Source organism: Dermacentor andersoni, chromosome 6 (genome assembly GCF_023375885.2).
Source record: "Dermacentor andersoni chromosome 6, qqDerAnde1_hic_scaffold, whole genome shotgun sequence".
Taxonomy (NCBI): Eukaryota; Metazoa; Arthropoda; class Arachnida; order Ixodida; family Ixodidae; genus Dermacentor; species Dermacentor andersoni.
The window spans coordinates 133,939,965-134,228,322 of record NC_092819.1 but is presented as its reverse complement, the minus strand read 5'-3'; the positions used below and the strand labels follow the sequence as shown (position 1 = coordinate 134,228,322).

Below are 288,358 nucleotides of genomic sequence, written 5' to 3'. Positions count from 1 at the left end.
AACATCGTGAACAAGAAATGAAATCTCCGTTTGCTAAATCATTGAAGTACTATAATGTTCTATGGCCTGCATGAGCGGACTTTGAGTCAATCGTGTACAATATTGTGCGGAGTCGCTGTAGTCATCATCCTTCTGTGTTACTTATAATCCCTAATTCCCCATGTTCCCAGACCCGTACAACCGTGTGTTTTCTCGAGAGTCTCCACAAATAGTTACATTTGCCATGAAAATAAAAGTATGTTTGCTCGACCTTAGTGAAACAAAGGCATATCTTCAGCGCCGTTTTCCTTTCTTTCAGTTGCATTAGGAATTTCGCTTGCCTATAATTAGAACCTTCAACTTATAACGTTGCTCACTTATCACTCACCCACTTGCAACATTGCCCACATAGAACGTTTTCGAGCACTTCGTAAAGATATGTTTATGAAAGGCCACAATTTAGCTACACACTGACGTCCCATGCCTATAATACAACTTCTTCCGTTCTCACCAAATTTTATCTCCGTTGCAGTGATTGCTTTTACACAACTTCTGGGAAAATATAATCAAGGGTTCGACGAAAGTTCGTCTGGTAAGGCATGGAAATGAAGCGGATCACGGTCACTGACTAGGTCGGATGTATGATACGACGTTTCGGAACCGCGTTCGGGTTCCTTGTTCACTGAGTTTGACAGGACGCAAGACGTTATCAACCTATCTTCGTACGCACCGACCAAGGAGGAGGCTGCGGTACTGTACCGTGGTTTAAATTTAAACACGGAAACACCACCAAAGCCAAGAGATGGGGTCTGTGCGGTCGAACGCGCAGTCAGTTAACTTCCCTCTGACGTGCAAGAAGAAGCCCCCACCCATGCCATTGGTGTGCTTTCCGGTATGCGGAGACACGGCGCAAGAATGCATTCATCGGTAGCGGAGAAGCCAGCCATTCGAACGTTACGGAATAACAGTGGCATCGCCATTCTCCCCTCCGACAAAGGCAACGGTACGGTCCTGCCAGATAAGAGCTACTACCACAAGATGTTGGCCCTTCTCGAAGACCATGATAGGTACGCTCCTCTAGCTTATAACCCTACGAGCAGACTACAGGCCAAACTCCAAAAATTGCTGACCAGGCTGTTCAAGTTGGTCCTTCCACACCACGTGGGCCTCTATCACCATTTGCTCTGCACGAACAGATCAGCCCCTGCAATGTACGGCTTTCCAAAAGTCCACAAGCTTGACGTCCCACTTCGTGCTATCGTTCACTTCACCAGATAACCGCTGTGCCGACTATCGGGCTACCTTCACCAGTTGTTGAGCCCTCTTGCCGGTAAGACCTCGAGGCACGTCGAAAACTCATCCTAATTTGTAGCAAAGATAAAAGAAATCACGCTGAGTGAAGATGACGCCATGGTCTCGTTAAACGGCACATCGCTTTTCACTAGGGTCCCAGTGGATTTCGCAGTAGCCACGTGTAAAGAAGTCCTAGGAGCAGACAGTGGTCTTCCTGGTCGCACGTTCTTCGACGTCCCCGAACTTAGCGATCTACTGTGGTTTTGTCTAAGCAACACGCATTTTTCTTATGGTAGCAGCCTTTTTCAGCAAACGCACGGCACGGCGATGGGAGCGTCAATATCGGTCACCACGGCCAATCTAGTGATGGAAGCCTTGGATGGAAAGCTGCTGGCCACATTCAACCCGGCACCTAAAGTCTTTTTATCGCTACTGGATAACTTCTTCTGTATTTCGAAGATGCAAGACATCCAACGCTTCCTGGACTGCCTGAACGCCCAAAATGCGCACATACAATTCACCGCTGAACGCGAGAGGGACAAGTTTTTGCCTTTCTTGGATGTACTGGTTCGTCGGGATGGAGGCGGTATCACCTTCTCAGTATACAGGAAGCCTACGCACACAGGTTGTTACCTCAGGTTGAATTCTTGTCATCCTGTCGACCACAAGACGTCCGTAGTGTCGTCCCTGATAACACGCGCCGTACGCGTCTGCTCAGGCGACGACGCACTGAAAAAAGAATTACGGACAATCCACGGTGAACTAACCCGCAACGGCTACCCTAGTCGTTTTATATGCAGGACAGAGAAGCGGATACTACAACAACGCTCGGAGAACAACACGACAACCTGTGCACGTGCAGCCATCCCTCACGTCCAAGGAACAAGCGAGGCACTGTCTCGCGTATCTGCAAAATACGATTCGCGCATTGCCTACATCCCGACCAGCAAGCTCAGGAACCAGCTAATGAATGTGAAAGACAGGTTACCTATTGAATCATTCCCAGGAGTCGCGTATAATATACAATGCGCTGACTGCCACAAAGTATATATTGGTGAAACAGGAAAGTTCTCCAGATGCCACACGGACCATAAACATGACGTAAGGAATAATAGTGACACGACGAACGCCATTGTTGTGCATGGGCAGGAACATAGTCACAAGATTGACTGGGACAATGCAACTGTTGTTGCCAAAGAAAAGATGATGTCATCGCGGCGGCTGCTATAATCAATAATCATTCAACCGACGTCAGCTACGATGAACCGGACACCAGGGACTATGCCTGCCATTTACGCACGTTCGTTACGCCACGTGCTGGCTACATAAGTGATGGCGAGTTTCTGTCCAACTCAGTGAACAAGGAACCCGTACGCGGTTCCGAAACGTCAGAATATTAAAATAATACGTCGATCTGACATTGAAAATTTACGCCCAGAAACGTACACGCATGTAATTTATCGCCGAAGGCCTCAATTACTCACAGAATTTGAACTTTACCTGCGCTTCACTATCATATATCCCTTTTTTCGGTGAACAATAAACAAGATGACTCATTTAGTTGATGTTTAGTTCACATTTCTTAAATCACGTGAAAAAGAGGAAAACTCGGTAATTATTTTCAAATTCCTTGTTTGAGGCACCAGCGTTAACGCTTCACCACCCATTACACTAAATGTGACCTCTATTTAAACCAAACTTAAATCCCGGGCGACATAAAGTTAACTTGGTATACATGTTAAACAGCAGTAAATGGGTGTAAAACGCAATGGAACGATTATCTCGAAAGCCTGTCCTTACCACGAACGAGTGCTTGCCTCAGCTTACCCACGGGCACGTGCGCCACCTCAACGTGCCCCTGTGCCCACCACAACGCTTCCGAGAGAATCGTTTCCCGGCGTAGTCTATAAGATACCCTGCGCAGATTGCGACTACGCATACATCGGTGAATCGGGCAACTTCAAACACAGACTGAGGCAGCATCAGAAAGATGTCGAAAACAAACGCACAGTTTCGAATGCCCTTGCCCAGCACACGGATGCAACGGGCCACAAGATTGACTGGGATCGCTCGAGACTTATCGGCCAAGAATGAAACTTGAAATCGGGGCTGTGTCTGGAATCACTGGACATAAAAAAAAAACACATCACACGCTCAATCGAAATGAGGCATAAGCGTTGAAACAAAAGAAGCACGTCTGATGAAACAATTTGCGGCAAGAGTCAAACTCGAATGGGCACTACACCGCAAATACAAATGGGTCACTTGTACGGGGGCAACAAGCGTGTGGTAAATAACTAACCTGCACAGAGAGTGGTGTTGGCATGGCCATGTTTGATGCGGTGACGTTCCCCAAGTCGCGCGAGCACAGTCGTAGATCAAATATGCATGACGAAGATCCTGTGTTGACAGTAGCAACGCGTTGTCAGATTAGTGGTCTTTCCACACGAGAGACAGCGGGAATGTGGTGGCTTCGGTGGCACAAATCATGGGCGCCCGGCGAAGCGTGCCGAGACGGTCTATATCAGGAAAGCTTGTCCATAGAGCGATGTTGGCTTGACCGTGTTTGGTGCGGTGACGCGCGCCCTAGAGGTTGGTACGGGATCGACGGTGAAGACTGATGACATAATCAGTATCATATGCCAATAGAAGAAACGTCAGAGAACCATTGGGAGCAGGTAAGCGGCGACTACAATACTGCATTCAATAATCTTCCCGTTTAATCTGCCAGCAACGTAGCCTGCGTGGTACCCTCGAAGCAGTAGTGTTACCAGGGGGTCGATGATGATTCTTCTCTAAGAATAGCCAGTAAATCAGACCCCACCTACTTCTGACGAAAGGTCTGAGTACTCGCTTATAGAGATTTGCAGTTTTCCTTGCACCAGATCCTCCGATTGGCATAAATCGGCGCAGGAATATTTTGCATAGCCCTTCATTATTTGCCGCTCTTGTAACATTGCCCGCAGATAACTTGTAAAATGACCCACATTTCCTCGAAGTATCATTTTCAAACTACGTTGAATCAGCAAATTTCCTCCGTGTTTGATAAAATATGCTTGTAAATGACTGCGATGCCTGAAAAAGTATTTTTTTCACAAAGCCATGCGGCAGTTACACTTTGTAGCTTTAACTTTCATAGTACATCCCCCACAACAATCTTCAGACCCTGAGGAATGATAAATAACACGCCTGATATAGTTCACCGAGAAAACCAGGAAAACCAACTAAGCGCTTCTCGTGACACATAAAAATAGGGGAAATGCGAGTGTGAAGTAATCTGTATCAAAGCATAAGAGAAATCTATACCACTAAACTTTCTTTACACAGTAATCGTAACATGGCTATCATCCAATGGAAATATAATATGGCTAACCCCTTTGGTTCCCCCAGAGCCTCCGGAAATCTCTGTTAACGTTGCATGAACACCTCTAAAACCTATGAACGAAGATCTGACAATTTTTACTAGGCCCTTAATTAAATGACAAACTTGAAAACTGGCTTGCGTAGCACTTCTGGCATGCCAAGTACAACATGTGCATATGCATGGAATATGTAGCATATAATTAGAGAAATTGCGGACATAACGTTTTTAGAGCGGATATATTGTATAACCTCCCCCTCCTTTCAGATTTATTGTACGAATCACACTATGCTTTAACGCTCCTCACTAAAGTGTAGGCACTGTTTGTATTGTAAACTATTTGTCTCAACACGTGCAGCGTTTTAAATTGGGATCTCATGAAAGTGGTTGAAATTGGCGTGTAGAATGGAACTGTTTTGTTTCCGAATGAAGTAGTACGTTATCTTAAACGTAGGAAGGGCTAAGTGATTCATGGTATAATTTCTGCAGAAATGAGGGAGACACATAGAACAGCTACTGGAGGTTTATTGTACTTGTTGAGTGCTTTCTCTGTGGAGCGACATTTCCTCATCGATTAAGGACTGAGCCTCTTCGTGTGAGTTTTCCCTTGAATTCCTGCCTTCTTTTTCTTCCTTGTGTTAATTTTAATTTACAACATGCAACAGGTTTATAGGATGTTAAACTTTTCTTCGCGCCATATTTTCTGCCGCCAATGTGTTTGCGGAGAATGTAGGAAGAAATATAACCGAAGGAAGGGACAGAATAGACAGAAGTGCATAGGGATCGTTTTTTTTTTTTCGTATGAGATCCCTGATTGGTCCTAGGATTGACCTTTTCGCCTGAATGCCTTCGGCTGTTTAGAAAGGGCGACGTCAGCAGCGCTTGAGGCCAAAGTCAGCAAGGCGAACGAACCCTGTCATAGAAGTAGAAACTCCAGTCAAAAAAGTGGTTCCGGTTAGCGGAGAAAGTGCTTCGAACACTTAGCTTCTCTTCGCTTAGGAAAGAGAACTCAAACAGCGCATGTAAATTTTTTTACATGTGTAACTAGCCTTGCACGCTTCTTATTTTATGCATTCCATGACTGGGACTTGTGCATTTCTTGGTCTGAACCTGATGTAATACATTTTGTATTTTTGAACTGAAAACTTTTGCACCATTTTGGGCTTTTGTTTGCGGTTTATTTGAAAGACCAGTCGTCAAGAAAAGTAGGTTCCGGAGTGTTAGAAGCCGAATCCACAATCTGAATGTAACACACGCCGTAATGGTATTTTGGGTGATATTTAGCCCCTGTAGTTATTGACGTATACTTTACTCAAGTATACAGTGTTCTTGCATTTTGCACCCATCCTAATGTGGCCTCTAGAGGCGAGAATAAACCCGTGACATTGAGCTCAGTCGCACAATGCCATAGCCACTATAAGCTAACCTGGCATGTGGACCGGCAGTTTAACATGGTCTGTATTCCCCGAAATATATGGCCCACACCACAGATCCCTGTAGTACTTCATTGAACATCATGAAGCGTACATTGATATAGAACGTCCATGTTTCACGCGTTTCATGTCACATAAAGAAGTATCCAGTAACCGACTGGGAATGAAGAAGGGCCTCTACCTTGAACTAAAAAGAGAAAAAAAAAATGTGTGCCCAAAGAATTTGCAAGTGTCAAATATTACGCCAGTTTCACCCCAATTAGTCTTTCTTTCCCAAGAACAGACGCCGAACCGAAATGAAAAAAAAAATATTTTAACGCCTCCGAGCCAAAAACGAAAGTGAAACACAAGATACTGCACGTAATAATTTTTTATAGCAAAGACTCTGAGATAAAATACAGGCTATCAATATGAAACTGAAAAATAAAAGTGTTGTGCAATAGGCATAACTACTGCTTGCCTTCACGCATGTTCTTAAGCACCGAAATAACATTGATTCCTTCGTGCGGCAATTTATACCAGAAATAGGCACGTCGGCAGAAGACGAACAAATGAGCACATGCAACGCTGGTGCTTTCATGAGTGCGTTTGTGTTGTTTTCTTTCGTTCATTGTTATCGTCCTCGTGCTTTCTTGCTACAAAAATTCGCTTCACGTGATAAATAAACAAGGCCACATCCCCACCCAAGAAGTTACGCAAGGTGCAGCTGCCGCTGCCTGTCGATGTCCCAAAACAATTTTCTTTCTTTTTTTTTGGAGGGGGGGAGGTGGCTTGAGCCTGCTATAAGCCACTACACCAATTTCAACACCTATACAGCCTACACAGCACAAGAACAACAAAAATGCTAACGTTCGTGTAATGCTTTTTTTGCAAGCTTGTTTGTCAAGAATGAAGGGTACGAGGAGGATGAGGAGGTATAGTCTGCTGACTATATAGCAAAATGCTTCCGCCTTTACTTCTATGTAACACCGCAAATACCTCGCCACAAATCCATACGGCGATAGGTACCCGAAATGAAAAGAAAGTTTACTATTTATGTTCCGAGAAATCTGACGAGGCCTTCAAGCTAAGAGCGGCACATGCGAAACGAAGTTTCCGATTCGCAATGCTTTTCTCACGCGTGTACGCATAGACTTACAACTGCCATGAAATGTTTATAAGCAGTTGGGTCCATTGCAAAGCCGAGTTTCGAGCAAGATATACCTGGGGACCGTGCAAGTTGAAACTAAACAATATAAGAGTACTGACTATGGAACGGCATAAAAAAGTCAACAAACGCGGACCCGGAAAGGTTTCACATTTGCGCAGCATTGCAGTAAATTACAAGTACAGTATTGTGGAGCCTGAAAATCCTTGTATATATTAGCGATGATTTATTTTTGCCATATTATACCTGCCAAATTTATTCCCACTTGGCGAATGCTTATGGACAGATTTAAAAAAATCGTCGCAAGCGCTAGGCTATAACCACGTCCCAGTACAACTGGTAGAAGCGGGCAAATATAGAATTTTCTCATTATTGCCTACTGTACTTCACGTAACTGTAATGTTCTTCAACACAAAACGTTGTCCATTACTCCAGCTGCATTTACGTGCGGCTAGAATGCTGCAACGCCCATGTGCTTATATGTTGTCGTGGTAAAGATCACGATATCTAGTCTTGTCTTCGTAACGCACACGTGCAGTAGTATTACGTGGAGCCCATGGGTGCAATTGCCTAACCTAACTGTTACATAGTTACAACACACGTGGCGTGTCTTACTGTATACGACAGCACGCCGTTCGAAGGGTGGAACATGAATCTTTATTGCTTCCGTCTCGGAGCGTATATGTACGAAAGAGAGAGGGGGAAAGGGGAAAGGGAGAACAAGGGAAGGATATCAAACGATAAACGCAAGTGCCGTCAGCGCTTGCAAGGGAGTCTGATTGCGGCTGACGGCACTTTACCACACTAACCTAAGCGAATTGCCTCATAAATCAAAAATTAGAACATGAAACCTCCAGTCACATATGACAGTTGTGTCATTAAACAGTCTGCGCTTGAGTGTTTTCTACATTTTACTACTGTCTGGCCGTCTAGCATGAAATAGATGATGGCATCAATCTCTATAGCTATAAAACCAGCGTTATCGTTTACCATGCAGGCTGCTGCAGAAATGTGGCTTAACTGAATAAATTAAGAATAAGACGTCTGTGCACAACGTGATGGTAATTATCACTTATTCCACCCGACAATGCAAAACATAGCAACCTCATCTATCGTACCCTTTCCCTGCTCTCGAGAAGAAAAAGCGCAAGGGTGCGCGATTTTTCCAACCCGCCAAGAACAAACAAGAAAATAAGCTTTTATGTATCTATATTTGCCTTAGTTTCTCTTGAAAAAGAAAGGTTCCTGACAAATGCTGTCAAGAAGTTCGTATTTACACAAATTTGCTTGTGGGCTGAAAATGTTTGATAATTGTGTTTCTTACATTGCCGTCTAGGTGGGAAAGGTCTGATAATTTTGTTTCTACATTGCCATCTCGCAGACATTCATAATTATGTAAAATGACGTAGCGTCAAGAAAACAGTGGCTATAGTATTGTGCGTATGTGCACATATTGTTTTACTTTCTTTAAGATAGTCATGCTGAAGGGGCAAACACGAGTTCCCCGAGAGCCTTCTGAGAAACTGTATTGCAGGATATTTATCTAGCAGCTTCTAAATCTATGGTGCTTTATTTATCTACGCAAACATACGTGACTAATGTCAAAGCCTTCTACATGTGTACAATTTGTGAATGATCGCCGCGTAAATGTTTGCCTTGGAAGTGTTTCTGGGACGAAGAGACTTGTAGATGTTACAAAAAAAAGTTATCGGTTACAATTACAAATTTTCTTTCAAAAATGCAATTGGTTACGTTTGATAATACAGCACCACGAAAGTAACTGACCAATTACTAAAACGTAATTCATTGCTTTGAATTACTTTTCTCCATACTTTTATGCATGCAGTGCACAAGCAGTAAATGGAACGAGCTGATGAGGCTCTTCAAAATCGTCCTCTGCAGCCATCGACGTGGCATTTACCTTCACTAAGAATTACTTTTCAAAGTATCATTCGTCAATACATCCCGGTGTTATTTGCAATGTTTCCGCCGCGACATTGAACACTTCGTTACTAAGCGCACAGGAGCAACGGCTGCGTAGTAATGTACGAACACAGGAACGGACTTCGACTATGCCTAGGACCTCTTTAGCCAGCTTCCCAGAAAAAGGCGTAGTAGGAAACAGAGTCACGCCCACTCAATATTCAGGCGTCTCAGGTTATCTTGACTCGCTCAGTTGCTACGACTAAATGAGTTTTGGCTCGGCAAATCCTTTCTTCAACGTGTGGTTACCAGGACACATTCACATCTTTGTGCAGTGCTCGACACGTTTCGGGCCTTGATATTGCACTGCTCGAGATGAGACAAAAGTTGGACCTGCCCTGATCTTTTGCAGATATTACCTGCAGCTTAGGTGAATCAAAACTTAATTCAAAGAGCGCTGTCTAACCTGGTGAAGCAAAGGCCTTCATTTTAGAACACGACTAATTACGACAATCACCTCCAAGTTTACACAGATGTGAATGTCTGGTGCGCAGCTGCATTTTGGATATCTTCTTTGAGAACTACAGGTCTGGCCGGTTGGACCCGGTGGCAATAGCTGGTACCTTACAAAAGCTACAGTCTATGCCTGCGCAAGGTCTCGTAATTTTTGAATTCAAATGTGGCATAGCAACAGCTCTTTTGCGGTTTCCCATTAGACACGTTTCCCCCTAAGCCACTAACATCCGAGAAACACCTCTAAAGGAAAGGTCTAGATCTAGAGTTAAACACACATTCGCATTGCTGGAAAAACAAAGCTTATGTTTTAGCGTACGTATGACTAAACAAATTCCCGGCGAAGAAATCCACGGCATGAGACGCGGATGTCGGCGAGTGTGCGCATTAATGGCTCGTCTTCGTTTTTCAACCATTGTCGCTTAACAAGGTTCTCTCTGTTCCCGATCTCCTGTTCCCAAAGCCGCACCTCTGGTCATGTTACGATGCAAGTGAGTTGAGGGCAATGCATTTCTCCTATTGCTATTCAACGAAACTGTGTGCATTACTCATAGGCAAGTATTCCTTGCTTCCCGGACTCGTAAAGTCGTGCCTAATGGCAGCAACCAACCAACTTTTTATATTTTACGGAAAGGGAAGGTATTGTTTTGACATACATCCACTGTGAGAAATGAAGACTGCATTCAACAGACGAGTATTAGTATTGTTGGTAGCATCAAGTATTTTGGCTGGAGTGTTCTTTAAAGCGATAACATTTCTTTGCTTCGCGCGGTTCTGATGACTGAGCGGCTGGCGTTGTAACCCGATACATTACACAGTGTAAAAATAGTAAGGAGGTGAACAGCATACGTGCTAAAAATGAAGCACAGGTGCGGTGTAGGAGACAAAGTGCGGCCTCATTTGTTCTCGGAGACGACCGCTACCGTGCATGGCATGACGTCACCAAGGTCACGTCAGATGAGCACCTCATATACGCGTGCAGTATAATTCGCCAAACATCACGCAAATGTCACTGAGATATCTAGTTTCATCGCGTTTTCAGTGTTACCCAGTAGTTGCTCGCTACAAAACCCGCCTACTACACTGAGATTTATTTGAAGTTGTCGCCCATTCCATACCAAAAGAGTCTCCTTTAACCCAATGGCGCGATTAGGATTCACCGTGGACCCCCAGATGGCAAAGAAATGAAACAGCAGATTCACATAAAGAAACTGTCGCTGAATATGACGATTATCTGCGGCGATTATCGAGTGCGATTCCAGAGACTCAACTATATTGTACAACCAAATTTTAATAATGACAAAGATGGCACTCTTGAAAATACCCTGAAAGACGTTGCACTGGTTTAAAGAGTGATAGTGAATATAAGGTTCGATTATTGAATTCCGGTGTTCGTTGCGTTGATGTGTTGTGCAGCGGCGTGCGACACAACACGTCAGAGAGCATAGCACATAAAACGTCATACAACATCCGATGTGCTTCGCGAAGCACGTATGCATGTAACCTCTAACTACATCCAAAAAGCAGTTATCCTAGAACAAAATAACGCAAGGAAATTCATTTTTTGGGGATCTTGTTCTCGATACCACTTACGAGTTTATTTTGGCGGCAAAGGTTAGGCCTCGTGAAGTACTACAAGAAGACACCCATTGGCGGGTGTTACCTATGTTATTTGAGTTGAAGTAAAAAGAAGAAATCACGTGGAACGTTTTCTTGTGTTTAATCATTTTTCGCATCTTGCATGACACGTAAAACGAATTAGCACGATGCAGTTGTGCCATGAGGGAAAAATGACAGTTTCCTTATGATGTTGTCTACGATTTATTCAATAGACGCATACGAACTACATAAAAAAGAATATACCGCGACGCTTACATAGATTCGTCTCCAGGTCAGTAGAAGTACCCCTTCTCAAAATCAAACATCCTTATGTAGCAAGCAAAAAAATGGATGTCTCTCAATATAAAAAAATTCTGAGAACAATTCCAAAGAGCGCTGAATCACATCTTTCGGGCAAGAAGACATGGTATGAGCGAAAACCATAGTATTGGTGACGCAAAGTCTTACCATGGTATTATCATCATTGTAGGGTATCCCTATTGTACACGAATTTCCTAAGCTTGAAGCCTCAAATGTGATGCCATCGATGCAGTGGCGTTCAAGGTGACGTTTAAATTGTCACACTCAAACCAAGCCTTAAAGCTTAATCAGATGCACGTTCTTCACGTGCTTTGGTAGCACCGCTAATCTGGATGGATCCCTATCGTCCACGTTAACTCGGAAGCATGCTGCTTGTTCTGAGAGCCGCATCAATCTGTAAATACTGTAGCTCCATTCCAAATAAGAAAAGATTCGTTTAACTAATCTTGAGGGTTTAGAAGTAGATTTGCATTGGATGGAAAAGGGATGCTCATAAACCGGCAAACGATCACTGCATGTTCGGCAAACTGAGAAGAACGTACGTAGCAACACTCGTTCGAACACAAAAACACGCGCAGTCATGGTGCATAAAATATATGCATGAAACCCGAGTTATGCGCGCAGGAAAGGGGGCACTACATGTTTCCTAAAATCCGTGCCGTGTATTTTTGTGGCCTCGTGTTGACGACAGCGGATTTCTTTTTTCATTGTGCCCTTGGGCGGGACCCTGCTGCGGATTTAATATGCAAATGAGCGTAGTGGGGAAGCTGCATTCGCCCGTGCCTTCAGCAGGCTGCTAAATTAGGCCTCTACTCCACCGTGTCGTGCCAAAATATTCGGACTAGCTCTCTGAACACTCTGGACGACGTTGCGTGTGTGACGGGCAACACCATAATGAAAACGCCCGCAAATTGAGCGCCAAACATAAAATGGGAAAGAAAAAACTAAAACAGAGGCCATGTATGCTCAATCCGGTTATACAGTTTCCATGTCACCACCCCTGTATCTCTCACGCGTTGACTGCCAGATTATTCTCGCAAGGCTGAGCAAAATGCGCCTTCACCGGATTCAGGTCACTGGATATCCCGCGTCGGCAAGCCTGCGCTCCCGAAGTGAGGCAGAGGTCCCGAAGTGACGTGCCAGTGTTTAAATTTATGAGAATAACAATGCCGGACCTTGAATAACTTCACGAGCCCCATTCATTTTCACCGTTCATAAAAAGAACTGACCAGTTTATTCTACGAAATATTGTTCTTAACGACTCCGGCAGCAAACGCACTTGAAATAAGATAACTGTTAAATACTCTTGATCTTGCAAGCATCTATTCATAGATTTTGAAAGCCTTCCCTTTGCTTATATAAGTGGAGTGAAATTCACAGCCTAGCTATTTCGTGGCTTCCATATTTTTGCGTTAAACTCATCCATCACTTTGCGTATGTGATTACTGGTAATATTAGTCTGGAGATCTGCAGTCAGTGAATAAGTCCCCACTTTCAATGAAAGATCGTTAGACCTCCTTACTGAAGGCTAAAAAGCCTAATGATCCCAGTGAACACATTCAGCCGCTATGAAAAGCAAAGTGGGGCTACGGCAGGAATGCATGAATCCCCTATAGAAGCCAGACAATGATCGTTGGCCTGCAACGGCGCTCCAATGCCACTAGAACTTACACTTCCGGGTGATGGCAAACTATTGGCTGACGTCCGCAAACAGGGCAAATGTTGTCGATTTTGTTCAGCGAAGTAGGTTATTCGTTAAACGAATGAAGAGTTTGTCTATGGCACAGTTTTTAAAGCACTTTGATTGCCAAATTTCCATGAGGATAAAGAAGGATTGATAAACACCGTTTGCGCACACAGGTGGTCACAGGTGCTAGTAAAAGAGTAAAAAACTGCATTTAAACCAGTTTGACTAGCTCCACATCACTGAAGTCCAAGAATGAGAATTTAAAAGCGACAATAACACACGCATCTTGCAACATGAACAATATTCAAAAACTAAGAAACAGCAAGATTGAACTTTTTTTCAGAAAGCGAAACCAATCATAAATCAAGTAATCGTTTTACATTCTGCGGGCTTTTTTGAAACGCCAATGAAAGAGTCACTCAAGGCATAGCACCGACGCAAACAATATCATGTTAGAAAAGATAATTTCCTGCTATAAATTTATTATCTAAGCAAGTCATTTACGTATTCGATAAAGCTAGTATGGAAAATATAAACGCACCGAACTCCTATTAAGGTTGCTGCTAATTACATACAGGTGATTTCATCCACATTTAAGGTTTTCTTTTTTTCTTCACTTGAGGCATGAGAGCCGGTACACAATTTATGCCGGCATATTTTGCGGTTATTTTTTCTAAACGGATAAAAACAATTGAAGGCGTACATTCCTTTTGGCAAGGCAATAGCTTTAAGACAATTGTTGCTGTTTCGCAAGCTTAAGAAAAAGCGACAACAAAGAGCTTCCGTCATGAGTTATCGGTGCTTTATTCTTACCTCCTAAGGTCTGAAAAGAGTAAAACGGCGCTTCCCGAACGTCGCTTTCTGTAGCCGGTGCGCTGCAGAGAGCGCTGTTTTTACTATCAAGATGCATCTGCTGACAGTTGAATGCTTATCGTGGCCAGTAAGTTTCAGACTAGAATCACTCGAGCTCCATCGTGAATGTATGTTCATTGTCGTCGATGCAAGAATAAATTTTGCATTGCTGCCATTTTCTTTAACAATATTTTGCTGAAAAATTACTTGGGCACCATTACCTGCGACCTCGTGGAAGGACGAATCGCAACATGTAAGCACTGAGTACTTTATCTCCCTCCAACAGAATCCTTACTTTCTTGCGGTAGCGCAGTACGAGAAACGAACCGGGGATATTTCTACAAACGAATAGGTATGCATGCGGACAATTTTATTCCATTACCAAGGCAGAGAACTTGCAGAGCTATGGTATACATGCACCCTGTTGTCGTGTGCAACTGATGCTGAAAATTTTGGGAGCACGAAATTATATTGTCTTAGGTTCAATTAGGCTCCAACACGTCCTCATATTCTTTCATATCTGCCTTTTGCAATCATATAGTATACGTGAGGGCACCGAGAGTTTCTGTTGGGAGTTTATTGTGTACTTTATTCTTAACGCTAGCGCGAACCAATCTATTTCATGCTTTCTGTGCCTTAATTGTTTGGCCAAATTAAAACGGTCATTCCTTTCTCCGTTTTTTTCCTACTTTGTGGGGACAGTGCTGGGGAATTTTCACAATTCTGTAGTCAGTAGTGTTGCTGCGCTAATTTCGAGGTGCTGTTGTTTTCAACCGGCTACGTCTTGTGTTAATATACCACTTCATATAATAAGACTACTGCTGGTTCTCTCAAGATTATGCAAAAAAAAGTTTGCAGATCTCAGGCACAGTGATAATAGACGTTCCATGAAGCGTTTTGCAGGCAGCTGGCTATGCTGCACTGTTCGCGTTTTTACAGTTTTATCCGATTGACTGGGGTGGTTCTGTAAATGCAGTATTGGGGCTTGTGACGCGAGCACAGTGGACTAGAAATGACGTGCGAAGGTGCGTGCGACGACTGTAGAAGGACGACGACAACTATAATGACGATCGCATGATTTCTACAAACGATGGAATTCACGTTAATGAGCGGCATGGAGGTGCGATAAGGGCAAGAAACACGGAAACCAAGGGCTCACTGACGGCAGTACGTGGTGTCACTTGGGGATTACAAACGGATGACCTGACGAGGATGCTGTAGCAAAACGTGAAGCCGGCGTTTTTTATTAGCCATTTGGACGAGTGACATGGTGAAGTGCCCACCTTGGCCGAGCCGTGATGATGCTGCCATAGTAAAATTTGGGGTAGCGTTGTCGTACTGGGGCACTATGCGCACCAGAAAAGAGCAGGCCTCAATGATTGATTGAGGGGCCTTGTAACCACGACAAGATGTTACGACTGCCGTGTAACACCCCGGGCAAAAAGGATGATGAAAGACCATGCCTAATCGAAACGGATGATGGATCCCTAATTTGCTATGGTAGTCTCGAGTGGTTACCGGTCTGCAGGCGCCCCGCAGTGATTACAGTCCCCTTTGTGTGTGTACTACTCTAGGGGAGAACCCTTTTTATGAACTGTGCGACTCTAGTGGAGACCCTTTCCGCGAACCGAACAGGACCCGCGGGTTGCTGCCAGAGGAGGCAAGCACGTGCAATGCCTCCTATAAAAAAGGATCAGCCACCCGTCCCCGACCAGAGTCAGTGCATGTCACCTGGCGTTGACGTGGCAAGATCCCGCCTACGATTTTAGCGGGCCTACTTAAGCGGCCCCACAATGTTTAATTCATTCATTCTCTTCTATATCCTTCACCAACCATTGAATAAACAGTGCAAGTTTCGCACTAGAAATCGTCTCGTCCCTGCCTGGTCGCCATGGCCTACCGGACGCCTGCAGCCTCCCGACAACGCCACGCTACCCAATAGTAGCGCCGGTCGAGGTTCGAGTAACCGGCGTCGCAACAAAAGGCAAAGTCCGATAAGAGTTCGGTAGGAACGAGGATGTGGTGCGTTGATGTCGGGTGTTCGGAAAGCATTGCCCGTGGGAAGCTTGCTCGGCAATCGCCGGATGCAACAGCCACCTGGATGTGCTATCCCAGATCTATCGATCTTCTTACGCATGTCAGCTGGCTCAAACACCAGAACATCGGTGCTTCCAATATGTCACGTACTATGTGAAAAGCAAGCGAAACCTTGTAGCCACTGATCACAGAAACATTTAACTCTGTTTATTCAGAGTCAATAGGTTTCGATCTTAGAAGCTTTCCGGGTAATAACGGTGTCATACTTTGAGTCTAGATGGTACTGGACTTAATGGTAGCACGTGTACTTATACATTTCTTACTGAACGCAATACTTTTTGGTCGCCAAACGATGGTTGACAGAAACTTGTCTGGCCTTCGAAACGTTGTCTGCAATTTATATTAAATAGAGGAGCATACCATGTGCCGTTACGTTTTGTTTCTGATGTTGTGTCTTGAATATAATTTTGTCCACTGCTGTCGTCTCGGCTCCCAAATAGGCTTGATTACAACTTTGAGAAAAGCAAGCAGTCCACATAGTTTTTTTTACGTCTCCTCTTGCCTTATGTGTGATTTCCACTGATTTTTCTTTTGCCTGTTTACAGGCAGCGGTCCAGACCCCCTCTACCCATTTTGGTGCTGTGATCTTGTACCTGTGCATGCTTCCAGAAGAACGAGACCTTCATAGGTAGTTGTACCAAAAGCTACGCAATAAGTGCCCAATGCTTGACTAAGTCCTACTACGACAATAAGCTGTGAGCGATCGTCCTGTATGATTACAGTTCTCGCGTCTCACATCTTTCTGAGGACGTTTATCTACTTTTACTGCACTAACGACCGCACACTTTTCTACCCCATCGAATTACTTTCATGTATCATATAGGAGACAGCCCAACTGTTTCAACGCCTGTACGTATTAGAGGAATCGGGACGTCGACAGTGTGTTTCGTGCGGGCACAACGGTGGTGACCAATGCCAATTATACGCGCCTACAACGAACAGGTGCGGCCTTTCCCACGGGTGACGTCACGGCTTCTCGAGGACTCATGCATGCGTCTTCATCAGCGCCGCAGCTTCGAGGAGGCCGATGGATGTTATTCGCTGTCAGAACGCGCACTCTCGCAACATGCGTTGTGCTCTGATCGATGACCATACGAAAGCGTTCATGAAAGTTTGCGATGAGTGATACAGTTGTTGGTTCCACAGCATATTTTCGGTGCAGTGTATTTTTCGCGTGTCGCTTCCCGTCAAAAAGCAGTGTTTCAGCTCTTATGCACATCTTCCTTTATGCTCCCACTTCCTAATGCAGTGCCTGTGAAAGTAACGGTCCCTGGAGATATGCTTGCCGCAGCCTGGGCACAAACAATAGAACCGACAATGACATTAAAGGTTTTGGAAGCACTGGCGGGAGAAAACAGGAACTGAATGAGCTGGTTGGATGTGCATTCGTGCTTTGTGCTAAAACAGCTCAATGATAGCACTGGAATGACCGCTCTCTTTCGAAATATTGGTAAAGGTTAACCAGCTACGATTCTTGATACTTAGAACATGAAAAAAAAAAAATAGAGTAAGGGCTGTTTCTTACAGCTTTGGTTGTTCAGGTAATGGATCCCCATGCGTTTGCCTGAGAGCTCACTTTTGCTATAAAATGAATATATTCGTCAAAGTGCTAAGCAGCGTAACAATTTACTCGAAGCTTCCAATTATATAAAGAAGTCACTACTTTTTGCGCCATCGGAGAGAAATATCAGAATAATTCTGTGTGATCTTCATAATTAAGCGGAAAGAACTACCTTAGGCGATCCAAACTTTCCCAGCTTTCTATCCCTTCAGCCACATAAAGCGCATCAAGTGGACATGTACTTACCATTGCGTCGGCGGCATTAGTCGTTGACCGCTACTGAGATGAGTGTCTCTACACGCGTCATTTGGTTCATCATTCTTTCCGCATGAATGCTCAGTAACTTCTGCCAATTACGGTGTTTGTGTTTTAAGCGTCGAATGTGCACCAAGGAATGATTTCTTCGGTAACTTCTGAGTTTCCATGTAACAGAATTATTTGTCTCGTATACTTGTACTGCAATCCGAAGCTATAATGTCTGCAGGCTCTGTGTAAGTCATACTTTCCAAATTTTCTGCCGCAATTAACTCTCAAAAAATTCAATTAGTTCAGTAAGGCGATTGCGCATGGTGGAAGGCCTAGAGCAATGAGAATGTATGCTGCACTTCCACACACGTGCTTGCGCTCGTGACGTACGTGTGAAGTGAAGTGAACTTTATTTTCCCTTTCGTACAAAGGGGAGGAAGCCGGGGTTAAAGGCTGGAATGCCTGACGATGACCTCGGCTCACATGTACACTCTGACATCAACATAAATAAACACATAACCGAATAAGTAACAGTATAAATACACAATCACCTGCACTTGCAAATGTCACATGATGCAGTGATTTAAGCACATGACAGCAAAAACGGTGTTACACAAAACCAAAACTAGAATCGATAAAATATAATCGATAAAGACAAAGAGAATCGATAAAGGGCTTTATCGCGTTTCCGCGTAACAGTGTCATATTTTCTTGTGTGTTCGAATTTCAAACTGAAGCTACTATGTCTTCTGCTTTTGGGTAAGCCATACTTTAGGAATTTTCTCACACAACTTGCTTCGAAAAGTTTAATTACTTCAATAAGGCGTGTGCGCTTGGCATAGGGTCTAGAAGAATGAGGATGCATGTTCCACTTCCGCACACGGGCGCAAGCACGTGATGCACGTCACTTGTGGTAGTTGTGCTTGTCCAAAATCACATCAGTTAATGTCGTGGCACTTGTCTAACGTCGGTTGTGCTTGCTCAACGTCGGCAACATCCTGGCGGTACATCCACTTTCACCGGGTGGCAATGAGGCTGCCTTTATTTTTTGCCGTTGCTTTTTTTGTGTACGTCAGTCATGCCCACCAAAGCCAGGCTTTCCATTATCTTAGCATGCACAACGTGAAGTGGCGCTTCCCTTCGTAACAAATTATCCCGCGTTCCAACGAGTATTGCGTAAACGCTCAACTTTACGGCCTCTCTCGACGATTGTCTTCCGCGCATGGCCCTGACATCTCTTGACGTTCGGCTTTCCCGTATGAGAGACACGTGATGGAGGGAGTCGGTGCACAACTGGGACTGAAAATGGCGCGAGTGTTTCGTTTCAAACGCCCTCTGGTGGCTTGGATACTCCAACACGAAATGAACTTGGTGCTTACTTGTCTTTTAAGTGGGGGCGTCAGCACGAGTTCACTGACCGCGCCCTCTGGAATTCTCCGTGGAATGCTTCATGTTCGGCTTCAGAGCGTGGCATCGGCTTGAGCGACTAAGATTACTCAGACGTGCTTCTACAGATAGGACCACACCCTATAATAACTTCGGCGTCGGTATCCTGTATGGGCAGATCGTTCGCTTAGTAACCTTATTGAATGTGTCCAACGTCGTCGATTTCTCAACATCTCATGCAAGCAACTTCTTGTTCTGTGTATTTCGGCTAGCGGGAATTCTTGTAAAGGCCATATAATCGATGTTATTTTTTTTTCTTATCGCTCATATGTCGACGTTACCTTTATCGCTAGAATACTTGACACCCCTTATTATACTTTCTTGTTTTATTTGCCATGCCTTATGAGGCATAGAGCTGGTATACACGTTGAACACTCACAGTATCTGTCACGCCATGTCGCATGCAGTGACGCACACAGTTTTAAAGACTAGGCTGGGTGGTTCCTGGTAGCTTCATCGAAATTGCCATGTCTGCGTACGTAGACAAGTAGATGCACGAGAACAAAACCTGTCTTAACTGCCAAAAGACTTTTTTTTAACAGTCACAAACAGAGGAAGAGTGGGTGAGCATTTTTTTGGAAGGACTAGCGTTACTGGTGCCGAATAACTGCGAGTTGTTACGTCAAGACGGGTTACTCCGATCGGTCCAGCTTAATCTCATCGACTGGTACTGACAGAGCTCTGAAGACATTCGGTGTGGGAAGTTGCGACGTAATATTACTGCCGACGTCGTTGGCTCAGCTGTTCTACCGAAAGCACATCTTCCAGTCCACACTTGTGTTCTTACGCCATGTCCCGTGCTTTGGGGTCCACCAAGTCCACAAAGGCAACAATTTACCAAAAGTAGCATTTTATGTTGTTAAACAATGGTGTTCGTGAAATGATTCAAACCTACCACTTGGTTGCATGACTTTGGAAGCGAAATCTTGGTTCGAGTTTCCTGTGAGGAACGTTTTCACTAAGACTCCGCTGACTTTATATTCTGTATTTAATGTGTTGCCATTTTACGCAGGTAAATATTTTATTTTTCGATTTACGATTACGTCTAGCTTTCAAGCAAAGCAGTTTAAATAGACATCGCGGTAATCCCTCTTTTTTTCGTGGAGGGGGGATGTCACGTCGCAAACATGTCGTCGCGGTTTCTCTACGAGATAAAATCAGGGACACTGAGGGACACAAACGCCACTAGAAAAAAAAAAACATAATCTGTACCCTCAATTTTGTGAGCGTTATCTGAAAAAGTCTCGCGACCTGTTTCTCTTTCTTTTGGGGGGGTGGGGGGGGGGAATATAGGCCAGGGGGCTTTTCCTCTTCGACATTGATGCGATACTTCTTCCTTGACGTGAATTGAGACGCCGTGTAATATGTGTCAAAAATAACTCGAGCGACAACACCGCGCGTCATATTGCTGTCATTGCTGGAACGAGCGGCACAAATGCTGTCGGTCATGGCAGCTCAGAATTCCATGTCGGAACCTGTCTACCTCGAATGTATTTACACATCAGTGGGGCATCAATGTTTTATTTATCGAAAGACCCACTCCGGCACAACCTTGATACGTCTGCCCTGTTTTTATTTTCCTAGTTCGCTGCTTATCTGACTCTAGTGTCTGTGCAATATTACTAACCTCACCCCATGTTCATTTTTCTAGACGTGAGGAAATGTGTATGCCTCCAAAAAAGAAAGAAAGGCTGGCCAAGGAGCGTCAAACTAATGAGGGAAATTGCAAGAGGTGAGGAACTATCTGAAAGCCTGCAGCATTTAGCTCCGATGATACCACAAATAATTTCCTGTTTGTACGCGTTCTTCTATATCATGCAAAACGACAGGGAATGTTCGAGAGAAACTGATGGAACAATAGTTTGCAGTTGGAAAAGAGGAAGTGTGATGTTCCTTTCTCGCATGCACTACTCCATGTGATTATGCTCTATCTGCATGTTTGCCCGTGTCCCTATATTTATTGCGTCTATCCTGACCTTCAGTTTTTCTTTTGTTCACCTCGATGTATGATTGCATAACTTGCGTTTTTTTTTCTCCAACTTCTTTTCTTTCTTATCTCTGATTCATTCCCCATTTCGAGCAGCGTATCTTGTGTTTTAAGCCTTTTAATATTTTATCTGTCTTTAGGTTAATACGCATTCACTATCTGTTAATTTCTAAAATTCACACCATGTTTGTTTTTGTTAGAGTTTTGAGTGTGATGCGATGAGAGACGTTGCCTGTGTAGCGCAATATTGCCGTCGCCTGTGCACCTGAGTCATCCTCCGTCTCTGTATCCATACAGGCCAAGCTGACCCTGGCTGACCTTATCCACTTTGTAGCAAGAGCTATAACTGCAAGAGATATCCAAGGTGCTGCTCGCCACCCTCCTACCGTTACAATGGCTGCTCCTTCGAAAGCAACGTGGCACCATTGTTTTCTCCAGTGGAACTGCCGAGGACTTCCAAATAGAATAGGAAGGCTTCGCCATCGCCTTGCCATGGAAAATGTCTCCGTTTGGTGTTTGCTCCTACAGGAGACGAACTCGTTTCCGCGCATCCCAGGATTTGCTGCGTGTGCTTGCCCAACCATCCCTGGGGGTGTATTCTGTAAGACTCCACCTAGTGGACTGTCTATTTCGGCCGCTGCTGATTCGATGCAGCTGTGTGAGAGAGGAGGAGACGAACGGCCCTAGCCACTCAGCAGCGGCGAAAATTGACAGTCCACTAGATCTACTCTTACGAAATACCCCCCCCCCCCCCCCCCCCGATCGACGCTGCATCACAAAGCTGGGGCTCCCAGAGAAGGCTGCAGTATATGTGGCCACTTCTTACCCTCAGAGGCAAGTCCCCCTGTTGTTGTGGCGTAATGAGTGGCAAGAAGTGGGGGCAGTGCTGGTTTGTCTCCCTCGCACGGACGCGATTGTGGTGTCATTTTACGAGCGCCCGTACAGCGGCAGTGCTCCTCGACTGTTGCTAGGTTAGCTAGCCCGCCTTCGTCGAGCTCACCCTGGGTTCCCAGTTCTCGTCAGCAGAGACTTCAAAGCGCCTCATCAGTCGTCGGCCTACGCATTCTCTAGTGCGAGAGGCAGAACTGTGTTAGATACGTTTACAGACGCGCATTTGCGCTGTTGGGGTAGTGGTCACCGCACTGTTGGAGCAGTGACCACCACACCCTTATAATAGACGTGACCGCGGTCTGCCAACGCCACCTTCGCCGTCGATGCTACTTTACCTACTGGGACTTATTGCGCAAGGAATGGGGCGGCTCGATCGCGACTACACTGTCTTACCCGTTGCAGGTGTTAACCACAGTCGTGCAGGAAGCCACGCAGTCCCACTGGGTGGAAGAAAATAGACCACCGCCGAATTTACCCCTATTTCGTCTGTGAACAGCACGCCATCGCGCAGAACTAGCCTTAAACTGCGAGCCGGTAGCCGCTGAGGTTCGTGCAAACCTAAGCAGAGACACCGTGCCAGCCCTTCGCTGCGAGAAGCGCCTCGACTGAGAACGGAGGATGGACTGATGCGGGTCGCTGGGCCCATCTTCTTCGTCCGCGTTAATCTGGCCAACGTTCTGGAGCATACAATTAGGCGGTGGCACGCCTGACCCAGCAGCCAGTGCATGCCTGTCTTCTGGATATACGCCAAGCCAGGTCGGACCAGAAGGTGCCAGGGTCTTTTTCCCAGCGTACGATGAGGCACTGCCAGAATTAGACTGTCGGTATTGCCCCCCTGCAAGTTGGCGTGACTCCCAGTCAGTCAAACATAGAAGGCATGCAAGTGCCGTTTACAATGGCGTAGGACAAGCTGTCCAATCTTCGGCCTACGCGTACATTGTGCAAGCTTCTTGAACGTTTGGTGGTTGGTGTGGTTTGGTGTGGTGGTTGGAAAACACGCCGAGTACAATCCGGCCCAAATTGGCTTTCGACCGTACTTGGGCACGGAAGATGGCCTAGAGCATTTGTCGTCCATGGTGCTTCTAGAAGGAAGAACAAGCAGTACTCGAACCCTTTTCACCATGGATGTTCTTAAAGCCTACGACAACGTTAGCCACTCGGCGACCATTGGCATAATACAATGGCTCCAGCAACCGCCCCACGTCTGCGATTTTGTGACGTCTTTTCTTGTTACACTGCACCTTCTGTATCCTTGTCGGTAAGAATAAAACCAGACAATTTGTTTCGAAGTGGGGCGTACAGCAGGGCTCGGTGTTGGGTCCGATACTGTTTACCTTTGCCCTATCGCCTCTCGCGTGGCAGCCCCTCGCCGGCATTCCAGATACCTTCTTCCTTCTGTGCGCAGATGACTTGACAGTGTGGATACTAGATACACACGTGTAACACCAGCAGGATTGTCCCCAGACTGCCGTGAACAAGCCCTAAAACTGGTGTGCTCGCATAGGACTAACACTTTCTGGTACAAAGACTGCATTCATAGCTATCGCCAACAGATGAGGTTGCCGTCGGCTCCAGCAGACACCCACTTGTTTGAGCCTAAATGGTCAAGCACTCACCACTGTATCCACGATTTTTGTGCTCAGTCTCGAAAAGGTTGCATCTGACTCTGTGACCACTTGGGTTTGCTCCGCACGTCGGAAGAGCGGTAATACCCTACATCTTACAAGCCGCATTACTCGAAAAACCGGGGGTGCTTCCTCCCGAATGGCCAGCGTTTTGGTGCGGTGGATCCTGCAACCTCGCCTTCTTTATCAAGCTCAGTTTCAACGCCTCAGATTCCGAGATTAGGACCTGCTTGGCCTCGCGAATTGGTGGGAGGGGGGGGGGGAGGCCATGCGATAGATCACGTGCCTTCCTCGGCTCACACCTATCCCGACCCTCCAGGTGGAAGCGCAGCGAAACGCGATCAATGAAATTGTGCATCAGCGTCGAATGGCGCGCCGCTTAAAGAGTGAAACTTTACCTTCTGCGGCGTCTTTAGCTTACTACTACAATGCAATACTGCCACAGCCTGTCACACCATTTCCAGAAACGCCGCCATTGCTTAAGGCACAGGCCAGCGACAATTGACCGCTGACTCGCCTGGGACAGTCCAACTGTCAGATGGCACAGGAGCCTGCCCTCACAGCCAGGGGCGACTCATTAGAGAAATACATAGTGCTGATGGTGTTTCAGGTATCGGGCAACTGTAGTTGAAATTCATGTGTCGGGGTCCAATTAAACGCTTCAAAAACATTCTCATACTTTTCTCAGTAATTCACAACCTATCTCGCTTCCACTCGCCATAAGCCATTAAAGAAAAAAAAAAGTATCATGTTCGTCTAAAAACGTATAGCGTGTCTCCAGATTTTCTATGTTCTGTTATTTTACTTCAGTCTCGATTCCAGGTTCCATTATCCAAGCCAGCCATGTCCGTGGTCGGTGAACAGAGAATACCACACTCTTACACTGAGAGATATTACACCGTGCATTTATTTGCCTTCTTAAAGGGGTTTGTCTTTCGTTGGCATTTAGTCGCTGGAATAATTTGTAAATTTTCTTAATCTTTCGGCAAAGTTGAGAACTCAAAATGGAGAAAGCTGCCCCAGTGTCTATGATTGCAGTTACATGTACCCCGTCCATCTGCAGTTGCAGGGGGTTCTGTTTGGCAGCGATCGTCAATGAAGGCTTTGCGGTCGGTCGAATGAATGCAGCGCCTCTTATAGTAACTGCATTGCTTAATTTTTGGTCTGTAAGCATCGTACCACGGTCGGAAAACATGGTCGGTGGGGCTAGTGGCAGCGGTATTGGCGGCCTTTGGGTACAGGCGAGTGAGTGTAGTGGGGCTCCGGAACAGGTTCTTTAAGGCCAACGTGGTCCGGGCTCGGCACATACGAACGATAACAGCCGGTTATTTCAAATGAACCGGGAAAAGGTGTCCTTCATGTAGAACTCCAGTGACTTCGCCAGTGGCGGGAGGTTTGGCTGACAAATGGTGACAATGAAAACATACAGACTTGCACCGGGAGTTTGCCAGGCACGGCGAATCCGGAACCGGTAGTGAAAGAATGGGTTTGGTTCGAGGAGGAATCTCAAAAAAGTGCTTGAACATCAGAACGCGGACCTGAAAAAGGAGAGCAGATACCCATGTTGGCAATCTTCTGACGGCTTCGATAAGGTGTATCGAAACTGACGGTGGGCCGAAGGGCATAGGTTCCAGAGTACGTAACGCGGCCGCTTCGATTTTACGCTGGTTGACGCGCGTAACGTTATGGCAGGCGCTGGCTGGGCGAAAGCGATCAAACGATGGCGCTGTGACATTCTAAAGGCGCCGGAACTGATGTGCTATACGTAGATTGTAGACTTGGTTTAGGTGGCATTTTTTACTGATGGTGCCAACTATCGAGACATTGGTAAACAGAATCAAGTTGAAGGCATTGTTGGCAATTCAGTTGAGGACGTGCGCAAGCTTGTCCGACTCGGCCATGTTTTTCTTCGGGTTTGAGGCAGAGAGCTAAGATGTCTTGTGTATAGGTGACATATGGCTGTGTTGAAGTCTGCGCATCAATTATAAATTCCTTACTGGCAGCAATCTGTTGACCAAAGAGATTCCCCAATAAGTGATCGATATTCTGCTTGAAGCTAACCTAGATTAGGAGGTCAAGTTCATCAGTTTGAAACCATACTCGCGGCGTTATGCTGTGTTGAAAGGTAGCATTCGCGAGCATTCGCGAGCATGACCGTAGCTAGTACTGATGTATTTGCAGAGTTTCAACAATCGTCCAAGTCTGTACTGTAGGGGCCTGAGAAATCGCCAGGATCTTTAAGAGCGGAAAGCGTAAAAGCAAAGCCGTTACTGTAGCAAGGAAGCCCGGTGCGAACAAGATCTATTCACCGGTGGCAATGGTGAACACCTCCAGTAAGAGCCCCCTGATAAGCTCCGTGGTGAGGACGGTGACGGCATGCCTCGGCCAAATATTTTGCGTAGAAAGAATCATGGGAACGAATATATGTACACGTATATTTACAAGCGCACGATGATTGTAGCACTTCCCGCAACGAAGAGTCCGTACCCAGTTATATCATCTCCGTCTTCATCGTCTTATCGAAAATGATGGACCTGCTCTTGGTCAATGAAAATAACTGTTCCGTAGCAGTATATACACACGTTGTGTCACGGAATATAGGCAACTGAGCATGTGCTACAATGTATGTGTTTATTCTTGACGAATCCACAAGAATGGATGTGTAACTCAAGAATCCGTAATGGGTACGTGCAACTGTGACACATGGAGCAGACAAGGCCTAAATGTGGCTATATTTGTACTGTAGTTTGATTTGCATATGCTTGTGATCGCCATCCTTCGCTCGACGTAATCATACATCATCTTTGTACTTCTAACAATGCTGCGTAGGCGGCTCACGCTGTGTATGCGCCTGATTTGGCATCTGCAGTTTGGCTTTGCCTGAGAACGGTGCAGTGTAACACAAGTAGTATTATGAACACAATATTACAGTTGTAACGCAAGGAGTAATGATTCCGTGAAACGGACACAAACCAAAATCAACCGCATTGCGAAACGTGAAGGTCGACGCTTCTACGACGCAATACTCCAGAACTTCCGCAGCGTTTCCATATAAGAATGGAACTGACTATAGGCTCACCACACTGTTCTCATTTTTCCGAAAGCCACAAGTCGGCATTGCTCCCTCGGTTGTAGGCAGTGGCTCATTACCATAAATTTGTTTGCTCTGCGTGTGTGTGCAAGTATGAAGTGTACAATGACCGGGATTTGTCCTTAATTGTAATGCCCGCTTATTCTAAGGAGCAAAAGATTTGCCGTACTTATTTGAAGACTGCGATACGAATATCACGTGAGTGCACCTCATCTTTCTTTTAAAAAGAGGATGACTGTCGCATCTCTCTACCTGAGATAACTCATTGCTTAGACGTTTCCGTACCATAGTGCTCATCTATCTTACCATTTTTTATCTATTTTTTGATATATTAAGTACTAATAAAACGTGACACTGACACTGCCCTGTGGGGCGTTACTAATGCGAAAATATCTACTTCAATGCAGTATCAAGGAATAGAAGATGTCGTGAAATATAAGAAACATTTTTGATCATACAAAGGACCCGATAGAAAGGTGAGTTGTTTATTCATTGCCCATCTCCCGAGTATTTTATGCTTACGATGCAGACCAGTATAAAACATACATGTGATGCTGAAAACTATATCACAAATTCTAAGGGTAGGCTGCGTCCTCTGGTTAGGCTAAATTAGAGTTCCCTGCAATCAATACGCAGAAAACTTTTATAGCGGGGGGTACAAGCACCAAATACTAGAGCTTGTTACGCCAAAGAAATTTATTCAGCAAGTTGAAACGCAGGTCAAGGCGAAATTGAGTACAACAAAAACGTTCGAACCAACAGAAATTTTCGCGTCGAATATGAGCCGGCTCCACGGGTTACGGCAGAGTGAAAGGCTGCGCTCGCCCGAAAGGAAGATGGAATAAAACAATAACTCAGTGTGAAGTGTATTATCCAGAGGCTAACGACTTCTTAGAGTTGCGCGGAGCGATGCTTTCAAGATACATGGTAACATTTAAAGAGGAATTACGTGCCATACATTTTTCATCGCCTCGTTTTAACAACGTAGGCCGAATTGAGGCTCGGAAACCAAATAGGTGGGCAGAAAGGATAAGTGAAAAGAAAGAAGAAAGATTGATATTCTTCAATTTATCTTCTATGAAGCGAATGTCCGCTTCTCACGTGGTCTAATCTTCTGAGCCACGAGATCTACCACACAGAAGAAGACGCGGCTAGGAAACGTTGTTTTTAAGGGCAGAATTATTAGAATAATTGGTAAAAAGTTCGAAAGCTAACAAGTTTGAGAGCTGTTGTTTTGACAACCCACAGAAAATTTATTGATTCATGGAGTTTAACGCCATACGCAAAACACTGGAGTTATGAGGCACGCCGTATATCGGATGGCTCCATATAAATTCCACCCAGCTAAAGTTGTTTAACGTGCACATAAAACATCGTGCAGGAAAGTCTTTCAACTTCACCTGATTAGAACGCGACCATTGTGCTCGGGAGTCGCACCCGGGACTTAGTGCTGGCAGACGCCTGATGTCGTAGTAACTAAGGCACCAAAGATACCCAGCTAGAACGAAAGTTAGAAAGCGATTGCCTTTTTTTAAACATTTTTTTTTATTATCAGACTATCTGTCGTGAGCAATAGGCACAAAGGTTTTAATGTTGATACTAATATTGGTAATAATAATAATAATAATAATACTTTGTAGTAGTAGTAGTAGTAGTAGTAGTAGTAGTAGTAGTAGTAGTAGTAGTAGTAGTAGTAGTAGTAGTAGTAATAGTAGTAGTAGTAGTATACAGACAAGCAACTTCCATTTGCGCCATTACTGTTGGCACCGCCGTCGGGCTGTCATGCTATCGGTGGAGCACGGCCGTCCTGCAAGGTCGAGGGTTAGAAGGAGTCCAGGTACGCCCAATGTGTCTGGCTGCAAAAGTGACGCAGCCAAGTGAACGCACCGTCACGCTTTGCTCAATCAGCTCTGCCAGAACGAAGGCAGCATTTTGGCTTCCACTGCTTCTGTGAGCATTGTGTAAACATATCATAATCGTCCTGCTGGGAAAACGTATGCATTCCCTACGTTAGAGCATTGAATGGGCAGAGAGCTTGTGGAGAGGAAGAGGTGCTATTTTCTGCAGCATTTCTGCAACACTGTTCTACGCCTTGTGGAAAGGGAAGTGTAGATTAAGAAGAAAAAAGGAAGACAAAGTCGACGTGGTTGCAGGGCCCTTGAGACGCCAATCATTCGAAGGAAATTGTCGAATTCTAATGGGTTAGCACTAAAGTCCAAGTGGAAAAGTGTATGTGTACGAAGAGTGCGAAGCTGGCCAAGCGTTCGTGTATATATATCAACGAGAAGAAAGGGGGTTAACCGAGAGGCCCGATTTTTATGAGTCATATGATAAGAAGCCAACAAACCCTGACACCAAGGACAACATAGGGGAAAATACTTGTGCTTAATAAATGAAACAAAGAAACGATAAATTAATAGAATTTTAAGTGGATGAAAAAACAACTTGCCGCAGGTGGAAACCGAACCGACAACCTTCGCATTTCGCGTGCGATCATCTACCAATTGAGCTACCGCGGCGCCATTTTCCCAACATTCTTGGGTATTTGTGTGTCCTCGTAGAACCCTGGCAGTGTTAGCCAGCACCACCACTCACAAACCTTGGCAGCGGACGTGGAATGTCCTTTTTGCCACAAGCGTCACGATAACGTTATCTTTTTTTGGGTGAAGGCAATTGGTCAATAAACCCACATATGCTACCTGAAAGTATCAACGTTGCCGGATTCGAGACCCTCCTTATGTAATCAACGAGAAGAAAGGGGGTTAACCGAGGGGCCCGATTTTTATTAGTCATATCATAAGAAGCCAACAAACACTGACACCAAGGACAACTTAGGGGAAATTACTGGTGCTTATTAAATGAAATAAAGAAACGATAAATTATTGGAAATTAAAGTGCATGAAAAAACAACTTGCCGCAGGTGGGAACAGAACCCACAACCTTCGCATTTCGCGTACTATCCTCTACCACTTCAGCAACCGCGGTGCCGTTCTCCCACCCACTTTCTTGGGTATTTATGTGCCCTCGTAGAACGCTGGGAGTGTTAGCCAGCACCACCACTCACAGACCTTGGCGGCGGACGTGGAACGTCCTTCTTGCCGCAGGCGTCACGAAAACGTTATCTTTTTTTGGGTGAAGGCAATTGGTCAATAAACCCACATATGCTACCTGAAAGCATCAATGTTGCCGGATTCGAGACCCTCGTTACGTAATCAACGAGAAGAAAGGGGGTTAACCGAGGGGCCCGATTTTAATAGTCATATCATAAGAAGCCAACAAATACTGACACCAAGGACAACTTAGGGGAAATTACTCGTGCTTATTAAATGAAATAAAGAAACGGTAAATTAATGGAAATTAAAGTGCATGAAAAAACAACTTGCCGCAGGTGGGAACAGAACCCACAACCTTCGCATTTCGCGTACGATCCTCTACCACTTCAGCAACCGCGGTGCCGTTTTCCCACCCACTTTCTTGGGTATTTATGTGCCCTCGTAGAACGCTGGGAGTGTTAGCCAGCACCACCACTCACAGACCTGGGCGGCGGACGTGGAACGTCCTTCTTGCCGCAGGCGTTACGACAACGTAATCTTTTTTTGGGTGAAGGCAATTGGTCAATAAACCCACATATGCTACCTGAAAGCATCAATGTTGCCGGATTCGAGACCCTCGTTACGTAATCAACGAGAACAAAGGGGGTTAACCAAGGGGCCCGATTTTCATTAGTCATAAGAAGCCAACAAACACTGACACTAAGGACAACATAAGAGAAATTACTTGCGCTTATTAAATGAAATAAAGAAACGATAAATTTTTGGAAATTAAAGTGCATGAAAAAACAACTTGCCGCAGGTGGGAACAGAACCCACAACCTTCGCATTTCGCGTACGATCCTCTACCACTTCAGCAACCGCGGTGCCGTTTTCCCACCCACTTTCTTGGGTATTTATGTGCCCTCGTAGAACGCTGGGAGTGTTAGCCAGCACCACCACTCACAGACCTGGGCGGCGGACGTGGAACGTCCTTCTTGCCGCAGGCGTTACGACAACGTAATCTTTTTTTGGGTGAAGGCAATTGGTCAATAAACCCACATATGCTACCTGAAAGCATCAATGTTGCCGGATTCGAGACCCTCGTTACGTAATCAACGAGAACAAAGGGGGTTAACCAAGGGGCCCGATTTTCATTAGTCATAAGAAGCCAACAAACACTGACACTAAGGACAACATAAGAGAAATTACTTGCGCTTATTAAATGAAATAAAGAAACGATAAATTTTTGGAAATTAAAGTGCATGAAAAAAGAACTTGCCGCAGGTGGGAACCGAAGCCACAATCTTCGCATTTCGCGTGCGATGCTCTACCAATTGAGCTACCGCGGCGCCTATGTTGTCCGTGCTGTCAGTGTTTGTTGGCTTCTTATGATATATATATATATATATATATATATATATATATATATATATATATATATATATATATATATATATATATATATATATACATATATATATAAGTAATAGTAGCAGTACCGAACTTTAGTGGCGTCCTCGGAAGAGAAGCAGGGGGCCTGCTAGGTAGGTCCCTACCCATGCCGTTGGCTAGTCCCATGTCTGAACAGCGAGGCCATGCCTTTCCGCTCGTTCACGAGCCCTCTGGACAGCCAGGAGCTGGACGTCTTGTCTGGGGTCTGTGATGGCCTTCGTCCAGTCTTCTCCTCGGTTAAAATCCTGTAACACAGGGCACTGCCAGAGCATGAAATTTAATGAGCAAGATACAGTGCCACAATCTGGGCAGAGTGGATCAATGCCGAGGTGGAGCATCTTCAGAAAGCCCCTAGAGGGGTAGGTCCCCGTCTAGAGCATGTGGGGTGCGCTAGCTTGTGATCTGTTGAGCTTATGATAGGGGAAGGGAAAACTCTGCCTATTTCCTCTGTAATGAGATGGTATTTCGTGAACAGTAACTAGAGGATCACTGTGGACGTGCTCTCGCGAACTCACCCGAGACTACCCCGTGCCCGAGACACCGTCCCATTGTGGCATTTCAAACCTCACGCACGGTCATGGGTAATCACACTGAGGTTCAGGGGACCCGGTAATACGTCCGGTCCCATGTGAGCTGGGAACCAGACTATGTCATGAATAATGTGACATTGGGGTTTGTCTTTCGGAATCCTGGCTGCTTATTTGGTTATCAATCCCTATGTTAACGCTCTAATGGCTGCTCGGGAGCCCGTTTACACCGCAGTGCGTTTTGTGTGAAGTAATGCGAGAGCTGTAGCAGCCTGTTGCACCCCGTCGACCAAGGAGGTCTTCAGCTAAGCTACCGAGATGAGTTTTCCCCTGTCAGTGAGTACTGCTACGGAAAACGTGTTGGCACTGGGGTGTCGCACCGCGTCAACGAAAGTCTCCGTTCCAGGTATGTTCTTTAAGAAAGCCCGAGCCCTCGCTAACCTTCTACCTTTATTGTGTTGATGGTGAACTTTTCTTGGATAAGGGTCTAAAATGAAGGGGTTTCTTATTTGAATATCAAGGTGCAAAGTCTCTCCCTGATTGAAGCTACAACGGAGGCCAGCGCATTCAGCAGTCTTCTACCAGCTTTGCAGTTTGATAATGTAATAATTTATGCCGAGCTTTGTGTTTCTATTAACTCCAAAGTTATGTTGTGTAATCCAAAAGTCATGCGTTTCTCTGTTCTAGCCGTGATTGGCACGCCGAGCTCGGTTTTTAAACTTTTGCGCTTGAGCGTCTCTAATTTATTTATTTCCGTTTTGGTCCAATTGAGGGCCGCGACTCTGTAAATAACGTGGCTCATGAAGAAAGCATGGTGAGCCATAAGGAGTATATACTCGTCTATACCGCCTTTCTTGTTGGACACTCTCATAATTTATTCGAGAATGTTCTCGTTTTTCCGTTTTTGTGGTGAGATGGGCTATAGTCTTAGCGCTGCAGCCCTGTGAGTCTATTGAAAGCCCTAGAATTTCAGTAGAGTCTACTTTAGGATTTGTGTGCGCATCCCTCGTACGAACGCTAATGGGCACCTGATCGAGTGGGATGAGCCCCCTAGCACCTCGTCTTGCCTGACTGTACAGCAAGAGTTCTGACTATCCAGGGGAGAGTACCAGTCCTGCACCTTCCAAGAAAGGCTCTAACATCCAGAGCCTCCTGTAGAGCTTGTTCGACCACCACCTCCGATCCTCCGGGACAACAGATTGCAATGTCCTCAGCATATAACGCATGACCAACATAAGGAATTGCTGCAAGGTGTTCCGACAACTTGCGCACTGCTATATTGAACAGAAGAGGTGACATAACAGCCCCTTGAGGAGTATCCCTTCTTCCGAGTGTGAAAGACTCCGAGACTGATTGCCTCAACTATATGGCCGCCGTCCTGCTCTCGAGGAAGGATGCAACGAAGGAGAAGAATTGAACTCCTAAGTTCAATATCTCCTTACGCCGATATCTCCTTACGGATATAGTCCTGTGTAATCGTATCGAAGGCCTTGGATCGATCCATTGCGAGAACTACTTTTACATCTGTGCTTTTAGAGTCCATGATCTGTGGTTTGAGCAGGAGCATGAGATCCTGCACGGAAAGCAAGAGCCTGAAACCCGCCATAATGTACGGGAATAGTTCATTCCGGTTTATATGTTTCGATATCCTGTTATGCACTGGAACCGTCAGTGGTCTGCTCCGGACAGCCGTCAGTCGCACTTCTCTCCTCGAAGAGGCAGGGTGTATTTCGAGTGAGCTCCTGAAGAATACTTCGCAATGCAGCGAACGTGGTTTAAATCATCGATCTGGTACCTCAAAGAGGTGCGACACCAATGCTAACCCATTTTTAGTACTTACGGCTACATCTGCAATTAATTTTGTTCTTAAATACCGTGTCTTGAACATTTGACTGCACCTGTTCGAAAAGAAAGATCTTGCGCTCACCGCCGCACTGCTCTTGCTCAAATTTGGTGGAAAGATCGCATTTTAGAGTGTAGGTCATTTAAAATAAAACTTGGCACAGTTTTTTGCCATTTTTTTTTTAGGGAAAAGGTGCAAAGTTGATGGCGTCTATGGGGATTCGAGCTGCTGCCGCGACGGCAAAAGCATAATCTTTTGTTGCCGCCTGCTGTCAGCTACAGAACGCAGCGTTTTATGAAGGGCAGTCGCCTGTTCCGGGAGCGAGCAACATGCGGCAGCTCTTGGTGAACACAAGGTGAAAGAATATGAATGGCAATTAATTTACTAGTTAAGCGAACAATACGTATGCTATTTTCTACTTCTTTATAATCTGGGAAAATAATATTGACAATAGTGCTAGCGCCTCATGAGGTGAGGCGGTGCTACCGACTAGCTCCATGATCGCTGAGAAAGAGAAACACATAAGAAACTTGCTCCGGAACAGCACGCAAAAAACGCGAAGTTGTGAACCTTCTCCACTCTGCAGTTCGTGGTCCCCGTTTGGCTGCTCTGACAAGAAGGTGTCCTCTGCGTGAACTAGAGATTATGTATCTATACTGCTGTCACTATCACCATTTTCAAGGCCATAAAAATTATGCATAGATTGTGCATGACGCTTTCCTTGCGCGAACCCACGCAAACGAAGCGTAGATGTGGCTGGCTTCACGTACCGTGGAACAGTGCTCTTGACGCTATTGCGCATCGATTCGTGTTATTACCGAAACAGAAACTTGCAACCGCAAAATGTCCATTCTAGAATGCTATTTCAGTAAAACTGCGTTGCGTAGAAAAGACATTAGCGACTTGACGTAGCAAACCTGGGCACAGACGCGAGGTCAACGCCCCATTCCTTAAAAGCCAACTCGCTAATCACGTACAGAACCGCGCACAACATGATTGCCTTGACTTAAAGCATATAACCAAGCACCGATGCTTCAACATTCGCCTCTTGGATATGGAAATTTTAAGGGGGCTTTAGAATTTGTTCATCATGGAACAAACGCACAGGCTTTGAGCGACATTCAATTCAGTGTCTTTATGGTATGTGCAGATGTGGTTTATTTATTTTACCAGGCAATTGCAAATAGCTGGGAATTCGTCCGTGCAAAACCAACGTGCTTTGTAACCAGTCGTGGACGCGTCATTTTTGCTGTCAATGACTTGCTCAACCGGATACGCAGTCGTTCTTTTTTGCTGGCTGTAATTGCATGGATCGGGAATTAAAATTAAAATTTGCAAAGTGCCTAACATAAAAATCAAACCTGTGCAAGACTTTATTTCGCTGCTATTTATGCAATTTTTTTTTTCAATACAGCATTGCTTAGCGCTTTTCTCGCCTAGTATGTGTTCAGACCGACGTCCGCAGCGCAGGCTGAGCTTGCATTTCTGAGAAAAGAGCATTACGATTAAACGCTGCTAACAAGAACACTAGATATAGCCGGTATTTGCACGAGATAGTACCGAAAGCAGATTCTGGTTAGCGGCGCCGTATTGCAGACCGCGAGCTATTCTGCCTGGAAGCATATGGCCATCGGTCAAAGTCCAAGTCGAAAGATACGGTCAACGTCACATTGTAGCCACACTGCTATTATTCACGTCAACCGAGAGATGGCAGTAACGATGATTTAACTAGTACAGAGCAGCTAGTTCTTGAGCGCTTATATAAAACCACTGCGGACGTCTCAACTTTGCAATAATGAACCATAACGCAAGGATGTGAATACACGCCTGTCAGCGTTATCCGAGTTGGGGCCGATCCCTTCTCACTAAGTCTACGAAGTGTACAGTGCACTCAAAATAGGCAAATCAGCACGCAAAAACTTATTCCCCAGTCGCACGAGCACGAACACAACAGACAGGCGATCACGCAGTTGTGGTCGCCAGTAGGAGATGGCGTCTATTTGTTTATCAAATACAGCACTAAACAGCGTTATCGTGGAACTTCTGTTTCACCGAATACCGACGCGTACACAACGCTTCCGCCAACGCATACAGAGGCTGGAACGCTGAAGTCACGAATGCTGACAAGCGCAAACATGCATGCAACACATGCATGTCAACGCGAACACAGGCACCCACCGAAACAGACGCGCACACAAACGCGCACGCCCATACACACCCACACAGACAACCCCCACCCCTTGCTTCCCACAAAGGACGAAAATTACAAAAACGATATCGTGGTCTCGCACAAGAGCGGAGACTGAAATGGAGAACATCAAATCAAAGCACACCAGCGCAAACCACAAATCCCCAATAAACACTCTGTGGTAAATATTAGCCTTCGTATAAATAACTTGAAACAACTAACCAAATATCTGCTCATCAGGGCTAGTAATATAGGTAAGAACCTAGATTATACGAAAGAGAAAGACAAATTACTGGGAATCTGGCCAGGCGGTTTAGGAGTTTCTGGTCGTTTAAAACAACTAAATGTCATCTATCGCGGGGTGGTTATGTCAGGGGCTTAGAACAAGAGTCTGACAGAGGTACGACTACTAAATTTCAAAACTTTTGCCCATTCCTGCATGTTACTTTCCGCATTTCAATGCTTCATCTTTTCACTGCAGTTTCTGACAGAAAAGTTTATACTGAAAAATAAATATTTCTTGAACTTCACGTATTAAATTTATTTCCGGCATTTTATCTGTCAAAAGAATATGATTGTGAACAATTCAAAAGGTGGGGACTCAAGAAGAGGTTTGCTGACGTGAGGCTCTTATCTTCCGCCCAATGCATGGTACACGGGTGTTTTTGCATGTGGCTTCCATCGAAAGGCGGCCACCGCGGCAGGCATATCATCCAGCACCATTTGGTTTAACAGCGCAACTCCAAAACCACCATGCCACCAGGCCACCAGGCCCGGTCAGTGACATATTCTACGAATTGTTAGCTGTCCTATGTATACAACATTTCGAAGGAAATTGTGCAAGAAACATGGTGCCACACTTAGCATGGAAATTCTAATTCTGATCTTGTTAACTTGCGAACAAGAAAGCTTGTGTGTGTACCTCCTTCAGTAGTTTTGTGGCGTATTCTTTTTTCACACTGCTTTAAGATGCAAATATTTTCCTCGTCACACTTTCAAAGACTGTATAGCAGTACATCCATGCAGCGCAAATTTTATTGTTTTCATACTTGTTCAGGGAAAAAAACCGCAGCAAAGTGTAAAGCATTGGGAAAATTGGTGACATCCAAATACACAAGTCCCTTTTTTCTTCAGCTTACCAAAAGGGAGCTTATAAATAAAATTAAGGAATAAACATGACCATTCAAATTATGAAGAATTCCAATAAAAGGCTTTCACATGTGAAATTCGTCATATTTTTGTGATACCAAGTAAGTGTCCTATGGTATTGGTGCCCAATTGATATGAACTCGAATATGCTCGAAACAAAATGAAAATAAACAAAAGCGCGATCCCTACAATACAATCGACAAGTATTCTAAAACCACAGTGTGTGTGTATATATATATATATATATATATATATATATATATATAGAGAGAGAGAGAGAGAGAGAGAGAGAGACGCATACTTATCTCTCTTTTTCTCGGGGACTGCATTTCACCCACTAACATCTTCAGATTATCGTTCACCGTAAGGCCCTGGCCCGCCTGCAGGATGGGAACTTACTGAAACGTTATCGATGGCCCTATGCGTTTTCTGTTGACTCCGCAGCTTCTGTAATCCGTCTGTATGCACGAAGCAAATTTTTTAGCACTTTCTGGAAGACATGCGGGCACTAGCGATTACACGGTAAACTTCGATGACTGGTGTATAAAAGCGGACTCTCTTGACAGGCAGATGAGAGTTTCGACGAACGCCGACTGTATTTGACGCCATTGTTGTTCTTTAAGTGTAACCTGTTTTTGACGGCACAGGTTCGCCCAATACAGCGCTAGTTTCCTCCATTTACAGCTCTGCTGCTTTCTTCACCATAACTACTACGTGACATCTGGCGGAAGGGCTGGGTACTCTCATGCACCGAACGCCCCCGAAAAGCCGTGATCCGAGCCCGCAAGGTTGTCTGCCCGAGCATAGTAGAAGGATCCGCACCCAGTCAGCACTAACGATGACAACAGCGTCGCCATCAATGGTAGCGCTTCAGCAGCCTAAGAAGTCACCTACGTTCCGCGGAGCTTCATTGGAAGACCCGAAGACCTGGCTCGACGTATTTCAGAAGGTGTCAGCCAACAACGAGTAGAACCCTGAAGACAAATACTGTTATGTCTATTTCTCCTTGAAAGATTACGCCAGGACTTGGTTCGAAAATCAAGAGCCCTCGTTGACAACATGGCACATGTTCTGCAGCCAGTTCCTGAAGACTTTCACAAGCGTCATCAGAAAAAAAATCTACATCATCCAGCCGTCGAAAAGCCCATGAGCGTCCCTCATGGTCTCACTGAACAAGGATGGAACTCTGCGCTTCTGCTTCGAGTATCGTCCCTCGAACCAAGTCACCAAGAAGGACGTGTACCTCCGCCTACGGATAGAGGATGCATTAGACAGACTCTGCAGTGCGAACTAGTTTTCGTCAATAGACCTGAAGACGGGTTCTTGGTAAAGTCGACGAAACGAATCGAGAGAAGACAGTGTTTATCACGCCAGATGACCTCTTCGAGTTCAACGTGATGCCATTCGGATTTTACTCTGCCCCTGCAACGTTCCAGCGCATGATGGACACAGTCTTGGCATGACAGAAGTGGCAGACTTGTCTTGTCTGCTTTGATAACGTTGTAGTCCTTGCCACGAATTTCAAAGATGACCTGAGGCGGTTTCAGGCAGAACTAAAGGCGATCAAGTCATGTGGACTCACCCTGAAGTGAGAAAATGGCTGTTTCACTTATGAGGAATTTCTGTTCCTAGGCGACGACATCAGTGAGTCTGGAGTTCACCGAGACCCACAGCGTACAGATCAGAGAAAAGCTCCCGCGGCCCTTCGACAGAAGGCCAGTGCCCAGATTCCTTGGCTTGTGTACCTATAAGAGGCGCTTTGTAAAAGACTTTTCAAGAATTTCGGAGCCCCTAACTCTTCTCACCAAAGCAGATGTCGAATTTAAAGGGGAAACACGGGAGGACAATGCATTTTAACTGTCGAGACGAAGGCCACAGTCACTGCCGGTGCTTTCACACTTCGACAAAGACGCCGAGATTGAAATCCACACCAACGCAAGTAGCGTAGAACTCGATGCTGTGCTAGTTGAAAGGAAGGACGGAGTTAAAAGCGTAAGAGTTTACGCTAGATGGTGTTTGTCAAAAGCGAAAGGGAATTATTTTATGACGGAGAAAGAGTGTCTTGCGATCACTGGGGCTTTGGCGGAATTTTGGCCTAACATTTACGGAAGGCACTTCAAAGTTGTAAGAGACCACCACGCCTTGTGTTGGTTGACAAACTGAAAGGATCATTCAGGTCGGCTAGCTCGATGGAGTCACAGACTCCAGAAATTCGACATCACCATGATGTATAAGTCCGGGAGAAAGCACGCTGATGCCGACTGCCTGTCGTGCGCCCCTACTGGCCCGCCACCGTGAGGCGAATTCTCCGAACAGCAACGAGTAGACACGTCCTTATGAAGCCTTATAGAGTACTTATAAGGTAAGGCCGACGTTGTTCCTAGAATATTTCGGTGTGGAGTGTCTTTGTTTTGTTTTCGGAACGATGTCATCGCAAAAAACAACTTTTCCCCAGTCTGCGCAGACTACCTTCTCGTTGTGCCAGCAGCACTCTTACCAGAAGTCTTGCACGCCCTCCATGACGATCAGCCAGCCAGGCACTTTGGGTTTTCCTGTACGCTCGCAAGAATACAAAAAAAAAAACTATTATTGGCCGCGCCTGACCGCCGACGCCACCCGCTACGTGAAGTCAAGCCGAGACTGCCAGCGACGCAAGACACCATCGACAAGGCTAAGCGTGTTTACTACAGCCAATGAAGGCTCCTTGCCGACCATTCTAACAGATCGGGACGAAATTGCTGGGACTCTTTGCAACATCAACATCTGAAAACAAGTGGATTGTATTAGCCACCGACTGCCTCGCTCATTACGAAGAAACGAAAGCCCTGCCCAAAGGTAGCACAGCGGAAGTAGGCAAATTTTTTGTCGAGAACCTGCTGCAACGACTCGATGCGCCGACTGCTGAGCTTACTCAAGGCATACTGCACTACAGCCAGAGAAGTCACCGGAGGACCACTGCCTACCACGCGCACACGAATGACCTAACAGAACTCTGAACAAGACGTTCGCCGACATGTTAGCAATGTACGTCGACGTCGAGCACAAGACGTGTGATGCCGTGCTCCCGTTTGTCACATTTGCTTACAACACGGCAAAGCAAGAAACAATGAAGATGATACCATTCAAGCTGGTTTACGGCAGGAAGCTTACGATAAAGAGAATCTCCAGCGTGCCGAAGAAGCCCGACAGCACGCCTGCCTGTGGATCAAAAACCAGCAGAGGACCCATAACCGACACAACAATCTCTGATGACGCTACTTCGAGTACCAGGCCGGCGACCATGTTTGAGCTTGAACTCCAATACGCTGATCAGGACATAGCGAGAAGCTTTTGCGAAGCTATTTCGGACCATTCAAGATCGTCCAACGTACTGGCGCACTGGACTTGGAAGGAGCGCCAGACGCCATTTTGCAATCAGAGTGGTGCAGCTGAGGGCCTGAAATTGTCCATGTTTGGCTCCTTAAGCCGTTCGACCAAAGATAACTGACTCTGGGACTTTGTTTGTTTGTTATTTCTCTTCACTGCATGTGCTTTTGTTATTTGCGCTTATGTTTGTGGCATCGGGACGATGCTTTTTAAAAGGGGAGCATTGAGTCTTGTACTTAATCATTCTTTTCTGGGGCAGCGCACTTGACCCACTAACAACTTAATGAAGAGTTGTAGCTCAGCGAGCTAGCGTACACACCAGTGCGTGTGCATGGTACAACATGCGCAACAGAGACTACGCTGGCCCGCTGGGCCCGCTTCCCGCTGGCTCGCTGAGCTCTAACTATAAAACTATCGCTCAGCGCAAGACGCGCCTGCATGATTGGAACTTAGTAGAATGTTATGGATGGTTCTATGCGTTGCCTGTTGTCTCCAAAGCTTGTCGTGTGCGCGACGCGAGTTGTGTAGTACTTACTGGAAGACACACGGGCACCTGCGAGTAATCTGTAAACTTCGATGATTCATGTATAAAAGCTGATGCGCTTCACCGGCGCACATTTTTGACGATTGCCGACTGGGTTTGCCGCTGTCGTTCTTTGAGTGTAGCCTGTTTTTGAGGGTACAGGAGTTTGAGGGTGCCGGTGAGGGTGCCGGTGTTAACCGACGTGGCATATGAAATCGAACATCTCGACGTCACCATGACACGGTCTGACTCTGACATCGTCCACGTCACAAGACTATAGTCTATCACTTAGACCCACCAAGCACCGGGACAACGCTGGGGGATGCCACGAGGCGCTGTCAGCCGTGTAGATGAAGAGAGAGAATACGACGACGCTCGGTGATGTTCGTGTGGTTAGATAGCCATTTTGAGTGACGTTCGAAGCGTCCTTCTGTATATAACTTGTAAATATATTATACGCCTTTTCCTCACCGTAACAATATATATAAAAGGCAGTTTAACAGGTAAAAGAGAGAGTTAAATGACATACGAAAGGCAATAAACGAGAAGAAAGGGGGTTAACCGAGGGGCCCGATTTTTTTATTACTCATATCATAAGAAGCCAACGAAGACTGACACCAAGGCCAACATAGGGGAATTACTTGTGCTTAATAAATGAAATAAAGAAACCTTAAATTAATGGAAATGAAAGTGGATGAAAAAAAAAACTTGCCGCAGGTGGAAACCGAACCCACAACATTCGCATTTCGCGTGCGATGCTCTACCATTTGAGCTACCGCGGTGCCGCTTCCCCATCCGCTTTCTTGGGTATTTATGTGTCCTAGTAGATCCCTCGGAGTGTTAGCCAGCGCAACCACTCATAGACCTTGGTGGCGGACGTGGAACGTCCTTTTTGCCGCGGGCGTCACAAGAACGTGATCTTTTCGGGTGAAGGCAACTGGTCAATAAACCCACATATGCTTCCGAAGGCATGAATGTTGCTTGATTCGAGACCCTCGTTATGTAATAAACGAGAAGGAAGGGGTTAACCGAGGGGCCCGATTTTTTTATTAGTCATATCATAATAAGCCAACAAACACTGACACCAAGGACAACATAGGGGAAATTACTTGTGCTTAATAAATGAAATAAATAAACGATAAATAAATGGAAATTAAAGCGGATGAAAGAACAACTTGCCGCAGGTGGGAACCAAACCCACAACCTTCGCATTTTGCGCAGGTTGTGGGTTCTACTAGGACACAAAAATACAAGAAAGTGGATGGGGAAACGGAATGAATGAATGAATGTGTATTGTTTAGTGGCTCAAGGGCCAGGTATGGCCAAAGAGCGCCATGACTGATAGTGTTTTGTTAAGCGCTGATTTGTGAGTTGTGATGGTGGGGTGTAACATGACTGTAAAGTGGCCTAAAATGAATCCGTATCATAGAAGCGTAAAATGATATATAGTATAAAATTATGATAGCGATACATGTAGTTGTCTATGGATATAGTACGCGTGATAAGTGATCTTGGCGCTAAATTGCAAGAATATGGAAATAGCACCTATGCCTCCGGAAGGCCTTTGGGCCCAAAGGCTCGGAGGCAGGTGCTTTCTTTTAATGCAGTTACCGCAGCAGAAACCTCAGTGAAGAGGCCGTGCTACGGATTTCATGGTGATATAACATGAAAACTACGTACATCTTTTAAAAATTTGATCAACGATGGATATTTAAAGAGAGGCTCTATACCTATGATCATTAGAAGATGAAGTGGAATTTGTTGCCGGTGTGGTAATGGGACATGCTTTTTCCTATTAGCGTCTAATTCAGTGCATTGCAGCAGGATGTGAAGCACGGTAAGTGGTTCACCACATTAATCACACGTGGGTGGATCGCCACCGGACAAGAGGTATGCGTGTGTGCTTTATGTGTGTCCTATCCTTAGTCTGCAAAGTGTTACTTCTGTACGGCGGTTCTTTGATACCGGCCGCCAGTTGCCAAGATACGGCTTGATAACATGTAATTTATTTGCTGTTTGTTTATCCCACAAGCGCTGCCAGAAATATCTTAGCTTTTTTCTTACTGAGGGCTTGATGACCATTACAGGGACAGTCGTGGAAGTGTCTGCAGCGTTCGCGTGGACGGATGTGGCTAGCTGGTCAGCTAACACATTTCCCTCTATCTCTCGGTGCCCCGGCACCCAGCATAAGACGATATGCTGCTTCCAATGCGGCAGGCAATTCCAATGCGGCAAGCAAATGTATTTGTAAAAGACACTCCAAGCCACAGTTGGCAGACAACAGTTGTCTCAAATCGCGAGAGTCCAGATGGAATGCGTAGTCGGAGGGATAAGTCCAGACAGTGCAGTCGGGTATGCCGCAAACCTGGCGTGTGCCACATGGATCGTGTGGCATCACGCGCAAGTATACGAAGCTTTGTTACTACATCGGTTCTTGATCGCGGAATGTGTTCCTTTCAATCATTTAAACGAGCCCTCCTAGCAGCTTCATCGGCATGTTTGTTGCCCATGATGCCGCCGTTGCCTGGGATCCACTGACAAGTGATGTTATGTCGTCTTTCCGCTAGTTGGTGACATAGCTGCCCTATTTTCAACAGAAGTTGGTCTTGTGGTTCACAACGTAGAGTGGATAGCTGTCAATGCAGGGCTGCTTTCGGATCGCTAAATATGCTCCATCTTCGTGGTGCATATTCACGAATCATGCGAAGTGCGCTGCGAAGTGCAGCAAGCTCCGCAGCAGTCAACGTTGTTTGGTTGGAAGTTTTAAACTGAACGGTCACGACTTTTTTGGGGAAGAAAACAGCTCCGTAGATCCATCACCTGTTGTTGAGCCATCGGTGTAAATGTGAAGTTGGACCTTGTATGTCTTGTGCAGCATCAGTAGAGGTAGCTGCTTGAGAGCTGGCGACGAGATTCCTGCTTTCGTTTGAATGCCTGGTACCGAGAGACGAACGTGTGGGTGAGCCAAACACCAAGGAGGTTACAGCAGCCGCTCCGCAGCTGTATAATCTCGATGGAGGTAGTCACGGTACACCGATATCTCCTGGCAAATAGATGCACTGGGCCGGTGTTTCGGTAGTAAAGACATTCATTACAAGCATAGAGTTTGCTCCACTTTATCAGCCGCTTAGCAACTTATGGATAGGGAGGAAAATAGTAGATAAGATTTTTCGTCATCGTAGAACTGCGATGCAAATTTACAGAAATGTATTATATGTGCAATACCAACATTCTTGTTCCGCCGTTTTATTTTAATGTTAAAGAAATCACGACTCATGATAACCGTGCATTTCCTCGGGCATTTCTTTGTGAGAAATCAATACTTATTTCATACCATGCATGTTTCTCTCTCCGCAATTAGATTTGCACAAAAAGCAAGTGTACGCCACTACAAAGCCAAGAATCATCAAGTGTAACTCTCTCAACCGGAGCTCTCTCAACAACATGTTCCGTAGCGTGTTGTTTTCCCAATGCCCCCCGACAGGCAACGAGAGTCATGTCGCAGTATTCTGGAGATTTTCCTTTCTGCACTGCAAAGGAATATATATACTTTAAGTATGCTTAGTAGATATGTTTCACATCTTTTGGCATTTATACGAATTTTCGTTTGTAACAGGAAAAGTAAGCAGGCAGTAGAAAGAAAGAAATAGGTACATCAAGCACGGAGCGAGTAATCGAGAATACTAGATGTAAATTTGGTTTGCAGTCTTTACTTGGTATAGAACTTGAAGCCCTGGCTCGAGTAGAAGTTAGCATAGCACCTGATAGCAATGTGGTAGCAAGCCCACCGACTCATGCGGTTACACGTAATATAGATTTAAATTCGACGCTTAGAGCTAGAGCTAAAAATACACTTAAATAAAACGACACTTAATAAGACACCTATATTCAGGAAGTCGGTGGGAGCTTAAAGATTTCAACAAATATATATAACGTACAAAATTCTGACACAGCTCGTGTAAGTTGGCGAACTAAATCTTCTTTTTGATATAATAGAGCTATTGAAAGAAACACGAAATATGTGTTTTTCTGTTGCTACTGAAAAACACACATAGAGCGAGAAACTTCTTACACACAGTGTTCTTACTTCTTTTTTTTACTTGTTTAAGAATTGCTATGTAACAAAGCATTCCATTAGACATGGTAGAACCGTCGAGCGACTTTTATCCATAAGCCTTGCATCCGCCAGATTTGCGCTAGTGGTACGCAGGGAATAAAGCTGTTTTCATTGAGCTAAAGTACAGATTCTGCGCATTCATTCAAAATCACAGCCAGTAAAACGTACATAGGGGTCTATACCGTATGCTATTCCAAACTTTTCTATTCTAATTTTGCATTCAGCCCTCCACAATAAGAAAAAAAAGTTCGAGCCACCACTCACTGCGCCTGTCTGTCACACGACGTCATGAACACAGCGAAATCATAGATATCATATCTGCACACTGATTGTGCATGATTGAACCTAACAACAGAAAAATAATAATTACTCATCTGCAGGCTTGCAGTGACGCCTGTCACCGGCAAAAATGCCGATAGTGAGTGAGGCTATACTAATACAGGTACAACCAAATTAGGAAGGCCCACTAAGCTTCAACAAGACACTCCCGCACCAGAGCCGGAATTAGCCTCCCTGGTGGAGTATTCGGCCACTCTCTCCGAAATGACTCACTCAATCAATGGCCCTCAGACACCAGCAGCTGCGGAGTATCTGATCAAGGCGGCGGTCAGACCTGTAACGGAGCAGAAGGTGCTAACAATCTCTGGGTCCAGAAAGGCCACCAATGGAAACTGAATTTCGCAACGTTTAACACCCGAACCATCTCGAGTGAGGCTAGCTTAGCAGGACTCTCTGAGGAACTATCAGACATTGTTTCGGATATCATCGGTCTTGGTGAGATTACAAGAACTCATGAGGCTTATGCATTGCTGAATAGCGAACATGTCCTCTGCTATACAGGCCTCCTAGATAAGAAGCAATACGGGGTAGGATACCCAATCCATAAGGATATATCGGGCAGCATTGACGAATTCCACAGCATTGATGAGAGGCTAACTATAGTCGTAATCAAGAATTAAAGGTAGTACAAGCCTATGCTGAAACATACGGTCAAGTAGATCAATTTAATGAAGATGTTGAATTAGCGATGAGAAAAGTGCAAGCTCAGTATACTTTTGTATTGGGCGACTTGAATGCAAAAGGGTTAACAAGCAGGCTGGTGAACAAGCAATCGGCCACTACGGCGTCGATTCTAGGAACGCTAGAGGAGAGATGATGGCAGAACTCGCAGAAAAGAATAAGATTCTAATAATGAACACCTTTTTCAGGAAGCGTAGCAGCAGACAGTGGACCTGGAAAAGCCCTAATGCCGAAAGAAGAAATAAAATTGGCTTCATACTTTCGGCTGATTCCAGCATAGTGCAGGATGTAGAAGGGATTGTTAGGGTAAAGTGCAATGATCATCGGTTAGTGAGGGCTAGGATTAACCTGAATTTGAAGAGACAAAGAGCAATAATTGGTCACGAAGAAAGAGGTCAACCAAGAGGCAGTAAGGGTAAAAGCAGACAAATTCAGGCTGGTACTTGCAAGCAAATATATAGCCTTAGAACAAAGCCATGATGATGACATAGAGCTTATGAATGAAACGGTAACCAGACTAGCTTCAGAGGCAGCAATTGAAGTGAGAGGCAAGGCACCAAGGCAACCAGTAGGCGAGTGCTCCCAAGTAACAAAAGAACTAATAAAGAAACGACAAAGAATGAAAGTGTCCAACTCAAGAGATAAGATAGAATTCGTGGAACTGTCAAAACTGATCAACAAGTCGAAAATAAGTGATATTGGAAACTATAACGTGAGAAAAACTAAATAAGCCGCGAAAAATGGGCCCAGCCTGCAAACAGTGAGAAAAAAACTTGACATAGCACAAACCAAGATGTATGCACTGAAATATTATCACGGTAATATCATCTGCAATCTCGAAGATATAGTAAAAGAAGTGGAAGAATTGTATACTGTCCTGTACAATACCCAGAGGATTCTGGATACCTCCATTAGGAACAATAATGAACAGGGTACAGAAATTCCTCCTATAGCTAGCGATGAGGCCAGAAGCGCGTTGCAAGACATCAAACGAGGAGGAGCGGTAAGAGGAGATCGAATAACAGTCGATTTAATCAAATATGGAGGAGACAAAATGCATTCTTCCAGAAAACTGGAAGAATGAAAAAATTCTACTAATCCACAAAACGGGGAACGTTAAAGAATGGAAAAATTGTAGGCCCATTAGCCTCCTCCCAGTATTATATAAAATATTTACCAAAATATTTTGTAATAGAATAAGGGCAACACTGGACTTTAGTCAACCAAGAGAACAGCCTGGCTTCAGGAAGAGATACACTGCAATGGACCACATCTATGTCATTAATCAGGTTATCGACAAATCCGCAGAGTGCAATAAGCCTCTCTATATGGCTTTCATAAATTACGAAAAGGAATTTGACTCAGTGGAGATACCAGCAGTCATACAGGCATTACGTAATGAAGGAGTACAGAACGCTTACGTAAATACCTTGGAAAATATCTACAGACATTCTACACCTACCTTAATTCTACACAAGAAAAGCAAGAAGATACGTATAAAGAAAGGGGTCAGACAGGGAGATACAATCTCTCCAATGGTATTCAATGCGTGCTTCGAAGAAGTATTCAAGCTAATAAACTGGGACGGCTTAGGAGTAAGGATGGACTGCGAATGTCTCAGCAACCTTCGATTTACCGATGACATTGTTCTATTCAGCAACACTGAAGACGAGTTACAACAAATGATTCAGCACCTTCACAGAGAGAGTGTAAGAGTGGGATTGAAGATTAATATACAGAACGCAAAGATAATGATGAATAGCCGGGAAAGGAACAAGAGTTCAGAATCGCCAGTGAGCCTCTGGAGTCTGTGAAGGAGTTCGTTTACCTAGATCAACTAATCACAGGGAACCCTGATCATGAGAAGGAAATTCATACGTGACTAAAAATGGGTTGGATCGCATACGGCAGACATTGTCAGCTCCTTCCTGGAAGCTTACCATTATCATTGAAAAGGAAGGTGTACAATCAGTGGATTTTACCACTGCTGACATATGAGGCAAATACTTAAAGACTGACAAAGAAGCGTGAGAACAAGTTAAGCACGGCGCAAAGAGCGATGGAACGAAGATTGCTGGTCATATTGTTAACAGACAGAAAGAGGGCGGTTTGGATAAGAGAGCAAACGGGTATAGACGATATTCTAATTGACATCAAGCGAAAAAAATCGAGCTGGGCCACTCATGTAATGCACCGGGTAGATAGCCGTTGGACCATTAGGGTTACAAAATGGGTACCAAGAGAAGGGAAACGCAGTCGAGGACGGCGGAAGAATAGGTGGCACGATGAAATTACGAAATTCGCGGACACTAGTTGGAATCGGTTGGCGCAGGACCGGGGTATACTTGAAGATCGCAGAGAGAGTGCTTCGTCCTGCATTGGACATAAAATAGGCTGATGATGATGATGATGATGATTATGATGGATTTTTCATCATTAGAAATAAAGGTGTCGTTTCTTTTTTCTTAACTTTTTCTTTCTTTCATTTTTCTTTTTTCTTAACTTTTTCTGGCTGCGCCCCCTTTGCCTGTTTGCCACGCGACGTCACAAAATCACGAAAACTCACCGCGTCAAGGCACGTGTACGTGTAAAAAGTGCAATAATATGCTGAAAAAAACTTATAATTATTTTCGGAATGGCCACAGACAGCACCGTTTCCAAAGGAACAAAATATGGCTGCCTGCCGACCGTTGTGACACTGGCTACTTGGAGCTGCCGGGGTGCATGCATTTATTTGCGTACAATAAAAGATTTTGCGTGATAGCATAAAGCTATCGAGATTTTTTGGCACGTATATGCAGCTGCTCTGCCAAATATACTTTGCTGAGGTACGGTTTAGGGACATTTTAACCTTCCGTTGCACGCCACCGTGATTTTGCACCAGCCAACGCAAATGAAGAAAGGGGAAGCTGACCGATCGCAGACGCGAGTACCATCCTCCGCATCGGTTATCTGCTTTCACTGTGCTGGCTAGGCCTCATGTAAACTTTTTTTCATTTGGGCGTGCTCCTCGCCTATTCTCAGCCAATTAGATAATAAAAACTGCTCAATGTAGGCAATGCAGTTCGCTTTGAAAGCAAAGGAAAGCGACATCCTACAAATCAGAAGTGCGTTTGATTGGGCTTTTCAAACAATGTTGCGGGTTACAACCCGACGCATGCGCAAGTGGTTACGTAAATTTGTCATCCAGGGATTGGAATAAGAACAGGTTGCAATAGTTTTACGTCATACGACTCTTGGTCACTGCAAGACTATTACATTGCATGAAGAACCTAGAGAGAGAGAGCGAAGAATACAGGAAGGCAGGGATGTTAACCAGTCAATAGTCTGGTTGGCTACCCTACACTGGGGGAAGGGAGAAGGGGAAGAGAAAGAAGGGAGAGAGAAGGTGTAGGTACGTGTACGGACAGCACTTCAGTTAAAGTCGCTCGAGCAAACCAGAAGTTCTGAGAAAACACAAAAGTGCTTTCACTGCCTTCTGAGCCGATGATCGGTCGGGACGGTGCTCTAATATTGTCTGTTCACTCAGAGGACGATCATCTAGTTTCCTCAATGAGTCGGACAAATACTTTCTTTGTGCTTGAAATTCAGGACAATGGCACAATCAGTGGTCAATGCTTTCCTCGCATCCGCAAACATCACATGCAGGACTATCAGCCATTCCAATTAGTGCTGAGTAGGCATGAAGAACCTAACGTCACAAAGGTACAGGCGGTAGGTCAGACACTCCATAATGAACGATTTAAAAACATTTTTGACCACTTAAAGTTCAACGTGCGCGGGCATTCTCTGTACACAGAGAGCTTTACATAGCACCCCATCGAGCTGTGCCATCTGTCGCAACAAATATAACTTGCCGCCGTTCATTCAGCAGAGCAATGTGTTCGACCGCCCGATTCCACTTCATCGTGGCATGCGGTTCGGCGTTACTTAAATTGCCGTTCTGCAACCTAGACGTGTCATGACCATGAGAACACCATCCAACCACGCAGAGATACGGACGTTACATTGCAAAAACTTGAACGATTTATTCAGAGCATATTGGGAAATTGAGGATAGAGGACGACGAAGTTACTGTGCTCGGTTGCTGGTTTTCTTCTGGTGCTGCAGTTTTTGACTGTTTACATTATTTTCGTGCATCAGTAACAGGCGACGACGTTTGTGCTGAACCCTGAAGTCTTCTACTCTGCTGGGAGATCCTCCCCGCGGAGCCTGCCATGGAAGATATGGTCTTGGACGCGTCTGGCGGTCAGCATAGACCGCCCGCGGCTCGGAAGCGGCTCAGTTCGGCAGTAGGATCCGACGCTACTGATTCCGAGCTTTCTGACTTAAGATCGGAAGATTCGGATGCTTTCATACCTGTCAAGCACCGCCACCCACGAAGGTCGTCTCCGGCGTCGTCCTCAAGTGAAGGGACTATCATATACAGCACCATCAAGACTACGACAGTAGCTTTCATTCCCATCGACGCGATGGTAAGCCTGAATGCTATCTCTCGACAGAAACTTAATGATTTCTTCTTCAAACTTGCCCCTGGACTAATCGAAGAGGTTCGCGTGAACCCCTGGAAAAATGTCATTGCCGTTGACACGACTGATGATGAAGATGATGAAGATGGTGCAAACTCTACTTGGTTTGTCTGAAATCTGTGGGGTTCGCACACGTCCCTACGTACCACAGGTTACGAATATAGTGGCTGGTGTCGTATCTGATGTGGACTTGGATCTCAAAGACGACGTTTTTAAGAACATGATCGTTTGCACGCCACCATGAAAAATAATTAGCGTTCGAAGGCTGGGCACGTCAAAGTGCATGAAGATACTTTTCGCCTCTGGAAAGCTGCCTAGTCATATAAAGGCTGGACTTGTGCGCCATCCTGTTCGACCGTTCGTACCACGGCCTTTGCAATGCCATAAATGCTTCAAGATTGGTCATGTTCAGGGCTTTTGCACCAGAGATCTAGCCTGTGCCAAATGCGGTGGGAATCACCATGTAGATTCCTGTGAAAGTCAGGCATATCGGTGCCCTAACTGTAATGGTGAACATTTGGCAACGGATAAAGGATGTCCCTCACTGAAGAATGAACTAAAGGCACTAAAAGAAAAAGCCATAAAGAAGGCAGCAGGAGATGAGAGCTCCCGTCGCCGTAGTGCTGCCCCAGCGACTGGAAAAGTAGCGCGTTCAAAGAGTGACAAAGAAACAACACATCAGAAAGCAGGGGGGCGGACCTTCTGCCTCTCAGACACATCGTGGCCAGCGCTTCCATCGAAACCACCGGAACAAGTATCTACAAAGACTTCGACCACAGTGGAAAGCACTGCAAACACAGTACCTAAACCAGTATCAGCCAACGACGATATGCAACTTGTCAATCTTCTAAAGATGCTTGTCAACGTCATCAGATCTCTAATCACCGGTCGCCAGACACCAGCAGCGTCAGCAGCAGAGCAACTTTTGGAGGCACTCGTTCCTGTCCTCGACGGCCTTCGCTAGACATTTTACCGGAAACAATTCTAACAGTTGTCAGCAGCCTCGCCCCTTTGTGCTGCAGTGGAATGTCAGGTCGATGCGACCGCGGCACGCTGATTTAGCCCTTCGACTAGTCGCTATGAAGACTCCACCAGACGTTATAGCGCTTCAGGAAACCAACGTAAGGAAAGACGAATATCGATTGCCAGGCTTCGTGGGTGTCTACAGTAACACTCGATGCGCGGAACTAGCTTGTGGCTCTTTCCAGTGTGTAGAGGCGGCGCATACGCGCAATGCTTCAAAAGCATCAGTGTACGTTCGTGCTGACTTGGACTTCGCGGTTATTGACACAGACGGCATCTGTGACGATGAGTTTGAGTGTGTAGCTGTTACTGTGAGCCTCAGAGGTGTGTATACGACGGTGGCAAGCATATACAACAAGCCTACACGTTCTTCCGATACCTCGCTACTTGAGTGCTTAGTGTCTCGGGGTGGTGCGTCGTTTGTGTTATGCGGAGACTTTAATGCCCACCATCCACGATGGTGTGGCCGTCCCCAAGACAATCGTGGAGCAGAGATTAACGAGTTCATTATCAAGAACGATCTCCAAATACTGAATGACGGTTCACCTACTTTTATTGGTAGAGGAAAGGAGCATTCCGCTATAGACCTTGCGATAACAACGAGAGATGTGTGCTTAGCCTGGTCATGTGAACCCGACCCGTGGGGCTCAGATCACCTACCCATTTGGTTAACGCCAACACATACTACGGGTCGCCAGGATGTCGTTTATACAGTTACTAACTGGGACAAGTTCCGACAGCTGATCTCAGAGGCACCATCTCAAGACAGCCTATTTAAACTTATGAGTGAGTGCTTACAGAAAGCTACAGTACAACGAAGACGGAGATCGGCAAACCAAATCCCCATCTAAAGCTTTTGCGGCTCCGCGCATGTCGACGGCGCGCTTATAGACGGGCACAGCGCTCTAAACGACGCACCGACTGGACTATATACAATCGCCTTGATGCAGCCATACGGCGGCATACAAAACAGCTTCGTCGCAAGAGCTGGGAAGCTTTGTGTAGTTCGTTGCATACTGCAAGTGGTTTTGGAAAGGTATGGCGCATACTGAAGGCTCTCCGCACTCCTGAAATCTGCAAGAATCCTACGGCTACATTGAGCATAACGACTGGCCAGTCACCAAAAGTAATAGCAGAGGCATTTGCAGATATTTTCGTCTCTTCGGCATCCAGTGACACCACAATTAGCGAGCTTCCTTCCTTGACAAGTCACAGCACTGTAACCGCTTCCTACGGTCCAGCTTGCCAGATGGACGAGGCAGATTTCACTCTTGAGGAGCTGCGACACGCGCTGAGCCTCTCCAAACGCCGCACTGCTCCAGGCGCAGATGGTGTGGCGTACCAAGCATTGCGGAACGTTGATAAGAGTTTCCATGACCGTATGTTGGACGAGTATAATGAAGTATGGAGAACCGGTGTAATCCCTGCTGAGTGGAAATCGTCCGTGGTAATACCAATTTTAAAGCCCGGGCGTCCGGCAAGGCACCTCAAGTCCTACCGACCAATATCCATAACTTCAAACATCATCAAGTTAATGGAGCGAATGATCTTGTTTCGCTTAGATGTCAGGCTAGAGGAGCAGAATTTTTTCCCTGATGTCATGAGTGGCTTTCGTCGCCGCCGTTCGTCTCTGGACAGCATATCGGACCTTGTCTCAGCACTCGAATTTGCTAAAGAAAACAAGCATTCCGCCTACATGCTCTTCCTAGACATACAGCAAGCTTTCGATTCAGTTCCGCATAAGGCGATTATTTTCGCTCTTGCAACCGCGGGAATTTCGGGTCGTCTGCTCCAGTTTGTACATAATTTTCTATCGGAGCGCCGGATGAAAGTGCGTGTCGGAGGAGTAACTAGTGAATACCGAAATGTGAAGTGCGGTGTTCCACAGGGCAGCGTATTATCGCCGCTTTTGTTTAACGCGGTACTCGCCGCGCTTCCAAGTCGCTTGCCTCGAGACACTGACTTCCCTGTGAGCATAGCTGTCTACGCAGATGACATTGCTCTATGAATAAGCGGCCCTTCGCACCTTGGTCCGCGGCTTTGTGCAAGCTTGCAAAGAGCTCTCAACGCTACTTCGGAGTACTTGGGTGAAGTTGGCCTGCTCATATCACCTGCTAAGTCGGCTGCAATAGCATATCACCCTAAACAACGCGCTCGTCGAACAATGAGCCGACTGTATCTTGACGAAACGCCTATAAACTGAGTGCGTCAACACCGTTATTTGGGGTTAATTGTGGATGATCGCATCTCTTGGCATCCTGCCGTTAAATCTGTACGACGCAAATCACACTCCCTTCTTAAGTATGTGGCCGCCTTGACTGCTCGAGGTGCTGGTTGCGACCAAACAACGGCTCTTCAGGTGTACCAGTCATCTGTACTCTCAGGCATGCTGTACGCATTACCAATTTTGAACGTACCGCCTAGTTTGATGGCCCAACTGGAGCGAGATCATCGCATTGCCCTTCGACTAATGCTTGGATTACCTCGTGAGGCGCAATCTATTGCATTACTTACTGAAGCGCATCAGTTACCCCTGAGGCTGCAAGCAGATCAGAGAGCTCTATATCATATTGAGCGTCTGCACCGCACATCGAATGGTCAATCGCTCCTTGATCGTCTGATTCACCGCCCATTATCTCGCATGGGAAAAATGGCGGCATTATTTATGGATATCACTACTATTTCTGAACATGCTGCTTCAGATACGTCTCCGCCTCCAAAAGGTATCACGAAACACGTATTCCCCATTTTCCTCACAATCCCTGACATGCACAAAAAGTCTGATATGGCTGTTTCGGCAATATTCCAATTGGCTCAGTCTCACTTGTTCGAAAAGTTTCCAGATTATCTTCAAGTTTTCACAGATGCATCTGTACACAACGACGGTGAAAGCGCCTCTGCAGCTTTTTACTGCCCTTGAAGTCAACTACGACGTATCTTTAAAATACCTCATCCAACTTCGTCAACAACTGCGGAACTAGCAGCGAATAATGTTGCACTGAAATACGTGCAAGAGGAGTTAATTACATCGAAGGTTGTCATCTTTACGGACTCCCGTGCTGCCCTTAGCAGGTTACAACGCAGTGAGCTTGATTGTCCACTTGTGCCCAGCATTACTGACTCTGCGAGCAAAATTACATCACGTGGGGTATCTCTCGTTGCTCAATGGATACCTTCACACGTAGGAATCGCCGGCAATGAAGAGGCTGATCGGCTCGCTTCAACTTGCGTTCATAACAACTGTGACTGCCCAGAAATTTTGTGCAAGCTTGATGACGCTCATCTGCTGATTCGTCGCCACCTACTCAAGCAGCATCCAGATCAGCGCGTCGCAAATGGAGCGTTCCCGCCCCGTGTTCGTGGTCGAGGCTTGCCTCGTCGCGCTAGAGCACAACTGCTCTAGCTGAGGGTTGGTTGCGTGAACGTGCAAGAACGTTTATACAGAAAGGGCCGTGCGGAAAGTCCATTGTGTACGTCTTGTGGCTGCTACGAGACACTTCAGCACCTTATATTTGAGTGTCCCGCTTTCAGTGCGCAGCGCATATCGCTAGTGAGAAACTATCATCTCCTTGGCCTGCGGTGTGCGACACTCGAGGAATGTTTATACCCCAGTGGCTGTGCATCTAAACGTGATCAGGCCCATCGCGCCCTACTAACCTTTATAGAACTAACTTAGGTTCACGTTTGTAGCATGAACATTCAACATTCTGTTGTAGCGTGACCTTCAGTGACCGACTCTACTGTGTGTGATCAGTACTGTACCCTAACGCTTCTTCCTTCGAAGGTGGGAGGTGGCGGGTTCAAACACCTTATAGTGTACATTGTGAACCGACTACCAGTGAAACGGTGATTACGCGCAGCTTTACTTGGCGTCTCATCGTGGAGAACACAATTAGCCGCATAGCGAACTAGCCATGGATGTGGTTGATAACTCGTGGAGGCTGTTCGACGCGGCGTCACTTTAACTCCGCCTGCAGAGTTCTACTTTAGTCTTTAGATTTGACCTGTTGCCGTGCTCTACTTTGGTCTTTAGATTTGTCCTGTTGCTCTCCTTTCCTCTTTCCTTTTCCTCCCCTCCTTCCTATCTTCCATTTCTGTGTTGCTGTCACCTCCCTTCAGAGGAGTAGGCAGGCGTTGTTCCCCTTCCGGTGGCAGTTGCCAGCCTGCTCCTCGCTTTCCCTTTCGTGATACCTGTGTATATGTGTATATGTGTTCAAAACAAATAATGATAATATTAATAATAATAATAATTGAGAAGAGAAAGTGTAAAAAAAGTACACGGCGGATACCTCAAGCAGGCCCGACGTCAAGATCGATGCACTCAGGTGACCTCGGGCCGGTGAGGTCTTGATGCTAAGAGGCATGGTCTTCGCTCTTATTCTTGACTGGTCGCATGGCATCAGCAACTGTCTTCGACTGGCCGTCAGGTCACTGGGCCAAGTTCTTGGATTTCCATGCGAGGAGGTTGTTTCCTCGCCCCAAGGTCAATAGAAACCTTATATATCCGTCGTGATCAATTGAGACCCGATTGTAATGAAAGCCCCAAAAGTGATTGACGTCATAGGCGCTCTGTGTGGCCGCTGCATTCCGCAGAGATTGAAGTGAGGCATGCTTCCGTTTTTTGTCTTATAATTCTACTTGTAACCCCGGAATGTAAGCTCGTCAGCAGCATCTCGGTTCTTCCTGCAGACGCGGCTTCAATTGGTTGTTTGCTGATGGGCGAGCCCGTGGCGCAGCTTTCAACCACTCTCCTTGTCACACAAAACGCCATAGACACACCTTGTAACATACATATTGCGGTCTGAGCTGGCCGGCCAGCAGGCGCCATGACACTGCCTCATACTCAAGGCATGAGTCACACACCGCACTAAATTGACGCTTCCAGAATGCGAGTCATAACAAACGCCATAGTGAACGAGCCACCATGGCATGTAGTCGGAATCTCGCAGCTGAGGCAGCTCGTTGTGTCCATACGCCACATAAACACAAAGGCTTTGTGATACTACAGCAAAGCAGGAAGTAGGCGAGATGTCTTGCTTCAAAGTTGTTGAGGATATACAAAAAAGCCTTCATGTAGGACGCGACGCATTTTCTTACTCAAAACTGAAGAGTAATTTGTAGAAACAACCACATATCCCCATCGAAATAACGTTCAATACAGAAGACAAAAAATTATCAAAGACCTCAACGCCGGCATTTAAAGTAATACCAAAATGCCTTATATGTGTGGTTTTCGTTGGTCTCGTTTGTATTTCTAATTGGCACTGAACCCAAAATTGTGCCTTTATTGTTACTGTTATTTTTTATGGTGCTCTATCATGCCATAAAGGCCACGGCCCATTTTTGCGAGGGTGCAATGCACTCCAGGAATAATTAAACTGCGTGCTCTAAAGAAAGATCACTGCGCCATCCGCTCGGTGCTCGTTTGCATACGAGTGGGAACCGCGGGCAACGAGCACTCAGACGCACGACAGCCTAAATGTTGCGCCATTAGGAAGTAATCCTAGGGAAAGGGTTTCCCACGAGTTTCTGAAGTAGCGCTGGTCCTTCCTCCCACTTGAATAGGTCATGTCATTCAAGTTAGCGTGCATGCTCGCTTGTCAATCGGTGATGCTTGGTGGTGTCTTGTCACTTCCCTTCCTAGTGTCAAAGTGTCAATGCTTCTTGGAAATTTTTACCTGTGTGTGCTTCATGCAAAAGTGTAAAGTTCGTTTACCACATTGTAGGACATCACATTTTTTTACAGAACTCGTATTTTCTTTCTGGTATGAATAAATGAGGTGCTTAGAATTAGTTTACAACATATTTCATTTCTCTGCACCTGCCCATTCATTTTTTTAAATGGGCCGTTTTTGTCTCACTGACAATAATTCATGTTTGAAAAAATGGATACACGTATGTCCCATTGACAGCCTGGAGGCTCAATACAGAATTATTTCGGGTCGCTGTCCTGGCGAAAGAAAACTCTTGTAATTTATTGACTCATACAAGTAAATGGTATGCTTAGAGCTAGTTTACAAGTAGCTAGACTTCTCTAAAACAAGTAGTTTATATTTAGGAACTTGGACGTATTTTTCCCGTTTACAATAATTACCATTTTTGAAAAGTTAGAGACATTTGTTTCACTGACGTCTGGGGGTCTCAAAAAAGATTGTGTGACCACTTGTCTACAAAAACGGTCCGATGACAGACAGAGTGTCACCGCGAAGGCCTTAAGATTATGTTTGTGCAAATGTTTCCCCACAGCGTCGAACACCCACGGTATCAGTGCTTTTTTAACGTGCATTCGCAAAGGCGAGTTTGCTCGCTAGCTATCAGCTAAAGATACAAATTTGGGTGACAACTGTGAGCTAAGCATGCAAATATAAATGCGGTAAAGAATAATTTGTTGGAGAGCAAGACAATTATTTTATCCTGAGCGACACAAGTGTTCCGACAATGAAGACATTTTTTCTAAGTTTTGCAAATGAGTACTTATTCCTCAAACTATCAGTGCATGAACTGTTGAAGCATTCAAATAAAAGGTAGCACGAAAGAAATCAGATAATGGCACCTCTTTGCTCCTTAGAAGCATTCTCCCGCATATTATAAACTGGAATCAATATGTCCCATTCTCCTACCAAACGTTAAGTTTATTTAGTGCGGCTCAGTGCTTCCGTCTGCCCTACGCAGCCCAAAAGTATTAAAGCTCAGCATATGTCATCAAAGAAGTGAGGCAGGAGGTGATATAAATGAAATGGTGAGCGTGTCTAGTTAGCGTACCTGCTTGAACCTCCTCAGGAGCACAGTCACAGCTCAAGTACAGGATGCAGTTTTGTTTAAATAAAGATCAGGCAGTCTAGGCGGCATGATGAGGTCGCTGGGAGGTCCCCGTTTTCCCGTGGCTCTTGTCTGCGAGTTTGCGACTGCTGTGTCCAGAACGTGGGCCGAACGAGAGCCGACACTTGTCCTTCGGCCACACCATTTGTATCTGAGGAACTGCAACTGTTGTTACTACATTCTTTTCCTTAGTCTGCGGCCGCAAATGTCTTCGTGAACACGTACAACAATAAAAAAACATGACAGTGAGAAACCAAAATTTTAACTCGCTTATTCAGCACTAATCAGAGTATTATTGTCCTTTTTCTGAATCGCCCTTTTTGTACAAAGTGTAATTAGTGTAGTGATTCGGCGTGCAACGATTCCATTGTCTCAGACAGCGTCTATATATTTTTCAATATAAATGGCTAACATAATGCATTCAGAGTCAGTTTCCATAATTGATCCGATTTTGCGATCACAATCAACAACTCTATTACTTATCAACAGTGCACAAGGATGGGTATTGAGCTTTGCAAGGTATAAAAGTGACATAACTCTTCCAGGTCTTTGAAATGACGCAAAAATAGCGCTGTAAAATGGTCGAGAAAGGTAATAGGAACTTCCTTTTCCCATTTGAAATGTTTTCATATCATGTGACTTTACCACCCAGCTCTACTTAAAGCGCCGTCGAATATTGCACGTAGCTTATTTTAGTGCAATATGGTGCTGGTAGTGAAGATTATACATACTGAAAAAACAGCACTAAGCTATTTCGTACTTTTCATGTCTTTCCTCGTAGCGTTCAAATCACAGCCGCGACCCAAAAACCCTACTCAAAAAACCAGCCTCGAAGTTATCTGCAATTGAATCAGTGAAGTTCACAGGTGCTTTGCTGATTTGCAGAGGTTAGTTCTTGGCGCATTCTGAACAACAACACGTTATAATTGGGATGAGCGCATCAGCAAATACAGAGCAAAGCCATATCCAAGTAACTCTTTCTTGCGTAAGCCGACTCTCCCCTACGTATGTGTTTGATTTTCCCCTCTCAGCAGACCGCCTAAGAGTGTTCTGCCATCGACGATATTCCTGCTCAATTGGTGAGGATTCTTATGGCATCGAGTGCTTATTCATTTTCTTCATGCATAAGATATCCATATTGTGTTATGAAAACAAAGTTTGGAGTTTTCCGCATCAAAACAACAATCTGAGTAGGTGACACATGCACCGCATCAGGGTACTCCGCGTTAATTTTCATTGCGTGCAGTTTCTTGGCTCTTACCCACTGCAAGACACGAGCGTTTTTTTTTTTTTTTGCATTTTCCACTCATCATAATTAGTCCGCCGCGGCCACGGAGTAAGACATTTAGGAATAGCGGAGTTTCCACTCCTAAATGTTTCTTGCTCCGTGGTCCTATGTGACTTAGTTGCCGCGGCCAAGATCGAACCTGATGCCTCGTGCTCTACAGCGAAAAGGCTACAGACACTAAGCTACCGCGGCAGGTACGATTTATGCGGCTTCACGTTTTTCTCTTATTTAGATTGCAATCTACCTACGTTAGTCAGTGTATCACGCTGTAAACCTTCACGTTTACCATTTTCGGCTCCATCACTCGTTCGCTGGTTCGTGTAAGTTCGTGACGACTTCCCCTCTTACTTTCTATGTCGCGGATCAACATCTAGCGAAGGAATAATGCACAGAAGATCAGCCGTTTGTTAAAACGCTAGCAGTCTTTGTTTCCTTCCCTCCTTAGCGGTTTGTAAGCTTTTGTCGATTTATGGCCAATCTGGGACAATGGGTGTTTGCCTGTCATATCATCAGCGCATTTTTATATCGACTACAGGACCAACGTGATCTCCAATTATTGCTGCGTTACACTGGATAATGCCAACTTGCGCTTGCAAATTTCCGAATTTCTTCACCCCACATAATTTTCTGCAGTCACCGACTGCCCTACACTTTACTTTGCGCCCATTCCCTAACTATAATGGTCCATCGCTAATCTACCTTACGCATTACATAGAGTGCCCAGCTCCATTATTTTTACATAAATCACAAGACCGTCATATCATGATACGAGGGACTACAAAGGGGAAGTTAAGAAGGAAAATTAAATAAATTTTATATAAATGGAAGCGAATGTGCATTAAAAAAATACCTGGCCGTAGGTGGTATACAAAAGCACCTCTTCACATTAGGCGTACGATGCTCTTACCAATAGAGCGACCGCGGCGCCATATTCCCATCCACTGTAAGAAAGGCTGTTCCAAAATGTAATGACATTTATGAAAGCTGTCATTCTGACGAACCACTTACTGCTGAACTTCGTCTATCTCTTCTTCCCACTCCTGGCACAAGGCCTGTTGACTTGGCGGCACTTAGCATAGTTCAGCGTACTGAATGTACCCTAATGGACAAGGGGAAAATCATGTCACTGAAATAAGAAAAAAAAAATACTTTGCGAATGAAAAATAATATATTGGAAGAAATACCGTGCATTCGCACTTCATGCGATATTGCGCATTTGCGCGCTTCGGGCACTGTAAAATGAGCGCCTTTCCGGAAACAATCATTAGGGCGAATTACATTAACCACAAATGATTTTCATTAATAGATGACTAGAGGCAGCAATAGCAGCCCTTATAGTGAAGAGGGAAGCATCCTCTTGACTTCAGCCCTACAATGCAGGACTAGCTTGGCAGGAATTTTCCGGGAATATGTAAAGTAGATTTGACCAGCCGTTTTCCGCATATATAGAGAGCAGTTTATGTAAGCGAGATCCAAAGGACGAACCGGGCGTTTGTTAGAGTTCTGCTTTTGAGATCGTATATGCTCTCCATAAATACTTTGAGAAAGTAATGCCCCTAAATGATGCTAATTAAATTCAACGTGAAAATTCCCTTTGACATAAATTACAATATTCACTTTAGTTACAGTATATGAATAATTTCGATCATCTGCTTGTGCGTACGGCTTTGTTGTATGTTCTCTGGACGATGTAAATATAGCTGTAGTAAAAGTATGAATATAACTGTGAGCAACAATTGTCACACAGAGAGTGGATTGAACTGGGCTGGTACCCTTTGAACTGTACCTATTTCAAGACACAGGAAATATTTTTCACACGTCATTACCATTTCAACTCTCGACTGCCCTTCGCTACAAGAATATGTTGAAGATATTGTTGTCTATATCAGTCTGTGTTTCGTATTTATTTCTGTATCAGGGCTACAGAAAGGGTACCGAATGATGTGTGCTTTCTCCGTGTAATTGATATTATTTTGCTTTCATTATATATAAGGCAATGAAATCTGCGTATCTTAACAACGTTTTAGTCATGAAATATTGATTATAGATGCTTAACTGATTCGTGGGAAATAACCCAATGGGAATCATTTTCTCGACCTAATGTTGGGCAAGTATATGTTCGCCAGCCGTGACACGTGTGGCGCTGCTTGGCCATTTCAGTTTGGCCGTTCTTAGGGATGGACATCGGTCTTAAATCGGCCAATTATTGGGGTACCAAGCTAGGGCCAGTCACTGATACCAAGTTGGCCGACTTGAAGCCTACCACGGCCACTGGCATTCGGAAGGTTGGCCCATGCCTGGGCTTACATCGAATCTAGCATGGCCCACGAAAAGTTGCAGGTCAGTTAATGTCCGGGCCTACATCTAAACTCACCTGCCAGTGACAGCAATTAGGTTCTATGTATATTTTGTGGACATCCACTACCGGGATATGGATATCCTATGGATGTGTCAATCACGTCCTACGGACGTTTCTCGGATGACCGTCTGGCCGCATTTTCTATGTCTTGAGGAAGAATCGATTACTGGAAGAATCGATGACCGATGGTTTCCACTAGACGTAAAAGGTTGCCTGAACAAGCGAAAAGAACTTTTTCACTTGTCCGAAAAAGGTTGAAGGTACATGTCTCAGAAGGTTGGTACATGCTTCAAAGTAATAAATACCAGCGCAAACAAAGGGTCGTGCAAACAGACAAATGAAGCACTATTTTTTTACTGCATATAGGCATGTTTTATAGACAGCGCTTCGCCATTCTCAGTATGCACGTCCCGTTGTATGAGCTCTTATTCGTTTCTTTCAGACAAGAAAAAAATATTATCGAAAAGCTACTTACTCAACCTGTTCCCCAGACTGGACAGACTATTTATTTATTTATTTATTTATTTATTTATTTATTTATTTATTTATTTATTTATATTTTTAGCAAGTACTGCCGGCCTGTATTACAGGCCTCAGGCAGGAGTGGGGTGCAGAAACAATAAAAACAGAGAAAACGTGCATTGCAACAGAAGAAAACAACGAGACTCGACCAGAGTCCGAAGGATAGTAAAATCAAGTACAAAAGCAAAACACTAGGCTCAAGACTGATTACATGTGTGCCCTATTCTTCATTTAAGGCTTGTAGAAACAAATTCACCGTTTCGGAACTGACCAAGTTTCCAGGCAGACCATTCCATTGAACATAGTACCCGGAGAAAAATAAGTATTTAAAAACATTTGTTTTACACGAAAATGCGCGGACTTTATTTTTTTAGAATGATCAGAACGGGTAGGGCATTTGGTAAGTGGCTCAACTAAAGCGCCTTCCTCTAGTTTTATTTTATTATGATAATATAAGTGAAATAATTTTTGTCGTTCTCGGTGATGTCGCATGTCGAACTGTTCGAGCCCTGCGGTGTGCAGTAGGGTTGTTGGGGATATAGTCCAGCTGTGACAATGAAATATAAACCTGCTTGCCTCGCGTTGGACATGTTCTAGTTTTACTTTGTTACTTTCGACCCAGGGATCCGAAACTGCCGAAAATTTGCCTGCTTTAACAAAAAGTGTCGTTGTCCAAGCTGAGGACAATTGTTTCAATAAAACGTTCCCTAACCTAATGAAAATGGGCCGTAAAAAGTATTAGCACATTGTGGACGCTAAAAACACTGACTCCGTACCAGCATCGATGGGAAAATACCGCAGCACTCTACACGTAGGGCACTGTATTGGAAGCTTTATTAAACACTCCACTTACGTTTGCACAAGAAACATACGCTAAATAATTCACTGATAGTGCCAAAGCTGTTCGTTACACACTCGTTTGAAGAAATCGTTCTATCATCTGATCTATCAAGGTGATTCAATGGGGCAGCAACTGGCTAATAGAAGTTGATGCATAAAAAAAGAAGTAAATAAAGTTTAGCGACAATTCATTTACGTGTCCAAAGTCTTCTGAATCACTGACTCCGTTAGTCAAAATATTCGCGTCATTGAAGTACCTTGACGTTGTGCTAACTTTAGGTGTAACCTGGGGTGCTCATATCTAGCACATCACTTTCGAGAAACTCGGCCTCCTTAAATGACACTCATATTTTGCCAAGAGACATAAAAGACCGTACGTTTATAAATAATTAGTTCACCCTTTTATAAAATATGCTTCGATCGTATGGCATCCTAAGCTGATAGGTCTTACTTGCTTGCAATCGTGCACAACAAAAGCTGCGCTATTTGTCATGGTAGCCTATTTGTGTTTCGTGAGCATTTCGTCATTAAAAGCAGAAGTTCGTCTTCCTACACGCATTATACGCAGGTGACGTGCCCGAATCATGTTCTCCCTCTCACTTCAGCACAGCAACACATCGTTCGCCCTTTCTCATGTTATTCCTGCTCCGCATACTTCATCCCTTCTCGGTCGTGCGCACAAAGTCACCGCCATTTTATCCATGGGGATGAAATACCAGAAGTTGTTTTCGCCATTGTGCATACCCGAGAAAAACTTGCTTCCGTCTAACATCGCTGAGGTAAAAGATCCGTCATTATTGCAGTCGGAGCTACTAGGCTACATAGAAAGCGAAAACATGGTTACAAGGTTGGTACATTATCTACAGTATCTGTATGTGAAATTTTTGCAGTATTTTTCTCCGTTCATATACCATCGCAATGTTCAGCGTCCAATTACCCAAATGTTCTGCAGCCATCGCCGTGGTATTTGGTTAGAATGATTTCTTTCTAATTTTCTTCTTCCTTTTACTTTTCTTTCAGCACTAAACTAGGTTATTCTGCACACCATAATTTTAATTACACGCTGTCTGTTTTCATTTTTTATTCAAACCCTGTTCTTTCTTTGTAATACTGCATTCGGGATCGATTATTTTGAAATTGATATATGTATTCATTTCAGTACTCTATTCTATCTCCTAATGGCATTGAAATAAACGTATGAATAAGTAAATGAATAAGCAAATTCAAAGGCTTGAAATTATGTTTTTTATGTAGCTGAATTGGCACCAAGGTATGCATAATTAAGTGTTGACTGCGCGGAAGAGTATTTCGAAAAGAGTATTGGTAATATATGTAGTACCGCACGAAATAGTGGCTCTTTGTTTTTAGACGCGTATTAAGAGGTTTGAAACGTTTTGACGGCGCTGGCTCAACTCTATGCAGTAGGAGGAATAGACGAGGAGGGCAGTGAGCAATAGGGATTGCAGCTACCTGGAAACAGGTCTGGAGACCTTAGCGCACAATCAACGTGCTGCACACATGACCGCCAAGCAAACCACTGGTGGCGTTCCTCATCGCCGGCGCTGTGAGCCACCTAGTAGCTGCTACGGCGCTGTTTCTCTCTTCAGGAGCCGTTACCTTGGGTGTTGATCCGCACCAACATGTCGCACTCGCATACTGATCCAGCACCATCCGAGGGTCTAGAGTGCAACACTAAACTCTCGCAATCAATGCTCCGCCCTTGGGGCGAAACTGCCATTTTTTGTGTATTTACAACTTAATATGCCTAATTAAAATCTCACGAAAGTCGGCCGCTAGATAGATATTGCATAAAATAATATGCGATTGGGGGTGCCAATTACATTAAAAGTCAGGAGCTGCCTCCGTGGGGACTATTTGCGGAAAGAGGTAGCCAAAGTTGCCAACCAAAAGTTATGCCCAACGCCTCAGCGATCTCTGTCTTCTTCATTACTCCTGTTGAGTCGCTCGCAACAATTTAATTTGGTTAGTTATGTATACGACATTATTGCGCAAAAGTAACTGAGGCTCTGGTGTTCGAACCTCAACGTGAGAATTTGTAGTTGTAGAGCCGCCAAATCGTTGTCACAGTTTGTTGTAGAAACCTGTTGCTTCTGAAAATTCAAGAACATCGTCAAAAGGTATCATTGTCAATTTATTTCAACAGTTCATAGATTATGCGGTTAATGCGCTTCACCGTTTGGTACAGCTTCTAACGGCAAAGCCAACCAGCTAAATTTCCCGCATAAGAAACATGACTTCGGGAAGATGCTTATGATATTTATGGAATTAATGTTACCAATGTGAACCACTTACTATATGCGTCAGATGTGTTTTTCATAAATGTCCGTTACTTTCGTTTACTGCCATATTTCGACACGTGGGAGGTGAACTTGTAAACAAAATTTGTGTTTCCTTATTTTCGTTTAGCATATGTCAACATTAGAAAAGTTGCCCCTATAGCCTTCCCTTTATCTTTTCTTAACAAATTTTCCAGCATATGTATGAATCAAGATAGGAGGAGCAGCCGGTGCCAGGATCACGCTGAACACAGATAATTCGAATAGGAGATTAGCTAGGCGGATATCTTTGTTGCGATGGCTTGCGTGTGCCTCACTTTTCTTTTTGGACCTAATGCGCCTCGTTATCCTCCGCTGTCTAAACTCAAAGCATTCCTAGAGGAGCTTCATACTAGCTCGTTTGAAAGCACATACTGCCCATGGTGAACGTTTTTCAGGATACGTCTTCAGGTCGTCTGTATCATATATTCATTTTTATAGATCAGAACTATCAACTTTATAGCTCGATCCTTCATATCGCGTGCTCTCGCCTAATTGGTCTTCCACAGCAGGGCTTGAAAGCATGATAGATGAGGCCACCGGTCTTTCGATGGCTGCATACAATTAGCGATAATGAGGGATACACAGAACAGATGAGTCCTCGTTCAAAATTTATTTTAGTTATTCAGTTTGGACAGCACGTATGGTTACTCGTAGCGCATTTCTTTGACCTTCTGGCCATTTTATTTTATCAAATTTCAGCATTAGACCGTGCGTTGAATCTAATGGGCGTACAAACTTTCTAAACCTGGGGTGCTATAAGGTAAAGCTATCGCAAACTTTCCTATTCCAATTCTGCAATAAGCGCTCCGCGATTGGTGGAAAACTTTTTTGGACCACCCCCATTTCGCCTGTCTGTCATGTGACGTTACGAAAACCGCGATAGCTCCCACCCTGACATGACGTCTAAACACTGATTATGCATGATTCTACCGAAGAAAAGAAAAATAATTATTTCTATTTCGACGCCTTTTCACCATTAACCCTCTGCTATTGGTCAAAACGTTTCAGGCTACACCCACTTCACCTGCCTATGACTCGACGTCACAAAACCACGACTACTGCGTCAAAGTGACGTGTACGCGTTAAAGATGCATTAATTTGCTGAAAAATATTTCATTTTTTTTTCTCAATAGCCGAAGACTGTCCTGTTCCGAAAGGAATAGAAGATGGCTGCTGCCGATCGCTTAGGCAATGGCTACTCGCACCTGCCGGAGAGCATGAATTTATTCGAGTATAACAAAACGTTTCGCGTGACCGTATAACGCTATCGAGCTCTTTCGGCACGTATATGACATCGCTCTGCCAGCTCTTCTTCAATGAAGATGCGTTTTAGTGGCATGTTTAACTATCCGTTGCACGACGCCGTGATTTTAGACAAGCCACCGCAAGATAAGTAAGGGAAAGCGTACCAATTGCAGACTCCGGCACCTACATCTTCGTTATTCACTTCGTTATACACTTCGCTATACTGAGTGTCAGCCGAGGAACTGTTATCGTCATGCCACCGCGTTCATCGTCACGGCACCGTCTTCACAATGTCCTCGAGTCGCATTCACCATCGTATTGTTGCCGCTATCACGACGTTTCTGTGTAGTATATTAACTAAAACATTATGGGAAGTTTCGCTACACTGAGAAGCCCGCTACCCCAGAAGTATATTTAAATACACCCACACGCACATACAGTGACCCGCGTAACTTTAGCCAAAAGTTAAAAATATGCAGATGCCACGTAGCTAGGCAGAACCAAAGTATTGTCGTTTGCCGTCCCTTGTAGATACTCAGATTATCCGTTTCATTTCGCCCAATTACATAATTAGTCTTTGTGAAATAATCAACTTCTCCAATATTATATTTAGATTAACTGTGTCAATGAGGAAATTGTAGACCAGCGCGAAAAACTTCCGATACAGCTTTCTGTAGCTCAATACGTGCTACATAAGAGGGTGTCCTTCCGAGCGTGAAAGAGGGCTGCAAACACATGCAAAACGCCTCTAGTGGCCAGTCGGGCAGCAACTACCAGGCTCGACAAAATCGGATATACGAGATGTGACGGCCAATTCGACGGCAAACGATGCCTTGTAACCTTGTGACGCTTTGTCGTGCTCCCACCGATATGGCTCATTATGTAAGCCCAACACAATCTCTTGGTACCATTCTAGCTATCGTCGGACAGCGTTCACAAAGCGAGTTCGCGTTTGATTTGTTACAGATTAACAAATGCACACTTCAGGAAACCGCAAGCGCAACTGCTGTGCACCATGGTTTGTAATTGTCTGCTTCTCAATAGATTTGTCGCTTGTGAGATATTTCAGCGCTACCTTGCCCACAAGTACACGTGGATACAAAAGAAAAAAAAAATATAAAGCTGAACTGATTTTTTGGGGAATTAGCATGGCCGTAGGCTCTGCTCTCGGCGAGATTGTGATGTCGGAAACAGAAAGGGTGCGATACAAAAACAAATCGTAGCACTCGCTCTAACTGAAACGCACACGTGCCAAATGTACAAGCACAAAAATAATTTACATATTCTCATTCAGGCCAGTATTCCGCAGGAACGCTATCAGCGTTCTGGCGGTGCGCAGTTGAGATTCCGCCCATTTCCAGGGACCGCATAATTACAGCACTCGGCACGCGAGAATGGACACTCGCTGAAGAGGAGAATCGCTGAAGTCCAGGCAGTTCTCTCTGTGGGATTTTGCGAAGACCTTAGGCACTAGCAGCCCATGAGAATCACGTTGTTGGCTCCCTCTCTCCCGGGAATCAGTTGAGGTGTTCATCTAAAGCGTAATATTATTGCCTTTGCTACACTGGGATGCGTGATTCCTTCGTATTCAAGAAGATTTCCCCATTCACTTCCTCACAATCAGCCAAGCGAGCACGCCAGTCGTTCGCTTAATGGCTTACGTGGGCGCCATAATCGTTCCGAAAGCAATATCAGAAAATCAGTAGGTGCTCTTTGTTGTCGCGCACGACAGTCCAATAAAATTTCTGATGCCAGAAAGGAAAGATGTCCTGGCTTATATGCAGAAAGTTTCATACGTTGAGGTAAATTAATATTTATATTTAAAGAAAACGCTCTTTTGCGAAGCACCACGAAAATGCGTGAGCCCCGAGAACGTGCTGTTGCAGCGCCTTTTTTTTTATGTGCTGCAACGATATCGGAATTAGGGTGCCTCTGCTCAACACTGTAGTATGAAAAGCCGTGTCCGCACAGCGTCCGCTCGACTGCATCGCTCACAGACGCTGCTTCAGAGGCATATATATAAATATATGGTACACGTATTTGTTGGCTCCCTGTCCAACTACGTACTCTTAGCACTTGAAAAGCTGTGGACGCATTATACACTCTGCATTATTATAGTGAGGGCTTCAATATGGTTGGCGAAACTGTTACGTGCGATGAATCGGCCGTTTTTATGGAAGGGAAATTGTTACTGCAGCTCTGTGAAGCAAACTTGTGCTTTCTATAGCAAACAGTGTGCACAGCGAAGACGAAGGTAAAACGGAGCTAAAAAATTTAGGACGGACAGATATGATGTAGAGAGTTACCGCGCGGAACACATGAGACGAAGAAAGAGGCAACACGAACCGCTTCATGTTGTCCCTTTCTTTTTTTGTGTGTTCCTTGCGGTAACTTCCCAAATGATGAATCACCAACTGGCCTACACTCCCATTCTGCTATAGGACATATATGTCAGGATCGACAAACGACAACCAGTTTCGAATACACCTTCTCTCTGTTGCACATTTTCCTCTCTGTTGCATGTGAGTTTGAAGATTGCCGGTTCTCGTGGTAAGACAAAACGTAAGCTGTGTCAGTGTGTGCGACTGAAATGCGTATGACACAGCTTAAGGTTATGCTATAGAAACCACATTACAAGCAGTCAACGCGCCATCACGTTGTAAAGCATTTCGCTGGTGGCCGCAGAAAGCTGTGCAATTGGTTTCCCTTACCTTGTTTTCCCTTGTCCTTCCCTTGTCTTCCCCTTGTCCTTGAAACTAACTTACAAAAGCAGCAATATATATTAAGCAGCAGCAATATATAAAACAATATGCAGGGTGCTTCAGCAAACACTTGCAATTTCCCATAGAGCTTAAACTGCGCATGAGATACAAAAGCGTTGTCTTTTATAGCACAAAAATACTCGCATTAAGCATGATATGTAAGGTGCTACGTAGAATGCAATTTTTTTTACGCACATCGCCATTATCGCACCGTTTCTTGTTCTATTTCCTTCGTAATCAAAGAAACAGGCACTCCTAAAGCAACTTCGCTGGTGCCCAATCCACTGTCAGTAAATGACGGTTGGCTGAACTTTAAAACAAGGCTAAAGGGCCCAGAAAGTTTCCGTCCGTAAATAACTTTGTTCTTTTAAAGATGCCATAGTTTTCATTTTTGTCATTTTGCTTTCGTTGATTCTATGCTAATTTTCCCCATAACAACGGTGCAAAACTGTCGAGGCAGAAGGTAATAATTACAGAGTGATCGTGCACGTATCCGTCATCACCGAATTCTACGCACACATTTCTGATAGAACAATGTTCCAGAATTTACACAAGTACAAATATGTCCTTTACTTCCGTAGATCTCTACTAGTGTTAGCTATTATTCATCTCGCCACATAGTTTCGTGTCACTTCCACAACGAGAACTAAAGGCCAGTCCACACAAGTGGGAAAAACGCTCGCGGCAGGCCGCATGCGGCAGAAAGCGCGCTTCGAGAGAGCTTGAGCGGCAAAACTTTTCTGCTGCTGAGCGAATGGGTGTAGAAGCTATTTATTGCGGCATGCCGTTTACCGCCACTCGGGGAGACCAATCATGAGCCGCCGTATCACACCCGTGGGCAAACTCGAGGATGAACTGCCGCCGCCCCCTCCTCCTTTTAATATCGCTGATGACGCTGCAGTGATTCCAGCTTCGAGCAAATCTAACACTTGCTCGTCTCGGCGGCATGCGCAGCAGCAAGGACGGCCGCAGTCTATGGACATCAAAATGTGGGTGCGTTTAGCCGTTAGTAGACTTCTGCTAGCACTCTTCCCGTTAGTGTGAGCGTACCCTAAGAACCAACCAGATGCGCCACAAGAAATGTGAGGTACAGTGACGTCATACGGCAGTGGAATTTCGGGCAGAGCTGTAATGAGTTACTTTCCGTCAGCAACTTATGGGAAATACGATAGTTATAGGTATACGATTGTAATTTTGGCTGTAGTGTAACGAAGCCGGTGAGGCCTACGTGACTGGAGTATGCATCGTGACATTCCGAAACGAGCCGGAGCGTGCATGTGGAGCAGTCAATTAGGGCTGAATGTGGAGGAAAAGAAACAAGGATGATAATCAGGTCTTGGAGGAAATACGTAAGTGCGGTGGAAATGACCGCAGTGTGGCTCACACAACTGCGGACGCGTGCTGAGCAAATGTTGACGACAGTAACATCACCGCCATCTGCAACGATGGGCCAGGTACAAAGGCGGATCAGCCACCTGGCCAACTTATCAACTGGCACGTCGCTTCCACTACAAAGAAATGATGAAAACCAAATTATAATGGGTGGCCAAATGAGTGTCTGACGAGCCTCCAATCAGCACATCTTGCGGAGCCGACTTTTTCACGATGACTTAAGGAAAGAATGCTCGCTTTAGTTTAGAGACGTCATCTATCAAGGAAGGTCTTGAGAATTGGAGAAGTGGTGGAAGTTCTTCTCGGTCTAGTTGGAAGGATCAGAGCCCACATGGTGCGCATGCTGAATGAAAGCACTTTGAGAAGGCCGACTGAACTGTCGTACCTCCTGTAAGAAACTGATGAATGACCGGAATCTCAATACCGGAAGACGAGCACGAAACCGCTAACTGCAACCGTTTTCTCTCTGTGAACTGGCAACCTTGTAACGCTACAGCACTGTACGAACTCGATCGTCCACAGGCAGCACCACTGAAATCAGCATTAGTTAATTTGTTAACTCAAACAAAGTAGTCGATTCTTTTCTTCTTCTGTATCTGTCTTACATATGTATCTTTCTCACTTTATCGAGTGCACTGGTTCGGGATTCATGTCATGTGTTTTACAGGTCCCGTCCATCGAATCTAATTTTTGTCAAAGTTCACTCAGTTTTAAAGGTAAACTTTTGTTTAATGTGAACGGATATTCATGTGCGTATTTCATTGGCAATGTACTTATTCAAACAGATACTGTCGACGTGTGCATGTCTTTCTTTCTTTTTTAGGTGTACATTTATTTATTTGGTTAACCCTACGGCGTAGCCTCAAGAGGCCATTTGCGGTGCGGCTAACGCGTCTTCATTAACGTGAAACGCAACGCCGCCTTCCCGTATTGGCAGCAGTCCAGTGCTAAATGTACTGGAAAACTTAATTTATCGTTTTCAGACACAAACGAGTAATTTTTTTATGTTAAAGTTAGAGTCCCAGGCGAACATGCTCTCGCAATATAGGGCACTGCGTGCTCATTTTGGTTACCAGGAACGCTATTTTTCCCGCAATATAACTAAAATTAAAAGCGTTCCTCTATCATGCTCTTCAGTGTGTCAAACTAACAGCCTTTAAGGAAAGAAACGGCAGAAAACGCTGTGGTTCCATGTATTTCAGCTCCACATAACGTTAACTATAGTAAGCGGCCACAGCAAGGGATTTCACAAGGCCACCACCGCGGCGCCGTCAGCTTTCCTGATCTACTTTAGATGAGGCTATCGCTTAGTGCTGAACGCACATTTTAGAGGATCATGCAGCTGGCAGGGTCCTTGATCACTTCTTCTAAATCTTGCAAACACAACAAATGACCTGTCAACACCAGATCCCTTCTGTGCTGCTCTTCGACCAACGTGATACAAGTGTTATTTTAAAGTGAACAAGCAGATAGTGCAGTTAAAACACTGAAGTAACCACCCTCAGTGAAACCCTCCTTGCTACTTGCCTAATCGCTGGGGGAATCAGTTAAAATATACGAGGCTGCTCTGAATGGGTGCCTACTAGATTTTGTTTTATTTTTACAGCTACCTTACCATAAAGAAAAACAGCACAAAAACACTTAGGTTGGTTACTAATATTATAGACTAATGTAGTAAACGCAAAGCGAGGGCACTCATGTAGGCCCCGGCGGACGACTTTGGCTCTGAGCGCACCTAGACGAATCGGCAAAACGCAGCAGCCTCCAAGATCGCCGCCGCACACCGCCTAATCTGGGAGGCCATAATTTCATTTTCTTCTTTTTAGACCCGTAACGTTGCATGCATCAAGGAGCGTCTTCATGCAGGAGCTTGCGCTGCTGCTTATATGTGGCGACTAGCGTTGAAAGCTGCTGTTTCACTTTATGTTAGTTTTACTTAAATATCCGCTATGTAGGGTAGCCTAACGGCTATGATGTATCGCAGCTAAGTCGAGGTTGCGGGATCAAATTCTGGCCGCCGCAGCAGTATTTCCATGCGGGCGTAATGCAAAAAGGCCCGTGTCCCAATTATTGAGGGCAAGTTAAATATCCCCTGGTGGTCAAAATTAATACGGAGTCCCCCACCTCGACGTGCCTCATAATCAAATCGTGGTTGTGACACGTAACACCCTAGAGCTCATTCATTCAATTTTATTTAAAATCATATTCGTTACATTTCAAGCTGTACCTTAGCGCAACAATCATGCTTAATGTTAATGAGGAGGCAGAACTTGAGCGTTTCGGATAGACTACTATTAATTCACTCCAAAAAGTAGCATCGTGAACAAATGTATCGTCTTCCTTCTATATCAATCAGCCTGCTAGAAAGCCAAGACAAGAAAATAGCAGAAAATAACTTGCTGTCTCCAGATTTCAGCACATGAAAATGGGACGGAAAGATACTGCGAGAAGCGTACAATGGAGAATACTCCTAAATGAAAAGCGTGGTGGAAATAAACTTTACAGGGGCATAACACACTCAAGACGTCTTTCAGGTATTCAAATAATGAAAGAAAAAAAAGAGCCTGCCCAAACAAGCAAGTAATTTACTAAAATTGGGTTGTTCTAGAGAGAATAAATATGACGCCGTTTTTTGCACTTCTACAAATCAGGGCAAATGAAGGTAGCAAGATTATGAGAAGGGTTGCGTGCGATAATGAAACTGTGGCAAAAACTCTTGGGAACGCACCAACATTATCGCCTCTAATGTGCTTTTCATTGTATCCTTCATTAAACAGCTACAAGATATTGGCACCTCGGCCAATTAAGCGCTTCGACTATGCTGGGAGTCTTCACCTGATGTCTTCGAAGCTTTGTATCGTCTTCTGATGCTTACAAATTTGCCCTTGAATATGCATGGTGTATTTTCACTGTAGAGCGCACTTTCAGACAGGCGTAGTCGAGATTCCGGTAATACGTAGAATGGCGAAGGCAAAAGTTAGGCAATACTGGAGCCTTCAAAGGTTTTGAATGTAGATGCTGCGTGCCTTCGTGTAATGCAATTTCTTTCTGATTTAACGCAGCGACTTTCTCTGTTAATAATGTATGCCATCAAAAAGAACGGCTGTCAAGGAAGAACGGTTATAAATGCTAGGAAACAAGAAACTTGTTTCCGGTAAGGAGTCGATACGGTAAGGAGTCGATACGCAATTAAAACAGGAAAACACGTATATTCAGTGCAGCGCAAAACAGCTAATAAGGCTCGAGCGCTCATAGCATACTACAGAGGTTCAGAGAGCGGCATTGTTGTCATACTGCAAATATTGCGCGTGCGCGGCTTTAGAAATAGCCACATTATTTTATTTTTTTGCAAGACCTCCACACAATACTTTTTTTAACAAGTCGCTGGGCGTCACCTTCTTGAATTGATCAACATAAAGCCCTCTGCCCCCAGCGGCATGTGCTCATAGGCCGCATTTTTTAACGAACCGTTTTCTTTTCTAACTTCGTCATTGTTTTGAACGTACCTCGCACCTCGGACGCTGCCGCGCCACTGTTACCGCTGGCATCACCACTCGTTGCTGCGCATGATAAAAACGAAAAAAAAAAAGTGTGCAAGATAGTATTCGACGGCACAAATGGTCGGCATCTTTTTATGGCTTCAAGGCCTGTGCTGCCCCCCACCCTCTCCGTCACACGTTCATGCGGCTAACAGTGACAAAACAAAATACGAACAGAAAAAGTCTTTGAAAAACGTGCAAAAAGAAGTTCCTGCAACCTTACCATGAAACGGCGACCAAGCATTTCTGTCAGACGCTGGCAGAAGGACCCAGCAACAATCCTCGGGCGCCTTCCACAAAGTATCGACGTAGCAAGCCCGGCGGCAGGGCCTGACTGGGCTTCGCTCATGCTGGGTTGTGTCTTCTGTCAAGCTGCTTCTACGGCCGCAGCCGGAGCCATGGCTGCAGCCACTTCATCGGGAAACACGTAGGGCCACCTGCCGGAGTCTGCGTATCTCCAAAGCTCGGCCGCAAAACGGCCGGAGTGTCCATTCCTGTCATTTAATATGTTACTCTATGCTACGCCCGTGACGAATTACTTGGTAGGACTCTTCGCCGAGCTCTGTAATCGACACCATGTGTGACGAAATGCACTAGGTTAACAGTTCTCCTTTTTCTTCTTGGGTAACAGCGCAGCAAAAACAGGCAGGAACAAAGCAACTTTACAGCTTTTGCAACTAAAATACGCACCACCACTTGCCGTTCTGACACCTCGTGTTCATCGCCCTACATAGGTTTTTTCAATACGAATGCTGCAGCTACAGAACAGCCTTTCCAATTTATTTGACACGGCCGTAGCATAGAGTAAAACCGTAAATGACAAGAATAGACACTCGAGCCGTTTCGCCGCCTAGCCTCGCCATGAACCGCTTTTGTTGGATCCGGAGGACAATCCCAAATGCTGTCCCCCAGATTTTTGGACCTTGCCGTCGGGTGCGGGAGTTGGCCGAGGTTGAGGAGGGCTTTGAGATGAAAACTGGAGGTTTATTTACATTATTTACAGTGAGAGTACGAATAAATTAACAGTCATCAAGTCATTACGGGCCGGCAGCAACTCGGACTCTGCGGCCCGTGGCAAGAAGCTCGAAAGAGATGAATGAAGGAATGCTCTCTTGCTGCCCCCGGTCTCTGGCTTTTAACCCCTTCGGTGTCTCGAAGTCACGTCACGTTCGGCCAATCGGCGAGCCCACTCAGGTGGCATCCTTTTCGGCTAGTCGGCGAGCCCGCTCAGGTGGCGTCATTTTCGGCCAATGGCAGGCGCGCCCCTGCGAATGTAAGTCACACCCGGCGCAGAGGGTCGCTCCATTGGTCTCCACCTGTCCGAGGGAGTACTTCTCTGTGGTATTGCCTTCTTGGTCTGCAACTGCCGTCACAAAGACAGATGGGGGGGGGGGGGGGTTGCTGCCAGGGCTTCACGGTGCATTACAGCCGTCTTGCCTCGCGGCTTGCAAGCGCACAGCGAGGGCAGGCGGTTTCTTCTCGAGCGACCTTTCAGAGCCGCAAAGCAGCTTTGCTCGGGACCCACGTTACCTGGAACATGCCAGGCTGCCACTGCACTTTCGGGAAGAGTCAAGCAGTGGGACAACAGCTCCACATGCGGCGCACGAGGTGGGGGACGCTAACTTGTTTGCACGTGCCGCGCCTCGGGAACGTGGTAGATGTGCTTCTGCGCTCCTTAATTAGGTGTGACCCGATTCGATGTGGTCTGGTAAACTCGAAGGAGGCTCAGAAAAAGGTCCCGTATCTAACACTGTCTTTAATGTCTGGCTCTTTAAAGCACTCAATGTGTACTTATGAGCTCAACAGCTTATGTTCGCACAATCGTGAGTCAAAAGCCCCTAATTTATCTAAATTTTGGAGAGTATCATACTAAAGCGCTTAATTTGTCCTTACCAGAGTGAGTTCTGCGATACATTAAAATAACTTCGCGTGTAACTTCCGAACTTTGCAGTGAATTATGAAGGATGGCGTAGTGGAGGCAGCGTGCCATTTAAAAGGCGCTATTTTGTTTCGCCCCCGTGAGAATGAAGCCGCTGCGGCTGGATTTGAACGTCGTATATCCTCCTGAGCCGCCAACGCCTTAGTCACTAACACATAGTGCGGCTTGTTGCAGCGATGATTGCTTATCATTCGGAGTCTTTAGTGGTGTTTTTTTTTTTCTAGCAATTTTCTCAGCCACTTAGGTGTACTCAATCTGACGGTAGTGCAGCCGAATACCAGCGTCAATGGCCGATCCAAGCGCGCCCCCGGAATTTCAAGAGAAAAATAGTTGGTGAGCGACAGCCATTGGTATCCAACTTAAATACTTAGGTACAAAAAAGAAGAAAGAAAAAAGATGTAGAGCCACGCAAAAAGATTCACTTTCCAAACAAGCTCCAGTCTTCAAAAGCATTCCTGCTCAAGGCGCCGTGCAAGAGCCACGCGGCCTACGCGGCAGTCGCGCGTGCTCGCGCAAAAGCACTCAGAGATGGCGCTACGCGAAACCCTATAACGACCGCGCCACCGCCTTTGCGCGCCGTAGAGGCGCGCTTCCCCTTTCTTTTCCTCACGCTCTGATCCCTTCTCTCTCGCATTCTTCTCTCTGGCGCCTTCTCTACAAGCCACGCCTACGAATCTCCGCGCTGGGTGGTTCGCCTCCACCTCGATTCCCTTCTTTCCCCCAGTGATCCACGCCAGGAGGGAAAAAGCGATGCGCTGCGTTACCCTCCGCTGCGGCCCAAGACTCAGTAGCCGGCGGTCTGCGCTCGCGCTCGGTTCCTTGATCTCTACGGTGCTCGTGCAGAGAGTATGTCTCATTGCGAAAAGTGGCGGCGTGTTTTTTAGGATCACAAAAAGCCAGCTCGCGCTCTGACAACGTCGACTGAACTTGTATCGCCTAAACTTTTATGCAGTGATGCCGCTCTGAAGTTGTTGGAGTTGAGTCTTTGTCAGATAACCGAGAACTGTTGGATATAGACAGTTGGCGCTATGTTGTACTTCCGCAGTGACATGTTGTACCATACCAAGCTTCGTACCACGTGAAGTGTGACCTTGAAGTGGCATTTGGGTTCCCTCGTGTACACTGATTTGTGAAAGCTCTAAGCCTCATGCATTCATGGATCCTCCAACGATTTTGGATCTTGTGGCCAGCGTCCGGTACTTCTATGTGTGACATCGGAGTGTTCGCTCGAAATGAAGATGAGTGTTTTTCGTCTGTACGAACGACAATTTTGTGAGCACAATGCACGTCTGAAAGGTCTTTCGTAGTGATTTGACTCCAGGTACAGAGACTAAGGAGCAATTTTCTGGCTTTCATAAGCTGTTGCAGGTTCACCTGAAGTTCCCATTTTAAGATACCGGCGAGATACAATCAAGTAGATGAGCTTCGAAGTACGGATGAGTACTTTACACTCTTAGCTCTATAAAAAAGGAAACATGCATGACTTGACGGATTGGTAACATCCTCTAAATTGCCTAGAAATGCAGAAACTCGGCCACACGTTATTCGGGCACGTATTCGTATGCTCGCTTTAAAATTTACGCGCAGTTGTCTTGTAATAGCACCAAAACAAACCTAAATTTCCCCATTTCTACCGCATGACTATTTCCGTAACGAAGGTTGAAAAACCGCATGCGCCTTTGAAAGTGCTAGTAGTTATCATGAGGGATTTCTAAATCCTTCGTGAAATCGGCTATTTCCAAGAGAAAATAGCGTGAAACGCTGGTGAGAGCGTTCAGGCGCTTAGAGAAGTGAGTTGGTTATTCCAGCATATACGACTTGTAAGCAATCAAGCAAGAATAATTTTAAGCCAGTTTTTCGCGAAAACTTCGAATAATTACAAGTGACTGTTTCTGCAGAGCCGCTGTTACGAATAGTAAAGAGGAATGCTAGTGTTCGCTACTATCTCTTCTTTAGCTCTAAACTGCGTGCACAGGCCTAAACAAACACTACGGAAGCGCAGGAAGGGGAAACTATTCATATAGGTTTATTTAAAGGTGCTGATTTTACAAGGTCTTCAAGCTTGCATTTCCCATCTTATCATTTCTTTTAAGCGAATAGATAAATGTACGGCCTGTGAAAGATATCAATATTCATAGTCAGAGCATGAGTTAAAAAGTAGCCTGGAGAAACCTTGGATTGCGGCATCACCCGCCAAACATGGCCAGGGACCTATGGAGCAACATCTTCGAAGCGGGCTGGAAATTCTGGCGTGGAACCCTCTTCGCTCTCTTCATCGCAGTCAATGCAGCGCCGCTACTTTGGCAGTGCGACGTTGGTGCAGCGCTACCGGACGTCATTCGCATTGGTGAGTTGACACATGTCAGGACACAACAATGTGCTCCACGTTTATTGTGCTCTTCCTTGATATCATATAAGAAAAGGCCCATTCATCGAGCCACATCGTGAAAATGGCTTTCGAAAAATAGAAAAACGAAACTGTTGACGCAATTCGGTTTTATGGTTCCTTTCCAAGTCAGCTCTTGTGCAGTCTACTGTATTTTAGCACTATAGCGTGCACAGAGGTTTAACATGTGTTGCAGTTTCGTCAATGCGTTAGCTAATCTCACAGCAATAAAAACTTACGTAGGTGTCTGCCTGTCTCTGAGCAAAAATCTTTCTTTCGCGTTGTTGGGCTGCTGCTATAGCGTGTTTCGGCATTATGCACCTTTAGAAAGTGGCGCTTCTCCGAATGAGGGTTTTTAAGTTGTTGCGTCCGCAAATGGTTTGCATGTGAAAAGTTTCGAGGGTGTGAGGCAATGAGATTGCCGCAAATGTCCGTGCGCGCAAATTTGGTGCTGTGTTTTTACTCATAAATACAACGTAGGACATCACTACTTTGGTGTAGGCGCAATTATTTGTAATCTTTCTTTAGTGTCTGAGGCCTTCATTGCCCTGGTGCCTGCGGCAGCAGTAATATTTCCGACTACTGTCGAAGCTAATTCTGTTGTTGAAAAAAGAAACGTGTCAAATCACCGGTGAGTTTCACGCGCATGCTACAAGCTCGCTTGTATATTTCAAGTTCGGTTTTATGGGCAGGCTTGCTTGCGTGGTATTTGGTTTAATGTATTTGGTTTGAAACGACAGTGACCACGTAATTACTTTATGTCACCCCTGTGTTGGAGTTGTTTTGCGATAATAAGCGTGGTTGCGTGATTGAGACTGCAAATGTCTTAATTTATTACTATCGTATCGCTGATCACTTTGGTCGATTGATTAGTTCATGATTCAAGTTTTCCACGAATTCTAGCTTGGTGGAGGCAGAGTTCTTTGAGAGACTTTTACTAATTTATGTGCGGATCAAGGTGCTCTATGCATACGCGGCCGAGCGAAAGTGAATCAAATAGCCCGAGTATTTTGGCGTGAGTGTTGTGCAGTACGTTCAGCCAAGGGAATAAGCTCAGGAACGTGCAAGAGTGAGTAAGTGGGTTTCTTAATATATCTTAATATAGTCTTATTATCCTGGAAACATGAAACGGCTAATAAAATACGTTTAAAGTATGCAGCCTTCGCTATCCTTTAAGTAGCCTGAAACCTTCCACGTTTCCAGGGCCAGAAAGTGAACAAATTTATTGGCACAAAGCTGGATAAAACATCAGCGTCGTGTGGCATGGGATTTTTCACTACGAAGCTTACCTTTGTCCATAGAGCGAGTGGACACCGCTATATAGACGATTGCATTTAGGGCAACACGATGTATAGAATAGAGCATTAGACGGAAAGCGGCACGAGCGTTAGGAAATATTGCTCGTCAAAGAATCAGTTTATCAATGCGATTGATAAAGATAATGATAAAGAGACTGATAAAAAGAATCATCAATGAACAAGGCGTCTTTTTATGCGTGTCTCTGCTGCCACTGCAACAGGAGTGACGTAGTCGAAAACATATCGTGTAAACGAAGCGTGTACATTTATATGGGCAAAATGGTCAGGCTTGGTGGCGTCGCCAGTGGTTTCTATTACCACTTTGGTGCCCATCTGCCGAGCATGAGGCTGACTAAGCGTTAATCGATGTCGAAGCAGCATTTCACTTTCCCAGGAAGGCTTGATTTCCTCGCGATCCGCACAACTGAACCTTATGACAAGTGCCGTTCGATGTTTTCCGCGGGGCTAAAAACATCCGCTTTGAGCTGCGCTGCTAAGAGTGCGTGGTAGTGCTGACAAACCACAAAATAGCAGCACATTAGTGTGACAAGTTTCAGCAGTCATAGTTCCAGGGAAAGCTAAGCTTCAATTTTCCTTTAACTCAGTGGCTACGGGAGTTAGAACCATATCCTTCAAGTCTTATACGTTACTTAAGAATACAATGCCTTTAAATATAAAAAAGTCAACTCTTATACGTTACCTTTAAGTCTTATACGTTACTTAAATATACAATGCCTTTAAATATATATAAAAAAAATCACAAATCAGTTTCTGAAGTTACGTTGTGAGATTTTTCGCTTTATATTTTCACGCACGTTGCTTGAAAAACGCCAAACTGCATCTAAATTCAGCGCCACGAAAACACGGGCCTGTGGATGAAAGTACTATCAGCTGTTGCAGCATTAAATAATCAGCGGGAAGAGAGCAGAAAGCTCGAAACATTTTTAATAACTTCAAGCTTCGTGGCTTTAACGATTAGAATACGGAAAGAGTGGATGAGCGAGTGCATTGTATCAACAACCCTAACAAGCCTTAAAATGAAGAAAGGAAGAAACGGGGCGAAATTATCGCCGAGCGCTTGAAGCGACGGAAAATTACGAAGTGCTATTTGCATTGGCTAGGACGGCGTCTGCGGCCAAAGCGCCGCTCCCTGTCCAAGCTGCTTCTGCTAAGTAGCGTGGAGAGCAGAGGCAGTGGCAAGTGAGAGTACAGGAGCAATGATACATTGCGGCGAAAAAAAAATATTTCACTGCCGAGCACCAAAGGACTCGCTCGCATTCTTCACTCCGTGTTTTTCGAGCGCTTTCGCACGTGCTGTCGCAAGCCATCGCGCCGTCCCGACAGCGCATCCGCGCTTTGGAGAGACGTGTTGGAGGATGTTAGCGGGCGCATAGAGAAATTTAAAAAAAAAAGTGGTTGCTCGTTTGAGGCTTCCAACCGGAATGCCTCGACGCAAGTGGGAAGGCATTTATTCTCATTGCGGCAGCTTTCCTTTTACAGCGCGGTTCTGTTTTATATTAGAGTTTTGGCGAGGAGCGTATTCAATCAGCATGGAAACGCTGCTGGCTGCTCCTCCTTGAGCCCTCTTTCAGCTTCTCTTCTGCTTGTAATAATAGTCTCTCAAAAGGACGGGAAACACTACAAAAGAAAGAAAGAATGACCTTGTGCATCTTTTTACGTGCTTTTTCCTTCCGTTAGCCACCTTTTCTGTCATAATTTCTTTAAACATTCTTCAAAAAGAAGAATAGGAAACAAAATACGAATAGAAAGCTACAGAAATAGTTCGTAGGCTGAAATTTTCACGCAGGTAACACGACGTGATGTCATTTAAAATAGCTGCCTGAAACAAATAGCAAGTTTTGGAGTAAATACGTGGAAGCGACGGACTGAAGGATTTAAACATGTCAATAAAACGCTCATAACAAACACGTAGGGGATGCTGCTGACCACGCACGAAAGACAACGTGGAAGAAAACTTCACATTCCCGATCTCCTACGGATCCATCTGAGATCTTGTACTCCAGCACACGAACGCACTTCCACACCGGCACCCACGCGTTTCACTCCGTGGAAAATTGTAAAGCTTTACGACAGGCTTTACGGCTCGCGAACTTCCTTGGGTTACGATACTGCAAGACACATATTCTTGTTTCCTTCTTGGTGGATTGTATTTTAAGGCCGTCAGGCTGTGCCACGTGCAGTGCAATTCAAGAATAGGAACAATAGAGCGGGGCTTTTCTGTGAAACCGAACTGACGCAGAGCATTATCGAAAGAAAAAAAATTATAACAAATAACCAAGGTAAAATTGTGGCTTGTATAAACGTGAAAGTCATGGAAGTCATTCTCCCTAGTTCCGCGGCTGTTCTGATCATGCCTGCTACCTGAATAATAACTAGCACATATCCCTATAGAATATATTCCTCTTAATGACAACGCGTCTCATTTCATCCAAGTAAAACACAACGGGAAAATGTATATTCTCGCATGTTTTACAAAAGAAAAAGCAGAAACGAATATATAGACTCCATAGTTGTGGCTTTGGCCACTCCGCGTGTTTTTCAAGGCCGAGACGTGTTTCGATTACTGTGTCTAACTGATCCTGGTTCACTTCGAACTAACTGGTTCACTTCGAAGACAGTAACTTTACCTGATCTAGCTAGCTCGCCAGACTGTCTGTCTCATCTTGGTAAGTGAGAAAAAAAAACAGACAGGGACAACGATGCTACATTAGTTCGGTTGGTAGGTTTTGTTAGACTGACTGTTCTAAACAAATAATAAGGCCACTGCGACAACTACGTGCACCAACCACACTGCTAAAATCGTTATTATTGTGCGAGGATCTAGCTCAGTAGTTTCACGAGAGCTTTTTAACCGAGTTTACTGAGAAATACTGCAAATATCATACAGGAAAGAGTAGAGCAAAAATCTACTTTAATCTAATTTAGCACAAGTCAACAGGCTATCAAGGTCCACAATATGAAGATGGCAATGTCACCTACGATACTGTCTGACATACAGTCTAATTACTTTCGTTTCGGCTCATTTCTTTTTCTCGCAGTGGTTTCTTTTCCGGCTGAACAGCAGAGAAGAACATCCCGTACACCACACACAGCTGTCATGGCTATTCTTTTTCTTAGTAGTACGACTCATTAAGCAACCGCTGAATGGCGGTTCTGGTAGCAAGAGAAATTCCGTTAATTGCCGCCAGAGATAGCGGTAAGTAGAAGAAAAACAGTATGGTATCTAAAGTATTTCGATATCAAAAGCAACTAGCCAGCGATATACAAGAGCATGGGTGGAAATAAAAATGAGCGGGGAAATACAACCGGTTGCGCAACCACTGCCAGTGGACGGTCATCCAGCCACACCATCCTTCCGTTTTCTTTCGGAGAGACCCGCAGGCGTAACGAAATCGCTGAATAGCAGACCCGTGAAGAAAGGAACACGAGATTCTCCACAATATGTAGTCGCACATTGCTCCAATCTCTTGGGAGGCATGACATTATTTCTTCTCTTTCTTTATGCCACTCTACTACGGATTTGCAGTGTCTTGCCCGAGAGAGACATTTCGCGGCGCGAAGCAGAGGCGGCGTTTCCTGCCCACATTCCAGAGAGAAAACGCTCAATGGCTCGCGAGAATTCCACCCATTTTTCTAGTCGTATTTATCCACAAGAAATTTAGCTCTCGTGGTAACCTAGGCCGGAAATGAGGCTCAGTTTCAATGAGCACATCTTTTGTTGTGCGAACACATTGTCCTGTTTTGGTAATTGAAATCTCCACCCGCTTCATATTCTTTATTTCCGTTACGTAATGTCCTGTGGCTGGCTGCTCTAAAAGAACGTCTTTTTTGTGAGTGTTAAATGTGAGCGGGGGTATTAAAGCAGGGACTTTTGAGAATATTCGTATCTAACTTTGCGTTCGGAAGTGTTTATGTTTATTCATGGACGTATTATTCTTCAGCGAATCAAAGAACCACGTTTGAATGCGCAACGGATAACAAGTGAGAAACGAAACATTTTTCACAGACTCAGGAAAACACCTTGTCTCGAAGAAACAATTGTCCGGTGCCTAGTATTGTAAAGCCTATTGAATATGGAAGCGTTAACTGCTTGCAGTACTTATCCTCTAGCTTTTCACGAAAACACGGACCCTGACTGCGTGAGACAAACGCATCCATGTTTATAATAATTTCCCTTTATCGCGCTATAGCTTGCATAATTACCAAAAATTAATACTACAGAATACTGTACTAGCTGAATCGGTCTTATAGTTGTTAGTTTTTCTGAGAACTTATCGTAAGTTGGTGTTGTTTATTTCTACATCGAGAACAGTGTATTACCATGCGATGCCGCATAAACGGCGAGTAGTCTGCTTTTATGAGCAAAACATTGTCACCGTTTTGACATAAGGGTGAAACAATGAATGGGACAGCAACACGCTGGAATATTAAAATAACTCTAATATTCGTAGCTGTAGTGGGAGTATGAATTGACGCAGGCCGACTGAGTAAAAACGAACTGTTGTGCTAGGAGTGCTCTGTTTTAATCCTGGCATCGCAAATTTTGTTTATGTTTATTATTTAAAGCCAACACCTTTCTTAGCGACCTTTACCGCCTTGTTTGCGTAGCGGGCATTCTTCAAACTTCTTTCCTGTGCCGATCCCGCATGTAGTGCACAGCCGCGCCACTCAAATTACGTCATTTTCGAGTTCGAGCTTTGTCACTGCTTGAAACCTTTAATATTGATATCCGAGAAGGCCTAGGATAAAAGGCATGCACTGTGAAGTGTTTTCTTTCATGAAATTTGTTTTTGGTCTTCCAATATCAATGTCCCGAAGAATAATTTTGTCAAGAATGAAAGACCTGGTATTACCACATGCCATATAGAATGGCATAGCATACAGCATACGCATGCCTTAGTACACACGGGACCTCACGGCAACGCCCACTGTGACGACAAAAGTTTGAGTGGAGTGTCCATATATGTGCTATCGAAATAAAAATAGAGCCTTTAAAACGAGCCGACCGCTGGATCCTGGCAGCATTCCTGTATGCTGACTTTCACGCGATGGCGCAAACAAGGACCACAACAAGTGAAAATGGAAAACTGAAGCAGCGAAATGGTCACGTGACTACATTTTCGCTAGTATAAGCGCGCAATGACATTGTTTTTTTTTTTTTTGAAATTATGGGGTTTTACGTGCCAAAACCACTTTCTGATTATGAGGCACGCCGTAGTGGAGGACTTCGGAAATTTTGACCACCTGGGGTTCTTTAACGTGCACCTAACTCTAAGTACACGGGTACTTTCACATTTGGACCCCATCGCAATGCGGCCGCCGTGGCCGGGATTCGATCCCGCGACCTCTTGCTCAGCAGCCCAACACCATAGCCACTGAGCAACCACGGCGGTTGTGCTATGACATTGCAAAAAACGAAATGGCACAAAGGCAGGTGCTAAATGCAGCGGACCAAGAGAGTTGCTTGTGACCTTAGATAAGCTCATATCAAATGGGCGAATGAATGAAGACGCAGCTAGAATAGAGCAATCCGGACAGAAATTCTAATTCCTATATATTAGTCAGCTCAACTGTATCTCAAGTACAATGCGATAAACTTGGAGTGTTGACATCAAAGTCACTGTACTTTTCTGGTTGTTACAGACCCGCAGAGGATCGACGCAAGCATCACAGGAGCACTATTCTGACGTGCTTAAAAAAACAAGCATTCTTTCGGAAACCTCAAACCAGATTGTGGCTCTTGTTAAAAATGGCTATTTTCTTTTCTTTTAACTATAACAGGAGAAATACTTGAAACTTTCTTCCAGTTTGAAAATGATGCTTTCAAGAGGCTCAACCTATTCAGAGAGCACTTGAACGCAAAACCACTAACTCTAAAAGCAAAATACGTGATGCCAACCAGAGAAGAGCACGGATAATATAGTTTTCCGCTACAAACAATAATCAAAATAAGCTATACTTATATGATTTCATTCCTAAGTACCGGATATTTAGGAATGTTAAACTCAATCTCTCAGAGTAAACTCATTGCAGCACTCCACCTTCTAGGTCTAGGTTCACTGCAACAGCAAAGACAGTGTATGCGCTCGCCGCTCCTAACATATTTCGGAACTTTATAAATTTACAAGGTCACTCGCGTGAACAACAACAACAAAAAAAAACTAAACACCTACACCTACTTTTATGATAACCATGTCTGGGGCCAGAAGCCAGAGCGTTTAGACCAGTTTAAATTATTCATTTAAATTCTCTTTCTAAAAGGTCGGTGGGGCGCCAGACAGACGCACCTCATTTACGAGGAACGAGGCAATCCTTAAACATGGAATAAAAAGCAAGTGCTTTCTGATGCAATATACCATCTAGAAAACCCAAAACGCGTCGTTTTATTTGCTGATGTCCACCATGCTGATTTAATTTATTCTTTTGAAAAAAACTTGGCTGGAAGAACCAAGTGGAGGTGCATAATAAAAGAAAAAAAAAGTCGTTTTTCTTTCATATCACCGTTTTACGATGATGAAATTGGGCGGTTCTAAAATAGACAACACCTCGAGGCTCTGTGGAACGTGAAGTGATAAACCTCCCTCTGAAATATTGCGGTAATGTTATTATAAAGCTATTGAAAAGGCATTTAATTCAGTATAGACACCAGCAGTCATGGACACACGGCGCAATTAAGGAATACATGAAGCATACTTGAATATCTCGGAAGTATCTGCAAAGATTCCACAGCTACTTTAGTTCTCCTCTAGAAAAGTAGAAAACTGCCTATCAAGAAAAGTGTTAGACAAGGAGACACAATCTCTCCAATGCTGTTCACTGTATGCTTAGAAGAAATATTTAGGCTATTAGATTGGCAAGACAGAGTGAGGCTCAACGGTGAATATCTCAGTAAACTCAGGTTTGCGAATAACATTGCCCTTCTAAGGAACACCCCAGATGAAACTCAATAAAAGATTGATGACCTTAATCGAGAAAGCGAAAGAGTGCATTGGGTTGAATATTTTGCAGAAGACAAAGGTAATGTTCAATAGCCTGGCCAAGAAACAAGAACTGATGATGGCGAGTCAGCCTCTAAAATCTGTACATGAGTATGTTTATCTAGTTCAAGTACTAACAGGGGACCCTGACCATGATAAGGGAATTAGCGGACGAATAAATATGGGTTGGAGTTCATACGGGAGGCATCACGAATCCTGATTGGGAGCTTGCCACTGTCATTGCAAAGAAAAGTGTACAATCATTGAATTGTGCCGGTGCTAACATGTGGGGCAGAAACTTGGAGGGTAACAAAGAATCTCGAGAACAAGTTAAGAATCGTGCAAAGAGCGACAGAATGAACACTCTTAGGCGAAACGTTAAGAGACAGGAAGGGATCAGTGTGGATCAGAGAACAAATGACGATAGTCGTTATTCTAGAGAATTCTAGAGAAATAAAGGGAGCTGAGCAGGCCATTTATTGCGCAGGGCACATAACCGGAGGGCCAATAGGGTTAAAGAATCGGTACCAAGGAAAGGGAAGCGCAGTCGAGGACGGCATAAATTTAGGTGGGCTGACGAAATTAAGAAATTTTCAGCTGGAAGTTGGAATCAGCTGGCTTCCTACGGAGGTAATTGGAGATCTCTGGTAGAGGCATTCGTCCTGCAGTGGACATAAAAATTTACTGATGATGATGATAACAAAGAATGGGGTTCAATGGACGGGGCCTTGATTATGGTGCTGGCTGAAGCAGCCATGAGAAAAGAAGTGCCAGGGGCCAAGAATAATGGGAGCAATATAGAACACACAGGAACGAAATAAAGCAGCCCGCGTGAGAAGCTGCAAACACCTAGATAGATAGATGGGGCGTGATTTCCTGCAGTGCGTTGATGAGAGTCGGCACGCGAGCGAACTACTAATCAACGCGGTGGATATCGCCATAGATAGCCCTTCTAAACATATACACACAGATGGGCTGAAGGCTCCGTCCCGTCGGCGATGTTTCTCCCCGGCCTACCAATTTATCTAACACGTTGGCGCCGTGACGCTGAATTGGAGGTTGACTGAGCGTTAATCGATGCGGAAGTGGCGTCGCGCTGCTTCCTCCGCGAGAAAGTTTCTACTCTATACGCGTTACAATAGCCGCTGTCGGTGACAAGCAGAACGACCGGCATTACGGACATACTCCGCATGAAACGAGCTGCGGTGGGGGTCTTGGGTTGCAATAAGCAGCACAGCGGGAATCATTACCGTTCGAACGGGGCGTTTGGTTCCGAACGTTTGTCGCTGACTGCACGCAAATATGGTTCACACTGCAACGCTTTTTATAAACGAAGGATGAGGGTTAAACATTTCAGCTTTCTTATCTGTCACATGACGATGATACCATGGTTGATCACATAGCCCAATACGTGCGTCCCTACGTCGCGCTATATTTTGCAGCATAAACGTTGTATCTGAAGGTCTTCTGTGCCCGGTTGGCGTACGCCGATCTTCCTGTCACAGCGTGGGAGCACAACGTGGGAAAGTGCAAGAGCTGGTTTACTCGCGAAAGCAGTCATTAGTAGGCGCAAGAGTATGTTTGACTTTCTTGATATTAAATTATGCTGTTTCGACACAGCCATGCGGCGACCTTCGCCTCGATGGCACCTATCAGGAGCTAAGATTTTGCCTGTCGTAAAGTTTTCACCACGATCTGCCCCCCCCCCCCCCCCCCAAATGTCTATTGTGTGTGCTTCTATAGTATAACGAGTAGTTGATTATGAAATACAATGCCCCAGTACGAGCAAAAATGTACTCACATTTTCGATTGCATGTTGGAATTGTGCATGCCTAATTAATACCTTCGCCATGCGTATGCAAGTCTCACTAGCTGCTGCAAGCTAATGGCGATTTTACAGTGGGGTTGGCATGGTTCCCTAGCTTACGTGAGGTAAATTGTCAGATTCTCGACTCCAATGGTCAGTACACTATGATTGGTTATAAAAGAACAATTTTATAGAGTATAGCTGCAGAACTCATTCCTTCCAGATATTGAAGAGAGAATACTAGCTGAAGAGGCATATGCAGCGCCAGCATGCAAGCCTTCTTATTTGAAGCTTGTTACCACATTTTTTTTACTAATCTAATAAGAAGCTGCGCATCCCCAAGAAAACAAGAAAAATTGCCATTAAATTATACTATTAAAGAAACACGGTTGGCTTCTTCACTTTAAAGAACGCGACTTTCCTACCATCAGGTGCAGTGGATGGCTGGATGGCAGAAGTGTTCTTAATGGTCTGATATTTCCTTAACAAATACAATCTCCTATAAAGAGGTTGTATTAGTCTGATTTACCTTCTGAACACCTTATCTCGGATGCGGTCCTTAGTCGGGTCGCATAACCCACGAGTTTGACGATGCAGGCATATATGGTCTCTCCTTCGTTATGAACGGAATGCACGCTGAAGAGCACAGTCTCAGATAGTTTATTAGCATTTCTGTGCATCAATTACGGTTCACAGTCACCCTCCAAACGTTTGCCACACGACATGTGTGTGCGAGAGCACGTGCGCAGTGCAGATTACGTGACCGTTTGCCGAAATCTACGCTCTTGAATAGTAGGAATCACAAAATTTGAACACATTAGAAACGATGTTTCACTTTCATACAAACACGTCGAAGCACCAAACATTTTTTTTTGTCAAAAAGGCAAAGGTCCGCATCGAAATGAAACTTTAAATCTCTATGGCTAGTGTCATTAAATATTTCAGTTTCACAACAACAAGCTGTTTGGATATGGGAGTGCAATTAGATAAGAACTGTGTGATGTGACAATGCATGCGTGAAACCGAAACAAGTTCATTTAAAGACTGGCGCACTACACTTATAAAACTATCAAAGTTATTTTGATTACACTGGCAAAGAGGCATGCCTGGGAGCATCTGTATGTGCATGCGCAGATCCAGCAGTATGTGTATGCATATAACTGTGCGAGCGGTCGTTAGGCTACATACACAATACAAGCATTGCGTCGTTGATCCGCTCATTATGATGGACATCATCCTATGTTAAAGTCACCGTAGAGAAGCGACACGCAAATGTGTGCGAAAGCGGTTGAGTGGTTGCTCTAAGCAAACTTGCTGCAAAGAGCAGCAAGCAGTCGTGTGTTACTTCATGTGTGGTCCGAATGCAGTGAAGCAAGGTGATAGCGCTTATAAATTTGATTCACCAACGAGTGCGGATCCTTGTGTGGGTACCCAAGCGATCCTTGTCGTCGAGAGTCGCTGTTGTCAGCGAGCATGACATTCTTACGACGTTCTACGTGAAGCTCGGATAACTACGTACCAGCGCATGTAGAGTGGGTGACTTCTTTTGCATTTGATTGGTGGATTCGATGCGGTGCTTATGTGAAATGAAACGAAACGCAGGCTCTCATTTCGTCTGCCTCATTGCGCGATGCAGACGGACCCACGGAAATGAGACGGAACCGTCGTACTTGTGAAAACTGCATCTGCAGACGCGCAAAAATATCTTCCGTGGCCAGTATCTTCGCTGAAATGAGCTCTTGGAAGAATTGAAAGTGCCGACGCACCGAGCAATATTACCCTTTGAAACCACTCGACTAAAATACAAAGAACAAAAAAGAGAGAAACAAAATAGATGAAGAAGCAAGTAAAGAAAGAAAGAAAGAAAGAAAAAAGCAATCCATTTGGATGATTTTGGGCATTCATTACCAGTCCGTCCACGCGGTACTGCTTTACACAAGCGAAACTAAATAACAAAAGTTGACAATCGTTGACAACGCTCTTAAACACTATTAAAAATTGAACTCTTCGATGAATTGTCTCTACACTAGGTATGATTTAAAACTTTCAGTCCCACAATTGCCCGTAATAATTGGGCGCACGCTCGTCTAATAAGTCTTGTGAGGAAACATGTTGAGTTTAATAGAGGAAAAAAATTTACCATGAATCACTGCATCGGTTCCACCAAAAAGATACGTTACGTTCTTACAATTAGCAAAATATGTTCATTCGATATAAAGGCTTTGTCAAATGAACACAATAAAAACGTCGCCGACGATTACGATATTCCCTAATGCAAAATTAGAGCGCATCTCTATGAGTGTTTTCATTTCGCGATATACTGAGGCAAATAATTTGAGAGAGACATGTAGCAGAGTCGCCAGTCATCGAAAATCAGATCTGACGGTCAAGCTCGTCGGATGTTATACATGACTCGTCGAAGGTTGCAGTGTAATCGCTGGTGCCACTTGGCTTCCAGAAAGTACCACGCAATTCGCGTCGCGCATACAGTCAGATCACAAAACGATCTCAAACCATGACAATCGAAACAAGCGTGAATGAGAACCAAAGCGAGCGTACCAAACAAGCTCGAGTGACAGCTGACGCGAGCAGAAGATCGTACGAAACGAGCGGTCTGGGTGAGACCAGAGAGGAGTACTCATCCAGAGGTGGGGCGGGTCCGCAGGAAACCAGTCTCCCGCGCGCACGTCAGTGAAGGGGCCGCTCTCATTGGTCTCCGCCGTTCGCGGCTCGCGTCTTTCGTCTGCCGCTTCCAGTTCGCTCTTTCATCTTTTGCTGTTGTGCTCCATGGTTCGGTTACATCACCACCGCTGCCGGCGCTCGTCGCAACGGGCCAATAAGAGCTACGTTAAAAAAATAATTGATAACAAAATGCAGCACGAAACGTCCACCTTTCTTCAACAAGACAGCGTTAGCATTGTGCCTCGAAACTGTTTAACTTTTCGCTTCATTAATGAAGAAAGTAAGGAAACTTGTGTGTCAGTAGTAAGGAAAAACAAAGAAACAGAGAAAAAAAGTTTCACTTCAGGCGTGATAGCGAGTATAACTGACAAATGAAAACAGCTTTTACATATTATTGTTGTGTTTGTCGAATGGTTCAGTAAGTAACAGTGTGAGATCGCAGCAAAATACGCAGCGTTGAATCATTTTGGTGCTTGCACAATAAAAATAAAGGGCGGGCTAATGCGTAGGAGACAGGGTGATTTATCTCTAGGATTCCGGGGTGTTTTAATCTAGTGTCTGAACGCAATTCTTCTCGAGACGCCTTACAAAAAAGAACTTGCGATCGTTGACCGCGACTCTGAGCCTCGTGATCAAGAACCCCGCAGCGTTACGCCAGCCTCTTATTATAGCACGGTCAGCGACCCCCACTTTGTCTTTCGAAGTGATCCACAGAAAATAAAAGCTGCTTGGAGCAATGTTGCGAAAGCTGAATTCAGTAACGCACCCGTGAAAATGGGGACGCCAGTGCGCCAGACAGAAGGACGGAGGAACGCACACATTGGTAGATGCGCTCCGATGGAAGGCTTGACCTGAGAAAAGGTTAGCAATCTTAGAGGAAAACTACGCAGCATGTCAGAAGGTAAACGCAGACACACCGCTTGACGGGCTTGTTCAAAAAGAACGATTTCGTTCTCAAAGCGACATAGGCTGTTATGCGGTGTGACGTTGCACCAACAGGGGAGAATGGTATCAAGGAAGACGTTATCCATGAGACGTCTTGTGAACAACGGCATCGAGAGCGCTCGCCCAGGGAGAGCAAAATTAGCCATCGTGCAGGGCTTACGCATGTGAAAGCATTTTCGGTGTGATGCGATCTGCGCCTCTGCCTGTGCATCTGCATTCGCGTACCAAGCACGTTGGCGCGTTCCGGTGCGTGTACGCCTCGTGCCTGCGTGGGTGTGGTGTGCGCGTGTATTTTAGTGCGCGTGTGTGTCTGCGTGCATTCCTGAACGTGTATCTGTAATCCATGTTCCTTCGCGGTGTGTGCGTGTCAGCTGGACCGCTTTAAGTGAATTCAAGAAAGTCGAGTAGAGGCGACACAGAAAACTTAATGTCGCGAGGTGACCCTAGGAGTTTACGCCTACGCAGTTGAGAGGGAAAACTGCCGATTAGATTGTTCTCATTTTGTCATGATTATCACTATGCTTCATACGACCACTGAATCTTCTGGATTAGTGCCATTGGAAATATGGTGCTTTCTGCACCAGCGCTAACACAGCTTCGTTCCGTTGTGATGAAAGTGCTCGTTCGTGGTATATGAAGAGACCGGTTTTTATTACGTAGTGCCCAAGTGTGTTTCCTGGCTTGAGATGCGGTCCTTGAGGACTACTTGCGCGATATTGTTTGCTGACAAAGCAGTGTATGTACTAATATGTGCCAGAGCACCAGATTATGTGCCAGCCTGCTGGATGTTGCTGGTGGCCCAGATGTCATTATCATGGTCAAAAAATTGAGTCGGTGCACCGCAACCTTAACTTGCCCACAAATAATCGAGAAGGTCGAATTCGGGCAAATCGCTGAATATATGCCACGGCTTTACTAACTTGCATTTAAACACCTGACGTGAACTGACTGCAGCCGCATATAAAAATTAAGAAGGCATAGTTTGAAAAACAAGAACCTTTGGAGGATAATTCCCTTTTATTAACAGCACGTAGCGTCATTGAAGGTGTACAAGATAATATCGCTTAACTATTATTTTATCGCTCGTAATTTTTTACGTACATTTTAATGTGGTGCTTGTCACTAATGTGTGTTAAACTGCGTAAATCCCTAGCGCTCTATATTAAAACATGTGGTAGGGACGACCTCACCATCTTTATGTAGGAGCAAAATACACCAGACAAGTGACAACCGTAGACATTGTAGGAAGCACATATCCAACAAGAATATCCTCTACAGTAGCTGCAAGCTTATGGTGCCGGTAAACACACTCGCACGAAGAATGCCGATTCATTTCGGCAGCCTGGCACATTGTACTTCGAGGAAACACCGCGAATTGGAAACAAGAAACTAAGCTACAAACCAGGCATCCAAGGAAGGATTATATAGGTGCTACCATCCTGACAAATACGAAACCTGCCACCATCAGACAAACGAGGAGCGTGTCTGGAAGACCGTTCGAGGCAGCCAGAACTACGCGTTCTTAAGCCTGCCAAGTAAATCCATCACGCAGGCTCTGAGTAACTAACCAACACTGAACCAGGCGCACATCACTCCAGTTTGCTGTATAACCTAACCGGCACCCTCCGCAAGGCAACGCCCAATTTTCACTTACATTTGCCTCCTTTTTCGCTCTACGGTAAGCCGTGTATGGTTTACCAAGTCAGGCTCTTGTTCAGCGGCAGTGCGCTCACAAACACACACAACAAAAAGACAAACAGAACCGTGAGGAGGATAGGCTCCCGGGGACAGCAATCCATTCAAATTATAATTGCAACGAAACTAATCGTGGTTTCCACGATAACGTATCTGTCGGCTAATCTCAGGAATTGGTCATTCCTTCCCCCCAGCGCTCACTATGTTTCCGGGTGTATTAGGTAGCGAATGGCAGTTAGGCGCAGTAGGACCAAATGCATCAACGTCCATGAAGCTTTGAGCTTAAGCAACGGAATGGAAAAGCTTGCTGATTACCTTCTAGTGGCTGACAAAAGAGGCATTTTTGAAAGGAAGTGGGAGAAAAAGTGAGTGGTAAAAGTGTACGCGAACTAAGATTTATTTGCGACAAGAGCTAGTCGCAGTACTGAATAGGTGACAGTGAACTATTATAATATTATTACGCAAAGTAAAGCGCAGTTTTATGGTGAATACAAATCGGAGCAATTTTTTCGCTCCATAATTACAGAAGCGTGATGTCACGCACCCGGAAAGACGAACAGGAATATATTTAACGAGATGACCGCAAACGCGTGCAACCTGAACGCCACCAGCACGGCGAGAATCACTGCAAGGAAAGAGTGCGCGCGCCTGTCGCTTAACAAACGTTCCACGCTGCTTGTACCGTCAACCATTTCAACTCTAACGCATCGCCAAAACTCACCAGATGAAGTAAGCTCCAACACAGCGTGCGTGAAAGACAGCGCGCGCCAAGCCACCGGCCTCTCCCGCTGGTAGGCGCTGGTCATCACTCGACGTCCGATCCACGCATGCGCTGTGGTGCATTGGCAAGCCCGGCAGCGCCAATTGCGACCACGTCATCGCGCATTTCATTTTCTCAACTCTCTGCATATGAAACCTCATTGAGAGAGGAGCCGCGTCCCCTGCAAGGAATTGGACGTTACAGTGTGCCTAAATGTTGGAAAGGGGAGGATGAATGCGGTAATTATGAGCGGGATAATATATTTTATGGTTGCCACAAGCGAAGGAACAGAGACTAAAAATATATAAGCAGCAAGTGAACATAGTGCAGTCCAGTTTACGGTGCGTGTCTTTTACTGCAATAAATTGCAGTAAAAATAAAATAAAAAGGAAGGCAACGTCGAGAGAAAAAAGAAAAACCGTTTTGTTGGCTAATATCATGTAACTATAGAGCAGAGGCACAACGGAGCATGTCTTTTCGTTAGTATGCCTTTTTTTTTATGAACACTGTGCGCAAAATGCTAAGCGTATAGGGATAACAGGCAGGAGGCGTCTGTTACCTTTGTGCATTAAATAGAGCATGCCAAGTACAGAACTGGCACTTGGCAGCATGCGGTCACAGACGAAACAAATTACTCAACGAAACGATAAAGAACCAATTTCATAGATAATTTTGCATTAAGCAAGTGAGCACAGTCTAACCTGAAAGCCAATACATTGATACCTCAGCTACATACATCATAGACGTGACGTGTCAAGCTTAGTTGCCTTAAGAAAAAGTAACGGCAGAGCTCGCTTTGAACGAAAAGTATTTTCGTATGGGTAACAGTATTGAGCAATATTGTTTGCTGTTTATTGATATATTACAGTTTATTTTTTTTAAATGTCCAGAATGGTATCAGATTTCAATTCTTTTTGGCTAAGCGAGAAGGAGCGTTACTTGGAAACACCGGAAGAATGCTCCGTTACTACATTGCGAGAAGTGAATCGAAGCATGCCTTCAAACATCCCGCACCGGATAAATATGTCCACTGGAATGAGCACAACTAAATTTAGCTTTAAGATGTTTAAGTGACGTAGATAAAATTCACGTTGTTGTTGAGGTACGGTTTGCTCGAACAAGACAGACTTTGAAAATTTTTTACTGTTCTTCTACTTTCTGTGAGATTTCCGATGTAAAAAAACTACCGCTTACGTTGTCGTAGTGAAATTTTTTGTCGGAGAAAAGTAATCATTGCTTCAGCTCAATTGCCACGCAATAGAGGCTAAATGTGTGACAGGACTTGTATCGTTTTTCTGCGCTGTCTTTGCCCGCGTGAATTTTTTCAGTCATTCTAGACCGCGTTAGAACTTAGAATCAGAGAAAACGCTGACTTTGCTGACTAAGACGCACCGCGGCAGCTTAGTGGCTGTGGCATTGAGCTTCTAACCCCGAGGCACCAGGTTCAAACCAGGCTGAAGTGGCCACATTTTAATACAGGCGAAGTCTAGAGAAACTGTATACGAAGATTTAGAGCGCATTGGAGCACCCATAGCGGTCGGAGTCACTGCACACTTGGCGTGCCTCTCAATCAGATTGGGGTTTTGTGACATGGTAAACCTCAGAATTTTTACAGCGGAAGCTGTGCTGGGCTCATTCCAATAGCCCTTTTGACTGGTGGTGGTGTCCGCCGCCGCCGGTGTCCGTCGTAGCTTTCTTCAGGAATGAGAAAAAAAAATGAGTAACTTCCACGGATATCGAATCCGGGGTCTCTGTGTGGGACTCAGCCACTGTACCGTTGCGCATCGCAAGCTTTTGCTAGCTGCTGCGGAAACATGCCCTACACACCCGTCTTAGCGCGCGAAGCATCACGGAATGTGAGATGAGCGCCGCGTACCGTGGACATGTGCAAATCTTGCATTGCAGTTGCGTTGTATTCCCCGAAGTGTCACGACTTGTAATAGTTGCGTCGTATCGTGCCACGTATGAAGGGGATTTGACATGTGCGCCGCGTGGCCTCGGTACGTGTGTTTACTCTTCGGCACACGTTATTGCATCTCCTCGCAAAGTACGAACCACTGCTGAAGAGCTACCAGCTAAGAGCGCGACTCTAACCAGGCAACATCGGAATCAGGCAGGCCGCTGTGCAGTGAACAGCCCAAGCCGCAACTGGCCCTCGACGCCGGGTGGAGAGGTCATTTCGTTCTCGTGAAGATGGCGCAATAAGACTTCGCCGCGAAGACTCTCTGGTGCGCGCTGCCGAAAATTGAGCTCCTATGGAGCCGTTCCTCTAGCTTACGATGTCACTGTGCTGCGTGTGCCACGCAGGCCTGTGACTTTTCTTTGACTGAGAGCTTACGCTGCGTATGAAAGGTGTCTGCCCTGCCCTTGTGGATCGTACCTGTTATTTGCATAACTGTAAATACCGCGAAACCCACCGGACAAAGCACAAGAAGGGCCGCACAAATGCACGCTGCCAATCAAAATTGAATAAAAGAAGACACGCTCTTCAAAATATGCACTACGCTCCAATTATTTGGGGCCACTTGAGGCAGCATTTTTTTAAATATGAGCCCTAAATTTTAACCTGGCAAGCCATTGTCGCAACGGAACCTATTTCCATGTGCTAAAACACACCAAGGTTTTTCTAAAGCAGAGCTCACTAGAGAGGTAGCTGAGCTATTTGATATACAGCCCGTATTAAATTTTGAATCAGTTCCCCGCCTCTATCACTCTACGAGAACGACATTGATTTCCTTTTTAAATAAGAGGGCTAGGAAACTACGCCTATCTTGGTTCTTCCTGTTTGCTTTCTCGCCTTGTCATTTCTTGTTGTGGTTTTCATGCAGTGTTTACACATTTCACCATGGCTTGTAATTAGGAGTGTATGTATGCGTTCTTTTATTAAAGTTTCATTTGCTAGTGCGCATTCAATTGCCCCGAGTTGAACTTCGTCCTGTGTGTTTTGTACCGTTTACAATCTTGCGCACAAACCAACTCAGATAGTTTTCTCTGCTATTAGACATCTTTCGCTTCCTTTCTCGACTCGACTGACTGCCTCATTCTCTCCCTCTGTCTCTCACTTGCTTCCTCATGCTTTCCTTGACTGAGCTTGTCTACAGTTGGTTTGCGGTTAAAGATGGCCGAGTCTTTACGCAATGAAAAGTTTGCCCTAGCACGAGTTGTTGACAACGTCGGTATCTGAAAAACAGTCAAATGCTAGGACCCACACAAGCAAATCAAGTAACAAAGCTGCAATACTTCTCATAGTGCGCCGAAATGTTTACAGTCCCCGACGGTGTATCTGGCTAAACGCGGAGGATAAACTAGAAAAAGATTATTGATCTCACCATAAAATGGTGAGTAGACAAAGCCTGGGTAATATAACAAATTACAAACCTCCATGTCTTCATTTGTTTGCTTACCACGAACGTCTTTTTGGAACGCAAGATTCGATGTTCTTCCTGTCATAAATGAAATATTTCGAATGAATACTTAAACATAAGTACTTTAGAGTCTCATGTTTTGAGTAGCTGCTATGCGTAACTGTTTCCGTCTCTGTATATTAGCTTCCCGAATTTCTTCGTTACAATGATTTTTTTTTAATGAAGGAAAGAATATATCTCATGAAATGAAATGTCTCGGCTCTATAAGTTTAGAACAGTGTTGTAGCTGCGGACGAAAGCTAACGTCGCCGCTTTGAAAGTGCCAGATATCAAGCTGGCTGAGAAATAGGCAATGAGAGATACTTCGCAAAAGCCCCTTTGAGTGGGCGCCTGCTGCAAAGTATAGCTGAGCGCGCGGAGAGCAGAAAAGTTTGAGGCAAGTCACGCAAAGCCTGGGGGAAATAGGGCATAAGCCCCCTGTGCTCCGTGACGCCGAATAGTATAGTCGATCGTTTTGGCCAGCCATAATCCGAAAGAAAGCAGGGCAGTGGCGGCAAAGACTAGAGAAGAAATGGTGCTTTGTTTCAAGGCTCTCATGCTGCGATGCATTCCTTCCTTTGTTCTTCCGGCGGAGACTCTCATGTGGACTTAAGATCAGAGAATGATTGTGTCCATTGCGGTGGTGCAGATTTTCTTCCGAGGGACCCCAAAGGGAATCTTAAAGCTAGGATTCCCGAATGTAGACGGTGGCTTGCGAAGATGCTTTGTTCAGCCCGTTCACTGCATTGTCGGTCTTTATTTGTGGCGTACCGCTTTGATGATAAGCTGAGCCGTTAACGAGACTCGCACTCAGAGATGAGCCTGGTTTAGGCAAACTATGTAATCTGCGTTCCTTGGAGGCATTGGCTTGTCTGATGCGAGTTTGTGGGCTGTAGTTAACTGTTCGCTAATGTTGTAGATAGCACCAAGCAAGGTGTTCAATATCACGCTTTCTTCACATCGCTGTAGTTTTCCTGTACAAGATCAGGGCTGTCCTGTAAAGATAGATAATTTTGAGACAGGACTTTAAGCCCAACTGGTGTACATGCAGCTGCGAAATATTCCCTTTAAGCATTCGAGCGCCGTGAGTTGCTCAGAAAAAACAACATTAATTTTGCGTAGCTCTCGAAAGAAAGAAAGAATGAAACGGCGAGTGATGAGGTTGGGTGGCGGCCGTATACTTAGAAAAACGGAGAGTATCCAGTGGTCCGTTGAACAGACGTGTTGTATGCAGATGTTACAAATGGGAGAATCGCATCCCAGTTATGATGGTCAGGTTTAATATACATGGATAGAATGTCGCACAGCTTGCGATGAAATCGCTCTGTTAGGCCGTTGGTTTAAGGGTGGTTGCTAGACGTTGTCTTGTGGACAGTGTTGGACGCTTGCAGAACTTGATCAAGAGGGCTTGAATGAAATGCCTTGCCTCGGTCGCTCAAAAGAACGCGAGGCGCCCCGTAACGTAAGTAGATAGCCTGCAAGAAGAAGGCTGCTGCTTCTGAGGCTGCTCTCGAACGTATTGAGGCTGTTTCAGCGTACCAGGTCAAGTGGTCAACAGCAGTGACGATCCATCTGTTGCCGTCTGGAGGTGAGAGTGGCCCGAACAGGTCAATGCCGACGACAGAGAAGGGTTCTGCTGACTACTGGACAAGGAAGTGGCTGTAGCGTCCCGACCGGAGCAGTAGTAGGTCGCTTACGGTGTTGGCAAAGCGTGCACGAGGCTACATATCTAGCTATGCTCGTTGAAAGACCTGACCAAAAGAATCGGATGCGTAGGCGCTCGTGTGTTTTGTGGTAACCGAAGTGGCCTGACGTAAGGGCATCGTGTTAGGCCTGCAGAAATGCAGCGCAAAGAGAGCACGGTAGAACGGGAACCTATTGATGGCCTTCCAAGTGAAAAATGTACCGGTAGAGGACGTCGTCTTCCAACTTGAACAGTTTGAGCTGTTTCCGTAGCCTGGCATTGGGTGGAGATGAAACACCGCTAAGGCGATTGATGATACCATGGCAATAAGAATTGGTGCGCTGGTGAGTGGAAATCACTGAAGGGCGGTTTGATGGATTCAAGAAAAAAATCGGTGTAACAGACGATGCGTCCCCCGTGCGGCCAATTTGACAAGGTGATGTGATGTGCTCCTATGATGGTGGTAATAGGCATCGTGAAAGAGCATCGGCATCTTGGTGCTTCCTTCCGGACTTGTTTATAACATCGAAATCATATGCTTTTAATCGTAGCAAAATTCGTGGTCACGCTGCAGCAGTACGGCACCAATTCTTTGACCACTAGCGTCAGTATGCAGTAATGTGGGCGCCTTGTCATCACAACGACAAAGAGCAGGTGGAGATGTTATTGCGCGCTTGAGAGCGGAATGAATATATATATATATATATATATATATATATATATATATATATATATACATATACATATATGTATAATCAGCAGTATATTGGTTGGACAGAGACGCCATATAGTATCCATTTCTTTCCATCATGACGCACTGGATTCGAAACACTAATGTAATCAGAGAGGTTTTAATGTAGCAAAGGTCAAGAAAGATATATTTAATTCTCTTGTGCTTTGAGTTGCGTCCACATTCTGGAATCCCAGATCCTTGAGGTCATTGTTGGTAGGTTTCCAGGCAGCGTCCTACAAGAGATGTCATATTTTTTGGCAGGCCTACGAAACTCTTGTACTGAAGTGGACCAAGCACGAATATGGTCGTCTGTAAAAGGGAAATCAAATGATCGAATCCTAATAAAACAGTTTTAAAAAGTTATTTACCTGCTTTCAGCGCTCAATGATGGAGAAAATAAATATTCGACGTCTGAGTATTGTCTTTTTCATCTTTTTCCCCTACATAAACGCGGACATATAAGAATATCTACGCCAATCTAAAAACATTGTGAGACATATTTTAGCGTCGTTGGTTATCGTACATAAGTCGGGTGCAAACGCACAATGTCGCTGAGGCAACATTTCAAGTTTCCAATTCCAATTAGTACGCAGATGACAAGATATCAATTTTCTGGTAGAGCAATAACATTCTGCTTCCGTGTTAGTGAGCGGCGTATTACTTCGTATCGTATCGGAACGACCACAGGATTGCTGCCGCTGCAAGAGAGGCGAACCAGGAATATCACTTTCCATTTTATTGTTGGAAAGGCACCCAGAGGTCTCAGTTTAGGGTTATTTTTATTCTCACACCTTCACCTGCGCTTGCGTCCAAGAACCTGATAATAAAGCAAGGGCGTTTTGATTCCTACACTCACAGAAGAAAACGTTTTGGGATATCTCAAATATTTAACGTCTGTTATGCACTGTGCGTTCTTGACTGTAATGGGTATAGTTGAAGTACATATCGTTCTCGGATTGTAACATTACGTAGGCGACTGCGCGGATTCATAATTTTCACCACCAGGGGTTCCTTCACGTGCAGACAGTGCACTTGAATATACATCCAATCAAAAAGCGGTTGGCTGTATGGCTGGGCCGCTATCGAACCCGGGACTTCGTTTGCAGCAGCGTAATGACATGACAAATTTTTTGTTGGCAAGCTTTATCCGTTTATCTTGCATCAAATATTCCCGTGCATCCCATATGTATAAAGGAATATTATAATAATTGTAGTGGTCGCAACATTTGCTAAACTTAATAAGCCTGCATCCGAAGTCGATCATTGCCAGTACCTTGTCGTAATGCATTTTGTTTTTGTCTTGTTTGTTCAGTGCTGGAAACAAATTTACAGAGTGTCTCAGCTATCTTGCGTCTCGCTTTTAAGACGATGAGCCATTCCACGTCAAGATAACCAAGAAAATATTGTTTGGCGGCCAGTAGAGTAGCCGCCAGTAATATTTTTGTTGATGACAACGAAGTTAATAAATTATTGCAATTATCCAATTATTTCATGGCTGCTCGGGAAGCCATGCTGTCAAAAAACAATTTGTGGAAAATTGAAAGAAAGTCAAAGCTGCCGGTGTTTTAAGCCAGGTACTTTTTGCCCGTTAATTGCTTCTGGATGGTCAAGAAAGGCCACGAAAAATGAATAATATTGCGTGGCTAATAGTCCGACGGCATCCAATACGAGCGCCATCACACGAGCTCCATATTAGATAGTGGTACAGTTAACGCAGTGTGACTGATCGTTCACTAGTTCCTGTGTTTGAGGCCACGGCTTTTTGATGCGGGTGAAACATTAGACACGAGATATTTTTCATTTCTCGCAGGCTTTCTTTATCACACAGAATAAGTAAACGGCCAAAATGTGCCTGGCTGAAAACATACCAGTTCTATGCTTCTTTCAGTTTTCTACTTTTTGGTTGACAGCACGTCATCGAAAGCAAGCAGTACTTAAAGAAAGTACTAATTGCAATATTGGTACTAATAATGGCATCGACCAAAATGATACTGGTGGCTATTTTACTCGACTGTAAACAATAAACCCTCGGTTATCTTCACGTAGAATGAGCCATATTAAAAAAAAATTCATGATAGCTCGGACACCCTGTATAGTTAGTACAAACGCGGAAGGGAATAATGTCAGCTCTGTAGCCTCGGTTTAACAAGCCAATATTTTCTTCTCGCATCATTCATGAAGAGATCGTCTCGATAAGCAGGAATAGAAATCCTCCTTTCAAGGAAGATCTTATGTTCTGGTTCTCACATTAGAAAACGAAAAAAGAAAAACGTGGTGGTGTGTAGGATCTCATTGACGCCCCACCCTTTATTTTGTGTGTGCACTTCGTTTCAGTTAGAGCCCTGAGCGCACAAGGAGAAAGTCTCCTAGAGCAGAGAAATTGAAAGTGTGAGAGCTGCTGTATGACAATACGCATACGCGAAGCAAAAATAAAACCTCGCGTAGAATGATTCATCACGAAAGCCGTGCGGCGCACAGCCACCATACATGGACTCACGTTCTCCTTCTTTCAACATATTTCGGGTTCTTTTACGTGTGCGCGTGTGCTGTGGCGTCCCAAGAACCATCAGTGCGTTACTAAGGGAACCGGAAGTTATGTATGTGCGAAATAGCAAAGCGTCAAAAAGAGAGAATGTGACACTCGCGAAGGAAACGGCGCGAGAAAAAGAAAGTGACATACCCGGAGGGCATTTGACGCTGGCACGGCCGTAAGGGTGCTGGCGCTTTTCAATGTCTGTGGCTTTCGCCGTCTAAGCTACAGGACCCGTGGTCGGCTGTTCTGGCGAAATCGATGAAGCATTAGTTGTGCAATGGCGCTTGAAAGAGAAAGCATGTACCCTCGCTGTTCTGAGGAGGGGTACGTTCGACTCCTCACGTTCTGCTTTCACTTTCTCTGCAGTATATTGGGCGTTTTTTCTTTGCTCTTTGTTTCGTCCATCATCTTTGCTGCATCACTCTCCTCTTGTTATTTCCCTTTTGAGTCTTTCATTCTTTCTTCTCTGTCACCAAGTCCTTTGATATTTCTTACCCCTTGTTTCTGTCCTCGTTTGTCATGTTTCCTCCCTGCATCATCTTGCTTTAACCTTCCCTGCTTCGTGACAATCTTTGCCGTATTCATTTGCGTTCTTCCTCTTCACTGTAATTTTTTTCGTTCATACTGCTTTCTATAGGATAGTCTTCCTTTCGTTTTTGCGTGTTCCTGCTTCTCTACGTTTCGGTCCTTTGTACAGAATTCGTGCCTGCGTGCCCGTGTATATACGTGATTGTATTTTGCTCGAAGATCTTCGTGGCTTTTTGCACATGAATAACGACACGCTGTACCGACATATGGAAGGCACGCGTACTGAGCGTTTCCTGTCCAACTTAGAATACCTTAACATGAAAGTGTTCTCGGCCCAGCTCCGGAGAAATACTGTCCAATGCACGTACGTCAGGGAATCATCATCACGCAAACGTCCTGGCTTTCGAGGATAGCCTATGCACGTGGAATGATAACTAGCTAATTATTTATTTAACTAATTAAAGTTTAACTTAAATTAGTAGTCGCAGTAACACATATTAACAAATATATTAGTGCGCCCATCGCAGCAGTCTCTCAATGTGAGAGAAGCAGCATGAAGACAAAAAAAAAGAATAAAAATTGCTGAAAAAAAAAAACTAAACGTATCCACATCACTATCAACAATTCATCGTCAATCAATCTAAAAATGTTCGATGTTTGCTCTTCCAGATGCGTGAGAATCTAAGTCAACCCACTTCATTATCGCTCGCGCAAGGAGTCAGAATACCTAAACGAATTGTTTTTCGGCTCCAATAGAACTACTGAATATCTATGTCGCTTTCTAGCAGCAGAATCTGAAAAAAATGCACATAAACGTGTCACTCTCTAATTGCTCTTTAATAATGTGAAACAAAAACCCTAATCTTGTAATTTTATTCTGCTTTGAGGTGTGCTTGCGGACAACTTTTGCCACCTATCTCAAAACATATAACACGCTATAGCAGTATAAATAAATAACACCGCTTTATTTTTTTACATTTCTTACTGATATTCGTATTAGTGAAACTGCCTATAGCACTATTAACGTAGAATTGCAAAAAGTTTAAATAATTACATTTAGGTGTGAACATTATATTGCGTCTCTGTTAATAATTTTTAGAAATGTAGTACGGCGCCCTTTTCGAATTATCCGATTGCATTAAAAATAATGGATATATTTGCACAATACTCTCCTACCTTAACGAAAAGTTATTATAGAATCTCGCGCCACTGCTGTTGCGAAAACTAGTCAGCCGTATATTGTAAAGCATCTATGTCCGTATGCGACAGCACTGCCGTCGTTTGATGCCGGTCAGGTAAACACCACTTGTTATCTAAATTGTCACTGTCGTAATGCACGTCATCCAAACAATATCTCCGTATATTCAATATAAAATACTGTTTATTGAACGAACATGGCGCCTTGCTTTATTTTTTTCATTTCCTTCTCCCTTTCTTTCTTCTATTTCTTGCCTCAGAACGCACCTTGCGTTACACTGGCGTTTATTACACAAATATTATGCATTCCTTTTTTTTTTACGCCAAATTGTTTCGCTGGATCCAGCGAAAATCTTTGCAATATACGTACTTCACGCAATCAACATGACGCAAATATTCTGGATTTCTGGCGAGAGAGCGCTCCTCTTCCATTTAGTGATGGAAGAAAACGTTTGCCTAAGCCTCCGCCAAGGTAAAAAAAATTAAATGCAGAAACAATGAAAGCTGCTGCCCTTTGCGGCGGCAATAAATTCGCGCTGGTGCGAGAAATTTCGAAAAATGTTAGAGTGCCAGCGTTAAAGTTCGCGAATACCATTGTGTACTTCAGGTCAGTAATGCTGTTTTGCTTGGAAGCTCACAAACGGTTCCTTGGGTTATTGGATTGGGAGACCACGGTAAAACGAGAAATGAGGCAGCGCCAAGTGATATGCTTTGGGCTTCTTTAGCAGTCAGTAGACAGCAGAGCAAAATCAGTTTAACTAAGACTAAGGAATATGGATGGAGAGAAATGGCTGCATAAATTGCACAAATATATGTCACTCAAAAGCGCGGACACGGAATGGAGATAAAGGTCAAGAAAATTGGTGAACAAATATAGGGTAATTAACGACGGATATAGACAACCGGCAGTCATAAAAAAAGGTAAGAGAAACAAATGCGTAAATTGCACGCAAATGGTAGAAACAGAAAAGGAAACATTCACGGAGGTTGGAAAGTACAGTCAGAAAAAAATCAGGAAGGGAAATCTCCATAACACAAAGTGCAGTACCTTGCAATTTGAGGTTGGAGCTGGGTCAATAAGGACGAAAAAATACCAAAACTAATATTCTCCGCAGGAAATATAATATTCGCCGCAGGAAAAGCTCGGAAACGACTCAGAACATCGTAGTTGAATTCCAGGGTACCGACCCAGCCACATCAGCAGGCAATGTCAGCATCCCTGAAGCGATGTGGTTGAAAAAGTTGAAACGATTAACAGGTCAGCCGTCGAGACATATAAGGTGCGTTTACAGTGTTGGTGGGAAAAAACGCAGAGAAGAGGTTGACAGAACCGGAGTCATTGCAAGCGTACGTAGCAGGTCAATATAGAGGTAGAGGTTTTATTGCTAGTATTAAATATCGACATCAGAAAGGCAAAATGCAAGGCGGCGATAGATGCAGCAGCACGTGAGTGGACCAAAAAGGGTAGATGGATTTTTTGTTGCAACCCCGTTTCAGAGGCGATGCCAATAAGCATCATCATTATCCCTGTGAGGTGGTGGAAGCTGAAAGGGCGACGGTTGTTTAAAGGGGCCCAGAACCACTTTTTATCGAAATGGAGAAATGCGCTTGATGTTGATCGCGACTTTCTTTCTTCCAATAATAGTTGTGGCTATGAAAGCGCCTAGAGAGTGGAGTCGCGCACCATGAAAATAATTAAAGTATACCTAAGTATTGGAAACAAGGACGATAAACGCGGTTATTTTTAGCCTGTCAGTGTATATCATTGTTTCTACAGCTGAAGCAACAGATAACAAAGATACCTAAGAAACAACCAGACAGACCGTAGAAACGACAGACAAAGAGGACAGAACAAATCAAAGAGGGTGCCCAATGCAACCTGGCGACACAGTCTTGGACTGTTTTACTAATGGCTCTTAACCTCCTTTATATCAAACTTCAAATAACTAGTGAAGATGTTGACGCAATTGTGGATAGTGGTGCATACGTTTCTGCCATAAATGAGGCACCTATGAAGGTAAAGAGAACTATTAGGGGAAGGCCGGTACAAGTACAAAGCATTGATGGGACGAGACAAATTTATGACAAATGGGCGAGAGCAAGTCTCTTATCGAGGCCAAAACGATGAGATCGACACTCTGGTAGTCAAAAGTGTGACTATAAACTTTTACTTTCGAGACCAGATATGAAGATCGTAAAGTTAAACCTGTATTAGAATGACGAAGTGACTAAGGGTCAAAAGAAGGCGCGCATCACTGAGCTTCGCGGATCGCCCTGTGGTGTGCGGAGAAGACGTCTGTCGCAAATTTCCCGAACTTATCTGTTTAGGTAAATATCCGCTGGCACCAACAGAATTTTCTGTTCTTTTCAAGCTGCAGGAGGTTACACCGTTCAAGAGAAAGACTTGCAACATGTCGCGTGAGAAGAAACGTTGGTTGAAAAGCGAGATCCAAAAAAGGTTAGAGGCTGACATAATACGGCCATCGGTGTTCGCGTTCTCCTGACCGATTACGCTGGCTCCGAAAGAAGATCGATCTCTGAGGCTTTGTACCGACTGCCCAATTCTTAATCACTAAACGGACCTATTCCCTTTCCCATTGCCAAAGATTCACGAAATAATTAATGAAACCGCAGGTTGCCAAGTCTTTCCCCGTATAGAACCTTGCAAATGATTTTGGCAGGTACCGCTCGAAGAGCAATATACCCCGCAGGGGCGTCTGCGTAAGCAGATGTTTGGCGTCTTGCGGCACAAAGTACCTGAGCACACGATGGTTGGAACCACCCGCACCCAGCCCTGCGTGGCTTCGCCGTGTCTAGGGAAAGGGTGATCCCTGGGGTTTAGCGGATGCCGGATGTTTCCACCTTTAAGGCCCCTCGGTGGAGGCAACATGCCTCTTTGACCTCTGCTTCACACAGATGGTGCCTCCTGATTGACCCACCTGGAGGAAATCGGCCACCACCTTTTCCTGGCCTCCTCTTCAAAAATTGTCTTCTCTTTTCACTTTCAATCTTTCCTGTCTTCTGCTCACTTCTTTTTACTTCTGATTTTCTGGGTGGCAACGGTTAAACTTGTGTGGGTAGCCAGCCTTGAGAATACAATATTTGGTTATAGCAGTAACGTACGGTTGGTGCTTGCAGGCATCTCCTTGTTGAGCTCCATAGTGGGCGGTTAGCGTTGCTGCCGAAAACTCCAGATATCCCTATGGCTAGTTGCTTCCCACCATTCCCTGATCACCTTCAGAAAAGACGGCGTACCCAAGATTTGTTTAGGGTTTTTGGGCGTGAGACATAATTTCTCACAATGCCATGTCATCTGCTAAGAAAAAGCAGCGAGACAGGTACAAACCAGCTCCCCTTTCTTTATTTCTAAATGTATAACTGACGTCCTCGGACGAGGTTATACGACATTGAGTATGGCAAGTTCTGATCGTCGAAGCTCTGTGATCAAAAACAATATGAAAAGCTGCCCAATCTAGCGTCCGTTGGGCAGGTTTAACTAACAGTAACCATGCACCGTACTATGAACCCCACCCGCGGCGTTACCTCAGACGGTGATCTGTTGAAGCTGACTGAGGCTGAACTCTTAGACGGCTTCAGTGAGCAGAATGTAATCGATGTTAAACGGACTAAAGTGAGACGCCATGGCGAAGAAATCAAGACTAAGCATCTGGTGCTCACTTTGAGATTAAGAATCCTGCCCGAGTCCATCGATGCCGGGTGCATCAAACTTCCTGCCAGGGCGTACGCCCCAGATCCTCTCAGATGTCTTAAACGTCAGCAATTCGGCCACAGCTCACAAAACTGCAGAAGCTGCCAAACTTGTGGGAAATGCAGTGCTTAGTAACACTCATCTGAGTCTTGCGAAAACTGACTTCATTGTGTGAACTGTGATGTGGAGCACGCCACACACTCGCAGTCTTGCCGACCTTGAAAGAAAGAAAAGAAAATATTGACAATTAAAGCAAAGAAAAATACAACATTCAAGGAGGCATGCAGAAGAGTAGTATACCTGCACAAAACATATTTGCCCATGTGGCGTGTCAGGGGGCTTCTGGCTGCTGTCCGGCCCACACGCAATGAACCCCTCTTGCCCTCTTGGCTGCTCTAGCCGGCGCTGCTCTGCCGTCCTGAAAGAAGGGGCCATCGACTTCTGAGTTGGTGGCTCCCAGGGTCTCGTCTACCGAGGCGAACAAACCGCTCGAAAAAGCGGGCGCCCAGCGCCCCGAAAGAGGCGATGGATACATGTGGTAGACGGCGCAGCAAGCGCCTCAGGAGCGGCGCGAATCTATCGACCGCTCAAAAAAAGAGAAACCCCGCATCACAGCGTCCAAAAAGATCTCGGTAGGTTAAGTCAGCGTCAATGCATTAGACACACAGCACGATCCTTTTCTGCAAAATTCACACACAAATATTGCAGTAGAATGTAATGCGACATTTGTGCAATCTTGACGATATTAAAGAACTTCTTCATGAGCTAACTCCAGAAATGCTGTGTGTCCAGGGAACACACTTACAGTCTACACACGCAAACTTTCTTACACAATATGTCAATTATAAAGCGAAAGCTTTACCAACCGCGTCGAGCCAAGTTTCCCCGTCGCCAGCAACTTGACCTTCATTTGACCGCAGCTGCGCAGTAGCCTTGGCGAAGCATCACGCGACTCGCCGAGCTGAGTTTGGCCCCACCCTCCGGCTTAGCGCATGCGCCCTCCGTAGCAAAATCACCGCCTGACCACGTGACTTGCCACGCGTCTGGCTACGTCGCGCTCGCCTGGTCAGTGCGAGCTTGGCCATGGATGAGAGCGAGGCCAGGCCGTCTACTGCGAGCGTTGCGCGGCAGCGGGAGGCTTTGAGCCGTCGTCGCCAAGCCATAGGGCCAAGCAGCGTCTGACCACCCAGTGGGTATCGCCGGCGAGCTGCTTCACTGGAAAGGGTGCGGAATGCAACAGGAATCGTACCGTCCAGATCAATGTAGCGACCGCGTTCGTGCCCTGTCCGTTCGTGCTTCGATGATGCGCATGTTCGCGGCGTGTCTGCTTGTCTAGCACTTGCGCTTTCCCTGTGGCGCAACAGGCGTCGCATCGTCGAACGACGCGTGTCTACCCAAGACTAATTCCATTCATCTCTACCCACCGGCCTAGGCACAGCCATCATGCCTGGTTTAACGATGATTTTATACCTGAGTATAATAATTAAAACTAAATCAAAGACTAACCAAGTGAAATGGACTTAAAGAGGCTAAACCAAGCTTGCGCTTTGCAAATCCAAGGTTAACTGAGTTAAGCCGCAGCCAATTTTTTCAGAAAATTCGGGACGAGGTTCCCATCTGGCGGTGTAGCCATAGGTCAAGGGGATCCTTCGGACACCCCTTGAGGCAGTGTGAGTGCGGGCGGTTCCATTAACCATTTGGTTGCTGTCTGATATATATATATATATTGTCACGTGGTCGTGACGTCAAAGAACACAGTAGCAATATACGGTGTTCACCACTGGCCTTTCAAAGACCATCGATAACATTCCAGAAACTTCGTTTACATGCAGGCGCGTCCTGCGGTGTGCGGTAACATTTGTTAGGCGGCGAAACGTGGTCGCCCGATAAAGATAAGTACACGTGTCATTATATATATATATATATATATATATATATATATATATATATAGGAAAGTATGTTTAGATAACCTCATTGATCTGTTGCTAGAAACCTCCATACACGTGGGTGATGTTACCTCTCGCAACACTTGGTGGGGAGACCGCCGTTGTTACACGAGAGATCGAATCATTGAAATTGCTCATGGCTCCAGCTGCGTGCCTCTTTATTAAGCAGAAGCTGACCTATTAGAACCTCCAACACATCTCGTGCTCATCGATAGATCTAGCAATTGCCCCTGCCTCTCTTCTGCTTGACCTGGTACGGAATGTCCTCAACAATCTCTTTGTAAACGACCACTTCGCTGTAAATTTAGACCTAATAACGTAGTATGACAACCCTCCCAATATTCCTGAACGGCAATTCTATTCGGCTAACAGGATGCATTTTAAGTAATCAACTTATTTAGTACGACATCTATAAATGAGTGTAGTATAGACGATACTGTCGCATATTCTACCGCTTTTATTATTGTTGCAGCTGAAAACTTTATCCCGCAAACAAATTGCGTTTCACATAAAAGGCGCGTTCCCTTAAAGAATGAAAATGAAATTCTTACCGAAAATTCTATCTAACACAAGACGTGGTAGCGAAAGCAATTTTTAAGGAATATTTATAAGAGCCTCATTCTACCACGATTAGACTATGGTGCCCTAGTATACAACTCTGCGGCCTCATGCGCACAAAAGATGCGTGATCCCGTCCACCATCCGGAAACCCACCTGGGGACCGGCGCTTTCAGAGCAAGCGCTATTGAAAGCTTATATGTAGAATCGAATGAGTGGTCACTCCATCTGCGGAGATCATAAATCAGCTTCACATATTCCATCAAAGTGGACTCTAATCATGAACATCCGTGTTCTAAAAACACAACGATTTGTCGGCCACTACACTCTTCCATATTCGACCCTCGGTGAGACAGCGTTTTTCATTGTGTGTGAGGAAGCTTAGCGTTGAGATGCGCGTCCCACTGTCCATAGAACGCATCTCCATAAACGTGGTACAATGTACAATGCTCAATGTACAATCAATGTACAATTGCTCTGAATTCTACCCGATGCATTAAAGTCGCATGCTGCCGTATCTTACGCTGCCGTTGGATCTTCTTTTTCTGAATCAGACGTATGGAATCCTCCTACAAGTATCTTTACTATGGAATCACTGTAGTACTGTCAGTGGTTAAACGCATAATGTAATTAAAACTAGACGATGCAATAATATTCTTGGACTCATTAAGTGTCGCAAAAGCACTAACGTCCTTAAGAAAACACAAAAATCTCGTTTTATTAAGCTTTACATATATATGTGCAATGTTTATGCCCCTCGTAGACATTTAATATGTTGGGTTCTTGTCCACAGATGCATCGAGGTTAATGTGTTAGCAGACCAAATGGCCACATCAATTACACCGCAAGCTATTAATCCTACTGCTCATATGCCTACCACAGATATCAAGCCTTTTTTTGCAAACGAAGCTGCGAAGCCAGTGGCAACGCTTGTAGGACGCCGAAACAAATAATAAGCTCCACCGATTAAGCCACAGTTAGGATTCTGGCCCTCCGCCACGGAAACACGACGAACTAATGTCCTATTCTGTCGTCTCACAAGAGGACACACATATGATAGTCACAATTTTCTATTGATTGGCAATGAACCTCCAACATCTGGTAGGTATGGTGAGAGATTCACCGTCCTCCCTGTCTTCTTCGAGTGTCAGGATGCCGAAAGAGAGAGAAAAAAACATTTCCTTCCAGCATACCGCTATTGTGTCCTCCATCCCGCTATGTTTCGTCGTGAAGAACTGCTTTTTCCCCTACGCTATCCTAGGTTTCTTGCAATATATGGCCTTGCATTTGCATGTGACTAGCGCAATTATTTCGCAGTGTATCCTCGCTCCAGAGGAGGCCGATATGATAGTAGTATTTGTATGGCACACGCCTCCATGTCCTTGTGGTTTAAGAGGAAACTTTAGCTCCAACCCAACTCCGATGCGGCCTAGTCAAATGCATGTAAAACGCAGAAACGTTTTTCTGAGATAACCCCTTGACTGATTTTAATGAAATGTGTTGCATTTTAGAGAGAAAGTTAAGTACTAGTGACTGTTGAAGCGGAATTTTCATTTGGAAACCGAACTTTGTTAAAAGAACTGCTCGTAATTGATCGGTTCACTTCAAATTCATTAGCACTGGCCTTTCAATCTCTGGTCATACTTGGCGCTTGCGCCAAAATACGGTACATTCACTGTCATCGGAGGAATATAAGATGTACGCGGCCTTTATAGCTCGCTTTGACGTATGTAAGTATAGTCGCTTACCTTTCGCGTGGAAGATCAGTGCTGCCGGGTTCCAAAAAGTGGTGAATGGTGTTTTGAAGCCTTTTCTTTTAGTCTACTCTAAAGACAAAGCTTCACACACTGAACATTTGACTGCTGTTTTGATCACATTGAGCAACTTGAACTGAATTTAAAATGAGTGAGTTCTCCAAGGCAAAAATTACGTTCCTTGGACGCGCTCTAGACAAAGAAGACGGATAATGTAAACACGCTTACAATTTTCTTTGGGCTCGGCGGACACTTGAAAAATTTCATAGACGGCTTAGCCACACGAGCGAAGCCATTGAATAACATGTTAGTGAAGAACACAGATTTTATTTAGACTTATGCATGTGAAAAAGAGTACAACAATTTGCTTCCAGCCATATCATCAGACACGGTCGTCCCGCTACGTAATTTCCCTGTCCCCTTTGAACTTACGAAAGATGCTTCTAACTTCGGCTGTTGCTGTTCTGTACCAGCAAAACGCGCAGGTACCAACGAAAGAGGAGCCCAACGTGTTGGCCACTTACGAAGGCATAACAGAATTAAAGCAAAAAATGTCGCAGTTCCGCCGGAAAGACGAAGCACCGATTTCAATAGCAAATGACTACATAGTTGTACGAAGTAAAGATATTAGATTTAGCGGCCAAATAAACTTGTAAACATCCTCTTTCTAACCAAAGTAACAATGATAGAATGCGTAAGCGTGGTGACTCAATGAGGAAGTAGAAAGAAACAGACACACGGAAACAGTGCTGTCTTTGTGTGTCTGCTTCTTTCTACGTCCTTGTTCAGTCGCGCTTACACATTCTATCATGGATTCAAACCAACTAGCCCGTCAGCGTGTTTTAACTAGATGAACCAGCACGGTGTTACGCGCGCACAGGTAAACATGAACGCATATCGCTCGATGACAGCGCAAACTGTTTGCGAAAACGGTGGAGTTAGGAATCGCGGTATAGCAGCCGCGAGCCTATTGACCTCCGTGCGTACGCCGCTTCAGCGCGTACGAAACGTCGAAAGCACAGCGTATACGAAGCCACTGGCACTACGCGCGCTCTAAAAACATCGCAGATAGATTTGAAGATGAGGCCCACGCTGATGTGCACTTTAGCCACGTCGCAGACCACTTCCAAAACACACAAGAGCCGGCAACGCGTTGCTATGGCGCCAGCCACAGGCGTCTGCTACGGCGTCGGCAATTCGCGTGGCCAACGCCGTAGTAGACGACGCGGTTGTGTCCACTCTGTACGGAGCGGCGAGCAAGGAGAACATCGAGGCCCCGTAGCAGCCGCCGGAGAGGAACGGCCCTCCTGCCTCGCGCATCCGGGCCGCGCTCCTCTCTCGCTCACGCGAGATGTACCCCCGTTCGCCGGCTCACCTTGTTGTCTTCATGTCTTCTTCATGTCTTCACCATGTTGTCTTCAAGCAGCAATGTGCCATCACAACAGATCTCATAGATGTGCTTTGGGATGAGGTCCTCAATACACTACCTTCGGTGAGCCAACGTACCTGCCTGCAGAGGACTTACTCGGTATAAAGCAAATTTTCGCCTTGCGGAGACCAATAAAACTGTAGAGAAGCAAACAAAACACAGGGTAGCGCTTGAGCAAGCAATTGACAAGCGCCACAACAACAATACTCCCCCTATTAATTTACGCGATCTGATGTTAATACGTAAAGGCTATGGCTGCGCTAACATTGCTTGCGGCACCGTTTAAGGTGATGAAAACGGCTACAAAAGACGGAATACTCAAAACCACCGGGTACATGACGGAAGATGATGTCATGAAAGTAGCAGCCATCAGCAATGTTATTTCTTATATCCAGGGGTGGGACAAAACAAAGCCAGGGAGGGTGGAGGGACCCAAAGGACAAAAGCAGACGAAGAACTGCTTCTACTCGCAACGGCAGCAGAAGATGAGGAAGAAGAGCCATAAAACAAAGTTCTGTTGCTGTCGGTCTTCGGACATTACAAGTATGTACGAACTTTAGAAGCGCTCAGATTACAGGCCTCAAGAAATGTGACCGTAGCTACCTGACTCGAATACGCGCGCGTACTTCAGTGGCAAGACTGCCTCCGCTTCTGAGATAAGACTCCGCATGCGGCTTTCTGCTGAGGCACCAGCGACGGCAAATGGCCTTCAGGCGATGGCGCAGATAAGTCGTTTAGTCGAAAGCTTTTGTTGCGTTTGCTCCCGAGAGGAACAAACACCGCCGGGAAAGGTCAACAAACGCTTTGGTGCCGAACGGTGTATTCTTCTATAAGAAAGCCACAGTTCAAGCGTCTTCCATGCGGCACCAAAGTGAGGAGGCGCCTCGAACAGCAAGTATTCAACTGCAAACAATATTCGATAGACTTGAAGCTAGCGCTTGGCGCTTCTACAGGAACCTTCAAATGGCCTCGGGCGTTTGCATTTCTTATACAAAGATCTTTCCATTATGTCAAGCTGCTGGAAAGGCTGTGAGCTTACAGAACAGGAACGGAAAGACATACTTAAATGATAATTTCAGATAATAATTTAATGTTTGATTTTTATATGAGGTCGAGTGGATGATATGATAAAATCGTCCTACACTGAAATTTTATGCATTATTTGGTTAAACTTTGGTTTTGATTATATTTTGTGTGCATGCCGTTTATACGTTAGCTGATAATTTTTGTACTAGACACATTTAGCATAATAGTGACAACTACAGTCAAGCCATAGTATGAATGTTTTCGGTGCCATCGCACCTTCAGTGCGATGGCACCGATTCTGTTTTTCAAATGTTCTAGCCTGTAACGTCAAGGGTTAAGAATCAAGGTGATTATCATATTTTTTTTAATTAATATCCACTTTTTTATTCACGATATACGCTTCTTTAGGGCCGCATTTATTCTTTTACACCATCGATTATTAGCGATTAAAACTGTTTCTCCTTGTCACGAGAAGTCGTGCGAAATCCTGAGATAACCCCATTTGATCATGATTATGAGTCATTATGAGTACAGGAAAGTCGGCATGTGCCGGCAACGCCTTCAGTGTGATACCGCGCCGATGGCACATATGGACCTTTTTTAAATAAAGTTCACACTTTTGTCTTTTTCTCGAGGCCCTCCATAATGACAAATGAATAAGGCGCGCTCGAAATATTGAGTCATATGTTGTTATCAAAGGCGTGAAATTGCATTCGTAACGGTCTGGCCTGTGCGGGGGCAGCTATAGCACGGTAAATAAAATAAGGCGGTCTTTGTATCTTACCACGTGTATTATCGTTATCGTGCAGCGTTGATTTCTCTCACCACATCTAAAACTAAGGCTCTTCTAATCTCGTTCACTACACAATCTCGCTGGCATTTCGGTGCAACTGCAGCCCATTTCAAATACCTAGGAAGTGATAAAACTGTTAGAGGCACCCTGCGGGAAGGATGTTCGACCTTGTCAGGAGTACTAATTGTGTGCTTGCCTCGGGGAAGTCATTACCGGCCGTTAATTGGCTTGAGATGAGATTGCGACACAGATTGCAGTGTGTCACTGTCGGACCCTGACAGGAAAAGCAAAGAAACCTTGGCGGAAGACTTGAGACGCTCACTCGCTCCAAGACGGAAACCGTCTGGAGGACGCCATGTTCGTAACCACTAAAGAAGAAAGGTATCCACTCTGGATCGCATTCACAAAATCACGAAAAATCACCGAAAGGACCCTCAGGCAATCGTTTTAATCGAGCCGCGTAAGAGTCAAGATGACGTACTTGGAACGGATTTTCGTAGCTTGTCGATAAACGGTGCGCCAATCGCAGAGGAAAACGCGCGGAGTATCCCATAGAACTGCTATTGTTTTACATTGCTATGAATTATACATATCCCATAACTAAACGCACCCCTGCATCATCTATCAATTTCTCTTTTTGAGAGAACGCCAGATCATGTTAAATAGCCCAACGTGGGTGAACTATGGCATAGCACGCCAGCCAGGTTTTAGTTCCTATACGGCAGTTCCAATTGGTACTTCAGTTGCCGAATTGAAAGGCCTACGGGAACGGCCAACGCGGCCTATAAGACGGTCTACCGATATGACCAAGTTATATTTGAATATAACTGGGAAATGCTTCGTAAATTACTGATAACACGAAATTTTATTGCGACTAGCTATGTTCTGGAACTTCAAGCACTCGTAGTATTCGTATGATGTGTGTCCTATGATACCTGTTATACAAGGTAGTAAGATTTTGCGAAAGATTCGTATATACAACTTGTTCGAGAAGTTACGACCAAAAGAATTTGTAAGTTCCGCCTTTGGTTAGTAGAGAAGCTATTATTGTAAATTATGGCGGTAATTCGGCGGCCCACAGGTATATGTTGTTCTAATGTCCGGGAACCTCGTATAAAGGAGGAGACAAAAAGTTGTAAATTCCATGGCAGCTCTCTCCTAACAATGTTTTGCAAGATATCCAGTTCAAGAGGAAAAAGCAAATACGCTACCACTCTGCATAGCTCACGCTTCTTTTAAGTGGTAACGAAAATTCACATACATACATATATATATATAAATGTGTATGTATATATGTATATATATATATATATATATATATATATATATATATATAACACGCCGTTTTAAGTTTGTCTCGTCTTTTAGTTAAGTGAATGTTAGGCGAGGTTGGCGCCTTTATGGTGGCACCGGCTACTCCTTGTCACTTGGCAAACGAAAGAAATTTGCGTAAAACGGAAGAATAGCGACACAAAATATAACACTCAGTAGAACACCGGATCAATAAAAAATATACAGTCCAACAGTACATGAATCGCAATGTTCTGCGCATTAGTTCAGTCCACGTACGCATATATAAAGTCACATGTTTTGAACAGCCAAAACACACATCACATGCAATACACTGCAAGTACAGAACAGAATTATACATATTGCGTAAAAGTTGCGATCACCACATAAACCAATTATGAACCACGAACAACATTTATGTAACTCATTTAGCGTATTCGAATCATCGGATACCTAATATTTTCCCAAAATGTTGGTGTTATCTAAAAACTTTTTCAGAGCAAGAAGTGCTCTTTTTTGAAGGCCCGCAGTTGGCGATGGGCCAAGTATCTTTTTAAGAGTGAATGGTCTTCTGTCTAATATAAACAAATTAGCTTGTAGTACCGTTCTTTGTGTATCGTATTTCGTGCATTCCAGAAGAAGATGAGGCACGTCTTCGTCTGGATGGCCACAAGAACACTGCGGACTAGAGACACGTTTTATCCTGCACAAGAAGTGTTTCGTAAATGCAGTACCAAGACGCAGTCGGTGCACCAATGTTTCAAATTTTCTGTTGTCTGTTGTCTGTTGGTTTCGGCATTGATAAGTTTATACATGGGTCTATAGAGTAAAACTCCGAGTTTTGAGTTTGCTGGTCAAACCAGGTAGTTTTGCTGAGGCGACAAGAAATCTGTCTCAGGATCAGACGGACTTCAATACGCAATAGGGGAAGATTGGTTGTCTCTGTATTATTGTGCGCTCGATTCGCAGCTGCGTCCGCTGCAGCATTACCAGGAATATCGCAGTGCGCAAGTATCCCTTGAAATGCAATTACGTGGTTCATTGCGCTTGCTTTAGTAAGTTCTTTGAGCGTCTCATACAATAGCGAAGTGTTCAAAGAATTTTTCTTATTGCTCTGTAGTAATGCGAGAGCGGCTTGCAAATCGCTAAAGATAACCCATTTTTCGAATGTTTTTCTGATGTTATGAAACGCAAAGCACGCAGAATTGCAAACGGTTCTACCATGGTGGAAAAAGTCTCCCCGGATAATTTAAATGTTTGCTCTAGCACTAAATGTGGAATGACGAATGCTGAAGTCGAGGAATTTTTATGACACGAACCATCTGTATAAACGTGGATGTACTGGGGATATAATGAGTAAATTTGAAAGAGTGCCAGTTGCTGTGCGGCTGCTATGAACATGTCTCTCTTTGATATAATCCCGTCAACCGATAATTCTATTTTAGGGCATGTTAACATGCAGGGAGGGTAACTAACATCCACTTTGCATAATTCAAATCTTGGTAATAATGCTTTTTGTTCTCGAACAACATCGTGAATTTTGCTTTTGTTTCTTTCGGTGAGCGCGAGGTTTAATGGATGCTTCTCGTGTTGGGTTAAGGTGCGATAAATATGTCGGCATGTTTCAACCGTTCGTATGACTGGAAATGGGGGGTGACGAGCTTCAGAAATTACTAAAGAACTCGAGTTTGTCTTAGTAGGAGCGACGAAGCCCCCTCGCTGCCTTGCACACTATCAAAAAAAGAACTACAAAGCTCGACTTCGTAAATACCGTTCTCCGCCAGTGTTCCTCGATAGACATTATGGCTACATCAGCTGCAGTTGCTTGGAAGCATCATAAGCACTCAGGAGTTTTTCAATGCTGTTGAGCTCCTCTCTTAAAGGCAAAGCTTAAGCGTCCTTCAGATTTTCTAATGATGCCTATGGTTGGCGGAACCGCGCTTGTTGCAAAGAACTGCTTCCAAACTTATTTCATGTTAGGTGAGTCCCTCAGATATAGTGATGTTGCTAAGAATTTATATATATATATATATATATATATATATATATATATATATATATATATATATATATATGCTTCACAACGTCACAATACCTGAGCGACATAGGAATTTGGAGGATGCTTAAGCTTCGCCTTTAACAGTGGAACGCGATAGCATTGAAAGATTGCTGAGGGCTTCTGACGCTTCCCGGCAAGTGAAGCTTATGTAGCCGTAATGTCTATCGATTAACGCTGGCGGTGAACGCTATGGACGAAGGCGAGCTGCGTAGTTCCTTTTTTTTATGGTGTGCAAGGAACCAAGGGGACTCCCTCACTCCTGCTAAGACAGACTTCAAATGGCAGCTGGATAATGCTACCGCATGAGAAGGGGTTGCTGTTGGAGTTTCTGCGTAGCAGTATTATGTTTCCTCATATACTCAAATTACAATCCGGCGCTATCATGTCTGTAGGCTGTCTGTAAGACGTACTATGCAATTTTTCTGATGCAGTTTACTTTGAGAATATCACTTAGTTCAGTTACTTCTTTGCTCTACAGAGAGGGCCTGCGTAGTTCGGTATGCGTGGTTCTGAGTTACTATTACTGAAACGACAGCTGACGCCGGACGCCGACGCCGGACTTTCTGCCATACGGGGCCCTTAGCGCTATCGCGCTAATATACGGGATAGTTATCAAGGATGCTGTTTTGCGAAAAAGAAATCCAAGGCCACCTATCCACTTATTATGTGTTATGAATCCGACAGCAGTAATGTTCAACTCTCCCCTCACGCAACACCTGGCGCGCTAATGCGGCACCTGGTGTTAAAATTCTGCGGCTGTGCTTCGTCGAGAAACGCTTGTGACGTGGCTTCGCAGCCAATTTAGTTGCCGTTTCGCTGCTACAGACGCTGGCTTTTTTGCGCCATGGGCCATTTAGTCGTTTCGTATCAAAAACGTTTTCTTTTCCGGGACATGCTACATAGGCCTAATCAGCCACAAAGGTGCCTAATTTGAAGCTTTTGCACGTGACCGTGTTTTAGCGAAAGCCAAAACATAGGGCATCGTTAATTCGTTATGCTTTACATTCTTTATGCTCTCCAAAATGACACACCATCTCATAGCACTGAATTTTCAGGGCTGCCAAAAAAAAGTTAATTGAAAAATTTTATCAGGCCACATACCTTTTCTGTTGTTTACCTGGTTTCTTTAACACCAAGAATTTTTCGACATTCAATTACTCAGCTCAGATGGGCGCTGTTACAAAAATTATTTTTCGTACGTTAGCGCGTACCGTATAGCCTCGTTATATTGTGTTATAAGGAAGCATTTCGACACTACCCAAATATGCACTGGTCAGAAAGCCGATGAAGCGGCAAAATCTACTTAAACACAACTAAAACGGCGTCATTCTTCGTCAACATCACAGGTGGGACACAGGGGCAAGCTGGCATGTGAATTTTCAATCACTACTGTCTGATGTGCGGCTTTGAAGAAAATGCCACGAATGCATGTCAGATAATGGTATTCAGACAACGTAGTATATGAGAGTTGCAGATGTGGCCGAAAAGGATATGTTCTTCCCATTGGCGCTCTCTGTTACACCATAGACTGCTTAATGACGGTTAGCAACGGCTCACACAAGCGCCACTGCGTCAATTCTAGAAAATGGTATCAGGTTGAGTTTGGAGGAGTCACTGTGTGCGCCAGGTGATCAGGTGACCAGGTGACCAGGTGACCAGAACTGCACTGGTACTGCACTGGTAGAGCCACCACTGCAGCCCAACACTGTCACTTCACTCGCAGGCCATTGTGCGAAAGCAGTTATGTCAACAGTTAAGTAGTGTTGGAGACATTCTTTTCTCAAACATTGAATAGCCGAGTGTGAAACACTTAATTTCACCCCCTAACGAGCAGACTGTTGCAAAATCTATGCCAAGGCTGCCCGCAGTGCAGCCAGCCCAGTAGTTGTCGTAGTTGTTCTATGGCTGAGCTGCTTTGATACCACGGGCTTCGTTGACTGGATCCAGACGCTTATGGTCGATGGCGGGGTCTTGATCAGTTTGCCAGTATAGATATGACATCGAGGAGTGTGCACATTCTCAAGTAGAAAATATGCTAGAGCTGAACCAGGTATGGGCTGATTCTAGCTAACGTGCTAAAAGTGTGCCATGGATAGAACTACAAAGGCAGAACGTAGCAGAAAGAACTTCGCTGATAGTGCACAAAAAGCAAGCGCCACATCTCTGAAGCACAAAGTGAAGCAAGTGTAATGTTGCATGAGCACGTGCCGTACTTGGGCGCGAAAGAGTTCGCACGATAACCTGGCAACGACCGACGGCTGCTCTCCATCGAGGCGGACACAGTCAATTTATTCCTTGGTAATCTAAGGCATTTTCTACGCGCTTTAGCTTGCAGGAGCTGTCGAACAGGAACTGTCGAACACATAACCCGGCTGGGTCATTGCTTTCTCTCCATGGTGTGATAACGAGGAGTAGCTGCTGCAATTAGAATCGGAACTAAGGCGTCACTGAACCACATTACCGCCGCTCGCTGTTTGAATAGATTACCTATTGAGGACTTGTTCGGTGACGCAATAACGCTTCCGAGAATCGTGGGTAGTACCACTACAGCCGCCGAGGAAGTTACTCAATAGCTGATGGTCTCCGCAGCTTGTACACTGCTGATTGCGTATGGTGAGCCGCACTGTTGTAAGGGTGAACACTATTACTGATGACAATGATGTAGATAGGTGCACAAAAATACGTAATGTGTCAGATGGACACGCTGGCTGCAAGAGAATGGCGATCATTAGGAACACAACTTCATTAAAATTCGTTAACAAGGATATGAAATAATATGCGAAGTCCATCGAATGAAGTCTTCTAAGTTAAACATAAACAAGAGCGCTCACATTTCTACTCGCGTCATTTACTACCGCCGTTCTCGCTTTCATATCCACGTCCACAGACGCTCATCATCATTTTCACTCCTGCATAACAAATTAGAGCGAGTGTAAAGCAGCGCACATGTTCGTGGAAAAATGTGCCAATTTAAGAAGGGTAAAAGAACGCTCTTCAACATACTATCGAGGGACAGAGTGCAAGATAACTCACTGACAAAATTTTCGCCCGGCGAAAATATTCGAATCAAGAAACGGAAGTTTCAGTGGTCCCAAAAGTAAATTACACCTTTTTGTGTATATGCGAGTATTCACAAACAAGAATATTACATATTAAATACGAAACACGCCTAAAGTCTTACATATTTAAGCAACGTTGATGAGGGAAAACATTGAAATTATAGGGTCACGTCAGGAGGCACTTCCTTTGGTGCAATGACAGATTAGAAATGTGTTGAAGAATCTTTGACTTCAAGGTGTCAGGAGATCCAATGCCAAAAGTCTCCACTGTAAGAGAGAAAATAATGGGGGGCGAATATTGTCAACTAATCAAATCGTATTACCAATACTGTGACCTCGTGCAGGAAAGCATTAAGCCCTAGGCAGCCGACTTTGTCGACATTGCCGTCACCCCAATCTGATTACACCTAGAAGACCGATATGCCATGCAAATTTCAGTAAATCTTTATATTCGTTATTACCCTTATACACCAGCTTTATTATGCTAAGTAATCTGTTATGAAGCGTGTCAGTAGATTCCCGAACAAGCGAGTTCCTGTTCACATCAGACTACAGTATACACGGACAATTATTCCGACGTTTCAAAGGGAACGCACATCACATGTAATTCTGTCAAAACTTGGTTCCGAGCGCAAGAAAACAGACTCACCTACACGTACGCGCACGTAAACACAAAAGTGCCCCCAAAACGGATGATCCCGACTTTTTTTCAACCGAATGCCCTAAAAAGTGCGTCTGTGAAAAACAGCATGCGGGCGACCTTTCTCGCGGCGTTTGCTTTACGGGTGCGTGCGTGTCTGTATGAGGGATTTGCTCTTGCTCTTGCTCCCTGGAGCAAATTACCAAGTTGGATCACCAAACACCTTACCCGCAAGTTCGTATAAGATAGTAAAATATGCCGTGATGTAGGGCACTATAATGAAACACTTTACAGTTAAAAACGCGATCAGCCAGCCTAGACAACAGCTTTTCGTCAGACCAGTTGAGGAACCCTCTGTCTTTTCTCGTGCTTTTATTAGTATAGAGTAGGGCTATGTGAATAAAAAGTAAGAATTGAATAAAGCAGAATCATTTCAGAAAAAAAAAAACTTTCATTATAAATAAAGCTGGAACACGAAATTTTTTCAATGTTCAAAAAAGTAATTTAGAAAACTCGCGTAGACTCAATTAGCTATACAGAACGCCTGTGAACACCATTTCATACATCAATGCCGCTCGCAACAGGATGCTTTGTCTGCTACTGACGAGCTTGTAATTGATCAACAAATTAAAAATAAAATAGGAAATAGGATGCACTATAATAATGGCTTTAATGAAACAAACTTACAACATGGTAGCGCCTGCACATAGTGTCCGGTTTCGACGTTGAACGAGGTAACTGTGATTCAGCAGCACCTAATATCAATGTCAGGTGATGTCAAGCGTGGTGACATTGGTGAAATAAACAACTTATTGTAGCTAAATTGATATAATTAATTGTCGATGCCGAAGGAGAGGAATGCTTATTTAGTTACGAGAAATAGACCTAAACGGAATATTACCTCATTAACTGGTGCCTTCAGCAGCCAAACCTTGTTCTCTCGAACAAGAGTCATTCGGACGTGTCACTGCTTAATGTGAGATATCGCCCTATTATCTCTAATTGATGTTCGGGTTCGTTGTATTCAGACAGAAACTAATATTCGAGGATTTCACATTGCATATTCTTGAACAGAGTATGACTTGAACATCAAATACGATTCACTTTGTGTTCCAAATCGCAAGCACGTAAAAAAAAAAAAAACGTAATCGTGTCGGCGATTTTGCTTAGACATGAGGATAATAAAATCGTGGTATGAACACGTGCATATGTTTGCAGGACACGTAAAGCGAAATATCAATTTAATCTCGTAAGCACGTGAGCCCGCAATTCTAGCGAAGCATAAGCAGACAAGGGCAACTGTCTCGACTACTAAAGACGTACAAACGCATCCCATAAATCGGTTCTCGAAACTCGGACGCACTAATGGCCTGGCCCCGTTTGGTTTGCCGTTGCCTGTACTGTTTCAGGCAGAACACTCGTTAAGCCGAGGATGCGAGAAAATGCAGCGTGTTCTTGCTCGCACATCTCCAGCAGCGCTCGCCTTCCACCGCTGCATCCGCAAAAAAATAAAGTAATCAAATAAAAAAAAAATGCACGGATGAGTATGGTGGTGCAGTCCTTTTCGGCCAGTATAACTTTTTTGCTGTTGCCAACATAAACAGTGATTTGTTGCTTCGCTTGCAATATCTCTCAGCGAACATTATGAATACAACAATACCTTCCAAACAATACCGAGGCTCCGAACGCACCTCTCACGGAATGAAAATTGGATTACACCATTATTAACAAAAAAATGAATATCCAATACGCTCGTCACTGTGAGGAAGGGGTTGGAAGTAACAGTTAATTTGTTAATTTCGCTGAAGAGATTCCCTGCAACCAAACCACTTTTGGTATGGCTTGGCTCGCGACTAGCTGTGTGACCTTTCTTGTTTCTTCGAACGATATACGGGCGAACATCTGCAGGAGCATAAGTCCCAATCTCCAGTTGAGGCTACATATAGCATTCGTCAAGGCGTCCTTTGGATATTGTGCATAGATAACGGAGAATTGATGATTTAGTATTTTTGATTATTGCAATTAGGTTCGGAGAACTTTAGAAAAAAGGACATATTGCAGGAACCCTTCGTCTTTAACATACGTACCGTTGCAAAACAAAACATGCAGTGCTTCCCCCCGCGAAGAAGTTACGCCTCAGAAGGTGCAATAAGTTCTATACGCTTTCGCCACTACTCAGCTCGATTGAACATTTATTTGCAGATGCGCAAGAGCGATGTGTTTTCCCGAAGAATGAATTTTATTGATTGATGTTGTTGATTGTTTTATTGACTGAGACGCATACTTTTGTGCGAGTTTCGCTCCTTGGTGAATGCAACTTTCTCTCGCTTTTTTATTTTTGCTTATTCAACCTTTCCATCTTTGCCATTTGAATATCGTTTATAGCTTTCCACCTTGACGCTGGTTCATTGGTAAGCCGCAGAGCATCGCATCATACTGTTGTTTGAACAAGCGCTCAATAGATCTTGAATAATATTCCGCTTAAGCAGTATTTGTTCACACTTTGCTGTGGAGTCAGTGATGAAGTGGCTCAAGCACACAGGACAAGAGCTCATGAACAAAAGCGGTATGACTAAGAGGTAGAATTTTTGGCTCAAAATCGGCCTCTCCCAAGTTTCAATCGCTACTCAGCACTTCATAGTTTTTCCTTTTTTCGTTGTTATAATAATGCCAATATATCCCGAGAGTCAGGTGACGGAGACACGTGGACAACGAAACGGATAGTTAAATGTGCCCTGTACAACTAAGAGAGCTTTGTTGTGTGAATTCTGTTGACTTATTGTTGCTAAACTTTTAAACATGCCATATTCTACGGGGATGAAATGGACTTCGTTTCTGTAAATTTATTTTTCGCATGCTAGAAAGTTTGACAAAAATATAAATGAACTGGGAAATGACCCTTTCTCGCGCTTTCATTTTCAGTAGGGCCTTCTCCCCCTCTCCACTTAGCTTGTTACCCTTGCAGGCTGCGTTAGAAAACAGCGGCTACCATATCTCTTTGTGAGACATGCTTTAAAGTTTCTGGCATTCGCAAAGCGTACATCACTCAGAATGACGCATACGTCTACGAGACAGAAAATCAAGGGCCATAATACCACTCAAATTTTCAGTCTTGCTGAAGATCCGGTCACCCTTTTCAAAGTGATCAAGCTAACTATCAAAGTGATCAGGTTAAGTGATGAAGCTCAGCCCTGGTTTAACAATCAGAAATCCCGGAACAATTTCTGCGCCGACATTCATTACTTAGGATGACATGGTAAATGAACCATCTCAACTCCGAACCGTTTCTCCTCAAAGCAATAATCCTTCAAGGACGCATAAATTACTTCCTATGAGTGATCGTTCACTGTATGGGTTTCGATTTCGCGTAGTGCATGCGAGAGTTCTTTCCGTAAGAGGGAACAGGGAACGTTTATCGAGAATGGAGAAATATAAACCTAGTTGGTAGCCGGCATGTAAATTGGCGACTCGTGACGCTTGAGCCAAACACGTTAATCGCCTAAGAATGGTGGGATCAGAATGGAAGAAAAATTATGACCAATTATCTCTTTGAAAATTTCGCTTTGATTTCTTCTAAATAGAAACTCTCAGCGTTTCTTGAAAACAGGCACGGCTTAGCTATGGTCGTCTCCATTTCTGTTCAGCCGTGTATTCCTGTGCTGCCTTTTTTTCATGACAGCGACAGTAGATTTGATTGAAAGAGACCCTGGTGCACTTTTCGACTTCGGCAAAAAGTGGGTCAGGGTCACTTTCAATCAGAACTACTGTCGCTGTCGAAAAGTGTACCTCGAGTAAAAAACATAGTAGACTATTTCAGAAATACTTCTCCACATAAAGTACTTCAGTGCGCTCAGCAGAAGCGGAGTTAGTGGCAGTCAAACAGCCCGTTTGCGGTGCCTTCTCTCCTTCTTCAATGAATGACATTGCCAAGGCTATGTCGAAGCGAGGTCTCCCCACAACGCTCCATCTTCTGATCGTCACCACGGGGCGTAGTTCAATGTTGATTTTAGATGTTCCTGTAGACGGCACTCTTTCTGGTTTCTGCACCTACGTCGCGCCGAACGTGGTTCTTCTCGGCGAGCCGCAGTGCGTACTTGGAGCGGACTCGTCGCGATACCCAAAAGCGGCAGCAATATCGAGGTTACGAAGCAGACGGCAGCTACATGCAACTGTACTGCGACTGCGCAGCGTTTGCGTTGTGCACGACAGGGCTTGAGCGAGCGCTCGCGTTCGTATGCTCCAGTTTGGCTGTGCTACGGGTTCTGGACCAGCTTTGTACAGCACCAGCTTGACCGACGGATAGTAGCCGCATCCAACTGAAGAACGGTCAATACCTCAGTGCGAAGGATAGTCTGCCAAGGAATGTAACCATGCACGGCCAGGATTGAGCGTGCGTTGGCAAGCGTGCGTGTGGTCTGACCTTAAGTTTCGCATGGTTCAGGGCTAGTTGAGCGTTCGAAACTAGTTGCACTCAGCGAGACCCGACGGCTGCAGGACCGATATGAATGGCGGCTACGGTTTAATTTCTACGCGGGCGGCCGCGGCCAACAGTGAACCGACGATAGCCGGCTTCTTCCCGAAGTACCTACTATTTTCGGGATTTGGAAAGCAGCCTATTACATACTTAAGTCTGTTAAATAAACTGCGTAAATAAATATACAAGGTATCTATAAGAACAAGCGCCGTCATCCAAACACTCTTCTTGATCGATGTCCGGTGTTTGCCAATAGCAGCTGCGTGTCCGTAATATGCTATATTAGAAATAAAGCGTCCTCAAAAGAGTTAGGAGAAGGCTTCAGTTGAAATGAGACGGCTTGAGACAAAGGTGACTTAGAGCCCCGTTTGCAAGCTCCGCCGCGTACGATAGCAAAACTTGGCTGAGATGTTCACAGCAGCGTATGCCATCCGCCACCTTTTTCTTTTTTTTGTCAAACCCGAAAGTTGCTTCAGAACCTCTTTTAATCTTTCTGTGGAATAACCTGTTTGTCATGTTTAATTTCTTCTTTATGTCTCGCGAATTGAACAAGACACAAACCTTTCGCTTTTACGCAGAGATTGTTGTTAAGAAAGATTTCTTTTTTTATATACGCAAGGTGATCATATTTAGGTTTTACGTAAGTGCACTCGTGGACGCCCCCTGGTCTAGCGTTCACATTTGTTTTTCTGTTCTTTTTGTTCTTTTATCTTGCCGCTCTTAGTCAAAACATAGAAAAGTATGGTATGTCTTCTTATATAGACACCTCGAATAAGAGGCTTACGTTTTGGCTGCCTGACCAGCCTTCATAAGGAAAACTGAAATAACTCACACTCTGTGTTTGATACCGTTCTAATATTTTGATCAAGCTCATCGGCATGAAAACCTGTTTTGGCAATTTGTGTGACTCGGCTGAAGTAAATGAGCAGAGGCACATTACCTTTTTAATACGTTACCTTTTGGTCTTATCGCTTGCAGGTGTCGTGTACGACCATGCCTGGTCGTCGGAGGAGGCTAAGCTACTTTCGCAAGCACTGGATAGGGCGAATATAAACGCAAGCGACGCTGGAGAAGACCTGCCCGAACATGGAGAAAGTGGCACTCAGGCAGCGAACGCGCGGCCAAGGACCCCCCACCTGAGCCTGGCAGCCGTGAGACTAGAGCCGGAGGACCTCTTCCGATCTTCAAAGAAAGGTACGCGAAATTTCGAGATCCTTAGGCTCCGAATCGGCAGTGGCTCATTGAACGCCCGAAGCGCGAAGAAAAAGACGTGGTGGCTCGTAGGGGCTGATGTTTTCCAGTGTCACAATATGCGGCTCAGCAGAAAAAGCCGAACGCCCGATTTGTCTCGAGTAGTGCTCCATCGACGTCGGAATAACTAAGCGCTGATGACGGTTTGATTGATTGACTAAGGGATGCGTGGTTTAGTTACCTTATCAATTGCGTGGAACATCTTAAGGCAGTCGTAATTTTATGACCAGAATCAAGGTTGGGCGGCTGGAAACACTACTGCTCAAATTTACTATGTTATTTTTTTTTTGCTGTTAAGAAATGGTCCACTTCATTGCCGAAACAGCAACACTTCGCACGGACGGCGAAAAAAATATTTACAGCGACGATGGCGCAGATCATTCCTGGATTCGTATGTGCAAAGTTGCAGGTTCTCGGCGATGTATCTCTACCAACAAGCCTAAATATCAGCTCTCGTAAAAGGACGACGTGGCCTCCTTGGTGCCAACTTCTTGGTGCCAAATAGAGCGTAAAAAATAACGAAAGCAGTGAAAAGTGCGCAAGACCCTTTTTTCACTTCTGCCAATCCTGTATAGCGGTTCCATCGAAAATGTGATGTGTGTGTGTGTGTATGTGTGTGTGTGTGTGTGTGTGTGTGTGTGTGTGTGTGTGTGTGTGTGTGTGTGTGTGTGTGTGTGTGTGTGTGTGTGTGTGTGTGTGTGTGTGTGTGTGTGTGTGTGTGTGTGTGTGTGTGTGTGTGTGTGTGTGTGTGTGTCTGTGTGTGTTTATATAGTCCTTTTACATGCCAAAATCAGATCCTGGTTATGGCACAGGCCATGGGCCTCCCGTATAATTCTGACTACGTGGAGTCCTTTATTGTGCGCCTCGTTTTGCACTTACTGACGTACGAACGCTCATTTGCGCTTGCGCGCACACATGAGCGCTTCTCCAATTCGCCTCTACAAAAACACGGCCGCTGAAGTCCGGATTAAACCCGCGACCCCGAGCTCAGCGGCGCTAGGCCTTAGTAATTGGGTTACCATGAGAGGTCCTGGCGAAATTATCCAGCATTTGTCGATGCAAGTACATCACTCAAAAGCAGAGTTATGAAAAGCCTCCTGCCATCTATGTAAGCCCAGTCAGGGTTAGTGAAGATGGGGGAATCGCGAAAGCTGCCCTCAACAGTGCGCTGGAAAAGGTCTCGTTCAAACGAGATTGCAAACAGCTTCGCAGTCCCCTTACAACGCCTGGCTCGAGCTGGCTTCTCAGGGTGTTGGTTGGTTCATCTGGCAGAAGGCCTATTTCACAAGACTGCCCCACGGAAAAAAGAACCCACAAAAGCAAGATTGACGGATCGAAAACTGCCGCATTTCGTGTGTGCATGGGTTGTGCTATAGGCGGAAGAAGGCAACAGAAAAGGCCGGAGTGTCGGTTGTTTTCTCGGCGCCAAGCAAGTTGAACGCCTTATGTACGATGGTCGACCGAGATGTCCTTCTGTCGAACAGAGAATGCGAGAGAGAGCCCAAGCCACGCTTCACTAGCTTCATCGCGAGCTTCGTCTATGACATCCCTCTTCGCTGTGGGGTGGACCGGGTGGTGTTGTAATAATCGCCTCCGGGAGCACCGTAGCAACGTTCTCGTCCGTGCAGTAGAAAATTCAATGAAGTCGTAATCATTAAGAGGCACGCAGGTCAGGGCACACGCGAGATCATCGAAGTGTTCAGCACTGTAAAGCGCAGCCCTTGATGCGTAAGCTCGGAGTTCATGCAGTTATTCGACATGAAAACCATGTGACTGCAAAGTTACGGCCCCTCCCCTTTTGCGTACTTAATTCCACTTTCATTTGGCGAGATATATATTTCTTGGTTTTCGATGATTATACCTTTCAACACATGTGCATTAAACCTTGCTAGAGATCAGCGCCATTAGCTCCTGGGGGGGCTTGCGCGAACTTTTAATAACAAAAGCAATACCGAATTTAAGAGCGCTTTCTGGTGCGGGCTAGGCACTGTCTATAGAACATATTAGAACGCGTTCCTAAATTAGTTATTATTTTCGTTATTGAATGCTCGTGCAAGCCGCCCCTGGTCTCTTGTTGTTTATCCCGTTCCCGCACTGCTTGCAATAGCATGCTATCGCACCAACAATACAGCCTAACCGCCATTTTGTAACGCTAGCCGATCATCGGGGAAGTGTAATCATGCCGTAACCGGACCGATCCTCAAAACGCAATCGGCTTACAGTCGCTTGCGTGTAGCATGTGGACCTAGATTCTTTACATATTTCGCGCTACGGCGTCGGTCTTTCGCCGAATAAAGACGCAGGAAAGTCTCCCACACAAACGCTACGTCTTGACCTTCTCAGTACGTAGGCACGTATTCGCAATCCTACCTGCATCCCGGAACCAACAGTTCCTCAGTACTGAAAGTGTGATGGAAGCTGCCAATAAGCATCGCGTACAGGCATCCCTGCAGTCCTCGTGACCTGTACAGTTTTCATAGTGCACTCAGCTCTGCGCTCACTGTGCCATGGTTTTAGAAGTACAGAAGAAGAGGGCACGGGTGAAGAGTGTCTTCTCGCAGGGTATGGCGAAATATAAAGAGACATTCAGCCTTGTTAATGTTTGACTGAGCACAAACATTTTATTAGCTAACTACCGGGCAAGTTTGCACGCGTTTTTTCCCTGCACTCGGCTTATTTCAGCTTTTATTTGGGACAGTAGCACGTGAAGCACTGGCAATAAATGATTCATCAGCCATTAGATGCTAAACCCCAAAATAGCGAAGGCTGCGGAAATGGTGGACTCGATGCCGATTTGGAACCTATCATGCAATTCAAGTGTCGATTATACTCAGCATATGAGTATCTTTTTATCAAGCGTCCACTAAATCTCTACCCGCACTATACAGGGTGTTCCAACTATCCTGCACCAAGACTTAAAAATATGCAAATGCCACATAGCAGGACAGAACCAGGGCAACGTTGTTTGCCGTCGCTTGCAGGCACTCAGATTAGTTTTCCAGCGAAGCTACTTACCTCGAGCCCCCGTATGCATCCCCCGCATGCGTCCCCAGGCTTACGTCCGTGTAAGCTACAGGAATGCGTGCGCGGATCTCGGAGATATTGCAATACCAAGCCGTCTCGTGGCAAAGGTGAACCAGGCTTCAAGCATGGCGCCAACTTCTAAAAATCAATGTAAATGAGTTTAACATGTTTGGTACAAATATATCAACATAAATTCGACATTGCTAGAGAAACACTATAGATATATATATATATATATATATATATATATATATATATATATATATATATATATATATATATATACATTGGGAAGTGAACTTAGTGAAACAAGGTGGCCTTCATGCGCTTCATTTGTGTTAAATCCTGTTCAACGAATAATAAGAGGCAGAACGAGTTTGACAACGGCGCCCGTGCACGTTGCCTGCGCTTCTGTGGTTATGACGTCACGTGCGTTGGAGGTACCGGCACAGCTGCCGGTAGCTGCCGGCACAGCTGCCGCTTCCGCGTATCGATGTTGCTTCATCATAAACAAATTTTACGTTCCACCTAATTACATATTTAGCCTTAATTAAATATTCAACTTCTCAAATAGTACGGTTAGATGAAAATTGTCAATGAGAATATTGCAAACCAACATGAAAAACTCCCAATACAGTTTTCTATTGCTGAGTACCTGCTACATAAATGTGTTTTTTTTTTTTTTGAGCATGAAATAAGCCCCTGAATACACGTAAAGTGTCTCGAGCAGCCAGTCGCGCGTCAATTTTGCGTATATTCGCGGGCTGCTTTCACGCTCGGAAAAACACTTTGATGTAGAACGTGTTGAGCAACAGAAATCTTTACCGGGAGCTTTAATGGAATAGTAATAATATGGTTGTTTCAGGCGTATTTCTCCCGTCGGCTTCGGCGTCGCCGTGAGGTTCCGATAAAGTCCACGAGCGATAAAATCGTCGTCGCGTGCCGTATACCGTATGTGCCAGTGAAAGCGTTCGAGGGTGAGCCAGCGATGGTGGCTCAATTTCGCGCACGCAACGGCGGAAAACGGGGAGGAAGCCCGCCGCCTTCCGTGGTGCGCAAGGCTGTATCTTGAAAGCCATCTGGGACGGGTACGGAGTCCATGGTGCGTTGTATTTTCAAAGTGTATTTCGCGCTGATGCGAGCGGCTGCAAGGAGGTCAATTCGCTCCGTGCTGCTGCCGTGGTTCCTCACTGCAGCGCTTTGACAGCGAGCCTCCGCAGTCATCGAGTGAGCTGTGTTCACGTTGGCTTGTGCGCGGGTGACAACATGCCTATTAATTTAGTTATATTCGTGGGCAACTCTCTGTGGCTGTGAGGGAAAGCTACGGAGGCAAAGCGCGTACAAGTGAGAGCGCTTGTGAAAAGAGTCACACGTTTCAATCCACTTTAGCGTAGGCCGCGGAGGAGAAGACATCAACTTCTTATTAGTAGCAGTTTATTAAGACAGAACACACACACCACTGCGTGTAAAGCTTACTTATTTGGCGGCTTGTCCCTTCGGCGTCTGGGAAAACGCAAAAGCGTCGCACGTGGAAGCTGCATCGATTTAGCGTCCGCTCCGAGCAACCTAAAGCACTGTCAAACGTTGCGGGACTACTTGGCTTGGTAATACATGTGCAGCACCCACGCGTCCATTGCTTTACTTTCACAGCCGCCGAAAGTTGTCCGCGAGTATGGTATGCCTATCTTTGCAAGTTTATGTGGCCGACGGAACTCCTAGACTTACACCGTAAAGCTGTCCCCTAATTTTCGATGGCAATGTATGCTTCGACTTTCGATCTAAACTGTGACGTTTTACAGCGAAGCTCTATATGGCTAGCCGATTCGTCCCTACGTCCTTCATCCGGTCGCCTGAACGCCGAAAATTGCTCCAGCGCAACCGCATGCGCGAATGTAGTAAGAGAAAGAGAGGCGCGCGATTAACCAACACCGCCTAGATAGCACAAGGCTTGTTGAATCCAAACAATGCCGTCACCCTGCCCGGTCCGGAATTTCCATTCATAAGGCTGGCGTGATAAAAGCGGTGACGTCAAAATCTCTGTTCATTACTTGGCAGCAACTCCATTATATTCTATGGCAGTCGCGCTAAATAACATGACGTCACGGATCGGAGTAAAAAAGGCCTTGTGCTGTCTAGGTGGTGTTGGATTAGCTGCGCCAGCAGTGACATCGTTCTACTCCGTGGCAGTCGAACGCGCGGGCAACAGTTTCTCGCCGGCTCCGAAATGGGCAGGCCACGCATCATACGTACTCCTTGGGAGCATGCAGCTTTGGATAAGCAACGCTGCGAGCAGAACCGAGAACGAGCTCGTCTACTCTGTGCCGATGATGCAGACCGGGCACAAGAATAGGCTCATGCAGCCGAGTGCAAGCCGCAACGGCGTACCGAGGTTCCGGCAGCCTACTAAGCCATCGTGTATTGAACCGTCATGACCAACCCAATGGTAAAGACCGGGGCAGCACGTTTCAGCTTCGCTGGTTAACCATCTGTACGGAGTGCTTGGGCAGCGATGTTTTCACGTTTATGTATAAGTTTCTCGTAGACACATTTAATCTAATTATAATATTTGAGACGTTGATCAAGTAGTTAAGGCTACGTAATTAGGCAGAATTCTCAAAGTAGTCTGAGTATCTCGAAGCGTCGGTAAACAAGATTGCCTTGGTTCTGTCCAGCTACGTAGCATTTGCATATGTTTGAATCTTTGTGCATGATGGTTGGGACATCACGTATATTTCTTGCGTGTAGGTTCAGGAACCGCACCTGGCCCGCTTGCACAAACGCCAGCCTCTAAGTCTAGACTTCAAGTCGAATCTCATCTTATCCTAACCTAAACTAAGACTGGGCTTCCCGGGAGGCTCCAGTAGCACGCCTGTACGAACGACAAGAACTAATTACGGTGCAGACTTAATGAAGACGGCAGGCACTTTAAGTACCTTGGCGGGAAGTTTTGCCACCTACAAGGAATGAGATGGGGAACGGGCCCAACTCGACCGCGAGGTGCATAGCTCTTGGTATAAGCGGTGAAGTTTTAGCGCGGTGTAAATCGCAAGTGAAGCGAGTCGTATACGAAGTTGAATTTCAGGTAAGGTTTGCACGTTGCTAGATTTAGGCATACAACAGCGAGGAAATGCTTGCTATAAATGAATTCACAGCAGCGATAAGCAGACATCATGTGTGCGAAACTGCTCGAGCGCACCACGGTACGCGCCGCGACGGCAGCGGTCTTCCGACATGCCGCGAAACGGCGGGCCTCCGGCAATCTTTGTTGACTGCATGCCGCTGGACAAGTAGCTATGCCTGCGCAGTAGTAGCGGCCATCTGTCCCTTTAGCATCTGATAAATAACTTATGCAATGCATATGAGCGCGCAGTAACGTACGTGCGAATCGCGCTGCAGCGCGATTCGCAAGCGCCAGAAACAGAAACTCCCTCACCAGAAACAATTTATCGAACAAAAAGTTTCGACAGTTCAGCTTCATTCTTGAAGATACGGTTGTCCAGCTTTTAATTCTGGCTCGGCGGCACCAGTAAATGAACCACGTAAATGTACCAATAGCCGGAAAGAGTGATTTATCCAAAATGATAATTTATATAGCTTCGATCCATGACATTATACAAGTGGGTAGAAAATCTCGATAATGTTTTGCTGCACGCAGGTATGCGTTCATGCCACATGGTCAGTCTGCGCTACGACCATATTCGCGCTTACGCTAGCACCGTATACATGGGTGGACCAAATATCAATCCCCCCTAGCAACTTTAACTGAATTCGACCACACTGTCATAGGCAAACATGTGCAAACAAGGCAAACACTCCCTGTCCGGCAATTGCATTGCTTTATCACCGCTCTAGAAGGCACACAAGCATCGACAAATCATGTTTGCACAAGCCGAAGCTGTGCCGTGATTCTCCGCCGTTAATACATGTAACAGCAACCAAAAAATGTCACCCGAGGCACTGTGGTCATTTAACGCATGAAAAAACGCATCCTATGAAGTCAAGGTAACGACAAACTTTACTAGTGGTAAAGAAGCCCTGTTTTTGGATAACCACGCTGCTTCACAATTTTTCGCACAATCGCGTATACATTTGAGGACGGTTCTTATAAAATCTAACAAGAAAAAAAATGCAATAAGAGTGTGGAGAAAGAAAGGGAGGGGGAGCCCAACGTAAGGATATAAAGCAGGACTGTTATTCTCCGTGACGAAGTGTGGAAGGTGGACCGTCGGCAGTTGTAGCTGATACTCTTCGCCGACATACCACACTCTTGTGCGGTGTTGTGTTTGTTTAGCGAGAGCTGTTCCGGGAGTGTGTAATTTAGGCTCTCCGCTTCGCCGCCGCCACTCCATCAAGTGAGGTGAAAGGCTCCTAGGTCACCGAGTAACTAAAAAAAAAAAACAAGTCGGGTCTTTGGTGTGGGAGGGACGAAAACAGCGCTTCAACCGATTCCCTCTGTTCCTTTCTTTTTATCGTCATCTTCTTGTCTCCCGCTCGTTTTAATTTTCTTTTCCTTTTTCTGCTGCGAATGCCTTGATGAAATGAAAAAAGAAACTGCGCGAAGAAAGATCCTCAAAAAGCTTGGAGGTGCTGTAGAGGTTAAAGGGTGCGGCTTAGGGTACAATAATTGAAATGGCCGCGAAAAAAAATTAAATCAGGCGTACTGGGTGGTTACCTGAGTGGTGGCGCTGTAGAATCATGAAGAAGGAAGAAAGCATAGAATCTACGGAGGTGTAGAATATTGTGAAAAAATATATGAACACCCACTGAGCCAATACGTTTCAACGGGACGGCACCTTGGCAAGCTTTAAATGAAGCCTCTATGCGTGCGCTCAGAAAAGCTATTGTCACTTGCAAAAGAACTAATTTAGGGTAGCGAAAAAAAAAGAGAACTACGAAAGTAAGAAAAATACCGCAGATATCATTGCCCGCATAGAAGTTTTTCTTTAATATAATGTTTTCATTTATAATTCCATGAGCTAGTATGCAGTGGACACTTAGCAAAAACTTCTTTATCGGTCTTCAGCTGTAGGAAAGACATGAATGGCATTGATTTCTGAGCGTTTTGAGTGTTTCAAGGTATGCAGATGCGCTTTCTTTTTCGTAGTTGTCTTGCTGAGCGACGTGTGTGGCTTCATGGGGAAGATACGAAATTGTTCTACTAAGATGTAATCTTTTTGTTACGCCCACGACGCCGTCTGAAATTGTCCCGTACGACAATAGATGGCCGCCAATGTGGTTAAAAAACAAAAAAAGAAAACAACAACATAGGGGCCATGGCCAACAAACGCAATGCAGAAAGGCATGCTAATGGGAAAAATTTGTGGACAGTACAATAGTTCACTACTATTCGCAGGGATACATACACCATACAATTCTTTTGTAAGGCAATGTAATCTGTATCAGCGTTTATTTATGCTGTCACTTAGTATGTTATTTAAATGCACCATAGAAACACCGCATGATACGAAAATATGACAGTCTAATCTTTATGAGTGTTTATTTGCACTGACACTTTGCATCTTAAGGGGTGTATGGTTTTCTTGTTTACATTTGCCTATTTTTTCATAGTTGGGTTTTTGAAGACGCTATGTATAAGTCTTTATGTTGTCTGTTGTTTATACACGGCCTGTTTCCATACATGCCTTCGAATTTACAAATAAAAACGCGAAGATGAGTGTAAAATATCTTAGAATTGCTTATATAAAAAAAATTATGAACTTGGCATAAGAGCATATCTGTTAAGTCCTAGATTTTCGAGTGAGAATGAGCAGCCGGCCCCTTAGATAAGCGGCAAAAGATCCTGTAACGAGCAGGAGACAATGGAAGGACCAGGAACCCGTCACGAAGACACGATGGTAGCGAATACATGATGACGATGCTATGACAACGACGCAATGACGACGATAGCTCGACAACGTTATGAGGAAAATGGAATGACAACAAGTGTATTACGAGGATAACGTGACGATGACGGTATGAAGAGAGTCGGTTGACGAAGCAGTTGTCGTAGCGATGGAATGACCGCTACGGCCTCACGGCAAGAATATAACGGCCTGACGAGTGTAAGAGATGAATGACGTGAGGGCGATGTCATGACTAGAGTAGCACGAGAAAGCTGGAATGACGATGAGTGAACGACCACAACGCAATGGTGGCCATGAACACCTACACTCTTCAAAAAACTTTTGCGCCATTTGGGGCTTATCTTGTCCAACAACAATAATCGTCATCTGCCTCGCGCGCCTCTCTTATACCGCTGCGTGTCCGGTACTTTCAGGCCATGAATGACATGTGCGTCATCAGCATGACATAGCATTCTCGACAGGAAAGGTGCGAGCGAAGAGTTTTGAAGAACGGAAACGCAAGCAAAGTAGATTACGATTATTGTTGTGGGACAAGACGAGATGAGCCTCAAAGGATGCAAAATGTTTACCAATGTAGTGACTCAAGCTGGTAGACAACTTAAGTTGCTGGGTCGTTGCAAGAGGACAGACAGACAGACAGACAGACAGACAGACAGACAGACAGACAGACAGACAGACAGACAGACAGACAGACAGACAGACAGACAGACAGACAGACAGACAGACAGACAGACAGACAGACAGACAGACAGACAGACAGACAGACAGACAGACAGACAGACAGACAGACAGACAGACAGACAGACAGACAGACAGACAGACAGACAGACAGACAGACAGACAGACAGACAGACAGACAGACAGACAGACAGACAGACAGACAGACAGACAGACAGACAGACAGACAGACAGACAGACAGACAGACAGACAGACAGACAGACAGACAGACAGACAGACAGACAGACAGACAGACAGACAGACAGACAGACAGACAGACAGACAGACAGACAGACAGACAGACAGACAGACAGACAGACAGACAGACAGACAGACAGACAGACAGACAGACAGACAGACAGACAGACAGACAGACAGACAGACAGACAGACAGACAGACAGACAGACAGACAGACAGACAGACAGACAGACAGACAGACAGACAGACAGACAGACAGACAGACAGACAGACAGACAGACAGACAGACAGACAGACAGACAGACAGACAGACAGACAGACAGACAGACAGACAGACAGACAGACAGACAGACAGACAGACAGACAGACAGACAGACAGACAGACAGACAGACAGACAGACAGACAGACAGACAGACAGACAGACAGACAGACAGACAGACAGACAGACAGACAGACAGACAGACAGACAGACAGACAGACAGACAGACAGACAGACAGACAGACAGACAGACAGACAGACAGACAGACAGACAGACAGACAGACAGACAGACAGACAGACAGACAGACAGACAGACAGACAGACAGACAGACAGACAGACAGACAGACAGACAGACAGACAGACAGACAGACAGACAGACAGACAGACAGACAGACAGACAGACAGACAGACAGACAGACAGACAGACAGACAGACAGACAGACAGACAGACAGACAGACAGACAGACAGACAGACAGACAGACAGACAGACAGACAGACAGACAGACAGACAGACAGACAGACAGACAGACAGACAGACAGACAGACAGACAGACAGACAGACAGACAGACAGACAGACAGACAGACAGACAGACAGACAGACAGACAGACAGACAGACAGACAGACAGACAGACAGACAGACAGACAGACAGACAGACAGACAGACAGACAGACAGACAGACAGACAGACAGACAGACAGACAGACAGACAGACAGACAGACAGACAGACAGACAGACAGACAGACAGACAGACAGACAGACAGACAGACAGACAGACAGACAGACAGACAGACAGACAGACAGACAGACAGACAGACAGACAGACAGACAGACAGACAGACAGACAGACAGACAGACAGAGATGATCAAAACGCCGGAAGTACGCAAGGGGTGGGGAACGCTTAAAGCACACTATCGCTATATAAGATGGCATTTCCAAAACAATTCATAGAGCTAATCTTATGTTGGGGCATCACAGCCAAATCTTGCTTTTCAATGACTCAACCACTTGGGTTTCTCCCTGAATACAGGGATGGAAAAGTTTTTAGCTTGTTCGCCTCTCATATGTCGAAACTATTTTTCGTTTGAGAGCTGGTGAAAACAGGAGAATGAGTGGGTGCCAACTCGGCCAGGCCTAGTCCTCTCCTGTTGTTACACTGTAAAAGCTGAATATATCTGCGAAACTTGTGATTTTGAGCCTCAACAGCCGAGTACGAATGCCAAAGCCCTTAGAGCTACTATGCCTCAATTAAAATAATAAAAGAGATAGCTTTAAAGCGCAACGTTTATATGAAGATCTGAAAACAATATTTCAAATTTCCTACATGTTTTCTTGAGGAACCCATAGGAAACTGTTCTCAAGCAGACAAGAATTATTCTAAGAACAAGCAACAGCGAAATTTTAACGGATTTCAAGCCACTGACAATGAACATAACGAGTTTTCAATGCTATATCATTTTTACATGGTGCATCGTCAAATTCAGGTACATGCATGCCACTGGAAGAGCTTTTATACGCAACTCTAGTAAAGTCGTCCACCTGCTCTACTTGAGCTGTCCTGAATAATATCCTAGGGTTTTGTATTACGCACTCATGGCGCCATAAAAAGCAAGGTCAGGTTCTTAAATTATTAAATTTCTTCGTGTCTAAGTAAGGGCACCGAAACATGATTATGTGACTCACGAATCAAAACAATATAAAAAAGCTGTTAGATTACTCCAGCAGATAGTGTGGTGGATCTATTTTTATTAGTGTGAAAAGTAAAGCGACTTTTCTTTTATTTAAAACCGTGCGTGTCCAGTTAACTTTCTTTTGCTTTTAACTCTAAGAAAAAAATTAGGTTTCAAGTACATGTGCGTTTAAAATGATCTAAAGAGTGAAGATAACACGCTCTGCACAAGTGAAATGAGGCATCAAAAACCAAAACTAAAATTTGGCTGGTCTGGGCGTTTCAGAAATATCCTCTGAACGCTCTCATTTGAACAGACCACTTAAATCAACCCAGCGCTAGTTTGTCACTGGTCTTGCTGGGCTTAAACGATGCGAACTTCTCATAATATTGCTGTAGCTTCGGAACCATTGGCCTAGCATTACGACACATGGTTCGAAAGAAGCGTACCCAATGCCATAAGCGACAAGCGGTCCGTTGACGTATGCCGGTACTTGAGTGGTGTAGAGAATGCCTCCGACCTCGAGTTCACGTAATGCATGTTTCATGTTCAGTGCAGAAATCGTGTGGTTATTTTTTCATCAGAAAGGCATTCTCTTTTCTGGTTTACGCTCCACGCTCGTTCACGTGCTAAATCACTGAACCTATCGCCTGTGCTGTTGCCATCATGGAGCGCTTCTCCCTTCCCCTGAACGAGGCCCTGGGGTGTACTGAGCGCCGCCGTGCATATATCGACGCGAGTATCTGCTTACGTCTCAACGCGTGTAGAACTGGCACACCTGCTTCACTCCTCACTGAAGGTTCAAATTCTTGTGTGTTCCAAAAGACCACTGTTGAAGGGAAGAGTTCTTGAAATTAAGCGTATTCATTTTTGTAGATATGTGCTGAACAAATAAATCAATATTTTCGAGCAATCAACGTACAGCCTTCAATGCATGGAGCCATCATAGTTGTATGCAAAGGTTCACAGCTATACATACATCATTCTTGCTGTTCTGTCGACTCTCGCTCGTTTTGTTGCGTGCAGGCAGGGTTGCCAGGTACAAAACCCAATAAGTAGGCAGAAAATTGAAAATAACCACCGTAATGTAGCCAATTGATTGGCTATGTCAAAAATATCCAGGAATGTAGTCAACCTGCTGCGATTGACAGTTATTTAAACAGAAACAATGGTGCTAGCGAGTCCTAAACAGCCCCTTTTCCGAAGGCTCCATTTCGAACGCTTCCTTTAAAAAAATCTTAGAGACCACAGCACAGTCTCTTTCGCTATTGTATGGAACAGAAACAGCTGCAGATAACTGTAAACAGCACATTTCTTTTATTGCGGATTGCACGCAGAAGTTGAACAGGAACGCATTTACGCTATTACAGGACAAATTTACGCGTTGGCATACCTTGTCCATGGTTCTCCGCGAAATTAAATCGAGACTCAGGAAGGCATCGCTGGGAAAAGTGCTATAATCAGCTTTTTATAGTCGTGTAAACATTCATTGTCGTTTCTCAAAGGCGAAATTCTTAGTAGGCAAGATTTGCTAAATAATTTGAAGTAAAGCAGAAGATTATAATAATTAATGTCCAGGATAAAGATATATCTCCAGACGCGTTAAGCTAGCGATTACTATAGTTCAGAGGCAAATAGGAGCACTTCACATTTTCCAAACAACCACCAATACAAGTAGGTAATTTTCCTAAGGGACCAGTACACACTTAATCTGCAACAACGTCACGGTAGACAACATCCAGGACGTTGTGTCGTCCTCTTCAAACACACTTTCATACAGTCTTGCTGACAATGGCTATTGCGCGTTCCTTGTACTTTATTTTATTTATTTTTATTTATACATACTGCAGCCCCTTCATGGGGCTATTGCAGGAGTGGCTTAGACAAAAAGAAGTCATACAAAAAACAAGTAAACAATAACATATTAAAGATTCACGAGAAATAAGACAGATGACACAAATGAAACTGAAAATAACAGCAACACTGAGAGTCAGTACAAAACGAGAATGAGTCAATACACTGTAACAACAACAAATTACGTAATATCAGATGTAGTTAACTTTTAAGATGAAATCGTTTAGTGGCAGTGACTTAATTGTTCCGGGAATAAAGTTCCAGAATTCAATAGTACGTGGGAAAAAGCTGTATTTAAATGTATTAGTTCGAGCAAAGTAATGCTTAATATTAAACCTATGCTGACTCCTACTTGACCTAAGAATGTCTGAAGGAATATATATGTGATGCGAGACGTGATAAGAAAAATTGACGATGCCATGCAGAAACTTCAATGACTCAATGTGACGGCGTATGGATAAAGGGGTTAGGTTCAAAGAAGATAAGGCACGAGAGGGTGAAAAATAGTGATCGTAACGACAATATATGAATCTGATAGATGCACTGCTTATGAGGGTTCCAGACAGGAGAAGCATAATCTAGGATTGGACGAATTAAACTTTTGTACATTAGTAATTTAGTTTCCTTTGGAGAGAGAGAGAGAAGAAACTTTATTAATGAATGGCCGGCAGTTTCGTTGTGGTGGCCTCAGGTGGCGGCTCAAGTCCTTGGACTCGGGCGGCATCTTTGGCTTGCCGGACGGCCCAGAGCTGGTCTGCCAACTCTGAACTTTTGAGAGCCGAGAGAGCACCTCCCAGCGGTGGCGACGCCGATGGAGAAGGTCCCCGGCGGGCCCCGCAGCTGGGGCGGCGTCGGGGAGAAGCGAGCTCGAGGTTTCTTGTACTGTGGTAACGGCCGCGATTACGGACGTTACCACGTTTCCTTTGGAGAATTGTTGAAATTGTGCGTCAAATACCCGAGCTTCCCGATTGCTTTAGCGCAAATGAAATTAATGCGTTTTGACCAGAGAGAGAGAGAAACAACTTTTGTACTGAGTCCTTAGTGACGGTTGGTGCGCGCTGGCACCAGATGGGGTGGAACCTTCTTCTCAGGTCCCATATGTGTCCAGCAGTTCCTGGCCCCTAGCCGCCAGCGCGAGCTGGGTCGGTAGGTCGGGGCTGGACAACAAGGTCTCCCATCGCTCGCGGGGGTTGGGGTTGGGGAGGGTGGGGGGTAAGGATGGTGGGGGGTTCTTGAGCTTAGTGCACTCTGCAAGGATGTGTGCTAGAGTGCCTTTTGACCGTCTGCAAAAAGGGCATGAAGTGTCATGCTCTGTTGGAAACATCTTGTGCAAGAGCACGGGATGTGCTAGCGACCCCGCTTGCGTGCGTCGCACGATCGTTTGCTGCATTCGGCTGAGTTGCGGATGCGGACGGGGAAGCCTACATCTGCCACTTCTGTACATTTTTGCGTGATTTCTTTGTACCTAGGACATGTTAGTGGTAAATATGACGCCAAGATACTTGTATTCCGAGACCCTGTGCAAGGATAAGTCGTTGAAAGTGTAATTGATCAATGAAGGAGAGGCACTATTAGAAAATGAGATTATCACAGTTTTAGTAAAATTTATTTTCATTTGCCAAGTGTTGCACCAGGTGCAGAAGCTGACAAATGAGGAATTTAGTTCAAGATGATCTTCTGGTGTGTTAATAACGCGATACAAAGCACAGTCGTCCGCATAAAGGCGTATGTATGAAGTGACGTTTCGAGGTAAGTCATTAATGTATAGTAGAACTAGTAAAGGACAAAGAACCGACCATTGGGGTACACCAGATGACACGTCAACAGAAGAAGAATTAGTTGAATTATAAGATACGAATTGCGACCGATGAGAAAGGAAACTGGCAATCCAGCTAACCAAGTGAGAATTTTTCAAGATCATGTTAAGCTTTATTAAGAGATTAGAATGCAGTACAGTATCGAAAGCCTTGGAAAAATCTATAAATATAGTGTCGACCTGGGTGCCGATATCAAGAGCACAGAAAATGTCGTGTGAGAATTCGACTATAGTTGTGTTAAGGTGCTGAATCCTTTCCGAAAACCGTGCTGAAAGTTAGAAAGCATGTTATTACATTCCAGAAATTGCATTATATGTTTGTGAATTATGTGCTCCGGCATCTTACACGAATATGATGTTAATGAAATAGGTCTATAATTAGATATTAGATATTAGCTAGATATTATAATTAGATATTAGAATTAGCTGTTTATTACCAGATTTGAATAATGGATGTACTTTGGCCAGCTTCCATCAGAATGGAACAATGCCGGTATTGAGGGACTTTTGAAAGATGATGGTTAGCTAGCGAGCAGACCACAATGAATAACGAACGAGAAAAGAATTGGGTATACCATCAGGACCGGTGGATCTTTTAGTGTCTAAATGTAGTATTATATTCAGTACACCATGCTCATTAATCATGATATCAGTAATCGGGATTGCCACTTTAGGAGGGTCAAAGGATGGAACGTCCTGGGTATCTGATGAAAACACATATTTAAGGTAGGCATTAAAAGTATCAGCTATTATTAACGGATCATTAGTTGTTTCATCATTGACGATTATAGATGGGGATGTAGACTTTGTTGGCAAGACAGAGCGCCAAAATTTCCGAGGATTAGTTTTGAGAAAATTTCCTAACTGAACATTCAAAAAACGACCTTTCGCCGGTTTCGTAATTACTCGCAGTTCTTTCTTTGCCCTACGAAACTTGATAGCACTATCAGGGTCTGGTAATTGCTTCACGCGCCTGAGGCGTCCGGCGCGGCGTGATACGTGAAGGATATCACGTGTCATTCAGGGTACTTTGACGTTCTTTTTCTTTGTTTTTAGCGGAACAAAAGGTTGCATGCAGTCACTGACGATAGTTTCAAAGTAGCTGAACAGTTCGTTGATGTCACCTTTGTGACTAATCGTGTGAAATGATCGAAACAAGAAGCAAGAAAATCGGTGATAGCAATATCGTCAGCGCGAGCGAAATCAGGAAACGTGGTGAAAGTCGACAGCGGCGTGAAAACAGGAGAGTTAATAGTAACTGCCACAGCCTTGTGGTCCAAGTTCCACCAACAATATCACATTCAAAACAACAGGGCTTGGTATAATAAAGTACAACAGTGTTTCTTTACAGTAGCCAAAAAGTAGACAAGTACCACACCTGAAGATGTTCGCGCCAAGGTGCTTCAATATAGCTAATTTCTGTCAACGTAGCCGAACATGGCAACCCTGCCTGCAGGGCTGAAAAATTATTTCGTCGTGTACGTGGGTGTAATGAGATGATACCTGTTCCTACACTTTATTGCCGCGCCATAGCTTGTGTTATTGACATTCTTGTTAATTACATAAAGCAATTCTGCGCATTGGCGTGTTTGAATATGCTCGCAGTACGTACATGTGTTAATTTTTTTATTGATATGCAGAAAAGAGTAGCTATGCAAGAGATGCATGATGGCCTTAATACATATTTATGCTTATGGAAGACAATATTTCAATGTGTATTAACTTTTCGACGCCGTGCTTACTGATGTAGCTACCTGCTAGAGGCCCAAATGCTTCGTAACACTTTTTTTACGGCTTTTTTGCCAAGCTGGCTTTCAACAGGTTACTTTATTCATGTCATAAGTAAACCTTGAATTCAAAGGTCGGAGTGGTCTAACTAGAAGATACACGCTGCCACTGCACAACGCGGTGTTTATCTACCTTGGCCGAGCTTCTCTTACACCGACGAAGTGTGGACACTCTTCAATATCAAGAAACCCCCATTAGCTTCTTTGTTTTCTTTCTTAATGAAGCCAGTGCCAGAACAAATTGCAGCTCCACTGAGAGGCAAGGGATGTGCTACGCGACATGGAAAAACAAGTGTCTTGCGGACTTTTTGCTCGTGTTTGGCTTAGTGAACGCGTATAACACCGCGCAATGGTCCTTAAATGCCTATAACAGAGACCTTTAAGTTGTAACAGTAGGAGCCATTACTACCATTCCTTCTAATCGGCAAATATTTTTTGTGGAGGTGTGTGATCATTTGAACTTCTCAAACTCTCAGCCATATTATCCTTTTATTACACAAGAAAAACCACTCGGATTTCCCACTGGTCCTTAGCCGCTATTTTTTCTCCGGCTATCACCATTACGGCGGTAACGCTGATAGAAGGCCATTTCAGTTTCCTGATCACGTGTCGTGAGCGATGTCACTTCTCGGCGTTCAGCGCAGTACGTCGGCTGCTTATGACTCGGCCGGAACATATGCAACCACCGTTTGGGAATTTTATGCCAAAAAGCGCTCGCTCACGTAAATGTGTGCACACCACCTGCGTATTTCTTGACTTATTGCAGCAGCAACTACAACAACAGGTTATCTTCCGCAGCTGTTAAAAATATTACAATTAAACAACAGACTGCAGTCCTCTCACCTTGGCAAAATCTAGTTTCACTTTAGATGTTCAGCAAGCAATATGTGTTAAAGCAACAAAAGGTAAGTAGGTAATCGATGCAGGTAAGAATAGTTGTGACGTTTTAAAGCAACATTGCGTAGCTTGTTTATTGCTTGTCTGAGGGATTATAGATATCGGTGATGAATATAAAGGTCCGTTCTAATGCACTGACGTCCGCATAATCTATGTATTAGCACTGTTTTGTCGAATAAAGTGTAGCTTAATGTAGTCCTTTCTTTTTTGAGATTTTTGAGGTAGCAAGGGGGGTGTAACAGTAATTCTTAGCCTGCTATAACTTGTTGTGTTGCGTTATATTGGCATTTCGACGAAGCCATCTAGGTTTTACTGATAATGTGCGTCAGCCTCAAGACATAGTCAGCAGACCGGTCCTTGTATTGAGCAGTTTCATCGTTAGGTACTCTCGCCTTTCTCACATATGGCATGAGACACCTGCGTTCGGTTTCTTTAGACGGCATCATAATTTCTGATTGCTTATGTCAGCAAAAACCTGCTTAGTCCAAGTGACCTGAAAAATTCTTTTTGCTGGATAGGAACATTTTTATGCTGCATGGTTACATCAGCCGCAATGTGTTTACAGTACCACACTGTTTGTAATTCTGCGAAAACCCGCAAGGAGGAGAGAAGTAATTAATAAAGAGAAAATCGGACATCCACCCGTTAGTAGCAATTGCTACAAACGAAACGCATTCGGGTTCCTAGAAAGAAAAGCCTGAGAGTTGAAGAAAAATTCGTCCTGGTCTGGGACTTGGAGTGGTCCGGTTTCCTTTGTAGCAATTGCTACTAACGGTTGTATGTCTGATTTTTAGCTTTATTAAGTACCACACTGCATAATATCAAAATTATTTAGCATCTGTACACCTTCACAGTACCTCGCGGATTATTATACTCTTTGTGCTTGGCAGTGCGCTACAAGGCATATGCCACAACGAGCCCTGGGGGTGTGATCTAAGTGTGACACATCCCTCTGTCGATAATTTCAATGAAGGAATCAGCCTAAAGACAAATTTTCAATGACGATTTGTCGACGGGTATGGGCTGTAATTCTAGTGGGATGACCGATTGATTTTTATGACGCCCCAATGCACGTTACAGTGCTATTGAAAATGATAGCCATGACAAGTGGATTTTAATGACCAACGTGGCAGGGCCCGTCAAGTAGCTATTGGGCGTGAAAAATATTTCACAAGATGAAGCAATGTCGATTTTAGTGGATTAGTGTGGCGACAACCGTTAGTGCTCGAAAAAGCCCGAACAAGTGCACGATTCCCCTTGGCGTGAAGAGAGCTACAATACAGCGACAACAATAAGAGAAGTTGTAGACCTGCTTAATTACATTAGAAAAAATTGCATAGGGCGTTCATAGATAAATACGCTCATTAAATCAAGACTTGCCAAATATTAAAAAAAAACTGTTAAGCAGATCTCAACCATTGTGGGAGTCAGCTATAGGCGAAGTCTTATAGAGGTAGCCGGCTATCTAGCAGGTCCTGAAATGCGTTACAGAATAGACAGCATGTTTACGTAAACCTTGAAGACCGATCACCAACAGACTAGGGATTATGAATGCGATGACGACCAGCGGCCACAGCTAGCGACTAACGAATATTTTTTTTTAGAGAATGGAACGTATATAGTCGTACAGGTATAACCCCGCATGTGATAACACTACACCTCGTTAGAAAGATAAATCAAACTACACGAAAACAAAGAAAATTATCGAACCAAACGCGTAACTTATGTGCCTCCAAGAAATATAATGTCTCTAGTTTCTATTCAACAATGCCACAGAGGCGCAGCAAGCGCATCCAGCACGCTTCATAAGGATATGATAAGTGCGAAGTAATGGGAGCGTATCATATCTTTAGAATGGAAAAACGCGTGAGCTGCGCCTCTGTGTCACTGTCGATAAAAAAAGAATTTATTTCCTTGAATGCACCTGATATGTTGCTACGTTTTCGGTCTGTTTCTTTCTTTTCCTACCATTTAGTTTCACTTATCTTTCTAGCGTGTAAGGTTAGCGCATGCGCAGTTATACGTTTACGACTATATATTGTTAAGCGTATAAAGTTATTTACAATATAGCTACATACCACGAACGTTCGCTGAGACAAAATAGAGCCCAACCAGCCTGTGTCAACTTTTCGTCGTCTTCAGGACCGTCGTTGTTCTCTGCACCTTCGTGGTGCGTCAAGCAGGACCGTCAGGAAGAGCGTGGTAAGGTTTTAGTCGTGCTGCATAAGCTACATCAGGTAATGTAAGGCAGAGCTCACTGGGAGCATGTCACAGGTGACATCGGTCACTTGGCGTAGGACGCGGTAAGAGCCCTTGTAGCAATAAAAAAGTTTTTACGAGAGCCCCGCTCGACGTCAAGGGCACCAAAGTAGCACAAGGGAACCTGGTGAAAACTGTACGCCATGGTGCCGCTGATTGTAAGCGGCCTTTTCATTTTCTTGCGATGCCAACAGATGAGTCAACAGACGATACCACAGACGATGCCTCGCGTGGTCAGCATGGACAATAGGGCCGTAGGCATACTCGCTTCTCGAGGCATTAGCAGGGGTACGGAAAGCGTTCAAGGGCAATACAGGGTTGCGATCGAACTGCAAGTAAAACGACGAATAAGCGGCAGTTTCGCGGCGTAAAGAATAGTAAGCGAACTTGACGTAGGGTATTACAACGTCCCAATCACGGCGGTTTGGCTAAACGCACTTTGACAGCATGCCGATGATGACCTGGCTCAAGTGCTCTCAGTCAGGCCATTGGTCTGAGGATCATACGACGTAGCAAGCTTGTGCTTGGTAGAGCAAGATTTAAATATGTCGGCGATGACTTGGGAAAGGAAGGCGCGAGCACTGCCCGTGAGCAGCTGCTGTGGGGTGCCATGCACTAAAATGATCTCGCGGCGGAGGAAATCCCCGACGTAACTTGCACTGCTGGTCGGAAGCACTCCGGTTATGGCGTAGCGCGTCACATAATTCCTAGCCACAGCGATCCACATGTTGCCGGAATTGGACTCTGAAAAAGGATCGAGAAGATCAAAACCCAGTCGAAAAAATGGCTCAGTTGCGATGCCGAGGTGTTGAAGATAGCCGGCAGGAGACGTCGCTGTTCTTTTTGGATGCTGACAGAGCTCGCACGCCGCAACGTACCGGTCTACAGAGCGAGCCAGTACAGAGCGAGTGGTGTACAGAGCTACGGTCGTAGGTGCGAGATACACCAAGATGGCTTGCAACTGGTGCGTGATGAAGATTATGGAGGACGGCTGCGCGAAGGTGTCGAAGGGCGACACAGAAAAAGACGTGAAAATTACGGCATTGCGAAGCGCCGTTCTAGAGGGCGAACCACGGCATAGATGGCTCAGTAGGTGCAGATTCAACTCAATGAATGAGGGTCGGCAAAGTGCCGTCATGGCGTTGCTCACCGGCTTTGCCCAAAAGCTGGGGGATGGAGAGAACGCAGGCGGAAGCGTCCGTGTCGTCGACGTTTGGCGTGTCTACGAGGTAGCGGGACAAGCAATCGGCATCGTTGTGCTGGTGCCCAGATCTGTAGAGAGAGAGAGAGAAGGGAAGAAGGAAAGGCAGGGAGGTTAACTAGACTGAGTCCAGTTTTGTAGACCAACGAATCGAAATATTCCTGCAGCTGCAAATCCCATGGTCCATGGCTCCCTGTGGGGTCATTTAAGGACAAAAGGCCCCCACTTGGGTACGTGCCTGCTTCTACGTTCATACCATCGAGATCGGAGAATGTGCCGGGATTCTGCGGATGGGGAAGGGCAACGTCCTCGGTGTGGGTTGCCCACCGTGCCGGTGCAGGTGTCGATGATATGTCGTCCCCACTAGGTATTGTCACAAGCTGGATGTGATGTCCGCTGCGGAGCTCCGTTGCGAAGAAGGCCGGTACCCCGCACCTCCACTAAATGTTACGTGTATAAAACTAATAGAACACATTTAAAAACAGCGAACGTTCACGGAGACGGAAGAGAGCACAGCTAGGCTCTGTCAACTTTTCGTCCACTTCAGAACCGTCGTAGTTGTCTTCTTCGCCTGATCGTAACAATGTGTACAGCTTTCTTCTAAGAAATGTTTGCTAGTTGTGAACAGCGCCGGTGTTTGTCCTTTCTTTTATCGTGCCTTGTCTCTTGGCGCTTTGCCTTCAAGAGAGCGAAATCGCCTTATGGAAAAAAGACAGAGTGATTAGTCGCATATTTTCGTTACGTGCTACTCGGCAGAGAATAGCCCACGTTCCGTTTCTTTTTCGTTTTTTGCGTGCTTGCCTAAGGCGTGTGTGGCACGAGCGTGTTTTTGAGGACAGCCGCAAGGCGACGACGACGACAAGGATAACGACATTGCCCGTGCGATCTCTGGCGCAGAGGCGCTGAAGTCTGTTCCATTACGATCTGGGCCGATTCTAAAGGCGCCGCAGCACCATATAGCGTCTAAACAGTAGCAGCCCCAAGAAGAGGTAGTCGTGCCATAGCCACTGCGGCACCTGCCATGTTGGCCTAGTGCCTTTGACGTAGCACTGCTATGCACAAGGGCTTGGGATCAAGCCCTGACCGTGGCTCCTGCATCTCAAAGGAGGTAAAATGCAAGCACGTCCATGTGCCATGCACTGGGTGCACGTTAAAAATCCTAGGTGGTCAAAATTAATCCGTAGTCTCGCACTATACAGCGTGCCTCATAATCATGCGGATGTTTCCGCATATAAAACTCCAGAATTCATTACGGAGTTAGGGGAAAAAGAAGTGCTTTTTTATATGGTATCGACTCCTGTGCAATGTGATACACAAGGAGCTTAATGGTAACCTTGCAATAATGTCGTATCGTTTGTGCCTCTGTCAACTAATGAAAACTGGCGCACAGTAACGAGCTCAAGATTGCTAGAAGCGATTGTTGCCATACAAAGGGTATAATGCTGAAATCGTCTCGAAGCTCTAGTTGGCGTTGTCCCGAGAGAAGTACGCATGTCTTTTGGGCCCTAATGGGAAGAGAATCACATGTTTCTTCTGGGGCATCCGGCTTCGAAGTTCTCTGTCGGACGGTATGTTTCCTTTATTGAACAACTGCTTGTGCTTAAGTGTATATGTGAATGTACTCGGCCTAAGCATTTGGCGTAGAATACGCAAGGCTAAACTAAAATTTGCCATCTGGAATACGAGAGAAAGGTACAGTGACAAAAAACCTCCTCTCGAAGCCTCCGATAAACGACGACGAAAAAAAAAACCTAGGGTGGTAGCTAAACTATGCATGTCATGAAAGCATCACTGAGCAGAACTTCAGTGTGTCTTTGTGTACGCAGTATTGAAGAACACTGGAGTTCTTTTGGACTCGGCATGTTGTCGCTCACTCGCCATGTGACAGTTGACATAAGATCTTCATTGAAAGTCAACGACAGCCTCACTTATCGTTTCATGTCCAGGTTAGCAAGTGTTCGCATAGATCTAAGGTACATTAAAAAATAATTATATAATGGAGGTCTTGGAATGTGGAAGTCACGCCGCGAAATTCTTTCAGGAGACAGCATGTTGAACAACACACGCATATTCGTCAAGTAACACTGATATTTTCCCACGTTTTCCCCGGTACCTCACTTATTCTGCACAGAAATCCTGAACGCGAGGAGTTCCACCTGCTCGGTAATATTGTCACCCAGCTATTACAACTAAAACAGTTTACCACCGACAGATTGGCAAAAAACGTCTGCCTTTTGCGATGGCTGGTCCTCGGAGAGCGCGCGCAACCACGAACTTCGTCGTTCTAGCCTTAAAGGTCCCGTGTCAACACGTGCTAACTTATTTTGCGTCATTGCTTCCCTCTCAAAAGCGACCGGCCCGGTCGCTTCAAGTGCAGCGGACACTATGGGCAAGAGTGCCAACATGAAAAGAGAAAAAAAAAACATACAGGAATGTACACAATGCTGAAGCGGTTTGTGAGGGTTGCTTATGCCTCGCGTGCGTAGTACGGCTTCATCCGTACTACGTGGACGACTTCAGCACGGGGACGGCGTCGATTCGAACCAGGATCAGAGCTTTGAGGCACCACCTCGTAGTTGGCATCACTGCGGCGGCGTACTTCATAAGGGCAAACATAGCGGCGCAACAATTTCTCTGAGAGCCCACGGTGTCGGATAGGTGTCCACACCCACACGCGGTCGCCAGGTAAGTACTGGACTTTTCGTCGGGTCCGGTGGTAACGGTAGGCGTCGGTATTCTGCTGGGTGCGGATGCGATATCGAGCAAGCTGGCGAGCTTCCTCGGCTTTCTCGTAGATATCTTCAGTGGTGCCATTCCTTGTGGTTCCGTGGTCTACCGGGAGCATGGCGTCTAAGGGGGTTGTAACGCGACGTCCGTAAACAAGCTCGAATGGTGTAAACTCGATCGCGTCCTGCACAGCGGTATTGTAAGCAAACGTTATGTATGGCAAAATTTCATCCCATGTTTTGTGTTCCACATCAATGTACATAGAGAGCATGTCGGCTAATGCTCTGTTTAGGCGCTCTGTTAAGCAGTTAGGTTGAGGATGATAGGCTGTGGTCTTCCGGTGGTCGGTGTGCGCCAGTGTGACGACTTGTTGCAATAACTCCGCTAAAAATGCTGCACCGCGGTCAGTAATGAGTACAGCGGGTGCACCGTGACGAAATTCTCAAAATTTTTCTTGTACAGGACATCGTTTCGCAGGCAGTACGACGTCAATCATCGTGAAAGTGGGCGTGGGACAACAACGTCAGCTCCCTTGATATAAGGGATGACTGGAAGCAGCTCAGAGTCTGCACGTTGATAGTCAGCCATGCGCAGCACGTCGATGACACCAGGAAACGGCAAATCTAGCTCCAAGTCGGAGGATGTCAAGGGAATAGGAGAACGTGACAAGCAGTCAGCGTCGCTACGCTTATGGCCGGATCTGTAGACAACAGCTATGTCGTATTCCTGGAGGCGGAGGCTCCAACGAGCGAGGCGACCTGACGGGTCTCGTAGATTGGTAAGCCAGCAGAGCAAGTGGTGATCACTGATCGCTCCAGATGGCCGGCCGTATATAAGTAGGGTCGGAACTTGCTGATGGCCCACACGACTGCTAAGCATTCCTTTTTGGTCGTTGAATAATTTGCTTCTGCTAATTCTGCTAAAGACTCGCATACGCAATTACACGTTCTGCGCCATCTTGCCATTGAACCAGAATTGCCCCGAGTCCTACGTTGCTGGCGTCGGTGTTTATTTCAGTTGCCGCGGTGTCATCAAAATGCGCCAGCACTGGAGCGGATTGAAGGCGTTTACGCAATTTGGTGAAGGCCTGCTCTTGGTCTTCCGTCCTACCAAAGGGCACATCTTGTCGCGTCAGTCTCGTGAGCGGTTCAGCAATCCTTGAGAAGCCTTCAACAAAACGACGGTAGTGAGCGCAGAGGCCCAGGAACCGCTGAACAGCCTTTTTGTCTTTAGGACGACGAAACTCGGCAACGGAAGCGAGTTTTTCTGGGTCTGGTCGTACTCCTTGGGAGCTGACCATGTGGCCTGGAAACTTCAGTTCCTGGAAGCCAAAGTAACATTTTTCAGGCTTGATGGTGAGGTTGCCTTGCGTATTGCGGTATGGACACTTAGTAGCCGGGCGAGATGTCCATGGAACGTGCTCGAAAACACAACAACGTCGTCTAGGTACACTAGACAAGTCTGCCACTTTAGTCCAACGAGTACCGTGTCCATCATTCGTTGAAACGTAGCAGGAGCAGAACAGAGACCGAAAGGCAGCAGTTTAAATTCGTACAGCCCATCGGGAGCCACGAAGGCGGCTTTTTCACGGTCACGCTCGTCCACTTCGATTTGCCAGTAGCCTGACTTTAGGTCTAACGAAGTAAAGAACTGAGCATGACGCAGACGGTCCAAAGCGTCATCGATCCGTGGCAGGGGATAAACGTCGTGTTTGGTGACTCGGTTAAGCCGTCTGTAGTCAATGCAGAAGTGGAGTGTGTTGTCTTTCTTTTTTACTGGTATGACAGGCGATGCCCACGGACTTGTTGACTGCTGGATGACGTCATCCTTTAGCATTTCTTGAACTTGACGCTTAATCGCCTCCCGTTCCCTAGGTGACACGCGATACGGATGCTGACGAACAGACCGCGCCGACTCCTCTGTAACTATTCGGTGTTGCGTAACGCAAGTGCGCTGGACTTTGGATTCCGTGGAAAAACAGCCGGAGAATTCTGTCAGTAGGCCCAGCAGCTGATCCTTCTGTACATCTGCTAAGTCAGCATTAATGTGGACGCGGGTATTCAGGCTGGCGTGAGTTGTTGCATCCGGTGAAGTCACTTGTAATGTGCCGATGTCTGAGAAGTTAGCAATCTCGTTCAGAAATGCCACAGCTGTACCTTGAGGGATGTGCTGATACCCATGGCTTAAGTTTGTCAACAAAACTTGCAAACACTTATGCTGTATTCGAACAAGGCCCCGGGCGATGCAGATGTGTGTTTCGAGCAGCAGCGGGATATTTGCCTCGGCAATACCCTCATAGCCGTCGAATGCGTCGCAGGTGACGAGGGTCAATACGCTGCTCCTTGATATGGATGCGCGGCACCGTGATGTTCTTGTCAACAATCCTCAAGGCGTTGACATACGTGTCGTCAGTGCTGCTCCCTGCTAAGGCCTGCGCCGTCTAAAACGTTACCCGCGACTTTTGTAAGTTAATCACAGCTCCATTAGCCTGCAGAAAGTCCATTCCCAGAATTAGGTCCCTCGAACAGCTTGTAAGAATAACGAAACCTCCGAGGTACGTAAACCCACGAATGCTGACTCGCGCTGTGCATCTTCCTACCGGGGTTAGCAGATGGCCTCCTGCTGTGCGAATCTGCGACCCAGTCCACTCGGTAGAAACTTTCTCCAGCTTGTAGGCAAGCTCCATGCTCATAACAGAGGTGTCCGCTCCGGTGTCGATTAATGCCATGATTTCTTCGTCGTCTATGGTGACGGGAATGTTCGACGTTACTACGTCTCGTAAGGTGTTTGACTCCGTCTGTACGTCTGCGTCGTTCTGTTTTCGTCGTTGTCGTCGTAGTGGAGGTTCTCGCGTACAGTCGTCGTCAGCGGCCTCACCTCCGGAGGTCGCTGAACTCAGTTTTCCCCACCCGCCGAGCTAGGCGAGCGGCGTCTCAGAGCGCCGCGAATAAAGGCTTGGCTTGGTGATGGTGACCTGTAAAGAGCAGGAGACGACGAACGGGGCTCCTGCCATCGCTGATCAACATTGCGACGATTCGCGACGAAATCCTCTATTTCCGGCGACCTCTCACCAGGTCGTGGACGAGGTGCATTCGGCGAGAATCCACGGAGCCCAACATGACGATAAGGACACATTCTGTAGATGTGTCCGGTTTCGCCACAATGAAAACAAAGGGGCTTGTAGTCTGGGGTGTGCCAGACGTCGCTTTTCCTAGTCCTTGCGTCGGCGATGGGCGGTGGGCTGCGAGGCGGCATGAAGCTTACGTCCATTTGTTGAGTGGGGTGTACCATGCTGCACGCACTTGAGGGTGGCGGACGGCGTACTGTTTCAGCGTAACTCATTTCGGCGTGCGGTCCCTGCTGTAGCACCTTGTACTGTCAAGGAATATGGACCACCTGTCGGGCCTCGGCGCGCACCATTTCCGCAATGGAATGTTGTCCCACAGGGGCAGTGGTCGTCTGCATCTTCTGCAATTCCTCCTTGACGACAGCCCTGTTGAGTTCTCGCCGGCCCCAACGTCGTTACCGAGGGTAAAGGCAGAGAGTTCCCTTGAAATCATGGCGTCGCGGTTGTTTTGCCTGGCCCGCTGTTGAAGGGCCTTTTCCATAGTAGTGGCTTCGTCATGGAACTCTGCAAGTGTCGTCGGCGGATTTCGAATGAGGCCAACAAAGAGTTCCTTTTTGACGCCGCGCATGAGATGGCGCACCTTCTTTGTTTCAGTCATAGAAGGGTCCGCACGTCTGAAAAGCAGATTCATGTATTCTGCGTACGCCGTCACTCGCTCATTCGGGCCTGGAATTATTGCCTCCAACGCTAACTCCGCCCTCTCCTTCCTCTCCGCTCTGGCGAAGGCATTGAGGAACTGTCTACGAAATTCTTCCCACGACGTCAGTGTCGCCTCGTGGTTCTCAAACCACGTTTTCGCGGAATCCTCAAGAGCGAAGCACGCGTAGCGTAGCTTACGCTGGTGGTTGCAGTCGTTGAGGTTGGCAACCCGGTCCAAAATGGTCAAGGCAGTCGTCGGCGTCCTCTGAAGCACTTCCGTGGAACAGATTCGGCGTCCGGATGCGATTCACGACAACGTGCGATGCTGCAGGAGTGGCAGGAGGTGGTTGGTTCGTCATTATAGTTCGTTCGGGTAGCAGACCGTGCTGTGGCTGAAGTCTCTGGAGACGTCGGCTGGCACGTACGTGCACAGGGGTAAGCTCGGCTGAACTACTGGTCGGGTTGAGGTCTGGGGTATGCTCCGTAGATCTTAACATTGGCCGTACCCCGCAACTACACCAGAAATGTCACGCAGCTATTACAACTAAAACAGTTTACCTCCGACAGATTGGCAAAAAAACGTCTGCCTTTTGCGATGGCTGGTCCTCGGAGAGCGCGCACGCAACCACGAACTTCGCCGTTCTCGCCTTAAGGATCCCGTGTCAACACATGCAAACTTATTTTGCGTCAATCTGTTCGAGCCTTTGAACAAAGTATGATTTAAAGCGAAAGCGAAAGCCTTAAGTGGCCTATACCACCGATCGCCATGAAAAAAACATCGCGTCTTCTTGTCCAATGGTACAAAAAATATCAGCGATTGCTCATACCCACCCAAGCAAGCAGAAATACAATCACTCATCCCTCTCGTACTGCAGAGGCTACAAGAACTCAGCAAAATGAGGCGTATAGTGCATACATTCTTTGGAAGCACGTATACAACGTACAGAAACGCGGCGTGTAGTCGAGTGGTAGAAAAAAAATGTGACCTTATCAATGACCGCGCAGCAGGCTTTCACCTTCACGTGTTACAGGAGCGTAACATGCTGTCAAAACGTTTTTCCTACAACGAGCGTATTTTCTATCCCATGCGTATTCAAAAATTGATAGCTCTGTTTTCCAATGTGCCTCTTATCTTACGATGTAACATATAGCAGTATTAAAGAGAGTTAAGCTTCCCTCCCTCCCTGGCCTTTCATGGGCTTTTTTTCTCCATTCCTGCGGGACGGTTCTATTCGGTATCATTATCAGCCAACGCAGACGGCGATGTCGTGTGTATTTTTGCTGATATGGGGCTTAACATTTAAAATGAATTACGTGCTCTTTTCTTCCTTCTGGTCAGTGTGCGGACTCCTGGAGCAAGGCGTCCTAGCAGTGCTGGGTCCACGGCAACCGGAAACAGCGCTGCTAGTGCGTAATGCGTGTTCAAGGCATCAAGTGCCACACGTCTACCTGCACCGACAGGAGAGTGAAAAGAGTGCCTTGTCTATGGATACGCTGTCCTTGACTGTGACACCATCGCCTGAGGAGCTTGGCCGGGCACTGAGTGACCTCGTCGAAGCGCAAGGCTGGAAGCACTTCACTGTAATTTATGAGAAACCAGAAGGTGAGCTTAACGTTATGTGCACGTGTAGTATTTAAGAGTGCTACATGAACTTTTTTCTTAGTTCCTAATGAAGCTTTTTTCTTTCTGATGTGTGTACTGTGCAATTCTGGCTTATTATGAATTTCACGTATTACCGAATTACGTATATATATATATGGGACCCTCCTATCTTTAACGGCAGTGATGAACACGACGTTGATGACTGGCTCTCATCATACGAACGTGTCAGTCGGAACAACAAATGGGATGACATCACGAAATTGACCACCGTCCCTTTCTACCTCACCGGAATTGCTCACTTGTGGTTTCGGAACCATGAAATCGAAGTCCCAAGCTGGACGCTGTTCAAGACAAAGTTCAGCGAGGTCTTCGGCCGCCCTGCTGTGCAAAACCTTTGGGCCGAACAGCGTCTGCAGTCGCGCTCTCAGCAGCCTGGTGAGAACTTTACCAGCTACATCGAAGATGTCATCGATCTCTGTAAACGCGTCGATGCATCCATGACTGGGGGCAATAAAATCAAGCATATCATGAAGGGTATCGACGAGGACGCGTTCCAGATGCTCATTTCAAAGAGCCCCTCTACTGTTGCCCAAGTTATTGAACTGTGCCAAAGCTATGACGAGCTCCGCCGTCAACGCCTCCTCACCCGCCGTCCTGTTCCCCATCAGGAATCGTTGTCCGGCTTGACCTCTCCTTTTCTAGATGCCACCCTCCTCTCGCAAATCAAGGCTTTCGTCCGGGAAGAAGTTGCTCGCCAGCTCTCCCTGATCTCCAACCCACTGGAGTCAAGTTCGTCCCTTAGTCCAACCCTACGACACCCTATAGAAGAACAAGTGTCCGAGGTCCTTCCTCTGGAACGGGCGCCTCAACTCACCGCCCCATTGACTTACGCCGACGCCGTCGCACTACCACGACCACCGACCTTCCGGGCTTCTCCTCCGATGCCTAGCCCTGTTTTTACCCCGACGCCGCCACGACCTCCAGCCCATCGAGTAATTAACCCCTGGCGCACAACGGACAATCGGCCCATCTGCTATTCGTGCGGTATTCCCGGACACGTCGCACGTCTGTGCCGCCACCGTCCACTTCATCCACGTGACGACCCACGCACAGCCGCGTACGACCATCCGTTTTCTTACGCTCCAGACCGCGATTTACCCCTTCCCCGCCCAAGCCTTCGCCCAGTTCCCGACCGAGGTTCTCCTTCTCCTCGTCGTCGCCCGCTCTCCCCGATGCGTCGACGTCCCTCTACCGCTGATACGGAAAACTAAGTGGCGCAGTTCCCGAGGCAAGAACTGCGGCATCGTCACAACGCCCCAGCCCTCTTCTTTCGCCGCCCAACGTTATTGATGTCGCTGTTGAAGGTGTCTCTGTGCTTGCCCTCATTGACACAGGTGCCGCCATATCTGTAATTGCCGGAAAACTATGCCGCTCAATACGAAAAGTCACGACGCCTTTCTTCGGTCCTATACTCCGCACGGCCACAGCACAGCACGTCCAGCCGGTGGCTGCGTGCACCGCCAGACTTGAAATTCAAGGGGTGGTCTACACAGTCGAGTTCGTCGTTCTTCCCCACTGTTCCCACGATATTTTTTTAGTTTGGGACTTTCTCTCGCGTCATCGAGCTGTTATTGATTGCTCCCGTGCAGAAATCGCCTTCTCTTTGCTTGGAAATGCCATATCTGATGACGTTTCGCTTTCCTTCACCAAGGTGTCCCTCACTGACGACATCCATATACCTCCGCACGCATCCGTTCTGGCACATGAATCCTGTTCCGTTGCCTCCGACTCTACTGTACTCTTCACGCCTTCCACTGCTTTCGTTCACCGCCACCTCTCACCACTCCCAACTGCGTTGCTTAGCCTTCAAGCTGGTGCTACTCTCCTTCCTATACACAACCACTTCCCTTTCCCGATTGCGTTGCTTCGCGGTGAATCTCGCGGCACTGTGGAGCCTTACGACACCATTACCACGTCGGAACTTCCTGTTGGATCGTCAGAGGTCAACACCCTCTACTGTAGTCCTGTACCTGCCACATCACCTGAAGACGTTTTCAGCCACGTCTTCGACAACGCCTTAAGCCCCACGCAACGCCATGACCTTCTCCGTCTCCTCGAGAAATTTCGCCCTGCTTTTGACAGCCATAGCACTTCTCTGGGCCGAATGACGACTGTATGTCACCGTATTGACACCAGTTCTCACTCACCGCTACGGCAGTGACCCTACCGCGTCTCGTCGACAGAACGACGCGTCATTGATGAGCAAGTAGGTGACATGCTAAAGCGTGGTGTGGTTGAACCATCCCACAGCCCATGGGCATCGCCAGTTGTTTTAGTTAAAAAGAAGGATGGCTCGATCCGCTTTTGCGTGGGTTACCGTCGCCTAAACAAAATAACCCAAAAGGATGTTTATCCATTGCCGCGGATCGACGACGCCCTCGACAGCTTACAAAGTGCAGAGTTCTTTTCATCCCTCGATCTACGCTCAGGTTATTGGCAGGTGCCTATGGCTGCAGAAGATAAGCCTAAAACTGCTTTTATCACACCAGATGGCTTATACGAATTTCGTGTGATGCCATTCGGACTTTGCAACGCGCCCGCGACTTTTGAGTGGATGATGGACACTATTCTTCGAGGCCTCAAATGGGACACGTGCTTGTGTTATTTGGATGGTGTAGTATTGTTCGCACCAGATTTTCCTACTCACCTTCATCGCTCAGAGCAGGTTTTACGCTGTCTCAGTGACGCTGGCCTCCAACTAAATCTGAAAAAAACTCACTTTGGGGCACGCAAGCTGACGATTCTCAGACATGTCGTATCGAAGGACGGCGTTCTCTCTGATGCCGCTAAGCTCCGTGCTGTTAATGAATTCCCGAAGCCAACGTCTCTAAAAGATTTGCGCAGTTTCATTGGCCTCTGCTCGTACTTCCGCCGCTTTATTCGAAATTTCGCTTTGATTATGGCACCTCTGACAGAGTTTCTTTGGGGAGACCCCAATCTTTCCGCGTGGTTCCCGACTTGCGATCATGCCTTCGCGACGCTACGTCGCCTGCTCACAACACCACCGATACTGGGCCATTTCGATACAACTGCTCCCACGGAAATCCATACGGATGCTAGTGGTGTTGGTCTTGACGCTGTGCTCGCCCAGCAAAAGCCCGGCTGCCAAGAATATGTTGTTGCTTACGCAAGCCGTACTCTGACGAAAGCTGAAGCGAACTATTCCGTCACGGAAAAAGAATGTCTCGCGATCATCTGGGCCCATCACAAAATTTCGCCCATACCTGTGCGGCCGGTCCTTCGATGTCGTTACCGATCACCACGCACTTTGCTGGTTGTCGTCTCTCAAGGATCCCTGCGGCCGCCTAGCCCGGTGGGCATTGAGGCTCGAAGAGTACGATATCCGGGTTGTCTACCGCTCAGGTAAGAAGCACGCCGATGCTGATGCTCTTTCGCGCTCGCCTGTCCACGCCGACATTGTCAGTGTGTCTGTCCTAGACGACCCACTTCTCCCATTCGCTTCTGTCCACATGGCTTTGGAGCAGCGCAAGGACTCCTGGATTTCATCTTTGATAGATTACATCTCTAATTCACCTGCACGCCCACCATCCCGAGCGTTACGCCGTCAAGCTTCGCACTTCGCCATCCGCGACTGAATTGTCTATCGCCGTAACTACAGTTCCGACGGCCGCAAATGGCTGCTTGTAATACCTCGGCAGCTTCGCACTGATGTATGCGCCGCTTTCCACGCTGACCCACAGTGCGCACACGCTGGTCATAGGTTTTATTGGCGTGGTATGTACACATTTGTGCAACAGTACATTCGCTCTTGCACAGAATGTCAATGCCGCAAGCCTGATCATTGCCGCCCTTCTGGACCAATGCAACCTTTGCCATGCCCTTCGCGGCCCTTTGACCGGGTTGGGATAGACTTATACGGACCCCTGCCATATACAGCTGCTGGCAATCGCTGGGTCATTGTAGCTGTAGACCACACGAGGTATGAAGAAACGGCCGCTCTACAGCCGCGACGGCTCGTGACGTTGCTTCCTTCCTGCTTCACCGCTTCGTTCTACGTCACGGCGCTCCCCGCGAACTCCTGAGCTACCGAGGTCGCGTCTTTCTCGCCGATGTCATTCAAGAACTTCTCGCTGAATGCCGCGTCATTCATCGCTGTACCACCGCATATCACCCGCGAACAAACGGATTCACAGAGCGCTTTAACCGAACTCTTGGCGACATGCTTTCGATGTATGTCGCCTCCAACCACACCAACTGGGACCTCATCCTTCCCTATGTCACGTACGGCACGGCACCCCAGTCAACGACGGGCTTTTCTCCCTTCTTTCTTCTATATGGCCGCGAACCATCATTTCCCATTGACACTATTCTCCCTTACCGGGCCGACACCGGCTTCCGAAGCCGCCCGGTATGTAGAAGAATGTCGGCAACTAGCTCGCTCCCTTACAACCCAAGAACAAGCGCTATAGAAATTTCGGAATGACGACGGGCGCCCCCACCACCAGTTCTCGCCTGACGCGCTTCTTTGGTTGTGCGTGCCTCCTACTTCGACACAAGGTGTCTCCTCCAAGTTTGTATACCGTTACCATGGACCTTACGGGGTTCTACGCCAAACTTCTCCGGTGAACTACGTTAACGAACCTCTGACGCCCCCTACGGACCTGCGCCACCGAGGCCGCGAAATTGTGCACGTAGATCGGCTCAAGCCGTGTCACGAGCCCTTCGTCCTCAGGACGCCTTAGGCCTCCTGTGCGGCTCCGTCTTCAGCGAGGGGGGAAGTTGTAAGGAAGAAGTGCGCCGTGCCGAGCTCCGCAGCCGGATCGCCAGCGCTACTGAAGTAGGGCTTGGGCTAGACGCTGTACCTGGTTTGACTGGCTAAGCCTACGCTGTTGCGTCTTCTTGTCCGCGTCCTTCGTGCCGTCCACAGTCCTGTCGGACTTCATTGCCATAATATATATATATATATATATATATATATATATATATATATATATATCATTGCGTGCAAATAACGTTTCCAAAAGGATAGTCGTATATATGACTGCCCAAACTACCGTTAAACTTTCGGACCATACAAGTTTAGCACGCTTTTGCAACTCTCTTAAAATATGACGAAAGAAAGGAAGAAACGCCGCGTAAATATCCGCGTATAGTCCAGTCTTGCAGTATGTGTGAAGGGGGAGGGAAAGGAGAGATGATGTTGCGGCGAACATTTATTAAAGTGATTGACTTTCGGATGCTGTCAGAGTACATCGGCTTATGTGTTGACAAATGCTGAATTTCACTCTCATCGAAATGTGGCTGTCGCGGCCGGGATTCGCCAGCGTGCTCTAGGGACTTAGCAGCACAATACCAAAGCCATTGCGCCAACACGGGGCGTGACGCTCATCGTCAGCGGTTTGATGACACACTGCACCACGTAACGAACACCATAAGATCTGCTTTGTCCACTTCATTTTGCCCCCAAGGTGTCAAAAAACAAATAAAATACAGGCTAGCTTGATTTCGTGGCATTTCCACTTGGAATAGTCGAAAATATTGCCTCTTAGAAGTGTCATTCATAGATCCTCTTGCACATTACTAAATATTTAACACATGTTTACACCAGATTCGGTAGTAGCGTTCTACGTGGGCGCATGTAGGCTAGATATTTTTGCTTTGTCTGCCTAATTTCTGACGGCGCTGTTGACCGATAGCACCTTAATAAATTCGAGATAATTGAGCAAGAACACCAAGATTTCTTGCTGTGATGACGGTTCCATTGTTGTACAATACTATGCTTTAAGGATAAGCCAACACTTTTTCTTCTTTCATGACTCCTTTGTTCAAAAATTTGCGGCTCAAATAACGATAGGATGTTTTCTGCAGGTTACATTTGTGTGACTATTTCTCTTCACGAAAAAAACGTATTTACAGATGATCGCGTGCGCAATAAATTGTTAGAAATAAATAACAATAATAATTATGTGCTGTAGCATGACATATTTTTGGTATGCAGAGGCTGTGGATGGGTGACGTGCGCACAACGATGAGGTATCAGAACCCTGGTTCGGATTGTCGCAATTTGCCGGAAAAAGCCAGTACCTTTATTCTCTAATGCATCATACGTTCACAAATCCAAGGTCTCAGTGTCTGTCTCGGGTTGTTTAAATTAGTAACCGATCATTTGAGGTACTGCACGAATGCCACCTGCGTTGTCCTTCCTCTTACAGCTCTAGTGCGGCTGCGTGGCCTTCTGCAGCTGCACAGGCCTGGCAACCAGGCTCCGACGGTCTCATTACGGCCCCTTCATGACAAGGCGGACCCTCGGTCGGTTCTGCGGGAACTCGCAAAGGCGGGGGAGAATAACATCGTTCTTGACCTGACCACCCAGAGGCTTGCGGATGTACTCCGACATGCACGTACTCCTCTTACTTTTTGATAGATAAGCTAAGTCTTTTTTTTTTCATGCTTCAAACAATCAACAGGTATTTGGAAAGATTGGATGCGCTTTGTAAACGATCACAAGGAAGAAGACGGGACTGGCGCATTGTCTACACAGTGGATCCAGTCTTTCCAAATACAATGAACCAACTTGCCCAACAACGCATTCTGCTAAATCAACCGGTGAATTTTTCTCTCGGTGGGAGGATTTGCAGTGGAGTAATCGCCTTTGCAAGCCAATTACTCTGGTAGCTTTCAACTGCAAGATTTCTCTTTCGACATTTCTTGTTGACAGTGTTGAATGTTGTATAAGTTTATTGATTAATTGTATTTATTGCAACGAAATGCAGCACCAAAGAGTTATCGCTAGAGTGGCGAGTTCAATGTAATTTATTGTCTCTGTCAGTGATGCCTTTATTTGTTTAGTACTTGCCACAATGGCATTAGTTTTCGAAAGCAGAATCGGGTTATTCAAAGTAGTGTGTCTTTCGGCTCTCATAGTTGACTTGAAATCTCGACTGTGGATGGTGGTTTCTCGGCAACAGCTACGGCTTCCTTTATTTTGGCACAATATGGGAATTGGGTCCTAGTTACATATTTATTTTGTGTCTGTCTATATATTTCTGTAACTTGTAGTAATAACATAAATATATATATATATCTTAGATTCATTCTTCAATAATATCGTCGAACTGTAAAGCGACAAGTGGGCCCGCTTTTTCGGCCATTTCGTACATAAAAATCGCTTTGGCTCCCCATGTTACTTAGTTTTGCTTTTTCTGGCTCAAAACTTCTTTTTTTAAAACAACCTTGCATAGCACGCAACTGTCAGAGAACATTGTAGCCGCTAGCACGCTGTTTCGCTTCCTCCCCTGCGAATAATACCAGCAACGCACAATGTCCCCGTGAGCCATGCAAATAAAAAGCTCTAATACTAAATCTTGCTGGAAATCTTCAGAGAAAGACCAAAATGCACTTGTCAGCTTGTCTAAAAAATTAATTGAAACGAGAAACGCGGGCCAGTATATCACAGGTTGTACATTTTTGCGATCAGTAACTTAGGAATTCAAGTGGAAAGAGAAAATGTTGCTCACGAATTACCTCTCACAGAATTTGTTTTTCTTTTGTTTCAGGCCCAGAAAGTTGGAATAATCAACGAGTACCATAACTTCATCGTTACAACTTTGGTAAGAACATATGAAGTATATCATTATAAGCCCCGACGCTCCTGATAATCATTTTCGGCATGGCCTATGAAACTGAGCGGTGACAAATAGTCACCTAGCCTAGTGGAAATATTCAGGTATGCATATTTGTTTTTCATTCTACCATTTTTGTATACATTTCCTCAATCAGTTTTTTTTCTCTTTTTTCACCTCTTTTCACCTCCTTTTTCAAAACTTCTCTTTATCTTGCACCGCTACCTAAACCTGCAACGAACCCGTTATTCTGAATATCTTGCCCTCTTTTCTTTCCGCCAATGCTCTAAACACCTCTTGATTATCTCGAGTGCTGACCAGATGATGGTTACCTTCACTTTAAATCCAAGCGCTTCTGCAAGGTGTACATTACTTGTGGATCTCACTGGGCTAATACCTTCGCATTCCATTAGCATGTGATGAAGGGTCTGTAGATTTTTCACTGCAACATACATGTGCACCATCTTAGCAAAACCTGCATACGGGCTAGACGGTGCAGTGCAGATCGACAGCAAATAATCGCACAGGAACACACACACGAACAGCCGAGAAACACACAGGACAGTGTCGTGCGTCTTTCTCGGCTGTTCGTGTGTGCATTCCTGTGTGATTATTTTTAATCGATCTGCATCATCTTGTTGCGAATATTTGCCCGCTATATTTTGTCCTTATACACAACCAGATTGACCTTGATATAGCAAAGCACTGCCCGTTGTCTCATCGTACAGATTTTCTCTTCTAATTTTTTTTTCTCAAATTTTTGTATATATCCACTGCCTGTTCCTATTTAGATGCTTTGCACCCAATTCTTTGTCGCTATTTATATCACTTTCTTTCGGATGACTCCTCGTTGTCGGTCTACATATTCAGTTACTCTGTACTTGGGTGCGAACTTTATTGACCTATTGCTCCATTCTTTGTCCATGCTTCTCAGGTACAGGTACTTGCGCACTTTAGCTGCCCATTTATATTGATCCATGTTCCTGTGTCTTTCTTGAAAAGCAATTTTGCCCTGCGCTTTTCTTACTTGAAACCAAACGAAGCCCAACCCATAGCCATCGGTTGTAACCGAGAAGATTTATTAGCGACCTGTAGCGTCTGACGTCATCTAAAGGACTGAGATACCTCGCCGCGCGGCTTCTCAAAAGGGCCCAGCTGTTTGGCATGGTTGGTTGACATGGCCCTTGCACGAGCTCTTAAGTGTTATTAGTTTGCAAGGTTACACTTCTGTGTTCGAAACATTCTAGAACACTATTTCCCGCGAAATTAAGCGTAGTTGCTGTCTGCACTGTGCTCAGTGTGGATTGGTGCAGCAGTTGTCTGCTAGCCATCAGTGCTTATCCGTGTACGTACTGTGAGGTTATCTTGTGAAGACTGTTCTTTGACTATAGCGCACTCATACTAGATTGTCGGCCAATCGTTGGCGATTAATTGAACCTTCCAGCCTTCGGTAGGCCACCCTTGTGCGATAATAAATTCAGTATTTGCCTTTGTCCAGCACCCCGTGCGTAGAGTGTATTGCGCTGCGTTGGCCACGGTGCTTCTGTTCTGTTCCTGGCCACGACAGATCGTATCAAAAAAGACGTTTGATGCTGTTCTCAAGAAATGGTGTGGTACTGTGGCATGGTAATACATGCAGCGCTCTAGCAGCGTCCCAGCAAATTGATATTTCGCCGCATTTCGAATTTTGCCGCAACGTGTGATTGCCGACAAAATGCGGTATTCGGCAAGTGATTGACCAATCGGCAGTGTTAAATGTACCGGCATGGTGAACGTGCTTAAAAAGCAGAAAGAAAGCATAAAAACACAAATTGTGCCATTGCGGGTAAAATCCCTGCATTGCCGGACTTCTCATAATCCATTCGCTTACAATGTACCAATTGCCGTCATTCTAAATAAGGAAAGTCCAGATTGTCTATGATAGTCTAACATCGATTAAACGCAGTCAGATGGGTGAAAAACCATAACATTGACCAAGCTCACGTGGAAGTGTCGTCTTGTATATTTAAGCACGCACCGCCGGTGGCGCATTCATGCGTTTTTGCGCTATGGAATCGAAATTTTAGGAGATAGCCGTAAGGTTGTGCTTTGCTTCTGTAGCTGAATGTTCTTTTCACACGCTGGGTGATGTTTACCCACTGGCTCGAGTACGGGTGTCTTTTACCATGGCAGTTGCCGTTTCATAGAAGGTAACTTGAAAATGTAACTTTGGGTGGCCTCATAAATGCGAAATTTATAAAATCAACTCGAAAACGTATAAACGCAATTCGAGAGCGCGAAAAAGCAAGTGACAATGCAGCCGCTCCCACCGGAGCATACCAGACGACAAAAGTGAAGTCGTTCCAGCGGATGTCATCGCAGCGTCGTTTGACATCATCGGAGCGTCGTCATCGGAGCATCAGTCGTGCACGAGGCGAATAGAGTATTTTTAGAAGCCTTTATATGTTAAAATAGCACGGAGATAAACATGAACTTCACGCTTGTTACGCAGGTAATGTTTACACAGGTGGTTGAAGCACTTATGTACACGATTTTCATAAATTACTTAAGTAATATAATGTCAACAGGGCTTTGGTAAATAACCTCACAAAGATAAGAAAATATGGTACGCACTTATACTAAAAATCTGACGACCACCTTGAATTGAAATACAATTCCTTCAAGAGCTTTGTCTTAAGGCACACATGTATTATCATATAAACAATCAGTAGCCGAATTTCTGAAGCAGAAGGCTGGACGCAAAAGCAACCCACGATCTCACGCAGCTAAATCCATATAGAACGCCAGTCTAGATGCCGAGATGAGCTAATAAGAGATGTGCCTCTTGTGTTGGCTGGCAGGAATGATGCATTTTAAGCATAAAATTCTTTTTGCTTCCGTTGTCGGTGACCTTCAAGCTACCTTGAGCCAAAAGCCAGAGACGTTATCTGGGCGCTCAAACGAGAACATCCGGGCAAGTCTTGAGAACAGAACGAGATCATCAGGACAACCAGTCAAATCTTAAGAAAATGTGGCCTCTTTCCCCCAACTTCTTGTACAGGACCACATTACATACGCTATTTACTGACCAACCAAGTTACAAAAAAAATTATTGCTTCCAAGTTCTTCCTAATGACTGTTCACAATATCACTAGAGCTGTAACTTCTAGTACGCTGAAGTTTATTTATCATTTCCAATAGCGATGTTCAAAAGGCCAGATACAGGGCACCATGCATTTCATTATCATCTTATGGCCCTGAGGCCGGTTTGCCTTTGTTCTTTTGAAGTTCATCTGTAGGTGAGTTCACAGCGCGGGTTTTGCGTCACCTCCAAAGATGGAACCACGTTGCGTGGCACCTCCTTCAGGCAATTTTCCTCTTCTAGCTGGGCAGCATCCATATAGACCAGTGCACGGTATGGCGTGGTGCAGTGTGGTGTGGTGGCGTTTGCCGTTGCGAACATGCACTAAAGCCATTTTAGGGTTGCTGCTATCTGCAACTAATCTACTTTGCCGGTTGGCATTTCATGCTTACATCTATTCTTGATTACGGGAGAGCCAGTTTCTTTTTCTTGGACGCGGTAATTAAGCTACGTCGCAAGATGGTCCTCGGAGCTCTCGTTTCGCTCTTCTATTTTGCGAGCGAATGTGCTGTGCTATATCGCAATAATAATACTCATTAATGACTTTCTGCTTTAAGTGCTCATCTAAAGAGTTACAGAAATGGCTCTGGAGGGGTAGAAAGCACAAAAGCGCCAGGACACGAGGATTCCGTAAGAATCTTGATTTTGTTCTTGCTATAATACGATTTAGCAAGACACCTACCAGTTGTAATAACCAGACGACATACGCATACACTTAGAGCCGTGCAACCGCGGGCGGTGCGAATAAACCCAAGCGACTGATCTCTTATTTAAACGGGCAGCTTTGGCGATTACTCGAAGATGTACGAAAACTCAGGGGGCGTATAATGGAGGTGAGCACACAAGTGGGTCATGGAAAAGCATTACACGAGCATGCGTTCGGGGAGGTTTAATAGTTCTGACTTTCAAATATTGCCAGCATATTCAAAACAAACCCCCATGCACACTTAGGACGCAGTGTGAGAAAGAAATAAGCCATACTTATTAAAACTTTTGGTAGTACTTCCAAGCCTACGCAATGTGCTTTTGCCTCAATAAATTCATAAGCAGCACTGTCAAAGCACTCCCGTTGTTCATTGCTCCCCAAAGCGCGACCTGTAGAATATTTACATAAAAAGAGAAGAAGGAAAAAGACGACGCGTGTATCACCTTTTCTTCACGTTCGAGTTTTCCCACCTTGCTCAGTAAAAGTGTGGTGCTCGCCTTCATCCTGCAGCCCGTTTCGTTTATCCTATTACGGACGAAAGCGGATCGGACTAGCACCGCGCATTAAGTCGACTCCTGACATATTGCTATATCCATCGACAAAAGTAATGTGAAAGAAATCGGGATTAGAAAGGAGCGACCTTTGACCTTTTCGTGCTGTGCCAACGGGTGTCACCCTCCTGCCGATATGTCGGAACAGTTTTAACGTACGCGACATGCTGTAGTGAATGCGTGAAAAAGAGATGGCTGCGTTTGAAGATTACCACCACAGTGTATGTATTCATTGCACGAGAAACAATGGAACGACTTAAAATTTCTGCAGAGCCGACGTTTTGCTCCGGGTGTAAAATATTTGACGTGCCGACAGCGTAGCCAGTCCTGCAGAAGCGGGCCGTGGGCCGAATCCTTCTTATAATATGGATAAATTCGCTCGCACTGCGGTAGACCCTGTGCGGGTGCAGCACTCAGATTCTTTAGCTTTGCGAAACACGTGCACATGTTACCAGCTTGCTGGCTGAATCACAGTCCTGTTGCCACGGTGCTTTCGAAAGGCAAAGTATGCAATAGCTGCAGAGAGGCCGTTAGAGATACATTCTTTTTCTAACTCTCCCGAGGACGTTTAACGCGGCTTCTCTGTGGACGATACATAATGAGAATGCTGTTGAGCATGTTTAATGTCGCAACGATATCTTGCTTCATCGGCGATTTTTTTTTATCAGAAACTCAAAGTCGCAATAATTATTGACGTCACCCTGTACGCTTTGCTGATCGTCCAGCAATCGTAAATGACTCTCTCTTGCTATGTAAATAGTGGTAATGGTAAGTGCGGTAATATTTACATACTTTCACTTGACATCACCATTCTTTCTTTATAAGCAGTGTGATTTAGAATTCTTAGGTTTGGGATTATAAGACGTAAAAATGGTGCTGTGCAAAGAAAAGCGCGTTCAAAAGTTTCCGGTCACCTCGACGGCAGACGAATAAGATCATTGTCCGTGACTGTTCTGCAGCAATTTTCTAAATATACCAAAGCTGGGCTGGTGGTACATCGTGGCAAACTTTTAAACTGAGAAGCGTTGTGCTGCGTCCTCTTTTTTTCTGATCATGCACACTCGTTCAAACCTTCTTCGCCTACAGGTGCAAGGCCTTTCAAGGCTCATGTGATAGGCTACGACACAGCGCAGAGTCAACGTCTGCTGGGCTCATGGTACATGAAAATGTGCTATCTTGTAATGTTCGCTTAGCATTTCTAGACGCGGCTCAGCTCGGGCGCAGCGACCGGTACGCGGCCGTCTCGATACGCCGGGATGGGACGATCATTAACGCGGCATCGGTCAAGGGGGTAACGTCCGGAGTGGCCGAGCAGGTGGCAATAGCCATGGCAATCAGGGACCCCGAACGTCCTCCACAGATTCGCGATCGGCGGCCAGAGCATTCGCCTCGGGCTCGATATCGCGGGAAGCGGCGGCCGTCCTCGGCAACGAGGGACCCGCGGGTCATCACATTGTCAAATGGTTTCCGGCCCACATGGGGGCAGACGTACACCCCGACTTTTCTAACGCCAATGAGCTGGCGCACGGCCGCGCGCGAGGACTCACGCACCGCAGTGATCGTGGCGAGCGAAGCGGCGGGGAGGCAGGGGAGCACCGAGACCCGCTGCTCACCTTCAACGAAATAACAACGCACTATCAGCTGTCGAGGAGGACCTACCCGCTCCCCCACGCTAAACTCACTAGACCACAGTCATCGATATTCAGAATGCATTAGACAGGGTCGTTCCTCTCGAGAGGCAGACTGAGCCTTTATTCACCAGAGGTAGAGCCGCAATGTCCGGATTGCGGCGAATCGTACTGCTCGCTAGCGCATATGCTCAGGCAATGCTCCGTGTTAAGCAGCACCGTGTTCAGTAAAGAAGAAGACTGGGTTGACGCCCTGCTAAGCGACGACCACCAGACCCAGCTCCGGGCAGTCCAGAGGGCTCACGAAAGGGCGGAGGCTCACGGGCTTCCCGTCCCAACGTGGGTGCGGCCCGCGACCCCTGCCGACCACTAAACCAAGAGTGGGTGGGGAGGAGTCCCTCAGGACTCAATAACGTTATTTCCTCCTCCTCTACTATAAATCATTCCTTGGAGAAACGACAGATGCTGCAAATAACCTTGGATTTTATTGTATCAGCTAGAAGTTCTCACGATGACATAGTAATATTTGTTGGGACGCGAACGTGAAGACGCTGTCTAACAGGAGGTGTTTAACCGAGAGTGCTCTTGTATCAAAGCGAACTGCACAATCGACATTTTTTATAGGGTTTTGAAAGTCTGTGAATTGGCGGGCGCAAAAATGTGCGGACATTATCAAGCCTACATGGCGAGCCTTATGCAGAACAGTGTTGGGGCAGTGGTAGCGTTATTGTATCGAAACAACATAGCCGCTAAAACTGCGTTAGTTTCTATTGTAGCCGCTGACATTGTAAGCCGCGTAAGCATATGGGGTGGGGCCCTCATGCAAGCCATTATGCATGAAGGCATCTGTCATATGTAAGCACACTACATTTGTCAAGATGCAAGCCGGGGATGAACGAAGCCTAGCGATCGCAAACTGGCAATGATGTTAGCAAATACGGAAGCGCTATAGTATCTACAGAAACAAGGCAGAAGTAAAAACGGGAAGAGACTCAAGGCAAAGCACAATGCCACAAGTGCAAAACGAATAGGACAATATAAAACAGGGGACACGTAGATACACGGAAAATGAGCATCGCGTTAGAACAGAAATGTCTAAGGTTATGTACGTGGAGTACGCACGTGCTTCTGGACACTTCGCTAAGCGCTAGTTTCAGGCGCAAAATGTATAAGACTACTTGAATAACAGTTAATAACATTGGTAAACATTGATATAGCCTGATTTCGTTAAGGTCAAATAGAAGCATGATGAAATAAAGGAAGGTTCAAATTAACAAAATTGACTCAAATGTCCTGCAACGCTATCACAATAAGTAGCATAATGTGCACAAACATATCGGTGTAAAAGTGACCACACCTACTTGATCGGCACAAGTACGCAGAGGAAAGGCATTGTTCCCGCTTTGATTGTCCAACCAGGAAAATCTTTTTTTTTTCTTTTGTTACGCTGCATAGTTTTCTTTCTGAGAAATCCGTATGGAGTTTCTTTGTAGTTCTGGGTAAGAAGTCATGTGGATGATCATTTACCCTTTTCATAAGCGACTCCCCAGCTTGTGTCAAAAGGGGGGGGGGGGGGGGGGGCTGGCAGATGGAGTTGCACACGTGCTATAAAAGTTATAAACACAGTTAAAGTGGCTCAGAAAACCTGGCTAACGTTTGGATAGGAGGGCTTATCTTCGTCAAATGCAGCGTCGTCATTTTCGGCAGGTTAGTTTTAAAGGGTTAGCAGAGTGACATCACGGGCGCTCGTTGTCGGTGGAGGCTGGCTGTAGAGAGAGAGACTGAAAAGAAAATGAGCGCTGTCGCTTGACGTCTCTATAGGCATGCTTTCTAAGATGAGGGGACAAGACAAGGAGAGTTGGAGGGTGGCTGAAAGAAAAAAAAGTAAGAAAGGTAATGACTTAAGAGGGTAGGGTGCTGGGGGAGCGAGAGGTTAGGGAGCCTTCAGAGGTGTCGTAGGCGTCTTGCGTTTGTGGTTTTAGAAGAGCTGGTCAGCCGGTCAGTGGTCTAGTAACAAAACGACATCAGTTGAAAGAATGACTTCAGTAGCGTAGCAGTAATGCGTCGGGATATTTTGAAAGTGTTAAGATGGAGTCACGACCTCTTGGGACAATTTATAGGGAAGTTGGAAGGCAGCAGCTTGGTCTTTCAAGGGACGTTAGCCTCCGTAGTTCGACGTAGGCGTCGTCACAGCGGTATACAGAAGTGGCGCGACCCTGCGTGGTGGAGGTGCCGAAAAAGGTATTCCTGCGTCGCGCACAGTGGAATGTGTCGGTGAGGGTGATTAAAAGAAAACGGAAAGAACAAAGAAAAAGAGAAACATACCAAAAGGAAAGAAATAAAAAAAACGGAAGAGGAAATAGAGGGTGACAGCAGAAAAAGAAAACGGGAGGAGGTAGGTGTACATGGGAAACGGGCTGGTATGGTTAATATATGCGTAAAAGAGTTGAAGAGAATAATACATCGAGTGCTACGGGAGAGGCATGGAAGAACTCGAAATGGAGGAATGGGTGAGCTTGATAATTCAGGTTAGCTGGTGGCATTAACGTATTTCCAACTTAATAGAAAACATAAGCCGGTCAGTACAAGGAGTTCTGAAATACGGGAACTACCAAGACCTAGAACAAATTATACTTATCAAATGCTACGTTTTCGACTACCCTACCGTTTAAACAAGGCGAACATAAAGTAATGCTTATTTCTGTGCTAAGTTAAACACATATCTAGATGCAAATATGTATATAGACGTATGAATGTTCTTTGAACAGGTTCGATTCCTGTATAATGACGTTTTTTTGTATTGTGCGTATCCAATCCTTCTGTATATGTTACTGTATGAAATATTTTAATATATTGTGTCGTTATAGAGATGTACCTAGTGCTGCATTTGTTTTTTATCTCTTCTGTATTTTGTGATGTATTTCATGACTAGCTGTATTAATGAGAATTCCTCATCATGTAAGCTTTAGTTTTTTTTTTTAATACTTGCTCATAGTTATCATGATAAATGTTTCGCAGTTATTAGCGTGGAAATCCTATTTTTCAGATTACTATTGTATTTAACCGTGCTAATCCTTTGTTGCATTTGTTGGTGCCTGTAAAACGGGGCCACGGACCACGTCAAGCCTTGCTGGCTTTGCGTCCACGGTCCTCAGCATGAGTTGTATGTTGAAATAAACTTGATTTTATTTTATTTGATTTGATTTTGTGCGTTTGTTAATGATATGATAGTTTCAGTTTCAAGCTACAGCCTTTAGCAATTCTAAGTTGCCTTGTACGAAATTTATCTCCGTCGGGTGTAGGCATTTAAACTTGCGTATCAGGTATGATTCTGTGTATTTCATCTCGTGAGGGGAAATTTGTAGCATGTAGAACTTTGCTTTATCGGAAATAGGGAGATATATATCAACGTGGCCAGCTACTGCTTTAGTTAAATTGTAATTTGTATCTGCGCGAATTACGTTGAGTCCCGTGTGATTTTGTTGTCCATCCTCACTTAGGCATTGTTTGTTACAAGCGGCGCATTATAGAAAGTAGACTACGTTGCTTGACGTACACGTTAAACACAAACTTACCTTCTCAAGGTAATCTGACGCTGTACTTTCTACTATAGTCATAGATTGAAGAGCCTGGGACGGCCACAGGGACTGGAAGTTCGTTTTATCTTTGTCCTTAATTTGGCATGTACAAGAATGTCTTTGAATTTAGTATTGCATCTGTAGGCTACTCTGGACGGGTCGGGAAGATCTTATTACGTTTCTGGTTGCTGATGAGAATTGACTAGTATTTACTGAGGATGTTGTTCACGTTGGGAGAATGTAATACTAAGATGGGGCGTTGTTGTCTTTGTGATCCTAGGGCGGGGCTTGAGGACTTCGGCTCGGTCAAGTCTGGTTGCGTCAGTGTAGGTTGTTGAATGGCAGTGTTCGAGTGGTTCCTATTTGAAAGGTTTTCTTTAAGGGGATCTAGTCGATTTATGTAGCCATGGTTTTCAACGCAAATGCGACGTAGTCGCGTGGATTGTCTTTTAAAGATGCCTTGTTTGCAATGTCTGGAAGAGTGGCTTGTATATTCCAGGTACTGTTGTTTATCAAAAGGTTTCATATAGAACGTTGTCCTTAGTTTGACCTTATCAACATATATTGCTGTGTCCAGCAAGCATATGCGCTCACTTATAGATTCCGATGTTAATATTCTTATAGGGTGAAAACAATTTAGGAATGCTACGAACTTATCTTGAGTGTCCTGACTTGTCCCCATATCATAGATATGTCGTCTATGTATCGTAGGTATGTGTGGGCCTTGCCTGTGCAGTGAGATAGGAAATCTGTTCCACTGCCGAGATTGCCCCGATACATTGCCCCCAGACCCCATGTCGCCATCTTAGCACATTCAACATTAGCCGACGCATTGTCGTTACGCTAATCTAGTCATTCTTTCTAGTCATGTATTTTTTTTTTACGGGCACACTACCCGGCTGACCAGCTGTTTCAAAACCACAAACGCACACCAACTGGGACACCTCTGAAGGCACCCAAACCTCTCGCTCCCCCAACACCGGCCCCATCCCACTCACCTTGGCCTGCTGTTTTTTTCTTTTGCTTTTTCACGCCGAGAGACATCAAACGACAGCGCTCATTCCTTTTTCAGTATTTCCCTTTACATCCAGCCGTCACCAACAACGACCGCATGTGACGTCACTCTACGAACCCTTTAAAGCTAACATGCCGAGGATGACGAGGCCGCCTTTGACGAAGATAGGTTCTCATATCGAAACGTTGGCTAGCCTTTCTGAGGCACTTTATCCCAGTTTATAACCTTTATAGCACGTCTTTACCTTGTGGGTTTACGAACAGTTCATTTTCTATGATCAACGGCATGATAGCAATACGGCCGCGCGCTTTATTTCAGGCACTCCTGAAAAAAGAACGGCAACTAGTCAAATTCTGTGCGAAACTTGCATGGCATGATGTACAATGCTTTCTTTCTTCATTTTTATGACATACAGGTGGGCCGAAAATGCAAGATGCTTCCGGATCGCTCGCAAGTGAATGATCAGTCATCGAGCTGTAGTAAACGATTGGTCAACGGAAAGCAAATCTTAAACATAAAACTTATGCAATGAAGCATTTTATGTGCACAGAATTATGACACTTATCAATTCATATGATTTGTGCTATATTGTTCATACCTTAGGTTACACTTCTCACCTGCTCCAATTGAAGGAGGTTCTCGATTATGATTGTACAAGTTTCCTAAGCTTGCAAGAAAACAAGCATTATAGAAAGTGATTACCTCTTTACCTGTTGTATATTATGCAAAAAAAGTAAGTTCTTTGTGGACTTTGAGTAAATGCCGCAAGAACTAAAGAATATCCGTTCTTCAGAACATGGCGCCACATAGTTAAAATTTAAATGGCTTACAGAATAAGTTTTAGTGCAGTTCTTAAGTTATGTAGACAACAGTAAAAATCCGGAGAGCACGAGAAAACAGTTTCGTTTCATGAGCATACAATTGCCAGACATGGAAGATTCTCTTCGAGAACGCAAGGACATCGAAGTTGTGAAGATCGGTTACGTATTTCGCGCGCTTTGAGGTTGGACAACTCCTCCTTCTTCATAAAAAAAATTTGCCATCACTAGATGTCGCTAGCTTTTTCCATATACAAGCATTGAGAAATAAATGTATTTCGAGGTAACCGTGCTACGCACTATTGTACATTGCGTTAAAAACATTCTTACGATGGGCATTCCTATGTAGTTACTCGGCAATACAGTGGCTCGAAATCTTTCAACACAGGATTTGCACACGGTTGACCTGTCGGATTTCCAGAACTCGGGGACGAACCTCAGCGGTTTTGTGCTGGTAAAGAAACAACTGTGGGAGCACGACATTGCAGCAGTGCGAGATGCTTATGCTCGCAGCGGTGTCCATTCGATGTTCATCGGACAAAGCGCCTCCAGGAAGCCTATACGGGTGAGATAGTTACAGTTTTTTCTTCTCTTTGTTGCTAAGAAGGTTAGCAAATATACACAATAAGCTATAGTTTTTGCTTCTCTTTAACGTTAACAAGGTTAGCAAATACACACAATTAACACTCATGAGACACAAAAGAATTTGATGCATTAAATGACACAGGAATACCGAGTATGTGTGTTGCGTTAGTTCCTTCAGGTATGGAAATAAAAACTATTCTCGCTAAGTTCATCCTATTCGAATATTTTTGTCCTTTTTCGTTGATTTTTTTTTTTTTTAGTTTTACGACACAGCGTAAACATCGAAGCCGCCTCTGTCTCGAGGTGATAATTACCGAAAGGAATTCTTTCTGCTTATTACACTGTGACGGTTCAAACACGTTTTCAGCAAAGGAACATCTATTTTCCTGAGAAGTAGATATACCGGTCGTGAGTTAGGACCTGCTGATGCAATAGGTGTGCTTCAGCATTGGCACGCTGGAAGAAGGTGAACTTTCTGTAGAACGCGCTAATGCCTCACCATAAAGAACCGTCTTGATGCCTGTTTGTGCTGTACGAATGATGCATGAGATTCCTTTTAATAAGAAAATCATGGCAATTCCATGCAGTGCTATTATAGCGGCTTGTGCTCACCATTCCTTTCCTGCAGAAGGAAGAATAGATTGCGACTCCCCGCGTTTGTAGCACGATTGAAAATACTAATCGTAAGCAGCAGAATAAATAGTTTCAGTAGGTTGGAATATTTGCTTCATCGTGTTAATATATGTCGGTTCTGGTGTGTCATTCTTTATTTATTTGTTTAATTTATATATGCTGCAGCCTCAATGAGGATATTGCAGGAGTGTAATTCACAACAAACTTACCAAAATTTATAAACAAGCTTGCCAGTGTTTCTCAGTGTTTAGTGCAGCAATTTCAATGCGTCCGCATAGGAATGTAAAAATGCGAAAAAAATGTGTGTGTGTGTGGGGGGGGGGGGGGGGGGGGGGGCGTGCGTGCCTGCCTGCTGCGTGTGCGGGCGCGTGTGTTTGTGTTTGTGTGTGTGTGTGAAGTACGGAAGCCGATTACGTTGTTGAGGTAAAGAAGTAAGGGAGAGGATAGAAGAGCATGTACGTGTGTATGAATATGTATTTGTATACATGCCTATACAGATATACATTGTGTAACACTGCTCCGGTCTGCTTCGGGCCAGGGTAGTTGGTGAGCTCCAAGGTGAGCTCCTAAACAACCATTTGCAATGTGAGGAACGCGGTTCAAATCATAGATCCGGGACCTCCAAGTGGTGCGACGTCACCCAACGCAGTTTTCTTGCATTTACCGTATCTCGCCACCGTTCTTGTCGAGTAAATAATCTCGCATTAAACTTCATAATGCTAGTTGCCTCTGCTTCCATCCAGACAGACGCAGCTCTGACTCAAGACGCTCTGGACCTCCTAGTTCGAGCCGTCCAGAGGCTGGCTACGGAACGCACGCTTGCTCGGCCACCCAGCGTACGCTGCCCGGGGCAGCAAGCATCAAGACCAAGGCTGCAGTCGCAAGCCTTTGTCGACGCAGTTAAACAGGTGCGCAATGCTACGACCCTAGAAAGGTGGACTCGTGGATCCAAGCACGTCACTGGACCTTTAATAACATAAACGGCAGGGCGCCCTACACAGGATAGCGTTTAACTTTTTATCTTTGATTTTTGCCCTGAAGGAAGTCGGCATTGTGCACGACATAAACTTAAGGATTTTACAGGAAGCAATTAACACAGAAAATTTTAAATTAGTGCCCCTCCCCCCCCCCTTTTTTTTCCGCATGTGCCACAGAATAACAAAAGGGTGCGCCATTGGGCTATGGTTGGCCTACGTTAGAAACCATTGCAACTGCTTAAGAAACAAGGGTGCAGACGACACCACACGAAAGCTCTTGTGTCTAGTCTCCATTCTTCTTTGTTGCTATGTTTGCACGTTTTATAACTTCAGAATAGACAAGATTCTAAGGTTAGGAACCTTGATGTGAGCGATATCCACTAGCTCAGTGTGACAGACATTGCGTTGGGATGAATATACAAAGCACACATTGAGAAAGATGGTTCCATTTTATTTTGGCATGTCCTTATTTAGTTTTGTTTACGCTGACATCCTCGCAGTGAATCATGACTACGATGTAGCAGCAAGGATCGCGTATGCGTATTCACGAAGCGTCATTTGATCTTTCCGCATATCTCCTGCATTCGAACTAACTAATCTGTCTTTAAATGACCAACTGCGTTACCGAAGATAAGCAAGAGCTATCACACGCCTCATGGCTTTACTCAGTGTGTCCAACTGTCAAACAAGAAAAATCGACGGACCAGCGTTACAGCAGGACCTCGCGTAAGGGGATCGGCGCAGGGTGCCTCATAAAGCTTTTTGTAAGGCCAACCTTCCTGCTTCGTAAGTGTCTCCCTGAATAAATCCTCTCTTTGTAGTACGTGAATACCTCACATAACGGTCCTCTCATTCATTGCCTTCTCAATGCCTGCACTTAGGGCCAAAAAGCGTTGCTACGCTGAAGATTCATCAACCTGCGAATTGAAGCAAATCTGGTTTAAACAGTTTGCGGCACATTTGCGGATGGACCTAAAATTATGGAACATAGAAGAAAAGGTTAGCGTTGCAAGACCTACAGCGCGCAGGAACAAGAGCGAGATCACGTATTCGAAAGTTGCACTAGGAGAAAATAGGAAAAGAATACCTAATTTGAGTTTCATCAGCAATTTGTGGGCGTTTGTAAATGAGGGCCACCACCACAGTTTTTTCTTTGATGTACAGTTGTCGTGTTGAAGAAGTTAAGAACTTGTGAAGACTGACTGATACAAATCTGCTTTGTTAGACTGAAGAACTGAAACAAATGTGCTGTATATCGTCATACCATGGGCATGCGAGAATGACTAGAAATTTAAAGTAACTATTCTAGTATTGTCATGATTGTCTCGTTTTTGCATAGTGTGATCTCTACTTGAAGGCATCATCGCGGTCTAACCTTCTGCCTGAAAATGGTAGGCTTAATGATTTAAGAAATTCGTGGATTGCAGACAGACACTACGACGCAGTGTATGTTTTTCAAGCCCCAGTGTAAAAGCAATTTCCTAACTTCATTATTATCATGCGCGCTTAAAACAAGCAGGTAATGGCCATTTAATTACCAAATCGATGAATGCAGTAGGAATGCGTAGTCGACAACGATAGCTCAAGAAATGCATGAGGCACGGTGATATATTTTTTTCATTGGTTTTGGGGATTCAGTATTACGAGCGACTAGTCTTGTGGGGTAAATAAACAGTGCATACAAGGCATCTGTACGTAATATGGCCTAGACTATGCGTTACGAGGATGCATAGTACTACAGGTTGACAACTGGATAACAACAGACGGAATTCCTCGGAAATGAAGGCGTAAGCGGAGGGCAGATGCTGCGAGCGATCTGCGATACGGTGACCTTTATTTCGCCACAGTAATTTTTGTTTGGCATTTCGCTAATGCTAGGGTTACCTAGCGCAAGACCTCATCAGTGATTGCGTTTCTCATTCTCACGCGAGCAATGAAGGCAGGAGGCTAAGATGTCCGGCTACGCACCATGGAGCGCATTTTCCAGAGGCAGGTTGAAGCGTCATTAAATGTACCGTCGCAAGCAAATAGCGATGTTGATGGGCAGTGAGTGAAAACTTATTTCTTAACCAAGTTAACCAAGTTATTCCTTAACCAAGTTCCCGCTGTCGGAGTTCAGCTGGATATATGATCTTGGTGCGAGGGCTATTCGACTAAACTTATTGACGCATCTTATCTAAGCCACAAGCTGTGCCCATAGCTTAGGGCCCCGCTCGTGTGGTGAGCAGTCCGCCTCTCTCAGGTGCAGTAAAGAGAAGGTGGGATCCTTGAGTGTGTTAAAAAGGAAGCAGAAGAAAGTTCACTAAGATATACATAGTAATTATGGAGTGCGTAGGGGTGTTTGCCAAAAGCCTCACACGCCTGTTTGCCACTTGTGTCCTTACTGTGCTGTTTAACTGCACTGGTGGGTTATGTAACCGTTAGTGCCTAGCAGATTAGTACAGCGTTCTCTCTAGTGAGTATTTGCGGCGGCGATAAAGAGAACGCCCTTGTTTTTGAGAGAGAAAAAGAGAAGGAAGGCAGAGAGGTTAACCATGGGTGAGTTTGCGGTATGCAACCCTGTACTGGAGGGGGGGGGCGATTAGTGGTTATAAAGACGACACAAAGTGAGAAAGAAAAGGAACAAGAAAAAAAAGAAGAAAATGAAAGAAAAACATGTAAGAGAAAAGTCGTTGCAATCACAGGCTTTCACACAGTCTCGCCGATCGCAAGTAGCGCAGTAGGGCTTGCACGGCCTTCTGATGCGATGTTTCAAAACTATATCTTCCAACAGAGGCTGGTCGTCTAACTCGTTAAGATGACGGAAAGCGATTGTGTCTGCACACAATCAAAAGAACATGGGGAATAGTTTCCGTGTCGCCGCAATCGCCACATGCTACGATGTCGGCGATCCCTATGCCCAACGTTTAGACACTGGTAAACGCAATGCCCAAGCATAGCCTACACAAGATGCCCAAGCATAGCCTACGCAATGCCCAAGCATAGCCTACGAAGAGACGTAAGCAGAGCTTACGTCTCTTCGGAGAAGTCTTAATGGAAGTCAAAGGCTTAAGGTTGCATCCAGGTTGTGTAAACGGGCCTGCATACACATGGGCGTGCAAGTAGGTGGAGCATGCTTGCAGCATCTGTCCAAGACAGCGGGTTCGATAAGCGCTGGCTTCTACATAAGCTGAACGAGCAGCTTGACCGGAACTTTAATTGCGGATGACACCACAGTGACTTGGTAGCCACTGAAAAATTATTTCATGTCATTTCTCAGTCAGGTTATGTATGGCTTCTGTGGTTTAAAATATCAGCTGGTCATACGAACCGCGCAGCAAGGCTGACAATAGGCACTGTAATGCCGTCTTCGAGTTGCTTAAGGTCCACCATTTGTGTATTGGTTTGTCATTAATAAAGTGGAGTGCGACTCGAAGCCCTGCGAGTTCTATTGCCGTCGACGTTGTCAAGTGAGATGTATTCAACTTGATAGTGGTGGCTTTTGCTGGAATGATGATAGCTGCGGTAGACTTCATCGGCAGGATGGAGCCGTTGGTGTGTATGTGCGTGTGATACCGGTACTTCTGATATAATAGAAGTAAGGTAATCATATCATAAGAAGCCAACAAACAAAGACACGAAGGACACCACAGGAGAAATTATTTGTACTGACCGAAAAATTGGGCCCCTCGGTTAACCGCCTTTCTTCTGGTTCAGAAGTAAGGTAGCCGTTCAAGAGCCGGCGATGACATATCTTCTTTTTTCCGGACGCCAGGTATTGTCAGGTTGACAATACTTCTTCATGAAAATTTCCAGTGGATTACGGCATTGTTTATCATGAAAACTTGTTGTTCGCCGAGTTGCGTCATCACAAAGTAAACATCAAAGCGCAAGGAGGCGAGGGTAATGGGACTGTGAACAGGATAGGCTCTAAGCGAAGATGTCGGAACCGCCGTGAGGATGTCACCGGTATCAATATAATGATTTTCAAATTGCGCCTTGAAATACGGTTATGTTCCTGTTATTTTTAGGTTGCAGTGCATGAAACAGCAAGTTCCTTAAAAGCAGGTGGAACAAAAGATCACGTTTCCGACAAATTCGACCGCGGATCTGGCGAAACGGGTGCTCTGCACATAATTTGGTATAAGTACATAACAATCGAAAGTTCACCAACTAGTATTTGTAACTTACAATGTGCCGTGAATTTTAAAAATTAGAAACTTCAGTTGTGAAAATTTCTTGATCCATTGTGCAGACATATGACTTTCTCGCGCAGATAGCGTCCTCCTATTCGAGTAATTACGTACGAGTATTAGAATTGCGCTAGTTAAACATATATATATATATATATATATATATATATATAAATATTTCATCTCTATAGTGTAATATAGTGTAGAAATGCCTTAATTTATAAACAATATATCTGCTGTTCACGTCACGTTTTCGAGTACAGAAAATCGACCATTTGTATGTTGGTTCGTCATTAATAAAGTGTAGGGTCGCTTGTAACTCAAGCAAGAGCTTTTATTGTTATGGTAACACTCCGTAGGTCTGGTGGGAAATGCATGTTGCTTACAAGTATATCTTGTTACGACTGGGGCTCTGTGAAGGAGCAATTTGTGCCACGCCACAAAGGCTACGTCGAACGCTCATACGTTTGAAATTCGCCCGCGACCATTGCAAATATACTAGGACGCCGCAACGGCTTGGTGAGCGCACTTGGTGAGCGCACTCTCGCCTCTTTGCGCACAGCGCACCAGTATGGCCTTCATGCCTGCATGTGCGCACCAGTGCTGTCTCCCTTCAGCGAGTGAGACGGTTAAGCTTTGCGTGCGCATTCGTCCCTTCTCCTCCTCGTCGTGGGAGATGCCGAGGATGCATGCGTGGGCGCCTCCGTGCCTTTCTCTCTGCTGCACCAGTGACGGTTGCAAAAACCGTTTAACTGACTTCCACGTACTGAGCGGCATTGGCAAGCGTGTAGAGAGAGATTCAGCTCCCAGCTTCTCCGGAGCGAGAGTGTTAAGGAGTACTATAAATGACGCCCCCGCCAAAGGACTTCCAGCCTTCAGCACAAGCACACAGCCTTTGTGTCGCTTTCGGTCACGAAGTGTGTAGAGCTTAGAGCTGGCCGCTTCGTAGCGGCGTAATTAGGTCTTCGTCTTACCCCTTACATTGATCTTCTAGGGTATCTGCCTTGGCTCCTTTCTGCTGGTGATTCTCCAGAAGAGTAGGCACCCGCTACGTGGGTGCTCTCATTCACAGTGTGTGAAGCAGCTGTGCAAATTGTTAAAGAATATAGGGGGCGTTTGCGGTTCACTGAAACTTGCACCCACCCATCAGTGCCAGCCTACTGCTATCTTAAGTGTTGCGCTAAACACACATTGTATATTTCAGAACCAAGCCCATGAGCAATAAGCGAAGCTGTATTCCATTTCCTGTAGGCTCAGCGCTGTTACTTATTGATTTATTTCGGGGGATCATTTCCGCCCTGCAATATATGTGCATGTGAATGCCAGTGAAGTCGATGTGGAACCTGTAGGATGGACGGCTTCTTTGTAAAAGAACAAAAGTTGCAATAACTTGTTAAAACAAATTTGGTTTATATCAATTCGCGTCACTCAGTCTGGCTTATCTAATCAACGCCCTTCCACCGTTAAGAATCGTGCGGCGAGTTTTATTGCCGGAGATCGCAGCCGTCAGTACAATATTGCTAACATTAAATCATCACGGTTACGACAATCTATGCATCCAGACAGCAACATAGCTGTTTTCGGCATATTGTACAAAGTGGCCTCCTCTCGGCACCCGTTTGCTTTCACTGTCTTGCAACCTCTGCGAACATCTCGCGGCTTGTGCAATCGTTGTTCCTTGAAGCGCATTTTGGGACGCACGAATGCGTTCATTTCAACGCTGCCACACAAACACTTTATCTTTGGAACGTATGTATAGCGAAGGTGTCTACGACTAGAATCTGGCGGATAGAGTCCGCGAGTAGAGCAAGAATTTTTCATAAGTGGGGCCGATCTCGAAGAGAGCGCAATGCCGGGCCTACCCACGCGGAGGCGAAGCAGGCGTTAAGCACTCCCCATACGTGGACATATACAGCAGGTAGTGCGATTTCGCGCCGACCCACGGCAGAGGTCGAACAGGTATTAAGCATTTCCCCATACGTGGGCCGATCACTAAGTTAGAAACATTCGGCGCCGACCCTCGGCGGATGTCAACCAGGTATTAAGCACTCCCAATACATGGACTGTTCCCGAAGTTAGTGCAATAACGGGCCCACCCGCGGCGGAGGTGCAGCAGTCGTTAAGCGCTCCCAATACGTGGACCGATCGGGAAGGTAGTGCCATGCCACACCGCCCGCGGCGGACATTAGGCAGGCGTCAAGCGCTCCCCATACCTGGGCCGATCCGGAAGATAGTGCAATACTGGGCCCACCCGCGGCGGAGGTGAAGCAGGCGTTAAGCACTGCCCATACGGCGACCGATTGTGAAGGTAGTGCCATTTCGCGTCAATCCGTGGCGGACGTGAAGCAGGCGTTAAGCACACCCCATACATGGACCGATCCCGAAGTTAGTGCAATACCGGGCCCACCCGCGGCGGAGGTGAAGCAGGGGTTAAGCGCTCCCTATACGAGGACCGATCCCGAAGATAGTACGATACCGGGCCCACCCATGGCGGAGGTGAATCAGGCGTTAAGCACTCCCCATGCGTGGCCCGATCGTGAAGGTAGTGTGATTCCGCGCCGGCCCACGGCAGACCTGAAGCAGGCGTTAAGCACTCCCCATACGTGGCCCGATCCCGAGGATAGTGAAATACCAAGCCCACCAGCAGCGGAGGTGAAGCAGGCGTTAAGCACTCCCTATGCGTGGGCCGATCCCGAAGATAGTCCAATACTGCGCCCACCTGCGGCGGAAGTGAAGCAGGCGTTAAGCACTCCCCATACGTGGACCGATTCCAAGGATAGTGCAATACCAGGCCCACCCGCGGCGAAGGTGAAGCAGGCGTTAAAAAAAAAAATATGGGGTTTTACGTGCCAAAACCTCTTTCTGATTACGAGGCGCGCCGTAGTGAAGGACTCCGGAAATTTCGACCACCTGGGGCTCTTTAACGTGCGCCTAAATCTAAGTACACGGGTGTTTTCGCATTTAGCCCCCATCGAAATGCGGCCGCCGTGGCCGGGATTCGATACCACGACCTCATGCTCAGCAGCCCTACACCATAGCCACTGAGCAACCACGGTGGGTAGCAGCCCTTAAGCAATCTCTATGCGAGGGCCGATCCTGAAGATAGTGCAATACCCGGCCCACCCGCGGCGAAGGTGAAGCAGGCGTTAAAAAAAATTATGGGGTTTTACGTGCCAAAACCTCTTTCTGATTACGAGGCGCGCCGTAGTGAAGGACTCCGGAAATTTCGACCACCTGGGGCTCTTTAACGTGCGCCTAAATCTAAGTACACGGGTGTTTTCGCATTTAGCCCCCATCGAAATGCGGCCGCCGTGGCCGGGATTCGATACCGCGACCTCATGCTCAGCAGCCCTACCCCATAGCCACTGAGCAACCACGGTGGGTAGCAGCCCTTAAGCAATCTCTATGCGAGGGCCGATCCTGAAGATAGTGCAATACCAGGCCGATCCGCGGCGGATGTGCAGTTCGTCATTAAAGGGGCCCCATGCATACAGAGCTTCGCTGGTCATCCTCCTTCACATAGGGGAATGGCACTGAGTCTTTTTCTTGCAGTGTCGTTTTCATGTATGATTCTAAAGCGTTTGGACATGAATTATTTGCCATATTTGTATACGCGGGCACTTTCGTTGTTACTGTTTTTGCTTGTTTAGCGTGTGCTTGCTCCTCAAAAAGGTACTGTATAACTTCGCGGTGTTTCACAATGTATACCAATATCTCTTTATCTTTAGCTGGTGTCCATAATTGTGCTTTTTGTTCGCTGCGGCATTCTGCCATCGATAATTATTATGTCAGTTCAGCTTGTTTCAACTTGCATTCAGAACATTTTAATTAGGCCTGCCAAGGGCTTGTTGCTTTCTAATTTTACATTTCAACGGGTAAATTTATTACGAATATCATTGCCTACCAATTTACTCCCGCTTGAGCCTGCGGAGCTTGTGAATAAATAAATAAATAAAGATAAGTAAATAAATAAAAATAAATAAATAAATAAATAAAACCATTTATTATTGTTTCTTACTCCCGCATTACTGTTTATCCTGCAGACGCGTATTTCTGGACTCACCGGGACCATCCACATGGACTCAATGGGACGCCGACAAAATCTTTCTCTGCACGTCGTGCAGATGAAAAGAGCGGGACTGGCATCGGTATGTGCCTACGGCATTATTGTCCTTTCAAGGCAAATTTCATATTATAATATCTGTCATGGCTTTATTACCACTCAATGCTGGTATCTTTTCCAGATTATAATCCGCTAACTATGCAAGCTCTTACATAGAAATTTCGCGGGATGTCGTCTGTTCACAGAGATAGCCTATATATATATTTTTTAAGCATCTGACGCGCGGTTGAAGAAAAGGAGGCCACATTGTGACTGCAAATTATTGCCTCGCTAAATTAGAGTGCAATCAGATCCGAGATTATTCTCGTGTTTAGGAGGGTAACTTGCAGCGCATACTAGCCACTACAACAGTCGCTGTAAAGTCTGCCGCAACAGAGAAGACGGGATCTGTAAGAGCGGTCGCAGACAAAGGCCGTTCGTCGAGTCGGATATGCTCGACCTGTTGCGCCGCCCGCGCTAACGAGAGCGATTTTGACTGGTTTTATAACTGACGTCCATACGGTAGTTAAAGAAATATTCATAATTGTACTGGCGGATGATAGAGTGTTTGCTTATATACTTTATAATAGTTGTAGACAAGGAAGATATTTACTTTTAGTCGAAGCGGGTGTGAACAATAGACAATTTTGCTTATATTTTTAAAGAAAGCTAGAATTGGCCCCTGCTGACTACAGTCCGGAATATATGGTAATCGTTATTTTAGAAAGTCAGTTTAGACGAAGTACTTCTACACAACTGTGAACTGCTCTAATGGGTCTCCAGATGTTAAATCCATCGAAAGAATGCACAATACTTGGCTTTCACGCAGAGGATTCGTTAGCGCCGCACGTTTGCGGCGTTATTGTGGAGCCGTGTTATTTCATTTACAAGTTAGAGTACACTTTGAGCGTATTATCGATCGTATGTGGGCCTCAAAAACGAAAAAGAAAAGAAAAGGAACAGGACGGCCCCTGTAAGTGTACTTTGATTGCTTTATACTAGATACTGTGCTCTCGTAGTTCTCAGAATGTGGCACAATATATAGGTAAGTTGAATAAGACTTTTTCTTTTTTTTATTCCATGCATTAGACCCGCCAGGGCATGGCCGTTCTATTTGTGTCGACCCACCTGTGACTTGACCATTCAACATTTTCCACAGTAAACCGATAAGTTGAGCAAAAAGAGTTTGTTTTAACAAAGTCAAACACAAGAGGCGCAATATAACATGTTAACCAGCAGTCACTCTTATGTGCAGTGACGAAAGCTTCCACTATACATCTGCAAAGACCTCTGTCTAGCAACAGGGGACACAATTTTGTGCCTGAATGTTTCATATTTTCCTTGCCCCGCCTTGTTCTCTAAGATAATGGACAGCGCAGGTGTTACATTGCCAGACGCGAAGACGAAGGTGTACGTTGAAGTGCAGATGGGTTTACCCGATATTCCAGTTGAGCTTAAGAGAAAGAAATCGAGCTGGGCATGACCTGTTTCGCCTAGAAGTGACTCTCTGTTGAATGTTAAAGTTACACGTTGGGCATCATACATATTTATTAATTCTTATGATATTGCGGATTCTGAAAAAAAAAAACTTATACTTTTGCGATAGATACTCCTCCATCATCAGCGACAACCAAAAGTATGTATGTAGCAGAATTGGCGCGGCTATACCCAATCGAAAGTGAATACAACCATCAAAAAGTTATAATCGGCCTATATCTACATGTTGAGGCCAAATGAGTATGTTTCTTTATTGCGCATGTTTAGGCAGACTAAGTGTGTTTTTCAATAGGAATAAAATACAGAAGGCGATCATTTGTACAAATATGTGGAGGTGGTACTGCGCGCTTGTAGCCGCGTCATCTGATCGCGCAGTTAGTTTCTCATCTACGATAGAAACCATCGACAATAATTTAGCTAAGTCTCAGTAAAATACACTGACGAGCTCTTTTGCTGCCAATATTCTAAATAGGCACTACTCTTATTTGAAATGTTAAATCTGGGCATTTTCAATTATTCATTTCTTGAAGAGTGCAGCAAAAACCACCAAGAACGCACTTTTCAAATGACACTGCGTCTATTCCAGTATGCTCCTTCACGCTTAATTTTATCCGTTGCCTCAAAAAAAGAATAGAAAAAACACCGTTTCCAGAAATTTGAAACTTTATGCCCCGAACAACTGCGCGAGAACTGCTCTACGAGAATGCTCGGTTTTCATCTTTCTCGCATTCTTCTTCGCTGCCGCAAGCCAAAACTATGCCCGCCTTTGTCTGAGCTAGGAAAGCACGTGCTGAGAATGCACGTCTGGGCTGCACCCGTTCATGCAAAACCGTTTGCTCCATGTTTCCACTTCACTTTTTTCCCGGTGCTGCTGTTAACAATTTTGTTCTCAGAAACTGCCATCGCGCTGAAGACGTGCCGAGGTTCCTGATACAAGTTCGCAGTAGCGTGGGTAACTCTATCCAGTAGCTTGCGAGGCTTGTCGCGCCTCGTCGACAGGATGGTAGTGAAGATTGGCGGGAACCGGAGGGGGGGGGGGGGGGGGGGGGGTGTTGTTGCAGTCGGGCACATAAAAAAGTATGTAAGAATTTTGTACAATGTTAGGAGAGTGCTGCACTGTCTTACTTGTGGTTAAATCATACCTCCGGAAGCCGGCTTTTGTTACACTAGTTAAAGCGCACTGCTAAAACCTAAGAATTGTTGCGACGATATACGAGGTTTTAAACTTTGCTAGCGTGGCGCTCATGCATCCTACGGTGACTTAACAGTGTAGGACGGTTGTTCAAAACCATGACACAAAAGTGTATAGAAGGCTAGATGAGGTCGTCACCAGATTAATGAACAACATATGGCTCTCGTGAATATTCCAATGCTAATGGGGTGAAAAAGGCAGATGACAGATTTTTGGCACTCGTATGGAATTGGATTAGTCGAGCGCGTACTTATTTCGCCCTGATTAAATGTCCAGTGCTTTCTATCATCCGAGGCTCGGGGTAAGGGGAAATGTTTTGCTATATTACGGTCACTCAGTTGCTTAGGATTAAGTGTACCTGTAACATCTTAAATGTGCCTGCGAAGTGTGAATATATCACGCTACTTTTAAAGCTCAATGGTGGCTTCTCTGCAACAGTTATGGTCAACATGCTACATAGCTCCAGTGTTCACTCGGCAATATATGTGTAGCGTTCCGCTTTGACTGCTAGTCTTCGCACCTGCTTAGAGATTGGGCATCTTGGAGTGAGTGAATCTTCTGCGTTATCTCGCGGCCACGAGATTCGAGAAAGATAACCAAATATCACGTTGCTGTGCGGTTATTGCGGAGTGTTCATTCAAAAACCAAACCCCGCGAAAATAAACCATTAATTTACACAAATGAAGAAAAGACTTAAGCAAGCCCTGCTTGGTCTAGATTTATAATAAAGAGGGACAAGAGACTGAAGCCGGATGCAGTCGTTCGTGTTAGCTCTGCAGGCATAAAATTAAATGTCAACCAGATGGTTAAAGCTCGTCTGATTTGCTTCGCGACGGGTGGCCTTTGCAGTCCTAAAACCTATGACGAAGCCATTCATGCCTCAGTTGTTTTACCTCTTGGTTCCTTAACAGGCACGTGTGAATTTTAATCCAGGATTTTCCGGCACAATAAAGTGAGAGAAAGAAAAAGCGAAACAATAACCCAAGAAATTTGCCCAGCCTGCACCTAGTTTCCTACCCTGCTCTGGGAAAATAATTACGGAGACCGGTATAAATAACATGTTATGCATACAAGTGCAGAATATTGTTCCCGGCGCAATGAAGATTGATCTCGGAGGCCAGTCGTTTTCTAAAAGTTAAGCGGTACATTTGCCTCGGCACAAAACAATAATGCCTACCCTCAATAGTGGCGGCATATCTATGTGCAACTTTCTCAAACATGGAATGTAGCCAATGGGCGGACTTGTTTGGCACATCGTTCCGCTGAAACTCTTGTGATCTCGTTTAGTAGCGAGAATATATTGCATTCCTCATGAAATTTAAATCAAACGAATGCCGACTAAGACTAATCGACTATTTACATATATGAATAGCAATGAATAGCGCCCAGAAGACGAGACAGCAGAACTTAAACAAACACGAATGGTACGAGCACTAACTGTTAGTACTGTTAGTACTGTTAGTACTGTTCGTACTGTTCGCGCGTGTTTGAATTTTATTGTCTCGTCCTCTGCGCGCTATTCATTGTTATTCAAATCATGTCTCAACAAGCCCAATAAGCTAGGCTGCTGATTTCCATATTGCCGGAAGAAGCGTGTATGTCTTATGCGTTTGTGTTCCTTCTTGAACGGCCATTAGAAACTTAATTATGCTGCAATATGAAACACCAATAAAATTGTCTTCCAATTCTAGATATTCAGAATTATGGAGCCTCTCCAGGAAGTTACGTATTCCTGTCTGGCCTAAAATACATTATAATAATATTCAACAAAACTCTGGGTTTTGAAGTAAACTTGGTTATTACTGCAACGTACTATCACTTGAATATTGCCCATGTCCTTTTTTTAAGTTCACATGAACGTGAATTACTTCACGTTCATGTTCATGCCCTCTTACTAGAGGTTAAGATGGTCTGATGTTCGCTAAATGCTAAGGAGGTTTAATACTCCTGCCTTGCAAGATAGCACACAGTTGTGCAATAATCGGCTACTCCCGTAATACTAGGTTTTCTTGCTGGAGCACGAGCACTTTGCCTGCAGTACCAGATTCTCATTAGGAAACACGAATTATGAATATTCGTGAACACTGCGCTGTCGGGTCAATATTGATTTTTATTTACTCAGGTAGGAACGTGGAGTGCGTCTTCCGGACTGACCATGACCCAGACGGAGAAGATGTTTCAGCAAGAAATCTTGAGCGCCCTGAAAAACAAAACCTTCAGGATTACTACGATATTGGTATGGTATAACTTGATGTCTTGCTAATGTTTCAACCGACACACTTTTACCACATCCCGCGGGGATGGCTTAGCGGTTACCCTGTGGCGCTACTAAGCACGAGCGTGCGAGATCCAATTCTCATCTCGGCGGTTGCTATTCGATCACGGCGAAATGCACAGAAACCCGTGCCCCATGCATTGTGGCCGCGTTTAAGATTCCCAGGGGGTCAAATTATTCCGGAGTCCCCCATTACGTTCTGCCTCATAATCAAATCGTGGTTTGTGGCGCGTGATAAGCACCATAGTTCAAATAAGCTTTACCCAAGTTTTGCTAGAATGTTTGATTTTCTAAATGTAAACTCATTGCTATGCTACTTGTAGGATACTGTATTGGTCTCTATTTGGATTAGCAGCCGCAGAATATGGAACGATTTTGCTTCAAGCTAGAAAAGCTCGAGTACGCTTATACTAAACTAAATAAAGGCTCACGATTTTCACCCGTACTTTTGAAGCTTTTCAAGTTACCAACTTTTGGCTGTAAGAAAACTAAGTATATTGTATATCAGGGCTGCATGCTTGTTTAGCGCAAGTTCGGGTCCTCCCTATTGGTTGTGTGCGATAACCAAATAAGCATGGACCAAACCACAATTTGTGTGCAAAATCACAAGAGGGTATACGGCAGCAACAAAGCTTAAATTATTTTTTTTCTGCGTAAAAGAAACATTGTAATAGTGAGTGCGCTCCTTACTCTGGGTTTTTTTAGATGTCTTTTTGTGAAGTGCTCATGGTAAAATTTTGAGTGTTAGATTCTTTGCGACGATGCATTCCTTTCAACCCCCAGCGCATGATACTTCAACGCATAGTCATTCTCAATTGTAACCGTTCGGCTCGAGAGTGTGCAGTGTTGATTAGTGCAAGGGGGATTATAGTGAGCGGCTTGTGAATGAACACAAGCAAAAATCTTTGGGGCCTGCGTCGGCGGTGACCGGTGCAGCAGCTCAGTACCTCTTGCGTCGGCGCTGTTACGTCTCAAAACAGGGATGAGCATTCCTTGGACGATTCCCACAAGGCAGTCCTTTCATCAGCGCGTGCGCAGACGGCGACGAGGTCCGATATAGACTCTGGCGCGAAATAAAGGAGCTCACTTCAAGGCGACAACAATTGCCGCTCTCCATGGAAGCGGTAACTACCGCGGAGACCACTTTACCTGACCCTTGGAAGCTAACCATAACGGAGAGCCCATTAATTCATCGAAGTGGCCAACGTCGAGAACTACCGTGGGAACTGCGTTGACTTCGGTTTCTCAGGTTGCCACGCGCTTGCGACATATGCGTATGCGATGGTGCAAGATAGGAATTGGAGTCCTGCGGGGCAGTGCAAAGTCAGGGGTCGAATTTTGCGAACTACTCGACGATTGTAATTGGGAGACACAGTCACCGGATCCCCTAGTCTAGTCACTTGGAGAAATGAACTGCTTTAAAAGCGGACACCTTCGCTGCAGTAGTGCGTCCTGACGTTTGCTGACATGTGTGTCCTGACATGTCCTGAAGTGTGCTCGGACTATAATTGAGCTGTGACATTTAAAGTGTTCCTACATGGATTGGACTTCCATAATTGTAGCCAGTGTAAATAATTTAAAATAGACTCTTTCTCTTTCATTCCTACTCCCGAACGTACTCATCTCAGGGGCTGGAGAATTCCTGGCTTAAGCGCTACTGGAATGCATCATGTAACCGCACAAAAACAAGGGACAAAGAAGGAACACACGAGACAGGCGCGGGTATTGCGCTACCCAGGGCTGCAACAGGGCGTCAGTTGTAGCGTATCACCCAAGTCACTTCACGGATGTGAAGCGGCTGGGTTCTTGTTAAGTTATTTGGGAGGTTTATCTTAATTACCGCCTAAGAACACCCTTGCTCCTTCGGAACTTTGCTACATGTTATTAGTATTCTTCAATATACAAAAAAAAAAAACGTTGCCGCGAGCACTTCACGGAATTTCAGAGCACTTAAAATATGTAACCACTATCTATGACGGCTATGATGAATGTTTTCTTGCCATTTCTATAACTTTTCCTGCCACAGAATGCACCTTACATTATGGACAAGGCGCCGGCACGAAAACTGGTTGGCAATGATCGCTTCGAAGGCTTCTGCGTGGATTTGCTCCGTGAAATGGCCCGGCTACTGGGCTTTCACTACCAGTTGCAGCTGGTGAGGGATGGTGCTTACGGTAGTCGAGACTCCCGCGGTCACTGGAATGGCATGGTGCGCGAGCTGCTCGACATGGTAAGAACACCTGTGATATTTCCGCCTTCGCTAGTTCCACGCATTATAAGTACGTGGAGCGAAAACGTTACTAGGGATTTATAGTCGCGGACGACTTTTTGTGGCAATGAACGGAAAGCTACGGCCGCATGCCTGCTGCACACATGTTACCGCGCCAAGTACTCCGCCAGCGTCTTACAGTGCTTTTGGTTGCTCGGAACAGACGCTGAATCGACACAGCTTCCATGTGCGACGGTTTAGCGTTTTCCTAGACGCGGAAGGGAAAAGTAGAAAAATAAGTGAACGTGCAAACTCAGTGGTGTGTTCTGTCATATTTAACTGCCGCTATTAATATGTTTGTGTTTCGTCTTCCCCAGCCTAAACGAATGTGGAGTAAAACGCGGGACTCTTTTCAGAAGCGCTGTCACTTATTCGCGCTTTGCCTTCGTGGCTTTCCTTTTATTGCCACTGAAAGTTGTCCGCGACTATATATGGATATTTTTTAAGGCATCTGTTTCGAAGTAAGCTGTGAGCATATAAAACTAGCCCTGAAAAGAGGTTCATTATTACTATGCGTGATTTCGTAGCACATATTGCTTGATAGAATAGAAACGCTTACTGAAAGCCTTCTAAATTTACGAAATTTTCGTTCATCTACATAAAAGAATCAGGCCGAACATTGTAACGAAGGCGAAAGACTAGTGTCGGAAGTGATTCTTTTCTCTCAATAAACCAGCAACTAGTGCAGCCGGCCCTCAAGTGCTCTGGGACGTACTGTGCTGTTTTGTGAATAAACTGTTTTAATAACTTAAAACGGGGTTTTCCATTGTCGACTAAAAGGCAGGTTCATTAACCCTTTACCTGACCGTTGCGTCACTCACATTAACTTCAACATTGCAAATTTCGCTGCTTCATAAGACTCTACGAATAATCTGGAAAGGCGTCTGAGGCGGTACTACTTTCGGTCATTTCATTTTAAGGTGTCTAGAGAGTGGCTTTCTGTGCGAGAGGGTGGATAATCCAGAAGTACATGTTGCTGGGCTAGTCAGTTGATATTGGTGAATAGTCGATAAATATGATCGCTTAGCGCAAACAAGGAAGGTCGTCCTTCCTTTTTTGCGCCAAGTGATCATATTTATGGTCTACTCAGGGTGGAGAATGTTGTCCTACATAGCTGGGCTTGGAATGCTTTGTGAAGTGTCGATGAGAAAATATGCTTTTTGACTTCCTTGTAAATTTTTGTGACAAATGAACAAACACGAACACACAAAACTATGTAGAAATTTTTTTTTTGCTGACTTCCCTTGTATTCCAATATTGGCTTCAGTTGTTTTGCAACAAGTTGTAGCGCTAATTCGGAGACGGGAGACTTTCTTTGACAAGAGAATGGCAGTGTTCAGAGGTTAACAAAGATAGATAGATAGATAGATAGATAGATAGGTAGATAGATAGATAGATAGATAGATAGATAGATAGATAGATAGATAGATAGATAGATAGATAGATAGATAGATAGATAGATAGATAGATAGATAGATAGATAGATAGATAGATAGATAGATAGATAGATAGATAGATAGATAGATAGATAGATAGATAGATAGATAGATAGATAGATAGATAGATAGATAGATAGATAGATAGATAGATAGATAGATAGATAGATAGATAGATAGATAGATAGATAGATAGATAGACAGACAGAAAGACAGACAGAAAGACAGATAGACAGAAAGACAGATAGACAGATAGACAGATAGATAGATAGATAGATAGATAGATAGATAGATAGATAGATAGATAGATAGATAGATAGATAGATAGATAGATAGATAGATAGATTTTGTGACAATTCTTCCTGGAAGCTTTATTCTATCACCTTTCTGTACCAATTCTAGGCCGCCTCTTGATTATTTTTGCTTTTCAAATGTTAATCTTCTTGTGGTGGCTTCTATATTCAGTGCTTATCGTTTAGGCAAGTAATTGAGGCAAACAAGTATTACGGATTATTTAAATGCCGCCAATCTTTGACCGGTCGTTTTTACAGCTAAGAAAAAAATGTATTCTACAATATCAATTGTCAGCCTGAAAAGTATCCTATATAGTGCGATACTCCCAAGGATGTTATGGAAAGAATATTCTGCAGGCTTTGTCGAATGTTGCCTTTCGGTCGCTGGTCTTTACATCTGCATAATATTGATTTTTGTGAGAATGTAAACGGGTCGGATATCTTTGCGTTTTGAATGTATGTTAAGCCGGTTGAATATAAATTAAGGTAGCTGTAGAATGTTTCAGAAGCACCGCGTTGATCCTCAGGCTGATCGCCTTAACACTCAAACATTGTTGTCTGCGCTTGAGCGACAACTTTTCTCGGGCAATCTTAGTGCCGAGCATGTTGCGTAACACGTAATGCTCTCTGCGGGAGTCCACGTGCGTCACAGAGCTGGGTGATCCTTATTGCTAAGTTTCTGGCCGAGGCTCAGAACAATTCGCTTCATTTGTTGTAAGAGGTTTTCGCTCATAAAAGATTTATAGCTTCAAGTTCGGTCTCCAGGATTTCATTCCTTTTTCTTTCACTGGGCAAAATAAGGAAAAAAAAAAACGATATCACTCTAGATGCTCAGAATATCAAACTTGAATTCCTCGCTGCTGGCAGGCAGGAATGTAAGAACAAGCAGCATTCTAAATAATGTTGCTCTGAAATAGCAAACAGAATATTTTCAGTTTCATTTTTATTCATTTTATTTAAGCATTACGGTACATTACAGCATGTACAAAAATGCTGGGGGCACAGACTAAAAGCCAGAAGCTTGACGGGGTCTGTACCCGACAGTTGCACTTTCACAGGGGCAACAGGAAATGCTCGTATGCGATAAGCTTACAATACCAAAACTATACGTTTCAAAAATAAAACTTAAAGTGTTGAAATTAACAATCTTTGCGAGGAACAATCTATAGCGAGGAATGCCTAAATTTTAAATTCTCATTATGGAAAATTGAGCAGCATCTTTATAGGAAGCTTCTCAGACTAATAATTTTTTAAGGAGTAAAGATTAGGCGGCCAGATCACTGTCTTTACTTTTTACAATCCACCCCATTTGTAAGACTAAATTATGCGCTCAACAATAATGAAAGAAAGATGCTAATATTTTCAGATTCAATTTACATTGTGCAATGAAGTTAGTATTGTTATATTGTTTTCATTTCTTTTTTCGTTTCGAGACAGTGAGAAACATAGGTGTACAATCCTTAACTTCTTTGTAAAGCGCCTTAAGGATTTGGAACATTTTCGCAAAAATGTTTCACCTACATTGAGAAAGCTCCGGAAAATGAAGTTTTAATGTACCACATACTTAGTCTAACTTAATAGGAACAAAGTTACACCTGCGGCAAGAATGTCAACCAAAGAATAAGCCATTCGTTCCACGTATGTGCCATATAGTATATGGTACACATTCGTGAGTACGTTCTCCTTATATGGTTGAACTTATCTCAATTTGGCCTCACTTGACCTCAAAGGCCTCAATTTGGCGCTTCTCGCTGATATATTTTTTTTTTTTTTTGCATACTTAGTAGGTTTCAGCATGAACAAGTGACATCAGACAGCACTGTTTCCGTGGGTGTAAGAAATAAAAAAGGGCAGGAGGTAGACAAGTCACGCACTTGAGCCTATCACTTGCCTTGACAGAAGCGAGAGAGGAGAAACAAAGGAGCACTTATTTCCCACGGGCTCAGCCTAATATGAGTTCCAGCATTCTCAATATGATGTAAAACGCTACAAACTGAAGTTCTCGGTATGATCGGCGTTCACATACCTTATACATGACGTTCTTTTGCCCATGTACCCTGGTAGACATTTCCAGGTGCTTTTCCTGTTATATGCGAACTCTCGTTATTTGGCTCATCTTCTTGATTCCTAATTCGTAAAAATTCGTTGCTCAACTAACCAGGCAAATGTACTGACGCAAGCTTTATCGTAAACTAAAGCTAGGTAACGTGCTTTCTTCTGCTGTTGCAGGAGGCTGATCTGGCTATTGGAGACCTTACCATCACGTACGCGCGCGAGGCGGTCGTGGACTTTACCACGCCTTTCATGACTCTCGGAGTGGGCATTCTCTACAGGAAACCCCAGCCGGAACATTCCCTGCTCTTCTTCCTGTCTCCGCTCTCCACGGACGTGTGGTTGTGCGTGGCGGCGGCGTACGTCGTGGTCAGCCTGTTGCTCTGCTGCGTGGCGCGCGTTGGAAGAGCGCGGTGGAACAGTGGCCACGCTTCCGCGGAGCGTTGCTGCTGGTCTTGTCAGAGAAGCCCGAGTCGGGGCGGCGTCGGATGTGTTGGTGGAAGTGGGTACGGCAGTGCGGGGCTCGACGTGATTATGGCAGGACGAGCCGACGACTTGCGGGTGCACCACAGCGAGAGGATATTTAGTGGTGAGAAAAAGCGCGGCGAAGTGAGGCCGACCGAGGCGCAGTTCACGCTGCTCAACAGCTTGTGGTTCACGATGAGTGCCATCATGCGACAAGGATGCGACACCTCGCCGAGGTGAGCTGTTTTTCTTTTGGCTCGTTACAGCAAGCCGCAAACTTTGTGCGTACGAGCTTTCTCCCGATCTAATGTGCCCAAGAACGTGTGCCTATGTTCAATCTCTCTACGGGCCATACCGTTTTCCTCGAACCGTCCTCTCATTCCTTTATTGGTGGTGTGAAAGCTTAGCAGTCATTAGTTATTGCACGTTGCGGCAATTAGGTACAAGAGTTTATAATATCTAACGAAATGCCGGGAAAAATTGTAGCCTCGAACTAAGAGATCACACTTGTGTTTTACCAGAATGTTGCAGCGCTTGATGGGTGCAGCCATCATGTGAAGTGTGACTCAGCAGGTCGCATGCGACAGGTACTTGCAGAGCCGCACCCATCTCACTCGTTCGCCTGTTCCCGCAACCCCAAAATAAGATGGCTGCCCCCTGCAAGCGCTGCTAAATTCTGGTCTCCACTATGGTTTTCTTTTTACCTATACTGGCTACAATACTGAAGGTCGTGCAGAAAGTGGCCATTTTTATTGATTCATTATTCATTAATTCTTTTATTTGAGTAAAATAATAGCAGCTCAGCCCAAGTACATGAAGTCATCTTTTGTAACGATATGTCGCATCAAAAATTCACTTTCTACATCGCATTTTCGGTGAGTGTAGTCAATAGAGAACACACAAGCAGGCTAGCGTTGCAAACGTGAGGCGCCATTTCATATGCGCCTGTCGGGCGATCGCTGTACATATATGGTGGCGACAGTGAAGCTTTGCTGCGGGGACGGCAGCGAAGTGTTGGCGTGACCATGGGTAAGGAAGGTTCATTTTTTCTGAAAGAAGATAAAATTACCTTACTCACGGATGCAGGCTGTTCGAGACTTCGCGCAGTATTATATGCTTAGAGAAATTGTCTTTGTGCTCTACGCATTCGTTAAGCACTTACAGCAGTTTGTCTCAGTTTTTTGTCGTAAGGAAACTCGTGGGTAGCCTTTTAATACGAAGTCAAGTGCTTTTCGTCTATTAACGTAGAAGACGACGAGCAGTGTAATCGGATTGGCTGCAGTCCAGTCAGCCAAGTGCCGCACCCAACGTCAAAGTCTCTGCCTTGCACTACACTCATGTGCACCTACTTGCATGAACTGTAGGGAAAGAAACTGCCCTAATGTGTGAAGAATAAAAACGTGAGCCAGCATAACTCGGCACAGAGGGAGAGGGTAGCTGTTTAATAGAAGGCGGACATCTTCGCCCACCTGAAAACGACGGCCGGCATGATGCTCTGGATAGGGAGGAGAAAGGGGTTATAAGGGCGCAGAAAGGGTGAGAGAAGTTAGAGAAAATAAAAATAGAAGAGAAGTGACTCACTGTATGTTTTAGTTATATTTAGATGTCAAACGCTGCGGCCCACTTGAGGCCCGTTTTATATGATGATGGCAACCTTGGTTACTGGTATCCAAGGACACTCGTTGCTGAAAGATATATAAAAATAAATGTAAGGCTTGCGAGTATTTTTAAAACAGGCCATAAGACTTAATTTACCGCGTAACTATAGTAGTGCTTGACAAGTGATTTCAATCTGTATTGCAAGATCACATTTATCGTGTATTTAAGCGGGACATTGGAGTAATATGTGTTTCACTATCTCTGAATTGCCACAGGTATCGCAATGAAGATCGCTTGTTCGACATCTCTATTTCTTCGTGAAAGCCACGTTCAGTTGAAGCCGATGGTATAAATTCGTTGACGGATACGGGAGCAATGTTTTATTTTACTGCGGGGTTATCCGATTGCAGAATTTATCCATGTAAAATGGGAGACTCAAGAGGCGATCCCTTTATAGGCATATTCTTCAAAGGCATATTTTTGCCATGTTTGCAACATCGGCCTTTGCAAAATATATCCTTAGAATTCTGTGCTTAGGTCCATTTTGAGCAGGTTCATGTACTTTTTTGTTACCCGAGACACCGGACTGGCAAGGTATGCACTCGAAAAAAGTTGACTATCACGTAAGTACCCTTAAGTGAATTGAAGTTAAAAACATGAGGATTTCTCGAGGTTATCACCTGGAAATAAAACTCCACCTTAATCAGACTTGCTCTCATTTTTACCAAACTGAATTCCACCTTTAATAGTTTAATTCACCTTAAAGCACCTTAATCCACTAAACTACAACCAAATCCAGTTCATTTGCTTTATTTAACTATAGGATTTCGAAGTGCGAGATGCAGCAGGTCCAGCACCGGGAACATGATGTCATCATTTTGTCACGTGGATTTTGGTACCCTGGGATGTTAACGCCGGACGGACGCTGGTTTTTTCGCTTCATGGGCCATATAAGGCTTTCGCCTTAAGAAGTCGGCATTCATGAGCCTAACTAGTTCCTTTTGTACGCTTTCGACAGCCATCAAAAAGATGCATCATATTAACAGATTCGAACGTAACCCTACAACACATGCCAAGCCTGCACAAGCGCTATAACGATCAACGTCCAGCTTGTGCAATTGCCTATAGTAACTATACGGCCATAATTGTTTGGCATGCCAAATTGTGCATTCAAAAACATGGCCTTATGTGCATGTTAGCTTAAGGTGGTTTTATTATTTTTGAATTATTCTATTACACTCTACCAGTGCACTAGCCGAGTCAGTGGTTAGCCGCAATAAATAAAGAAATAAGTGAAATTTGACATATGTAAACTGAATTATGACTGCGATTCTACGGTATACTATATAAATAAAATGAGTGAAGTGTCGCACTGAAGCCATGGAATAATTACACATGGCGTTTTTTTTTTGTCAGTTTCTTCATACGAGTATTCTCAGCTTTTTGTGAAGCTTGTTTTTTCTAAACAATTATTACGCAGGACCTTAGGCATGTAACACACAAATGGCTAATTTCTGGCGCAAGAACTAAATGCTCAACCAATCGCTTGTTAAGCAGGCACTCTAGCTAGATTGATGAAAGTAGTCCACGCACCCTCCCCCCGCCCTCCTACAGAAAAAAAATAGATTGACAGATATTTTTAAGCGCTGAAACCATGATTTGGTTATCAGGCAAGCCGCAGTAGGGGGTCACCTGAGGGGGTTTCAAGTGCACTGAAAGCAAGGTACACGAGCCTTTCTGCATGTATCCTGCAACAACCAAAATGGAGCAATCACGGTCGGGATATACCCTAGATCTCGTGCTCAGCCGCACAAAGCCAGCCATAGCCCCTGAGTTACGGGGGCACATGGGAATAATACAATCCTACAAACAGAAAGACCATAAACAATGCGACTTTCTAAAAATTAAAGCTTCGTAATGTGATCATTACTGGATACGGAAATGCGCGGATTGCTGTAGCGATTACTTGTTCCGTCTGTTGGTATATATATATATATATATATATATATATATATATATATATATATATATATATATATATATATATATATATATATATATATATATTGTAACGGACAGTTAAGGAAATCCAGATCCAACAATTTATTGTGGGCGAACTTGTGCCCTGGGGTAAATAAAAAGGACTGCCGCGTTCTAAACGGGAGATCAGGAAGGCCTTCTTCTTCTCTCTCGAGCGTCGCTTCACCTCGTCTTCTTCTTGTAGACGCCGACAACGGCCACCTGCGATGCGAGTGCGTGCGGCGAAAACACGTGCCATTATTTCGTCCTCTTTTCCTTCAATACTCCGTTGTCGTCTTGAGGGGGCGCACGAACCTGCGCGCGTTGTTTAAATGTTTCTGCCTTGTATCAATATATATATATATATATATTTATATATGTGTATGTATGTATGCATATATGGTGTATTTTGTTTGACGATCTTTGTTAGGTGACGCCCAACCAACGACCGGTGACAGTCAGCCTCGTGAAGTGTATTTTTTTTTTTAAACTGTTGCCAAAAAACAAAGAGACAAAACAACCAAGCGCATATATAGAATTTCGTGAGGCAATAGTTGTGGTGGCGTAATACCACCTATAAGTCAGGGCATATCATGCACACCAATCTTGCAGACATATTCAAGTAATAAATAGAATCAGTGGTTTCTATTGAAGACCGGACACCGAAAAGTTTATTTGGTGTCGCCAAAAAGTTTATTTAGAGGTAGTACAAACTTTATGGACGTGTACGAGCGTTCATAAATTGTGGCCGTGGCTGATCAGGGCCAATAAATTGTGTAAGAGGATATCAAAAATTGAAATGTGCCTCCGATTTTGACAAGTATTTGTTATATACTGACGCACAACATGCTATATTCGTTGTGGAGACGCTGCACTGACGACTATTCCAACGTTTAGAGTGGCGCGCACCGAAGTAGCCAGCGCGAGCGGTGGCATCGAACGTGCTCGGATTCCAGTAGTGCGGAGATAGAACACGTTGTCTCGTGCGGCCGGACGTCGGTGCCCCTTTCTTTTGCAAGAATGCACTGCACGCCCTCACTGCCACCGTGCAGCTGGCATCAAGTGCCACAAGTGGCAAACCGCGACCTGCAGTGACTGCATACATGTCTGCATTTGCTTGCTGTGTCAATGAGCTTCCAAATATGTCTATTTCAGTATTATTTCTTCACGGCTGATGGTTACCAAGCGTCTTGGGGTGCATTTATGCAATAGCGTGCTGCCATATGATTACTTATTTGCATGCTTTAATACATATAGAGGAGCGGAAAGTTTTCACTGTGTGCTGTAGTCTAGGTTCTATCAAAAAAATAAAAAAATAAAGGCCGCTCTCAAGAAGCCTCTCCAATACGAAGAAGTTGCCGAGGTGGCTGGCACGTCTGTGCCAGACAAGGTGCACGCAGGCTGGCTTACGTGGAGCGGGCCCGTGGCTTTCCCTCAGCGCCGGTGTGACGGTTGCTAGGCAACAGCTCGTACCGTATCCAGAAGATGCACTGAGTTGAGACGAGAAAGGATTTTTTTTTTTTTTTTTTGTGGCTAGCACGGCTCAATCGTAGCTACCTAACTTGCCACAGCATCGCGATACACCAGACCCTCAATATAAGGGTGTTATTATACTGTGCTTGCAGAATTTTCTCGCTTAATATACCTGCCGTCTCTGCAGTTGCGGCATGTTCGCCACCTGGCAAAAAGAATGCATAAACGTGTACCTTCAAATATATTATTCTTGCTTGTTTAATTTTCCTTTCAGTGACGCAATAAATTAACAAAAAAGAACAGCATGAGTGACACTCTCAATTTTTTCTATAGGGGAGGCGCATTCCGGAATACGACATTTTAGCATATGTTATTTTCCAATATTGACCCGGACCTTGTCGCAGGTCGGCATCGACACGCATTATTGCTGCTGCCTGGTGGCTGTTCTCGTTCGTGCTCGTATCGTCATACACGGCTAATTTGGCATCGTTCCTGACTCGAGAGCGACTACGGTCGCCTATAGAAGGTGCCGAGGACTTGGCGAAGCAGACCGAGATTCATTACGGCTGCGTCCGGTCTGGATCCACGGAGGCCTTCTTTAAGGTAAGGACCAAGTCAGCCCTATCACACGTTTTCCTGATCTGAGCATCTAGGCTAGAACGTTGATCATTGTCTGAGTGACTTGCTCATGGGCCATTTCCACAGTTAGGTAAACAGTACTCGCTTTGCGCTTCATTTCCTTTTATGAATGCCGGTGGTAAATGAAACATCCGACCCTCTCAATGGTAAGTGACGTGGTTCTGGAGGCAGATGTGTTAATATTTGCAGAATAAATATATTATAATCTAAGGCGTTACATTGCGCAATATTTTTCAAAATAGAGTTAGCAAGCAATCTTACAAGAGCCCAACAATTCGCCTGTATTCTCAGTATATGTTTCTAACGTCTTACCTGTGTACACTGATTCACAATTTTATTACATAAGCACAGCACCTTTACCACACATACGAGAAAAACTTATGCGACACTTTTTTTCGAAATAATATGCGCTGCTGATTGGCTGCCTGTATATCTCATAAGTCTCCTATTTTATTACAATAAGTTACGCAAGCACCTTTAACCAAAATACATTCGGTGTGACAAGTTTGTGTACCTCTTCATCACAGATGTAGCGGCATATTTTCTCATCGTCGGTACGCAACCTGATATTCGGGTTTATAGCCTGTACTAGTTGATATACGGTAACACTTAATTGTACGATTTGACTGCCTACAGCCCAAGATTGCGCCGAAATTCAGCATTTTCTGAGCTACCACCCACCGTAATCTTTTGACGCTGTCTATATTTTTCTATGCGGATGGTACGCCTTGTCTTTTCACCCCACGCACATATCGTGGGCCTTTACATACGCAGGATTCTAAACACGAGACATACGAGAGGATGTGGAATGCCATGAACGATGACCTGGTGTCGTCCAACGCCGAAGGCGTTGAGCGGGTAGAGCGCGGTGGCTACGCTTTTCTCATGGAATCCACCAGCATAGACTACGTGGTTCAGCGTCGGTGCCAACTCACGCAGGTCGGAGGGCTGCTGGATTCAAAGGGATACGGCATTGCAATGCCTCAAGGTGTGTCTAACGAAAGGTTTCAGGTGTGCGTCTAGTGTGAATGTCATGATTGGACAATGCTGAAGAGTGGCCGATTGTCTCATGCGGGAACGTATTCTTGAGTTCCTCGCATTGATTCATTAAGTCACGCAGCCAGTCAGTCTGTTGTCAGTCACAGTCAGTCAGTCAGTCAGTCAGTCAGTCAGTTGGTCTGTCTGTCTGTCTTTCTGTATGTATGTATGTATGTATGTATGTATGTATGTATGTATGTATGTATGTATGTATGTATGTATGTATGTATGTATGTATGTATGTATGTATGTATGTATGCATGCATTCATTCATTCATTCATTAAGTCAATCAGTCAATCACAGCCTGTCAGTCACAGTCGGTCGGTCGGTCGGTCGGTCGGTCGGTCGGTCGGTCGGTCGGTCGGTCGGTTGGGTGGTTGGTTGGTCTGTCTGTCTGTCTGTCGGTCTGTCTGCATTCATTCATTAAGTCAATCAGTCAGTCACAGTCTGTCAGTCACAGTCAGTCAGTCAGTCAGTCAGTCAGTCAGTCAGTCAGTCAGTCAGTCAGTCAGTCAGTCAGTCAGTCAGTCAGTCAGTCAGTCAGTCAGTCAGTCAGTCTGTCTGTCTGTCTGTCTGTCTGTCTGTCTGTCTGTCTGTCTGTCTCTGTCTCTCTGTCTGTCTGTCTGTCTGTCTGTCTGTCCGTCCGTCCGTCCGTCCGTCCGTCCGTCTGTCTGTCTGTCTGTCTGTCTGTCTGTCAGTGAGTCAGTCAGTGAGTCAGTGAGTCAGTGAGTCAGTCAGTCAGTCAGTCAGTCAGTCAGTCAGTCAGTCAGTCAGTCAGTCAGTCAGTCAGTCAGTCAGTCAGTCAGTCAGTCAGTCAGTCAGTCAGTCAGTCAGTCAGTCAGTCAGCGTGTCAGTCCGAGTAAGTATGTAAGTCAGTCAGTCAGCCAGCCAGCCAGTCAGTCTGTCAGTAATTTACTGTTTATTGAAACAAATGCAACCTAAACAAAGAAAACGCTTTCGTTCAATAGGAGGCTCCTAAAAGGGGGCGAAAATATGACAGTGTATCAGATCGCCACTCCCATACACACATCACATAATCTCCAGAGGCAGACTCATTTAGATACAACGCAGCTTTAATACAGGCAATACAAAAACAGCAAAAGAAAATACATGCACAATATTGAATGCAGGAAATGCGCGAACAATATACGTGCCGTTTCCATATTATGAAGACTTTTATAGCCTATGAGCGTAACCAATGGGGCGTTGTGGCCGAGGGGTTAGAAGTCGGGGCGGATATACTTTGCTGCTAACAACGTGACCTTTGAAGACTAATAAATTGAAGTTCGTAAATTTCTTTTTAATAAAACCTTAGGGGCCGTTGTTTATATTGCAAATTTGGAGGCACTTATGTTTTATTTGCATCACCATTCCTACATGTGGAAAATGGCACCCGATTTTTAAAAAGAATCATCATCAAATTTGAGCGCTAAATTCTGACAATATCAAAACCGACTGCACCGGAAGCACAGGAAAGGGCGGCACGCAGTCATATCACACAGAAACGCCCCGCGACGGAAAGTGTGTTAAAGTCTCAACCGGAACGTCGCGTAAAGTCATTGCAGCGATTGATACGCAAAATCTTACTTGGCAAGCATCTGCTGTGACCTGTTTTACGAGTATTTGCCGCAACACGCCATCACTGAAACTTCGTTGTACACTTTGGCATACGACGCTTTGATGCACATGACGCACATGACGACTGAGGTGATGGCAACTCGCCAATAAACCCTCGCCTGCTATACCTGCTGCCATAAAGGCTGGGATTGTCGATGCTCCCTGCATGCAAGGAGCGAGGAGAATACGTGGACTCGAGGTTCGTGACATAATGACGTACTCCGGTACTTGTACCCTTCCTCATTGTTGCCACAGGCACTACAGCCGAATACTGCATCGCTATACTGTCTAGCACAACTTCAACAACTTCACTGTCGCATTCATGTGGTGTCGCGATATTATCAGTGATGTAGAAGGGCTAATAGAATTTAAGAAAAAAAAAGTGTAACCAAACCGAAAGCATGTGACGCCCACCGCACTTTAGAGTTAATAAAGGCTTTCCTTTTTTGTTATCTCATGGTGCGGAAGGTGCAAAGGTACAACATTTAGAAAAAAGCGATGCCGTGGAAGCCACAGGACGGAGGAAAAGGCGGTAATGGGATAGTAGAGCGCTTCAGAAGAGGGCTGGGCTGTCAACCATGCGAAAATAAATGGAGCCTGCTGCGGCGCCGTCGCTCGGAGACAACTTCTTTCGAAGCGCTGTTACTCTGAAGCAAGTGGGGGAAGCAACTCTACTCCTTAACTCTTCTTAGTTGGCCAGCGTGTACAAACAGAGGTGTTTTCTGTGTTCATTCGAGCGTAGCATAAATATAGTCGGAAAGGGTAAAGTCGCATAGTTACTACTTGCCTTGTCACCTAACCGTGCAAAACATTGTTATTTTTTACTAACAGAACTCACACATCGACAGTTTGAAATAAGTAATTGTTGCATTTTAGTGCAAGTGTATCTGTTCATGCACCGGCGGAGTGGTTTATAAAAATGAGCTTGTGTTTTATATACGCTTTTAGTAAATCACTATCCCTTTAACGGCACACCGAGTTGTGGAACCATAAATTTGAAGACTTAATAGGCTATTGGTTAAAGTATCGCTCTTCAGATCTCAGATTTGACTGTAACCTCGGTGTATACGCTAGGGACATGTCTTCCTTCAAAAAAATTCAACAAGGTGACGCTGGTCTGTTATGAGATAATTAAGTTATTTCAGTTAGCATAGTTCGTGCGAAGAAATTTGCTTGGACAGGCCCAAAAGCATTGTTTGATTTCGATTAACTATATTTATCTTTTTTTTTTCGGAAGTGCGGCCGACAAAATGCGTGCAAGCAACAAGCACATGAACCTTTTTACGGCGTTTCGTAGAAACAAAGCATGCTTGCATTGGTTATCTGGTATTAAGAAGTATAGAATATATTTTGAAGAAGCTAAACTCAAGTCCAACAATATCTAATTTTAAAGTACGTGAAATACGACTTGGCGCTTATATTGTTCGCCGAAGCAAGCTCTACAATATTTACATTTCCCGAAATGTGTGATTTCTTGAAGCTACGTAAACAAGAACTCGAGAGGGTCCGATCGAATCTCCTTCTCGGGCCGAGAAGCAGTCGTCACGATAACGTATACGCTAGTGGGTTAGGCGGAGCAAACGTCGAGGCGAGTTCCGTCAACACACCTGCCACACCTGGCTGGACACGGTCAACACACTAAGCGAGGTGCATGTAAATGACGTCGGGTAGGATTGAGTTAGCTGTACTTCTGACTCGACAGGTTAACGACGTGTTCATACACTGTCGTCGGCAAAAGCGTACATCATGCAGCTAGCACAGTAATGGCAGAAAGTGGCCGCGTACAGGAAAATGCCGGAGATGATAAGCAGGTTACCTCTTAAGCAAGCAAGCATAAATGCTGCTGCTGTACATACTACAAAAAGAAAGGAAAACAAACGTGGGCGATTCTCTTCGTTTTAAAACTTTGTATTAGTGAGCAACTGTTCGGTACTCTGCAAAGGTAAAATCGCAACATGTTTTGCACACATGCTATGTACTTCGGGAACATGTCATGCTAATTCATGATAGTTGTTTTTGTCCTTAGAATTTTCGGCCTCTGAAGTAAAGACCGATGGAATAATTGTCCCGTTTTTGCTTTCATTAACCAAATATAGTATGCCGTTTGCTTTAAAGACAATGTCTAGCAACACAGAAAAAGCGTATGAGATGGTGTATGCAAAATCAAATATGCAAAATCATCCGTTATACTAGAGTGTAATGTATTTTAAACCATTACATCCCCGAATGCGTAAGCCAAAGCTAAGCAAGGAAGCAGACATTAGCAGATGAAACAAAATATGCTTAGCTTATGATTACACATATATTTTATGGTAGTTATTATTGCTACTAAAATCTATTATACAGCTAATGACGGGCACGGTGACCCAATATAAATGTTCACATACATGTGACATTGGAAATGGCGCGCATAGTGAATCGTTCGGACGTGTGTACGCACAAAATGGGTACCGCTATTTACACTGTTCATTCTTCCTGGACGAATTATTTTCACTTTTAATATTTGCCCACCGCAGGGTCCCCATACCGCAGCGTGCTGTCGTCTGCAATACTGCGGCTCCAAGAGAGCGGCACTCTACAGATCCTCAAGGACCGCTGGTGGAAGGTCAGGGATCCAGTGAGGCAGTGTCCTGACGACGCGGCCGCGTCGAGGCCCGACGCCGCGAGCGAGCTGGGTCTGCCCAAAGTGGGCGGCGTGTTCGTCGTCCTCCTCGCCGGACTGGGCCTCGCCTGCCTCATCGCCTTCGCCGAGTTCTTCTTCAAAGCACGTTCGTCACGCAAGCGACGGCACACCACATCGACGAGTGGCCCATCATCGGGACGACCGGTGGACGTGAGTGCATCGTTGGTGCTACCGCTCAACATCCACTCAGGGACGGTGCGCACGGGTGCTCTCGTGTGCGGCTTTGATTTTTCTCCAGAGTGAGCCTTTTTCTTAGGAACGCAAGCCAGGTCGCCACATATTGTAGCCACTGCATTGAGAACTGTTCAGTCACCGCACCTATTTAATCTCAGCTATAGAGCGTTCATTGTGAATAGAAAGCGAGTGCGGAATGATCTTTCTGCAACACTCAACCTTTGATGAAAGGAAATCGAACGAGCCAAATTTAGAGCCGCACACATTGCCGCCTTCAGCATCAACGGCGAAAGAAGGTAGTGGTAGAACTGTTTTGCCAGATTATTAGTACTTTCTTTAAACTTTCATGTACCGTGGCTGCACGGTCTCAAAACACTTTTCTAAATTCGGGGAACGAAGACGCTAATCTTGGATGCATATTAACAGTCAACTTTTCGCCTTTTCTCCCTCTATATCTTTGCAGATCACCGACAAATATCTTCTCTAAGAAGCCTCACAAAGCGGATGAACAACTTGTTCGTGCCAAAGTTTGAAGCATCCATGGCGCCATAAACGGTTACTAGTGGAGCTCAAGTATCCTGTCATGTGTCGAATACTGCCAGCGGCGAGTGTCTACTACTAAATTTTACAGAACATTTCACAAAAATCTGAGTACAAAATACGTTTAATAAATTTTTAGGCACGTTAAACCCTTCACACGTGTTTCATTGACATACTTATTATTTGTACGCCAGCTCCGTGTATGCATTTGTTACACAGTGTAGTTTTTCCATAGCCAAGTTATGGATCATCTTGGCTCGATTTTGTCTGGTCCTTTTTCTATTTTAACATAGACTACCACCTATCAGCAAAAGTCAGTAAGTACAATCACCTTTTCTCCTTGTGGTTCTAGTCAACGAATCTGGTTTTTTGCCGAATGTCAATACGTCACAATTTGTCAAAAATATCGGTCATCAGTAGAGCGATACTCTCATGGCAAACTACCGGCTTCACATTAAAAATAAAATTTGCAGACAAGCGATTCCTTCAGCGTACAACTCCTTTACAGCTAGCATTCACCGCAATGAAGGCTACTATCTTATTTTCGCTTGGGTGCTTTTTCCACATATAATACACGTTACACAAAACTTCCAACGGCACTTAGCTGCTCGCACTTGTTGACCTAACCAAGATTGTGGCCTTGGGGCTAGAATCGTAAACGAAGTGTCAACATGTGCGATGGTGACATCATTTCTGCCGCCGAGCATTCCCGGCACCATCCAAGCTTTCAAAACGCACGTCTGAGCTTTAGCAATGCTACTAGCGGGAACGCTGTTATATTGGTTAATGCAATATACAGCTGTGTAGGAAAGGCTGCTCCTCGACTTGCGGATATCGTGTATTTCGTTCCCCTCATACCGTTATCAGGACAATAACATGTTCGTTGGGTAGTCTGTCAGAGCAGAGGGCTGCAATCGCACAAAAAAAGTTTGGATTTAACGTGAGCACTTGAACATACCAAAAAAAGCAATGTTGAATTCTAGCCATAAGATATAAATTTGTCGTTGTTTGAGAGTAATTAAGTTTAAATTAGGGGGTTTTACCAGCTAAAACCACTATCTGATTATGAGGCATGCAGTAGAGGGGGAATCCGTAAACTTGGACCACCTGGGGTTCTTTAACGTGCACCTAAGTCTAAGCACACGGGCGTCTCGCATTTCACCCCCATTGAAATGCGGCCGCCGTGGCCGGGATTCAATCGTGTGCCTTAGTGCTTAACAGTCCAACACCATAGCCACTAAGCAACCATGGCGGGCAAGCGCAAAAGTAGTGTGGATTACATAGGTCTTTGATCTTCTTCCTTCTGGTGTAACTTCCTTCTTGTATGACGTAGCAATGTAAGCCCCGGAATTTGACGTTCAACATCGTCCGTTCGTAGAGACAACACGCAGTTTGTGGATGATTTCCTTGTGTTGATTCAAGTCTTCCGCACATATTATGAGTGCCTCCAGCCTCTGTAATCCACGCACAAGGTGCCTGAAAACCACGTGCTCAGGTTTCTTGACCTAAAGCAGGTTTTTTCCGCAAGCCATTTCTGCTGGACATACGAGCCGCGGGGCAAGAACACCCCACTGCCGTTTCTGTCGGCTCCACAAAGGTGATAAAAATGGGTATCGCTCAGATGTACCTGCATTCTGCACTTAAAAAGTCGTGCGTGCATCATGTAAACGAAAGCTTCGAAAGGCAAAAAGAGCGCCACATTTCAGCAGGTTATCCAAAACACTTGACACCTTGACACCGCAGGCTTTTCTGTGCAAGACGAAGAAAGTACGCATGACGGATCAGGTGCATATAAACGAAAAGTCATCGAAAGAAGGTGGCCCTCATTCCATACCTGCTCACGACGTCACATCGACTCAAGAAGATTGGGCAAAATGCAGGCGTGAAAGTCATCATGCAAGCCCCGGACGAATTGACCAAGTTGTGCAGTATGACATCGCCGGTAAAATGCCAAAACAATAAGTGCAAAGTAAGGCCCAAGGGAGAATTAGTCACACGTGTCGAAGGTGTTGTCTATCGGTACCACTGTCGTGCGGAAATACATACGTAGGGCAGACGAAACGACACCTAAATGAGCTGTTAAGGGAGCAGGAAAAAAAATTGGCTGAAGGCTGAGCTTGGTTAAGCATGGAAGATTGCTTTCGCAATCTTCCATGCTGTCCACACCAACAGCCGAACCACGGCTGCGCCTTGGTTCGGCTGTTGGTGTGGACATGGTTGCCCTTTGTTAAACTTATGGCTATACATCATCCGACATAGCGCAAGGCAGCGCACCGACCACTGCGAGGAGCCAAGCTGTAGCCCCATTTACCCTCCTAGCATGACGTCACACCAGCCAGCGCCCTCTCTCGGTAGCGCCGCAGCAGCGGTGGGCAAGGCTTCGCCTCCACCATCGACGCCGCGAGCTGGGGCCCCGTCTCCTGGTCTGGCGTGACGTCACATGGTCACGTGACGCGCAGCTGCGTAAGGAGGCGCCATGACCACCGATGGGCCGAAAGTGCGAGCAGTATTGCTTTCGCAATAAAAATTAAATTATAGGATTTTACGTGCCAAAACCACTTTCAGATTATGAGGCACGCCGTAGTGGAGGGCTCCGGAAATTTCGACCACCCGGGGTTCTTTAACGTGCACCTAAATCTAAGTACACGGGTGTTTTCGCATTTCGCCCCCATCGAAATGAGGCCACCGTGGCCGGAATTTGAACCCGCGACCTCGTGCTCAGTAGCCCAACACCATAGCCACTGAGCAACCACGGCGGATGAGGGGGCAGGAAGGGAACGTGACAAAGGGAGTACAGGGACAGCTGGTGTTTCACTGCCGAGACTGTAAGTGCACGCCATATCTTGACCAAACTACAGTCGTCTTTAGGGACAAAGATCGGTGAACGCACGAGATCGTGGAGGCTGCAGTTATGAGTGATGTTTATCAGTGCGTCAGCTCACCGTCTCTTTTCTTAACGCCAAAGAAATAAATGTTTGAGAGGGCAGTTGGTGACAATTGCTTAGTAACGTACACTTGTTAGACGGTACGCTCAAATTGTTAGTTATGTTCTCTGTCGCCCTTTCTGCTTCATTTGCTCTGTTTTTCTGTAAATATATTTGAAAGCTTGCTGTAGACGTTATTTGGAAGTTCGCACCTGTCCCGTTCGTGTCCCTTCGTGGCTTTTGTATATTCCACCGAAAAACAGTAAGTATGAATGTCAACTGGCCCGAACCAACGCTTTGCTCAAATATAGCTTACTAATGCACGGGTGCGCGCGAGTTATGAAGCTTGTCTATGTACAAGGCGGCAGCGGTGGCGTAGAGGTACAGTATCCGACTCGCGAGCAAGATGACCGCGGTTCGAATCCCGGTTCCGAGAAATTTTCCACCGGATAAAAAAAAATCCGCGTGTTGAGGAAATTGCATAAACATGCCTGGAGTGCGGCCTGACCCAGGTGACCTGAACCGGTAAAGCACTCCCTCACCAGAGTTGGATTGGCCCACCCTGGTGAAGTTCTTGGCCACAACCTCCTATATGAATACAACAATCAAACCCCCGCCCTCAGTCCCCAGCACTTGCGAATCAACTAACCATGGCGGCGGTCAGACCTGTGACGCAGCAGAGAGTGCTAAAATACCTGTGTCCGAACACGCCGCCATTGGCATCTGAACCTGACAACCTTTAACGCTAGAGCGTTATCCAGTGAGCCGAGTCTAGCAGTGCCATTGGAAAAATTAGAGGGCAGTAAATGGGATATAATAGGTCTCAGTGAAGTTAGGAGGACAAAAGAAGCATATACGTGCTAGAAAGCTGGCACGTCCTGTGCTACCGGGGCTTAGCGGAGAGACGAGAGCTAGGAGTCGGATTCCTGATTAATAAGGATATAGCTGGCAACATACAGGAATTCTATAGCATTAACGAGAGGTTGGCAAGTCTTGTTGTGAAACTTTATAAGAGGTACAAATGGAAGTTCGTACTGGTCAACGCCCCTATATCTAGTCATCATGACCAGGAAGTCGAAAGCTTCTATGAAGACGTGGAATCGGCGATGGGTAAAGTCAAAATAGAATACACTATACTAATGGGCAACTTCAATGTCATGGTAGGCAAGAAGCAGGCTGGAGACAAGCCAGTGGGGTAATACGGCATAGGCTAGAAAGCCTAAAAGCAGTGAAGAAGAAATTAAAAAGAATAGGCAAGAATCAGATGTAAACGTTAAGAGACAAAGCCGGCTATATCATTGCTAATATGGATGAGATAGTTCAAGTGGCTGAGGAGTTCTATAGAGATTTAGACAGTACCAGTGGCACCCACGACGATAATGGAAAAGAGAATAATATAGAGGAATTTGAAATCTCACAAGTAATGCCGGAAGAATTGAAGAAAGCCTTAGGAGCTGGGGAGGATCAGGTAACAGCACATTTGTTGAAGGATGGTGGGCAGATTGTTCTAGAAAAACTGGCCACCTTGTATACGCAATGCCTCATGACCTCGAGCGTACCGGAATCTTGGAAGAACGCTAACATAATCGTAATCCATAGAAAAGGTACGCCAAAGTCTTGAACTATTATAGACCGATCAGCTTACTGTCCGTTGCCTACTAAGTATTTACTAAGGTAATCGCAAATAGGATCAGGAACACTTTAAAATTCTGTCAACCAAAGGACTAGGCAGGATTCTGTAAAGGTAACTCAACAATTGACCATATTCCCACTATCAATCAGGTGATAGAGAAATGTGCGGAATATAACCAACCCTAATATGTAGCTCTGATTGATTGCGAGAAAGCGTTTGCTTCACTCGAAACCTCAGCAGTCATGGAGGCATTACGGAATCAGGGTGTAGACGAGCCATATGTAAAAATACTGAAAGATATCTATAGCGGCTACACGGCCACCGTAGTCCTCCATAAAGAACGCAACAAAATCCGAATAAAGAAAGGCGTCAGCCAAGGACATACGATCTCTCCAATGCTGTTCACAGCGTGTTTACAGGAGGTATTCAGAGACGTGGATTGGGAAGAATTGAGGATAAGAGTTAATGGAGCATACCTTAGCAACTTGCGATTCCCGGATGATATTGCCTTGCTGAGTAACTCAGGGGACGAATTGCAATGCATGCTCACTGATCTGTAGAGGCAAAACAAGAGGGTGGGTCTAAAATTTAATCTGCAGAAAACTAAATTAATGTTTAACAGTGTCCGAAGAGAACAGCAGTTTACGATTGGTAGCGAGGCACTGGAAGTGGTAAGGGAATACATCTACTTAGGGCAGATAGTGACCGCGGATCCGGATCATGAAACTTATATAGTCAGAAGAAATGAATGGGCTGGGGTGCGTTTGGTAGGCATTCTCAGATCATGAACAGCAGGTTGCCATCATCCCCCAAGAGAAAAGTGTATAACAGCTGTGTCTTACCAGTACTCATCTACGGGGCATAAACCTGGAGGCTTACGAAAAGGGTTCTACTCAAATTGAGGACGACGCAACGAGCTATGGAAAGAAGAATGATGGGTGTAACGTTAAGGGATAAGAAAAGAGCAGATTGGGTGAGGGAACAAAGACGAGTTAATTACATCTTAGTTGAAATCAAGAAAAAGAAACGGGCATGGACAGGACATGTAATGAGGAAAAAGTTAACCGATGGTCGTTAAGGGTTACGGACTGGATTCCAAGAGAACGGAAGCGTAGCAGGGGGCGGCAGAAAGTTAGGTGTGCGCATGAGATTAGGAAGTTTGCAGGGACAACATGGCCACAACTAACACATGAGCGGTGTAGTTGGAGAAGTATGGAAGAGGCCTTTGCTCTGCAGTGGGCGCATAAACAGGCTGATTATGATACACATGATACACCCCAGAGAGACAAGAACTTGCCAAAGCTTTGCAAAATCTGGACAATCGGCCGCTTTCTGTGCAGGTGCTGCTGGAGCACCGCCCCCGTCGCTCGTTGGCCCATAAAGCGGTGAAGGCGCTTTTGTGCTTCTTAAGGACGACGGGCTTGTGCGACCATCTGTGACTATTAATGTAATTTCTGTAAGACCGCCCACGTCAGCGAACTCACCGCAATTTCCTTCCCTCCTCTCTCTCCCTGCTATCGTTGTTTTCGCCCTTTCCCATTCCCGCGGTGTAGGGTAGCCAACCGGACGTTATTCTGGTTAACCTCCCTGCCTTCTACTTATCTCTTTTCCTCCTCCTACACAGCTTCGCTGGTAATCCTTCTTCAGAGAGTGGAAGAGCATTGAGTTTTTCAGTGCCGAAAACCAGTGACGTCTCAGCCACCGCTGCCACTGACAAGTAGCTCCTGAGCTCCCAGAAACTCGACGTCATTGTATTGTGTGGGAATCTTCGTAACTTCCCGCCAAGAGACACCACGTGCTGATGTCGGTGCCTGCGCCTTGGCGACGTGCTCTGTTCCGGTGGTTCTCTTCTACAAACGGCGGCGCGACGAACCGAGGCAGCATGCTGGGACCCCGCATCCCGCCTGAGACAAGTAGACGGCTTGACCGAAGAGAAGGAAGATAAGCAAGTCTCGCCGGCTGCCAGAGATGCCAGTTGCAACACGGAGATCATCTCGCAGGCCGGGGCAGAAGTTGCTAACTGCTGTGGAACGGGCGCCACAGCATGCTTGTTGACCATGGTCAGTCATGGAACGCCGCCGGAGCTCCACTATCGAGCACCAGTGCAGAGGGCTGTAGATGTGTGCGCGACCCCGCAGTCCTTGCCGGCTGGCGTGAGTCCGGGCCAGCAGCCTCAAGCCAAGGCTCACGCCACCGCTCATGCGTTTGTCGTCACCCTCTTCTCTAGCACTGGCCTCGGTGCTATGAACCGATGTGGCAGTTCCCACATAATTTACGTGTCCTTTAGATAATTAGCCATTACGAACATAGTTATGGGCAAAATAAACAGACTTTGTCAACAATTGTTCTTGGGTTTCCTAAACTGAATGCTCTACCAAAATGAGCACTGGCACCACTTCAAAGAAGATAAGTTTCAATGTTACGGCCTACTTACGATCATTCTTTTTCATGCCTATTTAGCACAGCCATTAGTCTGTATCTTATACTGTGCGTATGTTAATGGCATTTCTGTTAAACCACACGCGTCAGCGAACTTGCCGCGATTTCCTTCTTTCCTTCCCTCCTCTCTCTCCCTGTGATCTTTGTTTTCCCTTTTCCCATTCCCCCGCTGTATGGTAGCCAACCGGACGTTATTCTGGTTAACCTCCCTGCCTTCTACTTTTCTCTTTCCACCTCCTCCTATACTGTGCGTAACGCGAGCTTGACCCTATTTGGTTATTGATAGTAGCTCATACATTCAGCAGCCCGTCGTCGAAATTATCTATGTAGCCGCAAAATAAATATTTCATCAAAAAGTTTTTAAACGCACGCGAACAATTTTTTTCAAGTTTTCTGGCTTGCTAAAACCAAACTTACTGCGAAAGTGAACGCCTATAGCTGCTGCGTCGATCCTCAGCGTTTTATCATGCTGTTACCACCACAAAACGTCATTACTTCTACGTAGCCCTTGCCTTTATTCTGTAGCGGCTTTGCGTCGTTAATTATTTCGTGCTTATCTGCTTCTATACTTATACGTTCCAAGTAGGAGTTTGCGAATATTGGAATTTTTCGGGCAACGAATCAACAGGGTTCTATTTGATTTGATGTGAATATTCGTAAATGCGAGTATTTTCCGTATACTTTTCAAATATTTGAAACGTCTGCTGTGCCAAAATAAACATGAAATTCAAAGCAGAATTGAGGTAAATTTTTACTCTCGCTTGTAAAGCCTAGACATTATGCACGAGAACTTGCGTAGCCGAACCGACTACGTCGCTTAAGTATCCATGCTTTACAGGCAATACAGTGATAGTTCACGTTCTCTGTAGAATCCCGCAAATGCGAAGGGACTACTTATTTCCTCCTAATGCTCGATCCACTTGTGCTTTTAATAAACGACGGTACATAACGTAGGTAATGGCAGAAACTTCCTAACATCAAGAGTACTAGGATATAAACACCTTTTTATATTAACTCTGCTAATGGTTGCTCATAATTTGATTACTATTCGATATTCGATTCGATTCGCTACCAGCCCTATTCCTTTCGTACTCCATTCATACTCAAAAACCACTATTCGCATCACCCTACTTGCAATGTTTGCCGTAAAACCGAACGCTGCTGCATGCAATAACATTCCCGAAGCATTGCTAGCCATCCGAAAAAAAAAAGAAACGTGAAACGTTTACACTCGATCACACCTGGTTCTAGTAACAGGAACACCAAGCTCTGCAAGAAGGGTGCCTATTTCTGGGTGGAAACGCAAATGGGAGCAGACCGGCGGCGGGTTATGGTATTTTCGTGGTATTTACTGGGCACGATGTGGGGCCTAGTTTCCCGGAACAATGCTGCTGTTAATAAGCACTGTTCTCGGATACCGGGGAAACGCTTTTGCCGCCAAGCAAATGGGGCGTATGGGCTCCCCTTCGGCGTCGTGCCCGGTTATAAGCAACAGCCAATGGGGTAATTTGGCGTGGCGTGGGCATAAAGCTTCTTACGTAAAGTTAGGTTTACGCAGCTGGTTTCTGGGTGGCTTCATCTGCAGAGAAAAAAGAACAAAACGGCAGGCGCCGTTATTCTTTGCGAGATTTCGTGCAGCTCGCGCAATTTAGTCGAGCCTGCCCGTATACATATGGACAGAGCGCAATGGTAGTTTCGCGGGTTAATTATGCATGTTTATTTTAAGATCTCGCGTTGCGTATATTTCATGACCTTGCGTAGAGCTAGCGTGAAAAACTAGATGATCTCTACTGTGCCCGATCTCATTAAAATTGTACCATTTTTTTAAGCACTTCTCCGCCTTCTTGTTAAACAAAGTCGGGAAAAATAACTAAAATCTTTCTCTGGAAAAAAGAAAGCTGGGGATAAAGTGGTTGATTATACGCTATATATTTTACCATTTGATTGCTTCGTTTTGGACGTAAAAAATAAATCGCACGCGTGCTTGCGCACTCGCGTACCTGTGTGACGCAGTGTGACACACGCGGCCACTTTCTCAAAAACCTAGTCGACGTCGGCACGATATACGCATATCTGCGGCTGGGGCCTAGTGGTTAGAGCCCAGAGGTCCTGTGCGTGGAGACCAAGGTTTCATTCCACCATGGTGCACGCAATTCAATTACTTTATTTTAAAGTATGAGCCATTCGCCAAGACCGCTGCGCCCGGCATCTGTGGTCAGGAAAATCGGACACAGATCACAACGCTTTAAATACAGCTCGTTATTTTCTCAATGATAGAAGGAAACATTATAGGTCTAATGCGCAAAAAACAGCAAGACAGACGTGTCAACTAGGGAGCGAAGGGGGGCCGCCATTATGGTATTTAAAATTAAGACAAAGAAATGGAGTTCGCAAGGCTATGTGTATGTGTAGGGAAAAAATTTGCCAGAAATCATCTCTATATGACTTTCGATGGTAAGCAGATTAGCATTCGAGCAATATAGCACACAATATATTTGGGAAGTAACATTTACTTAGTATCTTCAGTCGTAAATGTGAGACTATCGTTGCTTCGGCTATATGGCACATACTCCGATATCTCCCCACTTTGCTATTTCCGTAGTCACTACTTCATCCACAGTGCAAGCTATTAATGGAAACCTCAATATCACTGCTAGGTCGTTCTCTGAAGGCCTGCTTAATCGGCTGGCACTTATAAGAAAAAAAAAATACCGGCCGAAGCCCTCTCCCGATTACTGTAGACGGTAAGGTGAATAGCATTCGAGCAATGTAGCGACAGGCCGTATTCCTGAATCAGGCTTCTCTAGGATCTATAGTAGTCCTCCTGAGGCTCTTTTGCTCCGGCTAGGTGGCACATACTCCGGTATCCCCCCACTTTGCGGAGGTCGCCTATGAGCATGGCGGCACGAGGACAACTATATGATGCCGACCCAGTGACGACAACCGAATGAAAAGCGAATGACGTCGATTGAAGCAATTCACGGACAATTACAATACTCCCTAATGCAAAATTAGAGCTCACCTTTATACGTGATTTCAATTCGTGATGCATTGGCTAGTGCGGACAATCTGTCTCGTGTGGCAAGTTGCAGACGGAGCGGAGTGTAGCGCGACTGCCTCGCTAATCGGTAGATCGCAAGAAGCAGCGTGGGGGTGACGCGTGGGCTGGATCCACAGCAGCCGCCGTAGAGAGATCTCCATTTATGCTGCAGGCTGTTTTCGTATGTGGTATCGTTGGTGTCATCAGTGAACAGACAACGCACGCTACTCTGGCGCCATCTCGTAGCCATCGTCGCCGCAGAGCCCGTCTTGCGCGGCACTATGCATTTCTTCTCACACTTTGGTCATACCTTCCTCCTTCTCCGATTTCTGCCTCAGGGTTCCGCTGCACCCTCCTCCTCCGGCTTTCATCTTCACGATTTCTTTTCATCACTAGCTGCGTTCCGCGTTGTGTCTTCCATCCTTTGCTGAGCTAGTTAGCTCGGTTACGAGGGACGCAGACGCCAAGGTTTGCCGCAGGAACGGGCGGATATGAGCTGAGTTCTAAAACTAAGGTTATTTTCTGACGATGACATGACTGCGCGGAGAGGAAATTCTTAAAATTACGGCGATATCATAATGACAGCGTGAGGATGACGACATGAGGACAATCAGAGGGCGACGATTGAGTGACGACGATGGTATGACAACAAATGCATGAAAGCGGCTGTCTCACGACAACGCAATGGCAGTGATGGCATGACAACAGCGATATAATTGCGATTTCACGTCGACAGTATGATGGCGATAGCATGATTACGACAGAATGAAGAAGAATCATTGGCGTCGATGGTTTGACTAAAGCGGTATGACGACGATAGCATGGAGACAATGGGATGACGTTACTGAAGTGATATCGATGGTAAAACGACAGCGTGACAACACCGGCATGACAATAATGGCATTATGGTGACTGTGACGACAATGGCGTATCGATGGCACGATATGAATCTGGCGTAGAAGTCGAAATGGCGGTAATGGGACGACGGAGACGGCATACGGACGAGAGTATGACAAGGAATGCATGACGACAGTACTACGACCATGGTGTGAGGACAACAGGATAAAGACGAGCACATGTCGACAATGGCATGACGACGGCTGTATAACGAAATTTGTCTGATGGGATGGCATGACGGTGACGGTTTGACGAGCGTTGGTTGACGAAGCTGCAGTGCTGACGATAGTAAGACCCCGATGGCATGAGGACGACGGCATTACAATACATGCATAACAGCAACTGTATGAGAACGACAAAAATGGCGGCATTTTCAGGATTGTATGACATGATACATAAGTGACAATGAGAAAAGAATTAACGTGGATAGAACTATGAAGGCGATATGATGACGACAGAAAGACGATAACGAGATGACGCTGCTGAGGTGGTGATGACGGTAAAACAGCCGGATGAAGGCTGCATGACAACAATGGTTGAGACGACTGTGTGAAGGTGAAGGCACGACGAGAATCCGATGAGAAGTTAGAATGACGAAGATAGTACGACCGCGAGGACATCACGACGACGCTGTGACAATAATTTTATGACAACGACACATTGATGACGATAGATTGAGCACGGTATGAAGACAATGGGAGGATGACGACTGCATAACGACAATCACACTGTCGTTATGCATGACGAAGACGGCGCCACTATAACGGCGTGATGACAGCGGGAGGACGAAGCTGGAGGACCGGCGATGGAGACGACCATGACGGCATCACGTGACCGTGTGACAACGAAAGCATGACGGCTGTAAAATGACGAATGAGTGATGACTACGGCATGATGACAGCCCTATGACAAAGCTGGAATGACGACCGAGCAACAACCACGATGGCATCAAGACCAAGAGACCACACCTAGTGGCCAAAGCTAGCAAAGAACTTGGGCCACTTGTTTAGTGTAGAAGGCATGATGACGATGACATTGCGACAGTCTCACCAGCAAGCCGAAATGACCACAACATCACGATCTCGCCCACATACCTAATGGTCGAAGCTGGTAGACAACCTGGACGACTGGGTCAGCTTGAAAAGACAGACAGACAGACAGACAGACAGACAGACAGACAGACAGACAGACAGACAGACAGACAGACAGACAGACAGACAGACAGACGGACGGACGGACGGACGGACGGACGGACGGACGGACGGACGGACGGACGGACGGACGGACAGACAGACAGACAGACAGACAGACAGACAGACAGACAGACAGACAGACAGACAGACAGACAGACAGACAGACAGACAGACGGACGGATGGACGGACGGACGGACGGACGGACGGACGGACGGACGGACGGACGGACGGACGGACGGACGGACGGACGGGCGGACGGACAGACAGACAGACAGACAGACAGACAGACAGACAGACAGACAGACAGACAGACAGACAGACTCAAGAAACCCTAAAATGCAAAGAATGCTAATCGCATGAACAACCGGCGGTCTATGAGAGCCACAAAATGGGTGCTAAGAGATCAGGAGTGGGCATTTCAGGACGGCAGAGAATTAGGCGGCTAACATTGGGAAATCTGAAGGCATAAGGGTGGCATCACCTCGTCCAAGACCGGGATCTTCATTGGTGATAGCTGTAAGACACATTCTTCCTGTGGTGGGAGATACATAGGTGGCGCCTGCTACTGATGATGATTATATTACTAATTATTGTTATTTCATACTATTAGTATATTTATTCATAATCTTACTGCAGAGGATGCTGAGTCGTTATACGACTTTTTTTCATCGTTTCAATATCTTTTCCTAACTCATTGCCATTGTTCTTCAAAGATTTTATGCATTGTTTTTCAATGTTTTGCGTATTGTTCGACTGCCTTTCTCCTAATTTCTTTCCCCACTTACCTTGCGTTTCTTTGTCGTTGTATGTACACTCTTCTTTTCATAGTTGACCTATTCATTTATCCTGTTTGTTTTCTCTTATAACGGCATGCGATCACTTATCATCTATATTATTTCTTCCTGTCTTTTTTGGTGACTAATTCCCTCCTGTATATTTAGTTTATTTCCTTTTCTACTCTTTCGTTTTTGCGGGGAAGAGGGAGGGGCTGGTTTCCACGTATGCGTGCGCCAACACTCAGGCTTTACAGTTATCGTTAGCCATGATAAGAGATGATTGTTTGATTTATTGCTTTATGAATTATTATTTATTTAATGACGATGGTTGCTATGTGGCCTTCACTATAATGGCCACCACAGAAGTACTGCCTTCCCTTACTGCAACACACAGGCAAGGTACTGCACTATTCGAATTTCTTCCCATATGGTTTTTCCGCATTGAAAACTAAAGTTGTACAGACTGTTTCCCACAGAAAGAACGCCCGTGTGCCATGCATTGGATGCACGTTAAAGAATCCCATGTGGTAAAAATTGCTCCGGCGTTCCCTGCTATGGCGTGCATGATAATCGTACCTTGCTTTCGGCCCTTAAGATCCTAATTATTTATTTCTCACAGCGCTTAAAAAGGAGTTTGAATATAAAGTTTGGACGCTGGTACCTCGAGGTATAGTATGGCAACAGTCGCGAAACCCCGCCGCACCGAAAGTGGGACCCGTGTTATGCAAACCAGGATAAGTCCTGTCCATAAAATTGAGCATGATTTCGTTTCCCAAGCTGCGCATCAACAATGCAAGAAACGTAATTTGGGGCACGTAGTTCTTCCGTATTACACAACACTTAGCCATTTCTCTGCACGCTACTGTACTTTGTTCGAAATATTTGTAATGCAGCCAAACGCACGGAAGGTAATGGTGTTACTGAGAGAGCTGGGATTGCATAGAGCTGCGGAATAATAAATGTAGCAATGAGAATCAAATGGTCCAGAGCGCAATGACTTGAAGGAAAAAAAATAATTAAGGAGCCAACGCTTTAAAAAATTGCAGCCCATTTTAAATGCCTGCCTCCATGAGTTCTCTGTTTAACGAGATCGCGGCAGTCTTAATACGGCTACTGGACAGAACATCAGGTGCGAAATGGGTAATGAAACAAACTCAGCGCTTCTGGTTTTTTTCACGAGCACATCAAAGCTGACATTTTCTTTTCAGAAATTATCGTTCTTTTTTTTCTTATTACCTGCTTCGATTGCTTTGCTCTGTGTTCTACACATTTTCTTACCTGGCTTTTGAAGCTTCGGTCTTCCACGTACTTCTGACGTGTCGGTTTGTTCCCTTCGTAGGGCGCTTCCCTGATTTGTCCTTGTTATTTTTTTCTTGCTGTTTCCTTCATTCCGCTACTGTATTTTCGCTGTCTAGTTGCATTTCTCTCGCACTCTCCATTCCTTCCATTTTTCTTCTGTTTTATATTGCAGCTGCATTGAATCGTTTTGCAGCCATTTCTTTTCTACCTTCTTTAGTTTCGCTCAGAGATTTCCGATAGAGCCCTCTTAGTTTTCTTGCCTAATAACGCGCTCAAAGAACTTACTTGAAGTCCTATTTGCTCCTGAAGAAGTGTCCACTATGTACATACTACGTTCTGTTTTGTGGACACTTTCAAATGCGGTGTAGAATTTCTGGACGGGACATTCGAAACTTGCTTCTGCCTGCCTTCTTATTCGAGAAGGACACAGTGTCGTCTTTCCGTTCCCTTTAAAGGGAAGCAGTGATGCGGAGAGAACGCTGACTTCGTTAAATTGATAGTTTCTCGTAGTTTTACTAGCGCTGTGCGTTTTTATGCGTTCCCTTGGTTTGCTATATTAGCAGGGACATTTCGCTATATTTAAGGAGTCCGCGTCGCTCGCTATGTTCAAGACTTAAAGACGCGAAAGAACAGGCGTAGAAGACCTTTAGGTGGACACACAGTTACATAAGCGTTTATGAAGAATAGTACTGTTCCATTAGATATGAAGTAACTGTGACAAGTTTATCATCAGTGCTGCAGCCGGCAATTGCTTGGAGATGTCTTAAAACTAGCATTTATTTGGTACGTAGAGGACTCTTGCACGAACGTGTAAGGACAACGAAGTGTATATATTCCTCTCTTAACGACTTGGACAAGCCTCCAGTGAACTCGCCGCATCGGTGTTGTTACCTTGATTAGTCTCATTTTTTTTCATTCATTTATTCAATTTAGCAATATCATTTATTCTTTATCTTTTCGCGGCATATCATAAAGTAATGGAATAGCCGAGGCATACTTTAATTCAATATATCCAAAGCAACCCCTGTATAACCGAATAAAACGGAAGACTCAACTATATTGTGCTGTGAACTAACATTTTCCAAGACTCGATAAGCATTTACCACATAAGGAAGTTGTTTGTTAGGGAATAATATTACGACTAAGTTAGACTTTTTCAACACTTGCCAGAAATTGAGTCCCAGAGTGTTTGTATGAATTCGCGGCTTTCTATGTATTAAATGTTCGCGCGAACATAGTCTCTGTTGAGACTTCTGTTTTCTTAAAATTCGATATTGATCCCCGCCTATGATAAATAAATCTATTCAAAGATGCACACTCGAGATTCCATAAAGTAACAAAGAACTTCCTCGGTAAATCGAAGATTTGCTTTTGTGTTGGCATTTTTATCTGCTCAACGATAGACAACTCACTGTAACACTGGCATTTCTGGTATTCTCAAGGTGCAGTTTATCAATCTCGACTAACATATTATTTCTGTATAATGGCTCTCAAGTAAGCTCAATCGTGAACTGCATTTGCGTAGGACTTGTGGTGAACAGCTGGCGTAATTGTTGACGTCTGAGTGCACTTTGGAGAAAAAAAAATCAAAATACGACTTATGCCACAGTCCACGTTGCACTTAGCTGATGAACCATGGCGACCTTGTTGATGCACATATAGAGGGTGTCCCGACTATCATGCACCAAGAGCTATACAATATGCGAATGCCATACAGCTGGACGAAATAAAGGTAATTTTGTTGGCCGTTGCTTGGAGATACTCATGTTGTCTTTTGCATTCCTCGTAATTATATAATTAGTCCTAATTAATAAATCAACTTCTTAAATATATGATTAGAATAAAAGAGTCAGTGACGAAATTGTGGAGCGACATAAAAACTCCCGATACAGCTTTCCGTTGCTCAATGCATGCTACATAAAAGTGTTTTTTTCCGAGCGTGAAAGAAGCCCGCAGATACACCCAAAGGTTCCCGCAGAACCGTTACGGGCCTCGAGCAACCAGTCGCGCCGCAATGTCGCGTCAGTTTCTACGGTGTGCGCGCTCACCGATGCCGCGAACAAAATAAGCGCACCTGTGACAAATTCAAACGTTGTCAGAGGTGTCACAAGTGTCAAACACTTTATCACTGCACCTTTGTGATTCTGCATGTCCGAAATTGGCGGTTAGTGAATTAGTGAGAAATTTTTTTAGCAGAGTTTGTATAACCCAACCTGGAAAAATAGGTGTTGCTTATGGGCTTGACAAAAATAGCGTCACAAACTGCTTGAAATGTACTAAAAGTTTACAGCTTAAGTTGTACAAATATTGTTTTAGAACTAGGGAACGCTGCGGGAAGTATTCACCTGTCTACACTCGCACTGATAAGTGATTATTACGGAGCAGTAGAGCTGTTGCCTATGCGATATTTGTTTTGGTGTTGATCTGCATGCGTGCTTGCATCGCATTAGAGAAATCCGCGAAACACTCAAGAATGCCACGACCCCAAACAGAATTTTCCTGCAGGTCTTTTCCTACAACTGGTATATGTAGAAGGTTATAAAAATTGTTGTACAGCCTTATGGGCTTAAATCAAACACGCCTCCTTGAGCTTTCCCTGCTCAAAGTTTACCATCCTGCTACCCTAGATGGGCAACCGCCCACAAAGAACTGAGCGGTGCAAGTTGTATTCTATGTGTAGATGTTTTCGTTCAATCTTCATGTACGAATGCTTTCTGCGCCTACGATGGTAGCAAAAAAAAAAAAAAAAACGCCGTCAACTTCTCAGTACCACTGGACGCAATACTGCTGTGCTGAGGCAAAAACAAACTCCGCTTGGACTTTTATACGTGGCCAGCTCAACCGGAAACCGATCTGTGAAGAGTGCGTTAACCCATACAAACACCACCACCATTCTTGAAAATATAGTGCAATCGATACACGAATACTTCATGTTGATTAATGATGCTGTTACACCAAAAATGTGAGAGTTTTGGACGTATAAAACTGCGATGTCTCGACGGTACATGCTATGCAAACTTAAAGCTTTTCAGAATATGCGCGACGCGTAAATAAACCCTTTTGAACCTGGTATGGCTAGAGAACCGTTTTCACCGAGCAAAAATTTTACCTTCGTTTCTTCCGCCCATTCGTCTCCGTTCGCCCCCTCCCCACCTCCCTTAATCCATGACAAGATTATGGTGACTTGAACTCGGTGTGGACGTATATTTTCGTGTAAGTTGTACCAGGGCCAATTTCTCCTCCACGCGCAGCAATATTCGCTAGCGAGGCATAAGAATGTAGAAGCAACAATGACACGATTGGCTTACTGTGTCAAGTTCAGCCGCAGCGCACCGATATTTTCGCGAAGAGCTCCACACTCTCGCTTCGGCAGAAGTTGTTGTCCCATTCGCTGGCGACTTGAAGTTGTCGTGGGCTGGCGTATAAGACAGCGAACGCACACACTTTGCGCACAAAGGGGAGCCACAATGAGTAACTGAGTGAAAACAACAAACTGGAGAATCTCAATGGAAGCATATTCAGCGAACAATACTGCGAGGCCACTGTGCCTCTCACCTTGCCATTCGGTGCCGTTGTGTAAGAAAAGGCGTCGTTATTACTGCAGAGCCGTTCAATCACTGTATGATAGTACAAATTCGAACGAAGCCTTTATTGCTCAGTCAATATTTTTTTCTTGTTAGTGCAAAAACGTGCATAGTTCCTGTCCAGGAATACAGACATGAACAAAAGAAGAAAACAATGTAAAACGTGTCAATTTTCCTGTACCAAAATCCTTGCAAGTTCGCGAAAACACAAAGCGGTTTTTAGGTTTCTGAAAGGTAAGCCTCCTTTCTGTATTCTTCAAGTTCTTCAGGAATAGAGAGAGAGAGCTGAAAAAAAGAAAGGGCAAAGCAAGGGTGTTAGTATGAGTGCTTTGTGCGCTTTGCGACTCTACGCAGTAGATCGTCGACTGTAGAAAGCAGCAGAGTGTAAAACTGGGCGAGTTGGTTGATGGTCATAGTAAAAGCAACGCAATGAGAAGAGCAACACAAGACAGAGCGCCTGTTCTGTGCACTTCTCGGTCTTGTGTTGCCGTTCATTTTGCGGTGCCTTTACTATGAGATAAATGTAAGCTTTTTAAAGCGAAAGCGTTACTGGCCGCGATCTTACGATTTCGCCGTCACCATGCTCCGAGGAGGCACATGACGTCAAACCGCGTTCCTCGTGACACCGTCTTCCTCGTCGTTACGTTCGCCTCCGCTCGCTTCGCCAGCTGCGTCTCATGCCTGATAACATGTCAGAGGATTGAAAAGGAGAGCTCGCGTGTGCCGCCACCACAGTTGAGGCGGCAGTACGGACGGCGACAATTCAGATAAGCAGGAGGAGGCCTGGAATCGACATCGGAACCAGACGAACCGCGCACCGAACGACTGGCTAAACGCCGCAACATATCTAGACAACCAGACTAACCTGAACTTGCGATCAAGTTTAACCAAGGCTAACAATGCTATGCCTTAGCTTTCGTTACGTGTATCGTGGCACAGCCGAGCTAAGCCACTGCCAATTTTTCTCCATACGACTTATTGCTGATTGTCTCACTTTGCGCAGGCCAAAAAGAAAAAAAAACATTCGCTTACTAACTAAATTAACAATGATAGAATGTGTAAGCGTGACTGAACGAGGATGTACAAAGAAACAGACACACAGAGACAGCGCTGTCTTTGTGTGTCTGCTTCTTTCTACGTTCTTGTTCAGCCGCGCTTACTCATTCGATCATGAATTCAAACCAACTAGCCCGCCATTGTGTACTGACTAAATTAACCAGCACGGTTTTACGCACGGACAGTTAGACATGAACACACCTCACTCGGTGGGCGCGGAAATTCGCTGTCGAAATTCTGAAGTGAAGAATCGCGGCAACAGCAAGCGAATTGACTTTCATGCGTCTCTCGTTTCAACGCGAACAAAACGTCGAGAGCACAGCGCACGCGAAGCTACTGACACTACGCGCACTCTGCAAGTATCGCAGATTGCTTTGAAGATGAGGCCAGCGCGGGCGCGCACTTTGGCCGCGTCGCAAATGGCTTTCAAGACGCACGAGCGCCGGCAACGCGGCCCTGCGGCGTCCGCCATGGGTGTCTACCACGGCGTCCGCGATACGCGTGGTCCACGCCGTAGTAGACGCCGCGATTGCCTCCACTCTATAGAAACCGGCGGGCGAGGAGGACATCGAGGAACCCTAGCAGCTGCCGGAGAAGAACACCCCTCCTAACTCGCCTGTCCCCCCGCCTCGCGCGCGACAGGTGAATGCACGCATCCGGGCCACTTTCTTTGGTCGCGCACGCGAGATATTAAAGCGCGTTCGCCGGCTCACCCTCCCAAGCTTTCACTCGCACGTACACCATACGGCGAGCGGCGACGGTTTTATCGCCCTTGGACTTTATGCAGAACCTCACGGCGACGCCGACGAAAGAAATGCGCCTGGAGTGTCCATATATTTGCTATCGCCATAAAAGAACGTGTGAGGACATTGTCGCTGTATGGGTAAAACCTGCTGCATCATATTTTGACACTTCCATTCAATGGTACCCTGTCCTGTGATTCTCATGCACAACGACCTTAACATATATCCGTGGATCGTTTTGCAGTGACTATAATTAAAACATTCTGTGCGTAATGTTTAAGAGCACATTTTATTATACTTATCACGCCTTTTATTATAACGCGAGTATTTTGTACTCGCACAGTTTTGATTGGCTGAATGATATAATGTATACTGGTGAGGCTTATAGCACGTGAGAAGACAAGGACGAAAGGAAGACGTGACACACACAGGCGTTAACTTGCAACATGACCACTCGACGTGTGCTCCAGCATACAGGAACTGCTCCATCGGTGGAAGAGCCCGAGAAAGATTACCTTGTTAAATTATCGAAGCAGAAATGATTTATAGGCTAGGGGATACCTGTGTTTCAAAAGCATCTATAGCCCTTTCCCGCAAAGAGTTAGCTTACCTGCGTAATGGTGTGTAAGGTATTTTTTGCAAACAGCGCATGCATACATTATGATGAATGCGAAAAAAGTTATAACCCGCCGTGGTTGCTCAGTGGCTATGGTGTTAGGCTGCTGAGCACAAGGTCGCGGGATCGAATGCCGGCCACGGCGGCCGCATTTCGATGGGGGCGAAAACACCCGTGTACGTAGATTTAGGTGCACGTTAAAGAACCCCAGGTAGTCGAAATTTCCGGAGTTCTCCATTACAGCGTGTCTCATAATCAGAAAGCGGTTTTGGCACGTAAAACCCCATAATTTAATTTTAAGTTGTATATATGTGTGGGTCCTTTGCTCGAAATAAAGATTGTTGCAAGTTAACGTCCTGTGTGTCACGTCTTCCTTTCGTCCTTGTCTATTCAGGATCTATAAGCCTCACGTTGTCATACCAACGAGCCCAAATCACTGCATTACAGCACATACTGTACTCCTCCGGCACGTTTGGTGCATTGTGGGCAACCATGTCCCTAAACAGCAAAATCATACCAAAGCCACAATGACTGAAAATTATCAGAATTGTCAGCGTTGGAGAGAACAGAGTGAAAAAAAAACACTCATAAGTTAGATTCTAAAAGTAAAAACAAAAAGAAGGTTTAACGAAGTGGATTTTTTTCTGCACACAAAGGTTTATCGCTGTAATAGAAAATGTTCTCGCAACAACATCAACTTCAAACACAATAAGAATGAGATGCTCTAAATGGAATTTTGACTAAAATGTAAGTAGAAGAAAATGAGTGCAAAAAGAAAGCCAGTATCAAATTGATAAGTTTACGCCGTTCTGATTTCCACGTGCGCCATAAAGCGCGAAACGCTCCGATGAATTCCGATGCTTTGAAACTATTTTACCAGTATGCTCTCCTGTTTGTGCATGCTACATCGGAACCACTTTGGTCAGCACTTGTCAACGTGAATAATAACGGGCGACAAATGCAAGATATTGCATGTCGCGTGACATGTCCAAGGCATATGTACGTGGATGGCGTAATTGTATAGAAAGGTTGTATGAGGCAGGCATACTCCTGCTGCATGTGTATCCACGTTTTCATGAATTAACGGCAATTGCGCCACCTTAGCGCCACCTTTCAGAAAGGTTTGTCACCGTTAGAAGTGCAGCATAAGACGGGCTAACGAAACGACGCTCTGATTGGGATGGAACAAGATGCATGCATGCACCTTCTGGACCACAAAATGTTTCCGCGAGTACGCTGGGTCAATAGAGAGGAAGACGTCGAGACTCCCCTTAAAGTTTTATAGCGATTTGCACTGAGCTTGGGATTGGTCACATTTGGCAGACTCATATCGGAGCGTTGTGTCGGAACTTAGGCGGCCCCGCACGACATCGTGAGAAGGATAGATCAGAGGCTGCACGAGAACAAACTTCGACGATTGGCAACCAAAAATTCTTGCCGAGGCCGATAAGTTTCGTTGCTAGTGTTTACTGAACCTTCCGATGCAGTAGCAATTTACACATGCTCATAAAATCAGGATAATTACTGGCAAAGAACATATAAGTGATGGTTAAAGAAGAACAAAACAGTTTTTAGGTGAGGCAGTCACGTCTGAGAAAGTTTGCGACAGCTTATGGCAGCAGTGAAAGATGAGAGTTGGTGATTGCGATGTTTATAAGCCATGACATGCGCTGTATCTAATGAAATGTTTTATGCCCATTGCTCTCGTGTTAAGAATGGCTGCCCTGTGAGATACAAAAGTTAAATTATGCTGACGTTCGCAATCGGCCAAGGCTTCATTGATTATTGTCGTAAGCACACGTAAATGTTACTCTGAGGACGTTACTCGAAAAGGTATATTTTCTGTGGCGGAGAGAATATCGTGTTGCTTTTCAATGTGCTGAATAAGTCCTTCCAATAAATAAACTTTCAAAGTAGCTAACGATCAATTAATGACTACATGCCTATGTATGTACAGAGTGTCCCAGCTAACGTTAGCCGACCTCTTAAATATAGAATATTGACCATGCTGGATTTCCAGAGAGCCCGTGAACGAGCAGACAGGCATGGCCCCTCTGTTCCGACATGGGAGTAGCCAACGGCTGGGTAATACCTAGGTTGGGTAACCTAGCAGGCCTCCGCCTGGATTCTCAGGACCCCAATAAAGTCGTTTACTTCTAATACTTCTACCATGCGAGGGCACCATCAATGGCATTCTGTCAGCAGTGATGTAGCGCACTGGGAGTGTTTATTTATATTTAGACTATGGATAATTAGACCTGATTAATTAAGGAACTTTTTTATTTGAGGGCGCGAATCCTAATAGAAAAGTATTAATTGTGCTTTAAAGCAACGATACATTTGTTTTCAGTGAGATATGTCTTGCCTAATGATTATTTTTCGCTTTATAGATAAAGCGCGCGCTACATTAAGTTATCTGCACGATTACGCGTCCGCGACCCGACACAACAGCGGTTCCAGTCGTTACTCGGAAGAATTACCTCCGATCAGTATGTTTGTCCTCCTCAATGCCGCTGTGCACTGCGATGGCTTCGCACTTCACGCTGCAAAGGTAGCTCGCAGTTCGCGGTGAGCAATCCCAATACCGATGCCTGAATACGTTCAAAACGTGGCGACCGAGCCAGGCAACAGAAAGCATCGGGAATTAAACCCCTGCTTTTCCTGCTACTGTAAACAAAGATGGCGTCGCTAGGTTCCACTAATTTTGAACGACTGTTCACAAGGTGACTAGAATTGATTACGACGAAATTGAGACAGTGGTGTGCGTCAGAACATTTAGTTGGCTGCATAGAATTACGGGAAAGGGCACCGCGGAATGGGCGACTGATACCACTAGCACAAGTGGTCACTGGTCACAATGGCCGGACACCTTGACGCGGGCAATCTGGTCGCCTTCAGCGAGTCAGCCAGCTGTGTAAATGCCAACGCAATTACAAACGGTACGTAAAAGAAGCAACTACCTTCGTTTAAATTACGTGATATACTGGGTTGATTTCCCGATTTCTGTGTGTCACGGTAGATTTCACGTATACCACTGGGAGTGTCAGCGCGTACGGATGAGTACACTCCTGGCGCTTTGCGATGACGGCGTTCAACTTTGCGGCTGCAATGGCCTTCGTAAAGTGTGGTTGTCTCACTATACCCATCGATGTCTGGTATACGGTCTATGCCATGATGTACGTTGTGCGACAACATCGTGCGAAGAATGCTGTTGCCCCCCAGACGCCGACATACATCTAGGCCGCCACTCCAAATTTCGCGAAACCCATTGTATCCCCGAAAGCTGAAAACGGAGAACACCGACCTTGTATGCCATGGAATCTATAAAATTGCTTCTTTTCTTCATACAGCACATCAAACGCTGCAGCGCCGGTGTGGTCCGTGGTTTCTCTAATAATGGAAATGCTCGTTCTAATAAGAGTACTTCGTACGCCTCTTCTTTATGCGAAAGATGTCCTCTGTTGTCATAGGAAATTATTGCAATGCTATAAGCACGTTTGCAGCTGTAGTCAGGTGCATAGCCAGGTGCATAGCACCTGGCTATTCGTGTAATCAAATGATACTTTGAAGTTATGTGTTTACTATAGGAGAGCTGCACGAACGATTGCAGCCATTTGTTTCTTAAGGCTTCATTCACAAGTTATATTGCAATTTGTGTTCGCTTTTGATAATGATTATACATCTCCGATTTAACTTGGTGTAGTTTCCCTGATAGTAGGGATTTGATAAACTGAGTAGGCTCATGCGAAGATACTTATTATAAATTGATGCACGTATGCGTGCAGGGATTTTTATTTTCTTGTGCGGCACGCCGTATATGTGATGTGATTCGCTCTTTTGTACGTCTTCTTACACTCGATGAACCTTTCGCTGCATACGTAACTCTTGGGAGCTGTAATTCAGACGTTTTTGGCTGACATACCTTTCTTGCTTCACTTTTTTGCTGGCTTTGAATGCTATGCCTTCTCTGGATGTATTGCGTCAATTTCTGCACCAACGCAATCAACATCTTGTTCGGCAAGTTGTAAGCTAGACTCATTGCCGTTGTCAAAAAAGAAAATTTTATAATATATCTTTTTTCCGGCACTACAGGTTTGCTTTATTTTGCTGCTGTTATCCTGGAAAATAAAAGCTTTATACAAAGTAAGCCAGCCCATACGGAAAAACACGACGTATACAAATTTATACATTTCAAGCCGCTATTAGAACATAAAAGCACCACCCCCAATTGAACGCCCCCTTACTGGCATCGAGAGTTGCGTTACGGTACGCCGGGACACGCACGTCGCAACGCCTCTCTCGCGATTAAAAAAAAAATTGTTTACACTCTTTCAAACTCAAGTATCTTGGATGGTTCAAAACGTTTTTTACGCCACATCATATTCCGGAAACACATGTTGCTGGATTAGTCGATTCCACTTGCTCAGTAGACCTAAAATATTTATGGTCGCTTAGCGCAAACAAGGATCGACGGAAAGGAACAAGGGCAGCGACACTTGGCACCCCTCTTATGTATGATATTACATTCATATTACATTATATTCCACACACTGTCTTCCTTCGTCGATTGGAAACACCTGCCAAACAAGTACTTAATTCGTTGACGCCGAAGAAAGCATTTGTGGCGCGACTTCACCAACGCTTTGTCAGCGTTTTGTCGTAGAGTTGTCAACCGAAATAAAATATTGCGGTAACAAAAGCTGCCTACTTCTGCAAGTTGGGCCAGTAGGCGTCTAAGGGGAAAAGGTATTTATCGAGGCATGTTTCAAACTGGGGAACACATGTGCCCCATATACGTTAAGAGGAAGCTTTAGCTCGGACCCAACTCCGACGCGGCCTATTCAAATACATGTAAAAGGCAAAAAAATTTTTCTGAGATAACCCCTGGACCAATTCTAATGACATTTGTTGCATTTGAAATAGAAGGTTAAATTCTAGTGTCTGTAGGAAGCAGAATTTTGATTTAGGGCTTGAATTTTCTTTAAAAGATTTTCAAAGATTTGACCATACGAAAAAAAAATGTAAGTACGATGTTTACCAATTCATAGCTCTGCATAAAGAACGGATATCGTGGTTCTGTAAACGGCATCCATTAGATAATTCAAAGCGGACAAATTCGATATGTCTTTTTACATCTTACGTGAATTTGTTACGTTGGTTACAAGGGTTCGGCAAGAGTTGTGTTTTCCTATTACAAAATTTTTTTTATATTCATGTGTAACATATCAATTTTGTCCGCTTTAGATGTACTATTAGATGCAATTCACAGAACTGTATTATCATTTTTCGTTGTTGAGTTACAGAGTTGTAAACTCGATAGTTTAATTTCTTGCAAATTTTCGATTTTTGCCAATTTTTAATAAAAAATTGACGACCTAACTCAAAAATGCGAAACAAACCGTCAACAGATTTTAAGTTTTGCTTTTAAATGCAAGAAGCGTCGTCAAAAGTGATGCAGTGGTTGCCGAGAAAAACTAATTCTCCTTTTACACGTATTTAGATAGGAGCACCCGAGCTAAAGCTTCCTCTTAAGGGGCTAATTTGTGCCGTTCCTTTCTTTAGGAAGCTTTTTTTTTTTTCCTACAGGTATCTTCACGACTGTTGTACCACTGGTACATATATATATATATATATATATATATATATATATGTATATTGTAAGGAAGAAGAGGTGCGCCATCGACGACATCCATGTACCTCCGCACGCATCCGTTCTGGCACCTGTATCCTGTTCCGTTGCCTCCGACTCTACCATACTCTTCACGCCTTCCACTGCTTTCGTTCACTGCCACCGCTCACCACTCCCAACTGCGCTGCTTAGCCTTCAAGCTGCTGCTACTCACCTTCCTATACACAACCACTTCCCATTCTCGATTGCGTTGCTTCGCGGTGAATCTCTCAGCACTGTGGAGGCTTACGACACCATTGCCACGTCGGAGTTCCTGTTGGATCGTCAGAGGTCAAAATCTTCTACTGTAGTCCCGCACCTGCCGCATCGCCTGAAGACATTTTCAGCCACATCATCGACAACGCCTTAAGCCCCACGCAACGCCATGACCTTCTTCGTCTCCTCGAGAAATTTCGCCCTGCTTTTGACAGTCATAGCACTTCTCTGGGCCGAACGACGACTGTATGTCACCGCATTGACACCGGTTCTCACTCACCGCTACGGCAGTGACCCTACCGCGTCTCGTCGACAGAACGACGCGTCATTGATGAGCAAGTAGGTGACATGCTAAAGCGTGGTGTGATTGAACCGTCCCACAGCCCATGGGCATCACCAGTTGTTTTAGTTAAAAAGGAGGATGGCTCGATCCGCTTTTGCGTGGATTACTGTCGAATAAACAAAATAACCCGAAAGGATGTTTATCCATTGCCGCGGATCGACGACGCCCTCGACAGCTTACAAGGTGCAGAGTTCTTTTCCTCCCTCGATCTACGCTCTGGTTATTGGCAGGTGCCTATGGCTGCAGAAGATAAGCCTAAAACTGCGCTCATCGCACGAGATGGCTTATATGAATTTCGTGTGATGCCATGCGGACTTTGCAACGCGCCCGCGACTTTTGAGCGGATGATGGACACTATTCCTCGAGGTCTCAAATGGAACACGTGCTTGTGCTATTTGGATGATGTAGTAGTGTTCGCACCAGATTTTCCTACTCACCTTCATCGCTTGGAGCAGGTTTTACGCTGTCTCAGTGACGCTGGCCTCCAACTAAATCTGAAAAAATGTCACTTTGGGGCACGCAATCTGACAATTCTCGGACATGTCGTGTCGAAGGACGGCGTTCTTCCTGATGCCGCTAAGCTCCGTGCTGTTAAAGAATTCCGGAAGCCAACGTCCCTAAAAGACTTGCGCAGTTTCATTGGCCTCTGCTCGTACTTCCGCCGCTTTATTCGAAATTTCGCTTCGATTATGGCACCTCTGACAGAGCTTCTTCGGGGAGACCCCAATCTTTCCGCGTGGTCCCCGACTTGCGATGATGTCTTCGCGACGCTAAGTCGCCTGCTCACAGCACCACCGATACTGCACCATTTCGATATAACTGCTCCCACGGAAATCCATACGGATGCTAGCGGTGTTGGTCTTGGCGCTGTGCTCGCCCCGCGAAAGCCCGGCTGCCAAGAATTTGTTGTTGCTTACGCAAGCCGTACTCTGACGAAAGCTGAAGCGAAGTATTCCGTCACGGAAAAAGAATGTCTCGCGATCATCTGGGCCATCACAAAATTTCGCCCATACCTGACGGCCGGTCCTTCTATGTCGTTACCGATCACCACGCACTTTGCTGGTTGTCGTCTCTCAAGGATCCCTGCGACCGCCTAGCCCGGTGGGCACTGAGGCTCCAAGAGTACGATATCCGGGTTGTCTACCGCTCAGGCAAGAAGCACGCCGATGCCGATGCTCTTTCGCGCTCGCCTGTCCACGCCGACATTGTCAGTGTGTCTGTCCTAGACGACCCACTTCTCCCATTCGCTTCGGTCGACATGGCTTTGGAGCAGCGCAAGGACTTCTGGATTTCATCTTTGATAGATTACATCTCTAATTCACATGCACGCCCACCATCCCGAGCGTTACACCGACAAGCTTCGCACTTCGGGGACGACGACGAAGTGTTTCTATCATAGAACGCTTGTACCTTTGTCTCACTTTGTTTATTTCGAAACTCTTGGAGCTGCCGCTCCCTTGTTGCGGCAATGGATGAAGAAGCCCTCGAAGACCTTCCTGGAGTCAAGCCATCGCGTGGTGTCGCGTCCAGGAAACGTGGAAATGCGTCAAGTGACACGGACAGCGAGGCAACCGAGTTGTACTCGGACAGCGTCGACTCGTCGGACGACGATTTCACACTTGTCATGAGCCGAACCACAAAAAGAAGACTGCTACGGAGGTCATCGTCGCCAAGTGTCTCCACCGCGAAGACAACACCACAGCGCTGGCCGTACACCATGCTCTTCATGCCTGTGGACCCAGTGTCCAATCTGCGACTCCTAAACAGGCAAGTCCTTTCTGCGTTTCTTGAGGGAATCGCGCCAAACGAGATAAAGGACGTGAGAATAAACTCACGGAAGAATGTCCTAGCAGTAGATGTTCTACACCGTAGTGCACTGCAAAGCCTACGGCACGTAACGGAGATCGACAAAATACAAGTGCGATCCATCATACCTACAGGCTGCAATGGCACTGTCGGCGTCATTTATGATGTCGATATTTCTATACCAACCGACGACTTACCTATATTAATAAAGCCAACTACAGAAGGCACTCTTATCACGCACATCACAAGACTTGGCAACACACGTTGCCTGAAGCTGTGGTTTGAGGGGGACAGCCTTCCCTCACACGTCAAAGTTGGCCACGTCCGCCATCCAGTCCGCCCTTACGTACCGAAGCCCCTGCAGTGCTAAAAATGCTGCAAGATGGGACGCGTAAAAGGTGTCTGTAGGAATAAACTCGTGTGCCCACGGTGCGCTGAATCTCTTTCAGCAGATGCCTGCCGCGCAACTGTGTTGAAGTGCCCTAACTGCCATGGTACTCATGAGGCCTCATCCAATGATTACCCGCGGGTGAGGAACGAGCGAGCAGTGCTCAAACGTATGGTACGGGACCATTGAACACACAGAGAGGCTGCCGCTACTCTCAGGCGACGACGACATCGCCATCGAAGAGCATCACGAAGAGTAACATCTACTGAAAGATATACACCATCATCTTCCGGCAAAGCGGCTACCGTATCAACGCCGACTTCCACAAAGACAGACACTGCGAAAACGAAGAAAAGGGCAAGACTCGCACCTCCTGAAGAGTGGCCAACACTTCCACGAGCACAACCTGCATCGGAGTCACATCAAATTGCGCCGCCCTCAATGACCTCACGAACCGAGGATGCGACGACGACTGAGGATCGCCAAGTCATAGTGATGCTAAAATCACTTATGGACGCCATGCGTATTCTACTGAGCACCACGAAAACCCCGTCTGCACAGAGCGCATTGCAGGTGCTGGACACCTTGAGTCCGGTGCTTGCGGCTCTAGGGTAAAACCACGGCCTGAAAATTGCCGTCGTTTCAAGAGGAGGTCGGGAATGCATCCGTCTTTCAGTGGAACGCCAGAGGGCTTAAGTCACGCATGTCCGACTTCAGACAGTTTGTATTTACGCACCAATTCCCCATTATCGTGATTTGCGAACCCAACCTATCAGGTCCCATCAGACTGTCCGGGTATGAGTGCTTTATGTCCTCTGCCCACGGAGAGTGCAGCAAGGTCGTTGTGTTTATACGCCGTGACTTGACTTATGTACATCACACAGTGCCTTCTGACGAAGCAAATCAATACGTTTGCTTAACGGTGAAGAAGAAAAAGCTCACGTTCACAATTCTTGGAGCCTATTTATCTCCAACAAGCCATCTGGATTGTGAGCGTTTACGGGGAATTTTGACATCGACTCCACAGCCGTGGGTGCTCACTGGTGACTTTAACGCCCACCATTACCTATGGGGAAGCTCCAAAGTGAACTCTAGAGGCAGAACGTTGGTGTGCTTTGCCTATGAACTCGAATTTTGCCTGTCAAACGATGGAAGCCCTACTTTTCTGCGTGGATCAGCGTATAGTAGCTGCTTGGACCTTACCTTCGTTTCACGTTCGCTTTCGAAAAGAGTGCACTGGTTTTCGGATTTAGAAACGCGGGGTAGCGACCACATCCCAACCTATTTGAAGATCGAAAGTTTGACTAGCACCAAGTCCTCCAGAACCGTACAGCGCACCGATTGGCCTAAATACAAAATAATAATGGAAGACTGTTGTCGTGACGGCACCTCCTATAACCTACAGGGCGCGATAAAGGATGCCATACATACAACCACGCATTTGCTTTCGAAGAGTTCTTCCCGCACCGATTTCGACATCGAACTAGCGAAACTTCGAGCAATTCGCCGTCGTGCGGAGCACGAAGTCCAATTATGATTTGGGATTGGCTAGACGAACACAAAAGAAAATACAGCGTCACATGAACAAGCTGGCTTCGCGACAATGGGTATCCTTTTGCAAGTCCCTGGATCCGCGAAAACCTTTGTCGCTTATATGGAGGACTGTTCGTGGCCTTCGCACAACCTTTGGTCAGCGCCACCCGTTTAAATCTCTGGCACTCCATCTACAATGTAGAGATATTGATGTCGCTGAATCTTTCTGCAGAAAGATTGCTGGCGAAGCAAATTCCGATGGAACGGGTACGGGAACGCTCGACCACCCACCGCTCTCACGCGATCACCGCATGGAATGCCCTTTTTCTATGGAAGAACTAGAAGCTGCGCTGGCTTTGTGCAGGCGTTCTTCAGCGCCAGGACCGACGGCATTACATACCGTGCCCTGTGTAAGCTAGGAGACCAAGCTCGGAAGGCACTCTTGCTCCTGTACAACGACTCCTGGCAGACGGGTACGGTTCCGCAAGAATGCAAGTCAACTCGCCTCATTCCACTTCTGAAAGCTGGCAAGTCGCCTTTGGACATTTCCTCATACCGTCCGATAGCACTTGCCAGCTGTGTCGGAAAAACAATGGAAAGAATGATTTTACCACGTCTACAATGGTACTTAGAGTACTATGAAATCTATTCAGATGCTATGGCCGGATTCAGACGCGGTCGTTCGTCAACAGACAACGTTGTTGACTTGATAACATTTGTGCAACACCAAAAGGCCTGTAAGCGACTATCTGCTGCTCTGTTTCTAGACGTTAAAGGGGCTTATGATAATGTCACCCATGAAGCCATCCTTAGCACGTTAGAAGCCGTCGGACTTGGTGGTAAGATGTATATGTGGGTGTGCAGCTACTTACAGAGGAGACCATTCTATGTAGACACAGAAAATGGCCCGACATCCGAGCATTACGGTAGCCGAGGAGTCCCTCAAGGCGGAGTGCTTAGCCCGACTCTTTTCAATCTCACCCTCTGTGGATTAGTTGACAACCTGCCAAGCACCGTACGACTTTCCATCTATGCGGACGACATCTGCATTTGGACATCAAGTGTGACACGACTTCAGCTTCGCGCTCCGCTTCAGAAGGCTGCCACAATGACATCTTGCTACCTTCGTGAACAAGGACTCGAAATTTCATGCGGAAAGTGCGCAATGGTGGCATTCACGAGGAAGCCAATGTCCGGTTACGGCGTATCTATTAACGGACAACTTATACCATACAGCAGAAGTCACAGGTTCTTGTGAGTCGTAATTGACAGAGACCTGTCTTGGACTCCGCACATCAATTACGTGAAAAAGCGGCTGACTGCTATCGGTCACCTGTTCAGGTTTCTTGCAGGAAAAAGTTGGGGAGTGTCTATACACGCTATGTTACAGCTGTACATGGCGTTGTTCGTTGGATTCCTGCGATACAGCCTGCCTGCAATATCCAACACCTGCAAGTCTAACCTGCGTACGATACAGAGTATTCAAGCCAAAGCCCTTAAGATATGTCTTGGCTTACCACGCAGTGCATCAACGGCTGAAACCATTGCCCTTGCGCAGGATTACCCAATCACGACGCACATTACCGTTGAGACAATGCGTATGCACCTCAGGCATTATGCTAGGACCCCTTCCTACCAGTTGGCGAGCCTCACTGCTGCAAGGCCCTGCTCGACATTTAGCGGCATTGTCAGTGCACATCGTGCGTCGTTTACTTCAGGGTACGCACCTGCGGCCAAGCCAGCGTTTCTTCCGTGGTGTTTGAGCCGTCCACAAGTACATTTAACGATTCCAGGACTACAGAAGAAGACAGATCTACCGGCCTCTGCTCTAAAACAGTTGACCTTACTTCTTTTGCATGAAAAGTACAGCAACCACGTGCACATCTATACCGATGGATCAACTACGTCGTGCAGTTCCGGTGGTGCCGTGGTGATACCAACGCGAGGAATGACACTGCGCTTCAAGACATCGCATGTCACGACCTCAACGGCGGCAGAACTAACGGCCCTGCGTCGAGCGCTGGAATTCATTGAATCTGAAAGAGCTAGAAAATGGGCTGTGTTCTGTGATTCAAAACCGGCATTACAGTGCACGCAGTCAGTTCTCCGACACGGATGCCATGACCAACTGACATACGAAATCGCGAAACTTTACCATCATGTCCAACAAAAAGGTCACGAGGTCGTTTTTCAATGGGTACCTGGTCATTGTGGAATCAGTGGCAATGATTCCGCCGATAACGCTGCTCGCACAGCACATCATGAAGAGCAGAGCGTTCCAATTCCGCTTTCAAGGACAGACGCCGCTAGGCAGCTTCGATACCTGGCACGCAGTCTCACACTGACCGAGTGGAACTCGCCAAACTTACGACTCACACGACTGCATCGACTAAACCCCTCCCTGCAACTCCGACCTCCAATCGGACTTCCTCGACGTGAAGCTACGCTTCTCTGTCGCCTTTGGTTAGGAGTTGCCTTCACAAAGGCATACTCTACATTAATTGGAATGACTGACAGTGCAGCATGCGAGGCCTGTGGCACCGAAGAAAACGTCGACTACCTGCTGCGCCACTGTCCACGATACACTCCAGAGAGACAAGAACTAGCCAAAGCTTTCCAAAAACTGGACAATCGACCGCTTTCTGTGCAGGTGCTGCTGGAACACCGCTCCCATCGCCCGTCGGCCCATAAAGCGGTGAAGCCACTTTTGTGCTTCTTAAGGACGACGGGCTTGTGCGACCAACTCTGACTATTAATGCAATTTCTGTAAGGCCACACACGTCAGCGAACTCACTGCAATTTCCTTCTTTCCTTCCCTCCTCTCTCTACCTGTTATCTTTGTTTTCCCCCTTACCCTTTCCCCCGGTGTAGGGTAGCCAACCGGACATGATTCTGGTTAACCTGCCTGCCTTCTTCTTATCTCTTTTCCTCCTTTTCGCACTTCGCCATCCGCGACAGAATTGTCTATCGCCGTAACTACAGTTCCGACGGCCGCAAATGGCTGCTTGTAATACCTCGGCAGCTCCGCACTGATGTATGCGCCGCTTTCCACGCCGACCCTCAGTGCGCACACGCTGGTCTCTTCAAGACCTACACCAGACAACGTCATAGGTTTTATGGGCGTGGTATGTACACATTTGTGCAAAAGTACATTCGCTCTTGCACAGAATTTCAACGCCGCAAGCCTGATCCTTGCCGCCCTTCTGGACCAATGCAACCTTTGCCACGCCCTTCGCGGCCCTTCGACCGGGTTGGGATAGACTTATACGGACCTCTTCCATACACAGCTGCTGGCAATCGCTGGGTCATTGTTGCTGTAGACCACCTCACGAGGTATGCAGAAACGGCCGCTCTACCAGCCGCGATGGCTCGTGACGTTGCTTCCTTCCTGCTTCACCGCTTCGTTCTACGTCACGGCGCTCCCCGCGAACTCCTGAGCGACCGAGGTCGCGTCTTTCTCGCCGATGTCATTCAAGAACTTCTCGCTGAATGCCGCGTCATTCGTCGCTGTACCACCGCATATCACCCGCAAACAAACAGATTGACAGAGCGCTTTAACCGAACTCTTGGCGACATGCTTTCGATGTATGTCGCCTACAACCACACCAACTGGGACCTCATCCTTTCCTATGTCACGTACGCCTACAACACGGCACCCCATTCAGCGACGGGCTTTTCTCCCTTCTTTCTTCTATATGGCCGCGAACCATCATTTCCCATTGACACTACTCTCCCTTACCGTCCCGACTTATCAGAGGGTACACCAGGTTCCGAAGCCGCCCGGTATGCAGAAGAATGTCGGCCACTAGCTCGCTCCCTTACAACGCAAGAACAAGCGCTACAGAAATTTCATCAAGACGACGGGCGCCCCCACCACCAGTTTTCGCCTGACGCTCTTGTTTGGTTTTGGGTGCCTCCTACTTCGACACAAGGTATCTCGTCCAAGTTTGTATCCCGATACTATGGACCTTACCAGGTTCTACGCCAAACTTCTCCGGTGAACTACGTTATCGGACCTCTGGCGCCCCCTACGGACCTGCGCCGCCGAGGCCGCAAAATTGTGCACGTAGATCGGCTCAAGCCGTATCACGAGCCCGTCGTCCTCAAGACGCCTTAGGCCTCCTGTGCGGCTCCGTCTTCAGCGAGGGGGGAAGTTGTAAGGAAGAAGTGCGCCGTGCCGAGCTCCGCAGCCGGATCGCCAGCGCTACTGAAGTGGGGCTCGGGCTAGACGCTGTTCCTGGTTTTTGACTGGCTAAGCCTGCACTGTTGCGTCTTCTTGTCCGCGTCCTTCGTGTCGTCCACAGCCGTGTCGGACTTCTTTGCCATAATATATGTATGTATATAGATATATATATATATATATATATATATATATATATATATATATATATATATATATATATATATATATATATATGTGTGTGTGTGTGTGTGTGTGTGTGTGTGTGTGTGTGTTCAAGAAAGCATTACCCTTTTGTTTCCGTGGTGGTTGCCCTCTTCTATTTCTTTTAAATGTTGGTGCTGCTGATTAAACTGCAATGTGTGAATGGATGTGGAATGCTCGGTACGAAGGCTTCAATGCCCGTTGCACAGCCTAGTTGAGTGACCCCACACGGGCGTGTTGACTTATTGTGCTCCCTGACGGGGGGGGGGGGGGATCATTGACTGCAATGCCTGAATAGCAGCATAAATTTATAAAGCGCCAAACGAGAGGCACAGCTTCCGCGTACCGGTGCCGTTTCGCGTTTTGAGGTGCTCTTTACGTCAAAGTGTCGAGCGCAAATCGAGCCTTACAAATAAGGAAGCAACAATTCACAGCCCGGGACAGCTGGTCATTAATTGTTTGTCAAAAATGAGTTGCAGCACCATGAATTTTGGTCTGCCGTTTCCACCGTTATCACGGTGCGCATTGTTTCCAGTTTTCCGGTCGGCGAAAGAAAGTATACGTAGGAAACTCGACCATATAATGAGAAGCGGTGGAGCGTGAATTCGCTTAGTTTCAGTTCAAGACGCCACAATCAAAATAGCCAAATAAGAAACGACTAACTTGTTTGTTTACACAAAGCTCCACACATCGGTCTTCAAGTGCAATGAGAGGTGGGTGCGCCATAGCTCATACTATTTATTCACCACACGAAGAAAGGACACTCGTTAGATATGTCACGAGGTCCGTTAGTTAGATATGTCACGAGGCTCAAACTAACGGGCATACGGAACGTTTCAATCGCACCCTTGGTGATATGCTCGCCATGCACGTTTCATCGGCGCATACAAACTGGAACATCATCCTCCCATTTGTCACGTACGCATATAATACGCCTACACAAAATACTACAGGATTTTCTCTATACTTTCTTCTCTACGATCGCGATCCTTCCCCTACCATCGATACGGTTTTGCCTTATACACCAGACACGTCAAAGTGGGCTCCCGTTTCAGCCGTCGCCCGATACGCCGAGGAATGCCGTCAATTAGATCGAAAGTTCCCCTCCGCCGACCAACAACGACAAAAAGCCAATCGTGATGGCGACGCTACGAATTCGAACTTCGCTCCCAGCACATTTGTCTTATTGTCCGTGCCTTCTACCAAGCCTGGACTTTCGAGAAAACTTCTCTCGGAGTATGATGGACCATACCGCATCGTCGAACGCACCTCTCCGGTCAACTATGTCATAGAGCTGCTTACACCGACATCCGACAAGCGCCGCCATGTTCACCGCCGACGTTCACCACCTGAAGCAATTCTATGACCCGCTCGTCTCCACGTCGTAAGTCGCCAGGATGGCTCCGCTTTTGCACCGGAGGTAATTGAGATGAAGCAGAAGAGCACAAGGACAAGGCCAGCCAGATCGTCTGTTACGTGCCTGCAGTGCAACCAGTGGGCCAGCCTGATCGCCAGTGCTTAGCATGAGCGTGAGCCGTTCGGGCAACCAGCTGTTTCTGCTCTCCGTGACCTGTCTTCTCGATTACGAACAGACGCTAACTGAACTGTTCAATACACCCCATTACAAAAGTGGTAGGAGAGAGATATCGGTATGTTAGTGCACCATACGTTTGCCAAATAGCTAGGAACAATTCCATTTTTTTAAGCTTCTAAACTAACAGGAATCGTCTATTTCTAAAGACTAGGCACACCACGAATATCTTCATTTTCTCTGATTCCTTCCGTAATGGCTCCTCAAAGCCATCACATGCAAATAACTTCGTTATAGTATTTTATCAGATAGGTACTATACATTATCTATATTCGTCTCGAACAATGACGTTTTCTTTTGTTTAAACGCAATGATTTTTTACTCCACAGGAACGCGTATATTGTGAAAACCTCGTCGCACCGATTATGAGTAGTGGCGTTCCACTGAAAGAACACCATTCGGGCGTGGTGTTCTGAACTTGCTGAATTCCTGACTTTTGCCTACTGCCACGATAAAGCGTGTGATATTGGAAACTCAGCGAAGCGTGAATGGTGGCACACATGCGCCAGCGCTCAGGCTCTACTACTCCGACTAGCAAATCAATATTTTTCACTCTGTTATCTGGTATGTAATACATTACTATAACGCGATTTCTAACTGGTGATATTGGTTTCCGAAAATTTATTTCCACCGGCTTTTCTTTTTAAGGGAGAATTGTTCGGTTATTACCAAGAGTATATCTACTTCTTGAAAGAGGGTAACGACAAGTTTTAATAATATTAGTAATTGTTATAGACACAAATATTCTGCCCATCATTTCATGACAAAGAGGTATATGAGTGCTACTTACCCTCACATGGTTTAAATAAAGACAAGAGGTCACCTCGTTAGGTTATTTGCTTGAAATGTTTTTAGCTGGTCCTCTACGTGTGCAGAAATATTGCGTTGCCTAGCAGACTATCAGTGACCTGGCTGATAATTCCGACTTCTGAAGATTCCTTGGCTTTATTGAATTGCCTCGGTCAAAAAAAAAACTACTAGAAAAAAGGCTACTGAAGTACAACTGTTCCTCCTATTACTCACTGGACAGGAGACGAAGACATGACTCTACTGCTCCTTCATAGAGCCCCACAATGAGAGTGCGTTTCTAACATGCCGACAAGGAGCAACAGCCTTGCTATTCCAGCGGTCATAGCATGCAAAATCGTTCCTTGCCGTTCGGTGAGATTTGTCGAAATGAGTTTACGCATTCAGGCGACAGCCACTGTCGCGCTCTCCTTCATTGCGCGCCTGTCTTGCGCAGCAGTCTGCCAGTTGAGTACGTACAATAACATCCGAGCTCACACGTGAGTGTATGGATGCCTGCGTATTATTATATATATGTTTGTAATTGTGTGCGCAATCGTTTGCAGGGCATACATCGAATACTTATCCAGCACTTCAATGTCCCACTCACAAACGCTAACAAGATCCTAAAGTGTTCGTTACCGTTTTGCGAAATTTCATCCCCTGAAATGAACAAAGCATTCTTAGAAGACCTTTCGTAGTTTCCGATATGTATCTATGCCAGTATCTAGCCTCTTTCATGACAACTTGGGTCAATGATAGTCGATAGTTCCATGGGTAAAGCAGCAGGCTGCTTTGCTGAGGGAACCGGTTTTGAAACTTACCATCGACCACATTGGGCAATGGGTGTGTGATACTCCTTCACTCCACTCTTCAATGAACCTCTTCCACGCTAAATTGGTCACTATGTGTTTGTTACCATGTATTTGTTGACCTTCAATGAACTGCTTTCGCACCAGCTTGGGGCATTGTTTGGGGCAGGGCGAGGGTTGTCATAAGACTGCGCCAAACTATAAAACTTGAAATTCCAGATTGTCTTCAAGCATCCCGTTTCGGAGCGGAAACATATTGTTAAGGGGTTAAAAACAGTTAGATCTATATTTACAAGATATTTACAATAGTTGTAGCCGCTGACAGGAGACAGCGCACGAAGTCAAAAGCGTCGTCTTCTTCGGACCAAGCTGAAAACATCTTCGTCAGCGTGTCACATGACCCCCGGCGGCTGAAGCACCGGCTCCGTGCTAGCAAGGAGGCGGGCAAGCGATACAACTTAAGACGCGCGACGTGGACCATGTCGGAGCAATGCTGAGCCACGGTTGGCTCAAGAGGGGTGATTTCGTACGTGACGTCATTTCCTCGACGTAGGACACGGTAAGGGCCAGACTAGCGTGACAGTAACTTCACTGAGAGGCCAACGCGTCGGGACGGCAACCAAACAGAACCAGGGCGCACGGCGTGTAATGGACGACACGGTGGCGGGTGTCATATAAGCGCAGCTGATTGTCCTGCGACTCCACAAGTCGACGTCGGGCAATATGGCGTGCGTCTTGTGCTTTGAGTATGGCTTCACGGGTGTACTCAGATGCGGAATTCAGACTAGCAGGCAGAACAGTGTCGAAAGGTAGCGTAGGATCGCGGCCAAACAAGAGGAAGAATGGAGAGAAGCCTGCGGTATCATGACGAGACGAAGTATAGGCGAAAGTAACGAACGGCAGCGCAACGTCCCAGTTTCGATGGTCATCGGAGACATACATGGATAGCATGTCAGTAAGGGTGTGGTTAAGACGCTCGGTTAGACCGTTCGTTTGTGGATGGTAAGCAGTAGCAAGTTTGTGTTTAGTCACGCACGAGTGTAGAATGTCATTGACAACTTTAGAAAGAAAGTAGCGCCGGAGGTCTGTGAGGAGCTGTCGAGGGGCGCCGTGTTGAAGGATGATGTTCTCTAGGAGGAAGTTGGTGACATCAGTTGCACAGCTTGTCGGAAGAGCCCGTGTGATTGTATTTCGGGTGGCGTAGTCTGTTGCTACAGCAATCCACTTGTTTCCAGAAGCAGACGTAGGAAAAGGGCCTAGAAGATCAGCACCTACACGGAAGAATGGTTCTGATAGTACGTCAAGTGGTTGAAGGCGGCCAGCGGGGAGTGTGGTCAGCTTCTTGCGTCGTTGTCAAAGGTCACACGCAGCGACATAACGGCAGACGTCACGGTATAGACTAGGCCAAAAGAATCGCCGACGAACGCGGTCATAAATCTGTGAAACGCCAAGGTGACCGGCAGTCGGTACATCATGAAGCTGGGCGAGAACAGTCTGACGCAGATGCTCAGGCACAACGAAGAGTCGGGCAGGGCCGTCCGGGCGCATGTTAGAGCGGTACAATATACCATCTTGAAGTTCAAACATGAGAAGGGAAGGATCGGATGTCGTTGAAGTGAGCCGTTGAATAAGGTCTTGTAAGAAGGCATCCCGACGTTGTTCGGCTCCAATATCGCGAAAAGCAGCCAAAGAGAGAGCGGTGACGGGTATGCCGCGGTCGCAGAAAGCTTAGCAGGGTCGACAGGATGGCGCGACAAGCAGTCCACGTCGTGATGTAACCGGCCGGTCTTGTATGCAGCTGAATAGTTGTATTATTGAAAGCGCAGAGCCCAGCGGCCAAGGAGCCCTGAGGGATCTTTGAGGGTTGAAAGCCAACACAGAGTGTGGTGATCTGTGATGACTGTGAATTGGCGGCCGTACAAATAGGGGCTCAATTTACCCACTGCCCAAACGAGAGCAAGACACTCGCGCTCGGTGATAGAAGAATTGCGCTCAGCAGAAGAAAGAAGGCGGCTGGCGTAGGCAATAACACGTTCTCGCCCTTGTTGCTTATGTGCCAGGATCGCTCCAATACCTTGGCCACTGGCATCGGTACGGACTTCTGTTGGAGCTGAGGCGTCAAAGTGAGCGAGAATGGGTGGAGCAGCTCAATCAGCTCGGTGAAAGCACCAGCTTCCTCAGGGCCCCAAATGAATGCAGCGTCTTTTTTGAGGAGCTGATTGAGAGGGCGCGCAACGTTCGCAAAGTGTCAGACAAACCAACGGAAGTAGGAGCAAGGGCCCAAGAAGCTGCGAACATCCTTGGCACATGTTGGCATCGGAAAGTGTTTCACTGCCCGTATTTTATCGTGATCAGGGCGTACATCAGAAGAATCGACGAGATGCCCGAGCACAGAAATTTCACGACGACCGAAGTGGCACTGGGACGAATTTACTTGTAGCCCCGCCTGACAGAAAAGAGATAGGATCGTCAATAGACAATCGAGGTGTGTCGCAAAAGTCGGAGAAAAAACGATCACGTCGTCGAGGTAACAGAGGCAGATGGACCACTTGAAACTCTGTAGGAGGACGTCCATCATTCGTTCAAATGTGGCCGGGGCATTACATAAACCGAAAGTCATAACTTTGAACTGATACAGGTCATCGGGAGTAACAAAAGCTGTCTTCTCGCGGTCCATGTCATCGACGGCAATGTGCCAGTAGCCGCAGCGAAGGTCGATGGACCTAGAAATATTGTGCTCCATGCAGGCAATCAAGGGCATTGTCAATGCGTGCTAGCGGATAGACGTCCCTCTTCGTTATCTTGTTGACGTGTCGATAATCCACGCAATATCGCCAACTGTTGTCCTTCTTTTTAACTAGTACAACCGGGGATGCCCATGGGCTGAAAGAAGGCTCGATGATCTCTAGAGAAAGCATCTTGTCACCTTCATTTTGGATGATGTTCCGCTCAGTAGGTGAAACGCGGTAGGGTCGCCGATGGATCGGGCTCGCATCACCGGCGTTTATTCAATGTTTTACGACAGATGTTTGTCCTAAAGGGCGCTCTCCAAGGTCGAATATGTCACAGTATCAGGCAAGGAGACAACGTAGTTCTTCAGCACGCTGGGGCGGAAGGTCGGGAGCAATCATTTTTGCTCGGGCATTCGAGTCTGATGGGACAGGGGGGCGAAGCAAGAGTTGAATACGAGGAGCTGTCACTAGTGAAAGCCGAAATGTGGTGGTCTCTGGTCGGCGTTATTTGCGCCAGGGATATTCCGCGCGGGAGTACTTGTGTACAAAGTCCGAAGTTGACAAGCAGAAGGCAGGACGGGTTGTCCGAAATGGTAATGACGGTGCCAGGAAAAGTGACGTTATGGGAGAGCAGGACATCCGGATTAGGGTATACAATGTAGTCACCGTCTGATACAGGTGAAACAGGGGAGACATCTATGGTGCATAACGGCACGGTGAGGGAGGCGAATATGCTCTGTGGAAGATAGCCGTACCGGAACACTATTGAGAGGGTCAATAGCAGCAGGTAGAGTGAGTAGCACAACATCAGCAGAACAGTCTATCACAGTGGAATGTGAAGACAGAAAGTCAAGGCCGAGGGTGAGGTTGTGAGGGCAGTGCTCTTGAACATAAAATAAAACAGGAGTATGATGTGCGGCGACACTCACGCGAGCCGGACACATGCCAATAACGGCTGATGTTCCACCATCGGCGACTCGGACTACAGGCGACGGGGCAGGAGTGAGGACTTTCTTGAGACGATTCCGAAGCTGAGCATTCATCACAAATACGTGAGCGCCAGTGTCAATCAGAACCGCAACAGGTACACCATCCACGTTCACTTTAATGAGGTTCCGATGTGTGAGCAGGATCACAAGAGGATTTTTGCGTCGGGTCGGTTTGGCAGCATCACCTCCAGGTGCTGCACCCGTTAGTTGTTCCGGAAGGGTGCGCCGGAAGGAGCTAGGGGACGGTGATCGACGAGATGGCGGCGATCGGGAGAAGTGGTGACGTGGCGAAGGAGAGCGGCTAGAGCTGGTAGGCAGAGAAGTGTCGCCAGAACTTACTGGCTGCGTTTGCGGGGGGAACCGAGGAGCAGCATGAGGGTCATGGCTTGGGAGGTGCGCAGCAGGTGGTCGAATTCCACGAAGACCGGCAGTGGCGTGAAATATGGCTCATACGACCACAAGTGAAGCATATAGGCTTGTCGTCTGGAGTGCGCCATTCGTCCGGGTTGCGATACCGCGTTGGGGCATTCAGGCTGCGGGTGCGTATGACAGTGCTGGACAGAGTGTAGTCAGGCCGATTAACTGAGCAGACGTTGGTCAAGCCAAAGTTGGCCAATTCTTGGCGCACGACAGACTGTATCAGTGAGACGGTCGCCTGGCAATTGTTGGAGCCATGGGCTGGGGTTGTGACAGGACACGCTGCTTCTATTTCACGTCGGATGACAAGTAGGATGTCATCAGAGCGATTGGGCGTGGGCGGACTGCGGAGGTCTTCGCAGGAGGACGTAGCAGCCGTGTTTGGAAGACGGGGAAATGGCTGGGCATTGCGGCGACTCTTGACTTCTTCAAACCGCCAGCATTTAGTAATAATGGCTTGCGCAGTGGAAGAATTCTTGTACACAAGGAGGTGGAAGGCATCATCTGCTATGCCCTTAATTAGATGTGCGACATTATAAGGTTCGGACATCTTCGGATCCACCTTGCGGCACAGAGCGAGCACGTCCTGGATCTACGTAAGGTAGGGTTCCGTGCACGCTCCGACACGCGAAGCGAGGTCTTTTTGGGCGGCGCGCTGACGTCCAACAGGCTTGCCAAACCAATCCTTGAGCTTCTGTTTACAAATGTCCCAGCTGGTAAGTTCCTCCTCATGGGTCTGAAACCAGATTCGTGCCGTGCCCGCGAGGTAAAATATCAAATTAGCGAGCATGAAGGTCTGTTCCCAATGGTTGCTGGTGCTCACGCGTTCATATAGTTGAAGCCAGTCTTCAACATTAGTGTCATCGGTGCTAGAAAAGGTTCCTGGGTCGCGGGGTTGTGCTAGAATGACGGTGGGCGTGGGTGCCGATGGGCCCGAAGCGTCCTCGCCTTGAGCGCCAGCTACGTAAATTCGCTTTGATAATGATCCCGCAACCGCCACCAAAAATGTTACGGGTTAAAAACAGTCAGACGTATATTTACAAGATATGTACAATAATTGTAGCAGCTGACAAGGTGGTAAACAGCGTGCGAAGTCCAGAGCGCCATCTTCTTCGGACCAAACTGAAAACTTCTTCTTAAGCGTGTCACAATATTTTTATTTCTTTATAATACGTTTTTCTTTGGCCAGTGTTTCCCTTTTTCGTCTTTCCTCACAACTTAAATTCATGTCACCTCTGCCCGTTTACTGCGATTAACATTCTTATTACCGCGATTAGCCTTCCTAGAATGCTTCGCACTCTTTGTGGCATTTATCTATGTTCACATCTAAACCCTTTCCTTTCATGTCATCGTGGGTAAGTGGTTGCATGCTACTAAATAGACGTGTCGGTGAGTTTGCGCCATTTTTCTGTGAATTTATTTCACGCCAACCTGGCCCACTGGTTATGCGTCACTTGGTGTTTACCGCTCTTCATACTAATCGTCATAGCATGTAAAACATATCATCAATGCTTGCATACCCATCATAATATAAACTGGTAATCACAATAACGTGGCCAATCATCGCCAAAGGATGGATGCACCGCTAGTTTCCTGATAATCTTTAAAATTCATTTACCATAGTCCGTTTAGTAGAGTCTCTTTCGAACCTGTACAAATTCAGCGGAAGGGAGCTCACGTTTAGTCCGTTTGCTGCATTCATCGATCAGCCGTCATTGTTCACCAATTTTAAAGACACTTGAATAAGACGTGGTGCCACCAATCGCCAGGCATTGCGTAAACTTGAGCAATTAGCTGAGCTCATTTCATCGACTGAAAAAATTTATAAGCGTATGTTTTCTGTTTGTTTCTCAGTAGAGCTTAAAGCAGGTATGCTCCTTATCCTGTAGCATTCATATGAATTCGCTGAAAAGATTATAAAGACGCTGTTGACGTAGAGCCATTGTGGGAGCCGCACATGGCAGACATATTTAGTCGTCTCGTGGACTGATGATTACGCAATATATTGGACTAGGTTTAGAGGTAGGGACTTACAGCCACTAGATGTAGTGGAGGGAGGGGGGGGGGCACTGGAAAGCAGGGCCCCTCGTGGGACACACTTGCTGACTGCAGTGAGAGTGAAAGGATCTACGCATTTCTCCTGTATTTCTGTGATTTGATACAGGCGCTCCCTAGAGGATGCCCGGGGCCGCCCCCCCCCCCCCCCTCACACCAGCAAACTCTCGTGGTGTGGAGCTTCGAGAATTTCATCTGCACGTTAAAAGATGCTTTGCGTAGTCTTAAACTTTGTGAGCTTAGTAAGCGTTCTTTTACAGTAGAGCAGAAGGCAAACATTTGTTTCTGTAGACATACACTGAGAAACGTACGTCTCCGTTTCCAAAAGAAAGAATATGAAATTCCATGGAGTGTTGACAGTAAATCCCTCTTCACTTCATGGCATGACTGTAAAACATCACCAATTTTGAACGTACGTGATTCGATCCTCTTTTTATTCTTGAAGCAACGAGCTTACTGAAGCGTTAGTAGCCAAGCCTATATTATCCCTGTGTAATGTTTGCATGTTCGAGAGGGCTAGCTGGTACTGGCAATAACGATTAAATTATCTGAGGAGACCGAAACATGAGCTAGCAGATGGCCGAAACACGAAATATGCTGACTTTGAACATTTTGCTGATCTGTGGAGTAGTTTTAAAGGTTCCTTCCAACAAGCCAGATGCATTGTTGACCGCGAAAGATTATTTCTTGGCTTTTGAAAGAGGGCTATTACCTGCTGCTGCAAGCACACAGGCAAACTGGAGGTCAGCGAGTTAGCGGCTTTCCCAGGGACAGCGCAGCCTTTCTGTCGCTGCTACGGTCCAAGCGGGCACCGATGGTAATTTCACCTTTAAGCGGTGAAATTGAAAGTGATGTGTGTGATCAGCAGATTGATGGAAACTTGCCATTCTGGCGCAGTCTCATGATTCACGATGAAACAAACCAACGCTCGCCTTCTTAGCAGATGTGGGTAGTGTGACGGGTAGAAGAAATTGAAGCCGACATATTAGAAACGCGTCAGTAAACATCACGTCACTAAAATAGCCTGCCATGGGACTGGGTTCGGAATATTTTGTTTTAATTCATTGAACTTTGAAGTTATTGAGAGCTGAGAAAAGTGCTCAGATGAACGACGCACTGCAAAGCAATGTTCTTTTTTTATTGCATTTTTACCAACGCCGATGTTTCGTGAATAATGAGATTTCTCCGTGCGTGGATTGTTTTATGAAGAACAGCAACAAGAATGATAATGACCTACCATGGCGGCCTCATTTCGATGCGGGCGAAGTGATGGTAATAATAATAATGACATTATTGCAGCAGAAAAATCACGCACACTAGAATGCAGGACTTCGGTGCCAAGTATAATTTTTTGGCGCTTCGAATAAGCAACAATACATCCGTACTAGCACTTTCGAACACGAAGCGCACTTTAAAACTTTGCGAAGCGTAAATGAATAAGTTGGCTTAGTTTCTGTGCGCGGCCTCTTGAGGGAGATAGTAAACTCGCATCCAAATACACGGGGTCACGCACAGATCGCTTGCTAGCAGAAGGCCTCCGATCCGACAGATTCGGAGAGCCCGCTACGGCTGGGTGATTTTTCATTAAAAAGTTTCAGGCAAGCAGTGACTGCGCCGAGCTGCGTTACAGAAGCTGCGCGAGCAGCCGAACGCAGCGGAAGGAGGTTGTCGTACTTCAAAGGCATTACGTGTCCTGCATTTTCCCGTTCCTCAAGACTGAAGTGTGAGCGCCTCTAAGCAGATAACTTCTTTACAAGTGTTCGGAATTGCTTGATCTTGAAAAGCAGCTTCTCATATAAAATTGAATGGTTGCTACATCACGGAGCCCTAGGTGCATAGTCCCTGTATGTCGCTGTTCTGGAAGAGAGAAAAATGGATTTAAAGAAAGACTTCTTTGCTTCTCGTACTTCAAGATTGTGTTTGGCAGCAATATATGTACATGTATCTATATACGCGTATATTTAACACGCACTTAGCATCAAAGTTTGAATGTTTGGGTGGTGCAGACGTGCTATGGAATAATATATAATGTCAGAAATTTATCTAGTCGGTCCCGTATGTATATATCACTCGTCTCAAATTAGGATTCCTAGTTGCAAGTCAGCGATACTGCTCTGTGCTTTTTTCTGTCCTCGTGTGTCCTAAAGCATTCCAAATCTGTAAAGAATGTTCCGAAAAAAGTGTAACATCAACACATTATACAGGCCTATATATAGGAGTAGTAGAACAACGTCTTGTGTGACAACTAAGGCGCTAAGAACCTATATCAAAAATTACATTGAGAAGAAGAATTCATTAACTGCTATCACAATTGAGATGAAATAGTCCCACCGCTTGCGTTATGCGAGCTTAGAACACTGCGTGGCTATCGAGGCGGGTGAAATGTAGTTTTAGGGAGTAGAAGAGCACCCCCCCCCCCCCCACCTTCTCCTTCTATCGTCCCTCGAACTTTCGTATTTGACGCATTGTCGGGATTCACAGAAACAGTCAACGTTTCATGCCGCAGTGTCCCGGCTATTGTGTGCTGTTGTGCTCCTTGGGCGCTATAACGTAAAACTATTCCAAACTTTTCTATTCCAATTCTGCTATCAGCCCTCCACGATTGGTCAAGACTTTTTTCGACCACCCCCACTTCACCTGTCTGTCACACGACGTCACGAGAACCGCGATACCTCCCCATCTGATATGATTTGTACACACTGATTATGCATGATTTGACAGAAAAAAGAAAAACAGTTATTTCTGATTCGACCCCTTTTCGCCATTAGCCCTCGGCTATTGGTAAAAAGTTTTCGGGCTGCACCCACTTCACCTGCCTGTCACGCGACGTCACAAAACCGCAAGAACTTACCGCGTCAAAGTGACGTGCACGCGATAAAGATGCATTAATATGCCGAACAAAACTGCATTTTCTTCGGAATAGCCGCAGGCTGCCCCGTTCCGAAAGGAATAGAAGATGGCTGCCGCCGATCGCTCAGACGCTGGCTACTTGCACTTGCCGGAGAGCATGGGTGTATTTGCGTATAATAAAGCTTCTTGCGTGGCCTTGTAACGTTTTCGAGCACTTTCGGCACGTTTACCCCCTCATTCTGCCAACTCTTCTTTGCTGAGGGTCCGCTTTAGCGTCATTCTTGAGCTTTCGTTGCATGCCGCCGCGATTTTCGACCAGCCACCGCAAGCTAAATAAGGGAAAGCCGACCAATCGTAGACGCCGGCACCACCCTCTTCATCCGGTTATCGACTTTCAGTGCAGTGGCTCGGCCCCATCGAATCCCTCTCCACTTGAGCGTTCTCCGCGCCTCTTGTCAGCCAATTAGATACGAGAAGCCGCTCGTGTTGGCAATGTTATTCGTTTTTCAAGCAAACAAAAGTGACCTCCTATGAACGAGGAGAGCGTTTGATTGGTCTGTTCAGACAACCCTGCGGGTGACCGCCCGGTGCTTGCGTTGGTGATTACGCAAATTTGACGTCAGGAGATTGGAATAGAAACATATTGGAATAGTTTTACGTTATAGGGCCCCTTATTTACTTTTATTGCTGTAGCCATTATATAACACTCCTGGCGCATTTATGCTGTCGGCGTCGTCATGAAGTTCCCCATAAAATCCAAGTGTGATAATATCATCGCCACGCGCGGTATGATGTATGTCCGAGTGAAAGCGTCCGAGGGTGAGCCGGCGATCGTGGCTTAATCTCGCGCAACCAACGGAGGATGGCGGGAAGGAAGCGCACCACCTTCCTTGGAGCGCAAGCCTTCGGGAGGAGGATAGGGAGGGAGGTGCGACCACTCCGGGCGTCCCGGGAGGCCGTGCACGCCTAGGTGCTCCACTGTATCTTGAAAGCCATTTGGAACAGGTACAGAGTCCGCACTGCGCTGCGTTTTCACGACTTAGTTCTCGTTCATGCGAGCGGCATCACTACGGTCCATTCGCTCGCTGCTGCTGCCACATTTCTTGACTGCGGCATTTCGACACCGAGTTTCCGCGGTCACCGAGCGAGGTTTGCTCATGTTTGCTTGTGCGCGCGTGACGACAGGCTCTCTAATTTAGCTAGTGTGCCTATATTCACAATTTTATTCGGCTAATAAATCTACTATCATTTCTTCGTATAGCAGTCCACTGATTTGTCATCGCAATCGATGCTTCGTCTTTTGGGCGACACTGCGGCTTTTTCGTACAACCTTAAGCCGTTTGAAGAGTTCCCAAATTTATGCTCCCGACAACTGCACACGCCTACAAGTCGTTGCGCTGGCGTGTGTATATAAATAAATCGCTTTCATTCGTTCCGGTTCTGTGGTCTTTTATGCCAAAAGTAGAATTGGGTAAAATTACACCACACTAGCAATTTGTTTCTTCATATGTAATGAGAGATTATTTGCAGCAATTAGTACCTGAAGGCTACACTTCGCTTAAGATAGAAGGATGGACTTATGTTGCTATTTACAGTATATTGTCTTCACCACAGTCCCATGACGCGTCTACACCTTATGTGCATCGGCTAACAAAGCCAGCTTTTGAGAGCACACAAATTTTAATATCGTATAGTTCATTGAGAAAGATAAACTGTTGAAAAAAATCGTAAACACGTAATCACTAAGGGCCGGAGATTCGGCCCTAATTACTTTCATTCAAAACGCCAGCGAATGGCTATGGTGCAGCCTTAAGTATTTTCTGTAATATAGTCACGGAAAGAAGGAAACACATGAGCACTCAAAAGCTCTCGGCAGTGCAACAATGACCCTTATTGATTACAACTTCTGCCAACGTGGTCTTTGTGTAAATGGTGTGTGTGAGTATATATATCGAAGTGTACTCATAGTCAAGGACGTCTGCTTTTACCAAGAGAACCACGAATATGTGAAAATATTGAGGCATTTCGTTGTTTCTGTTTGCCTGGGCTTCACTAAATACTGACCATGCCATTCACCCGAGCGCATTCTATTTCATTGTTAGTGAATCTTGTCCTAAGTATCAGCGTGAGACACTGTTGTATAATTTCTCTGAAGATTGGAGACACAGCAACCGCTATCTGGCAATGTTTGCTTTTAAGCTTACAAGTAGAAAATGAATTTACGAAATTCTCCATATCTGCGAAAATCTAAAACTCCGCCCCAATGGGCCGAAAGAGTGGCAATATAAGTCATAAAAGTGCTGATTGAAGTACGGGAAATGTACAACGAAGTAATAATTGATCGAGAACCTTACTAGGCTTCTTTAGCATTGTAGAGACGTAAGGACTTTTGAAAAACTACTATAATAAAACGCTTCCGCAACGTGGTTCATTCAATGAGGACGGCTAGTTTTGCGCTACGAAGCAAAAAATAAGCAACAAATATTGACATTAAACGTGTGCTGCATACGTTAAAAAAACACATGGGCTCCAATCAACGCCATGGAGGTGGTTGGTCAGCGAAGCTGTGGTATCACCTTATCCGATAGGCAAATGAGACGTAGCCTTTAACGACTGAGAAATGCACTATGGGAAATAGTGTGCGTCGCTTGCTTTGGGCAGGAATCGCGGCGTCCTACCCAGCTTGTTCACGTCGCCGTCGTGCATATTGGCCTTGCTGTTGTCGTTACCGCTCATCATTTTTTTTTTATTAAAATTATGGGGTTTTACGTGCCAAAACCACTTTCTGATTATGAGGCACGCCGTAGTGGAGGACTCCGGAAATTTCGACCACCTGGGGTTCTTTAACGTGCAACTAAATCTAAGTACACGGGTGTTTTCGCATTTCGCCCCCATCGAAATGCGGCCGCCGTGGCCGGGATTCGATCCCGCGACCTCGTGCTCAGCAGCCTAACACCATAGCCACTGAGCAACCACGGCGGGTGCTCATCATTTTCACGCTGCTCTTTGGGAGTGCTAAGTACAGGTAGCCTTCCCATAGGGCTATCACAACACGAATGAAATCAATTAGGCGAGTTCTTCTTTTACACATGAAACTGTAGTGACGTAACTCCCTGCTTCGTATGCTACAGGTGCCGCCCTCTGGTAACTGCAGCTTATGCAACCGTAATCTATACTGGGAAACGCATGCGGTGAATGCTACGTGCATCTCATTGTTTCGAAGTGCCTTATCATCTATCATGTGTTTTGACAATTCTGTCTTCCTCTATTGAAACCTGGGGCCTGTCTTCCATGCGTAATACTGAATGCGATAGGGATTTGACGCTTTAATTCGTGCAACGGTTTTCGGTCGACTGTTCTGTCGACGAAGACGAGGAAATATCAGCATCGGAGTCATATACAGCTTCGTTGTAAAAAAAAAGAAACGATACGTGAAGCAAATAATTCCACTCACAGGAGACAATTTAGTTTATCTAATCATTCACAATGTTTTAATCCGCACAAAATAAGAAAAGGCTAGCAGCACATTTCCACTTTCTTTAAAAGCAACAGATTTGACATGACAGTCGCTTCCAAGCTTCACGAAACTATCAAGAACTATTCATGCGAAAGATAAACAAGTGTCAATGATAAATTTCGTTACATGTGGGCGAAGTCTCCGCGGCTACGCACAGATTAAAATGTAACTATAATAAAACGGTGATCCCGTGATACGAGTACGAGTGCTTTGCGCTACATAATAAACGCACATGTAAACGAAGTCTAAAACGCCAGAAGAGAGGAGAGGCTTCAGCACAGAGACTGCCTACCCAATTCGTTATACGGCTGCGACGTGTGCAGAGCATGCGTGACTGCACCTGCACCCTGCCACATCTGCCGGTGCTTTCACCGGCACATGTCACCTGTCATCCTTCTGCGTAGGTTCTGAAAGGAGCTTTCGAGCGAACCGCACACGTATACAAAGAGCCCGGGCATATGTGCTCGTGTGAAATCAAAGTCACGCTTCCATGACTCACCTCCAATTTCGTTTTTCCCTTAGTTTGCTGCAGTGCACGCCATCGTGATCTCATTTCCCTAATACTCGGTCAAGTGAATGTCTTTAGTAGGTGACCATGACAAAGTTTCTTCGTTTATTATTTGCTGGGAGAAATCTACAGCTTGTTCGCCAGCTTATCGTATGTCGCGGGCCTGGAGGTTGGTTTTATTTGCGATTCACTTGTCTGATGTGTTTATTCACTCAGTGTATATTTTATATATGTTAGCACATAAACCAGTAAACCTATGATATTTGGGGCTTACATATATGACTGTGTCCTCGGTTACTATACGCTATGTAACCATATGGCGATGTGATTGGCGCATCTACGCATGCCTCTGCAATGTTTTTCTTTTATTTTTCATTCCTCCGTCCGAACGCGCTCTATAAGCAGAGCTTTTTGAGTATTCTTTTTTTTTTCTGGCCAACTGATTTTGAATTGAAGCCTAGCGCGCCAAATTTGTTTTAGCTTGCATGTGTAACTTGTAAACGCAACGTCAGTTTGGTGCGCGCCCTCCCGCAAAGTTACATGGCCTTTACTGTAAGTACGATTGAATTGACAAGAGGCTGTGATCTGGGGATTATATGGACATTACATGTCAGCATACAATTCCAAACGTGTGTTTAAGAAACGTTTGTTAAAAATGACTTGAAACAGAACATTTGTTGTATAATTTTGCAGCTAGTATCGTCGCGATACTTCTGAAGTAAATGGCTTTTTGCTACACGGTTTTAAATTAGAAGCTGTGGCTCCTACCGGCAAACGCACATCACCGAGTTATTCAAGCTAAAGGTAAACCAGCGTCAATGATAATTTTGTGAAAAGTGGCCTAAGTCTCCACGGCTACTGATTAAAGTGCAACTATGAGAAAACTGCGATAAAATTTGAGATGCAGTCTACTGTCACAGTAATCGAAGGAGGACTAAACTCCATCAGATAAAAGATGTCTTCTGCGTTAAATTTTTAAGTCTCTTAAAATATGCCATCGGCTCTGGCAATGTTATGATAAGTTGAATGTTTCAGAAAAAAAAGTCACTTGAATGAGCAAATGTGGTTATTGTATGACATAAAATGTTAACTTCCATGTGCAGAGCCCTTAGTCCTAAGCCGCTTGATGTCGAAGGAAGATGTCGTTATCATTATTTGTTTGTTAGTAGAACAGCCGTACGCTCCATCAACTGCCTAAAATAAATAAAACAAAACATTTAAAGCGACAAGTACCCGCTGGGAACATGAGTCCAGTTATCCCCAGTGATGGAAGGATTGACTATCGTAGATGTTAAAAGGAGCCATGTTGCTGCCATTAAACGTACATTTATATTTTTATTTATTCTCTAAAAATCGCGAAAGATGACCTTTGGTGCCCCACGCGGCAATAACATGAATATGTATAAGAGGCATGTCATGTGAACTTCTATTAGTGTATGCGGTTCCCTGTCTTTTTATTTGCATTGAAATGCAACACAGTTTTTCTGTTATAAGCTTTTTTCTAATTTATAATATTCAAATAGCCCTTCGTTCGTAGTGTGTAGAAAAGTGGCGCTGCAGTCGCCATCATTTTCGATTAGTTGGCTTGGCTCGTCTATCGACAGAACAATGACGACGGAGTCCAGCAAGCCACGAAGTAGGCGTGTACGTTGAGGAAAACGTGGTAAATTATAAGAAATGTCTATACAAAAACACGAGCTTATCGTACGAGCTTTTTATTTCGATAACTGGTTGAAAAGGTCAAAATTTAGGTGGTTAACCGCAGTTCCACTTCCTGTTGTGAAAGCAGAACGATGGGCGGCTTTCCCAATTTACGAGGCGGGCTATCGACACCGCTCGCACTTGTCAGCATTGCTGGAGGATGGACTTACTTTTTTAGAGGCTGTTCAGATAAAAAAAATTCTTCTTACAATATATTAACGCGCTTTTGGAAGCAACCGCTGTACCTAGCGTAAGCGAGGGTGAGCCTTGGGTTGCGCCATAAAAAAGTAGGTCCTTAAAAGCGGTTGTCAGTTCCTTCAACACAGGAATATTGCTGTTACAAATCCAGACTAGGCTACATCCTTCTAGCATATCTTTTACATTTATTCTAGTGGCCATTGCCTGCTGGTGCAAGGAAAGAAGGCTGCTTCGAGCGGGTGGATAATTACGCGCGGCATTATGCGGTACCTGAAGCGAAAATTAAACCAAATTATGTTGAGTCTAGAAAAAGCCACAGCTTCGCCGGAAAGGGGAATCATCGATTGCGATAGCAAATTATTGGCCAGCTTTGCAAAGTAAGGATAGTAGATTTATTGACCGCATAAACTTGTAAATGAAGGCATACCAACTATTTTAACAACCATGTTGTTCGACGCGCACAAGCAAACATGAATACATCTCACTCGATGACCGCGGGAACTCGCTGTCAAAATGCTGCAGTAAGGAAAAGCGGCAGCAGCAGTGAGCGAATTGGCCTTAGTGCTGCCACTCGCATGGATGCGAACTAAATCGCGAAAACGCGGTGCAGCACGGACTCTGCACCCGTCGAAGACGGCTTTCCAGTTACAGCGGCCCGGCAAGGCACGCTCGTCCACCCGGGACGCCAGGAGTATTACGCGCTTCTCCCTCCCTCCCTACCCTCCCACCAAAGCCTTGCGCGCGGCGGAAGTTGGTACGCTTCCTCCCTGCCTTCCTCCGTTGGGTGCGCGAGATTAAGCCACGATCGCCGGTTAGCCCTTGCTCGCTTTCACTCGTGTGTATAGCATACGCGCGCGGCGACGATTTTATCGCCCTCGCACTTTATACAGAACCTCCCGGCGACGCAGACGGCAGAAATGTGCCTACCGTGCCCATATAACTATTATCGCAATAGAAATTCGAGGAACCGAAGTCATGTATAGCGTCGCTCTAAAAAGCAAGACGGGTAGACCTAATGCAGTCATATATACCATTCAGCCTTTCTCAAAAAACGCACAATAGCCTCCATGGTCTCGCAAAAGAAGCATTTAAGCCCTCCGTCTCAATTACAGGCGTATGAACGCTTAATATCATGCATGGCTTCTGTGCTTCATCAATTCATAGGCGCTGACGGCCATTTCAGACTTTTAGGGTATAATCACGGTTAGCTGAGGACTTGGGTATTCTTCCTAAACGACAAGGCATTGGGCTAGATGGCGATCATATGAATTGAACATTTCTTTGCGGAAGGTAAACCGCGAGTACGAGGACAGACTAGGGAATGCTCTGTTGTCCATCCTCCTTCTCGTGGTCTACTTTCGGCACGTACGCTCAACGCTGAGTATGTTTTATGACTTTGGAACGCTGACCACGGGAAATATGCTCAAAGCTCTCCATGATAGCAGCTCCTTTTGTATTCTTTTGAAGTATTTTGGTTATCGTATTCTTAACACAATAAGACAAACGCCAACCTGATCTGACTTCGGAGCGGTAAATTCCGTTATTCTGTATGCGTTTCATCAAACGAAAAAATTCTAATCTTGTGCAAACCGACTACGTGCTTCACCGCTTTTCGTACATGCCACCTCGTGCTGATAATCCCCTAAATTGGTTATGTGGCCATCTCCATGCAGCAACAACCTTGAATATTTGTCACATGCACCGTGATCCCTAGAATACAACCGCCTCCCTGCGACCGGCACCAACGTCTCTAACTTGCAGGCGTTAACAACTGCCATTTTTGGAGATATGTCTTCTGTATTTTTCTCTGTGAAACCATTCGGCAAGTGATACTAAAAAACGACAAATAAACTAGGTTTTATCGTGCAATCGGATGCAGCGGCTGCGTAGTTTCCACTTCTTTTCAGTGGAGTCGACATCGCTGCCACGGACAATCCAGAAAGCAAAAGCAGATCACTGTCTGGGCACGGAAGTCTCAGAAGCACAATCGAACCGTTTCCTCGTCATACATCATACGTCCCATAGCTGTCTGTTTCAGCCCCTTTAACGAGCGATTAGGGCGCTCGGAGACCGAACGATCAAATGGGCCGTATCACTGCGGCACGGGTAATAAGCGATGCCAAAGACGGAGCTTCGAGAGGACATCTGAAGAGGAAGAAATGTATGCGATCTGTACGCGCACCAACTGCCGGAGTGGACGCCTCCGCTTCGAGTACAAGTAAACGTAGGTATGCAAGTCTGTATGCAGGACAGCCCTTATACTTTCCGCTTCACACAGGTTGCTGCCATGGCTAAATTTTATTTGAAAAGTTTACACCGCACTCCTCTAAGGGAGACGGTTGATGCTTGAGGTTAATAATAACACAATTGAACTAATTTCTTATTATTTGTAGAAATTGTGAGATGTAGTTCGGTGATTTATAACGTGCTTAAGTGTGGCGGTCTGACACAGAATCAATAAGTACTACAGGAGCACCGCTGTGATCGACATTAGAGCCATTTGTGGAAGAGGAGGAAAAAGAACGCTGGAGTGGTGGCGTGACTCCATTTTGATGGAGTTCAGTCTCATTTGGTCTTCGTGACTGTGTATGATCGTGTAAACAACACAGTCATCCACAAACGCGCATATTTGAACAGATGACTGTACACAGAACTACATATTATTATTGCAGATTAAAAATAAAAACTGAGCTAAGAATGGGCCTTGGATGTATCATAGTAGCCAGAAACACAAATTATTACGGAAGCGCCCTGTTTTTGATGCTATAAGAAATGCGTAAACTAACGGTTACAAGCTACTTAAGTAAGCATAACGTATGGAACTAAGTCGAACGCGTTCATGAATACTAGGAAGACTGCGTCGGCCTGACTGCCCTCATTTTTGCGGGAAAATGACGTTAGCTATATTCACAAGTCGTCTTGTGGTTGACACACCTGATTAAAAACCATGCTGCTGAATAGAAATAAGATTATTACTTTCTAGATGACTCATAGTATAAATAAACGGTACAAAATCTAACAAGCTGCCACATGTGATTCTTAAAGGGACTGGCCGATTGTTGTGAACTTCAATTTTAGACCCATGAATCTGAAAGATGTTACACACAATGCCAATCCTCGGCAATATCTCATGTTTCTAAGGACATTGAATAAATGGTATGCAAGTGTTTTGACCCCAAAGCATTGTGCCGCCTCGAAAACGTGTTTTTTATGGCTACTGGATCAGATAAATTTTAGTATCCCAATTTTTTAAGAAACATAAAATTCGATATTCAGTTACGTTGAAATTGACCATCGTCTGTTCAAATGCATTAGGTGCTATCATGGCACGTGTGGGTTTCGTGAGTCTCCCATTGAAAGTTGTTCCGTTGAAAGCTAGTGTGGGTTTACTAACCAGTTGCCCTCACCCAAAAAGATCTTGTACGCGTGACGCCTGCGACAAAAAGGATGGGCCACATCCACCATCAAGGCCGCGACGTGTGGCGCTGGCTAACACTCGCCGATTTATTTGTAGGAAAACATAAATACCCCAGAAAGTGGATGGGAAAACAGCGCCGCCGTAGGTCACTTGGTAAGAGCATCGCACGCGTAATGCGAAGAGGTAAGCTCGTGCCCCACCTGGGGCCAGCTGATTTTTCATCCACTTTCACTGTCATTAATTTATCATTTCCTTATTTCAATTATTAAGCACATGTAATTTTCCGTATGGCGTCCTTGGTGTCTATGTTTGCTGGCTTCTTATGATATTATTAGTTAAAATTGGGCCCTCGGTTTTCTTTCTTCTAGTTCATTACATAATGATGCCTTGAATTTGGCAGCATTGATGCCTTCGGGTGGCATATGTGGGTTTATTAACAAGTTGCCCTCACCAAAACAGATAACTTACACGTCACGCCTGCGACAAAAAAAAAAACGATGCTCAGAATCCGTCACAAAGGCCCTGGGGTGGGGCGCTAGCTAACACTCCGGGTTCATTTCTAGTAGAAAACATAAACACCCCACCATTTTGGTGGGAAAAGGGCGCCGCGGTAGCTCAGTTGGTAAGCGTATCGCATGCGTAATGCGATTACGTGTGTTCGTGCTCTCCCAGTGATCAGTTGTTTTTTAGCCACTTTCATTCACCTTAATTTATCATTTCTTAATTTCAAATATTGCGTAAAAGTAATTTCCCCTATGCTCTCCCAGGTGTGTAGGTTTGTTGGCTTCTTCTGGTAAGACAAGCATTTTTGTAAGACAAGTATCACCAGAGCTTGTGATGACTGTTCTTCGTAAAGGGTGTCAGCGGGGTGTCCTTTAAATTGGACTGAGCTTCTTGAACTTTATCACGCATGCACTTGATAAGGTGGATCATATCGCATGTCGTGCTTGCTTTGAAGCGTCATCGTATTTTTTATAGTGAATTGCTTGTTGCGCTAATCACGTACAATTTTTTTTAATGCGTATTGTGCTTGCGGTAATGAGGTGATTTTCGCAGAAACCTACCCTATAAAAAGGAGACTCTTAAATACGCGAAAACACTAATTTATCTAAACATGCAAGATACACGGCTAATCACCATAATTAAAAAATGAAAAAGAATATATATTTTGCGTAAACTTTTCAAGCGTTACATGGGCAACACCAGACCGGAAACTGAAAGTGAGTTTCACCCCAACCCACCAATGGCTTCATTTGGAACTTGCACGGACAGCTCCTGTCTTACATAAACAACAGTGGCACATTGCACTTTCTTTACGCTACGTCTTCGCTATGGCCTCAGCCGGAGATCTGGCATTGGCTTGTCTTCTCTTAGCATGCATTCAAAACAAAGCACGCGCCATTGCCCGAGCACTCCTATCCCAGGCTGCCCAACACACCTTGAAACATAACTACTGAACCATGCTGACCACATACTCAGAAATCCGTGTAGACAGCTGGAGAAGGAACAAGAAATAACACTAAAATACTACTAACAAAAGACATACTCATGCTAAAGCATACTTCAGGAAGTCTACTCAGAAGTCTATGAGCCAAAATGCGCTTCAGGAAGTCTACTCAGAAGTCTATGAGCCAAAATGCGCAAACTGTGGCATAGAGATTGAGCTACAACACAGGGTATAAAAGGATGGAAGGAAGGAAGGAAGGAAGGAAAGAAGGAAGGAAGGAAGGAAGGAAGGAAGGAAGGAAGGAAGGAAGGAAGGAAGGAAGGAAGAAAAACTTTATTTGGTCCTGCAAGTAATGATAATTAACCACTAAGCAGGCCGCTCCCACGTCGGGACTGGAAGGCCAAGCCTCACGGCCACGTCGTGAGCCTGCTGGACAGCCCAGAATTGTTCATCCAGGTCCGGGCTGCGAAGTGCAGCCTCCCACCTGGACGCATCCTTGATCACCGAGTCTTCAATTCTCTCGCAATACCAGAGCATGTGTTCGAGCGTGGCTAAAGCACCCCAATCTTGGCAATAAGGCTCTGTATACGTCTCCGGATAAAACATGTTGAGACTCCGTGGGCAAGGATAAGTACCAGTCTGTAGTAAGCGTAATGTAAGTGCCTGAACCCTGTTTAGTTTAGGATGCGGCAAACTGTAAACCATGCGATTAAGAAGGTAATACTTCGTGATTTGATTGCATGTGTGTTATCGGGGAGTACCGCCACGCCGTTGCGCGGCGCGGAGCGGAGGGTAAGATCGCGCGCTGTCTCATGAGCGGACTCATTGAGATTCGGAGGGGCTCCCTCGATCATCCCAAGGTGAGCAGGGAACCAACATAAGTAGTGTTGAGAGATCTCACATGTCTGCATAATTTTAAAAGCAACCTTAGCCACCGAGCCCTTCTCAAAGGACCTAACAGCCGACTTTGAATCGCTATACACAAAAGGCCTGCGCCTGTCAACCAGGGCGAGCGCAATAGCTGCTTGCTCCGCGACCTCTGGCCTATCAGTCCGAACGGTAGCAGCGTTAACGACACTGCCCTCATTGTCCACGACAACTATGCTAAACACCTTTCTCTCCTCGTCAAAAGAAGCATCGACGAAGCCAACCTTCTGATTCTCATCACGAATGAGTCTCAGCAGGCAAGCTCCCCTGGCCTTTCTTCTACCAACATTTCGCTCCGGATGCATGTTTCTGGGAACAGGCTTGACGTGATACCCTTTACGGACCTTCAATACCGACGTAAATACCGACATGGAACTGCGAAATCTTCTCCTGAGGAACACCTAACTCCCTCAGAATCTGCCAACCCGTGCTAGTCATAGAGAGACGCACCATTTGCGTCCTCTCCTGAGCCTCAGCTATCTCATCCAAGGTACTATGAATTCCCAGCTGGAGAAGTCGGCGGTGCTGGTGCACATTGGCACTCCCACCACTTTCTTCGTGATCTTCCTAATCTGCGTGTCAAGCTTCTCCTTCTCCGATAGTCTCCACTTGGCATGGCCGCGACATAAGTAAAGTGACACAATACAAATGCGTGCATAAGTCTAATCCGACTATCCTCCTTCAACCCCGTCTGCCTGTTGGCCACCCTCCTCACTAGGCGTACCGCATTTTCTGTCTTTGCAATGATCTTCTGGATCGTCAGCGTGTTGTCGCCGTTCGACTCAATAATCATCCCCAGAACCCTGATCTTATCAACCCTAGGTATGAGATCGCCATTTCTTGTACGAAGCTGAATGCTCAGCTGGTCCACGGGGATCCATCCCCTTGGCTTGGGTCCCCTTCTAGTGGGACTGTACAGCAACAGCTCCGACTTGGAGGGGGAGCACCTTAACCCCGTCGAGTCCAACTAATTCTCAATTACATCTACTGCCTCCTGCAGAACACTTTCGATATAGCCCTCACTACTACCGGGACACCATATGGTCACGTCATCTGCATACATGGTGTGCCCAATCCCGTCAATCTCCAAGAGCTCCTTGGTCAATCCGACCATGGCCAGATTGAACAATGTGGGCGAGATGACGGCCCCTTGAGGAGTGCCCCTCCCTGTCTCCAAGATTTAACGTCTTTGACTCCAGCTCCGCAACCTTCAAGGTAGCCTTCCTGCCTGACAGGAAGGACCTGACATAGTCATGAAAGCGTGCGCCGAGGGTAAGATTCGAAATGGCCTTAAGAATATAAGAGTGCCCAACGTTGTCAAAAGCCTTCTCCATCTCCATCAATGACCTGATGCTTGATGAGCTTCATTGCGTCTTGAGTCGACAGCCCGGCCCGAAAACCAATCATAGTGTGGGGGTAGACCTGGTTCTCCTCAAGGTACCTTGTAAGCCGATTAAGCACCGCATGCTTGGCTACCTTGCCCACACACGAAGTGAGCGAAATAGGCCTTAAGTTATCAGTGCTCGGCACTTTGCCAGCCTTGGAAATCAGCACCATGAGAGCTGTCTTCCACTGCTCCGGAACCACCCCGTCCCTCCACATAGCGTTAACCTCCCCGCTAAGGTACTTGATTGGCCTATCGACCAGATTCTTCAAAAGCTTGTTCGAAATCCAGTCCGGTCCGGGAGCCGACTTGCTCTTAAGGTTATGCAAAACCGTGCGTACCTCTTCCACAGAAAAGTCCCCATCTAGGGAAACGTTGTCCTCCCCCATGTAGGCCTGCTCCGTCAGAAAAGCATCCGGGTCCGCAACAGGAAGGTATTTGTTGGCCAGCTTTTCACAGGGTATGGAAGACAACAGCCAAATAGAAAGGATGGAAGAACAGATAATTCAGTGGTGGCAGGAAATGCTGCCGAGTGTAACCCAGGAAGTTAAGCAGGAGTTCACCACAGAGGCAAGGTCGGCTTCAAAAGCCCACGGACTCTTTCAATAGCGGAAGTGACCACCGATATTATGTCCGATAGAGAAGATTTTCCTCCTCATTATGGCCTGCCAAACTTATCGTTTCTCGTCCAGTGTTCAAGCTCCAAACTCAGAAATTAGACTTGTTGCCCGCGTTTCAGTGTTGACCAAAGGGATTGATTCAGAAACTCTTTACTCAACACCAATTCCCTGCAAAAAAAATTATCTCTGGCCTGAAGGACCGACTCGTTCATAAAGAGTCCATCAGTGGTGACAAACACACTCTTCAGGTCAATTTTCCCTACAATGTGTACTTTAAGTCCGCCATACAGATCACCATCATTTCCTCGCCGAAAGTTAGAGGCGTTCGTGGAAAATTTATGTTAGTACCGCTTCAAACAATAACTCGAAAATATTTGCCCGCACCGCTTCCCCAAATGTGAAGCCTTAGCAGTCTCAATCAGTGTTGAACACAGAAATTGTCGCACCAATGTTGTCATGCATGTATTTGCAATATAAGTGGCCAAAGCTGCGACATTCATGAGGTTTTCAGGTTCATGACAGTAAAGCTTCGGCAGACTTCCTTCATTGCGATGCAGGAGAGAAGGCCAACAAAACAAGAGCATTTATCTAAAATAATTTCAGGTAGCCTGTGACAGCGCGTTGTTGCTTACGCAATGACTTATGTTTGTTGCGAATATATGCGCATTTCATCTGATATGGTCATCGTAACTCTATCATGAGTTCAGGAAAAAGGTGGGGACCATGGGCACCATGGTAAAATAATATACGTTATGCGATCACCATTTGATAGGCGAAGATGGAATGTCGCGTGACTCTGCGCTAAAAATATGATACTTATACGAGGCTGAATAACTGCAGATCAAGTTTACCTATAGAATTAGCGCTACACAATATGGAGAAGTAGTAAAAATACAATAGAATTGACAATGAAAGACATTGCGTCCTATGTAAAAAGCTGAGGAAGCATTGGGAATCAATATCAGAAGAAAGGGACAATAATGCTAATCTTGTAGCATTTCAGTAAAGCAACTGCGTTGAAACGCTCAGATATAACAGTACAGCCGAAAAAACATCTCATAGATGGAGCTGCCATCATCGAGAATAAATGTCAGGAAAGGAAATAGTCAGTCTAAGTCAGCGAAAAGGTTCATGTACAATAGTTCGGCATATATACGAGAAAGTTCAATGTGTTCAGAAATAAAACAAAAGTAAGCTATAATTTAGCATCGTTCGGTCTTTAAGTACGCAGATTCTTAAGAGTGAGACATCTCAGCAGTTGCCAGTTCGTGAGTCACGGGCAAACATATCTCTTGCATGCTTGCCATTTTGTGCACATTGTGATGTGCTCGAGTGCGCTAGACCAGCCTCGAGCTTTCTGCTAGATAAATCTAAAGTCGATGAACTCCATCTTCATTGCTTTAGGGAGATACGTGACAGTAGCTGTCCACTGAAGCCGAGGTCTGAAGAACCACCCAAAAATTAATGCACGTTTCGAAACAAAAATGTATTTTATTTCCTTCATGGGCTTTCAGATGCATTTATCACTGTCTTAACGGTGTCATACAGGAGTGCTTGTACAATAGATTTATTCTAATAATGCACCCTTTCTTTATTGTCCGGTTCTTTTGCCCTTCTTTTGATTAGCACGCCACAAATAAGCAGAAAGAAAACAAACAGCAGCTCGTAGATCGGCGCAGTTTGCAGGCGGGAGCTTGACAGCGGATACGGCGGTCTAAAGGTTCCGCCGCTTAGCTAGGTAACGCGAAATAAAGAGAGGCAGTTCGGAAGACGTCGTTACCGACCGCTCGGCATAAGGAGAATGTTAGAGTCTAGGCTGGAGTGGCGCATAAATCATGCAACTGCGGCAGCACTTGGAACGAGCAAGCACGCGCGCGCTGAAGCGATAGCGATAAGCCCAGGTTGCTCGTCAAAACTATAAGACCGGCAGAAATCTTGCGCCATCCCGGCAAGGAGTACCGTTCTTTTCTTTCTCTTCATGCCACCTGTACGCTTTCCTAGGTGCTTCACGAAGTTAGCATCTCATTGCCAAAATCTCAAGAAGTTGGAATAAAAAAGAATGTGTATAAGCGGTAAAAAATTGAAAAAGGTAGGATAGGATAGGATAGGAATAAACTTTATTTGTCCAACGGTTGTTGATGTTGGTGCCCGGGGCTAGGCTGCCAGGGGTCCATCGCCCGAGGAAGATCTTTCGAGACCCTCGGCAACGGCCCTGGCCCACTGGACGGCCCACTCCTGGTCTTCGGGTGCCTCGCTGAAGAGGGCGGCTTGCCATCTCTCAGCGAGGCGCCCCGCTTCAGAGGGTTCTGCTGTTCTATTCCCCCTTCCTCTTTGTCCTTGTTCCACGTGGCGTTGGCATTCCCAAAGCACATGGGCCATATCGGCCCGTTCGTGCTCGCACCACGGGCAGCCGGGCGACGGGTGCAGCGCGGGCCACAGGCGGTGCAGGTGGTAGGGGTTTGTGAAAGTGTCCGTCAGCAACCGTCTCAGGTCGACCGCCTGGGACCTGTCTAGACGCCCGTGGGGTTGTGGATATTTTCTTCGTTGTTTTCTATAGTGACCAAGAACCTCTCTGTACGTTGCCGGAAACTCCTTGACATCGCAGTCGGCGTATGCGTGATCCCCAGCTCCGTCCGCCGCGATTTGTGTTGTATTGGTAACGACAGCGGCCGCGTCAGACGGGGTGGCAGCCGCCGTCGCCGTCACTCCTCCGCTGGGGTCCTGCACAACAACGGAAGCGGCTGCCCTCTGGGTGACCGCGTCGCGGCGGGTAAGCTGCCTCGCGATGAGGTGGGTGCGCTCGTTGTGGTTGGGTGGAGTGACGTTGCGTCTTCGGCCGTTAGCAACGTTTTTGCGCAACGGCAAGAGTTGAAGCACGTGGTAAAGGAAGTTTAGCATAAGAGGCTCGCTGCGTTGAAAGTCCTACACCGAAAATTACAGTGACGTTTCACTTCGCGAACGCGGCTTACGGCAAGCGTGTGGGTGCCATTCTTATATATTTGTGATAGCAATTATATAGACACACCAAGTGCACTTATGCCGTCTTCATCACCTCTGCGTATTGTATGCGGCATTGTACTCCACAAGTAACTGCGTATTCCGCGGCCGCAAGCGCATTCACTTGAAAGCGATCGGCTGAGCGTAGGCGTACCGACGGCGCCGACGGCTCATAGCTGCATGAGCGCTTTTGTTCTCGCCGCTGAACTGGCGTTGAAGCAATAGGCAGCACGAAGGTCACTACGCGCGCCATTCTCATCACCTCAACGCGCCTTCCTCGTTCGCTTGCTTCGAGGCGTGAGGAAAACATTCGCCGATTTCACTGATGGCCTAACATGCACCTTACGGAGCACCAAGGTGCGACCAGGAATGCAACAGGATCAAATCTGGCCACGCATTGTAGAAATTGCTTATGCAAACCTATGTTTGAACAAACGGAAATATTGTATAAAAATATCAATCAAATCAACCGCGAGATTGTGGAAGCCCACTTCATGCATGTAAACTCAGGCGCATGCGTCAGCCAGACTTCTATCGCTCTGTAGGAGAAAGAAACTGAGTTTTTGAATGGAAAGATAAGCTAACACCCTTTCACCCCTGTAAGCGTCACTTTACACGTGTTTACATTTTCTGTAGTTTTTAGTCCCTTGTTTGAAAAAATAAATCAGTTGTTAGTCTGTGCTCGTATACTGTATTTCCTCTTGTCTTTCGTCTGGGTTGCGCTGCCCACCCATAGGAACATGTTCTCGTTTACGGTGCAAACTAAAGTTTACCTTTTCCCGGCTATATTTGCGCAGCATACACTTTCTCCCTCAATAAATGCCATCATCTTTCGCATACTACTCTCTCTACCACACGCCCATAGAAAATCTTATGGCAACCTATTTACACATATACTTAAAGCGAGATCACAAAGCACTTTTATCTAGAGTGCAGAGTATACAGCAAACCCTACAATAAGCTCACCAGGCTTCCAGCCTTCATGTTCAGAATGCTTCAAACCAACACGTACCCCATGCATAAGACTACATCACTACATGCCTGAGCCATACACAACATACTATTGCGAAAATTGCCTTAGCACACTAGACGTACATCACTTGCTCTGGCCGTGTGGTCGGACCCACGCAAACAAGAATCAAGACTCCGCCAGGCTAAAAGAAGCATCACGCAGCACAGAACTGGCGGAGCAGCTATGGCGGGCCGTCCAGCGAGCCCACGATGCGGCCAAGGATTTAGAACTCCCGGTCGCAACGTGGGAGTAGCCCGCTCTATGGGGCCTTGCGCCCCGTAGCTCGCAGGACCTTTCAGTATGGTTATTCCATCCATTCATCCATCTGCCCGTATTTTTAATATCTTAGCATTCTGAGGGTAGTTCAAGCACTTTCCGAGTGCCTTTTTTATCCATCCATCCATCCATCCATCCATCCATCCATCCATCCATCCATCCATCCATCCATCCATCCATCCATCCATCCATCCATCCATCCATCCATCCATCCGTCCGTCCGTCCGTCCGTCCGTCCGTCCGTCCATCCGTCCGTCCGTCCGTCCATCTATCCATCCATCCATCCATCCATCCATCCATCCATCCATCCATCCGTCCATCCATCCATCCATCCATCCATCCATCCATCCATCCATCCATCCATCTATCTATCTATCTATCTATCTATCTATCTATCTATCTATCTATCTATCTATCTATCTATCTATCTATCTATCTATCTATCTATCTATCTATCTATCTATCTATCTATCTATCTATATGTCTAGGACACTCTCGGAAAACCTCTCGCTCGCAAGAGCGCTTGTCCGGCGTCTCACACGAGGCAATGGACACTACACCTGTCCTCAAGGCGCACCATACGCCTAAGGAGCGTCGCCACTCGCTCGAACGCTTCAGAAAAAGCAAAACCCCTATTACAGGGCCTCGAAAGGGCTCTGCAATCTAAGGCATCCCTTCCGTTTCCGTAAACACAGCACTAATTTACTTTAAATATGGATACACAAATCATCCAATGGAACATCAGAGGTCTCCTTAGAAACCTTGATGATTTATTTGCAAGAACTCATCCCCAAGCATAATCCAAAAGTGCTGTGTTTACAGGAAACACACTTAAAATCCAAACACACAAAGTTTCTCCGAACGTATGTTACGTTTCGCAAAGATCGCGATGATGCCGTTGCATCATCGGGTGGTGTTGCGATTGTCACTCACAAAAGTATAGCCCGTAACCCTTACAGCTACGAACGCCCCTTGAAGCAGTGGCGGTGCGAGTTGTTCTGCTAAACAAACTCATCACTATTTGCTCGCTCTACACACCCCCACATTACAAATTAATTAAACATGAATTTCAGTCCTTCTTGGATGAATTGCCAGAACCTTATATTGTTCTTGGCGATTTCAACGCACACAATTACCTGTGGGGCGACCCTCGTACAGATGCGCGAGGACGACTTGTTGAACAATTCCTTTTTTCTTCTGGTGCGTGCATTCTGAATAAGAAAGAACCCACATATTACTGTCTTGCCAACAAAACCTTTTCTTCAATAGATCTCAGCCTAGTCTCCCCGTCACTACTGCCTGAACTCGAATGGGAAGTTACAAACAATCCTTACGGAAGCGACCACTTTGCTATACTGCTACGAACACCTAAACAGAACGAATATACACCACATGCTCCTAAGTGGAAGACTGATACAGCTGACTGGGAGAAATTCCGAACACTCAGTAGTATTTCATGGGATGACATGTCCTCGTTAAGAATTGATGCTGCTGTGGAATATTTTACAGCCTTCATAATAGATGCCGCAACTAAATGTATATCACAAGTAAATGGCTTGGCATGCAAAGGGCGTGTCCCATGGTGGAACGACAATTGTAGGATCGCTCGTAAGAAACAAAACAAAGATTGGGGGTTGCTACGCGCCTCCCCCACTGCTTAGAATCTTATCAAATTTAAAAAAGCAAAATCCCGAGGCAGGCGAACCCGCCGACAGGCCAGAAGAGAGAGTTGGCAGAACTTTTTATCAGGTATCAACTCGTATACAGATGAGGCCAAAGTCTGGAACAGGGTTAATAGAATAAGATGGCGGCAAACATATTCACTCCCTTTGGTAAACACAGAAAGCGATACCCTGCGAGCTCAGGCAGACTCACTTGGGGAGCACTTTGAGCGCGTGTCGAGCTCAATCAACTATTCCCAATCCTTTTTGAAACTTAAAGAAATAGAAGAACGTAAGCCAATCTTACGAAAATCCAGACAGAATGAACCCTATAACCAGCCTTTCAGTATTGCCGAGTTGAGAGCTGCATTGAACACATGCAAAAGCACTGCACCGGGACCTGACCGAGTCATGTATGCCATGATCAGAAACTTACAATCTGACACACAACTTACACTTCTCAAACTTTTCAATACTATTTGGGCTGCGGGATACCTCCCATCCACAGGGAAAGAAGCGATTGTGGTCCCTGTTCTTAAGCAGGGTAAAGAGCCTTCCTTGGCGGCAAGTTACCGCCCGATAGCTCTTACAATTTTCTTTGTAAGCTTTTTGAAAAAATGGCTAACCGCAGACTTGTACATTTCCTTGAACTCAACAATATGCTCGATCCCTTCCAGTGTGGCTTTAGACAAGGGCGGTTCACAACCGATCACCTTGTGCGCATTGAGGGAAACATTCGCGGCGCCTTTCTACATAAACAATATTTCCTATCCGTTTTCCTCGATATGGAGCAGGCGTATGACACTACGTGGCGCTATGGAATCTTGAGAGACTTGTCGGGAATTGGCATCCGTGGCAATATGGTCGTCCTAATAGAGAGCTATTTGTCCAACCGTACATTTCGCGTGAAAGTCGGCAATGTATTGTCGCGACCTTTTATACAGGAAACCGGTGTACCTCAAGGAGGTGTACTTAGCTGCACTCTCTTCATCGTGAAAATGAACACCCTTCGTGCTTTGTTACCGCCAGCCATTTTTTATTCTGTTTACGTAGACGACATACATAGATAGGTTTCAAATCCTGCAACCTTACAGTATGTGAGAGGCAAGTACAACAGGGCTTGAACAAAGTGTCCAAATGGGCAGAAGAAAACGGACTTAAAGTTAACCCCAACAAAAGTTCTTGTGTGCTTTTCACAAGAAAGACAGGGCTAATTGCAGAACCCAGTATCGAAATGTGTGGTCAGCGAATTCCTGTGAACAAAGAACACAAGTTCTTAGGCATCATACTTGATTCTAAATTAACTTTTATTCCATGCATAAAGAACCTCAAGGTCAAATGCTTAAAAACAATGAACTTACTTAAAGTGTTATCCCACACAACATGGGGCAGCGACAGGAAATGTTTAATGAATCTTTACAAGAGCCTCATTTCATCACGGTTGGACTACGGTGCCGCGATCTATCATTCTGCAGCCCCGAGCGCGCTAAAGATGCTAGATCCGGTCCACCGTCTAGGAATCCGACTTGCCACTGGAGCTTTCAGAACAAGTCCCATTGAAAGTTTATATGCAGAATCAAATGAGTGGTCACTTAATCTGCAGAGAACATACATCAGCCAAAGATATTTTCTGAAAGTCCACTCTAATCCTCTACATCCGTGTTTTATTACCATTAACGATATGACATATGCTACATTCTTTCATAATCGTCCCTCCGTAAGACAGCCTTTCTCGCTGCGTGTGAGGGAGCTTAGTGATGAAATGCATGTCCCACTCCTCGAGCTCCGCCTAATGCATCCAGCCAAGCTGCTACCTCCTTTGGAGTGGAAGCTCATACAATGCGATATATCTTTTGTGCAAGTCACAAAGCATGCTCCGGAGATTTAAATCCAAATGCATTTCCGGGAACTCCAGTACAAATACTCCTGCACGGAGTTCTACACAGATGCATCGAAGTCACACGACGGGGTGTCCTATGCAGCCGTCGGTCTATCCTTCTCGGAATCCGACGTACTGCATCCAGAAACTAGTATCTTTACGGCTGAGGCCTATGCACTGTTGTCAGCTGTAAAACATATAACTAGATCAAAACTCCAGAAATCAATTATATATATGGACTTCCTTAGTGTGGTGAAGGCCTTGATGTCATTCTGTAACCACAAAAATCCTGTAATTAATGAACTCTACTCTGTCCTGTGCAAAGCATATATATCTAACCAACACGTGATTATATGCTGGGTGCCTGGACATAGGGGCATCGAGGGTAACGTTCTAGCTGACCAGATGGCCACATCAATTTCACTGCATGCAGTTAATCCTACTTCTTCGGTCCCTGTCACAGACCTGAAGCCTTTCTTAAGAAGGAAACTGCGAAACTACTGGCAAGGCTTGTGGGGCATGGAAACAAATAATAAGCTGCATGTAATAAAGCCTCAGTTAGGATTCTGGCCTTCCGTAACAAAATCACGCCGGACAGATGTCCTATTCTGTCGTCTAAGAATAGGACACACATTTGGCACACATAACTTTTTACTCACCGGAAACGAGCCTCCAACCTGTGGTAGATGCGGGGAGAGGCTGACCGTCCTCCACGTCCTTCTGGAGTGTCGGAAAGCCGAATCTGAAAGAAAGAAACATTTTCCCTTAGCATACCGCCAGCACATCCCCCTTCATCCAGTAATGTTACTCTGCCCAGAACCGCTGTTTGACACCAGCGCAGTCCTGGGCTTCCTGAAAGATGTTGTATTACATGTTATTAGCCCCACACACTCGTAGCGTCTCCTCGCTTTAGAGGATGCCACTGTGATAGCTGTTTCATATAGCACATGCCTCTAGGCCCTTGTGTTTCAAGGGCTCTGGCGAGGCAGTGGTGCTCCAGGTAATTTCACCATCTAATATATTTTCTGTATTGCATCACTCTTTCACGATGGATTTTATTACACATAGAACACGTCATTTGTCATCGACATAATCTTATTACAGATAGATTTTACGCACTCTAGAACGACTATTTTTAAGACCCCTATACAGACACTTTACATTAACCCCATAGAACTCACAACTACATTGCGAACTCATCAACACTGCCTTGGCGCTCTTTGGCCACACTTGGACCTTGTGCCAATAAGCACGAAACATCATCATCATCAGCGACTATTTTTAGGCCACTTTACAGCCAAGTCACATCTTCCATAATTCATCGTCAACATTACCACTTGTCATGGCGCGCTTTGGCCAAACCTGGCCCTTGCGCCACAAAACACCACACATCATCATTATCTATCTATCTATCTATCTATCTATCTATCTATCTATCTATCTATCTATCTATCTATCTATCTATCTATCTATCTATCTATCTATCTATCTATCTATCTATCTATCTATCTATCTATCTATCTATCTATCTATCTATCTATCTATCTCACCATTTTTGTACCTACCTTGGTCACTGGGTAGTTAGTCTATGGTCGAATGGGTAGCGCACCGGGCTACAGTTCTGAGGGAACATGGTTCGAAAGTAAATGTCGGAACAACTTTGGTCACTGAGAATGTTGCTATGCATGCATAGGTGCCACTCTTGAGCGATGCTTTTTTTTTTTCACGATGACATGGTTGAATGTAGATTGGGGATATGGTAAGTATCGCTGTTCGTAGAAACTCACGCCTACATACAGCACTGGATCTGCACCACCCGGTCTGTGCTGGAATCGTGCCAGCTGCTATTCACCGTGCCTAGGACAACAACGACCAAGCAGGCAGGAGCCATAAAACGCGCTGTCAATCTCTAACGGGCTGGTTGCTGCAGCTTCGGCTCCGCTTTCAGTTTTCCCAAACAAATGCAGGGACTACGGCAGGCCTCGCCGGCTGCCGTCGCGTCATCTCTCTACGATGATCACCTCAGGGAACAGGCCTTTCGCCGAGCGTTCCTTTTCTATGCATGTGCCGCGACTCTACCCCTCAGCTCTGACGTTTCAATACTGAGCATGGTTCACCCAGGTCGACACCATCCTGGAGCTTGACGGCTTTTCGGCGCCACCATTGAAGCACGCCATCCCCCTATACGCCCTACCGGCCGATATACCCTCCCCCCCCTTTTTTTTCGTCGTGCCGTTCAACTGCCCACTGCACTATAATAATCTGCGCTCTGCAGTGCTGCCCTACTATGGCGTTCAGTACGTACCGTTTCCAGAGCTCAACCATGAGGTATCGAGGTATCGAGGTATCGAGATACAGCGTCGACCTCCTCTTTTCTTGCGCTCGCCCACAACGCGGAGGGAGAACGCTTTCCTTTAGCTAACACAAGATGTGCTACTCGGGAAATGTCGGTCACTGCTTCCCGCGCACGGGTGTCCATTGTCAGAACCCGCACGCCCTCTCCCAGTCATGGGTACCAGTCCACCACAGGTGCCAGCCCTCTCCACGCTTTCCTTGCCATCGTCGACGGACGCGACAGCGCTGTCGCCACTAACCCAGAGCCGGCTACCACGCCACAGGTAAGTGGATCTGTATCTAACATGTTGTTGCCTGCCGCTCGCGCACCGACTAAACCTACACCCGATCTGTTCACGCTGCCCGGATAGCCATGCTTTGAGGCAGTACCCGAGGCCCTCATCCTCTCAAGTCCGCGCCCGGCGTCCGCTCTGGCGATTAGCAATGCAGCATTCACGGCTCTGTTGTCTCCCATGCCAACCACTGGCACTGAGCCACTACATCATTCCACTACCACTAGCCCTATTCAGCATGGCCAGTCCATACGCCACTCACCGCCTACCGCATCGTCTCCGGAAAGGGTTCGAAAATAAGCGCCACAGTTACTTGCAAGGCAGGCACCGTGACCCGCCCGGCGGACTTTTGCAGACGCCTCAGATACCATCCAACGTAGTAGTCAGCATTGCTCCGACGGCGACGCCCCTGCCAACAATTTCGACGCACCATTCGGGTCAAGCACCTGCCAGTCGGAGAGCCGAGTGCGTTTTTGCTCATAATTAGTACGAGTATGGGACGATGTATACAGCAAAGCTCTTAACAACTCACATCGTCGTTTCTCCCTACATCACCGGACTAGGCTGTTCGCCGTGTTCGGCGCTGCCCATGGAACTGCGGCCGTGACTTCGATGCACCTATTTTCTTGTTGTGTGCACTGTAGTTCAAGTGCGCTGGTGTCCACAAAACCCACGCATGCCGCCTCTTGACTCACGACGTTCTCACAGACCCGACCACCCGAATTTTAGTTCCCGTACATCTCTTTGCTTCGAACCTGGACTATTATTGGTATATAAGCTTTCACGCCAGCTGCAAATATCTGCATAAAGGTGTATATAGCACCTAACGCACACTATACGAATTTGCATTTATTTTATGCAAATAGTGTCGATGCGAACTTTGGCCACCTGCGTGCCGCACTAACGCGGTCTGATATTCAGTGTAGCTGCTGCGTAATTTCTGATAGCGCAGCGTGCTGGGCGAGGGGGGGGGGGGACATGTAACGTTGCCACATGCAATTCACCATGCTTAGGGCAGCAATTACGAAGCAGGCACGAGCAATAAAACGCGCTCTCGGTCTCAACATTGCTTGTCGCCACAGCCGCCGCTCCGCTCTCCGTCTTACCCCCAAAAATGCAGCAGGGACGACAGAAGCATCGTCGCCAGCGGTCGCATACTTTTCCTACAGTCCTAAATGAACCTCTTTGATGCCAACTTCGGTCCCTGGGTATGTGCCAGTGGGTTTCTGCCTGTCTTCAATAAACGCCTTTGATGCCAGTTGGGGTAACTATAGGTAGGAGACTCTGAAAATGTGCCGCTCTACAGTGACGAAAAAGATCCCTAAATTTCTCCGCTGCTGAGTGGAATGGAACACTTGCCACAAGATTTGCAGAAGGATAGCAATCCGATGCTTTAGCAGGCGACGCCTCAAATTCACAGGCTATGTTCGGTATCCCAATGAATGTCTTTCAAACCAGCGCTTTAGAGAGCTGCGCAATGAATGCACTGGGTTTTTGTCGCTTTTAAATGAACTCTTCGCAAACTTGCTTCACTGAGTATGTGTGAATTCGTGCGCCGCAACTGAGGGAGCAATTCTCAGCGTTCGCCGGCACTGAAACGACACGCTCTTTCTCTCGGAGACCATTAGTGGACTTCTCGGCAGCGCCACTTGATGGCGAAGCGTGTGTAAAACAAAAGTGCGGGGGAGGAGCCAGGGCGTGCTATAACGTAAAACTATTCCAAACTTTTCTATTCCAATTCAGCAATCAGTCCTCCGCGATTGGTCCAAAATTTTTTAGACCACCCAGACTTCACCTGTATGTCACGCGACGTCACGAAAACCGCGATAGCTCCCCACCTGATATGACGTGTCCCCACTGATTATGCATGATTTCACCGAACAAAAGAAAAATAGTTATTTCTGATTCGACGGCTTTTCGCCATTAGCCCTCGGCTATTGGGGAAAAGTTTTCGGGCTGCACCCACTTCAACTGCCTCTCACGCGACGTCACAAAACCGCAAAAGCTCACCGCGTCAAAGTGACGTGTACGCGTTAAGAATGCATTAACATGCCGAACAAAACTGAATTTTCTTCTGAATAGCCGCAGGCTGCCCCGTTCCGAAAGGAATAAAAGATGGCCGCCGCCGATCGCTCAGGCACAGGCTACTCTGACCTGCCGGAGAGCATGGGTTTATTTGCGTGTAATAAAACTTTTTGCGTGGCCGTGTAACGTTTTCGAGCACTTTCGGCACGTTTACGACCTCGTTCTGCTAACTCTTGTTTGCTGAGGATTCGTTCAGCGTCATTTTTAAGCTTCCGTTGCATGCCGCCGCGATTGTCGACAAGCCACCGCAAGCTAAATGAGGGAAAGCGGACCAATCGCAGACTCCGGCACCACCCTCTTCATCGGGTTATCGATTATCAGTGGAGTGACTTGGCCCCATCGAATCCATCTCCACTTGAGCGTGCTTCTCGCCTCTTGTGAGCCAATTAGATAAGGCAAGCCGCTCAGTGTAGGCAATGTTATTCGTTTTTGAAGCAAACAAACGTGACCTCCTATGAACGAGAAGACCATTTGATTGGTCGGTTCAAACAACCGTGCGGGTGACCGCCCGATGCTTGCGTCGACGGTTACGCAAATTTGACGTCACGAGATTGGAACAAAAGCATATTGGTATAGTTTTACGTCATAAGGCCGGGGAGCCAGGTTGCCGCAAGAAACGTTTCTCAGCGTTCGCGTGCATCGGCGTGCCATGTATTCCGGGGTCCACGCAAAGGCTTTGCGGCGGCTGCTCTAGATGTCGCCAAGCGGGCCTAGGAAAGTGCGATAGAAAAAAAATGTCACGCTGCAGTACGTGCTTCATACATAACTCTAATACATACTAACATAGCTTCTCATTGGTGAAACACGTGTCATTATCTGTTCCATCTAGGGGGTGCCAGTTCAAAGGAATCGCACATTCGCAGATAGGTTTCCGCTTTAACGCGACTTGACTGTAATTAAAGTTGCATTACTCCTAGGGGCGCAACTCTCATATTTATTTGGAGTAGCGAACCAGAGCTTAGGCGAGGTTTTGGTCGGTGAGACCTTTCCGGTGTTACGCAGTGCGGTGGCTTTGTGGCTTTGGTGTTGCGCTGCTGAGCACGAGGTCGCGGTTTCAAATGCTGGCCGAAGCGTCCGCATTTCGATGTGGGCGAAATTAAAAAAAAGAAAACAGAACGCCCCTGCCCTTCACATTGGGGGCACGTTAAACATCCCCGGGCGGTTAATATTATTCCGGAGTGCCTCACTACGGCGTGCCTCCCATTCAAATCGTAGTTTTGGCACGTAAAACCCCAGAAATCATTCATTTCGGGTTTTTGCTTTACTCAGCAGCGAAGGTGCCAGAATTGCAAGTTATGCCGCGTCAGAAGATTCACGCTCCGTTGAATTCCATTTAAACTAGAGAAAGAAACAAGATACAGCGACGGCCTCCAATTGCCCGTTATTTCCGGCTTTCCAGGCTTTGACATTCTTCGCGTATATATATATATGTATAGAGAGAGGGAGTTTTTAGTATTGCACCGAAACGTATCTGTACTTCACGCGTTTTTAACTAGTTGGATATATATATATACATATATATATATATATATATCCAACTAGTTAAAAACGCGTAAAGTGCAGATGCGTTTACGTGCAATAATAAGAACTCTCTACCGATACTGCCATTTTGCATGACATTTCAGCGGAAAGGTACCGAAAGTACCCCGAAAGATATGCAAGTAAAAGGGACTTCCTGGGTGGAACTGGTAGTCACTTCCATCCCTCAATTGCTGAAGATAAGAGTCCTCGTAGGGAAGGATTGCATTCACTGAGTTTCATGCTTCGAAGGTTCTACGATTCAAGATAAATTGTAAAAGTAACCACTGAAAATAAAACACTAAACAAATCGTTTCTGGTGGTAAGAAAACACAAAAGATTAATCTGGTATTCCGCCATCGGCCATAAAGTGAGCGCGTCTACACTCTAATCTTGGTAACCTATAAGTATACCTACAAACGTGAGTAACGAATAAAATAACGGTTACTTCGCCCGTCCTTTTGATGTTTTCATTATATTGCTCATGCTAAGGGTTACAATGACGAAACTGAGTGAGACGGGTGCTGCTTATTAGTTACATTGATCTGCTGCCAGCATGTAACCTCTATATTGTAACCTATAGAATTTTAGTAACCTTTAACCGAGACCCCACGGAGACATTATATATGGAGGGGAAGTTCGCAATTTACACATTAACAAAGTGCAGGATAAGTTACCTGCGTGCACACATGGTTGATCCACTTGATAAGCACTTGTACGGGTGTTCAGTCGCAAATTTTGACTGAAAGCAAATTACTCATTGAGCCGGCAGAGCCGCATATCAGAAGTAGGCCGCGGGAAAAGAACGCTCTGCAAGAATAATGACGATTCTTGCCGGAAGTACAACCATCGACTGAGCAAGTATTATATACAATTAGCACTTTTCACAGACCCTACATGTGTCCTGCAGAAATCTATCTCGTTGCCGTCGCATGCCGCTGCCGACACATGCCGCCGCAAGTGTTTTTGTTGTTTCTTATGGGTCTCACATTCACGGATTGGGGAGCCCTTTTGACATACGTTTAGCTTATAACATGATAAAATAATGCTCCTCTGGCCCTTCTGCCTTCTTCATGAGGCGAGAAAAAAGAAGCATGGTTATTGTTATTATATGGTAGGAACCTGGAAGGGCCTTTTGCCGTGTTTACTCAGTGCGAATTCGGTTGGTTGCATTCATGGAGCAAGCTCAATCGCAGACTGATGTACGAACATTTTCCTCATATTACAGCCATCCAGCGCAATGCGTCGTTGCCCAGAAAGCGTCCAAAGAAATTAATGAGTGTTGCCCCCAACGGAAGATATATTAACTGGGCATTTTAGCAAACAATCTCTGCAGCCGAGGTGCGAATTCGGAGCAAACAAAATGCAATCATTAAAACGCTTGGCACGTTTCTCCCATTATTTTTGTGCACTCAGCCACGGTACGAGTCGACGTCTGCAACACGCCACATTTCCCTATATTGTACAGCAGCAACACGGTTGATGCAACGCGCCAATGCATGTCAGCGCAGCAAACCCAGCACGGAAAAGCCGCATACAGCCGCTCCATTACCACGGAGCCCTGTAGACAGATGAAAAGTACAGTTGGCTGAAGTTCTACCACCATGATAGCTATAAAGAATAATTATGTTCAATGCAGAAGCATTGTTTCCAAGAGCGCACTATGTCCATAAGATTGTGTTTTTGTTTTACCCTCAACGAACCTCTGTTTTCGTTTGAATATGTGCAGCCGGATCAGAATGTCCCCATCGTGCTTCAGTTACTGTACTTCAGTACAGAAGCAGCGGCCATGTTGTTATGTCATCTCTCCGCGTTTCCGTATATAGTTTTAGCATTGCATGACGGGAGGTAGTTGCAAACATGGCGTT

General features: G+C 45.6%; 1 protein-coding gene and 1 long non-coding RNA gene across 2 annotated transcripts; one reads left to right on the top strand and one right to left on the bottom strand.

Annotated features, from left to right (window-relative positions):
* Positions 1–62,108: 62,108 nt before the first annotated feature.
* On the bottom strand, positions 62,109–75,265 carry LOC129382637 (uncharacterized). Its single transcript, XR_008610678.2, has 3 exons — positions 75,150–75,265; positions 74,894–74,947; positions 62,109–62,500 (listed from the first exon to the last, which is right to left on the bottom strand). It is a non-coding gene; the product is annotated as an uncharacterized lncRNA (long non-coding RNA).
* A 2,389-nt stretch (positions 75,266–77,654) lies between these two features.
* Positions 77,655–212,098, top strand: LOC126523556 (glutamate receptor ionotropic, kainate 3-like). The gene is made up of 15 exons (XM_050172153.3): positions 77,655–79,212; positions 129,232–129,447; positions 158,890–159,153; positions 165,387–165,571; positions 166,731–166,784; positions 178,602–178,778; positions 180,175–180,339; positions 188,624–188,728; positions 193,494–193,607; positions 195,673–195,876; positions 199,874–200,397; positions 205,657–205,855; positions 206,666–206,879; positions 211,064–211,380; positions 211,868–212,098. Exons 1-15 carry the CDS (start codon positions 79,065–79,067, stop codon positions 211,889–211,891), a joined length of 2,910 nt encoding a protein of 969 aa, XP_050028110.2. The 5' UTR covers positions 77,655–79,064; the 3' UTR covers positions 211,892–212,098.
* The last annotated feature ends 76,260 nt before the right edge of the window (positions 212,099–288,358 follow it).

Excerpts from the sequence above, each read along its gene's own strand:
- LOC126523556 (XM_050172153.3), top strand. The coding sequence starts at position 79,065 with ATGGCCAGGGACCTATGGAGCAACATCTTCGAAGCGGGCTGGAAATTC. Across the intron at positions 178,779-180,174 it reads CCTCCAGGAAGCCTATACGG|ACAGACGCAGCTCTGACTCA; the intron begins GTGAGATAGTTA and ends GCTTCCATCCAG. Across the intron at positions 180,340-188,623 it reads TTGTCGACGCAGTTAAACAG|ACGCGTATTTCTGGACTCAC; the intron begins GTGCGCAATGCT and ends TTTATCCTGCAG.